Source organism: Saimiri boliviensis, chromosome 4 (assembly GCF_048565385.1).
Source record: "Saimiri boliviensis isolate mSaiBol1 chromosome 4, mSaiBol1.pri, whole genome shotgun sequence".
In the NCBI taxonomy this organism is placed as follows: Eukaryota; Metazoa; Chordata; class Mammalia; order Primates; family Cebidae; genus Saimiri; species Saimiri boliviensis.
Window position 1 is genome coordinate 44,464,884 of NC_133452.1, and position 266,657 is coordinate 44,731,540.

Here is a 266,657-nt window from a genome sequence, read left to right on the forward strand (position 1 = left end):
TAAAAGAGCAATGCACATACATAGCTTAATTTTAAAAGATATTTTATTTCTAAAAGATGCTGAAGATCATCTTCACCTAATGGTAATCTTTTTGCTGGTGGAGGGCATTGCTTGGATGTTGATGGCTGCTGATTGATCCTGGTGGTGATTGCTGAAGGCTCGAATAGCTGTGTCAATTTCTTAAAATGGGACAACAGTGAAGTTTGCTGCATCAACTGACTCTTTTTAATGAAAGATTTTTCTGTAGCATGCAATGCTGGCTGATAGCATGCTATCCACACTGTAACTTTTTTCAAAATTGGAGTCAATCACCTCAAACCCTGCCACTGCTTTATCAACTAAGTTTATATAATTATAAATTCTTTGCTGTCATTTCAACAATGCTCTGAACAACTTCACCAGGAGTAGATTCCATCTCAAGTAACCATTGTCTTTGCTCATCTATAAGAAGCAACCCCTTAACCATTCAAGTCTTAGGGATTTACCAACTTAGTCACATATTCAGTCTCCACTTCTAATTCTAATTATCTTGCTATTCGTACCACATCTGCAGTTACTTCCTGCTTTGAAACCTTTAATCCCCAAAGTCATTCAGGAGGGTTGCAATCAACTTTTTCCAAACTCCCGTTAATGTTGACTTTTTGACCTCCTCCCATGAATTATGAATGTTCTTAATGGCATCTAGAATGGTGAATCCTTTCCAGAAAGTTTTTAATTTACTTTGCCCAGATTCAACAGAAGAATCACTATCTACGGCAGCTATATCCTTACAAAACAGATTTCTTAAATAATAAGGCTTGAAAGTCAAAATTATTCCTTTACCATGGGCAGCAGGATGGATGTTGTTTTTCCCAGGCATGAATACAACATTAATCTCTTTGTACATCTCCATCAACGCTTGAGTGGCCAAGTATATTACCAATCAACAATAATATTTAGAAAGAAATATTTTTTGAGCAGTAGGTCTTAATAGTGGACTTAAAATATTCAATGAGCCATTCTGTAAACAGATGTGCTGTCATTCAAGTTTTGTTGTTTCATTTATAGAGCACAGGTGGAATATATTTAGCATAATTCTTAAGGACTCTAAAATTTTCAGAATGGTAAATGAACTTTGGCTTCAGTGTAAAGTCACCAGCTACTTTTGCCCATAACAAGAGAGTCAGTTTGTCCTTTGAAGCTTTGAAACCAGGCATTGACTTCTTTGTAGCTATAAAAGTCCTCGTTAGCATCTTCTTCCAGCATAAGGCTGTTTCATCTGTATTGAAAATGTGTTGTTTAGTGTAGCCACCTTCATCAATGGTCTTAGCCGGATCTTCTGGAGAGCTTTCTGCAGCATCGGCATCAGGCCTTCCTGCTTCACCTTACATTTTCATGTTATGGAAATGACGTCTTTCCTTAAACTTCATGAGCTAGTCTCTGCTAGCTTCCAACTTTTCTTCTGCAGATTTCTCACCTCTCTCAGGCTTTACAGAATTGAAGAGAGTTAGGGCTTTGCCCTGGATTAGGCTGTGGTTAAGGGAATGTTGTGGCTGCTTTGATCTGGTTTAATCCAGACCACTCAAACTTTCCCTATATCTGCAAGAAGACTGTTTCACTTCCTTATTGTTTATGTGTTCAGTGGAGTAGCACTTTTAATCTCCTTCAAGTTTTCTTTCACATTGACAGCTTGAATGAACTCACACAAGAGACCTAGCTTTTGGCCTGTCTCAGCTTTCAACACGCCTTCCTCACTAAACTTAATCATTTCTAGCTTTTGATTTAAGGTGAGAGACGTGACTCTTCCTTTCATGTGAATACGTGAAGGCCATTGTAGGGTTATTAATGGGCATAATTACAATATTGTTGTGTCTCAGAGAATGGAGAGGCCTAAGAAGAGGGAGAGAGATGGGGAAATGGCTGGCCAGTGGAGCAGTCAGAATACACACAAGATTTATTGATTCAGTTCACCATCTTCTATGGGCATGGTTCATGGTTCCCCAAAATAATTACGATGGTGACATCAAAGATCACTGATCTCAGATCACCATAACTGATATAATGTAATGAAAAAGGTTGAAATATTGTGAGAATTACTAAAGTGTGACACAGAGACATCAAGTGAGCACATAGCATTGGAAAAATGGCACCAATAGATTTGCTCAACACAGGGATACCACAAATCTCCAGTTTATTAAAAACGTGGTGGTTCACGCCATAATCCCAGCACTTTGGGAGGCCGAGGTGGACAGATCGCAAGATTGGGAGACAGAGACCATCCTGGCTAACATGGTAAAACCCCGTCTCTACTAAAAATACAAAAAGTTAACTGGGCGTGGTAGCACATCCTGTAGTCCCAGCTAATTGTGAGGCTGAGACAGGAGAATCACTTGAACCCAAGAGGCGGAGGTTGCAGTGAGCTGAGATCACACCACTGCACTCCAGCCTGGGTGACAGAGGGAGACTCCATCTCAAAAAGACAAAACAAAACAAAACAAAAAAAAAACACCACCACCAACAGAATGCAGTATCTGTGAAACATAATGAAGAGAAGCGCAATGAGACGAAGTGTGCCTGTAAAGGTCTGATGCAACTGAAGTTGTCCGTGAGGTTTGCAGTATGGGACAAATGTCCTGGACAGAGGAAGAGAACATGGTTTTACAATACTGAGCCATTACTTTTAGTGGCGATACAAAGTTAGGTTTCCACAAGCCTTGGTTCCAACATTTTTGTCAACTGATCAATATACAATTTTTGTTTTATGTATATTTTAGTTTAAAGACACCTTATTTCATGTATATCATGTATACTGTTGCTTCATTAACTTTGAGCTCACAGCCAACAGCACTAGAACTCATACCAGAACAAAGTTTATTAAGTTTGTTTCTCTCTAAGGCTCATCACAGCCTTCTTGCGCCTAGGAACACTAGACAGCACTTCAATGCTATGCTTGGGGGCCCAGAAAAATCACACGCACACATACAAAATGTCTGTTTATAGGCTGGAGAGATAAACAAGAAGCCAAGGCTGCCTTGTTTTTCCTCAATGGGAAACTTGAGTCTTCTGGGGTCTCTGTCCATGTGTGCCTGTAGGTTGTACTTGCAGGTCGATGAGGCCGACAAGTTTACAAACAGGACTAGAAACTCACAGTCCTGTTCCAAGGCTTGCCTTTCTAATGTGATTAGAAAGAATGATAAGCAGTAAGAAATATCAGCTCCCATCTCTACTCTACTAGCTTTTGACTGTTAGAGATCTTTCCTTTTTCTCAACATCTACACAATTTTCATCTGTAATATGCAATATGGTATTTATTTACATTTGGTCTTGAAGAGTTTGCCATTTGGGTTTTTTTTTTCTTCTTCTTCTTTTCTTAAAATAGATGGTAAAATCTGTCAGGGTTGACTGTGGGTATATTAAACCTCCCATAATTTCTTCCCAAAAGTCTTATAAAAATTTCATAGCTCAAAATGATTGATTGAATAAACTATTAACTAACCAGTAGGTTACATTTTATCCATGCCCATGTTACTTGCACAGTATAGACTAATAAACATAAATGGAGTCTTACATTTTTTTCTTGAAAGAAGGAATATTACTCATGTTTCCTGGCACATGTACAAATGCCTCAGTGTGGTTTTTGTTATGTTGAAGATCGCACTGATTTGTAATCATTGCCAATAAAATTGCTATGTAGAACGCTAAGCATAGGGCTTTTAAATGACTTTTGGTAATAGTGACCAGGGATGCATGAAGTGAAGAATCAGTGATTAAATCACTTTTAGAGTCTATTCAATTGTTCTGGTCTTCTCTATCCTGGAAATTAAACACCAGGTTAGGGTTGACTCCCAGCTGCTAAAAAAAAAGCTAAAAATAGTTAATGACTTTCCAGCTTGAGTCATCTAAGCTTCATCTACACTGTGGCTTATTTTTCTGATTTATAACCTTTTAAGTTACTACTCTTTAAATTTTTCAATCGTTGTTTATAATAATAAAACATTGGTATTTATTAAAAATAGTTATTGAACATCTATATGCCGGGAACTGTGCTAGATGCTAAGGGTGTGGGTAAAGGACATGATCCTTCCTAACCAGTGAGTTCATGATCGGGTGAGAAGGAGGGATAAACAGGTTTTTTATAAAGCAGTGCCTCATGGTAAGCACTGTGCCAGCGGGAGAGCTCAGGGCGTCTGTGAGCACTGAGGGAAGCCTCCTAATTCAGGCTGGTGAGAACATACAGAAAGGTTTCTTTCAAAATACTGGCCTCAGCTGTGTCTTAAAGAGTAAAGGAATTAGTCAGGTAAGTTTGTGTTGTTGCTCAAATAATGGTTTAGCCAGAGAAGACTATTATTGAAGTTAACATATTATAAAAAGGAAGATTTAATATTTTGTAAAGTCTTTCCTTGTCATTTATGATGGTGAATTTCCTTAACTTCTTTAAAGTTTAGTAAAACAGCCACCTTCACCCTCTCGTTCATCTCTATGGCCACTCTGCATAGGAAACACTGAGCAAGTGTTTGACTGAATCGATGAAACTGTTTGAAAATGCCTTACTTAACGTATTTTGTTGCTTTAACATTAATATTGGGGTTGACATTAACATTAATATTAATATTAATATGAGGTCATCATGTTTTCAGACAAGACTAGAAACCCTCAGTCCTGTTCCAAGGCTTGCCTGGTAATGCGATTAGAGAGCATGACACGGTGTAAGAAATATCGGCTCACATCTCTACCAACAGCACTATAACTCATTTAAGAAGCAAGTTTGTTTACAAAGTTGATCATTCTGGAGGGGGTGAAATGCAGTAGAAAGCTCAGCTGTTCAAAGGGAAAGTGCATTCAACAGTTTTTACTTACACCAGTTCTGGTCACTTGCAATGTATGGGTCTGAAGGCGTCTTGAAAGGTGGGCAGGGCACAGAAAGGAGAGGAAGGAGTAGAAAGGACAGGTGAAGTGTGCTGCTCTGGCCTATGGGCCTTACAAACACATAGAAGGAAAACATGAACTGTGGAGTTCTAGTAGATTCCCACTCTGAAAACTACCAGCTGTATCACCTAAAGCAACTTTCTCAGCCTCTCTGTGCCTGGCTTTCTGCATTTGTGTCAGGATGTTATATGACATATTAATGGATGTGTTCTTTCCCTCATATCCCACTGGAAACCTGCACCTTTAAAGCAGTGGTTCCCAGTTATCTTTTACATCAGCACAACGTGAGTGGCTTTTAAACATTTCTGATACCTGGTTCTACCCCTACAAGTATTCTGATTTGTCTTTGGAAATCTCTCTCCGTAATATTGATGTGCTTCCAAGATTGACGACGACCAACAAAGATGAAAGATTCTATATTCACAACAAAGATGAAAGGTTCTATATTCTCAGTTAAAATTAAAAAGTTGTCACCCAAGTAAACAGAAAATAATGGAAAAAGGAATATGAGCAGGCAGCACAAGAATTTTTACCCCTAAGTCCAGGGGAGTTGGAGAGGAAATAAAAGCTGGGAGGGCAGAGAAGTATGAAAGACTTAGACATGGCTCTGCCTGCAGATTTCACCCTTCCTCTCCCTCCTCCCATCAGAGCAAAGAGGACTTGGCCTTGACAATTGCATTGGGAACTCTGATGGCCAGATAGTTTAGAGAAACCTTAGGGATAGAACAAGTGCTCATTGTCACTTTGAATTTTTCACCCTCTCAAGTGGTATAGGAAGGCAGAGAGGAATTTCCTTGAAGCCCAGGTCAGGTGTAGAAGTCAGAGGGGAGAAAGAACTAGCTAGTAAGCCAATACTCTCAGGAGGTAGGAAAAAGGCAGCCTCCGCTTCCTGAAGCCACATGAAGAAAAGGGTGCAATGGAATCATTCATGAGGGTAGGAGGGGCCACACAAAGGGAGAGACACTCAGAAGGCAGCCCAGCTGGAAGACTTACTGACCTCACCCCACATCATGCTACTAAGCTGGGCAAAAGGAATGAGGAGAGATAGTTTGATTGCTTAGAAAGGGAGTCAGCACCACCTTTTTTCCACCTCTACCAAAACTCCAGTTCTCAGGAAACCTAGAAAGTGGAGTCTACCCACCAGAAAGTTGGCTTTGGAGGAGGCCAGGGTAGATGAGTGCGCTGCAGACTAGCCAGAACCACTGAAGGAGACAGCTAGAGGTGAAGTGAACACGCACCAGAGTGGCGAAGCACCAGGCCTGGTGGGGCCCACCAGGGCCTGCAGGAGCTGCTGGTGAGCAAACATGCTGTCAATTTCATCCATCCGGATAGAGAGCCATTAGGGTTTTCTTTTCCCTTTCCTCTCAATTCTCATCCCGCACACTTGGTCAGGAGGAGCTGGTACCCAGAAGTGACAGAGACCATGGACTCCCAAAAACCAAGCTGACTTTTGCATCATAACCTTTGAACACGCACACATGCACACACACACACACACACACACACACACACACACACACACTCTTACATTTTCCAAGCAGTGCTGAGAGAAGAGGAAAAGAGATTGTTGAGGCTTAGAACAGTATACACCAAAGTGCATTGCCTTGGCTTGCCAAATACTAGATACCTTTCCTTCAGTTCAAAGCATTCAAATGCATTACTCTAACTTTGCCCCACCTTTCTGTGTAGGAGCCAGCCATAAATTATTTGGCCTACCTTGACTAACAGCAGGTAATAAGATCCTCATTCTAGTGTGGTTCTGCCCCATGCCCTGGAGAAAGGAGTGCCACATCAAGAGGCCAAGGAGTATCCCAGCATCCAGGCCTTGCTGGGTATGTTAGGCCATTCTTGCATTGTTATAAATAACTGAAACTGGGTGATTTATTTAAAAAAGAAGTTTAATTGGCTCTCAGTCCTGCAGACTGTACAGGAAGCATAACTTCAGCATCTGCTTGGCTTCCAAGGAGGTTGCAGGGAGCTTTTCCTCATGGCAGAAGGTGAAGCAAGAGTCAGGATGTCACACGGCAAGAGAAGAGTGAGACAGAGAGAGAATGGGAGGTGCCCCACTGTTTTAAACAACCAGATATCGCATTAACTCACTTATCAGCAAGGGGATGGCACTAAGCCATTCATGAGGAAGCTGCTCCCATGAGCCAAACATCTCCCACTGCACCCTACCTCCAACACTGGGGATTATGTTTCAATACAAGATTTTGCAGGAACACAGATCCAAACCTTATCACTAGCTTTCCCCTCTCAACCTGTTACTATTAGATCATACTCCTTTTGTTCGATCACATTTCCTCATGGCTGTGCATTCTTCATTGAACATAAAATTAAGTGTAAAAATAGAGTTTTCTTCATTTATGAAGGCTCCCTGTCACATTAAACTTTTATTAAACAAGTTGCTTTTGGTTAAATAAATATGCTTTTCTCCTGTTAATCTGTATTTGTCAGTTTTTATTTCAGACCTAGCCAAGAGCCCTAAGAAGGTTAAGGAAACTTTTCCTCCCCTATAAGATTGACTTTGCACTTTGGGAGGCCAAGCTGTGTGGATCACCTGAGGTCAGGAGTTCGAGACCAGCCTGACCAACATGGCAAAACCCTATCTTTATTAAAAATACAAAAATTAGCAGGGCATGATGGTGGGCGCCTGTAATCCCAACAAGCCACGAGGCTGGGACAGGAGAGTCGCTTGAACGTGGGAGGTGGAGGTTGCAGTGAGCCAAGATTGTGCCATTGCACTCCAGCCTGGGTGACAGAGCAAGACTCCATTAAAAAAAAATAATAATCACTTTGACATTGAGAAAACTAAATCATATTGATTATATACCAATATGAGACTGTTATAATTACTAAAAACTAACAAAAATTAATACATCTTGACCAGATGCCTGAAAGAGAGCCACTATTCAGCCAGTTGAAAGAATAATTATTTCATAAAGTACAAATATTTCATGCTTATCCCTCAAAAAGTTGTAGCTTTCCAACAAATTGAACGAATTACATGAAATGCTTTACACAAAGCTTAGTGAACAAGTTTTGTCTTTTCTACATTCCACTAAAATTTCCAGACATATCCACTGGTCTGCAAATAATGCATAGCGGTTCAGAGAACTTAAAGGATAAAGGTGTTTTCTTTTTCATTATAAGAAGACATATTATTTAATTGTATCCTGAGGTTCCCATATGCTAAAGCTTCTCCTTTATACTTTAAAACTTTTTTGAGAAATATAAAATTGCTTTTACTAACAATCTCTAAAATGCAGTTAAAATGTATTAGGTCTTTGAGATTTTAATTCAGGGTTTCTCAACATTGGCACTACCGACATTTTTCCTGGATAATTCTTTGTTGTGCTGTAGGATGTTTAGGAACATCACTGACCTTTATACACTAGAGGTAGACAGTAGTAGCCCCAGGGACATCACGATCAAAAATGTCTCCCTATGTTGCCACATGTCTCCTGGAGGGCAAAATCACTCTCAGGCGAGAACCGCAGCAGTGCCTTTTTCTTGACAACTCAGAATCATTACAAGTAAAAATTATTAACCTGTACAATACAGGGATGCCTATAGTCTAGGAATGCCCTCTGAGCCTAGGCAGGGATGGAAATTTTTGCCCCTTATTTCCACAAACATCTGCTTTTGGAGTTTTCCTGTTTCCCTCTGTTGTCAGTCATTGTTCACCTGCTTCCTTAACAGATGCCACCATAGGAAGGGAAAGGAGGGATACCTTTCCTCACCCATCATCAGGGTCATGGTTAAACCTCCTATAACAAAAGAGAGGTTGGGAAGTGTATTAGTCAGAGTTCTCTAGAGAAAAAAGAATAGGAGATATACATATATGTATACACACACACACACACACGTATATATAAAACCACACAAAACTGATAGGATACGTGTGTGTGTGTGTGTGTGTGTGTGTGTGTGTGTGTGTGTGTATGTAGAGGGGGGGGATTTATTAATTCACATGATCACAAGGTCCTACAATAGGCTATCTGCAAGCTAAGGACTAAGGAGAGCAGTCTGAGTACCAAAACTGAAGAACTTGGAGTCTGATGTTGGAGCTCAGGAAGCACCTGGGCAGGAGAAAGATACAGGCTGGGAGACTAGGCCAGTCTAGTCTTTTCATGTTTTTCTGCCTGCTTTATATTCTAGACACACTGGCAGCTGATTAGATGGTGCCCACCAAGAATAAGGGTGGTTCTGCCTTTCCCAGCCCAAGGACTCAAATGTTAATATCCTTTGGCAACACCCTCACAGATGCACCCAGGATCAATACTTTACATCCTTCTATCCAATCAAGTTGACACTCAGTATTAACCATCACAGCAAGACATAGGCATAACAAATTTATGTAATCAAAAATTGGGGTTACACAGGAGCCTTCAGAAATGAAGACCCTAGAATCCAGGGGAAAACTGTTTTTAGGCTTAAGTTCAGTGAAGAATGGACAGCTGTGAGGAAATGCAATTGGATAAAAGGGTACAAGTTATTGGTAATAGACTGATGGGGTAAATCTAGCAAGATCTGGCTATTTGAATTCTTCTAGGCCTCCCTGTGTGGCATTCCTTCTTTCCAGGTGGTAGGCAGAATTCTTCTGGAAAGAGAAGGAGAGGAAAGAAGAGAGACTTTTTTGGGATTTTAAGGCTTGCTTTCTTGAATAGAGATTCTAGATTCTATGACCTACATTGGGGGAAGAGAATTTTAGTTTCTATGACTCTCTTTGGGGAAAACAAAGGGCAGCAAGGAAAAGAGCAGAAGAAGGTCAAAGAAAACTTGCTTCTGAGGTCTTCCAATCTTCTTTAGTTCAAAGTAATCAGCATGCCAAAGTGCCATACATTGAGGTACTGTGTTCTGAGCCCCAACATCATTGGCCAAGAAAGGTCTTAATGACAGAGGCAGGAGGCAGAGAAATTCTAGGCAGACAGGGCAAAACCCTGCCTCCAAGCTAAAAAGCCTGAGACCCATAGCCGAAAGTGAAAACTTCTAGCTCTGTTTGCCTGTTCTATTCCGATTGGCTCTTTCTGAATAGTGTCTTTTTACCAATTAAATGTTGCCTTTTCCAAAACTACTTATGGCCCAACCAACTCCCCATCTCATGTCCATAAAGACCCCAGACTCAGTCGGTAGGGGGAGAAGCAGCTTAACTGGAGAGAGGCAACTTGACCTCAGAGGGACATCTGGACTTCAAAGGGAGACAGCTTAACTTCGGTGAGGCCACCTGACCACAGGGAAGAGCCAGCCAAAGATAGCCAGACTTTAGGGAAGATTATCTGCCCATCTCTTCCCCTCTCCAGCTCCCTTCTGTGCTGAGAGCCACTTCTATTGCTAAATAAAATTATCCACCTCCACCATCCTTCAAGTATCTGTGTGACCTACTTCTTCTTGGATGCCAGACAGGAGCTCAGGACCCACTGAGTGTAGGTAGCAGGCAGTACCCAAAAGAGGCTGTAACACTGACCCTTTGCCCTCACTAGTGGGGGGCAGCTGCCTCACGTGACAAGGCAAGGGGCCCACTGAGCTGATAACACACCACTGTTCATGCATGGCAGAGCTAAGACAGCATTGTAACATGCCCTCTGGGGCTTCAGGGGTCACAGGCACCCCCATCGGGGTGCCACTGTGGGGCCTGCATAGAGCCTGCTACTGCCAGCACCCAAAGTGGCTGGCTGAATCCTATACTCGCTTGCTCACACACTCCCTTTCATAAGAGGTTGTGTGCCATGTGCCAAATAAATGGGGTAACTCCATTGCAAGTCGAACTAAGTGGTGAAGGAAAATTCTTGCATCATTAAGAGGGGCTTTGCCTCTTTCCTACTGAAAGAGGAGAAAAGCAAGAGAAAAATGACTGATATGGCTATTGCTATTAACTCTACATTAGGATAGTATTAAAAGTTCCTTCTCATTTTTGGTGTTTAACTGATCCACATTAGTTCTTCTCAGAGAAGAACTAATACATTTGACCTCAGACTGACCAGTTTTCTGACCCAATTTCTTTTCTTGAGAGAGGAGCAACAAAGAGGACTATGAAAACGTGACTTACATGGGCCTTCAGGTTGGGATGTGAAAATCAGAGAAAAAGAATCTGAAATGCTAGGAGGAAAGGAACCCAGGCCTGTACCAGTCATTCTATGGTTAACATTCGGTTCTCTTACATTCCAAAACCTGCACTTGGCAAAATTAGTTGCCACATCATAAAGGAAAATCTTAGAACCACAGGCAAAATCCTCTCAATTTTGCAAGTTGCTGCCCAACTGGCTACATGCAGGACCTGAATATACATTTTCCATTCCAGCCAGAGCAAAATACAGGAGACAAAACATAGATATTAGCCATTCTGCTTAGCACCCAATATCAAATTGGCAAGTCTCAAACTTGTCCCTGGACAGACCCTGCCATCTTTAATCCATTTAAAGTGGATTAAAAGAGTTTCAACATGTGGTCTCTGGGCAAGATGGCTGCACTGAGTAACAGAAAAGATGAGTAAGGGAAAGGAGAGAGGGGAAAGCATTACCTGTGACAGGGTGGGCAAGATGAGGCGCTCAGGGAGGCCGGAGAAAGACCCACCCATCCCGGTGACGCTGAATTAAAAGTTCAGGCAGATGCTTGTCAGTCGCAAAGGAATCTCTTCCAGCAGTCCCATCAGCTCTCATGTTTCCCGCTTTAGGGAGGAAAAAAGCTAATTCTGACACCCATAGTGCAAGGCAGATTTAATTTTTTTAAATCAATTAGTCACTTAGGTTTTTATTTGCTTTTTGTAAAGTCTTTAAACAAAAATACTGAAATCTTTTTAGAAGCTTCTGCATATCAATAGGCATCCCTAGAGAAGACCAATTTGGGAGCCCTCATTTTCAAATGCACTTCAGTGCAGTTTTGTTCATTTGGAATGTTCCACTGTAAATTATCTTTAGTAAGATTTTATCATTACTCTAAGACTTCACTACTTCTGGGCCTAACAGTTATGCATGCGTAAGCTTGAAGGAACTCAGTTTTCCAGAAATTAAGGATCCCATTTTTACCTAAAGCGTTGGTTGTTTTCAGTTTCCCTTCATTGACTTAGCCAATGATTTTTTTCCTACCTAAGTACATAAGAAAAGTAAAAAAGGAGGTAGAACATAAAAATGCCTTTGAATTTTCAAAAGCCAAATTTTCACACTCTTGCAGTACTTCTATTTACTACCAGTTTCTTTCTGACCCAATCAGATGTGAGAGGCCTCTAACTGGACCCAAGTGAGTTAATTACTGGATCCAACCTGATCCTGGACCCAGTCCAGTTTCTGTCATGACTTCCAAAGCCAGTTTGGATCAGAAATCTCCTCAAAAAACTCGGAGAACTCAAAACACAAATCTGCAGAGCTCCAAAATCCCAGAGAGAACTTACCACACCTCCTCAGCTGCTCCAAGAGATCAGTGGACACAGATGAGTCCCGTAGGTACTTCACTTGGTCACTCAGTGTCGTTGGAAGCTCTACTTCGGATTCCATCCTCGTCACTATCAGATAAAAGAAAACCATCAGCTGAATTAAATTAAAAGGAGTTTAATTTAATGAATGATTCATGAATTGGGCGGCCTTCTTAGCCAGAGTAGAGACTCCAGAGCAGCCACGTGGTAGAAGATTTATGGACAGGAAAATGAAAGTGACATACAGAAAATGGAAGAGAGGTAAAGAAACATTTGGGTTGGTTACAGCTTGGTGTTCGCTTTCTTTGAACACGGTTCACACAGTTGGCTACATCTGATTGGCCAAAACTCAGCAATTGGCACAGGTGTAGGCTAAGCTCTGTTTATACCTTCATCTGTTATAGTTCTTGATGTACAGAAAAGCCTTTAGGCCTCACTTAAAATATGTAGGGAGGTAGCTTACTTTAATATGCAGGGAGGCAGCTAAACTTGATTTAAGAATTCCTTTATCTGAAGTTATAGTTTTTTTTGAGTTGAAACTTTATAAAGGATATTCCTTCATTTTGGCTTTTCACCCTTTGTAATTCCAAGACTTCCCCCACCTCCCCTTATTTCTCTCAACGTGGAAACAGAAAACTGCATATGCCTTCAAGAATCTTTGCATCTCCAGGTACCCAGACAATTCCTCATATTTAATTTACAATTTTTAAGTCCTATCTCTTTGTATAAAGAGTATGTTTCAACAACTTAAGTATATTTACATTTGTATTTAGTGGAATGGTATCAGGCTGTCTAGTCTATCATATTGTCAGAATTAAAGAATTTAAAATGTTCATTTGTAAAATTCAAATTTACTATACTAATACAAGGTATTCTCATTCCTAGTTTTTCCTTTCTTATTCCTTAGATATTGAAGAAGTAATAGTTGTCATCTTAAAATCTTACCCTATGGAACTAGGATGCACTGAAAGAGGAACAAAGTAGGCACAGATTGCCTTGGTGTGTTAATGAGGTGTCAGTACAGTTCTCTACCAAGAATAACTCCTGACTCTTCAGATGATGCCTGAAATCTTCCTGTGAGTCACTACTCTGGATGCCTTGAAGACAGCTGTTTTTAACAGCTGTTAAAAACCAAATACATTCTTACAAATGGGAAAAATATTAATTCATTGCTATATGTTAATGCATATTTCGTATAAATTTATGGGATACAAATGCAATTTTCTATATGCATAGATTGTGTGGTGGTCAACTAAAGGTTTGATTGGCCAAAACTCAGTGATTGGCACAGGTGTAGGCTAAGGTCTGTTTACACCTTCACTTGTGTGAAGGCCAATTAGATTAACTCCTCAGCCTTTGTTCTTAATCATTATGTCACATTGCCTCCAATTTCTAGTTTTCTTTCTCTCCATTCCTGGGAATACTTAAATAATTACTATCACAGTGCATCCTATAAAAAACATTATGGAATATTCAGTGAAAATACAAATTAACAACCAAGGCTAATGGATTAAATTTGCTTGAAGTAATGTTGCACCATATTGGTGGACAAATTTGGAAAAAAAAAAACAATATGCAACTTCCTCTTAAATACATTGACCTCAGGTGTACCAGAATGCTTCACTTTCTGCATATCTAATGACATCTGTTAAGCAATCTTCTGTTTTTTCAGAGGAGGAAGAAAAGGGCTGCTCTATTCCTGAGCTGGGTCAACAGTTTAAAGCATTCACTACAAAAATGAAGAAAATTAACACAATTTGACAAGCTGTAGGAACTTTCAAGCAATGTGACATTTTAAACCAGTTCAGTAAGGAAAATACATAATTATTCCTCATAACTGTCACAGGAATATAGCAACCACTTTAAATGCCAGTGAAGAAAATCAATCTGAGAGGAAACAAGATCCATCAAACTACTTGCACAATTCAATGGCCTGTGGAAAAAATGTGTTCTTCCCTTTAACTCATATTCAAGGAGTTTTGCTTTCTACCTTATTATCTTTTCTCCATCCTCCTCTCCCTATTTCCAGCTTACCTGCACCAACACACACACACACATGCACTCTCTTATTTGGTTTCAATAACTCACAATGATAATAGTCACAACTGACTTCTACAATTCATAAGCTAGAATGCTCCACCTAGATCTGTTGCTTTCCATAAAAGCAGCAGAATATTGACATACATTATTTATTTATAGTAATTATATTATATTCTGTAATTTATGCATTGCTGTGGAACATTTATTATATGTTTTATTCTATCACCACAATTCTCAATTTGCTATTACTCAAATTTGCTTAATGTTGGACTAATTTCTTCTTGGCATGTAATGTTTCTATATCTTTCTATGAAGTCTGTCAGTTCTTTTTGTCTCTTGGGTTGTATCATTTCTCCCAACAAGGACCACTACTCTATTTAATGAGTCTCTCTTTCACGGAGCATAAATTACTGCCCTTGAATTTGCTATACCCTAAATCTGTTTTATTGCTTTCATAGTTTAAAATTCATGACATACATGGTGAGTGTGTTACATTTTCTACATGTGGACTGGGGGTGATTCAACCATCATCTAGCTTATTTGGCAGCCTCTAGTTTTTTCCCCATGAAAGTTACAACCATATTGTTATCCGTGATCTAATTATGTTATTACTAATGTGAATATAATCATGGTATTACTACCTTCACAAATTAAAAAAAAAACTCTCCATAACCTAAGGGAATTTCTCAAAATTTTATCTACCTGGTGTTACCTATATAGCTTTGAAAATAAAAACAAATCAGATAACGTTTTTCAAAGTAAACAGATTTCAAGATCAAACACATTGTGAAATCTTTGTATTATCACTCCTGCTTATAATTTTATTGTATTGTAACAATTTCTATAGTTAAAACCAAAATTCTGCTTAATTTGGTTTAACTCAGCATTTCCCAAACTTGACTACACACACAGCCACACGCCACAAATATACATATTTCAGTGGTGGTGGGAACATTTCTTAAAATTTCATGAGCCTTTATTTTTGTGGAAATGATGAATCTACAGCAATCAAGTCCACAGTCTTCTGCATGACAGGAGGCCTTGCCCAGGGGAGCCACTGCCCACCTCTCTCCCTGTGTTGCCCATCTCTGGCCAACCATTCATTGCACTCTGGGGTCCAGCCATTTACAACAACTTGCAGTTTCCCCAAGAGGCAAGTGTTTTCACAACTCTCTGCATTGACTTGTACTTTTATCTCTGTTGGGAAAGTTCTTTGTCTCCTTGCCTATCAAACTAACTTCTCATCATTCTTGCTTCAATTTTGAAAACTAATTTTTTTGTGACAACTTCCCTGACCCCTCATACCATAAAATCTATTTATATAAAATTAGCTTTTCTTAAGTGTTGCATGAGGTATGATTCTAGTTGGTACTCACATGAAGAATTTTTAATGTTGCTAGTTCTATATTTATTTTAGCATGTATTAAAAAACATACTGGTTTTCTATCATAATGATTAAAATTGGCTTGTGTAGTATATTGAGTTTATCCTAAGAAGTAAGTCAACTTAAATAGAAATTTAAAATAAAAACAGCTTATTTTGATATGGCAAAATAGCGTGTAAATGATCATCACTAACTGATTATATTTTTAACACTTATCAACGGATTAAAAATTGCAGGGTCCATGATGAACATCAGAGGGCGCCAAATCATAAACACTTTAAAACCTCAGCACGTTAAAGATGACTATTTCAATGATAAATTCAGTGATGATAATAGCTATCATTTCTTGATTATCTATCTTGTTCTAAGCACTTTGTTAGGCAATTTACATATATAAACTCATTTTCTTCTCACAATATTTATTAAAAGTCACTATTATTATCTCCATTTTGTAAATGAGATTATTTCAGATAATAACAATGTTTCATTGTTTTGTTTTTGTTTCTATTTGATTTCGTTCTGCATTTAACACTGTTTAATATAGTGTGCTAAGGCATTGATGTAAATAAGCTCAGTTATAATTTGCAGTAATCCTGTGAGTTATGGTATATTACATTCCTTGTTTGTAAATGAAGACACTGAGGTTTAACGAGATTAATTAACTTGCTCAAAAGTACATGGTAAGGCAGTTATTTGTGAAGACAATTCTGTCTGAAGCTAAAACCTTCTATTTTGCTAAGGCAAATGACCTCTCAAGGATCTCAAAATAAATTCTCTCCCTTTATCTCTTTCTGCATCTTCATGTGCATTAAATACATAGCATCTGAGAGTGACATCAGCAAGATGGCCAATTAGTTACCTGGATTTCATCCTCTCCACAGAAAGGAACAAAAACAATGAATAAACAACTATATTTCAACTAGAGTGACAGAGGAAGAATGCTGAGAGCACCAGGGAAACAGCAAAAACTCTGTGGAGTGCAGAAACCCAGAAGAGTACCATAGAGAGGAAAGCAAGACATCCTCCCTCTGTCACACTGTCTCCCACAAGGAGATCAACCTGGAGTCAGAGAAAACTTCTTTCTACAAGGAAAAGATAAGCCGGAGAACCCTAATGGCCTCCATTGCTTCCACATATGCTTGCAGTCCCTGCTACAGGAGAGCATCTCAATTCTCACAGGCTCTGAATCAAGTCTGGAGCATAGCTGTTAATGTGAAGTCTGTACACTGTTATAGATTGGTGTCGTCTTGAAACTGGGACCACTACTAGAGTGTGTCCTGCACTGCAGTCACTAGCAACTGACTCCATTGCTGAGGCCCTGCCATTGTGCCACCATGTTCACATAAGGGCCAGCAACACCATAGTTCCAGCAGTCTAGAGAATAAACCAGATGGAATGATCAAGAACCCAGCATCTGAACCCTTACAGCATATCACCCCTTCCAGAGAACAGGTGGAACTGCATACAAGAGAAGCTGCCCAATAGCCTATCAGCCACAGGGCCTGCCTATACCCCTGCTGCACAGCTAGCAGATCCACCAAGTCTTGTGAGCTCCCACCTGGCCTGACAGCTTGTCCTATGGCAGCCTGGCCTTCAGGATACACTGCTGCAGCCTGTCCAGCTCCACTGTGCCCATGAATACCCATGCAAGGCCTGACAGCTGGTCCTGCAGTAACCTAATCCCTCTGGACAAACTACACAGAGCTACCTGGTCTTGAATGCACCTACTGGCACTCTTATCTGGTCTCTAACAGCAGGCCTGGCAGCAGCCCTGCCCCCTGAACAGACCACTACAGAACCATCTGGCCCTTTGCACCTGTTAATGTCCATGCCTGGCCTCTGACAGCCAGCCAAGCAGCTGCCAGGGCCTCCTCAAAGAGCCCACTGACCTACCTGTCAGTCCTCCACAGATGTATTTTTTTGGCCCAACATTTAGCCTGGTGCCTTTGTCTTCAGCAAAACCACACCATCACAAACATCTAGGCCATTGAGGTGATCACAGTCGTATATGACAAGGCTTACAATGGAAGAAACTACACAGAGACCACACTACCAAGTTCACTCGGAACCAATCCAACACGCTACAGCCAACTAGCATCCTAAAACCCACCTACAGAAAAAACGTTTCTCACTCAAAAGCTACTTCACAAAATTGGAAAATGTGACTTTTATACTAGATGTGCAGATATCAACATAGAAACACAAGAAACATGAAAAAGGAAGAAAATATGACACTCTCAAAACTCAAACAGGCCTCCAGTAACAGATTACAAAGAAAAAGACATTCATGAAGTATCTGAAAAGGAATTCAAAATTCCTTAAGGAAAATTCAAAATTCCTTAAGGAAACTCAATGAGACAGAAGAGAACACAGGCACATCATTCAAATAAATTAAGAAAACAATTTATGGCCAGGCATGGTGGCTCACACCTGTAATCCCAACACATCGGGGAGCTGAGGCAGGGGGATCACTTGAGGTCAGGAGTTCAGGACCAACCTGGCCAACATGGTGAAATCCCATCTCTATTAAAAATACAAAAATTAGCCAGGCATGGTGTTACACATTTGTAATCCCAGTTACTCGGGAGTCTGAGGCAGGAGAATCACTTGAACCCAGGAGGCAGAGGTTGCAGTGAGCCAAGATTGCACCATTGCACTCCAGCCTGGGTGACAGAGTAAGACTGTCTCAAAAAAAAAAAAGAAAATAGAATTTATGATCTGAAGGAGAAATCCAACAAAGAGACAAATATCTTTAAAAAGAATCAAACAAATCTTGGAGCTAAAGAATTCAATGAATGAATAAAAAATATAATTTAGAGCTTCAACAATAGGTTAGACCTAGAAGGAGACATAATTTTTGAACTTAAAGACAGATCTTTTGAAATAAGCCAGCCAGTTGGAAAAAAAAAAAAAGTAAAGAAGAGTGAAGAAAATCTATGAGACTTATAACACACCATTAAATGAACAAATATTTGCATTATAGATATGCCTAGCAAGAAGAGATGGAGAAAGGCACACAAAATCTATTTAAAGAAATAATAGCTGAAAACTTCCTACAAGTATTGGAAGAGATACGAACTTCCAGATTCAAGTGGCTCAAGAGTTTTCAAACTGGTTCAACCCAAAAAGGTCCTCTCCAAGGCACATTATAATGAAATTAAAAAGTCAAAGACAAAGAGCAAATTCTAAAACTTCAAGAGAAAATTCTCAAGTCACATATAAGAGAATCCCCATGACACTATCAGCCGATTTCTCAGCAGAAACCTTTTAGGTAAGGAGAGAATGAATCCTATTTTCAAAGTGCTGAAAGGAAAAAAAAGAAAGTCAGCCAGTAATACTACATCCAGAAAAGCTGAGGGAACTCATCACCACTAGAGCACTGTCTTAGTCCATTTGCATTGCCATAAAGAAATACCTGGGGCTGGGTTATTTGTAAAGAAAAGGGCTTATTTCTCTCATAGCTCTGCTGGCTATACAAGAAGTGTGTCAGCATTCAGGGAGCTTCCACTCAGGGCAGAAGGTGAAGGGAAGTCAGTGTGTTACATGATAAGGATGTGACCGAGAGAGGAGAGAAAGTGCCAAATGGTTTTGGACAATCAGATCTCCTGAAAACTAAGAGTGACAACTCACTACTATTGGGAAGATGGCATCAAGCCATTCATGAGAGATCCAGCCCCATGACCTAAACACCTTCCACGAGGCCCCACATCCAACACTGGGGATCAAATTTCAGCCAGACATGTGGAGGGGAAAAATATCCAACATATATCAAGCAGCATTACAAAAACTGCTTAACAGTGTGTTAAATAAAACTAAAGTGAAACAACAATCATCACTTTCATAAAAACCTAAAAGTATAAAACTCAGGACTAGGATAAACACATAAATCAAAGTGAGATTACCTTAGTTACATAATGTTGCTATGTAAATCTTTTAACCCTCTAGTATGAAATGTTAATGTCAAACGGTCAAAAACAGCAACAGCTACTATTAGTAGCTAAGGGACACATAATAGATGAAGAAGTACATTAAAGCAACAAATGCAAATTATTTGAGGGGGGGGGAGAAAGTGTAGAGCATTATGTGACCATAGTTAACTTTTTAATAAACTTGAAATAGTCTATTATATCTATAAGACTCTTTATGTTACTCTATGGTAACTACAAAGGAAGAAATTACAGAACATACACAAATGAGAGAGAGAAAGGAAACAGAGGTTAACACTACAAAAAACCAAACCAAGCAGTAAACAAAAAGAGAATACATCTACCAAACAACCAGAAAACAATTAAGGAAATTGTGAGAGAAAGTCTTTATTAATAATAATTTTGAATGTAAAGGAATTAAATTATCCATTTAAAAGGTATTGAGTGACTGAATGGATAAAGAAACAAGATCCAAATATATGCTGCCTAAAAGAGACTAATCTCATCATGAAAAACAAACATTGGGTTGAAAATGAAAGAATAGAGAAAGATATTTTATGCAAACAGAAAGCAAAAGCAAGCAGGAGTAGCTATATTTATATCAGATAAAAGAGACTTCAAGACAAAAACTAGAAAAAGTGATACGGTCATTATATAATAATAAAGGAATCAATTCAACAGGAGGATAAACAATTACAAATATATATGCACCCAACACCAGAAGACCCAAATATGTAAAGCAGATATTAGACCTTAAGCAAGAGATAGAGTGTAATACAGTAATAGTAGGGGACTTCAACACCTCACTCTGAACAATAAACAGATTATCTAGACAGAAAATCAATAAAGAAACATTAGACTTGAACTACCTTAGACAAAATGAACCTAATGGATATTTACAGAACATTTTATCTAACAGCTGCAGAATACATGTTCTTCTCAACTGCACATGGAATATTCTTCAGGATAGATCATATACTAGGCCACAAAAGAAGTCTTAACAAATTTAAGAAGATAGAGATCATACTAAGCATCATTTTGAACCACAATGACATAAAACTAGAAATCAACAAAAGTAACTTCATAAACATGATAAATACACAAAAATTAAACAATATGCTCCTAAATAATCAAAGGGTTAATGAAGAAATTAGGGGAACTCTACACATTCCTTGAAACAAATGAGAATAATGAGCACATCATATCAAAATCAATGGAACACAGCAAAAACAGTCAGTTATAAGAGGGAAATGTGCAGTAATAAATGGCCATATCAAAAAAAAAAGAAATATTCCTAATTAATAACCTAATTATGAACCTCAAAAAACTAGAAAAGTAAGAACAAATTATACTTCTTTCAAATGAAGCTGAAAGAAGGAAGGAGATAATAAAGGTCAAGGCAGAAATAAGTGAGAGACTAAAAAAAATTCATAAGATTAATGAAATTGACATGGTTAAGCTTTGTGTCCCCAACCAAATCTCATCTTTAATTGTAGTCTCAAGGTGTTGAGATTAAAAGATAAGACAAATATAAATTTTATATCTTAAACCTTTAATGGGAAATACCCAAATGCATAACCATTAGTAATACTACATTTAATCTCAGTTCGTTTTTTTTAAATCAAAATTTTCCTAATTTTACAACATAGAATTTGAACATGAAACAAAGATATGTATATATTGAGAATTTAGAGAATACAGAAAAGAAAAAAGAAGAAAGCAAAAATTCCTCTAACCTTATGTGGGTATTGGAACATTTAGTTTTCTTTTTGTTGTGCATGTGTATGTAATTTTAAAACATATTTTTAATTAAAAAATTTTCTTGATTTTTTGAAGAGTTTTTTGTGTCTCTATTTCCTTCAGTTCTGCTCTGATCTTAGTTATTTCCTGTCTTCTGCTAGGTTTTGAGTTTTTTTGATCTTGCTCCTCTAGCTCTTTCAATTTTGATGATAGGGTGTCAATTTTAGATCTCTCCTTTCTTCTCATGTGGGCACTCATTGCTATATATTTTCCTCTAGAGACTGCTTTAAATGTGTCCCAGAGATTCTGGTATGTTGTGTCTTCGTTCTCATTGGTTTCGAAGAACATCTTTATTTCTGCCTTCATTTCATTGTTTATCCAGTCAACATTCAAGAGCAAGTTGTTCAGTTTCCATGAAGCTGTGCGGTTCTGAGTTAGTTTCTGCATTCTGAGTTCTAACTCGATTGCACTGTGGTCTGAGAGACTGTTTGTTATGATTTCTGTTCTTTTGCATTTGCTGAGGAGTGATTTATTGCCAATTATGTGGTCAATTTTAGAGTAGGTGTGATGTGGTGCTGAGAAGAATGTATATTCTGTGGATTTGGGGTGGACAGTTCTGTAAATGTCTATTAGGTTTGCTCGTTCCAGGTCTGTGTTCAGGTCCTGGATATCCTGGAAATCCAGGAGCTGGTTTTTTGAAAAGATCAACAAAATAGACAGACCACTAGCCAGATTAATAAAAAAGAAAAGAGAGAATAACCAAATTGATGCAATAAAAAACGATAAAGGGGATATCACCACAGATTCCACAGAAATCCAAACCATCATCAGAGATTATTACAAACAACTCTATGCACATAAACTAGTAAACCTGGAAGAAATGGATAAATTCCTGGACACCTGCAACCTCCCAAGCCTAAACCTGGAAGAAGCCGAAACCCTGAATAGACCAATAACATGGTCTGAAGTCGAGGCAGCAATAAAGAGCCTACCACCCAAAAAAAGCCCAGGTCCAGATGGGTTCACAGCTGAATTCTACCAGACATACAAGGAGGAGCTGATACCATTCCTTCTGAAACTATTCCAGACAATCCAAAAAGAGGGAATCCTTCCCAAATCATTTTACGAGACAAACATCATCCTGATACCAAAACCCGGCAGAGACTCAACAAGAAAAGAAAATTTCAGGCCAATATCCATGATGAACATAGATGCAAAAATCTTCAATAAAATACTGGCAAACCGATTGCAACAGCATATCAAAAAGCTCATCCACCATGATCAAGTAGGATTCATCCCGGGGATGCAAGGCTGGTTCAACATACGCAAGTCCATAAACGTAATTCACCACATAAACAGAACCAAAGACAAAAACCACATGATTATCTCGATTGATGCAGAGAAGGCTTTTGACAAAATTCAACAACCCTTTATGCTAAAAACCCTCAATAAACTAGGTATTGACGGAACGTATCTCAAAACAATAAAAGCTATTTACGACAAACCAACAGCCAATATCATACTGAATGGGCAAAAACTGGAAGCATTCCCTTTGAAATCTGGCACTAGACAAGGATGCCCTCTCTCACCACTCCTATTCAATATAGTACTGGAAGTTCTAGCCAGAGCAATCAGGCAAGAAAAAGAAATAAAGGGTATCCAAATTGGAAAGGAGGAAATCAAATTGTCTCTATTTGCAGATGACATGATTGTATATCTGGAAGACCCCATCATCTCAGCCCAAAATCTCCTGAAACTGATAAACAACTTCAGCAAAGTCTCAGGATACAAAATCAACGTGCAAAAATCACAAGCATTCCTATACACCAGTAATAGACTTCAAGAGAGCCAAATCAAGAACGAACTGCCATTCACAATTGCTACAAAGAGAATAAAGTACCTAGGAATACAACTAACAAGGAACGTAAAGGACCTCTTCAAGGAGAACTACAAGCCACTGCTCAACGAAATAAGAGAGGATACAAACAGATGGAGAAACATTCCATGTTCATGGTTAGGAAGAATCAACATCGTGAAAATGGCCATACTGCCCAAAGTAATTTACAGATTCAATGCTATTCCCATCAAGCTACCAATGACCTTCTTCACAGAACTGGAAAAAAACACCTTAAACTTCATATGGAACCAAAAGAGAGCCCGCATAGCCAAGTCAATTCTAAGCAAAAAGAACAAAGCGGGAGGCATCACACTACCGGACTTCAAACTATACTACAAGGCTACAGTAATCAAAACAGCATGGTACTGGTACCAAAACAGAGATATAGACCAATGGAACAGAACAGAGGCCTCACAGGAAATACAACATACCCACAACCATCTGATCTTCGACAAACCTGACAAAAACAAGCAATGGGGAAAGGACTCCCTGTTTAATAAATGGTGTTGGGAAAACTGGCTAGCCATGTGCAGAAAGCAGAAACAGGACCCCTTCCTGACACCTTACACCAAAATTAACTCCAGATGGATTAAAGACTTAAACATCAGACCTAATACCATAAAAACCTTAGAAGAAAATCTAGGCAAAACCATTCAGGACATAGGTGTAGGCAAGGACTTCATGACCAAAACGCCAAAAGCAATGGCAACAAAAGCCAAAATAGACAAATGGGACCTAATCAAACTCCACAGCTTCTGCACGGCAAAAGAAACAGTCAGTAGAGTGAATCGGCAACCAACAGAATGGGAAAAAATTTTTGCAGTCTACCCATCTGACAAGGGGCTGATATCCAGAATTTACAAAGAACTAAAGCAGATCTACAAGAAAAAAACAAACAAGCCCATTCAAAAATGGGCAAAGGATATGAACAGATACTTTACAAAAGAAGACATACAGGAGGCCAACAAACATATGAAAAAATGCTCATCATCACTGGTCATCAGAGAAATGCAAATCAAAACCACATTGAGATACCATCTCACACCAGTTAGAATGGCGATCATTAAAAAATCGGGAAACAACAGATGCTGGAGAGGATGTGGAGAAATAGGAACACTTTTACACTGTTGGTGGGAATGTAAATTAATTCAACCATTGTGGAAGACAGTGTGGCGATTCCTCAAGGACCTAAAAATAGAAATCCCATTTGACCCAGCAATCCCATTACTGGGTATATATCCAAAGGATTATAAATCATTCTACTACAAGGACACGTGCACACGAATGTTCATTGCAGCACTGTTTACAATAGCAAAGACCTGGAACCAACCCAAATGCCCAACGATGATAGACTGGATAGGGAAAATGTGGTACATATACACCATGGAATATTATGCAGCCATCAAAAACGATGAGTTCACGTCCTTTATAGGGACATGGATGAACCTGGAAACCATCATTCTCAGCAAACTGACACAAGAGCAGAAAATCAAACACCGTATATTCTCGCTCATAGGCGGGTGTTGAACAATGAGAACACATGGACACAGGGAGGGGAGCACTACACACTGGGGTCTGTTGGGGGGAAATGGGGGAGGGGTGGGGGGTGGGGAGGTGGGAAGAGATAGCATGGGGAGAAATGACAGATACAGGTGAGGGGACGGAAGGCAGCAAAGCACACTGCCATGTGTGTACCTATGCAACAATCTTGCATGTTCATCACATGTACCCCAAAACCTAAAATGCAATAAAAAAAAAAGAAAAAAAAAATTTTCTTGATGTACAATTGACATTAAACTCATGTTTAAAATGGACAATTGGATGAGTTTCCACATATGTATAAATCATTACTAAGATCAAGTTAATGAACATTTTCCAGAAAGTTTCCTCATGGAATCTCTCTCTCAATCCCTTCCTTCAGTCTAGGATCCAAAGTGCCTATACATTAGAACTTTTGATGTAGCTCACAGATCCTTAAGAGTCTATTCATTTTCTTTTAATCTTTTTTTCTTTCTGTTCTTCAGACAAAATAGTTTTTATTGACCTATCTTCGTGTTTACTAATTCTTTGCTATCTTCTTTATATGACTGAATCGATCTGTGAATTTTTAATTTCAGATATTAAATTGTTTCAGTTCTAAAATTTTCATTTTTTTTTTTGAACAGTTTCTATTTCTGTGCTGAAGTTTCCTCTTTTCATTCATTTCTCCAACGTTCTCCCTCCATAACTCCCACCCCACACTCGAGGCCTGCCTTGTCTTCTTTCTCTGGTTCTGAGCAGGAAATATGGTTGAGGAATCTACTGGAATTTGAGCAGCTGAGCCCTTTGAAACTATGCCCTTGGGGCAAAACAGCTAGAGGGGGAAGAAAAAAACTGGAGCACTTTGCCACCATGGGGATTGCTTCTCCATGTTTGACTCCCCACCACAATCTGCCTGGTTTTATTTTTTAGCATTTTCAGTAGTTGTCTTTTATTTGTTGCACTCAGTGGGAGGACTCTGATGCAGGGGGTTTATACCACCATAGCAGAACCAGCCCTCCTTAGGAATATTTATTTATTTTTAAAAAACAAAGTTTAGATAGGGAAAATATAAGTACTGTACAAAGAGCTGAAATCTTATTATAAGAAATGATTATATATAGCTTTAAACGCATTTGCTCAGCCTTAACAAAAATTTTGGCTTGAAGATTTGGAGCTCTTTTTTTTTTTTTTTTTTTTTTTTTTGGTTTAAGACTAACAGCACCAAGTTAAGTTGAACTGTCCATCTGGGATAGGTTTCAGATGAACGTTTCATTGCCTTTACTACTTCTCACTTCTGTTCCTGGATATATGCCTTATTAGATTATTGCAGTTTTCCAGGTCTTTGTATTTTATTTGTAGGGAATGTAAGCAGTAAGAATAATGTTCTGTAGGGCTCTTAACAAAGACATAAGAGGTATCTGAAAGTGTTTTCTAATAATCTGGAAATTGTTTAATAACGACGTGTGAAGTGTTCCAATAGAAACTTCTTATTGCCTCAAGTAGACTTCAAAAATCAGATTCTGCTTTCTTTTTATTTCATAATTACTGATAGTCTAACACAGAGTTAAGTTTGGATACAAAGAAATAGCATATGAGAACAATTGGATCAACCAATCCTTTTAAAAATGCTTTTCATTTCACAAAACGCCATCAGCATTTAGCCACATAGCAGATTTAATGCACAGTCACTCTGAACTAACTCTGAGAATAATGGAATGATTTGGAGTGCCTCTGGTGGTTACAGGAAATTTTACAGTGATGTGTGTGGTATTTAGCTCATAGATTTCTTCCTCAGAACATTGAATGGTTCTAGCAATGAGCTAGCAACATGACTCCACAAGTTCTTTGAGCAGCCTTTGTTCTTGTTGCGCAGGATTCCAGCTTCTGGCCTCCTGGAGTTAATTGCAGCCGCCAGCCTTTCCTGCAGAGCCAGCTGCTTTTTATGGTCAGAGGAGATAAACATAGGCTCAATAGGAGATCTATTTCTGGGCATTGAAAGGGCCTCTGTGCCACTGGTTGGGGGGAAAATCATCCAATCTCCCTTGTGAAATGCCTGGACCATTTCTTGGGGCTGTCCTCCTTAAACTGGCACTTCCTGTACCCAATTTAAATAGTAGATAGGCTAAAAAATATAAGCCTTAAAAAGTCTTAAAGTACGAAATCATGTCTAACTGAGCAAAACAACATTCTGCTTTGGCAAGCTAATCTGAATTAATTCAATGTTGAATTAGTGGCCAGTATGGGAAGCATATTAATTTGAGGCGGGGGGTCACAATTATAACCCAGCAGTTGTCAATAACATTTTCTGGGTGAAGAGCGATTTACTTGAGGGAAGGGGGAAGGGAGTTTCCATTCATTGAATACTACTTTGGGCTTCCTACATGAAGGGTCTCCAAAGTACACTTATTCTCATTGTATAGTTGCTAAAGCAAAATTTAACTTTATAAAATTGTAAAAGAGCATTATAATTGTGGTAGTTTGATTTTATTGCATGTTATTGGTTATATAATATTGGTATAAGTATGTGAGAGACCTGGTTCCCCGCATAGTCAAGGGAAAGAAATTTGGCTACAGGGTTGAGCACTTGGTCCAAGGCCGCAGCACCCAGGAAGAGGCAATAGAAACCAGGCTTTTGAACTCCTGAATCAATGCTTATTTTACTACCCAGATCACCTTATTTATGTGATATAAGTTTCTTGATTAGGAATGCAAGTCAGGAACAAAACCCCTAGTTTCAATCATAGCATTAAGAATAAATATCTTCTTTTACAATGATTTTTATTTCTGAAAAGAAATAGCCTTCTGTCAAGAAACAATTCACTTTAAAGACATTTTTCACTATTGCCAATTAATTACATAAAAATGCATACAGGGCCAAGAAAGGTGCCTCACGCCTGTAATCCCAGGACTTTGAAAGGCCAAGGTGGGCAGATCACAAGGTCAAGAGATCCAGACTATCCTGGCCAACATGGTGAAACCCCGTCTCTACTAAAAATACAAAAATTAGCTGGGCATGGTGGTGTGCGCCTGTAGTCCCAGCTACTCGGGAGGCTGAGGCAAGAGAATTGCTATAACCTGGGAGGCAGAAATTGCAGTAAGCTGAGATCACATCACTGCACTCCAGCCTGGTTACAGAGTGTGACTCTGTCTGAAAAAAAAAAAAAAAAAAAAAAAAAAAAAGCATACTGTAGGAGATAGAAAAGTCTAATTCCAGCTCTAGGAAATAAATGTGCTGCTCAAATGATTTTCTGATAAGATAGAATCTGCCTATATTGCTATTTTAAAACTATTTAGGTCCACTTAAATTAGAATCACCTTGACAAATAAAAGTGTGGCTTTAAATTCAATGCAATGCACATGGAAATAGGTTCTCAAAGGTTTAAGGACTTTTGAATTTCAGTATAAGATGTTGCTGCCTTTGTTCTGTAATAAAAACACATGTTTTCTAGAAGGAAAACTCTGCCTGTATCAAATTGGTTGTACATTCCCTGCATCCTAAAACCAGATATTCTGAGGAACAGAGGATGTGGAGTGGGTTTTCTAACATGGAAGGCTGGGGTGCTCCCTGGCCTGTGCTGTGGCCTGTTGTAGGCTCCTGCTATTGTATGGATGGCTGTCGCAATCCTCCAGGCAATTCCATGTAGGGAAGAAGGAAATGTGTTCTTCCATTCCTTCAAAAATATTTGTTGAGTCATTGATTACTACGCATTAGACACTGTTCTGGTTTCGGAGGCACCACATACCAGACATTTTAAAGTGACAACAACCCTTTCCCTTAAGTCTATTATAATTTTATAGATGAAGAATCCGACATACAAAGACATTAAGTATCTTTCCCAGGTGCCTGAGCTAAAAGGTAGTAAAAAGTGGAGCCTAAATTTGTATGGGTCCAATGTCTATGTTCTTTCTATCATGTCTGGTGTACACGTATCCACACACACACATATATATCACGTTTAGGACATGTTTATACAAAAAAGTTACTGCTTGTCTATCTGAAATTAAAATCTAACCAAGTGTATACATTTAATCTGATAACCCCTTTGAAGCAGTTTTCAGGGCCAGCAATGAGGCCACAGGATATTATCACATTTCCTGTATTTATTTCCTTTGCAAGTTTCAAAGTAAATTGCATATACATGGGAATTCAAAGACGCTTTAAGCAATCTTTTGTTCAAGAAGAACAGTATTTTGTTCTGAAAGATGTTATTGAAACAAGGAAGCTAGGAAAGCATGGCTTTCCTTCCTTTTTTTCCCCTTCTTTCCTTCCTCTCTTTTTTCTGTTACTACTTTTCCTTTGTTCTTTTAGTGTTTATTTCCTTTCTTCCTTTCCCCTTTGTAGAGCATCTTAATGGTCAGGACTTGTGCCCTGTTGGTGATAATTGTCCCCGCCTGGAGGAACACAAAGACTTGAAGAGGAAACTGTGAAAAGGGCTGTAATGGGTTGAATGGTGTCTTCCCAAAAGTTAATGTCCTCTTGGAACCTCAGAATGTGACTTTATTTGAAATGGGGTGTTTGTGGATGTTATTGTAATATTTAAGCTAAGGTCTGTATTCCTTTGTTAGAGCTGCCATAACAAGGTACCACAGACCCGGGGTGGGAGGGACTTAAACAATAGAAAGTTATTTTCTCAGAGTTCTGGAGACTAGAAGTTCAAGATCAAGGTGTCAGCAGAGCTGATTTCTTCTGAGGCCTCTCTCTTTGGCTGTCTTCTCTCTGTGTCTTCAGCATAGCCTTTCCTCTGTCGGTATTTGTGTTTTAATCTCTTCTTATAAGGATGCCAGTCATATTGGGATAGGGCCCACCCGTATGACCTCATTTTACCTTAATTACCTCTTTCAAGCTTTATTCTCCAAATACAGTCACAGCCTGAGGTTGTGCAGATTAGGACTTCAACATACGAATTTAGAGAGAACACATTTCTGCCCCAAAGATTGTCCTGGATAAAGTTGAGTCCTAAATCCAATGACTGAAGTAAAATGAAGATACAGCATGTCAAAGAATGGCAAGGATTGCTGGCAACCACCAGATGCAAGGAGAGAGAAGTAAAACAGATTCTCCTTCAGAGTCTCCAGAAGGAAACAGTGCTGCTGACACTTTGATTTCAGACTTCAGGTCTCTTTATGAGAGTATTAAGTTTCTGTTGTTTTAACCCACCCAGTTTGTAGTATTTTGCTACTACTACCGTAGAAAACAAATACAAGTGCCTTGCTCAGTGGTGATTTACAAAGAGTCCTTAACAGAGGGGGCTGCAGTGATGCGCCCTGGATGGTACAGGCAGGATGGCATCCCACGGGAGAAAATGCTGGGTCTGAGGACGATGGAGACGTGGAGTTAGGAGGAGGAGGAGGAGGTAGAGACCCAGCCTGTGGGAGTGTGCAGACACACAGCAGCTTGACAGGGCCTCTCTAGGTTAGAGAAATAACAGAACCGAATAGCTGGAACTAACTTTAAATATAGGTTACACAGACCCACATTTCATTGCTGAAAGAGATCTCAGAGATTGCCCTTATACTGCTTGATTTTAGACTAAAGTCTGGGAAGTTATGTGGCTAAGCCAATGTCACAGAGCATATTAACGTAAGAATTCAAGATAGGAATCCATTTGTCCTAAATCTTTGCCTAGTACTCCTCACGAGACCAGGACTGGAGCCCAGCCTTCTCCACAATGCACATACAGGGTATGTCTTATAACACAGGAAGGGCCCTAAACATGCTTACTACTACTACTACTACCAATAAACTGAATAAGTAATATTGAATAAATTTTCAATGAAATGAAATGAATTTCAGAAAGAAACTTAACTATGTACTTTCAGATACGCTGTCTCATTTAATGGGAACAAAAACTTCATACGTTTTGCGTTATATTCCCCAATTTCCAGTGTCTCTTTTAGAGTTGCACATGTCACAAGACAGTTTGGGTACCCTGCCTCAGAGTCCCTCTGAGAAGCAGTCTAGCCTTATAGCTCAGGGCTCTCAGGGGCACCCAGGTTTATATCTCAGCTCTGTCCTTACAGACTCTTTGATGGGGGCAGGTTATTCAGTCTTTGCCAAGGCTGATCAATAACGCAACAACGATGATTCTAAGAGTTTAAAACGGATAAGGACACCCTGACGTGGTGGGGGAAAGCTTGCCCTTGGTATTCAAATCAGATTGAGGCTGCAACTTCACTTTCCTCATCTCTGAAATGGGAATAAGGTTTACCTCACGGGGGTTGTGAGGATTCACCAAGAAAATCGCACACAGCCCGCACTTTTCTCCACGTCAAAGGAACTCAGCCGAAGCTCTTGCCACCTTTCGTCCCCACCCCATCCGGGGCCCCTCCTGGTTCCTGGTGGGCCTGCTTTCCTAGCCTACCTCCTTAACTCGCTCTTCGTTTTGTCTTCCTTTCTCTCCTCCCTTTCATCTCCTTCTCCTTCCGTTCCTTTTCTTTTGGGTGACCTTTTTAATGAGATGTAGAAAATGTTATCAGCAGGTTTATGAAAAGCGGACTGGCAGACGGATGATGTCACCAGGACACTGAAGAAAACTGTTTTGTGACCTCCTACTAAATGAATTTAATATTTATAAACTTACTTAAAAAAAAAAAAAAGAAAAGAAAAGAAAAGAAAAGAAAGAAAGAAAAGAAGCTTTCAGGCCTTCCCAGCACGCCGGTAAGGGAGGCAGCCTCGGGTCGTGCCGCGCATGCGCAGAGGCTGCCGGCCTCCCAGCCGCGCTCTTCGCGCATCTTCCCAAAGCGGACACCGCCTCCCTCCCGAGACTGCGCTCCGGGCCGCGGGCGAGCGCAGGGCGGGGAGGGGACCAGCAGCGCCCCACAGCGGGCGCCGTGCGCGTCACTGCGCGCTCCTCTCCCTGCACGCAGGTCGGAGCAGCCCCCGCCGGCGGCCAGCACGGCCTCTGCGTCCGCGTGCACCCGCTCCGCTTTCCCGTGGGAAGGTTTTTGCAGCCGTGGGCAGTGGGCCTCGAGTCTCGTGCTACTGGACCTGCTCCCTGCCCTGGGAAGGGATCAGCTGAGCCCGCGGAGCCGTCAGGGGTGTCTGCGTGGAGGCTTTGAACAAAGGCAATCCTGATCTGTTTTTGTTTTTGTTCTTTTCTTTGTTGGTGATGGGAGCTGGAAATTGGGGAGGAGAGAATTTTGCAGTCGTGAAAAGGCGTCTCCCTCATCAGTTACTTATTATTTCCCTAAAAGATAACAGAATTTTCCCAGAGCCGGAACCGGACTGGCAGGCAGGAGACCTGAGTTTGAGTTGAGCCTTTGCTGTGTGACCTGAAACCACTGAACTTTTTTAGTTTAGCTGGCTTTAGCTTTGTCGTTTTCTTTCCCCCATTGTTTAGAAAATGAGGATACTAATAATACCCCAGAGTGGTTGTAAGGATTACATACACGTGAACAGACTATGTGAACACATAATAGGTACTAGATAAATATTTGTTTTGAAATTATCGTAAGGAATAAGAGTCCGAGGAAACCCAAAGAGGGCAAGTGAGCATGCCAGCTGGAGGATGAGAGCCAAGGCTGGAACCAAGGTTTCCCGTTTCCAGCCTCGTGTTCCTCCCATTTCCTGCCCTCCATTGATTCTAACCTAGAGCACTTAACACATCGGGAGAAGAAAGACCCAGCTGGAATTCCTGGCTTCACCATTCTGAAGTTGAGGCATCTTGGGCACACTCTTATAAAACTTTTTTGTTTTATAATTTTGTAATTTGTTCCTCAAACATTTCAATGCCTGTAATGGACCTGCCAGTTACCATAGACGGTGCAGGGTACCCCAAAATGAGTAGAACATGATCCCTGACCTCATGGCATCATGTTCTTGCTAGAAGTCCTCATGCATAATATAAGCAAAAATAAATAACCAATCTGTGGCGATTATATTAATACAGCATGGTGGAAGGAAGAGTTCTGTTTAATGTCACGGGTGGGGGAATCCCAATGTCTCAACAGGGAGCACGGACTGGAAAAGTAACTTGGAACATGTAATCCATGTTCCACCTCCACCCCCTCCTTTCCCCCCATCCCTCCTCCAGCCCCAAGCTACTCTGTCTCAACCCACCCATCCACTCCCAGGGCTGATGTGTTCACTGCCCAGCCTGAGAGTACTGATGACTGACAGTTCTAAGCTGAACCCATTCCGGAGTGTTCTCAGCTGAAAGAATCATAAAGTCATGCTCCGTTCCCAACGGCAGCTCCCATTCGATGACTGATCTATGCAGAGTATTAAGGCTTACTCTCCTTTCAATTTGGGACAACTCTCTGGAGGGCCTTCCCAGCTTCCCGCTGGTAGGTTATGGCTGATGAGCTCAGGCCTGTGTGGGACTTCATTGCAGTCCAGTGTCTCTCCCTGCCCAATCCGGTTCATTTCACTTATTAAACCTTAGCAAATAAACCTCCTGCATGCAAATTTCCATCTAGGAATCTGCTTCTCAGAAAACCCCATCCTGAGACAGTGATAAAGTCAGATTGTGTTTTTGCAGCATCACTCTAGTGGCACTGTGAAGGATGCAGTCAGTAGACAGTGCCTATGACCAGTCACATCATAGGCAATCGCAAAACAGAGGGGAAGCCTGAAAGCAAGAATCCCAATGCTTGCTACTATCTGAATAAGAAATAAGAACAATCTGAATTAAGGAGTGAAGGTAAGAATAGAGAGAAGTTATTTCAGAAATATAATTGACGACAGATTGGGCTAGGTTAGGTGAAAGGGAAAGATAGCCAGACAGGACAAATTCCAGGTTTTGTCTTGGGCATCTCAAATCCATGCCAAAAATGCTGAACTTCTTACCGTCACTTATCTGAAGGTCTGAATGCTGAAGTCCACTAAAATATTTTTGGCCAAGCATAAAATAGCTGTGTAACTTCTTTCTGGACCAAATTTTAAGAATTTTGAAAAAAATTATAATTATAAGTTCGGCTCCCACATAAACAGAGATTTACCTTCTCTTTTGGGGATCCTTGATAACACAGGATGAGTGCTCAATAGCTATTTGTTGAATGAATAACAGGAAAGAGTCAACTATTACCAAGGAAGTGATTTGGTTTTCATTAGGGAAGATGGGGAGGCTAGCGCTGCATGAAGAAGACTAGGGCCATTATTGATTTTGGATCTATCCTTCTGGACAGCTGATTTTTACCTTTTTCTTGGGTCTTTTGTCTGTTTGCTTCACTCTAGTCTCATTGCAACAACTAGATGATCCTGTTGGGACCTAGGGACGGCCATATCATCCCTCTGCCTACAACCTTCAGTGGACTTTTCATCTCACTCAAACTGAATGCAAATTTACTGTGATTATCCACCTCCATTTGCAGCACTGCCCCCACCTCTCTGTTTATACTCCTCTCCTCTCTATTTCAGCTACTTTGGAGTCTTCCCTTTCTGGGCCCTTGCCTCTACTGTTTGCTCTGCCTAGAATGCCCTGTTAGCTCATCAAGATATAGCTCTCTCACCTCTCTCATACTTTTGCTCAAACTTTACCTTCCCAGAAACCCATGCCCTTTTACCCCACTATCTATCACTTTCTCCTGCTTTTTCTCCCTTTCACTTCTATAATTTACTTATTTCGCTTATTTGTCTGTTTCCTGTACTAGAACGTAAGCTTCCTATGGAAGACATTTTTTGTCTCTTGTTCACTGATCTATGATGATGACTTATAACAGTGTCTGGCATGTAGTAGGTACTCAAAAAATATTTGCTGCATGAATAAATGGCAACCGTACCTCAGAGAGTCAGTCTCATGATCTGCTGCAACTGTTTCAGTGGTGTCATACCAGGTTTTGGGCCCAAGCTTTAAGAAAATGGTAGCTTCAATTTCCAGTTTATTTGAGATGCTTGCTCTCAGAATTCAGCCACCATATTGGTAGAAGGCCAGAGAAACTTGTTGTGAGGCCTGTGGGATAAAGAACACAGGCCCTGGCTCACATAACTAAATGCTTGGGAAAAACAGAAGAACAATGAGGTCTCTGGGATGATGGAGATGCCTGAGAATGCTGCCAAGATTGTTCCAGCTTCATTTCAGTTTCTCTGTGTCAGCAGCTTCATTCTAAACTGAAGGGGCTTGAAACAGGACAAATTTATTGTCTCACACTTCTACAGGCTAAAAGTCTGAAATCAAGTTGTTGGCAGGGCCATGCTGTTTCTGACAGTTCCAGAGGAGAATCCTTCTCTGCCTTCTTCTAGGTTCTGGCGTTTGTTGCCAATCTTTGGTATTCTTTGGCTTTAAGTGAATCACTTTAGTCACATGACCATCTCTTCTAGGTGGCAGAAACATAGCTTCTGGAAGCTTCCAAGCTCACATTTCACAGCTACATCTTTAAAATGGGACAGAGACTGGCTTTTTATTGTCTCAAGTTCAAAAATCCTAGGGAGGGGATTAATTGGCTTAACTGGACTTGGGTGACCCTCTGTGAACTGAATGGTTTCATTGACAGAGTGGAGCATGAGAAAAGATGGCAGCTCCCTAACGAACAGCATGGTTGGGTGAGTGAGACAGAAGTACTCAGAGGACAAAACAATAGATGTTAACTAACATATGATAATTGACTCTTTGAGCAAAACTTTATATTTAACCAATATGTTAAACTCTAGAAATGTGCATGTTAGGCATTACCCATTAAAAATAATTTGCCTTTTAGAATGATTCATATGATACCCTTGACACAACATCTAGGAATGATACTCCATTACTTGTAACTGACATCAGTGAATCATTTTGTGTTGGCCAACATATTTAAAATGAAGCACGGTCACTAACAGTAATAAGAACTAACATTTACTAAAAGCTTGTTAACTGCAAGGCACTATTTTAAGTGCTTAAACATGTATAACACTCAGTTAATCCCCTCCACTAACCTTGGAGGCATGTATTATTATTCCCAGTTTACAGAAAACTGAGTCACAGAGAGGTTAAGTAACATACCCAATGTTACATAGCCTGAAAGAAGCCAACCTGGGGTTTAAATACAGTCGCTTGGCCTCAGAGCTCTTACCTTCTTCACAAATATACCTCAATTGTAATTCGAGACTTAAAACCTGGCCTATGATGAGTTTCATTTTTAATATTCTAATCATTTCACTTTCAATACCTAACAGTACCTTATTGAAATATACATTTAATTAACAAATATGTGGAGCAGAGTATTGGGCAAGGGTGAGTAACAAACTCGACAGGTAGGGGCTCCGTTAGTGACTGACTCGTCATCTTTTAGTGGATGACCTCAGCTACATTAAAGGCATTACAAAAAAATCACTGGGTGCCAGATGACATAATTGGCTCAAAATAAGGGATATGTAGTTTGATAAACACTATTAAATGCCAGAATCACATTCGGCCTGCTCAACACTGGAAGTGGTACTCTGCAACCAGAATGCCAGAAGTAACAGGAGATTCGCGGTTTTCATCTCATGTTTATGTTGGAGCATATGTCATGACACACATTTGTGATAAATTGTGTAAGTTAAATACGTCTCTGCTGTTTTATGTATGTGTGTGTTGGCAACTGTAGCTATAATAAAAAGATATCGCCATTTTTGTATTTGTACATAGCAGCTTGGAGCTTAGAAATATAGGAAAATCAAAGGAAATTATAAGGGCTTATTACCATGAAAGGAACTAAATGCAAATAGATTTAAGGAAAAGTTAATTTAGAAAACACATTTGGCACTCTGTGTGTGTATGTGTGTGTGTGTGTCTGTGTATCTGATTTAAAAAGATTACATGCAATTTTTAATCTGCCAAATTGACAAATTTTTTTAAAAAAGAGATGAAATAGTTTTTGTGAAAATGAAATTAATACTCTTGTAAACTTGTGATAGGAACATATATTGGCATCAAGATGAAATGGTATCATAATTGTTTTTAGAATTTGACCCTACAAGTCCATTACTAACAGTTTGTCCCAAGATCTTTGTTCAGGAATTTTTACTGTAGTCTTCTGATAGCAGGAAACTAAACAGCGAAAATATATGCCATTTGAAAGGTTAAATATCATGTTTTCAAAAAATTTTAGTGATCCAAGAAGGACATTACAGTATATTATAAAATGTAACAAACAGTATCTTAATTTTACATTTAGTTAGATATAAGTCAAATGTGTTTCTGTATCTGGGATTAAGGGAGGTTTTTATTTTCTGAATCTTTCAAATTACATTTCTTGCTCCATTAATTTTTAAAATGGAAGTGTAACATTCGAGATTTTATTTATTTATTTATTTATTTATTTAGAGGTGAAGTCTTGCTCTGTCACCAATGCTGGAGTGCAGTGGTGCGGTCTCGGCTCACTGCCTCCTGGGTTCAAGTGATTATCCTGCCTCAGCCTCCCAAGTAGCTGGGATTACACACACACCACCATGCCCAGCTAACTTTTGTATTTTTAGTAGAGACAGGGTTTTGCTATGTTGACCAGACTGGTCTTGAACTCCTGACCTCAGGTGATCCACCCGCCTCGGCCTCCCAAAATGCTGGGATTACAGATTTGAGCCACTGCACCCAATCCAGATTTTTTTTTTTTTTTTTTTTTTGAGCTGGTTGCCCAGTCTGGAGTGCCGTGCTGCGGTCTCAGCTCCCAAGTTCAAGCGAGTCTCCTGCCTCAGCCTCCTGAGTACCTGGGACTACAGATGTCCACCACCACACCTGGCTAATTTTTTTGTATTTTTAGTAGAGATGGGGCTTTACCGTGTTAGCCAGGATGGCCTTGATCTCCTGACCTCGTGATCTACCTGCCTCTGCCTCCTAAATAACACCCTCATGAAGTAACAGACTATTTCTACAATCGTAGAAAGATTTTTTTACTACCCTTACAGTCAATAATACCCACCCCAAAGGTAACCACTATTCTGACTTCTATTATCATTGATCAGTTTTGTCTGTTTTTGATCATCATTTAATGTCATCCTACAATATATACTCTGTCCTTGGCCTCATCTACTCAACATAATGTCTGTGAGATTCAAGTGTATTTTTGCATGAATTGCTCTGTAATTTTCTAAAATAAAGATTTATTTTCATTCTAATTGTTTTATAATATTCCATTGTATGAATATACCACAATATATTAATACTTTTACTGTTGAATAAAATTCTTGTACTTATCCTTTGGTCAGCAAAGGCCATTAGAGATAGATCTAGGGAAATAATTGCTAGGTTATAGAGTAGGCATACATATTTGCCTTTAGCAGTTTAGTGGTTTCTGCTTTTCCCACCCCTGTATAGGCCCCTTGGTCGAGAGTAATGACCACCCTAAGCCAATCTCTTACTTCCACACTATTTCCTTTTTCATGCGTCATGCAGAATGTTTGCACTATTGATCTTCACTATTCTGTGCTCTTTCCCCAAAACACGCCACAGCAACACAACACAATCCGCCTTCCCAAAAGCACACCCTTGAATTTCTGTTCATTTCTGCTTTACATCCAATGTAAAAATTACTCCAGTAACTCTAGGTACAATAGTTTTGTTGCTGTCAAATTTTACCTTTTACTTTTTTAAAAATCCAAATCTATTGGAAGAAAAGATAAGAATTTTCTCTTTTAAAAACTTTTATTACACATTGCTAAATGACATTGCACGATGTATTGCACACATCATGCGGTAAACAGCACTCCACAGTAATCCATACAATAGCTCATACAATCACCATCAAAATAGTTTGAAAACGATTTTTGTTTCATTTGTGTGTCTCTATATTCTTCCATGCAATCTGATTTCATAATTAAGATTACCCTTCCATTCTAAAACAACCAACCAAAAAGTAATTTTTTACAAAAGCCCAACCACAATAAAATGTCATTGGAACATTAAGAAAAGTCCAAAATTAGACTCTGAAATATTACAAGGTGTCCGTCTTTTGAAAGACTCGTCCCTAAAATTTGTGTGATGTGACACATGGGTTACTTTTACTGCCAGCAGTAGATGAGATTGTTCTTGCTAAGAAAGAGCAGTACATTTGCACATTGACTGAAAATTCTTGAGGTAATAGATTTTTAAATTTCACTGCATAACAAAACAAAACAAAACAAAATAAAAAAAACAAACAGAAAAACTTCTTAATTTCCAGGTCCTGTCCAGCAGGACCTACATGTTGGCAGGAAGGTTTTCTTTTCCTTTTTTTTTTCTTCCTCAAATATTTACACATATCTGCATATACAACCTGTCTTTGTCTTTTCTAAGCACATGGATTTTAATTATTCAACATACATTCATCAGGAAAAATGGAATTATATATTATGATACATAAAGATATAACAAAATCAGCATTTTTTTATAAAGCTAAAACAAAAGGCACATATCAAGAAGAGCAAAATATTATACAAAATGGCTTGATGTTGATAAAGCTCACTGGGAATGAATAACATGTACATAGCAGATGCCATGGTTCTCCAACATCTTTAAAAAAGTGTATTACTGATAAAATATTGCCAAGAGTAAGTTGTAAGGAATTGCTCAAATTCCTGAAGTACCATACAGTTACTTTTATTTTTAATGCTTTTTGTAAAGTAATTTTGTCCTAATTGGAGCTAGACTTAAAACTGAGAGCCATTTCAACTCCTGTTCTAAACTTAATTTGCATTTTTTAAATGGTTTTAAAGTACAGTTCAATTTTAATGGCTTTAATTTCTGGTGTTTAATATCCACTTTTATAGATTAGCTTAAAAATGAACAATAAATTTAAGAAAAAGGCATTGGCTAACCTGCTGTTCTAGAGAGAATACAGTAGATTAAAGTAGCAAATGCAGCCTATATACATCCCTAAAGATACACTGTCTCCTTAGCACTTTAAATAGAGGGACCAAAAAATACTCACAAAAAATATATGGCTCTTTAGATAAGAGATAAAGTTAAGTAAAAAAAATAAGGCACTAATAACATATAAATGTTATATACTTATCACACAAAGCACCATATGGAAGGTTAAAGGGATTACACATTAGTGCTACTGGAAAATAAGAACAAACACAGTTTCCCTGGCTTTTATTCACCAACTTCTTTTATTTTCAGTAATTAAAGTATAAATGCTAACATGATAGAAAAGTACATACTATGCTAAAAACACAATTCATGGAACCAATAGCATGAAATAATCACTTGGAAATAAGAAGTTGATTGCTCCAAAAAATGTAAAAATTAGGTTTTTAAGATACTCCTTATTTCCCAACATTTCACCTCAACAGAATGTTTCCTTTGCAATTTCTTTTGAGAGATTTCTGCATATCAATATTGTCTAATATAAAAAATTTTCCTCTATCTCTCTATTTCATAAAATATATTCAGGAGGATTTCTTCCACATAGTTTTGTGATTCACAAAACTAATAAAATGAAGAAAAAGTTAAAAAATAAGGTTGTGTAAATATTTTCTAGTATTGTTAAGAAAAAATCAAAGGACTCTCTTTTCAACCAGGCCCATTTTAAACATGAAAAATATGACGTACATTATTTGGAAAACGGTGGCAAATTTTATAGAAAACTAAAAAATATGCAATATAATGAAATAAAGATTTGGCACAAATTACTATTCATCTAATGATCAATAAATTTCTTTAATTTTCTGTTAAGGAGAATATAATTAAAATGGAATCTATTCTGATATTTAAATAGAAGATGGTAATAATTCCTTAGAACTGTAATTTCTTAACATACAGTAATAACAGATTAAACATCCAAATGTTTTTCTCTATAATATTTTACTCTATTTAGGATAAGAATGTATAATTTAATTGTCCCACAGTTTTGAAATAGATATACATTGATATATATTTTTTCATTAAAATGCCTTATAATTTTTGTCAAAAATCAAAGCAACTAGTTCTTTGTTAACATTTTAACATAACTGTAGTGTTCCGTCTATAGAAAATCATTTCTGTCATCTCTCAGAATTTGCTAGCTATTATGTTAATAATTGCTTCTAAAAGCAACAAAATTATCAATTAATTTTCAAATTAAAAATCTGTAACAGATTGTCCTTGTCAAGGTAAATGGTTATATATATATATAGACTAATTATTATTCTGTGTCATGTGAAACATAAGGTTGTTCTACTTTTTAAAATACCATCTAGAGGACTGTAATTGTGATGAAAATAATCAAATCATAAAAGTAAGCTACTGAGGAGTTGCCATATGACACTTAAAAAAGTAGGTCTTAGATGAGTTTGTTGTCAGCTGATAATGAAATTATGATACTTTAGAACTTTCATTATAAAGAGACATAAAGCAGCCTAATTTTCTATAAACTGAAAGAATTTAGATATTTATATCAAATATTTAGATACTAGCAGCTTAAAACTCTAAAAATATATTGGGACACGGAAGAAGTAATACGTCCATAAAAATGCGATTTTTCATCATTTGATTGGATCACTAAGAGTATTTCCTATACTGGGAGATGATGAGGCGAATATATCACAACTTTGCAGAGAACCAATGACAGCATAGCTTGCCAGCCACAAGAATCTAAAAGGACATTTTGGCAATTTCTGGAGCCCTTTAACACTCCAGTCTGTCTCTCCCTTGTAATTTTCTGTTATGTATTGAATTTATAATAAATATCTTGACTGTGACTTATATCTAAATCATATCAATGAAAAAGTCAAACACTTGCAAATGACAAATGTTTTCTCTAAAATAGGGCTAATATCAGTTACATTCAATGTGATCTACTTTAGAATATCAAAAATCTAACAACGTTCACAGAGTATGAATCCATGACTGAATCTTATATACAAATGCTATACTAAATAAATCCACCCCAAGTCCAAGTTGAAGGACTTTTTACTAAACGAAGACCATAAACCATAGCTGGAACCCTTTTTGAATAAAGAATGACCTGGGGTCAGGTTGGGTGAATGTCCACATATGCTTTCTATCCAACTAATATGCAAACACAATAGTGATCTTACAACAGTCATGAAGCAATTTCTGAAGCTTGGTTTTAGAGTATTATTAGGCCCTCTCATCCAACTGGTATCTTCATTTGCTTGACTTACTTCTTGGCAGAGGGCTAGGCAGTGTTCTCCAGCTCCTATCAAGAGAGAAAAGTGTTCCAGGCACTCCTGATACATTTCCGTCTACAGATAAAATAAGCCAAGGTATATCATGCTCACTATCAGAGCTAAATTCTGGAGTGCTTTCAGTTGAATTCACTTCATTACAGTGAAAGTAGTTATGGGTGGGTGAGACAGAATTTATCCCAACACTTGGCCAAGATGGAAAGAAGACTGCAGAGGCAAAAACCAAGGTAATTAGGAAATGCAAGAGAAAAAGGAGCTTGATGTTGAAGTACGTGGGTATCATTTCACAAGGAAAGTCATTTAGTATTAATGATGGAATAGAGTGGCACAATGTAGCACAGAATTGAAAAAAAGTATTTTCTATGTTAGCAAGTCTGAATAATTTAAGTGAAACAAAGTTAGATACACCAAATGAAACTTTTTAGAAGAAAAAAGGAAGTGACAAAAAAAGCAGTGGTATTATTTTGTGTATTCAAATAATATAATTTATTGCCTTTTACAATCATTATTGTTATTCTCAAAAGTCACTTCTTTAGCCAAAAAAATATATATATATGGCATGTAACGTGCATAATTACATTCTTTTAAAATTGGGAATATGTATAGGGATTTGTAAGGTATGTGATATAGTAAAGCTTCAGTTAATGCTCTAAAGAAGCATTGAGAATAGTCTCACACTACTGTGACTCTCTGTTTCTTGGATTTGGATGAAGTCAATTAGAGTTTCAGCCTTACAAATAATAACAATAGAAGTCCCACACAATGTTTGGCTATGAAATGTGTATTTGTTCTATTTTCAAAATCACAGTTATAAAGGAGTCCCACTGCAATTCTCTCTTAAAGGTCTGTATGATTGGTTTGCATCCAAAAGGTAACATTTCACAATTCTACAATACTCACCGAATTTTGGAACTCTGATTTTGTTCTGATGATACTTTAATGCTACTATAAAATTATTTCAGTTTTATCAAACTGAAATAATTGTGGCTATACAAATTCACAATGTGACTTTGAAGACAGGCACAGTAGGAGCATGCTTGTAATCCCAGCTATCCCAGAGGCAGAGGAGGGAGGATCGCTTGAGCCCAAGAGTTCGAGACCAGCTTGGGCAACAAGGAGAGACCACCCCGACCCCGTTCCAAAAAAAGAAAAGAATTTTGTAACTTATTTTCCATATTAGGTGAACAGTGTCATAATTATAACTTTAAATGCAAAATATGCTTAAACTTGGGATTGGTATACAAAACTCATAGTTCTGATTGATCGAATTTTTAGCCAGGGAGATTTCTTTTAAATAACTCATGAATTACAGAATTGCAGTTAAAACTTTCACTAGAAATTAACTTAATATTTAAAAAAAATTCCAATTAGATTATTAGGTAACACTTTATTATTATTTGGTATGTTTGAGGTCCTGATATCCAATTTCCAGGATTACTATAATTTCCGAAATTGCTACTTTTCTTCAGGTATGTTTTACTTGTTTTAAATCTTTAGCTTCTGATTCCTCCCAAATTTAAAGAGATGACACCTATTTGCTAATACTCTTATCCTACTGTCTCCATTGAAATACATGTGTCAGTTGCTTTAACTTTGTATACTGTCTCCATTGAAATGTATGCATTGATTGCTTTAATTATCATTATTTAAATGGCACAAGTATTTTAAAGTGCATTATGAAGTTTTAAGGCTATATTTATAACAGATATTAACACAAAACAATAAAGCAGACCATGGAAAATCACTTTCAATAGTTAGGAAAGATTTCAGCCACAAACATGGAAGAATAAAAATATAATCCAATGTGAAGACTCACATTAAGGCTTACGTGCAGCTTGCTTATAAAATTAAAATCTAAAAATGTTTTTCGGCATAAATTTATTTTTGTACTTAATAAAGTATGCCAATTAAGGTTCTAGAGGCCACTGACTTTTTGATAATTCTAAATGTAACAGCCAGTGTACAAGTGTAACATTAAAAAAAAAATTGCATTTAACAAGAGAGCAGCTGGATTGATGTCTTGGCAGATTTGCTCTCATTTGACAAAGGTCAGAAGGAATACTGATGATCTGCACATGCCAGAATGAATTTTTTGGCCCCTCCTGTCTCTCCTCTTTTTCAGTGAAGAGGAATAGTTAGAATAGCAGAGGTATAGAGAAAATGAGGTTGAGGAGGGGCACCAGTGACTGGAAATGATAACAGTGATTCATAGGCATTTTAGGAGAGCAGACGGTAATATATTTGGGTGGTAAGACTGAAAGATAAAGGATCAGTTGGAGCCTTGGGACTCAAGAGATAGTGGATGTTACAGAACAAGAATTTCCTGACAAGTGCCACTGAATCTTGATACGACAGCAGAGAAAGTACAATGAACGGTATCATGTTGTAACCTGACTTGTGTTTAATTATCTTTGATTGTTTTCTTATCTGTTCTACTCTTAGGCTACAATAGCACCTACGAGAAAAATCAAGGTGGTGGCAACATGATGTGGCTTGTACCAAAAGGTTTGACTCCTCTCTTCTTACTCCACATATATAAATTATTCCATAATTTATAATTATCCCATCAAATCACTAAATCGTACATGATCTAATTTATTTTTCTGGGAATTGTTGCGGGCATTTACAATTGCTGACATATTCTTTCCTACTTTTCACAATGGCATAATTAAGTTCCTCTGTCAAGCAACATACACAAAAATGGACAGTGTTATTAAAAATGTGACAAGTATCACCAATTTGGCTCAAGTATTTTATTTAAATCCCTCAAATTTTAAAATGAGGCAATCTAAAAGTCAATTCATCTTTCTCACATTATCTGACAGACATCTCCTCAAATTTTATTTTATTGGAAAAAGATTTCCTCCTGTAAGTTTTGGCAAGGTATTTGTTTGGCTAATCAGGTAGAAAGGAAATTATCCTTCAAACGATGATTTTCTTTAAAAATTATGCACTCCTGTACAATCTTTCTTTTTATTCAAAAAAGGGTCCCATATTATTCTGTGACCTAATCTCCTGAAATTACATTAAAATGTTTATTACAAAGATCTTGTAAAAAACAAATGTACAATCTTATGGATATGTTCACTCAAGGTGACAAAAATACATGCCAAAGGGTCCTCACTTTCTTTGTAACAGAGAAGTGAAAATAATCTTGTAGTCCATTCAACAGGGGACTAATTCAATAAATTAAAGTATACCCCTCCAATGGATTACGCAGTAATTTATTTTAAAAAATGAGGTAAATCTATTTAAACTCTTATGGAAAGGTATCTATTGATATATAATAAAATGACAGTCACAGCACAGTAAGAATATTTTTCTATTTGTATAAAATGAATAAACACACAGACACATACACAAACACACTTACTTGTATATTTGTAGAAAGTGCCTGCAAGGACACATAATAAACCATTAACAGTGGTTACCCCTAGAAAACAAGGGGTGGGGTGAGCAGAGAAAATTGTATTTTATAAATTCTGTATGGTTCAATTTTTTAAAGTAGTATATATTAAATTTACAATAAAAGCATATAAAAATGACAAGCCTTGGATAGAAAGACATTTATTTTATGTGCATGCTTCTTTTTTAAAGTAGTTTTTAGAATTTCTCCCAAAAGTTACTACTATTGTTTTACCTTCAAAGTTGGCACTGACATATAAATAATACTTTTAATTTTCTTCTCTCTTTTTGAGATCTTGATGGAACTTAGTAAAAAATTCACAAATAATCATTTTAAGTTACCAGCAGGGAAAGGCCTAATATATATCACCTAATATAAAAATGTATATGTTAATTTAAAAATATCTACTCAATAGAAAAATGAAAAGCCTGTGCAACACAGTGCACACTATTTCAAGCATTGATGAAATAGCCTTCACTGAAAATCACTTTGTAAATGGAATATTGGAAAGTTTTCCAAATAATATAAAAATATGTCCAAAAGATAAGTTATTTAAAAAAAGAAATAAAAATCCCTGAGTAGGCCAAAGATAACAGACACATAACCTAGAATATAGATTATCCAAGACCAAAGAGTATGTTATTCAGCCAGTTGGTACATACATATATGGCATATGCGTTCATATGCAGTTGTGGGAATATTTCATATATACCATACATATATATACATCATACATATACAGATCAGCTAGGTTTAGAGTTCATCATATTCACATATTGCCACACTAATGCCTAAGTTCAGGAAAGATGAATTTACAAAGCCTAAGTACTCTTATGACAGGCTAGAAATTCTCCTTCTTTCAGTCTTAATACTAGAACACCTAAAACAGGCACTCAATAAATATCTGTCAAATGGATGAATGGATGGATGAATTAAAAGATAAATTTGTGAAACCAGAGCATCACTTTTTTCTTGTATAATATTATGCTTTAAAAAGATGTTATTCACAAACCATAAGTGTCACACACTCTTCTTACTGGAAATAGACAACTTCCAGAAGCTGTAGTACAGAGATTCCATGTTATTTAGAAAGAGTGAAAGCATACTGGCTTGTTATTCAAGCAGGTAAACTTTACTTTATGTAAAACAAAAATAAATTTTCTTACACTCTGGAGGCCAACAAAAACAGATTACTCATGTTAATGCATGTTTTATCATATCATCTATTTCAAATCAGACAGGGTTGCCAACAAATAAATGTACATCTAAGACAAATGGCTAATTTTAAGAATTTTGAGACAATTAGGAGCTTTAGGCTTTTTAGGAGTCTTTTTTTCCTGTCTGCTGATTAACTTCTGTGATGAAAACAAAGGCATATCATAGTCTAGTTACTTGTCCATTTCTTATTTTTAAAGCTTTCGTAGGTTGAAAAAAACTTGCTGAAAATATTTCCTTCACTTTTTTGTTTCCTTCTCTAAAAGCAGTTGATATTTCAGATAAACTGATAAACATAAAAGTTTTCAAACTAACTCCTCCATAAGAGGACACCAAAAAAATATACATGTTTGAGCAGTTAAGAAAAAAATCTTTCAAAACTTGTATTGTTTTTTATGAAAAACCTTGGGAACAAATAAAAAAGAGAGGAGGAGACAAGAGAGAACAGGGTTAGGATATTAAATGATGTAAGACCTTGACCTAAAGCAGAATTATCTATAATTGTAAGTTGGGTGAAAAATTAGCAGAACAGGATTTTTTTTAAAAAAGGCTTAAGCAGTTCTTTATAGCAAACTTGTTTTTTGGATTAAATAATCCCCATGTGAAGGATCTATCTATAGAGTGAAGCATCTATTCCAAAATACATTTTAAAAAGACTGAATATTTGGGTCTTGAAAATTTCCTAAAAGCAGAAAAAATTAGCAGAATAGGATTTTTTTTTAAAAAGGCTTAAGCAGTTCTCTATAGCAAACTTGTTTTTTGGATTAAATAATCCCCATGTGAAGGATCTATCTATAGAGTGAAGCATCTATTCCAAAATACATTTTAAAAAGACTGAATATTCGGGTCTTGAAAATTTCCTAAAAGCAGCCAGTTTTGTCAGTTTACAAAGCTTAATACTCCTTGGGGTGATGTTGCACAAATTTCTGTGTGTGTGTGACAAAAAGAAAGAGCAAGAAATAGAAAAGGTCAGCATCGAAATAGCCTGTTGTCTACATTGACTTTAATTCAATACATTGCCAAATTACGTCCACAAAGGAACCATCATCTTTCAATAGGTCTATGAAAATGTGGAAAAATAGTGTAGCGGTATGGAACTGGATAAATACAAGGTTATTAGGCCTAGTTTTAATACATATTTATATATACACACACATTCACACCTCTACACATATACACTTCAGTAACTTAGTATTCTTCTCATTAATTTACTTTCATTCATTCCCTTTTGGACATTGAGGCTTTTAACATTTGATGGATAAAGGAATTATACTGCTTGGGCCACAGATTATAATAGGTGCATTCAGTGAACTCTTATCTTCTGAAAAGTGGCCTTGCTTGTTGGTACAGATGGGACTTCAGCTATTCATACCAAGTCTCACAAGATGGCCTGGAAGGAGGTGCAGAGTTCAAAGACAGTCCAAGCAATTCTCAGAAGAGGCGTGCTCAGAAGAATTCTGAGGATAACTGTTCCTAAAGTATCTTCTTCCAAGAACCACAAAGGGCAGAGTTATGATATAGATGTTTATAGTTTATGAAAGTGACCATTTTTTAAAAGCAGCAGCAATTTGTTTAGGGAAAGGACAGGATACCATGTTGGGAGTGCACCATAGCTAGAGGCATTATGGCCCACGGAGAATCACTGGGAGATGAGATGGTAGAAGGTTCCTCTCAGTATTTTTCAAGATGTGACTCACAGATGGGTGTACCATTCTATATCACTCCTACTCAAACCAGCTTATTTGGATGAAATCAACTGCATTTTACCAGTGCATACCTGTCCGTGATCGTTTCCTCTGTTTTTTACAAAGGCAATAGATAGGAAATACAAATAAACCTAGGGATAAAAAAAATTAAAGTTAGTTAGGATGAAGACATTTAGGTTTTCCTATTTTAAAATGTTCTCATTTATTTGCAATGTATGAACATGAAAAGAGAAGACATCTATGCTATGAAATGTATCTACTTCTACAAAATTCTTTAATATTTTTCTTTAATTCTTTAATTAATAATTCTTTAATATTTCTCTTTAGCTTTTCTCCCCTTTTAACACCCTCGGTGATGCCAGTTTAAATTGGAATAATGATTTCTATCAAAATATCAAACCTTTGGTTTGAATCTTCTTTACTGTCCACAGTCATATCATTTGCACACTATGACAGTCACACTTGTTTCAGGCAGTATAGCATATTACTTAACAACACAGGCTGTGGAGCCAAATGTTAAGTTTGAGTCTTGGTTCTACCACTTATGAGGTCCTAGTAAGGCTTTATTTCCTCAACTGTATAATAAAGATAATAATATTTCCTCAACTGAATAATATAGATAATACTATCTATTTCATAATGTCCTAACTCATATGCAAGAACTTAAATGCCAGATACTTTACAATTCTATCTGTCCTGCACATGTATTAATTGCTAAACACAAGTTGACATATGAAAATAATTTTATTTAGCAAAAAAAAAAAATCCATCTAGAATATGGAACAATGACCAAAGCAGACTTTATCTACAGCATTTAGTTTAAAATTATTAAAGCAATAGTTCTCAGCATATGGCCCCTGAACCAGCTGCATAAGAATCACCTGGGAACTTTTTAAAAATAAAAATCCATGGACCTTTCTCCCATACTGAGTCAGAAACTGCAGATAGAAACCAGCAATCTGGGTTTTATCCAGCCCTCCAGCATATTCCTAAAGCATGCTACAGTCTGAAAACCACTGCTTTAAAATACATATTTTAATATACTTGCATAAATAAAACTGTGCAAATCACTGCAAGGTTTTCTATTTGTCAGTGCTCAAGTGTATGCTGGGTATATGCTCCTGTGCACACTGACATTACCTGATTTTATCCATGGCATCTTTTACTGGACCAAACCAAACACATAGGGTGAACCAGAACTTCTTTTCCTTGGTGCTTCAACCTGAACTCAGAATTAGAAAATTTGGATTCTATTCCACTTGCCTCCTTCCCTAAGATACTAATTCTATTAACTTTGTATCATAAAAGGGTTAATAATGCTTTATAAGATACGTAACTCAGAGTGGTCATAGACTGAAAAATTCATACTAACACATCCTACAGGAAACACGCTCCTTTGATCTTTTAAATGATATTCTGGTAATCTATCTAAAGGAGGCATATAATAGAAATTATGTCCACTTAGTAATTGATTTGTATTATTACATTTACACTCATATTCTCCCTATGGCCCTCAGAAAATTCTAATCTCAGGTACATGAAATATTTCTTACCGATTACAACTGCTATGGCCCCTAGTGCCAATCCCAAAACCATAATTAGAGGTGCAATGAATAATTTTCCAGCTGGAAAACAAAAGGCAAAATAATTTCAGGAGTCTCAAAACTAACTTGCCACATAATAACAGTGATGCTTTTTAAATAGCACAGTATGTATTATTTTTTAAGTAGTCTGATTACATTTAAGGCTGTATATATCTAAGAAATGTATCAGTATTAGGTATAGAACAGATATACACATGTAAGTTTAGTAACTTCACCAAAGTCCTGAGCACATGCACCAAACATCTCATAAATCACTTATCCTTCCCAACCAAAAACATTCCAAAACATCTGGCTCACTGCGTTCTACCCGGACAATTCATCTTTGTGCTTTTCCTTAAGATCCTTTCCATTTTCAATGCTTGCAATGCTAAAAGATTAAGCTGTGCATTTTGAGTTGGTAGGAGAAAACCCAGTTATCTTACAACATGGAGAGCTGCTAGGCCCTATAGAGGGCTTCTGTTCAAGCCCACACCTAAAGAAGTGGTTTGTTTACATCCTGGGTCCAAAGAAAACTAATGATATGAATGCCTACCAGACTGAACTACAAATGGGACATTTTAAGATGTTAGAGTAAGCTACTAATATATATACAATACGTTGAAAGACACTCAAGTAAATCATTTTAACAAATTGAAAAAGGAAGCACTTATAAAATAAGAAGGGTAAGTGCTGGTAAGGATGTCAAGTGGTATTAACCAGCATTTTATTTTCTAAATAAATCATTAAGCAGTGATGATAAACTCTTCTCATAAGTATACATGGCAGAGTCCACCATCACAATCCCACTGACTTTGAAAGACACAGCCACAAAAAAGAGCAATAATAAATAACATGTTGCTATTGTATTGTAAACCTTAAGGCAGGCATCCCCAAACTTTTTACACAGGGGGCCAGTTCACTGTCCCTCAGACCGTTGGAGGGCCACCACATACTGTGCTCCTTTCACTGACCACCAATGAAAGAGGTGCCCCTTCCTGAAGTGCGGCGGGGGGGCCGGATAAATGGCCTCAGGGGGCCGCATGCGGCCCGTAGTGTCGTTTGGGGACGCCTGCCTTAAGGATATAACACAGCTTCACAGCTGCACAACTCAAATGCAACAAGAGATGAGAAACAGAAACTCTGCAGTAGACTCATATTGCAATTTAAGAATGAAACAGTAGCACCATTCTATAAATTAAGGACAGTAATTTAGAATAACCAGTTACATTTAAAAAAAAAGAAACATAATACAGCCATTTGTTGGAAGTTTCTCAAAACAAAGTAACTTTTTTATTCTTAAAGAATGATCTTTGGAACCAGATGACCATACAGGTATACAATACTGTTTTAAATTTCTAATTTAAAAACATCTCCATTCAATTAGTAGTATGTCTAGACATGAATTTTGTTTATATTTTTCACCAATGACAGAATCCAAGTACGTAATAAGTCCCACTGAACAATTATGTTTAGTGCACTCTTAAAGTGATGCTTAAGAGTTTAGGATATAAAAGCACATGTATTTTAAAAGAATGTGTTTTTCTCCTTTGCATATAGATCAGTCTGTTCATTCATATTTCCTTTTTAAATAATTATCAGTACATTTTTCTAATACTAATAAAACATGACTACAAAGTAACAGCATTGATTTTCCTTTTCCTCTCAAACATCACAGAATTCAAGAAATCAGATAGGAAATAAACTTACTCCAATTATGCAATCCATGTTCAAAACATGTTTACATCTACTTTTGAAACCGTCTTAAGGGACTAAGCATACTATCCCTTATTCCTAAATTAGTAACACTGCTTTAAAACATCATTTTCAATTGTTAAAATAATATTCTATCATATCCATACATCATATTTTATTTAAGTTTTCCTATACCTTTTCGTTCCTTTTTTACTATTTTAAATTATACTTGCACATCAACCATTTTCAGTCTATCTAGATTTTAATGTTTTAAAATGCACTTCACATTAGTATCAAATTTCTTTGCAAAAAGAATTGTCCAAAATTTTCAATTCAGTAAGTATGAAAGTGAGTATTATTAACTTGATTAAACATCTGCTAACTAATGATGAGTTTGCATCTCATTTTGAGAATGCTGACTTACATTTCTGTGACAGCTAATAACACTGAATATTTCTGACCATATGTATTGGCTACTTGTATTTCTTCAATTCTGGCCCCAGGCTTATGATTTTTTTTAAATTGAGTATTTGTTTCTGGAGAAGGCTCCATTGCTTTTGTTTATATAAATTAATTGTCATCTAGAAATCAATTGAAGACCTAGTCTTTAAGATTATATGACTTAAAACTTAGAATTTTTGTATGGAGTAATATGAGAATTTAAAATTTCTCCTCGGCCACTTTTATGCCCAGTACCATTCCTTTAATAATCTACCCACCTGCCACTGTGGAGATGCCCCTGTGTCAGACTAATCATCCCCAAATCTCTCTTCTCCCTTATAATATAGGAGCAGAACATTTGATCTCTAGCTGGGCACATGGTTACACGGAATGAAGACCATATTTCCCACCCTTCAGCTGCTTCAGCTGTGAGAGAGATGAAGTCCCTTTCTCTGCCTCTGGCCAAGGACCACATGAGGCTGTATTCCAAGACTGAGGCAGCAAGTTAGGTTAAATCACACAAGGACAGTAGGTGCGAGTGCTTTCCTATACTCCATCTTCTCTCTGAAATGGCAGGGAGTATGTAACTTTACAAATCACAAAATTACTTTTCCTGCTTTTTGTGGGGATGGGGAGGTAGGACCACTTTACTTGTAGATTTGGTCCAATAACAGAGGCAGCTGTGCTTGGGATGGGGAAAATACATGTGGATGAGAGTTTATCTTCAAGCCAGCTGCTCCCTCCTTTGTCAGGTTTAACCTGATGCGATTTTATGTACACACATGCAAGTGTACCCACAAAAGACAGGCCAGAAAGGAGGCTGGGAGGTTGGGCCTGTAAGAGGTGATTAGGTCTTGAGATCAGAGCCCTTATGAATGGATTAATACCACTACAATGGTAGTGTGTTGGTTATCAAGGGAGTGGGTTCCTGACAAAAGGGTAAGTTCAGCTCCCATTTTCTCTCTGTCTCCTGTGCTTGCCTGCCCTCCAGCCACGCAGCACAAAGGCCCTCACCAAATACAGCCACTGGATCTTGGACTGCTCAGCCTCTAGAACCATGAGCAAAACAAATGTCTTCTCTATTTAAAACAAAGAATGGGCCGGGCACGGTGGCTCAAGCCTGTAATCCCAGCACTTTGGGAGGCCAAGGCGGGTGGATCATGAGGTCAAGAGATCGAGACCATCCTGGTCAACATGGTGAAACCCCATCTCTACTAAAAATACAAAAAAATTAGCTGGGCATGGTGGCACGTGCCTGTAATCCCAGCTACTCAGGAGGCTGAAGCAGAAGAATTGCCTGAACCCAGGAGGCGGAGGTTGCAGTGAGCCGAGATCGCGCCATTGCACTCCAGCCTGGGTAACAAGAGTGAAACTTCGTCTCAAAAACAAACAAACAAACAAACAAACAAACAAACAAAGAATGGAAGTGAACACCCTGCCATAATAAAATTAAAGGAGGCACTGAGGTAGAAAATAAAATAACAAAGCAGAAAATATAGTGATTTTGTGTTTTCAAGTTGCTTTCTGCATAGATTTGCAAATAGGTTCTATCTCAAAACTTAACTTGCAATTAATTTTCTCATAGTATTAGAGGTTAAGGTTAAATTCCCTAGTTACCCCTCTAATACCTGTTTAATACCTTATATTGGTCATATAATTATAACCAATTATACAGTTATAACATCTACCATATTTGCAAATTAAGAAGCGGTACACAGTGGAAAATCATTAAAAGCAGTGCTGACTATTGAATACTATTGGCTGTGGAAACTTATGTTCAATTAACCTCAGGAAGAATATTTTTATAAAGATCACATAGACTTTAGAAAATGATGGCATTGGTTTCCATATGTGAAAGTGCGTTTGAATATATATGTTCTTTTACCTGATAGAATCTATCACTAACATCAGCTTTGTTCTGATCAGCTATCATACACTTCTAAGGAGGAAGATGGTTCACAACAGTCATGAAGTGACAAAGGGCTAAGGAGAGATATAAAGACTTTCCATAAAGTAACTGGGCAAAAGTAGGAAGGAAAAGGAAAATGTGAAAGATAATAAAAAGGATTGCCATGTAGGCAATCAGAAACACTGCCAGAAAAGGAATTTTAACAGACATCTATGTGATGAAAAAGAGGATGGTTCCATCCCAGAGCAGAAGGGAATAGAATACATTCCAGAGGAGTAGAAGAAGAAACGTTTGGTCAAAGAACTCCGTATTACCCAAAGCCAGTGGCGTTTGGCCAGAGTGATTTGTCTATGGTCAGCTGCCTGTTTCCATTTGCATATTTGTGTGCCAGTGTGGGAAGGGGTTGTGTAACTATGTGTTGTTGAGGAATAGGGGGTAAAAAGTCAATCCACAAAAGCATTTTCACTTGGATAATTATACTGGGGTTTGTATGCACTGAGGGCATTTGATACTTATTAATTATATTAACTGTTACCTATTAATGATTAAAACAATGAAAATATATACAACTTATCAATTATATATATATTTAATGGGACTCTATTACAAGGCTCTAAAAGGTGGATATTCCCCCCACCTTCCTAGACCATGTTCCATGCTGTACTGTATTGCATGTCCTCCATGAATGGGTAGAAGATATGTATAAGACTTGCTACTGGATATTGTCCATTACAAAAATAAATGTGACACTGTCCCTCTTCTCAAGTGGCTTATGATAGGGTTTCAGAAATTTAAGAGGCAAATAACCTCAGATTTCTGCATGTAATTAATAATTTGCTTTTTCAGACAAACTCTACTTGCTCATTTAAGTAGTGTCCTGCTAACAAAATGTAAGTTTTAAATTTTAATCTTAAAGGGTGAGAGAATATCCTCCTCTGAATACTGGGCACGTGGCAAGTGATCTAAATTATCATGGCTGCACATTTCTTTTTTTTTTTTTTTTGCCCCCCATCCCTGGCTGCACATTTCTAAGTTCTATTTTCATGACTTAATTCCCAGGGAAGATACACATAAGCATGTCAGACACTCACCACAGACTGACCCTCGCACTAATCTCCTTAAATGAGGTCTTTCCGGGAGGTAGCGATATTTGCATCCAAATATACTGAGGTTTGATGTGTGGTCTCCAAAAAATCGGAGCTGGCGGTACCTCTCCCCACATCGATAACAAAAATTAGTGTTACATTGTGAGCAGGTCATGTGGTCACATCCTTCAGTTCTCTGGATGTGGATCTGTATCAGCAAGAGAGGGAAAGAGAAGGAAAGGGTTAGTTGAGTTTTTAGAAAGTAAAACTGCAAATTTTATGGAATGACACTTATGAGTTTTACCAAAATAAAAGTCTCTCATAGCACTCCTGAGGCTGTGAATTTGCTTATAATCATACCCTCCAAGATTATATTTTTACCAAATACCTTCATATGTGCAAAGCTTGATAATATTCAGGTACTCAAGCTGTTGGCTTATCTTGACCAATATAAAAACAAATATATCCCAAGGAAGACACATTTATCTTTTCAGACATACACCTAACTCAATGGTTAGGAGAAAATATTAAAGGCTTTGAAGGTATATTTTGCTTATGCTATGATCAGCAAGAATGAGCCAGCTTAGGGGAATAAGCAGAGATAAAGAGCATTCCTTAAAAGAAAGGCTTATATAAAAGTTTTTGTGAATAAATATTAAAACAAGCAGAAGTCTCTATTTGTTGAAGGAAATGATAGCAGATATAAATGTATGCAATACCATTTTATTTTCCAGTTCTATATTATTTATAAATGTGTTGTTTGTAGATTTGTTTGTATAATGCCATCTGTGCAACTAAGCACCTTTCTCTATTGTTACAAAAGGTACATGTGAACACACTTTAAGTATCATGTAACAAGGATTTCATTTTTGGACAGTTCACCATATACGCAATGTGGTAGTCACTGCTTCAAGCACTGAGACCATGTTATAATCAAGACATTACTCTTTGAGATAAAATTGGACACTCAACTTTCTCATGGAAAGATACTGTATATAAATTAGAGCCATCTTTATCTGTGCACACTTCACTGCATGAATAATCGTAAGACACCTTAACACAGTTTAACCTAACGTTAATCAAAAGAAATAATATTTTGGTTACATTGCTGATATGGTTTGGCTCTGTGTCCCCACCTAAATCTCACCTTGAATTGTAATAATCTCCACATGTCAAGGAGGGGGCCAGGTGGAGGGAACTGGATCATGAGGGTGCTTTCTTCCATGCTATTCTTGTGATAATGAGTGAGTCTTACAAGATCTGATGGTTTTATAGACATCTGGCATTTCCCCTCCTGGCACTCATCCTCTCTCCTGCTGCCCTGTGAAGATGTGCCTTCCACTAAGATTGTAAGTTTCCTGAGGCCTCCCCAGGCAGGTGGAACTGAGAGTCAATAAACTCTTTTCTTCATAAATTACCCAGTCTCAGGTATTTCTTCAGAGCAGCATGATAATGGACTAATACAATTGCCAAGCTTTCCTGTTACTAAAATGAGACCTCCTAAAAACCATCTATTTCACTACGGCAGGGGTGTCCAATCTTTTGGCCACACTGAAAGAAGAACTGTCTTGGGCCACACATAAAATACACTAACACTAACGATAGCTGATGAGGTAAAAAACAATTGCAAAAAAAGCTCACAATGTTTAAGAAAGTTTACAAATTTGTGCTGGGCTGCATTCAAAGCTCTCCCGGGCAGCAAGTGGCCTGCAGGCTGGACAAGCTTGCACTTGAAGGAGGTACTTGGTCCATTCGAGTCACCTCTTCACTCATTCATACATGAGTTCTTTGCTTAGAACTCATATTTAACATGTTCCCGGTACCATTTTGATTAGTGCAAGTTTCTATTCATTATGTTGTTTTGGGTCTAAAGTGTCAGTCAACATTTTAATGCAATGGGAATTTTACAATTAACAAGGGTGTCAAATCCTTCAGTAGTTGTTTGACTCATTAGTCAAGCCTTGGCCACAGGCCACAGCTTTACATATTTCATCTAAAATTATCCTTTCCCTCCACTATTGCACTGTATTGACTTGAATTTCTGCAGTAGTATAGTTATGACTGCATTACAAATAACTGGTCAGTGATTATGAAGGTGGAAAAAAAAATTATCCAGGAAAAAGAGAAGAGCTCTGTGAAAGGAGAAATGAAAAGGTTGAGAGATGAAAATTTTTCCTTACTTTAAATTATAACCTTGTTGTATAGGTCTTAGGAATAAAAAATTGAAGTTGCTAACTCCAAATTATGAGCAGTGTTTCAGTTTTACGGATTAAATAGCTAAAATGTAAAGCTGAAATTTAAAAGAACAACATGAATTTCAAAAGAACTCATGAGGCTGCTTGTAAAATAATAATAGCTATTAATCATAGCAATCATAAAATTTTTATTTAAAAAATAACACCTCTTTCTCTTCCCCCACACCCCTCATCTTTTTTTCTTCCTATCTGTCTATCTTCTGTCTGTCTACCGACCTAACTGGAGAGTTTCTTGGTGACTGTGACCATTTTGAAGAAGTAATAAAGTAGAATGCAGTATATTACAGGCAGGCACTCATACATGGGGAAATGAAGGGACCAAGAAAGAAAAGCTTGCCAATTGACTGGCAGGAGTTCAAGTATTCAAAATTGTCAGGTGAACTGGAGGTGAAATGTCCATTCATTTTCAGTGGCTGATTGACAACTGGCAAGTAAGCTTCAACCTTACAGGGAGGTTGAAAAGACCACGAGCTTTGACTTCACAAAGCCCTGTGTCTGAATTCTAGCTCCACTAGCGGTTTAAAAAGAAGTTACTTCACCTCTCCCAAGCCTCAAGTGAGATAATATTCCTTACCAAGTAGTATAAAATGTGATAATCTATGCACAGTGCCTAACTCATTTTGGTACATATGGAGTCAGGTCAATATAAAGATGGTTCCCATCTAATTCTTCCCCTTTACCCACCTAAAAATGCCAGAAATCAAATACCTGTGTAATTTAACTGCAAGTTCCTGGATTGACAGGCAGTTCCTACTTCTTCATATGGGCAATTCTTAGGCTGATGCTGGACTAGAGCGTGCTTTCCTCGGTAGGCAAGGGCTAATGTGTGATCAAAAGCATGTAAGCACCTAGGATCAAGGGTTACCATCAAATCATGATTTGGGCAAGAAAAGCAAAACTCATGTTTCTTGCTATTGGTTGCCTTATTCCTTTTTGGTCATAGTGATTTTTTTCCCCCTTTTATATGACAGACCAATAGCAGGGGGATCCAGCTTTTGCCGGGCCTATAGATTATTTAATTTGGGGGCCTTCTTTAAGCAAAATAATGTAACTTAAAAATTAGATACAAGGCCTAAAAAGGGGTGTGTGCAGGTGAAGGTCTCTGAAGCTTAAACCCTTTAGCTTTCTGTAAATCCTCCCCTAGTCTGGCACTTTCCCTCTGTTGTTCATGTTTATCAATGGTTACTGTAGCCATATCTATTTAGCACAGTAAAAGGCATTGGGAATACCACAGACCAACAGCCTTACTGGACCTTTGAATCACTTCTGGTCTTTATTTAAACCACATGTTTGACGACAACTCCTGAAAACCCAAAACACTGTACACTCAACTTTTTGACTATATATTGTGTTTGATCTTAAAATGGAGATAATACAACTTAATGAATTTCCTGATTTGACACTGATAGTAGTGTCCTGGGTAATCTACCAAGGAGAGAGGGCTAATTTTTGTTTAGAGCCTATTACGTGCCAAGCATCGTACACAGCACTTCTAAGTCTTAAAATCGCACCATGAAATCGGCATTCTTTTTCATAACCAGAGCTCAGAAAAGTAAACTGCCTCAGCGATGATCTTTGTGAGTGAGAAAGGATTTGGAATTCATTTCTGTTTCTTTATTATGCGAAGCAGCCTCTTATCACAAACTTAAAAGGTAGGACCAGAAGATCAATCGTATTATTTGTCAAACAGTCAAACATGTCAGCTCTCCCTCCACAAGCCATATTGTTTCTGTCATTCCACCAGCCAATTCACATTCTTCTTTTTTCTTTTTTAATTTTACTTTAGGTTCTAGGGTACATGTGCAGATCATGCAGGATTGTTGTATAGGTACATACATCACAATGTGGTTTGCTGCCTCCATTCCTCTGTTACCCCTATCTGGCATTTCTCCCCATTTTATCTCTCCCCAACCTCCCCACCCTCTGCTGTCCCTCCCCTAGCCCCTAGATAGACCCCAGTGTGTGATGCTCCCCTCCCTGTGTCCATGTGTTTTCATTGTTCAACACCCGCCTGTGAGTGAGAACATGAGGTGTTTGATTTTCTGTTCTTGTGTCAGTTTGCTGAGAATGATGGTTTCCAGATTCATCCATGTCCCTACAGATGACATCACAACTTTTCCTGACAGAATACTTGTTCCAATAAGTTTTGCCTCAAAATTTCACATGTGATTTTCACTGTCATTTTATATCTGTTTGTAATATTGCTTCACTGGGTTCTAAAATCTTTATGTGGCCTATTTATTATTTCATTTAAATAATTAAGATTGCAATTTCTGGCCAGGCGCAGTGGCTCAAGCCTGTAATCCCAGCACTTTGGGAGGCCGAGACGGGTGGATCACGAGGTCAAGATATCAAGATCATCCTGGTCAACATGGTGAAACCTCGTCTCTACTAAAAATACAAAAACATTAGCTGGGCATGGTGGCACGTGCCTGTAATCCCAGCTACTTAGGAGGCTGAGGCAGGAGAATTGCCTGAACCCAGGAGGCGGAGGTTGCAGTGAGCCGAGATCGCGCCATTGCACTCCAGCCTGGGTAACAAGAGTGAAACTCTGTCTCAAAAAAAAAAAAAAAAAAAAGACTGCAATTTCTAGCATTTCTATTTTTAACAGTCTTTCTTATTAGTATCATCATATTTCAAATGCAGCAGGCAACTAAAATCCTGTTGGTCAAATAGTACTTCTATATAGGAAGTGATACAATTGCAAGCTCTATAGCAAACCTGTACATTTTGGGATTATATGGCTTTATAGATTAATTTGAGTATTTTATACACATAATCATGAAAAAATTCTTTCATTATTTACCAATTGTCAAGTACACAGTGCTGCCTTTAATATTATTATGAATGTCTGGATTACATATGAATATTTTATTATTTGATATGAATAGAGAAATAAACTAACAAAAAGCAAGTTAATCTAGCACAGGAGACATTACTTTTTACATTTGCTAAGCAAGTTTTAATTTTGAACTCATATCATCAAGGGATAATACATTTCTTATGTTAATGAATTTTCCCAAGTACATCTTTATCAGTCTCACTTTAATAGTGCCATTTTTGTTTTTAAAACATAAAGCCTTAAAACATAGGTTTAAATTATATTTACAGAAAGTTCAATTTGTTCTCAATGAAGCTGCTTTTATTTTTTATTATAGCTTCAAAAATATTCATTGGTTTAACTCTGCTAAAAAATAAACGAATTGTCCAAGTGGCTACAATTTAGTATCATATTCTCTTTCTACTTAAATTCCCTTTTTACTTAAATAGAGAAAGACTAGGTAATCCTAATCCAGTAGATGAAATTGACAACTCATAAACCACAAATGACATTTGATTTGTTAGTACTCATAGTTTCTTCTATCTATAAGAAATAAGGACTGACATTTATGGAATTGAATATATAGGCACCAAACATTACTTATATCTTTCTATACTTAAGGTTATAAGATGAAATGTTCAGAATAAGCTAGGCAGTCGCTTATAAGAGTTTGATACTAAGTCCACGTTGAAGTAGACAGAAATGACACCAGGAACCATTTGTGTGTGTAAGATAGTCTTCATAGGACAGATTAAGACCTGTAATAAGAGATTAATCATTATGTACATATATTTAATATATATATTTATATTTAATATAATTATATATATATTTTAAATACACATGTATATATAATATATATTCATATACAATATATATTCATATATTCATATATTCATATATATAATATATATTTAATATACATAAAATATATATAATATAAATAAAATATAAATATATAAAATATATATAAAATATAAATATATAAATATAAAAATATATAACCTATATAAAATACAAATAATATATAAAATATTATATATACATTATATATATATATATGTAAAAATACACATATATACTGGCAGATGCTCCAAGTTGAAAATATGATAGATCAAAAATAAGCAATTTGTAGACATAGGATATGAAAACACAAAACACAATATCCAAAAATTGCTGGCAACCCAGTCCACTGTAAGTATCAGTTGTTCACCCTCATAATGGCGCGTGATGGCCAGCTGTGGCTCACTGCCACTGCCCAGCTTACTGTGAGCCTGGGAAATGATCAAAAGTCAAAGTATGGTTTCTACCAAATGCATGTTACTTTCACATCATGGAAAAGTTGAAAAATGATAAGAAAAGTCAAAATCATGTCAGACTATCTTAACTTGTGAACCATCTGCATGAATAAAATAAAATCCTTCTCAAGTTGTTTACGTTTAGTTCAATAAAATGCCCACAAAGTATCTAAAAAGATAGAACAGGAATTTGGCCTGTTATTTTCAAATAAGGTTCTCCCTAATCATAAAGTAGAAGAATAACAATAAATGAACTGCTGAACATACAATATTTTGACTAAATCAGTACACTTCTGCCCACAAGTATTTGTCTCCAGTTTCACCAAGAAATGAAGGCTTAAGTTATTGTTTCAGCAGCATTTGATTACAGAATTGACTGTTACGTATTATTGCCCCCAACAAATATTTTACTCTAATAAAATCCTAACCTTTAATTTATTTTTAAAAGTATTTTCATATATGTATTTCCCTCGATGAGTTTTGATATCTGGAAGAATTTAGTAGAAACAAAAGTTACAAGGAAAGCTTTAAAAAAAAAAATCCCCTGAAACTCAAACAAACCCCATCAAAAAGTTGGCAAAGGACATGACTAGACATTTCTCAAAAGAAAATGTACCAACAATCAACAAACATATTTAAAAAATGCTCAACATTACTAACCATCAGGGAAATGCAAATTAAAACCACAATGAGATACCACCTTACTCCTGCCAAGAATGGCCATAATTAGTAAGTCAAAACACAATAGATGTTGGCGTGAATGTGGTGAAAAGGTAACACTTTTATGTTTGTGGAACTGCAAATTAGTACAATCACTATGGAAAACAGATTCCTTAAAGAACCAAAAGTAAAATATCATTTGATCCAGTAATCCCACTGCTGGGTATCTACCCAAAAGAAAAGAAATCATTATATGAAAAATACATGTGCACAGACACGTTTATAGTAGCACGATTGACAACTGCGAGAACCAACCTAAGTGCCCATCAACCAATGAGTAGAAAAAGAAAACATACATACACCATGGAATACTACTCAGGAGCATAAAAGAAACAAAATAATGTCTTTTGCAGCAACTTGATGGAGCTGGAGGCCATTACTTTAAGTGAAGTAACTCAGGAATGGAAAACCAAATGCCGTATGGTCTCAATGATAAGTGGGAGCTAAGCTATGGGGATGCAAAGGTATAAAAATGATCTCCTGAAGTTTGGGGACTCGACGTCGGGGTTAAGAGTGGAAAGCAAGTGAGGGATAAAAGACTATATACTGGGCACAGTGCATACTGCTCAGATAATAGAGGCACTAAAATCTCAGAAATCACCACTAAAGAATTTACCAGTGTAACCAAAAACCATGTGTACCCCCAAAACTATTGAAATAAAAAACAAATCCCCTGAGATGTCGCACGTGTCAGAATAGATACTATTAAAAAGTCAGACAAACAACAGATGTTGTGAGACTGCAGAGAAAAGGGAAGCTTATACATTATTGTTGGGAATGTGGATTAGTTCAGTCACTATGGAGAGCACTTTGGAAATTTCTCAAAGAACTCAGAACTACAGTTGGACCCAGAAGTCTTATCACCGGGTATATACTCAAAAGAAAAGAATCAGTTTATGAAAAATATGCACTTGCGTGTTCACTGCAGCACTATTCACAATAGCAAACAAATGGAATCAATTTAGGTGCCCATCAACAGTGGATGAGATAAAGAAAATGTGGTATATACAGACCGTGGAATACTACTGAGCCACAAAAAAGAATGAAATCACATCCCTTGCAGCAATATGAATGCAGCTTCAGTCAAGTAAGTAAAATGAATCCTCAACTGCCTTGTCAGGGAGTTAACAGACAATATCAAGGACTAGGAGTAGAAGACTACTATTTAGAGGTAATTATCACATGTAAAATTCCGAATGAATAAGAATCAGTTGCTTCTATCACAGTAGATTATGTTGCAAAAATAATTAAGATGGTGACTTCAAAATTATTTGGTGTCTCCTGCTATAATGTTAGCTTTTTAAGGCCACTAATTCTCTGATAACATTAATTATCTTCAAGGTACTGGTTTCTTTTTGTTACAGAAAATTTCATGTTTCGAGTTGTCTTATGATTAATTTATATTGACAATAATTCCTTAAAGTACAATGTACTGTCCAAATCTTATTCCTCAGGGTAGAGCCTGAGGAATAAGTAAATTAGCCTAATTTCCTTCCTCCTTCTTTTCCACACCACTTCCCTTGATCCCACTGCCCCATGTTCTCAGAAATCTTCAGATGCGTTTTCCCCTCCTTCAGCTTCGTCTTCACCTGTCCTCTCTGTGATTATAAATCCCACCCTACTGACTCCTTCCTTTCATTCCACCTGATCCTTTAGCCAATGATTACTCTCACTCTTTCATTTTTACAAAGAATACTCCACTCACTGTTCTCACTTGCATCTCAATTCCTCCCAAACTGACTGCAATCTCATGGTCCTGAAACATCTAGCTGTCTTTCATTCATTTGTTCTTTCAATAAATGATTATTCGCTCATTGATAAAATATGACATGGCTCCTGTCTTTAAAGAGCTTACACATGTAAACAGACACTAACCAATTGTATAAACAAATACACATAAGCTTTGCCAAATGCATGAAAAAATATTTTCATGACATGTCAGACTCATTGATAAAGTCTGACATGACTCCTGCTCTTAAGGAGCTTATAGGTGTAGACAGATAGTAATCAATTGCATTAACAAATATATATTCATAAGCTACGCCAAATGCTATGAAGAAAAAGTAGAACGCATGAAGACAATACTCAACAGTTGAGCTTAATCTGGTGTAATAAGGGTCAGAGGAGGTTTCTCTAAGAAAATGACATTTGATCTAAGAAATGAAGGACAAGTAGCAGTTCACCAGTTAAGGGAACTTAAAGGTAAGAAGCAAATGCTAAATACAGCATATTTACGGCATGTATCTACTAATGGAGAAGCACCCTGCATCAGTCCTGTTGCAGCATTTCTCACTCTACATTTTAAAACTCATCAACTACCTGTATCCCTCCATTCAAACTCTCTACTCTCCCAGTCTATAAAATCTGCAAGGGCCCAGATAACTTACTTCTTTTTCATTATCTCATTAAAGGGGCTTTCACAATCCCAACAGACAGCATGTCCTTGATAAATACTTTTTTACAAAACACATGAATATTATCCATGACCCCCTAACTGCCAAATATAATGAACATGTTTTAAATTTTTATCTTATTGTGTCTCTGTCATTAAATCAGTTGCTCAGTACCTTCTTCCTAACCTTTGATATACTCTTGCTTCAATGACATCTTTTTTTCCAGATTCTCCTCTCCTCTCTCTGAGGTTCCTATTCCTTCACCAAGCCCTTAATTCCACACATGACTCACCACTTTGCATTTGCTCCTTGGGTGATCTCTTCCACATTCAAATGGTTTCAACTTTATTCCAATAAAGGTGGATCTTTACTTCTGCTGAAGCCCTGGCTCCTGAGCTTCCAACTCACATAGCAACTGTTTACTGGTCAGATACACCTATATGGCTTACAGCCATTTCAAAGTCAAGTGAACAAAACCAAACTCATCATCATTTGACGGCTCACCACTGCAACAAGAAACAAATAAATCTAACTCTATCTCCATTATTTTATTTTAGTTTATGGTATCACCATCCATTTAGACACCCATACTAAGTATCTGGTGGTTATCCTGTTTTTACTTCCCACATTCAAACCTCCACCAAGGTCAGGTAGTTTTAACCCCACAATATTTATCTAACTCTTTTCTCCTCCAGCCCTTTGACAATTAGCCTAGCTCATACTGTCATTATTTTCTTTTAGATGTCTACAACTACCACAATAAAATCAACAAGCAGCCAACCTAAAGTATAAATCTGATAGTATAAATCTTACTTGCATCTCAATTCCTCCTAAACTGACTGCAATCTCACGTTCCTGAAACATCTAGCTGTCTTTCATTCATTCAACAAATAATTATTTGTCCACTGGTAACATATGACATGGCTCCTGTCTTTAAAGAGCTTATACACGTAGACAGACATTAACCAATTGTATAAACAAATACATATTCATAAGCTATGCCAAATGCATGAAAAAATATTTTCTCATTGGTAAATGACACCGCTACTCTCCTGCTTGTGTCTTTCAATGGCCCCTATAGTCTGGAGGATAAAACCCAACTATCTTAATGTTGTCGGCAAAGTCCCACCTCTTGTTTGCTTCTCCAGCCCTACCTTTCACCACTTCCTTCCATAAACCATACGCTAAGTGAGGCACAAAACACTTGTGGTTCCCACGTACATCAAACACTTCCTGGCTCTGTGCCTTTGCAGTTTTAATTGTAATCTCCCTCTTCTGGATGCCTTTCATCATGTCATAATCCATCCAACAATCCTTAACAACCCAGCTCCCTCGGATTCCTCAAGATGGTGATAAGTCCTTTGGCCATGAACCCTCGTATTATACTCCCTGCAACATTCCACTGATGTGCAATACTGTTTGTCATTGTCAGCCTAGGGACCATGTCTCTCCTTCTGCAAGTTCCAGGAGAAAAAGCATCACATCCTACAGGGCACACAACAAATTCGCATTAAAAGTCCATATAAGGTAGAATGCAAAAGTTCATTCATTTATTCAGCCATTATCTATTATTTAGTGCTATCCAAAGCCAGGCAGCAGCTCTAAATACTAGAGGAAACCCAGAGAATAAAATAGATCAAATTCCTGCTCTCACGGCTGCAAAACATGTTCATTATTTTAAGCGGTGATAAGTAATATCATACTATGGAGAAAACATAAGGCATATGGGAGGGGATGGAACCTACTGATGTAGGGGAGGGTAGTTTGAAATTATACATAAAGTGACCATTTGAAATTTTACTGAGAAGGTGAATTTTCCTCAAAAACATGTAAGGAGTGAGAGAGCTGGCCGTGCACACATCTGTGGCAAGAACATTCCAGACACAGAGACATGGCAAGTGTGGAGACCCAGAAAAGGGAGAATACCTGCTGATTGGAAGCAGTGCAATGTGACTGTAGCAGGGTGAAGGAATTAAAGATGAGGCGAGAGGAGTCACAAAATGGGGACATGTCCAGAGGGTGACGGATTACATGGTCATCACAGGACTAACTTTTGCTCTGTGTGAGACAGGAACCACAGACAGTTTTGAGCAGAGTGAGGTAATCTGCCTATGTTTAATAGCACCATTCTAGCTGCTGGGTTAAGAACATTGTGAAGAATGAATGAGAAACCAGTCAGGAAGTTATCATACGAATCCTGGAGAGGGAAAGATGATGATGCCTTGTCCCAGGTTAGTGATAGTGGGGGTGCTAAGATGTGGTCAGATTCTAAATCTATTTTAGCGGCACAATCTACAAAATTTAATGACTCACCAGACGTGGGAAGTGAAAGAAGCAGAGTCTGGGATAACCTAAAGTTCTTGGCCTGAGCAGCTGGAATACTGGAGTAGCCATTTACTGAGATGGAGAAGCTATAAGAAGGACTATTTTTGGGAGAAGAGAACACATGGCATTGAAGAAGTCTATTAGAGCAGGTTGAAGATGTTGAGTAGGTATTTGGATATACAGCTTTTCACACAGTTCCCCAAACCTCTCTGATCTGCCTACCCACTGAGCCAACAGCAAAATGTGTGCCCTCTTTTTAATTTTACGTGTAGTTTGCTGTAGAAAGAGAAAGGAACTGCTAAAACCTGAAAGGAAATGAAAATGGAAACTAATGAATTACATAAGAAAGCTTTAGATCCTTTAGCAAAAATGTCTCCACCAGCACCCACATGGAAAATGGGCAGCTTTTTAACTCAATGTCCTGTGTACACAGATCACTGAATTTCACCCTTCACAGAAGCCCTCATCATCTGTAACAGAGCTCTCAACTGGTGCTCTCAGGCCCCAGGAGATGCTACAGAATTTAGTTGCTGTTGTTGGGATGTCTGGTTGTCACAAAGATAGTGAAGCTGGCATTTATGGATGTCCTGCAATGCTTGAAATATTCTGCACAATAAAGAATTGAGCTTTTCTCATGTAATTTTTAAAGGTATCGGACATTCATACTGGTAAAAATCTGTTTCAAATATCTTAACTTAGATCCAATCTCTATTTTATATATAAACACAAAATAACATTCACATGGTTTTAATATGTGACCTTTTTAGTTATAGAACTACTGTGTAACTTGATGAGACTGCTTGTATTTAGAATGTAATTCTATTTTATATGTAAGCCCAAAATATGTTTGCATGGTTTTAATGTACACTGAATTTTCTAGTACCATAACTATGTATATGTATACATATACAACAATACATATATGTATACACATACAAGTCTAGATGGCATGCAATTACATATAATATATAAATAATATATACACACATATTAATTTTGTCTTCATTTAAAAATATTAAATATAAAGGATAGACATTGATAACATTCAAATTTTACTTCGAGGTTTGTTAAATCTAAACACATGCACAAATTTGACTGCTTCATTATTTCTTCATTTTCGGTACCATAAAACATCATGGTACCTGAGTATTTACATGTTAAAATATGCATTATTTCATTATAATATTTTCACTTATTTCTATTTCATAACTAAGACAACATACTGAATTTTAAAATAAAATATCATAGGTAGTTACATTATATATATTTATCTCAGGATAGTAAACAAGTACTAACATTATTTGTCATAAAAATAGGGTATTGAATACAATGCAGTTAATAGCCTAGAAAGTACGGGCCATCAAACAATCATGCTTCTAACAACTAAGGTCTAGAGTTTGGCATACCACAAAAATAGTGCCAATGATAACCCCTGCTCCAGATTTAGTGATTTCATGCAATCTGGAGAGTTAAAAATGGTTTATCAGTAGTTAAGGGGAAACTATTTTATCCTGAATGGGCACTATTTTAAAGTGGTCATCAACTCCTGCATGTGCCTTTGTAGTGATATAGGAAGTACTAAGGAATTGTGGGATATCTATAAGATACAACATTACTACTTCACATTTTTATTTCAGTGACCACAAGTTACATAGCCACAGATATAAGAGAGCACAAAAATGGCTTTTGTGTTGATCTTATGTGAACAGGGGAAAATTAGTCATTTTCTTTGAATCAACAAATTCTTATCCAAAGCATTCTGCTGCAGGATTTAAGAGAATAAAATATCTAAAGGGAAATACCATGACAAGTAAATCCCTCTAACTCCAAATTCATAATAAGTTATGAATTATTCATAGGTAGAAAAATTCACTTTTTCTACCTGCTTTTTTGGTCATGACTTAAACTCTCTGGAACTGGTTTCGCATCTTGAAATGGGAGTAATTACCCCTTGTTTACAACTTTATTTTGAAAATTGAGACAACAAATGTAACTTTCACACTACCAAGCCTGTTAAAATTATTGTGTAACACCTTAAAGTTTTATGAAATCACTTAATAATGAAGATCTGAATGGTACACTGACAGAAGAACCTTAGTATCACATCTGAAGTTTGGATGAGACCATGTAATAACTACAAAGGAGACTGATCATGTAATAAATGTCAGAACATGTTGGTGTTATTACTGTGCTAACACCACAAAGAGCACTAGACAAAGGCACTTTGTATAGAGACAACATATCAGAATCCAGAAATGACTATTCACATTTGGTATTTCTTTCAAAAACAGAAAAGTGACTTCTTGTCATCTAGAAATAATGAATATGTTGACCCTAGAATAAAATAAATTATAATTTAGTGTATGTATGTGGCAGTGTTTATTAACTGTGTTTGTTTTTATAATGTATAATCCTGTGTTTATTTTTAGCCTACATCTCACTTTCAATTTTTGACTTAGAAATTTTTTTGCTTAACTCAGACTTTAGTATCTAATCTGTGCTATAAAAGTCTAAAATGAATTTTTGCATGACACTGAATACTCTAATACCGCCAACAAAATTTAGATTGCCTACTTGCTTTAAATTTAATCTTCAAACTATTATGAACCAGATTTTAATAACTAAGTCTAGATTTATTTTTTGTGATAAATAAGATAACTAAAGAAGACATTTCAAAATTAGCACATATTTCCTGTAGGCTAAGAATTTACATTAAGCAGAAAATTCATTGTTAAGATAAAAAATGGTGTTTCATAAGTGACTGAAAAATACTTTGCATTAAGAAGCAATGAAGCAATAGCTCACGCCTGTAATCCCAGCAGTTTGGGAGGCTGAGGCAGGAGGATCACCTCAGGTCAGGAGTTTGAGACCAGCATGGCCAACACCATGAAACATCATCTCTACTAAAAATACAAAAATTAGCCAGGCATGGTGGTGGGCATCTATAATCCCAGCTACTCGGGAGACATGCAAGAGAATCACTTAAGCCTGGGAGCCGAGATTGCACCATTGCACTCCATCCTGGGTGACAAGGGCAAGAATCATCTCAAAGAAACAAAAAAAGAAATAATGAGATTCAAATAAAAATGGCTAAGTAAAGTTGATCTTAATGTGTTGGTGTAATGTTTTCATAAAAGTATTCTATAAATAAATTCTAGATGTTTGTATATTTTTATCTTACTATAAATATCATCCTTGTAAATAAGTATCTTGTTCATGAGGAAAAAAACTTTAAATGTTCATCCTTATTATATGCCAAAATACAATTATAAATAAAAATTTTGATTTCTAAGCAAAAGTCAAATCTCTTCATAATACTATACCATGTATTAAATTGGTCTATCCATTTGAGAAAAACATAAGAACTCACTAAGAGAGAAGTAATGTTTATAAGTAAATAAAATAAAATTTCGTTTCATTTAGTATACTAATTAAAATAATGAATTAATAGATTACCAAACCTCTCTTAGATTAGCAAATTTTACAAAGGTATAATCATTTAAAATTCATCAGTGTAAGTACAGAATTTTCTTTAAAACTTAGCAGTAAGAAAAGGAATAAATATTACCAAATAACATTTAGTATTACAATTTAAGATATAATTTATAGAGAAATTACAAATCAATTAATAAGGGGAAAATCATCTCATAAACACAATTGGGTTAGATGATTTCAATTTGGAAAAAATGTTAGTTCAGGTACCCAATGCATAATAACCTAAAATAAATTATGGTTGGATTAAAGAGTTGAAATATTAAAAAATCAAATAGTTAAAAGAAAAAAAGAAAATTGAACTTTTAATCAAACTTCTGGATAATAGATGACTTTTTAAACTTAGAAGCAACATATTTATGAAGATATGTAAAGATAAGTAAATATATAAAAATATGTGTTCATATGATACATGTGCTTGTGTATTTGTCCACAAAGAAAGAGAATAATATATTTGGTCAAACAAACAAACCAAAATTAAACCATACATATGCAAACCAATTAAGTCAAAAAAAAAAAAAAAAAAAAAAAAAAAAAGAGAGAGAGAGAGAAATCTACCACTCAAATAAAAAGGAAGAAATGGAAAACAGGAAAAATGTGGAGAAAATGTGCCAGAAGTGGAGTTAATAATCTGAATATAGAGCTCATACAATTTGATAATAAAAATATGCCCCAAGCTGACCCACATTAATGGGCAAAGAGTATGAACAGAACATTTTAAAAGGGGGCATTACAAACTCAAAAATATATGAATTTATATTCAGTATACAAGGAAACAAAAAAACCATAAAATATAAAAAAAAATTTAAATTGTTAAATTAATATTTAAAAAATACTTAAAATGCCAACAAATGCTCATCCTAAAACAGGTCCTCAAACTTTCTTGGTGGAATTATAAATTGAGTCATTCCTTTTAGAAAGCAAATTGGCAGTATGTGCTAAATACTAACAACTTGGATATCCTTTAACCCAGTCATTCTACCTTTAGATATATATGCTTTCAAAGGTATAAAATATGGTAAAAATATATTCAAGATGAATATCATCAACACATTATTTATAATACACAATTTTTTTAAAAATCCCAGAACAAACCAAGCAAGCCTTGGTTTCCAAGAGTGAAGGAATATTTAAGCAAGTGTTACACAGTTCATGTTTAATGAAGTAAATGTTTAGAAAACTGTTTAGTAATAGGAGAAATGCTTGCAGTGTTAGGTGAAAAAACTAAGGATATTAAATTATTTGAACGCTACAACTAAAACTTTTTAAAAAGTCATTTAAATGGGGGAAAGACCAAGGACATACAATAAGATATTAGGATTAAGTATACTGGAACAGAAGAGTTTTGGGTGAATGTTTTCCCTCTGTTTCAAAATTTCTATCTGATGTTATATTGCCTTTATAAACAAATCATTTGAAAATCAAAATATGGCTTGGCACTGTGGCTCACACCTGTAATCCCAGCACTTTGGGAGGCCAAGGTGGCAGACCACTTGAGGCAAGGAGTTTGAGACCAGCCTGGCCAACATTGTGAAACCCTGTGTCTACTAAAAAAACAAAAATTAGCCAGACATGGTGGCTCATGCCTGTAATCCCAGCTACTTGGGAGGCTGAGGCATAAGAATTGCTTGAGCCTGGGAGGTGGAGGTTGCAGTGAGCCAAGATTGTGCCACTGTACTCTAGCCTGGGGAAGAGAGCAAGACTCTGTCTCCAGTGAAATAAATAAATAACAATATTTACTAAAATCATGAACCAATTTAAGTTATACCTATAGTAGGGTACATATATATACACACATATATATGCACTTTCATAACAAAATTTTAAATACATTTGGTTATCATGCTTGAAAGCATTTATATGAAAATATATAATTGTTTACCTGGAGGCATTATGTGACAAATTGTTCATTTCTTTTTCAGAAACTCCTATCATCTTCCTATTTTATATTTATAAATGGTAAAAGATATATTTATTTAAAAAAAGACTTGCAGTATAAAACAAACATTAATTCATTGAGTATTATCTCCTCATGGGTTTGTTATAATAATAGAAATGTTTGGCAGAGCGCCGTGGCTCACGCCTATAATCCCAGCACTTTGGGGGGCCAAGGCGGGTGGATCACGAGGTCAAGACATGGAGACCATCCTGGTCAACATGGTGAAACCCTGTCTCTACTAAAAATACAAAAATTAGCTGGGCGTGGTGGCACACGCCTGTAGTCCCAGCTACTCGGGAGGCTGAGGCAGGAGAATTGCCTGAACCCAGCAGATGGAGGGTGCGGTGAGCCGAGAGCGCGCCATTGCACTCCAGCCTGGGTTACAAGAGTGAAACTCAGTCTCAAGAAAAAAAAAAAAAGAAATGTTTCATGGAGGGGGGCGGGGAATATAATTTTAACATCCAATGGAAAAGATCAGAAGTATATGTAAAGTTTTAAAGTCATGCTTAAAAGAGAAAGAAAAATGAAACCTTTTATACTCGAAACAAGTCATAAAATATGACTTAAACAGACATAAACTTCATAGAACCCAAATCCCACCAGAAAGTAGGTTCTCTTCTACAATGTAATAATGGAAACTGATTTCATGGTTCTTTTTTTTTTTTTTCCAGCTATTTTAAAGGTAATCCCTTTTACAGCCCTGACCTTTTAGCTATTACTTCAAAGGAGAAGCAGCATTTATACTTTAACTGCTTATCTACATTCGTTACAACTGTGGGAGGCTGTTAGTGCAGTCAGTAAATTCCCCATGCTTGGCTTCCTTTTCTTTCTTTACATCAGAGTCCATTTAAGGTTGTGTTAAGAGATTACAGTCACAAATGTATGTATTTTGTGTTACATCCGTTCATTCAGAATTTCCCCAATGCATAATGCTGCAGTGCTGTTCATGCAAAATCCAGTTTTAGAACCAGGCTAACTTGTAATTGTTTTCACAGCTTTCCAAAGGATATAAAGTGTATTTATGAATAACTGTTAAGTAGTATAATTTAACTGTACTCTAAGTTCCTATTGGTCTTTGTTTTGTTTGAAACTGAGAAGTAGTTTTGAATAAACTAAAAAGACAAGAGAAAGCAAGGAAAGGCTTCATTTTCTAGTTGTTCTTTAATAGAATGAAAAATAAGTGTACTTAGCAACTGATGCAGTGATCTGAAATAGCCCTAAAACTAAATGGGTGATTGTGATGAATTTGCCTCTACAAGGAAAGCTTCAGGCCAAATATAGACATCGCTTACTATATTTATAAACTACCATGCAAATTTGGTATAATGAATCTGTACATTTATTATTATTATGCTCATTTATAGGCTTAGAATGTACTTTTACTTCCAATTGTATTCACAATTATTAAATTTTAAACAATTTCTGATAACTGAAGTTTCATTTATCTGGTGTTAAGTCTCCAAGAAGGAATTGCAGAATTGGGCTTAAAAGATAATTAGCCCAATTTAGAGATTATTTCCAAAAACAAATTTGGCAAAGGGTAGAAACCACGTATCACAAAGTATACGCACACATATATATACACATATGATATTCTAAAGTAAGATTTTTTTAAACTCTCAAACTTCAACAGATCCTTATAGTATAAACATCAAATCCAAAGCTTCCTGGTTGGATTTACTAAGTCTGAGCTCAAATTGCCTGCTAAGTCTTGATTACTTGCACGATTACCAGAAGAAGGATCAAAAGTGGGATTCATAAAGTCTCTAAGTCCTGATTTTAGCTATGAGCTTTTACGTCACCAGATTTACAAAATAAAAAACAAAACAATCAGTTTAATTTAATGTAAATTTTAAGTGATCAGCAATGGCAGCAGGGAAAGAAAAGCAAAATATTGCAAGTATTCAGAGCCTATATAATTGAGAACTAATTATAGTACATGTGGCAGACTAGATTAATACTTTCATATCACTTTTATGCTGTATTTTTCCTATAAAGTACATCCTCATTTTTCAATGTAATATAAGGACATCAATGTCTTAAGTCAATATTTATATGTGGCCTCTTTAAATTTTGAAGTGTAATGCAAATAAAAAGAATATACATTGTTTATAAAAATGTTCAGTTTAATTATATACTTTTCTAAAATAAAAGAGCAAATACTCTTTTTCTACCTACCTGCATTAAGACAGTTATAATTCGCTTCAATATTGTAAATAGTGTTCAGTCATATCCAGATGCACATGTTTTTTCTTTTTCTCCTAAAAGTTATCTCACCTTGCACTTCGGACACTTCTGGGCATTCCTCTGCCCATGCTCAATTTCGCTGGCCCAGTGACGCAACAATTTGTCTCCTTTTTTGTACTCCTTGCAGTTAACACCTTCATGCCAAGGAGAGTGGCACTTAAAACACCAGATGAATTGGCAGGTAGGGCACTGGATCTGTGTAAGAAAAAAAATCGCATTAATTATGAGTGGATATCCTGAAAGTGTCTAAAAGAATAAGCAGGTGATGCTTGGGGAAATCAGCTAAAAGTTTATGCCTTCCTCTCTTTAATACCAAAACTACACTAAGATATGAAGACTCTGTTACTAAAGGAAAGAATTGCTTTCAGAAGGATGACGTGGCTATTTGTAGGCCATACTGGAGTTAAACATTTGGTTCTGGAAACCAATTTAACTTTAAGAAAATCTCCCAGATTGAAGTACAATCTCCCTGATTGAATTGGAAGGCTCACAAGGCCCCAGATCCATACACTCAGGCTGCCCTTTAACTCACCTTTCCCTTTAACAAATTACTCAGCCGTTTCCATTGACTTCTTAAGACTGGCTTATTTCATTTTATTTTTAAAAAGCCCTACAAATGCTTTATCAAATAAAAACACAGTAGCAGTCCCGGTGGCTTAGGCCTGTAATCCCAGCACTTTGCAAAGGAGGCTGAGGCAGGTGAACCACTTGAGGTCAGGAGTTAAAGACCAGCCTGGCCAACATGGTGAAACCCCATCTCTAATAAAAATACAAAAATGAGGTAGGCATGTTGGTGCATGCTTGCAATCCCAGCTACTCGGGAGGATGAGATGAGACATGAGAATCACTTGAACCCAGGAGGTAGGGGTTGCAGTGAGCCAAGATCATGCCACTGCACAGGCGGTGGGCAACAGAGACTCTGTCTCAAAACAACGACAACAATAAAAAAAAAAAAAACCACATTAACAAACAAACTGCTAGAACAGCACTTGCTATGAAGTACCACCTAAAATAATGGATACTCCTGGTTTGTTACCAATATAAGGGAGGCTAATTATAAAAATCATGCAAAGCATTCTATTATTATAAATATATCAGTATGGTGGTCCTGTGGCCAGTACTTAGCCATCAGAAACAGGGCTTCATCTTTCTGTGAGGGGGTATATGACAGTGCATACGTCAGCTCAATGAGAATATCTGTCTTCCACTTGAGAGGGAAGATATTTTATCTGACTTCCTTTATTTGAATGATAGTGGAATATTCCATTCATACACATTATTTCCATTCCTAACTCTCTAAAAGAATATGGGTATAACCTTACTTGCAGAGCCCCATGTGATTACAATGAATTAATAAAATGTCTCATTATGGCCTGGTACGGTGGCTCACACCTGTAATCCCAGCACTTTGGGAGGCCAAGGCAGGTGGATCACAAAGTCAGGAGTTCAAGACTATCCTGGCCAATATGGTGAAACCCCATCTCTACTAAAAAGTAGAGAAACCCTGTCTCTACTAAAAATACAAAAAAAAAAAAAAAAGTTAGCTGGGCATAGTGGTATGCACCTGTAGTCTCAGCTACTTGGCAGGATGAGGCAGAAGAATCGCTTGAACCTGGAAGGCGGAGGTTGCAGTGAGCTGAGATCATGCCACTGCATTCCAGCCTGGGCAACAGAGCGAGACTCTGTCTCAAAAAAAGAAAAAAAGTCTCATTCTGCATGATATTTATAACCGAGCATTCTCTTTGCTTCTCTCCATTATGTCACTGCAGCACGCGTTGAATTCACTGACTACATTTTAAAAGTTAGAATTTCCATTGGTAAACTGTACACAATATTGTCACTTAATTTTGGGGGAAACCAATTTTTTGACAATGGCAGTTCTACTATAGAGATTAATTAGCTTAGCGGCAATGACAATCACAGCTCTTCTGTTAATGGCTCAAAGCACTGTAATTTTCACTCATGTCAAGAATGGATAATGTTCTTCCTGTGCAAATATGCAGTAAAAGTACTTTTGTTATTAACTTTATATAAAAATAGCATTTTGTCATAAGGCTTAAAAGATCCTGTTTATTTATTTATGAAAATTCTGTTTAATGGTAATGTCGATGCTGAATATATTATATGCATTATTTATTTTCATCCTCAAAATAACGCTGGAAGGTAGACATGAACATCTCAGTTAAGAGATGATAACAATGAGGCTCAGAGAGAATAAATAACTTGCCGAAGGTAACACAGCACATAGGTGTTAAAAAGGAATTTAAACATCAGTTTGGCTCCAATGTTAGCATATTTTTCACTATACTTCTTACACTAAACGGCATTTGTTCTTTGACAATTGACAACGTAAAATGTAGCAGTCAAAGATGGTCATATCATTTAACTATTCAATAAGTCAGAATTCCACATGATTACCAAGATAAGGTGAACTCTGAAAATTCTTTTCAATATCTACTCTGTACAAATTGGGGAACTACTTGGCTTAACTAAAAAAATGAAAGAAAAGAAAAGGATGTTACTATTCAGCTATTTAAAATGTTTTTCCTTATTTGAGCATTACAATTAAATCATTTTTAAAAGAAAACAACTTGAAGAAGATGAGATTCAGCTAAGAAAACATCATAAAATGTTTACTTCCATTTGTCATTGAGTGAGGAAGACTAGATGTAAATATCGCAAGGGGTCTTCCTTTGAATATAATGAATGAAATGAGGAAAGTGGGAAAAACATTGCTTTTCCGTATGCATCTACCATTAAGTCAGAGGACCTGAACAATTAATTCAGTTATCTTCTATTGGACATTATTCATAATTCTGACTCACTAGACTCTAGTAACATTAAATAAATTTTTTGAAAAGATCTCTCTGGTTTTTAATCAGTTTTAGATTATATTTATGAAATGAATATTGGAATAAATGTACAGATGCTTTGAAACTGGGATTTGCTCTATAAATGTAAGACATTTAATGGCTCAGAGATCTTTGTGACTAAGTGCTGAAGTATCACATTTGTGAATCTCTAATGAAGACAATTATAGCAATGCATGATTCTCCTAAGGCACCAGAATAATAAGGAATCTGACACTTTGTGTCCAAACCAGGGACTCTGGCTTATAATAAACAACCAAGTCCTATTGCAGATCCTATTGCAAATCCTCACCAACAGCACAGACTTAGTGGCAATCTGTGACCAGAGTTATGGGGCAGGCTCTCCAGTGAATATGAGTAAGTTAAATTCCTACTAGATTGCTTACTATCTCTCACTGAAAACATCAAAATCAATCTTAATTTGCTTTGAATTAAAATCATAAAAAGACTAATAGCCAACCCCAACAACTTTGGTATTAAAAGACTACATCTGAAATTGTTCCAGATTTTTGGTTTGAAGATGCTTCATTCATTTTGGACTCAATCTTTTTCCAAATTGGCCTTACATAAACACATATGGACATCAACACTGCATCTTCCTCCACTCTTTTATTTACAGTTATTCTTCCACATGATATGCCATCTCATAACCACAGACCCACACATGGAGTGCCTGACTTCTGAGTAATTACAGTCACACTGAAATCATCATGCTCTGTTCTTGTGGCTCAAAGTGTGGTCGCAGGGCCAGAAACATCAGCATCACCTGAGAGCTTGTTGGAAACACAGAACTCACGAATCCTTAGACCTCAGAGCCAAAAGTGCACATTTTCACAAGGCCTACAGGTGATTCGTATGCATCCTAAAGTTTGAGAAGCACTGCTCCATACCATGTGACTCCATCACCCTGGCCACAATTTGTTGGACCAGGAATGAGTACCTAAGCCAAAAACACATATCCACTAGTTGGCAAGCTGCCTAAGCAGTGGCATGAACTTTGTGCGGCAGGGCTGCTCGCTCATTGTTGAATGGATAGTCAAGATAGATTTTTCTCTCTTGAGGAGTGTCATGAAGATACAAAGGATGCTTTCATGGAGGCAAAGACAGAGAAGAGCTGAGTGACTCCAGTGCAGACCACTGGTGAAGGAAACAGACATTGACTTCCAGTGAGATGACAGAAAGGCTCTCACATTACCAGAGCTTGTATCTGATTCTCTGTGAGGCCTGCCAGGGCAGCTGCAGAGAGTGTTTTCTGCCCTTCCTACTCCCCATAGAGCCTTCCAGTAAACCTCACTAATTGAGGTAGCCCAAGAAATAGCACATTTCTGCTTCTGGTAACAGTGAACTAAATCTATTACAATCTTATCTTCAGCAAATGCTCCTTTCTTCATGATGTCTTCCCTATTCTTCGCAACCAGATTCATTATCTTTCTTATGGAAGTTCCATCAAGCATGTAGATGTCTAATCTCTCCAGCAGCCCAGAAGTGCACTCCTCAGTGAGCTGTGTTTGTCAAAGGCTTTGTCTCATGTAAAATGAATTATTTTGCACACAGTTTAGGTACCACGTATCAGTTAACATTAAATGAATTCAAGGAAAAACCAACATATCTAATTTATGACTTGTGGCTGAGATGATACTGCAAATTCCTATATTATCAGATGTTTACTAAATATATTATCCTAATGGTCTTTCACTGAGCACTATGATTAGTACACAAACTCTTCTAAAAGAGGTGAGCAGGGCTGCAAGTGCTTCAAGAACAAAGTTATCAGAGCTCAGAATCTGGATGCACTTTCTCTAGAATTCACAAAAGATAAAAGAACTTTATATTATATTTTTACTTTTGAATACCCTTAGTTTCTCCAGAAGTCTGTGCTACACTGAGATGAAAGTACACAGCTCACCTGCCCTAAGAAAATGGCATTTTCTCCTGATAATTCATCAAGTCAAGGAAACAACCCACAAAATAAAAACAGTATCTAAAACTAAAGAAAACAAAAACCAGATCATTATTTTCCTGCCTAAATTCTAGATACCCTTATACACATCATTTAAAATAAATCACAAAATCATTACTCATCAAATTCAAAATACTAAACAACCACCATGTGTAAAGTAGCACTGCAAATATAAGGGCTAATTCAGTTTTCCAAAAAGAATTGGCTTTACTAGAACTTCAGGTTCAGATTCTCAATAATGAAGCACATTTATCAATTCATTTTCCCATTTGACAAATATTTATTGGGTACCTTCAAGTAGCAGAGACTGTCTATATTGATTGTAAGCAGAAAAGAATGAAAATATTTGCCCTTACGGAACTTCCTGGGGTCGGACAGATACAAACCAAAAGAGCTATAAAGGCATATAGTAGTTGCTATCATAGACGCTGGGACAAGAGGGGGCCATTGAAAGAGGCTTCAGTGAAGGCTGAAACATAAGCGTTCAGAGAGAATGTGGCCTTCCGCAATGAGTAGAATGTTATTGGGAAAAGTGATGAGGTAACACTTTGGGTAGAGGGTCCACCCTGAGCCACCACACAGAGGCCCAAGAGCACATGGTGTGTTGGGGAAACGGCAAGTGTTCTCATGTAGCCTGAACAGAGATGCCATGGAGACAATAAGTTCCTACAATCCTGGCATGTTCCTGCAAATATACTGAGGTCCAGAAGCTCTGCATAGGAAACGTAAAAATCATGGCTGTCAGACTCTAGTATGTCCTAAAGAAACTAACCAAGGCCGGGCATGGTGGCTCATGCCTGTAATCCCAGCACTTTGGGAGGCCGAGGTGGGAAGATCACAAGGTCAGGAGATGGAGACCACCCTGACCAACATGGTGAAACCCCGTCTCTACTAAAAATACAAAAATTAGCTCGGCGTGGTGGCGGGCCCTGTAGTCCCAGCTACTTGGGAGGCTGAGGCAGAAGAATTGCTTGAACCCAGGAGGCAGAGGTTGCAGTGAGCCAAGATAGCGTCACTGCACTCCAGCCTGGCGCCTGGCAACAGAGAGAGACTCTGTCAAAAAAAAAAAAAAAAAAAAAAAAAAAAGAAAAGAAAAGAAAAGAAAAAAAGAAACTAACCAATATGGTAAATAATTGGGAAATCTTTTAGTTATACAAATGTTTTAAAAACAGAAGATGCTTTTCTTGAAGATGAGGAGATGTGAAGAAGTGCAACATATTCTAGAGAGGAGAAAATGAGTCTTGATGCATGGCTTCAAATACTTTCCAGGAAGCACTTAGCGCTGTTTGCTCGCTTATAACATCAAATCCTAAAGCCAGAGTGGTGGCAATGGAAAGAAATTCTCCACATGGGAACACATGGTTTGACTTCTTGCCTTGAATCTTACTCCCTGAGATTTCACTGTCTACTTGGGGATCTCTCGCTGAATGGAAAGGCCAGTCATATACAGCCTTGTCAGTGTATGTCACATACGTGAGGCACTGCGCCCTGGAACCTAGTCCAAATGTGATCTGTGATCCTTGCCTTAGTTTCTCACAGCACAGCTAAAACGAAGCTGGAAAGGGAAAGAAAAAGTTTCTTAACTGCTGAGGAACAGCAGCAGACCGAAACAAAACAAACAAACAAAACCACATATACACACACGCAAAATGCAGAGTGACACAGACAAGGTAAGACATATTGAGAAATGGTGATTTTTTATATAAATAACCTTACTGAATGCCCTCAACATTAGTTTCCTTTTACATATGCAGAACAATGTTTTATTGCACAATATATTCACCTCAATACTAGCTTTTATGTTCAAGTTGGAGTCATGCTTTTTTTTGGACACCACGTCAGAATTGATCATGGGAGTTGTTGAAAAAGTACTCTCTCCCTAATTTGAAAATCACTATATCCTATCAGTCCATCTTGCTCCTAGCACTTTGAAACACCTTAAGTATTTACAGACTCTTCCTGTAAACCCAGAGAGCAAAGCCCATAGAAGCATTTGTCTGGTCTATTGCTGGTCTGAGGACCTATTTCTCCACTGGTGAATACAAAGGATACTGGAAAATCTTCCCTGATTTGCACAGCCCAAAGTCCTAGCCAGAAAAATGTGTTATCATCCTGTTTTGAACAAGGTGTCTTGCTCTGAACACAACAGAATCAGGATAACACTCACAAGAGGTACCCACATAAGGTAGCAAGAGGTCCATTGTGTTACAGTGTACAAGAGGAAATGGGAATATTCTCTGTGACAAAAACGTGAAAGCAAGAGGAAGGCACACCTCAGCCCAAAGGTAACAATGAATTCTTTCAAATCGGAGGTTTCTGAAAATGGAAAGAAATAATTATATTAACAGCAAGGTCCTTAACAAAATCATTGTTCAGAGTCTGCACGGCCAACTGGTAGGCATACGGTAGAGGGGATCCGTGCACTGTGCAGACAGCTCCAGCAGATTCTTTTGCAAATCTAAGGGGGTAAATACGGAAAGGTAGGTGTACAGAGGGTGGTAGATAAGACAAGTAAGGTCTTCGCTTCACTTCTTTCAGATTATTCTCCAGACCATTTTATAATGAACACCAGACTTGGCCTACTTTATTTAACACACTATCTCGGGGGCCATCAGAGAGAGATGACTCTTCACTTGTTCATTGTGCTAAAGACTCAATGACAATGTGATAAAGTGAAAACTGCAGGTCAATTTATCGCAGCTGCAAGATTTGATTATTACAATTATTATAGTTTTTTTTTTTTTTTTTTTTTTTTTTTTTAAGGTCAGGGGTAGGCTAAAATATCAGATAAATTCCAACATTTGGCTGTCACAAGTTCAAGCACAAGTTAAAACCTCTAAAAATATTATGGCTAATTTATGCATCAAAACAGCAAACAAAGAACAGCCTTAGCAAAACACTTCATTGGTAAGTGAGGAAAGAAATGCTAATATAATTTGGTAGGCTTACATCATAGCTGAGTGTTATACATTTTTTTAAAGGTAACATATATAACACACACTTTGTTTACATTGGCGCCTTTAAACGGGGCTAGACAATTTTGTCTTTATCTGCCTCATAAATCGATGCCAAAACAACCATAAGAAACTACACTTGTTTTCTATCAACTCCTGACATGAGTGATACATTAATCCCAAGAGAAATCAGTGTGTGTCATAAGCTACCCTAACCTTGCAGGGAAAATGCACAATCAGATTCCTCATTTGTAAATGCTGTCAACTTAAAGTGACAGTGTCAGGGAAAACCAGAACAAAGGAGCATACTAATTACATGTTCAGAAGCAAGGTTAAGCATGTTTTAAAGTACACCAGTTTGGAACAACCGATTGATTTGACTGTATTCTTAACGCCCTTAGAAAATTCTTTACCACATAAGAAAATAAAATATTTAAGTAGTCTTTATAAAATGTAATTTCTACTCAGAGGGTTCACAAGAAAGAAAAAAAGGCAGCTAGAGAGATAAGGTAAGAATACAGTTTCTCCAGGGAATTTTATTGGCTTTTTTTTCTTTCACCTGGTGATGCGTCAGAAGTGCCATTGTATAAATTATCAAGATTCTGCTTAACATTTGTCAGAAGAAGAGTGGGGATTATTCTTACCTGATGGAAACCATCAAGAGAATTATCTCTAACATGTTCTTTAACATGTTGATAAGCATGACCTTCAACTCTTTCTCCAAATCGATATGAAAAGGAGGATCATTTCTTAGTCTACACTTGGAATAAAAAGGAAGCCTAGAATTGCACCTACTTCAGTAAAACTTGTATGAGTAAAATAACTACTTTTAATTCTTTTACGTCTCTCCTCTCTTCCATAAAGAACTGCTGTCACCTCCTCTACCTCCCAAAGAATTTTTTTTTTCATTTCTGTAAGTTCAATAACAATCCCTTTCACTGCCCCCAATATTGATGACTTCCACCAAATCACTCCTGAGTCATGTTCTCTGGACATTTCCTTGATGCCCCAAAGGGTCTTCAAACTTAACACTATCAATGAAATGGAAATTTTGCCCAGGACTTTATCAGCTCGTAGTCAGCAACTGTCCCCTATTTTAAAACTGCCCCTGTGTTTTCTAGTAACTGCCTCTTTCTGCTTCTGTACCTCACAGCTTATTGCTTACTAACTGAAAAGCCTTACGGAAAACTGCCATGTTGTCTAAAGTTCTGAGTTACTTCCCCTGTCCCTTTACCTATAAAAACTGTGTACTTTTCTTAGCCGGGGTCCAGACTTTTGGGTTTGAACCCTTCTGGGCCTGCCGGTGTAATAAACTGTGTTCCTTCAATGCCCTGAGTGCAGCTTGGGTTTCTTGTCAGGAAAGATTTTCCAGAACATTAACACATTTCAAAATGAATTAATTTTTCATTTTGTAGACCTGTTTCTCCTCTTCCAGAAACAGTCAATTTCACCCCTCCTTTCGGCCCATTGTCCACCACTCACCACATGTTTTATTTCATCCGTATTCTTTTTTCACTCCTCTATGCCCTTCTCAAAACCCAGGGTTGCTCATTCTGCTCTTTGCCTAATAATAATAACAATCGTAATACTTTCCAGTAAGTGCTGAGCATTTACTATGTGTCATACATGGTGCTAGGCAATTTATATGTGTGATCTCATTTAATTCTTACAACTTCTTATGATGTAGGTACTATTACCATCCCCAGTTAAAGACATGGAAACCATATTCAAGGTGACAGACCAAGTGTGTGAGAAGCTGAGAGTTTAATTCTAGTTTGAGAGCAGTGCTATGACCTGCCTTTTCCACCTTGGTAAATCCAACATCTCAAGGCTTAGTTATGTGTTTACTCCTAAATGAATCATTTGACGAATATATTTTGAGTGTACATTTTACCAGACATAGAGCCTGACACAGGTTATCAGGAGTGAATGAAGTAACCTTGGACCTGGATTCCTAGAGACCAGTTAGAAAGAGAAACTTTAAGCAAATAACCACACATGCCATAAAATCACAGATGGTAACTGCTATGGAGAAAGACTTTGGCTGTGGGTTATATGTCTGTCTCCAGGCGTCCCATGAGGACTTTAGTCACCTTCATCATTTTTTAATTTCTCCATCATTCCATTAACTTGTTCTCTGTATTTATATGCAGTTCCTACTGCACTGATAAAATATATGAACTATTCAGGTTAGAAATTAGATTTCTAGTTAGAAATTTTAGTCAACCTTAACGGTAAGCCTTTTTGGCATCATGACAAGAGTTTTAGGGTGAAGAAGACAGAAATACTACGAATGAAAAAGTGAGACTGGATTTGATGAAAGGCAAGGTTGTCTCAATGTAAATCTTTCAATTCATGAATGCATTTGTTCTATTTGATATAGTATGAGTTTGACAATGTTCAGAACATAATAAAAAGCTCTATATACTCAAATTTTTGCCAAAGGGAACTGTTGAGTGTTGGGCCTGGAAGGATAAATGGACAGGTCAGAGTTCTAGTTACTGCTTATTGTTATATTCTTTTTACCCTTTGGATAAAGGGTACTGCTGAGTACAAACAACAAGTGGTCTTTACAAAAATTAAAACCCCCAAATACGAAATTCTAGGTCTCAAACTTCATGTGAAAAGCACTTACTCAGATATAAAACAGCTATAATATTTTCAAACAGCTGAATTGACAGCAAAAGCCATAATAAATGCTCAAAGAATCGCATCTTGGATAGAGATATTGTGAATTAATGACACAGAATAAAATCAAAATAAACATTGCAAGGGTTTTATCAATAGATACCAGCCCACTTAAGCCTGTAAACATTATAATAAATAGATGTTAAATTGCACAGAAATGTCAGACATTAACAGCAACAAGTGTGAGTAACTGAATTCACTCCTCTTAAAGTTATAATAAAGGACACCAATTTGGAACGGCCTTCTTTTATTGGGGGAAATGGAATTTTTAAAAATATCACAAAATAAAAAATATTCGCCTGTTCACCGCAAAGAACAAAGATCTTAATCTCAGTTCAGGGTGCCAAACTGTGGCCATGAATCTCACAATTGGTTGGCTTGATGTTAGTGCTCTCCTTACCTATCATACCCAGACAGGCATGGGTATGTAAATCCGATAGTTAATGTTAATGTAAACCACGAGTTTAAGATGAAAAATGTTATACAAACTTTACACTAAGAGAAGTAAGAATCAGTGACTTCAGGAATTATTGGAATCATCCCTAGAACTTTGTACCACTTAGATCAAGGAGATTATCGACCTCTTCTGTTAATGATCTTCTCTTCTACACTAGTAAAGAGAAGTAACAAAAATAATCACCCTCAAATTCTGTGGCTGTTTTTGCTCTTTTGAAATTTGCTTAACTTTCACTTTATAGTGTAATGAGATTTCCACCCAGCACCCACTGCTGAAGATTTTAACGGCTTCACAATCAACATTTATTGTGTGTTGAATTCCTCCTCACCTCAAAGTAAATTTTCTTTTCCCCTACTCGTCAAAAGGAAACAATTGAGTTTAAGATCTTGATCCATTTGCCCCTGCTTCTCTTCTTACCTACCACAAACTGATAGACATTGGAGGAAGGCTGACCACTGGGAAATGTTATAGAATATCATGGGTTCACTCAATACTATACAAATGTAGAATCTTCTATTTGTCAATTTTTACATATTTCACTATCAATACATATGTATTGTGAAACATTATGCTCATCACATGATTTGGGTGATTTTTAGATGAAATGAGATGTAAACATTTTACTATTGCCATAATTGTGCCTTAAATTATAACTCCTTTACCCATTTCACAAAAACAACACATTTTAAAACTACTCAATTATTCCCACTCAAATTCAATTTTGTATACATGTTTTAATTACTGCAATTTTAAAAATTAGTATAGTCTGAGTTTCTACATACCTAATTCTGAGCATATATTAGAAAAAATTGAATATCCTAATCTATGGAATAACAAATCCTTCTAAAACTAGTAATTTTGTGATCATATACAATAACATACAATTGCAATAAAAATAAAATAATCTAAGGATATATAGCATGAATTGAAAGTATTATATTAATAGTCAGCATTCAATATCCCTATAAGACAGTACTTTTAGTTATACAATTTTGTAACCCCGAAAATGATGCTTTTTATAGAAGGGAAAAAAGGGATTTTTTTTTCTAACCTTATAGAGATTGGCCTGCATAAAAACAGTACATAAAAGAAATTAACTATGAGAGCCAAGCAGTTTCAAAGAACAACGATTTGTGAAGAAGTTTTGAGTACCTACAAATACTGATCACTGCAACAGCAGAGGGAACTACTTACTAAACTATGGTCCCCTCAAAGCTACAAGATGAATAATGTAACTGCTGCTCTCAAGTAAGGGAACATGAGTGGAAACCTATCTTAAGCGGAGATGACTTCGAACAGCCTTTGAAACCACTTCATCCTGCCATTTTGCTGTAATGACAAAGATGAAAACTACTGCCCCAGCCTCACTGGTTTTCTGCTTCATTTACTGCAAAGATTCTCTGCTGTGGATTAGTCACCTGGTGAGGCTCAAAAATTTGGAAGACAATTGTTCCGAGGTGGGCCTGGAGCACTGGTGTGTCCTGACAGTTCTCCGGGTAATTCTAATGTACAATCAAGGCTGTGAATCAATGCTCTGCTGCCACATTTGTTGCCTTGGTTTCCCAGGCTTCTGTCTGGTCCTTTGTGATAGCGTCTATGAATGCTGCCAGATGACATTTCCCTAATGCTTACACAGTTAAATCCAAACTTCTGCGCAAACTGCACAAGACTCAACACGATCTGCTCTTAACTGCCCGACCAGCTGCCTCTCCCCTACTTCCCACCAGCTCTAGAAGCACTTGTTTGCAGCATGCCTGGCCTTAGCCTCAGGGACGATGCACTTACTCATTCCATTCTCTGAAATGCTCACCATGCTTATCTGTCTGGCGAACTGCACCTCCTCCCTGAAGCCATTCCTGACGTCCTAGTACCAAACCCTCCAGGTGTCCTCAAACACCCTATATGTACACAGTTTTGTGTTTTTTTCCAATCATATTGAATTGTCATTTTAGAACATATATCTCTCCCATCTTCATTAGATGTTTTGGAAGCAGAGACTGTATCATATTTGCTCTATAACCCCCACACTTAGCACACTGCCTAGCATATACAGCATTCTACATTTGCTGAATAAATGAATGAATACGACTTATACTATTTTTACCTATTATAGACAGAGCAAGAGGAGACTTACATTGGGACTACTGAAAAAATCAGGTTCATAATAATAAAGAAAAAGCCTTAGTTTTTATTTAGTACTTGCTGGTAGTAATTATTTATTACTCTAAAGATCAGCCTTCCAATAAGGTTACAAGGTTAATTTTCAACTTGGTTAAAGTCAAAGAAAAAGCTTCAATTAATTCCTTAAGAATGCTCTCAGCCTCCCCGAACCATATACTTTGAGAATGATGGCCAATATATGCTCACCTTCAGCTCCATAAAGGAAAAAAGCCCCCTTAATGCCTACAACAAGTTGATCTAATCTGGTTGCTTCTGCCGTGTAACATCAAACCCACACTCCGGTGAAAATGCTTACTTTGTATTTGCTTTCTGATCTGGAAGGGGTGGGAATATGTCCTTTTTTCTTGAAGGTTGTAAAGTGCTTGCACTGAGGACACGGCTTGGTGCTGGAATCAATACGGCCAAGTTCCAAGAAGTACTTATACTTGATGGAGTCTTCATGCGTTAAGTTATAGACAACAGTTGATTCTTCCAAGAATTCAAAACACTCTGTTATTGGGCATTTGATTTCTACTTGGCCAAGTTGTACCTGTATGATGGAAGAGCAGATGGAAGGGAAAAAAAAAGTCACTGGTTATTTTCTTTCATTTATTTTTTTGGTATACAGTATTACTTATTTCATAACTGCAATAAAGGATTGTGTGTAATTTTTAAGCTAACATAATGAAAGTTAATCACCTTGATATCTTACTTAGGCAATACCAAAATAATCAGTATGTAATGTTTCCAAAATGATTTATAGGGCATTTAGGTCTTCTGTGATCAGTGTGTGTGTGTGTGTGTGTGTGTGTGTGTGTGTGTGTGTGTGTGTATGTGTGTGTGTGTGAAAAGAAATGGACCTAAGCCACAGGTTCACCAAAGAAGCAAATGATCATCTCACGTTTCTGGAAACTGCAGGGTTGGACAGCATTCAGATGATGAACCAACTGCAGGAGCTGCAGGGTGAGGCAGCATTTAGACAGTATGCCAACTAAACGGTGTTTCACATTTTTCAACTTCACTGCAGAATACTTAACTCTGGGCACATTTTACTATTTTAAAAAGACAGAAGAGATTTTGTAATGCATAATGCCTAATAGTTTAAAAATTGTTACAAAAAATAACAGTTTTCCTGACGCTTCTGTGTTAAGAACATGAAGTAAGTAGTTCCTATATAATAAGAATCACAGGAACAAGTAAGAAAATTAAAACAGCTCCAACAGTAAAAAATCCTTATGAAATCTGGCTGCTACTGAGGTAATTTACAAAATTGATGTATTCAAAGGACTACGGAGCTAGATTAGCAGAGAAGGAAGGATACATCAGAATGTGACATTTAGCATGTGGTATGGAATACTAGAGATGCTTAGCATTAAAGATTACAATAAAAGATTAAAGCACCAAGTGTGGACACAACTAATTTTTAAATAATTAAAATAAACCACTTTGAAATAATGAGTAGCTAGAGTGTTTTTCATCAGTAGTCAAAAATAACTCTTTATATTCATGGCACTACAATCTCTTTTGTCAATCCTAATGTAGTAAAGAGAGGCACCAAAACCTCCAAATCACAACACCAAACTCTTTCTTTTCTATTTGGGTGAATCTGACATTCTCAGAAAGCAAAACATATCCACTTGCAGTAGAAAAGCACCCTATGAAGACTCAGATAGGAATGAGAGAAAGCCACGCAGTTTGGGGAAAGAAGAACATCATCACAAAGAGCAATTTAAAAAACCCTAAATTCATAGGAACTTTTAACATTGCTGTTTATCTGGCACAAACTTGAGGAAAGGTAATTAAGAAGTTACAAGCTGAAGGATGAATGGGGTGACATGTTGAATGCCAGTAAAGGACATGAGCTAAACTGAAAACAAAATGAAAGAGGCTGGCTTTGGATAAATCTCCTTATTAGTATTGACCTGTTAAAAGTCTAAATTGTTGCATAATTTTATACTACTATTGTACAAAACATGGCCCAGAGAGGATTTAAAATATGTGCCCAAACATTTTTTTCTACTTTTTCTGATGAGTCTGCTCACAGTCCCAATCAGATTTTATTATTATTCATGTTACACTGTTGCGATGCTATTATAACTCAAATTATGTTTTAAAATAAATTATTTTGTTCTACCTCAAGACAGACGTCCTCAGGAGATTTTTGTGCAGATAAAAATCCCTGTTTAGCATACTAAGAATCTACCTTAATAAAGTATATAACTTAAATGTTAAAAGATGATTAACTGTTTCCTTTTCTAATATTCTGTAGACATTTATTGACCACAATTCTGAGGCAGGTATGAGCTAGGCACTAAAACTTTGCAAGTGCAGGTCCTGATTGCCTCTTTGCTAAAAGAGGCAATCAGGATGCAAAATGGCGAGTACAAGGTGTCAGGAGAAGTACTGTAATCTCAGACCTGGGGGGATCAGAAGAGGCTTCTTGGAAGAAGTGAGGTTTCAAGTAAGAGCTTAAGACTAGTAGGATTTAGCCAAACAAGGGTGAGAAGGGGTTCCAAGCAGACAAAAGAGACAACATGGGCAAAGGCCTGAAGGACAGAGAACATAGCACTAGCAAACCCAATTGGATCAACGTGTATAGCACCCAAATGCGCATGCATCTGAACTTAAAGATCATAGCCTTGGGATGGGGCTTAAAGATGAGCAGACTGGACCACAAAGTGTGAGTAAGGAAAGATGAGGCTGTAAGGAAATATGAACCAGCTTGGACCAGAGCACGAGAGCAGAGCATGAAGCCATCTTAGGAGTGTGGAAGTTTTTCCTATAAAAATAGAAACTATGCAGTTTTCAGATGAAAGATAGTTTCTTTCAAGTCCACAGAAAAGGGGCTCACTTGGGACATCTCAAGAGGTCCTTGTTATTGGGAAGCAATACATTTTTGTGATTAAGAACCTGAATGTTTTACTATTTAGGTCAGTGTTTGAATCCAGCCTTCCTCACTTATGAGTTTATTTTATTTTAACTATATAAATGACAAAAATGGAAGCTGCAGTAATTTCACAGCCACCCAGGAATGGTCAGGTCTTATGGAAACTGAATGCAGTTTAGAGACTACAACAATCCAAGGTAGCTAAAGGGGGCAGGTTGTCTTTATACTCCTTCAGCAGTGGGTACTGATTACTCAACCACATTGGGATACCATCTAACATCCAATCATTCACACACATGCTTTCTACTTCAGTATTTCTCAAATCTGCAAACCTATCAATTTCTGTAGAATATATTACTTCCTCTTGCTTTCATACTCTGCATTGACTATTCCTTACCTTCCCTTCTTTCTAAAGGTTCCAAAATCCCTATCCTACTACATTGAATCAAAGACTTTATATTTTATTGAACACATAGAGGTAATCAGATGTACAGTCCCATACCTTCCCAAAACCAGCTCTAGCAATTTACATCTTTGTCTTCTGTCTTTCCTCTGCAGAGGGCTGAATCTATTTCCAGAACAACTGTATATGAGTCTCTTAAAGTGTCTGTTGAGCATTCCAGTTTCGTGGCCCACTCAAGACCTACAGAATTGGAATCACTGTTGACAAGCCAGTAACTGGCAGTTTGGAACAACCACTCACACAATCCTTCAATTACTTATACTTCTTCATGTTACCAATATCATCTTTTTCATAACACAGTGTTACTCACCTATGCAATCTCTTGGCCTCTATATGCATCTTTTTCAGAACAATTTCCTCAAAAGATGACTAGCAAACAACTAATTATGATTAAGTGAATTATACTTTTTCATGCCTTCAACAAGATATGTACTTTATCAAGAATGCATCTTAAAAGCACATTTTAATTTTTCAACAGTCAAGTTTTTTATGATCACAAGAAAGTATTGTATGATAGTTTAATTTTCAGTGTTTTTACCTTCTTGGCAGCACATAACCTAATACTGCATCCTACAATTGATCACATCTTAAATTTCAGTTAAATGTGGTTTTTATGGGCTAGGTAGTGTGACAAACTTCTGGAGAGATAAGAGGAGAAAGAGATACACGGTGTCTACTGAAGGAAATAGATAATAAGCAAGCAAGCAAGGCAGATGGTAACCAGTGTTATGAATGAACTATACATCGTGGAGGCAACCTCTAAGGAAATAACAACGTGAGTTGAGAACTGAAAGGCCAGTCATGCAGAGGACACGAGGAAGAGAAAGAAAACAAAGGAAAAGAGGACACTGGCCCCACACAGGTGTCTGATGTGTCTTTGCTCAGAGCACAGAACCCAGTGGCCAAAATATATGTGAAATGGGGGAGAGAACAGCATGAGATGAAGTTGGAGAGTTAGGCAGAAGAGAGATCACACAGGCCTCATTGGCCATGGTAAAGTCTGTATTATATAAAGACAATACGAATCACTGGTTTTAAGAGGAGGACTGACATGCTCTTCTTGGAGAAGAGACTGTAGAGGAATACCAGTGAAGGCTGGGAGAATCCCGGAAGTCTGGATTCAATGGCTCTTCCCACAAGGGATGTCTAGCTGTTACAGGCAGTAGATGATAGATGACTGAGAGGTAATAAGATACAGGGTGTATTTTGAAAGTAGAATCAATGAGATTTTTTTTAATTAACAAAAATTGTATATATTTATGGTATATAACATGATGTTTATATATATATATATATATATATATATATATATATGTACAGATCAATATATATTAACCAAGCTAATTAAAAAATGCATCACGTCACATACTTTTACCGTGAGAACACTTAAAATGTATTCTTTTAGCAATTTTAAAGCTTATAATACGCTGTTAAGGACAGTCATCGTGTCATGTAAATGTGTCATTAACATGGTGACTGTCATTAACAATGTATTATGAGCTTGAAATAATGACAGATCTACTGAAGTTATTCCGCCTAACTGAAATGTTCACCAACATCTCCCCAATCCCTCCCTGCTTCCCCCACGCAGCCCGGCTAACCACCATTCTCCTCCCCATTTCTGTGAGTTTGACTTTTTAAGATTCCATATATATGTGAGATCATGGGTATTTGTCTTTCTGTGCCTGGACTATTAAATTCAACACAATGTCTTGGAGGTTCATCTATGTTGTTGCAAATGACAGGATCTCCTTTATAAAGACTAAATAGTATTTACTTGTGTATGTATGTCACATTTTCTTTACCCCTTGATCCACGATGGACAATTCCATGTTTTTTTCTATATCTCAGCTATTGTGAAAAATGCTACAATGAATATGGGAGTACAGATATCTCTTCAACATACTAATTATATTTCTTTTGGATATATATGCTGCAGTTGGATTGCTAGATTATATGGTAGGTCTATTTTTAATTTTTTAAATATATTTTATATTGCTTTCCATAATGTCTATAACAGTTTATATTCCCACCAACAAGGTACAAGGGTTCCCTTTTCTCCACATCTTTGCCAACACTTACTTCTCATCTTTTTGATAATTAATCATGCCAACAGGTGTGAGGTGATATACAGTTGTGTCTTTAATTAGCATTTCCCGAATGATTAGTGATGTTGCCTTTTTTCATAGCCCTACTGGCCATTTATGTCTCCTTTTGAGTGGAACCAATGAGGTTTTGTGGTTGAGTAGATATTGGGGATGAAGTAAAGGGTGGAAATAAACCAAGGATGATTTTAGGTTTTGATTTGATAGCTTGATAATTAATGGTTGATACTTACTGAAAAGTTTCTAATAAAGTATGGCTTCCATGAATATATAGTATTTGCTAAAAATATTTCACTATTAATTTTTAACAGAAATAAGAACAAAGATCATTAATAGGAGTGGTAAGAGAGGGCATCCTTGTCTAGGGCCAGTTTTCAAAGGGAATGTTTCCAGATTCTGCCCATTCAGTATGATATTGGCTACAGGTTTGTCATAAATAGCTCTTATTATTTTGAGATATGTTCCATCAATACCTGGCTTATTGTTAGTTTTTAACAAGAAGGAATGTTAGATTTTATCAAGGGCCTTTTCTACATATTAATATAACCATCTGGTTTCTGTCACTGATTCTGTTTATGTGATGGATCATGTTGATTGACTTCTGTATATGGAACCAGACTTGCATCCCAGGGATGAAGCCGACTTGATAGTGGGGGATAAGTTTTTTGATGTACTGCTGGATTCGGTTTGCCAGTATTTTATTGATAATTTTTGCATCTATGTTCATCATGAATATTGGCCTGAAGTTTTCTTTTTTTGTTGTGTCTCTGCCAGGTTTTGTTATCAGGATGATGCTGGCCTCATAAAATGAGTTAGGGAAGAGTCCCTCCTTTTCAGTTGTTTGGAATAGTTTCAGAAGGAATCGTACCAGCTCCTCTTTGTACCTCTGGTAGAATTGGGCTATGAATCTGTCTGGTCCTGGGCATTTTTTTGGTTGGTAGGCTATTAATTACTGCCTCAATTTTAGAACTTGCTATTGGTCTATTCAGGGGCTCAACTTCCTGGTTTAGTCTTGTCAGGGTGTGTATGTGTCCAGGATTTATCCATTTCTTCTAGATTTTCTAGTTCATTTGAGTAGAGGTGTTTATAATATTCTCTGATGGTAGTTTGTATTTCTGTGGGATCAGTGGTGATATCCCCTTTATCATTTTTTATTGTGTCTATTTAATTCTCCTCTCTTTTCTTCTTTATTAGTCTAGCTAGTGCTCTATTTTGTTAACTTTTTCAACAAAGCAGCTCCTGGATTCATAGATTTTTGGTTTTTTTTTTTTTTAATGTCTCTCTCTCTCCTCCATTTCTGTTCTGATCTTAGTTATTTCTTGTCTTCTGTTAGCTTTTCAATTTGTTTGCTCTTGTCTCTCTACAGTTCTTTTAATTGTGATGTTAGGGTGTCAACTTTAGATCTTTCCAGCTTTCTGAAGTGGGCATTTAGTGCTCGAAATTTCTCTCTTAACATGGCTTTAGCTGTGTCCCAAAGATTCTGGTATGTTGTCTCTTTGTTCTCATTGGTTTCAAAGAACTTCCTGATTTCTGTCTTAATTTCGTTATTTACCCAGGAGTCATTCAGAAGCAGGTTGTTCAGTTTCCATGTAGTTGTACGGTTTTGAGTGAGTTTATTAATCTTGAGTTCTAATTTGATTGCACTGTGGTCTGAGAGATTGTTATAATATCAGTTCTTTTGCATTTGTTGAGGAATGTTTTACTTCCATGTATGTAGTCGAGTTTACAATAAGTGTCACGTGGCACTGAGAAGAATGTATATTCTGTTGATTTAGGGTGGAGAGTTCTGTACATGTCTGTTAGGTCCACTTGATCCAGAGGTGAGTTCAAGTTCTGAATGTCCTTGCTAATTTTCTGTCTTGTTGATCTGTCTAATATTAACAGTGGGGTGTTAAAGTCTCTCACTATGATTGTGTGGGAGTCTAACTCTCTTTGTAGTTATCTAAGAACTTGCTTTATGAATCTGGGTGCTCCTGTATTGGGTGCATATATATTTAAGACAGCTAGCTTTTCTTGTCGCATTGATTCCCTTACCATTATGTAATGCCCTTCTTTGTCTTTTTTGGTCTTTGTTGGTTTGAGGTCTATTTTATCAATGACTAGGATTGCAACCCCTGCTTCTGTACATACATTCCCAGAAATTAAAGTGAAATTTAAAAAGAATAAAAAGAAAAAAGACAAGAAAATTTCATACATATGCACCATGGAATATTATGCAACCATAGAAAGAAATGAGACCACATCCTTTGCAGGGACATGGATGGAGCTGGAAGCTATTATCCTCAGCAAACTAATGCAGAAACAGAAAACCAAACATCACATGTTCTCATTTATAAGTGGGAGCTAAACCATGAGAACACATGGACACAGGGAGGGAAACAACACACACTGGGGTATTTCTGGATATGGTGGAGGAAAGAAGAACATTAGGAAAAAGAGCTAATGCGTGTGAGGCTTAGTACTTAGGTGATGGGTTGATAGATGTAGCAAACCACCATGATACATGTTTACCTATGGAACAAACCTGCACATCCTGCACATGTATCACAGAATTTTAAAATTAAATTAGAAAAAAATATATCATTAATACACCCCAAAAACCTTATACCAAGCTCCTAACAACGTAATAGGTAATAGAAAAAGTCCATAGTATAAAGTGGATTAAGCCATGAATCCTGCCACCAGAGGCATTGAGAACATAGCGATTAATTAGTATTGATAGTCTTCTAGCAAACTTGTGATTTTTTTGGTATCAATTCATTTAATATTTACCCAATAGTTAAAAAGAAACTTATTGGGAATAATTACAAGTACATGGGAACGTTGGCAGCTTGGTATTGTGAATCCTTAAACAGCCGTCCTGTAGCTTAAATTGTCAACTTACAGCGAATCGTTTTTCTTCTATACCCTGAATAATATGGCTCTCCCATGTTATTTTGAAGAAAATACAAGACATCATGTCATTTCATTCATAAAAGTTTTAGTATGGGGCTAAAAACTTAAGAAGTCCTTTTAAAACCACATCCATGATACCATATATCTCCAAAAAATGTCAATTTTTTAGTATCAAGTTAACATTCTAAATAATATACCATTTAATCTCTGTTTACAGGATTTTATCTACTTAATGTACTTAAAGATATTTTGCTGCTCCCTGTGTTCAATGCTAATACAATGATTTATATCACTGAAAAAGATACTCTTCAGCTTTTCTTAACAAAAACATTTCTATGCTTTTAAGAAAAAAAAAATGCTTAACTCTAAAGCAATCTACAAGGCATCAGAAGAGACACTATTATCCACTTAATGTTCAAGCTACATAGCTAATTTGCCACCTGGGAGAACTCAAAAGTAATTTAATGACTCAGGTGACAAAGACCTCTGGAAAAGTGGCAGGTTAATTAATTAAATCCTCTAAAGAAAAGAACTGAAAAAAATACAAATCTTGGGCCTCAATGCTCAATTTATCAAATGTATGGTTTATGACTCTGATCTTGGTTTAAAGCATTAGCCATGATATTTTACAAGGTGCTTTGGATTTTGCTCACTTGATACTAGAGGATTTCATATTTCCTGTTTTGAAAAATGGAAGTAGCTTTGTTTGGCAGAAAGAAGAGAGTACTGTAACAAAAGCAGTAACAATAATCACAAAATATACATAGATCTACAGCAAAGCGCAGCTCCAGGTAGTTTGTGTGGATTAATTACTTTGAGGTGCACCATAGGGGCAGATTGATTTCAGACTCACTGATGCCCCGATCACTTTACTGATCAGTGATTATGGGAAGGTGCCTGCCTTACTAATACATATGCTTTTTTGTTTTCAGCCGCTACTAAAGGGCCTAGTGCTAGATGCTTTTGGATTTTTCTAAAAATGATTTTTAAAAAGCCAAAAATTCCATAAATCTCTTAACTCTAAGCAAGATAAATACAGTACAAAGAAAACCACATTTAAGTGCATAAAGTAAAACTGACCAACACCAAACAACAGTAACAAGAAGCGACCAGAGGAAAAAAGCATATTCCCAAGTAAAAAACTTCAGTCTCAAGTGCCTTGCTGGTAGATTGTCGTTTAAAAGCTACTCAGTTTCTGGTATTTTGATACAGCAGCCTGAATCGACTAATACTCTTGATCTAGAAAAATAAAGTAGTAAAACTTTTTCTGCCATAAGTGACTGATGATAAAGCAACAGGAATTACATTAATGTGACAGTGGCACAAGGATAGATATCAGAACAACGGAACAGAAAAGAGAACAGAACAAAACCACTTCCATATGAACACTACAGAGCAGTGGGGAGGGTGGTTTTTTCAATATTGTGTTGTTGTTTGAATACTCATTAAAAAAATCAGTCTTGGCTGGGAGCGGTGGCTCACGCCTGTAATCCCTGCACTTTGGAAGGCTGACGCGGGTGGATCACGAGGTCAGGAGATCGAGATCATCCTGGTCAACATGGTGAAACCCCGTCTCTACTAAAAATACAAAAAATTAGCTGGGCATGGTGGCGCATGTCTGTAATCCCAGCTACTCAGGAGGCTGAGGCAGGAGAATTGCCTGAGCCCAGGAGGCGGAGGTTGCGGTGAACCGAGATCGGGCCATTGCACTCCAGCCTGGGTAACAAGAGCGAAACTCCGTCTCAAAAAAAAAAAAAAAAAAATCAATCTTGAGGAATAGCCACATTATCTTCCACAATGTTTGAACTAATTTACACTCCCATCAATAGTGTAAAAGTGTTTCTATTTCTCCACAACCTTGCCATCATCTGTGGTTTCCTTTTAAATAATTGCCATTCTAACTGGCGTGAGATGGTATCTCACTGTGGTTTTGATTTGCATTTCTCTAATGACCAGTGATGATGTCCTTTTATCATGTTTGTAGGCCATATAAATACCCTCTTTTAACAAGTGTCTGTCCATATCCTTCACCCACTTTCTGATGTTCTTTTTCTTGTAAATTTGTGTAAGTTCCTTGCAGATTCTGGATATTAGACCTTTGTCAGATGAATACATTGCAAAATTTTTCTCCCATTCTGTAGGTTGTCTGTTCACTCTGACGATAGTTTCTCTTGCTGGGCATAAGCTCTTTAGTTTAATTATATCCCATTTGTCAATTTTGGCTTTTGTTGTAATTGCTTTTGGATCTGGAACTAGAAATAATATTTGACCCAGCAATCCCATTACTGGGTATATGTCTAAAGGATTATAAATCATTCTACTATAAAGACATATACACACATATGTTTATTACAGTACTATTCACAATAGCAAAGACTTGGAACCAACCAAAATGCCCATCAATGATAGACTGGATAAGGAAAATGTGACACATATACTATGGAATACTATGCAGCCATAAAAAAGATGAGTTCATGTTCTTTGCAGAAACATGGATGAAGCTAGAAACCATCATGCTCAGCAAACTAACACAGGAACAGGAAACAAAACACCGCATGTTCTCACTCGTAAGTGAAAGTTGAACAATGAGAACCCATGGACACAGGGAGGGAAACATCACACACTGGGGCCTGTCAGGGGATGAGGGGCAAGGGGAGGGGTAGCATCAGGAGAAACACTTCCTGCATGAGGGGCTTAAAACCTAGATGATAGGTTGATGGGTGCAGCAAACCACCACGACACGTGTATACCTATGTAACAACCATGCACGTTCTGCACATGTATCCCAGAACTTAAAGTCTAACAAAAAATAAATAAATAAAAGTAAAACTGAAAAAAAAAACTTCCAAAGATGAGGAGCTGCAAAATAAATAAATAAATAAATAAAAATCAGTCTTGACTTTTACCTCAAACCAGGTAGACTATAACAGTAAATAGAAAAGGTGAACAAAAAACCTTCTAAAGATGATCAAAATGAGTATCTTCATGACTTTGAGGAAGGAAAAGATTTCTTTCACAACATTAAAAAAACCATAAAATTTTGATAAATTGGATAATTTATAATTTAAATCTTTGTTTACCAACAGATATTGTTAAGAGAGTAGAGATGCCAACAAAACTGTGAGAAGACATTTGGAATACATAAATGGCAAGTTTTGTATATTCAGAACATATAAAGAACTCCAAAGCAGTGAAAAAAATGCAGACAACAAACCCATAAGAGAAAGGGTCAACAGACTTTAACAAGGACTTCACAAAAGACAATGTCCAAATGTCCAGTAAACATATGAAAAGGTATTCACCTTCATGAATATGCTTTTCATCAGGTAAAAGCATATTAAAACCATACTGATACGTAGTTTTGAAAGAATTAATAATAATTCACCAAAATAAGTCTAAATATTATAGTTAAAATGATAACTGTACAATTAATGAGATATTAATGTTTTATTAAACCAGTCCAAATGTACTTTTCTACAATCATCTTTTTTATGTTAAACTTCTTTCTTCCCTCCTCACTATCCTAATATCCGTGCTCCCTTACCCTCTTATGCCAATTTTTAAATATTTAATTCAGTTTTGTAAAATAAGTTCAAAATTTATCACAGTTCATAAACCAAAAAGTATAAGGTAGACATACAATTATCTCTTAGGACTGTCCTATTTTCTCCATTCACCCCTCAAAATGGCTGTCATTTCCTTCCAGAAACTTTTAAAGCACATACAAGAAATACTAATATATGTATTTTGTTCTTTTTTAACTTAAGTATTTAACCCAAATGTTAGCAAATAATATTCATCTGGCTTTCTTTACTTGATAAATATTTTGGTGATATTTTAATATCACCATGCAATGAGTTTCCTTGTCTCTTGTTTTTAATATCTGCCTGGTATTTCGCATTACCATTTTTCTGGTGGGTTGGTTGGCAGCATTTTTCTTACTGATTTGGAGGAGTTCTTTATATATTCTGGATATACAAAATTGCGGTTTATATATTGCAATACACAGGTAATTTATTAAAAGAACTCTAAAATCTGAATCAGATACAAGTTCCTGGTATTGTTTATGTCCTGGTGCCCTTGAGTTCCAGGGATACAAACAACCAATTCTCTTAAAGATGAACTGATTGACCTTGAGTACTTTGCTAGTTCTAAAATTCCATAATTCTGAGATGTGCGCTTTTAGAAAAAAACTGAAATTTCATTTAAGCTCTCTAAAGCTTTAGCTCTACCTTAGAAAGCTACAGGGTGTACTGGTTAAAAGAATAGATTCCAGAGTTAAATTGGCTTAGCCCCTCATTTAAGCATCTTCTTTCCTTACTATCTCCTTTCTCTGGCATTTGCATTTGTCAACCGAGATGGGAATTTATCAATTAAATTGGGTTGATTAGAGGGATATGCATTAATTTATATAAAACACCTGGAACAGTAGGGAATACTCAATATAATTTTTCTGATATTTGCCTTCCTTGATATTTAGAAAGTAGTATTTCATGAAATTTAGTTTTAGGAATTAGAAACTCTTTAATGTTTATTACTCTTTTTGAGTGTTTTGGATTTTGCAAAATCATTCACCATTCATAATTCAATATTCTCATTCATAATTTAGTGTTCTCCCTCCAAGAGCATATATTGAAAGAAAGTTAAATAAAAACACAAACTACATGAATATATTGTATTGCAAAAAGAAGACTGAATAATGACACATATAAGAAAAATAAATCATACATCTTTATGACAAAAATGCCCCTATTTTCTCATAAAGTTAACCAAGTTGGAAATTCAGGCATACAGCTATGGAAGTTGTAGACATATGGTTCACAGTAGTAGGCATTAAGTGACGTGGGAAATGTTTTAGTTGAGCCAGTAACACTGGGTAGAAATTAGCATTATTCTAGTGGGAGAGGGAAGCCTTAAAAAAATCTTACTTAAATGTTCAATTTTGATAAAAAGGAACAAATGAAAATTTTAGGTACTAGCTTAAGAAACTACTTTAAGTTTTAAAGACTTTTACTGAACTCACAAGAAATCTTTTACCACTTCTACATATGTATTTATAAGTCATTCTTGATTGGTTTCTTTCTCTTGGTCTTTAAAATATGCTTACATATCTTAAAAATGCCAAACACAAACAAAAGCATAGGCCATCAGTAGTTTAGTTATAGAAAATAATGGTCTCTTTCCACAAATCATAATAAGTTCTCTTAATAACTGAACAGTAAAAGGAGAAAGCTAAATTTTGCAAATTACAGGCAATTTTTAAACCCTAGGAATAGGCAGACAACTGCCAATGAGACTCAAGCATGGGCACATTTAAGGTGACGTGGGTAAGATACGGGAAAACAGACATGTTGGTCCATATGAGTAATCTACTAGCTCCGCAAATTTGTTCCCTGTACACAACAAGGTGTTTTTAATTCCCTGTTGGGTCTTACAGGATGTGCTTGCCTTCTTGGTAATGGATCTTCAAATACCTGAAAACAGTTATTAAATCCCTTCAGGCTTTTTAAGGTAAACATCCCTACTTCTTTAAGTATTCCTCATGTATTATTTGAAGTCTTTCTTTCTTGATTTGTTGGTTTATAAAAGTGTGACACCCAGAAACCAAAGCCATCATGCAGGTGTGAAAATCAGGGTTATCCTCAACCCTAATAAATAAAAAATTAAAAAAAAAAAAAGGAAAACCAAAAGAAGAGAAGGCCTCAGGAATTCCAAATTACCAAAATTAATCTAAGAAGTAAAAAATGTGAATGAGCCAAATACCACAGAATACATAAGAGGATGTCTTTTTCTAGGAAAATATCTGTTTCCTAGGTTTTCACTTCAGTTGCAATTGAATATTATTTCATTCCTTCTCTATCTCTCTATGATTTTCGTTTTTTCTCATCCTGTCTGTTTCTCTTATCTGTCTCTTTCTTATTTTTTTCATTTTCACTTTCTTTTATTCTTAAACCAAGCATTTAAAAGAGTTTATCTTTGATTCTTTAAAGTAACCAGCATTGTGGACTTAGCTTTTGTACTGCTTTTTTTCTTTTTGTTTTTCTTTCTTTCAGTTTTTACCTTTTGTATTTTCCTCTTTCTGCTTTTATTTGGTTCATTATGTTATTCTTTTTCTAATTCCTTAAGATGAGTCCTTAGTCCTTGTCCTTTTGTTTTCTGCTTTTACTCTTTAGTAATGAATACAGTTTTTCTCTATGTTCCAAAAATTTGGATATAAAACATCCTGTCTTATTTTCTAGGCAGTTTATAATCTGTTTTCTCTTTCTCTGTAAGTATTTCTTAGTTTCACTACAGATAAATTTTGGTAACTTTTTCCTATTACTTATTTTCAACTTTACTTAATTATGAATTGTGTAAGTATACTGTAAAAATCTTAATTTTAGCTGGGTGTGGTGGCTCATGCTTGTAATCCCAGCACTTTGAAGGGCCAAGGTGGGTGGATGGCTTGAGCTCAGAAGTTGGAGACCAGCTGGACAACATGCTGAAACCCCATTTGCCAGGCGTGGTGGCAGATGCCTGCAGTCCCAGTCTAGCTACTATGAAGGCTGAAGTGGGAGGATTGCGTGATTCTGGGTGGCTGAGGCTGCAGTGAGCCAAGATTGTGCCATTGCACTCCATCCTGGGTGACAGAGAGAGACTGTCTCTCAAAAAGAATCTTATTTTAAAAAATATTGGCCAGGCATGGTAGCTCACTCCTGTAATCCCAACACTTTGGGAGGCTGAGGTGGGTGGATCACCTGAAGTCAGGAGTTTGAGATCAGCCTAACAAACATGGAGAAACTCCATCTCTACTAAAAATACAAAATTAGCCTGGTATGCTGATACACGCCTATAATCCTAGCTACTCAGGAGGCTGAGGCAGGAAAACCACTTGAACCCAGGAGGCAGAGGTTGCAGTGAGCCGAGATGGCACCATTGCACTCCAGCCTGGGCAACAAGAGTGGAACTCCATCTCAAAAATAAAAATAATAAAATAAAAAAAGAAAGAAAAAAAATTAAAGTTTTTATTTCTGGTCAATTACAGATTTAAAAAAATGTTTCTTGGACATTAAAAATTTTTACTCTAATCAAGAGAGTTATAAGATTCTACTTAGACCTCTATTAAACTACAACCATGATGCTTGTTTAAGTCAATTCCTCTATGACCTTCTTATTTGTCCACTTGAACTGATTCTGAATGATGAGTATTAAAATTGCTTACTACAATCTTTTCCACATTATATATGCATTTCCAGCAACTTCTGGTTTATATATTTAACTGCACTATTGCTCAGTGCACACAGGGTGTGACTCATATCTACAGTCTTCTATTTGCTGTTTTTATACAAATTCTACATCCACTTCATCAAAAATTAGTATTATCACATCTCCTCTCTTTTCATTGGTATTTTCCTCCTATTGCCTGGCTTGCTTCTTTTCACTTCAGCATCTTCTCAAATAACATTTCCCTAAATGATTCTATGCATTTGTTTCAATACTCAAATACCTATTTAGTGTTGAACATAAACAAGACACTCAACTAGCTACTATGGGGAATTTAAAGATGAATAAACTGCTGTCCTCAAGTAGTTTCCAGTTTATCAGGGTAGAGAGACATGGGCATAAATAACCATAGTTTAGGCAGAGAAGAACAGAGGAGAATTAGTTTTGACTGTTGGTGGAGGAAGTAGCCTTTTAGCTAAACCATGAAGAATGGAAAGGATCTCAATGAGGAGCTTGAGCTACATCTAAAGTTTTAAGTAGAAAAAAAAATAAAAAAGAGTATCTTATAACGTTAGGTGAGAAAACATAATAAAAATTATATTTACATAATATAAGTATATAAAAGTATATATGGAAAAACATGAGCTGAGAGAAAAGGAGGAACCACTAAAATTGATTTTGTAGGATGAGGAATTATTTTTTTCTTATTAATGTTCTTATTGTTTTTTATAGTAGAACATTAATAAGAACATTATATATGTGGCATAAGTGTCATATATTAATAAGAACATCACACACACACACACATTTATACACACACACATATATATGTCACAAGTGTTTCCTAACTATGGTTGATAACATGCAGAATTGGCAATAAAACCGAATCCTTGGATTGGTGTTGAAAATAAGACAGATTAGTGAGAATTATGGGTATAGAGTTCTACCTATCAAAATTGAATTAGGAATTTACTTAAGTTTGTTTCTGAATACATTTCTTAGTCTCGGTTTCTATCTCACATCTTTGCACTGATGAATTATGGGCTTTATTCTAAGCCTCTTTAGTGTGTGGTGAAAAAGCAGCTGATGTGGTTTGGCGGTGTCCCCTCCCAAATCTCAACTTGAATTGTATCTCTCAGAATTCCCACCTGTGGGAGGAACTGAATCATAGGGGTTGGTCTTTCCCATGCTATTCTTGTGATAGCAAATAAGTCTCACAAGGTCTGATGAGTTTATCAGGGGTTCCACCTCTTCCTTTTTCCTCATTTTCTCTTGCTGCTGCCATGTAAGGAGTTCCTTTCACCCCCCCACCATGATTCTGAGGCTTCCCCAGCCATGTGGAACTGTAAATCCAATTAAACCTCTTTTTCTTCCCAGCCTCGGGTATGTCTTTGTCAGCGGCATGAAAATGAACTAATTCAACAGCTATGTCCTAAGTAAACTACGCCATATGGGAATCCCACCCCACATAGTGCTGTTGTCATCTCAGCTAATACACAGAAAGCAATGTTCCTTTTATGTAGCTGACTTCAAAATAGTTTTTTTTTAATTCCAAACTTTTCATCTTCAAAACTACTTAACAAATAAGGCAACAAGATCATTTCTTATGATAATAATTGTAAACCTGGAGGAAATCCATGTTTGACACTTTAAAAAAAAATGCATGTTCTACATTTTTACTAACAACCATTTAAACTTCTTCCCCCTACAGATTTTGGTCTTTCAAAATTGGCAAGTATCAATGCCTTCTTAGACGTTAAACCAAGTTAACACAGTTCTTTAACAGCAATTTCAACAGAGCCTTTTCATGCCAAAACAAAGTATCTTTGTATACCATCCACCCAGTTCTAGTATAGTCTGTTCATTACCTGGAGTTTTTAGATGCAATAAAGAAAGAAATAATTTACTCCTTCCTGGCTTCTATTCATAACTTTCAAATATAAAATGCTGTTTAGTGTGGAGGAACCATATTTTCCTTTATATCCCCCAGGAACTAAATTAAAGTGTATTTAAATATGAAAAAAGAAAAGAATATATATGTTTTTAAATATCTGTCTTTGCTTTTGATGTTTAATACCTTCAAATTAGGGAGAAAACGTATTCTAGGAGTATAACAATCTATCTTAAAAATATTACTGGATTAGACAGGTGTCCAAGAAAGACTTTCGTGCTGAAAGAATATATTCCAAACTCTTACTGCAAAGTTTGTAATTAGACTGAAACGGGATTGGAATATTCAGTGTTAAATGTCTTATTGAAAATACAGTCTAGAAAATCCTGTTCTGTTTCAACTGAGCTTTTAATTTATTTGGGTGAGATTGCAATAGAGTTAAAACTTCTTGATTTTGCTATTGGCCAACAAAGTAAACATTTTCTCACATATTACAACTTAGATAGATCAAATGTGAAGTTCTGATCAAAACAATTCATGTAAGAAAACTAGCTTTGATAAAATATATAAAAAGACAGTAAGATAGACAGCACATCAGAAGACTTACATGAGCAGTAAAAAAACCCCAGTGGAATACCTCACAGTACTTTAACAAAGAAAATAATAAATAAAACTAAAAAAAATTGTTTTAAAAAGCTCTTACATCATTCTCTCCTAAGTATAAGATAGGTACAAGTGTAAGGGAGAATAATTGCATAATTTAAGCATTTTCATATAGTGCAATTTTGTATTAGTTATTATTTCCAGTTTTATTTTATGCTCCTTCCACTTTTTAAAACTGAATAATAATAAATTTTGCCGTAATATATATTCTAGAAATATATTTATTTTGGAACTACACTAAGTATATACACTGAAAAACTCAGTGTAGTTCCATAATGCATTGTACTATATTCACTCAGCATAGTTCCAAAATATACACCATATACACTCAGTGTAGTTCCAAAAGAAATATGTAATAATCTGATTTTAAAATGGGCAAAAGATTTGAATTGACATTTCTCAAAAGAAGATCTACAAATGGCAAACAGGCATATAAAAAGATGCTCCCAACCTGAGGTCCTCAAGTTACCTTTGTGTGTTATTCACCTGTGTATTGTTGGGAGTAGATACCTGTAGATTTCGTTATATATTTAAAGGGGTATTGAATCAAAAATGGGGAATTAAGATAAACTAACAAACTATATCTGGTATTAAGAACAGGACAGACAGGCAACCAAAGCAAACATGGACAAATGGGGTCACATCAAGTTAAAAAGCTTCTACACAGCAAAGGATACAACTAGCAAAGTAAAGAGACAATTCACAGAACGGGAAAACAGATTTTCAAACTACCCCTCTGACAAGAGCTTAATCACCAGAAATATATAAGGAGCTCAAACAACCCTATAGGAAAAAATCCCATAATCCAATTAAAAAATGGGGAAAGATATGAATAGATATTTCTCAAAAGAACATATACAAATGGCAAAAAGGCCCAAGAAAAGATGCTCAACATCGCTGATATCAGAGAAATGCAGATTAAAAACTACGGGAAATAGCACTTCATCCCAGTTAAAATGCCTTGTATCCAAAAGACAGGCAATAACAAATGCTGGCAAACACAAGGAAAAAAAGGAACCCCTTTGTACACTTTTGGTGGGAATCTAAATTAGTACAATCACCACGGAGAACAGTTTGGTGGTCCCTCAAAAAACCGAAAATTGAGCTACTGTGTGATCCGGCAATCCCACTGCCGGATATATACTCAAAAGAGAGGAAATCAGTATATCAAAGAGATTATCTGCAACTCCTATGGTTTGTTGCAGCTCTGTTTACAACAGCTAAGATTTGGAAGCAGCCTGAGTGCCCATCAACAGACAAATGAGTAAAGAAAAAGTGGTACAAATACACAATGGAGTACTATTGGGTCATAAAAAAGAATGACATCCTGTCACCTGGAACAATATGGAGGAAATTGTGATCATTATGTTAGGTGAAATAAGCCACTCACAGAAAAACAAACATTGTATGTTCTCACTTATTTTTGGAATCTAAAAATCACATCGATTGAACTCATGGACATTGAGAATAGAAGGATGATTACTAGAGGCTGAGAAGGGTAGTTGGGGGTCGGGGGGAGGTGGGGATGGTTCATAGGTACAAAAATCCCAGAAGAATGAATAAGACCTGCTATTTGATAGCACAATAGGGTCACTATGGTCAAAAATAACTTAATTGTGTATTTTAAAGTAACTTAAAGAATGCAATTGGATTCTTTGTGACTCAAAAGGATAAATACTTGAGGGAATGGATACCTCATGATGTGACTCAAAAGGATAAATACTTGAGGGAATGGATACCTCATGATGTGCTTATTTCACACTGCATGCTTACATCAAAATATCTAATGTATTCCATAAACATATACACCTACTATGTACTCACAGAAATTTTAAAAATAATTTAAAAAATTTATAAAAGAACGGGACAAATTATGTCCCACTCTTTCCACAAATATTGTAACAATAAACATTAATGTATTTAATATTAATAAACATGTACTATATCCCAAACATGATTATTCTTTACATGTAAAAATAATACTACTCTACAACTACTATATCACGGTTCATTTTTATTTGTTTTCACTTTTTTCATCCAGTAAGGGAGACAGATTTGGGCAGATTTCACACCCCACTTCAGGGTCAAGAGTCACCCAGGGAAGCAATGCAATTCCTGGAGAGTTTAAGGACTGAATGTGCAACCTTGACTACTTAAAAAAAGGTGACTTCTGAGGCGGGTGGATAACGAGGTCAAGAGATCGAGACTATCCTGGTCAACAAGGTGAAACCCCGTGTCTACTAAAAACACAAAAAGTTAGCTGGGCATGGTGGTACGTGCCTGTGATCCCAGCTACTCCGGAGGCAGAGACAGGAAAATTGCCTGAACCCAGGAGGCGGAGGTTGTGGTGAGCCGAGACTGTACCATTGCACTCCAGCCTGGGTAACAAGAGCGAAATTCCGTCTCCAAAAAAAAAAAAAAAAAAAAAAAAAAGATGACTTGAATAACACTTAACTTCAATTCCCTATTTTTTTTCAGAGAAATGTTTTAAATATTTGTTCAAAGTTATCTTCCCAAAGCAGGAATACATTTTGCCATTCTTTGTACACAGAAATGTAGAGTACTGATGACATGTTTATGCTATCAACGCTCTAAAGTAAAGGCTTGAATTGTATCATCCTAGAAATTTATGCTATTATCGCAATAAACTTAATGATAATAATGATGATAGCAGCAGCTAACATTTATTGAGTGTTTAATATGTGCCAGGCACTATTCTAAGCATTTTCCATTGATTAACCTCATTTATTCCTGATAAGACCCTACCAGGATCCCAAGGACAGAATTAGTTTGCCCAAGGTCACCCAGAAAGAAAGTACTAAAGCTTTAATTCAAGGCTAGTCACTGCCAGAGCCTGGACACATTGCCACTATGTCACTGCAGATGTCTATCCCGGTTTTGCAAAACTGGCTACTTAGAATAATAATGCCATGCTGCCAGTGGCCACTGAGAATTCTTAAATATTTCATCAAAGGCAGCTAATGCGTTTTTGGATGTGATACTCTGAAAAGTATAAGCACTCTCATCTCCCTCAGTGCTGTGGACAAGCTGACGGTCTCCATACTCATATGGGCGATCAGCACTGAGCAACAGCCTTTTCTGGGACCCTCTGAATTGCTCCTTCCTTACCCAAGAACCATTTCACCTCCCTCTTTAAGGCCTTACTTTTAACTTTTCCTTTCAACTGACCAACATGCACACAATCAAAAACTTCACTTTGTACTTGACAGAGTAAAAATCCAACAAGGTCAGCTAAGAACACCTTCAACTTTCTGTTCTCCCCTCACAAGGGTGTACATTTGGAAGTATCTCTTCCTTCCTTCCTTCCTTCCTCTCTTGGTAGAAAGCAAGACTTTCCAAGCTTTCTAGGATGATTATTTCTTCCTGCCTTGACAGGAATCTCACCTTCCTCCGTTAACTTCAGACACTCAAGCTGATAAGCGCACTCAAGTTTCTCCCATTATCAAATCAAAAGGAAACAAAAAAACTCCTTAGGATTTTGTGTGCCTTGGTCTCTCTCTACTCCTTATCCTCTTTCCATTTCCAACCAAGCCCAATGAAAGATTATTTAATGTTTTTGTGTTCACGTCCACATTTAATAACACACTGCTATCTGTCCCACCTCCTCCACTTGAAGTTATTCTCTACAAAACTACCGCTAACCTCTGGTTACTAAATGTCCATTTGAATCCTTACCTTACTGCCTCCTTTGCATCATCTGACACTGTTGACTTATGTTTCTTTCTTGACCCCTAACACATCATATTCTCTTGGTTTTCCTGACTTTTTTCTGTCCCCTGCATGCCTCTTTGTGGATTTTTCCGGCATCTATCCTTTAAGGCTTCCTGAATCTCTGAGGTTGTATTTTTAATGGGTTGTTCTCATTAGTTAATCTTTCTGAGGGTTGCTCTTCCATCCCCATGGTTTCAACTCCACATATATGGTGAAAGCTTGCAGATGTAAAACACCAATCCAGATCTCTGTACTAAGTTTCTGATACCTATGTTTAATTCCCTACTTGATGTCTTCAGTCAAATACCTCAAACTCAACAGTCTAAAAACAAACTCATCACCTCCCATGTCCCCCTGACTACCCACTTTTCTCCATGTTCTTTTTTTTTTTTTTTTGGCGGAGTCTCCCTCTGTTGCCAAGTCTGGAGTGTAGTGGCATGATCTCGGCTCACTGCAACACTGTTTCCTGGGCTCAAACGACTCTCATGCCTCAGCCTCCCGAGCTGGGATCACAGGCGTGTGCCACCACGCCTGGCTCATTTTTTGCATTTTAGTGGAGATGGGATTTCACCTTGTTGCTCAGATGGTCTCGAACTCCTGAGGTCAGGCAATCTGCCCGCCTCAGTCTCCCAAAGTGCTGAGATTACAGGCACAAGCCACCACATCCGGACTCCTTCATGTTCCTTACCACAAAAAAGGTACTGAAAGCAAAGTAGTATCCCCTCCCAACTTTTCTTCTGCTTCCTCTCTCCCTCAACCATCAACAAATCCTACTTTATTAATTCTTCGAAGAATATTTACACCTTTTGATCTCCAATTCCACTAAGTTAGTCCAAGTTCTGGAGTAATCTTTGTTTCATTTTGTTTACCTCACATTTATTTATTTGTGGTGAAAGTACTTAAAATCTACTCTCTTGGCAATTTTCAAGTATACAATGCATTGTTACTAACTACAGTCACTATGTTGTAAAATAGGTTGGTTGAACTTACTAGTCCTAACTGAAATTTTGCATGTTTTGAACATCTCCTTAGTCCTTTTCCCCCACGCCCATCCCCTGGTAACCAACATTCTACTTTCTGCTCTTATGAGTTTGGCTTTTTAAGATTCCATATATAAGTGAGACCATGTGGTATGTGTCTTTCTGTGCCTAGTCTATTCCACTCAACATAATGTCCTACAGGTTCATCCATGTTGTTGCAAATGACAGTATTTCCTTCTTTTTAAAGACTGATTAATATCCCATTGTTAAATATATCACATTTTCTTTATCCACTCACCAGTCAATGGACACAGCTGGTTTCCATATCTTGGCTATTGTGAACAGTGCAGAATAAGCATGGCAGTGCAGACATCTCTTCAACATACTAATTTCATTTCCTTGAGATATAGATGCAATAGTGAGATTCTGAATCACCTGGAGTTCTCTTTTTTTTTGAGGACCCTCCACACTGTTTTCCACAATGGCTGCACTACTTTACATTCCCATGTAGAGTATACAAGGGTTCCCTCTTCTCTGGAGCACACTTTTTAAAACACAAGTCTGATCACATAATTCCACTAATTAAAATACTTTGATAATGCCCTTGTGTTCAAGATAAAGTAAAAACTACCTTCATGTGAAAGAGGTGACCACTTTTCTGGACTCCCTTTCGCCCCATCACAGACTGTGGCTCAGTCATATTTGATTTTGCTTCTGGGCTCTTCTGCGTGCTTCTGTTCTACACAGGACATACTTTACACATATTTTTCTTGCTTAAATCCTTCAGGTATTATCTCAGACGTCAAACCCTTTTAGAAGTCTTTTGTAATCCCTCAAAACTGTATCAGGTTATCCTTAACAGGACTTGCTCCTGTAGCAACCTGTGCTTATTCCTGTCATTTTTACTTATCCTACTCTAGCCTAATTGTTTGTTTTCCCTAGTATCCTACAAATTCTTTGAGGGCAGAAACTGTGCCTTGTTTATTCTTGCATCTCTAATACCTTGCTCACTAACCTGACATAAAGTAGGTGCTTAAGAAATAATTGTTGAAATTCAGAAAGAGGTTAATATATTGGGAGGTTTTTCCTAAATGATCAGGTAATGGGTCTCTAGCCACAGAAAACTAAAGGTCAAGCAGGGACAAAAGTGACAAAGGAGAGCACCAGGCCACTAGTCCAAAGGACATTAATTAAAGGGAAGGAAGTGTGATTGCATCTGTTTGTTTTGTCTAGTGTGCAATGTGTAATTGAAAGTAGAAAAATCAGCATCCTGTTCTGGACTATTTTAAGGGGTTCATGGGGTGGGAAGAAATGACAGCCAAATTGGCCTTGATCATTGGTTTATAAGAAGATAAAATTGTTCAATCATAACTACCAGGGCAGAGGCCACGTGTAGGCCAGAAGCCCAGCTTCCCTTAAAGGAAAAGACACCCCTCTATCTGGCTGCGGTTCAGCTGTTGCATCCAATGGGCTAATTAAAGAAAAAGGGCAGAGACGTAGAGAAGGAAAACCCTCTGGCCCTGCCAGTCTGTTCGTCCTTCCTAGTCCAACTTCCCCAGAGTCTCCTAGGCTGCTCAGGTTAAAGAACATTAACTGTTATTTTGTTAATGCGCTAATTTTCATGACTGTTACTGCCTAAAATTTCACTGAATTTGTACTGTATATAATAGAGATATATAAATTTTACCTAACTGTTGAATAATCTCTTCATGTTTTGAGGGAGAACAGAAACATATTTTCTTTTATTCCATAGATTTGCTGTGGGCCTCATTTGCTAGAACCAGTAAGAGAACAGGCCAGGCATGGTGGTGCAGGCCTGTAATTCTAGCAGTTTGGGAGGACAAGGTAAAGAGGTCACCTAAGGTAAGGAGTTCGAGAGCAGTCCGGCAACATGGTCAAACCCTGTCTCTACTGAAAATATGGAAATTAGCCAGGCGTGGTGGTGCATGCTTGTAATCCCAGCTGCTTGTGAGGCTGAGACAGGAGAACGGCTTGAACCTGGGAGGCAGAGGTTGCGGTAAGTGAGATCTTGACAGTTCGCTCCAGCCTGAGTGACAGAGTGGGACTCCAGCTAATAGAAAAAGGAGGAAGGCATGGAGAAGTGTTTAATGACAATTCTGGCAGTGAGCGGTCTTACGTACTGAAAGGCACAATGTCTGACCTTCCTAGCCAATTTTTCAGTTATACAGGGACAGTAAGGTCACTTGTGTTTGTGCAGCTAATAAACGATTTTATAAAGGGAATTGGGGACACAGAAAAAGGAGGAAAAAAATCAGGCTTTGTCTTACCATCCTGATACTACCCATTTCATATGATTCTTTGTAGCATATACGATAATCATCAACTTGGTATCCCACGTAACACAAGGTAAGAATTTTCCATGTTATTACTGTCTGAAATCATTGTTTGTGAACATTGTATAATACTTCAGAAAGTACAGCAACCACCGTTAAACTTCACAAGGAGGCTGTCTCCAACTTAATGTTATTATAAATAATGTGAGATGAATACGTTTTGCATAAAGTTTACTCTGTGTTTCCTTAGGGTAGACTCCCAGACTTGAAATTACTGGATTAAAGTATCTGATTATTCTAAGACTTTTAACACATCTTGCCAAACTGCTTTCTAAAAGCCATATTTATTTACACTCCATAATAGTAACGACAACTTGCCCTGATGAGTTCTATCATTTAGAAAAATAAGCATACAAACAAAAATAATGCAAGAAAACCCTCCAAAACTTTTGCCTTTAATTTGATAAGCCAAAAAATGGCAATATTATTATTTTAACGCTTCTATGTATCTTACTAATTGTAAGCTTTAATATATGTTAGAGTATTTATTTGTTGTTTTCCCCTCTTCTGTGCATTTTCCAGGCATGTGTTGACCTGTAATCATCCATACATAGTAAACAATATTTATGGAGATTATATAATATTTTTAATGAAGTAAGAATAGTTTCCAACAAGACAAGACAAAGCAGCAGGACTTTATCTAGAATCCTACCCTGAACAGATGTTTACTTGGCGGTCAAGCTGCAATAATTAACATCAGAAAGCAGGGAAATTAAAAAAAATAATAACAACCAGATCTCACATTCATGAATCATGATTCCGTAAAGTCCCAAACCATCTGGATGACTAGGCTGCAGCCCTCCATTCTGAGAAAGACATTCATGACAGTAGTAAAAACTAGGGGGACTTGTGAATACCAAATACTCACAGAATATTGTTTGTCTGCTTCTGAAATCACTTCACGTGCTCGTCCTTTTTAGTAACAGATATTAATTTCTCTGAAGCCCTCTTTCTCTGGATTATATACTTCTCATAGCCACATACCACATTTTATTTGTCTTGGCATCTTAGGGAACACCAAAAGGACCCTGCCCTGCATACAGTAAGCACTTAGTATTGTTTGTTGAAATAGAATAAAAGAGAATAATCAAGATCTTGGCAGACATCTGAGGCCAAGCCAGCGGGTGTCTCTGAATTGCACTGGTAGCTGTTTATCATTCTCATGAACAGCTCTGTCTGAAGTTCTACCGAGGGTGGGAAGTCTGGCACGGGGAATTCACCCCGGCAGCACTGCACAGGGAAAGCAGCACAAAGAGAGACCAGCACTTGACCCCTGAGACAGGCGGGATGCCTTCACAGCACCTGCAGCACCTCGCCCAGGATTACTGTGCTCTTCTCCACAAAGCTGACTAAGCTAAGAGGCAAACAGCAACTTTAATCTGTTGGGCAAAAACGGCAACACATCACTTTAATATACATTATTTTAATAGATGATTTTTCACTTTCCCAAAAAACAGATGATGACATGTGATTTTTGAGGGAAGGGATTTTCAAAGGGTATACAACTGAAGTGGCAACCTGGAAATTCATTCTAATGCCTCAATGTTATTGGATCACATATTTTCAAAACATTTAACTAACATCTAGTCTACATTTTAGGAAAACTGCTGATTGCCTTCAATTCCATTCTAAGTGAAGCGTTTCATAAATCAAAACTTCAAACTCTTCACCAGGTCCCTGTATTGTCAAAGAATTTACTAAAGCACTTTTAAAAAAAATAGAATGCGTTATCTGGCCATAATACGTTCCTCAAATTATTTATTTCTAGCTTTCTATTTTGGAACATTTCAAGTTTTTCTTTTCCTTTTTCTTTCTCTCTATACACAAACACTCCTTTTTTTTTCTTTTATGCATAACCATTAAGTTAGCAGCATTGTTTTATTTAATCAAAATATAATCATCTCATCAAGAAACTTGGCACAAATGAAGTATTTTTAATCTGATATAAACTCCATATTCATATTTTACCCATTGCTCACCAAATGTTCTTTACGACTGATTTAAAAAAATACTTAGTACCCAATCAAGGATCACACAATACACTTGTCATTTCTCTTTCACCTGTTTTAATCCTTCCACTTTGTAAAAAATAACCTGTAATTAAAAATTTGAACTATTCAGGCATGTTTTGTAGAATGTGCCACAATCTAGATTTGTAAATTATTTTCTCGAAATAAAAGTCTAGTTAAACATTTTTGATGATGTGTACTTTCTATTATGTCAGATCAAGAAGCACAGACTCAGTTTATCCTATTACTCCTGATGACAACTTTGATCACTTAGTTATGGTGATGTCTGCAAGATCTTTCTATTCTAAGGAAAAATTACTTTTTCCTTTTGTAATTAATATATAATCTGTAGTTGATACTTAACCATGCGACTGTATATTTTTCCCCCAACAATATTTTACCCAGAGGTTTCACCATCCGTTGATGATCTGAATCAACCCTGCATGGGTGGTTGCAAATGGTGATTTTTCTAGTTCTATGATTCCTTCTACATTTATTAGCTCACATGCTTCTGTTTAAAAAAGCATTTTTAATGCCACTTTTTAAAAAACATCACCATAAGCTTAGAATATCTTTTTTTTCTTCCTTATGTTATAATCCATTACTCTCTTCCAAATTGTCCCCATTTGGCCAGTGGAGATCTCTTTAACTCATCATCCTTCTGAAGGGTCTGCATTAGTCTTGAATCATTCCTTGCCCTGCAGCCCAGATCAGCTGATTCTCCAGAGTCCTGTTTCTTTTAGTGGAGAATGATATTTTGAAACCAAGGTCCACACTTTAGATGCATTTATTTCTGCTAGAATATCATTGCCTCTGGGCTCTTTCAGTGATCAGAGTCATTTATTATTTGCATACAGTTTTCTTCCCTTTGTTTTAAATCATCATTTCACATTGATACCTCAAATTCTAACCCAATACTACGAGAGTTTTCCCTCATCTTCCCTCATTCCATATTTGTAACTCTCTTCCCCCACAGTGAGAATACAGATATGAACTTATTTATAACCTGCTTTATCTTCTAATATATACAGAAGTGTTTCCCAAGTCCTGTACCAACAAACCGGCACCAAGAAACCACAACAAACAGACCAAGATTTATTTGAAATTCTTTTTCGACTCAGAACATAGTCGGAGCACTGTGTTTAAAAGTTGCCTGAATTTTTCCATGTGCTTATGTAATCAATTTGATAAATAGTCGAGTTCCTTGGTTTCTGTTCTTATTCTTTTTTCAGGTTTGCTTTCTTAAAAGAAATCCTTTTTGATTTACTTTATTTTTGCTGAGTAAAACATTAATATGGTCAAAATGCCAAAACTATATGAAAAGTACACTAGGTAGACTTTCACTCACAGAGTATCTGTACTCAGAAAGGTACACTCAGTATTTTTACTACACACTATCTCTTCCACGGCATTCCCACTCACCTCTATAGGTAACCCTTTCATTGCATTCTGTGTTTCTTCTTGAAAAATAAGAAAACAGATTCACATATTCCTATTTTACTTTCATGTGCCCTAAAGTATTTTAATCTAATCAAAGAGATAAAGAATTCCCACATGAAAGTTAGCTAAAGAATACCAGGCAGAATATTGGTGCCAGAGGTAGTACAGAAAATACATATACTGCTAGTAAATATGCTGGTGGTCTTCTCTAGCACATCTGTATGAGTATTCAGAGACAGATTTTGACAATCAGATTAATCATGCATGGAATTTAACCATCTATAAACTTCCAAGGATTTGCATTAACAAATACATAGTGCAGTAAGATTCTTTCCTAACTGAATGAAATTTTCAATTCTAACACAAACGGTAGTCATTATGTGCATTTATTCTCAACCATCAAATGAGCACTAACAATGTGCCACACACCTGACAAGAAGAAAGAACTATTACATATAGAAGACACTGGAGCCATAAAACCTGCCTTAGAACCAAATTTTAGAAACATTTTGCAACATAAGTAGGTATAAGCTAAAAGCTTACTTTATTATTTTAATTTTTAAATTTATTATTATTTTCAATTTTTAAATTTTACTTTAGTTTCCAAGAGACATGTGCAGAATGTACAGGTTTGTTACATAGCTCTACATGTGCCATGGTAGTTTGCTGCACCTACTGACCTGCCCTCTAAGTTCCCTCCCTTTATCCCCAAACCCCCAACTGGCCCTGGTGTGTGTTGTTCCCCTCCCTGTATCCTCATGTTCTTATTGTTCAACTCCCACTTGTAAGTGAGAACATATGGTGCTTGGTTTTCTGTTCCTGTGTTAGTCTGCTGAGGATGATGGCTTCCAGGTTCATCCATGTCCCTGCAAAGGACATGATCTCATTCCTTTTTATGGCTGCATAGTATGCTATGGAAAATACACGATTTTTTTTTATACACTTCCTTATTGATTCTAATTTCTTACTATTTTTTGTATTATACTTTAAGTTCTGGGATACATGTGCAGAACGTGCAGGTTTGTTACACAGGACATGTGCCATGGTGGTTTGCTGCACACATCAACCTGTCATCTACCTTAGGTATTTCTCCTAATGCTAACCCTCCCCTCACCCCCTACCCCACAACAGGCCCTGGTGTGTGATGTTCCCCTCCCCGTGTCCATGTGTTCTCATTGTTCAACTCCCACTTATGAGTGAGAACAGGTGGTGTTGTTTTTCTGTTTCTGTGAGTTTACTGGGAATGATGGTTTCCAGTTTCATCCATGTCCCTGCAAAAGACATGAACTCATCCTTTTTTATGGCTGCAAAGTATTCCATGGTGTGTATGTGCCACATTTTCTTTATCCGGTCTATCACCAATGCATATTTGGGTTGGTTCCAAGTCTTTGCTATTGTGATTAGTGCTGTAATAAACATGTATGTGCATGTATCTTTACAATAGAATAATTTAAATCCTCTGGGTATATATCCAGTAATGGGATTGCTGGGTCAAATAATATTTCTGGTGTAGATCCTTGAGGAATTACCACTCTGTCTTCAAGAATGATTGAACTAATTTACATTCCCACCAGCAGTGTAAAAGCATTCCTATTTCTCCACATCCTCCCCAGCATCTGTTGTTTCCAGGCTTCTTAATGATCGCCATTCTAACTGGTGTGAGATGTTATATCACTGTGATTTTGATTTGCATTTCTGTAATCACCAGTGATGATGAGCTTTTTTTCATATTTTTGTTGGCTGCATATCTTCTTTTGAGAAGTGTCTGTTCATATCCTTTGCCCACTTTCTTATGGGGTTTGTTGTTTTCTTATAAATTTAAGTTCTTTGTAGATTCTGGATATTAGCCCTTTGTCAGATGGACCAGAATACTTTCCTTTAGCATTGGTAATTCTGTTTTATTTTGACCTATCACCACTGCATATGTTAACCCATTTATCATGCTATGCTTGTATCAGAATAACTCCTGAACAAGTTTGAATAGAAAAATTAAAGTGACTAGTGCCCACAATAAAAAAATACACTCAGTTAAGATGTAATAATAACCTGCCAAAGTCAACAGCATTTAAATAGACATAAGTAAGAAAGGAATTTAATCCCTATTTTAATGATAGGGTTACACACACTTGAGCTTAAAGGCCTATAGAACAGATAATCCTAGTACCAAGTGCAGAGAAATGTGAACACTTCTCATAGTAAGATTACCTATACAGAAGTCTTCTTTCCCCAAGATAGGTTATCCTTGTTGTTTTATAATTTATAATTCCACAGAACAACCTTAAAGCAACTTATGACAATAGAGAAAAATGAAATAAAGCTACCCAATTAGGGAAGGAACACCTGCCAGCTCATCGAAGAGCTAATACTGCTAATTCAAAAACCTTGCTTAGGACAACTAACAATGAATCCTCACATTTAACAATTTCCCAGTGTACAGGCAAATCAAAAATACCACGTGGTATATAACTGTATTTGTTTAATAAAGAAAAACATACTAACTCATTGGGCAAGAGGAAGTCTTCCATAGATGAAATTCGAAGAAAATTCATATAACTATTTATATTAAGCATATTGAAAGGCATTGTCATCAAAAGTTTTCAAAAACATATTTTCATATGACTATGTCTTTTCTTAAATTTTAAGTCGTACTCACAGCTACGATTTACTACAGCAAAAGAGAAAAACAGCATGGGGCAAAGTCCAGAGGAAACCAGGCTCAAGTTTCTAAGAGTCTTCTCCCAGTGAAGTCACACAGAATGTGTGTAATTCCTCCAGGAATAGCATGTGTGAAGTGTCATCTATCAGGGAAGTTCATCAGACTTGGAACTCAAGGCTTTTATTGTAAACTGCTCACATAGATTCCCTCTGTCTAGCAAGCACTGAAACTCCAGAATTCCAGAAGGAAGGCAGGTTTTCAGCATTACTGTGTGCACAAACAAGTTAGGCACTGTACGCCAGTCTTATCATTTAGGGCAAGTTTTGTATCAGGGTAGGAAAGGGCTTAGCAGTCATGTTCCCATGTGTCAGCCAAGCGTCAAATTTACAAAGAGAACTTTCTAAGGACAGCCGTCCCAACCGTGTTAACTCTTTTCTGCACAGATTCCAATAAAAACAATGGAGTGAACATTAAACAATGGACTAAAATAACAGAATCATCACTAATGACCCACTACCTTGATTTCATAACCCATCGAAGAGACCTGACTCAATTCAAAAACAGCTTCAATATAGCCCATCCTTTTAAAAAAATCTAATGAGAATGTATTCCCCTCAAGCTTCTGATATTTTTCTCTTCTCTCCTGCACTGTAAAATCTGAGTGCTCTAAATTTTGTCTTTACTTTTGTACTTGCCTCAAAAGTTCAGTCAAGCACATGCATGACTGAGTCCCTAACAATACTAAAGTACAAAAGATGTATCTTGACATTAAATAGTGTTTACTTGCCTACAATTAAGCATTTTTTGAGAAATTTCTTAAAGCCTAGAAAAGTAGAAATAATAATGAAAGAACCATATGCTTCCATCTGTTAAGTTGTTATGTTTGCTTACAGACTTCCATCTGTTTATCCGTTTGTCGAAGTTTCTTTTAACTGGACCCTTTCCTCTCATATTCTCATTTCTTCTTCAAGTTAGCATCCAGTGTCATTAGTTTAGGGGCCTCCTTATATTTTTAGGTACCAGTGAATCTGTTCATAGAACAGTGGACACATACTGCCTCTGTACTGTGCTTTTTCCACACAGTTTTTGAGACCTACTTATGCCAGTGAACAAAAATTTATTTTTTTTTTTTTTTGCTGAAATGCTACATTATTCTATCCTGTGAATATACCATATTTTATTCATCTAATCACTAATTGCTGGACTTTGATGTTGTTCCTAAATGTTAGTTCTTAGAAATAGTACAGCAATGAATGCCCCTGTACGTTACATGTGTGTGAATTGGAAGTGAATTCTCGAGTTTTGAGAAGCCATGTCTCTTTTTACATTACTGTTTTCTTTCAGAGCATGCGAAAATGTAGAAAATAGAGGAAATATACTGTATGTAGCAGTACCAATTACATTATAATTGCTATAAATTTTCTAAATACAGAAAATATACTGTATGTGGCAGTACCAATTACCTTATAATTGCTATAAATTTTCTACATACAGAAAATATACTGTATGTGGCAGTACCAATTACATTATAATTGCTATTAATTTTCTACATACAGAAAATATACTGTATGTGGCAGTACCAGTTACATTATAATTGCTACTAATTATAGCAATTATAATGTATGTATGTCAAAATTTAATATGGAATGTGTATACCTATGTAACAATCCTGCATGATCTGCACATGTACCCCAGAACTTAAAGTATAATTTAAAAAAAAATCCCATCTTAAAAAAAATTTAAGTAAAATAGGGATCATACTCTACGCACTATCATAACTTGGCATTTATGTTTATTATAACCACTTTTCTAAAATAGCTTAAGGTGCCTCCATGTTCAGGCATCCCACTATTTATATAATTAATCTCTACCACTCACCATTTAGAGTTTTCCATGTTTTCTCTACTATATTGTAGTGATAAATATCCTGGTGTATTTGTTTGCAGACATTTCTGATTATTTTCTTAATAAAACTTATAAAATTGCTGACTTTACCCATATAGCCATTTTTTAAAAATCAACATCTCATGAAGACATTTTTTTTACAGTGATGTAAAGTAATAGAGTTTAGGTATATGGCTTTCTGAAGATGTGATTTCAATCTCTATAATATGTTCCTTTGCTTCCTTTTCTGGAAAATCAACTATTTTAGGTGACTTTCCAATAAAAACCAGAATGCACAAACATTGGTATCAAGGAAGCTGCTAAGTGTTAGGTGAAAGTCTAATATGCTTCAGACATGAAGTAGCTAAATGGCAATGTTGATGGCGTTCTGTGAAATTAAAATCATATGATTAAATATATTTATACAGTTACAGGGCCAGTTCATCTCAGTGCACAGGTGGCCTGAAGAGGATTTTGAGCAGGGTCAACAAGGTTTATGAGGAAGGGGCTTTGGGTTTGCTCAAAAGTTCAGCCAAGCACATGCATGACTGAGTCCCTAACAATATTACACTAATGTACAAAAGACATCTTGACATTAAATGATATGAATTTTAATTTAAAAAGTAACTTCCTTTCATCACAAAAATAAGTTCATGGGAAGACTGTATCACAGGTAAATGAATGCATCAGTGGGAGAATGAAGTCTTCATACTACCAGAATGTTAAGAATCTAACCCATGAGAAAAGTTTGGTTTTAGTATGTGTGATTTTGAACCGCTTCTGACCATAACTGGCTAAAAGATTCAGTTATCTCTGGAGGCTGATTACTCCAGCTACAGTGAGATGATACAATCATCATCACAGAGATGGATTCATATCTCATTTCCTGCATCAGAAAGGCATATATACTGTTTGAATAATAGCTGTGCCAAATAACTTAATGATAACATTAAATAGAAGGAAAGCAGAGCTTGATATCAATTATAATTTGATTTTTCTCTCTGTAATTCAGTTTCTTCATCTACACATACCTCATAGAATTGTACAGAGGCTATGGTGAGCTAATCCATGCAAGCAAGGCATTTAGAGTAGAGCCTGGAATGTAGTACAAACTCAATAACTACGAGTTATTGAGTTACAAGTATGTTTCAATGATTTTCTTCTTATGGGCATTTTTAAAAAATCAAGATAGAAATGCTATCATTATTTCCAAAATTTCTTCCTACCTACTTTATTTTGATAAAGGCACAGAAATGCTTCCAGTCTATTCCAGGATCACTTGGTTTAGTTAATGACCATCCATTTTGACTAGTTCCAGGGAAAACAATGTAAATGGAACTACCTGAAGTTGTCTACGCAAACAGCATCCTCTGGGTCTGTATACACACTAGCCCTGAATGAAATCCAGAGATAGTTCCCATTTACAGAATAAGAAGCAGGCAAGTAAAAATCTTAAATAAAATAAATTCCTGTTATAAACAGAGACAGGACTACAGTATAACTTGTACATGTAGTTGGCAGGCCATTATGTTTCTAGGATTTATATTAGCACATTTCATAAATTAATAAATAAGAACTGCTTTTATTTGTTGCTGCTGTTACATGTCCTTTACCTTAGAAACATCATTCAGTAGGTATGTAATGGAAGCATGGGGATTTGGAAACACATCTGCTAGACTAAAAATCTTGTACTCTTTCTGGTTACTACTCAGTGAGATGATAGAAACAATGATTAGGATGTAGTTAATATATATGGAGTATTCTTGCTATTATATCCATTTTCCCAGAATTTACATACTTCTCTTTTACTGTATTATTTAACATGAATTAGATATGGTAGATGAATATGAACTGTGTAAGTCTGCACTAAAAGAAAATGGCCAAAGCTTTCAGACTTTTTTTTTTTTAAACCCAGGCATATTTTGGCCTCAGGGCTGTAGTACCTGCTTGATCTTCTCCCTGGAAAGTTCCTCCTCTGGGTGTTCACATGACTCATTTTCTTGCATCATTCAGTCTCTTTTGAATATCCCCTCATCTATGAGCTGTTCCATGACCATACTCTCAAACATAGCACACAGACACAGACACACAAGCACCTATCTTACCTACTCATACCCTTCATCTTACCTTAGCTTTGTTCTCTAGTAATAGTAACCATTATCACCCCTGTCCTATTATGTGTATTTGTTTATTACCTGTTTCTTCTCACTAAATTATAATCTTCAAAAAGCAGGGACTCATTTTGGTTAACTGCTATATCCCCCAGAACCATGAACAGTTTATAATACATGGATAGGTGTTCAATGAATATATACTGAAACAATTTTTAAAAATCGGAACTAAATGTCAATGATTTCAAGTATGTTTCAATTATTTTCTTCTTATGGGCTTTTTTAAAAATCAAGATAGAAATGCTAGCTTTCTGGAAATAAACATTGAATATTCTATATCTGAAAAACTACCCATGAAAAAGACTGGGTTGTTCAAAGCTCTTTTACTAGAAATTCTGAAAGGATACCTTCAATTTAAGAAGTTATAAAATAAGGATTTGAAAAGGAAGTGAAATATAGCGATCAAAACATAAGCACATAAATAAGAAATTCAAATATGATCCAGATTTGCTAATAAAGCCAAAAATCAAATCAAAGCATCACATCTACTTCATTCAAATATTACTGACACTTGCACATTACAAAAGTAAAATATAACTTTAATTCCCAAGGCTGTGTGCTACCATATTACACTAAGGAACATCAAAGGAAAACACAGGAACAAATTCATGAACATTCTGCATAGAATAAATTTCTGCAAAACAGAAAACTAATCCTTTCTAGGAATATGTCAAATACTCTAGTTATAAATCCACCATTATCAATGAGGTTCATGTTAAATTACAATCATGCAAATATATTTTAAACAGAAGATCCAAAACAGATGATCACAATATAAACAACTGTGAACCATTACCCATAATGGGTATATTCAGTGGGCATATATAAAACGGGCATATATAAAAACACTGTAGACATGATGGAGTACCTTAAAAGTATTCATTGTACGTATCTCAAATTCATCAATAAATGTTAATTTGCAACAACTATCCTAATTCTGTCATATAAGCTATTCAAACTGGAAAATACTCATTCTATTGTACATACCAGATAGCTCTTAGCAATGCTTTCATTTTTAGTATTGTAGATGCTATATTTAATATTTGGAAACACTTAACATGCTTCAATTCCTTCTTATTCCTTCATAATTTCTTATTCCTTGGTAGTTTCTTATTGTTTCTCTTTAAGCATGTTTTCTTTTGAGAGACTACATACCAAACTACTTCTGACTATCTCCTTTATTTAATCTAGGATTTTAATTAGATTCAGTATACATTTGTTCAATGAGTATCCTTTTAAAAGTAGAAAGTGATTTTGATTCTACAGATGCATCTGGCCAGTCCCTCCTGATTAGCAGACTCCAAATCACACTAAAATGCATACGAAGACAGAGGAAAGAGCCAAGAACTCAGCACCAAAACCAAGAGCTAGTAGTTAGAATCTGACCAAGAAGAGTTTCTTTCAACACCACAGCTAATCAAAGTAGAAACAGAGGAAAGTGAGTAAAGAAAAGAAAAATGAACTGCAGTGGAAAGTAAAGAACTAGATGGTAAAATACCATGAAAGACATAATGCTGGGTTCCTAGTAAATCATTTTTTTAAAAAGTAAGGGTGACATTTTTAGAACCTGACATTCTTTGCTCTCTCATGTCAAACTATGGGATCTAATCCAATTAAAAATGTATCTAAACTAATGTCAGTAGATGCTTTCAGACATTAACCAAGAGATTTTTTCCAAGTAATTACATTTAAAACATTGTTAACAAGGCTAAAAAGAAAGTGAAAATCATGAGGTGAGATGAACAAAGTAGAGGGCTCGGGAACTGAAGCATGCTGGGTCTAAAACCCAATTCGACATGTATCTGGCTCTCTGGCCCAATAAGTGATCATCCAACCTCTCTAAGCCTTCAGTTTCCAATTAATCAGGTGGAAATGATAATGACGAAATTGTCAGGCTATAATAAAAGAAAATGGCACCTGGAACGTAGCAAATACATAATAAATGATGGCATTATTATTACCTTTATCATTGGAGGTGAGAGCCAAATTACTCTTAGAATTTATTTGCTTTCAGTCTTTAGCTTTCTACTGTCCCTAAAGGTTAAAATTATTATGGAGTCAGCCTTAGACAAATCTTTAAAAGAAGAAAAACTTATCTTTGGTGTTCTGCTTCTTTCCCTTTTAATGCCTCCATCTTTTCTTAACATTCTTAGTACCCTATACCACTACCATACTACCTTCAAAAATACTGCTTTCCAAAGTGTTTTAAGAAATCTAAAATGGTAATGTGTTTGGCATGCCAATGGCTTAGCGTGTCAACCTTCCCAGGTTATAACTGAATTCAATCCCCGTCTTTCTGAAGGTACATCTTAACTGAAATTTTGAGTCTAACTGCAGAATTTTAGGTACCATGGTAGACCTGGACAGGGCTGGACTTTGGAGCTGGCGATCTCAGATCATTCCTCAGCTCTCTAGTCTGCTACACTCAGGCACAGCAGCATCAGAGAGACTACCAGATACCCATGAATCCTAGAGTCCCTGGTTTAATGTGTGGGTAATAGGGTAGCAGGAGCAAAGAAGCAAAACAGTACACTTTCTGCAAATTTTGCCTAAGACATTAGGTAAAATAGGTAGTTTGTTAGTAAATTGTAAAAGATCTACTCTTTTTTTAACACAAAAAACTATTTTTGTTGCATAAAACAAACTTAAGCTTTTTTAAATTGAAGCACAGTTAAACAACATTTCCTGAAGATTTAATGTGAAACTGTTTGCATCAGAAGAACAGAAATTGGTATAGACATCCAAATCTGCCAAACACAATGTTCCTTTGAGCTATTTCATGAATTGCTTGTTTAAAAGAGAATTACAGTAAAGCAGATATCTAACCTTATTATAACTTCTTACATCAAATCAGTTCATCCATTATACCTGAGAAGCACATTACAGTGAGAAGAATCAATTAAAGCTAAAGTTGAAATATTTGATCACTAATAAACGAGAATAAAATAGACAAAAACATGGTAAATTGTTATACTCTGGCAATTCTTAAGAGGAAATAATTACCAGTCCCACTGAACAGTCCTGTATCTGCACCTTAATAACACTATCTTCACTCCTTCAGAGCAAAATATTGAACGAGAATAACTTAAGAAAACATTCATTTCAGTTACTTGAAATGGATGACATGCAGAGAACAGACAGTACACCCTGAGGATGCTGGCCAACTGCAGTCTTCTATTCCCCTTTCTCTGTGAAAGCCAAATCTGCTGTCTGAAGACCTGTCTGACCCTCAAATTGGATGGGAAAAAAAAGAATGCTAAGCTATCTTCAATTCACATTAGCAAAAGGGAACAGAAAATGACAAGCATGAACCAAAAAGCTATTTTCTGAAACTAGTCTAAAATAGCTGAAGCAATATGGGAATCTGAACATTTTTAAAGATTGTATAATATAACATGGGTCAAGTTAACTGGAAATAAAATTTTGAGGATATAAATAGTTTTTGCTGAAAGTTCTCCCAACAACTGTGCATGGAGGTGGAATGCAGCTTGTCAGCAGTTTACCTCTGATACTAGTTAGGAGAGCAAAGTTTGACATCTGTCTACATTTTCAAAGGGATCACACTACAGAGGTTAAAGAAAAAGAAAGAAAAGGAAGGAAGGAAGGGCAGGAGAGAGAGAGGCAGGAAAAGGAGGGAAAAAAGAGCCTATAATTATAATGTAATAGAGTAGTCAGCTGCTAGGCACTCATGTCCTATCATCATAATAAATGCATTCTTACATGGATATAGCTCTGCATGGCAAACAGTCTCTGTTTTTTTTTTTTTTTTTTTTTTTCTTGTTGTTGTTGTTGTTTTTCCCTGCTCTTGTTACATTCTTTCTAGAAAGAGATGGCACCATCTGAAAGCAAATCACTCATACTCAAGGAAAATGAAAAAAATCTACTCTTCCAGGCTCTATGTCTGTGAGAGGGCTTCAAAGGAGGTGTTTTGAAGAAATTACCAGGGCTCCTATGCACAAATAAATGTGATTTCTTCATCTATGTACTTTACCTTCATCCCTCTCTTGAACTGCTTTGTGGGTGTGGATGACAAGAGGACTAATTATACAACAGCTTTGATTCTCCTACTCTATCTTTACTCAAGTGCCAGCAACAGACCTATGAATATGAGAAGAGAAAAAAATTGCAAAAGGTCAAAGATCAAATCCTTTCCTATGTACGTTTCTAACACATCTGTTCAGGGAAGCACATTCTGTCTACTTCCTTGTTCTCTGCGAACTAGTGATATAAAATTACATGTAATGAGGTATAAAATTACATGTAATAACGTATCATTTTCAACCATTAAACCAGGGGAAATACATTTTGTGATAACAATGTGAATGTCAGTACGGAGAAACTAATACTTACAAGTTGCTGGTGGCATAGTAAAGTAATTTGGTGATTTAAGTTCAAAATGGGGAATTGAGCTGATAAGGAAAATCTCTCCACCAGCCACACACACAAAGGACCAGATGCAAGCTATGGCTGATGGCACTCAAAGGAGGAGAAATGATACAGTCACAAGGAAATCTTGACCTGACCTAAATGCAAAAAGCCACGGAGCGCTGCTACATTTGCAGGACTAATCAGCACTCTGTCATGGGCACAAGGCTTTTCATCACCTTGACTAAGGGTAGAGAAAGAATTACTCCAAGAAGTTGGAAACAAAGGCCTAGACTGTGCTGATGGCTGGGATATTCAGACTCCCAGTACGCGTGTGATTCATGGACCCAGAGCAAAAAAGAGGTATGATGACAGATCCAGGATTGGTGAATGCTTAACTTCTTTCTAAGTACAGAAGTCCCACTTTATCTATGATGCTTTCCATGATTTCACTTACCTGTGGTCAACTGTGGTCCCAGAATAGGTGAGTACTACTGTAAGATATTTTGAGAGAGAGACCACATTCACATAACTTACTATATCATGTTTTAATTTTATTAATAGTTATTTATCTCTTACTCTGCCTGATTTATATATTAGGCTTCATAACAGGTATGTATGTATTAAAAATAGTATATATAGTGTTCAGTACTATCTATGATTTTAGGCATCCACTGAGGGTCTTGGAACATATGCCCCCTAGATGAAAGGTACTACTGTCTGGTTCTCTACCTGAAGCATGAGGAACGTCTGTGGAAAATAATAGTCCCCCCCCACCCCCTGGTAAAAAGGACTATAAGACAGTGCAATCCAAAGTTAAGAATAAGAAAACACATGTGAGAAGCATTAGTCACCACAAACAAAAGATGTTTGCACCCCATGTACTGTAGAAAACAGAACAAATGGGAAGATACTTTAAAATAAATATGTTTAAAATGCTCAGTGATGCATGTAGGCTTCTTGTTAGGCAAGAAGGCTGCATGAAAAAAATGATGTAAACAATACAAATTCTAGATAAGAAGCATATTCATCGAAATAATTCAATTGACAAGTTGATTTATAGCCTAGATAGAGCTGAAGGCAAAATTTGTGAACTGGATAACAGATCTCAAAATTAACTGTCTAGAACTTCATTTACATGTTCAATAATTACTTTAACAGAACAAATGAAAAATGGACATAGCTATTTACACAAAGATGTCTATCATGTGTTCAATTTTTTTTTTTTTTGAGGTGAAGTTTTACTCTGGTCACCCAGGCTGGAGTACAATGGTGCAATCTTGGCTCACTGCAACCTCTGCCTCCTGGGTTCTAGCAATTCTCCTGCCCCAGCCTCCCAAGAAGCTCGGATTACGGGTGCACACCACCACGTCTGGTTAATGTTTTTTTTTTTTTTTTTTTTGAGACAGAGTCACACTCTGTCACCAGGCTGGAGTGCAGTGACACGATCTCAGCTCACTGCAACCTTCACCTCCTGGGTTCAAGTAATTCTCCTGTCTCAGCCTCCTGAGTATCTGGGGCCACAGGTGCATGCTACTATGCTCAGCTAATTTTTGTATTTTTAGTAGAGATGGGGTTTTACCACATTGGCCAGGCTGGTCTTGAACTCCTGACATCAAGTGATACTCCTGCCTTGGCCTCTCCAAGTGCTGGAATTATAGCCATGAGCCACCATGCCCATTATGTGTTCAGTTTTAATAATAAAAATCAAAACTCAAATAATTTTAATGTCCACTGATAGGAGACTATTAAGTTGTTATATATTCACTCAGTAGGATATTATGCTTTCATTGAAATTAGCTATGAAGTTTATGAAGCAAATTGGAAAATGTATATTAAATAAATCTAAGTTTAAAAAATCATGCTGCAAATTTCTATGCCATAATTATAACCATATAACATAACAGAAAAAACAAGTAAAATAACATTATAGTAATAACAGTGCAAGGAAAGTCAGATTATACAATTTTAACTTTTCTGTAGCCCTGTGGTTAAGAGTTGAGTATTACCAATCACCTGCACTGAGTAACTCTTTCAATGGAAATTTCTCAACTCCTGCATCACAGTTATAACATGAAATTTGGAAACTCGAGTCAAAGGTTCAGAACTCTTTTCTCTTCATTTATTGCAACATAAATGTCTCCAACATAAAGGGATGCTCTACCTTTACGCTCCACTGTTCATTCACACCTTAACTGACAGAGTTACCTCCAAAAAAGCAGAAGTTCCTGGGAAGTGTCCTCAAGACTCTTACCATTGGCAGGAGCTATGGAAAGAGTACAGACTTTGAAAGCACTTTACTGGGTCTTGCAGAAAGCCTCAAAAATATTTAATTAATTAATAGCCCATTATCAAGTTCTTATAACAAACACCTTTTCTGACCTATTTATTCATCAAGGCTATAGGGCATAGTATAAATGATTTTTATCTGCATTTTAAATACTATTTTTAGATTGTGACATAAATCAAGCCTGAATTTCCAGTATAAATAATAATTTTCCGTAATTCCTATGTTCTAATACCTTATGTTCTACATAAAACCATATTTAAGTAAACAACAATCTGTATTTGAAAGTTTTCTATTGCCTACAGTTTTATCAAACGGAATAACAGAATAAATAATCACATGAAATCATATTTAGAATGTAACATGGTACATGAATTTCTAGCATTACGTCTTAAAGATACTTTAAGATTAAGTGTTCCTTAAAGATTTCAAATGTATGGGTTTAAGAAAAAAAGTTATTTCAAAAGATTTTCAAAGAAAACTTTCAAGAGCTGATATTAGGAAACTTTGGTGACGACCACTTGATGACTGAAAACCCAATACAAACGCATCTGTTTTTATCATGCTTTCCTGCAGAGATCAAGTTTATTCTCTTGGCTGCAAAATACAATGTATTTCTGCTTTCTCATCATGATTAAGGAGTTTCACCTTCTACCCTTATGTTATGCAAGCCGTATCTGTCTTTAGGTTGCAGAGTCAACATTTTGCACAAAATTTTTTATCCTTTGATGTCTCAATATGCTGATATTTCAGTGTGAAGAAGCTTTAGGCACTTTCCTGAGTGACCTGAGGCACCAAGTTTGAGGCTGAGTTTACATCAGTCCTTTCCATCACAGTTATAAGCCTAACATAGAGGCCCGTTAGAGTTTGAATGTCCCCTCTGAAGCTCATGCTGAAATTTGCCATTGTAACATTATGAGGAGGTGGGACCCTTAAGAGGTAATTAGGTCATGGGGGTTATGCCCTCATTAATAAATTAACGCTGTTATCTTGGGAGATCTGCCCCCTTTTCCTCTGTCTGGCACCCTGATTTGCCCTTCTATCATGGAATAAAACAGCATGAAAACCTTCACCAGATGCCAGTACCATATTCTTGGACTTCCCAACCTCCAGAAACATAAGCCAAATCAATCTCTTTTCTTTATAAATTACCCAGTCTGTAGTATTCTATTATAGCAGTAAAAAATGGACTAAGACAAGGCCTTTAAAAAGTGCCTTTATTTTCTTTGGTCAACTACTGAAAAAAAACCTGAATAATTTATGTAATTATTAATATAAAGATACTTTCTAAGAAACACACCAGAATTTATATTTACACATAAACTGTGGTTCTTGTCATTTATGTATATATTTATGCATTTATAATTTTAACTTTCCCTTTCAACAACAGGCTTCCCTTTCAATGACAGGGGATCATTTAAAAAGACTTAGACCTTCATAGCACTTCACTAAAAGCCTTGTTCATCTCCCAGTGATGCTATCCCAAATCAAAACACTTCTGTACCTATCTCTGGAGACGACTTTGTTATCTTAAATTTGCCAGACACTTATTCTCTCCAGGGCTAGGACCTGCACTGTTCTGCTTATCTCCCATCAACTTCCACCCTCATCTCTCTTACCATGTGATTCATCAGCCACAGGAAAACTACCCTTGCTAGACAGTGCTGGTACAATCTGAGGGTAAGGGCCTAAGTAATGGCACTTAACTAGGAAACAGGAAACAGAAAGTTGCACCTGATGCCAGCTGTTCCTGTGCCAACCATTCCTGTTGACTGTGATTACTTTTGTGGTCACAATCAAACTGTAACTCAGTAACAGGGTAAGGGTTAGATGTGTGCCCTACATCAAAAGTGAAAATACAACTACCAAGCCCTGTTTTCTTTAATATAATTTAACAGTTGTCTAATATTTCCTTTTAGATTGTATTTCAAAGCTACCTCTAAGAAAGGCAACTTTATTTGACTAATGAATTTTAAAGAAAAAAACATTAACCCATCATTTAAAAAGATAAGATTTTAAAAATCTAATCTAAAATGTGTGTTTTAGGTGCAGATTTTTGCAGCACCTGACATCATTTGGCTACTGGACAATGAGCTTAAACATAGACGCTGGAGTCAGTTAGTTCTGATTTCCCATCGTAGGCCTTCCCTAGCATATCTGAACCTCAATTTCTCCTTCGAAACCATGTACCTAACAAAGAGATTATGAGAACCACAAGACATAGCATATGAGAAGCTTCATGGTATGAGATCTGACAATAGATACAGACAGTAAAAAAATCACATTGGGTTTTTCCTTTGCTATAATTGCCTGTATTTTTAATATTGACAAAGAATTATATATGCATATTCAGGAGGTATAATGTGATGTTTTAATATAGGTATACATTGTGGAATGATTAAGTCAAGCTAATTAACAAACCCATCACCTCACATGTTTAAGAATATTTAAAATCTACTCTTTTAGCAATTTTGAAATATAAATTAACTACAGTCACCATGTTGTGCAGTGAATCTCTAAACTTTATTATCATCATCATCATGATGATAATGATGCTGCTATCTAGTAATTTCTGAGTGATTATGTAATAGTTACTAAATCACCATTGTAACATGAAGACACTGAGGCTTAAGGACGTTAAATAACTTTTCCAAGGTCACAAGCCAAAGAACAGCAGTGCTGGAATTTTAATCCCTATCAATCTTGACTCCAGAGCCAGTATTTATTTTCCACTATGATATGCTTACTTCATTATCTTATCAGTGATTACAGAAGCATATAGCTTCTCTATTCTGCTAATCACTAAATCCTATGATCTTGCTATTGAAAATCAAATGTTAAATCTCTTCTACTCACCCAAAACTGATTTATAGCTTCCTTTACAAATCTGAAGATGAATACATATGAGAGAGAGAAAGAGGGAGACAAAGAGTGTGTGTGTGAGAGAGAGAGAGAGAGAGAGAGAGAGAGAGAGACAGAGAGGAGTGTGTGTGTGAAATGACAAAGGGCTTACTACTTACTAAGGTAGGTCATTTATTTAATCTTTGGCTACAACTATTACTAAATCAATCCTTTTAATATGCAATCAATTTTTTACACTTTCTCATTATTAGGATAATATTTCCTGACTCCACAGCATCTTGGTTGCTCTGATTTATATAATTGCCTTACACTGTAGACCCAGAACTATTATAATATACCTAGTATCCGCCTCTGCCTAATACAGTCTGCAAGAGTCTCTCCTTCATCTAGCTATAACAGAACCAAAGAGATTCCACAATACACAGTAAGTACTTAGTTACAAAAATAACATAATGGGGACAAGTTCCCCATAAGGGATATGAAGTTTCTTAAGCCAGCACAAAAGTCATGTGGATACTGGCCGAAAGCAGAGACGAGGAGGGAGACTTAGCAAGACTTAGAACAGGAACATACACAGCCAGTGTGACGCTGACCATTAGAAGCAGAAGAGGAAAATGGGGTGGTTGCGGTAGCAGATAATAAGCTTAAAAAAATTCTTTGGGGATGAAAGTCAAGGCAGGTATTCAAATTGGAAGTAAATAAGGAAACGAAACCAAAACAAAGCATGGAGAAGCAAGCAATTCTCCTAAGTCTCCAGGGAATACGGGAGTAGGGGCGTGCAGGGGGCACGGCAGCATTTAGATACAGAAATGGAAGCAGAATTAGGGCAGTAATTAAAAGTAACTTCGGCCAGTTAAAGACCATGAAGCTTGTGACGAGGAGGATTAGAAGGCTTGAGGTCATGGTTTACTTAATCCACGAATGGGCACATTGTTCCGGTGCCTAGAAAGTGGCAGCTAAATTCCTCAGCAGCCAAACGAGATTTCTCACACTCAGTAGCAACAGGCCAGACAGAAAGATACTTCATTTAGGAGCTAACAACTAGACAAAGATGTCCTGGCTAGGCTCATCAAAGTAGGCCATTCTGGAGATTATTATTCTCTCCAGTATTTTACTCTCTAACAATATCAAAATAATTTGATGTACACCACCCATTAGGAGTTTGGAGTTCATAAAAATATCTGTAACTAAAGATCTTATTTCATATAGAGAATATAACAGCAACTAAAATACACGTGGAAAATTATTTTAGTACACCCTGCCTAGATGGCAACAGTGATTCTAGAGGTCTGCCTGAGAATACTCCCTCATCTGTCAGGGATAATTGATGGGAGCAACATTTGTTCTCCAGTTGCTATGCATTTTTTCACTTATCTTTGCTTTGAATCATTCCACTCAGCATTAGAAAATAATCATTTTGTTTCCCTCTCTCAGCACAAATAATACAAAATCTATGCAGTGATGCATGAAGGATTTCATTACAATGTGTTCCTATCACACAAGGGAGAAATCCTATACTTTGCGCAAAATTGCAAACTTAAAGGGAAAGATCAAGACAAGTGTGTGAACTCTGGATGAGTAAGCAACGATCCCTAATTTAAACAACTGTGATTCAAATTTAAACTTTTTATCACTAAAACACCATACTTCTGGGAATTATCAGGAAGAAGTTTACTCAATTATTTCAATTGCCATATTGTAATTACTAGCTGACAAAACATATAATTGCATCTTTATCTGCCATGTTATATGATAAGGGATAATATTAATATGGGATTCTCTGTGCCCCAGATTTCACCCCTTCCTTCATTCTACCATTCTCAAATTAAGTCCAACAGATCTAGAAGAGACATCTCTATCTACTACTGACCTCGAAAGCACAGCCTCTAAGAATGGGGGAAGGGCGGAAACGCAAAAACTGATAACAAGAAAAAACACATTAAAAATACAAGAAAACTGACATAGAATTTCACAGCAATGCCAAATTCAACATTCCCTAATATAACTAACTCCAGTCTTCAAAAAACTTTTTACTTCTTTTATTTCCCTTATAAGAAAAACCTCATAAATCAGCAATAAGTGGTATTAATCAACAGAAAAATCAAATAACAATCTAATTTTATTTTAATATTTTGCAAAATGCTAAATCAATAAGCAAAATGTAATCTTTGGGTTGGTTAATGGATTATTTCAAACTCTGTATTCCAAGGTCAGTTTAGAATGTTTCCTCTATATGTAACTGAAAGACATTTCTCATACATCATATTTCTATACTTTTGAAATATACATAGCATTAAATATAAAAGAAAAAAATGCCTGTAATATGCATATTATTCTTGAAATCTAGGGAGTAAAGCTTATTCTATTTTTTAAAAAATCTTTCTACTGTAGTTATCCACTCAGGACTACCCCTTCCAGTAATATGGCACACTGCTGGACTATGAACTTAGTTCAAGTAGGAATATAGAAAACAGCCTTAAAATGTAGAGCTGTAGATACTCATGTGTCTCAGCCAATATATTTAGATAAAATATATTCTAGGGGGTCTATTTCTCTAATATGCACACAAACCTGGAATGTGCTATATTTCCTAGAACACCTGATTAATGTGAGGATCAAAATTTCTATAGTAAATTATAAAATAATACACATTTAAGAATGAATCAGTAGTCGTGTTTTTCAAAAAAACAATAAATTTTTTCTTTAGACAATGTTATACAAAAATGGCTGAACAAATTACTATTATCTGGCATCTGTAATACCCCTCTTAAATTTACACACTGTATATTATATGAAACACATCCTATATTACAACATTATGCTTGTTTCTCAAAGTGTAATCTAATATACAGCAACTACCACTATATTGAGTCTTGTTTTAACCAGTTTTTAAGACAAATTTTTAAGTAATAATTCATGCCCTAACACCATTCAACAGAATACATTTTTAGTTTCTAGAATCTCAAATAAATTAAAACAGCAATTTAAATTCAAGATAATGTACAATGTGGCATGTTTTATATTATATATATAATTTGCCAAACACTAAAGAAAAATAAACAGACATGTACATTCAGAAAATAAATATTAACTAAGGGACTGCATTCCATAAGCCAAGGTTTCTCTAGCTTAAACAGAGAAAAGGTTTGAGAGAACTGAATCATTACACGACCAGTGGCAGTAATCAGTACAGTGCTCAGTTACACTAATTTAGCTTCAGCAAACAGCAGCAAAAACAACAGTATTGTTCATTACACTGATCCTGTCAATTTGTCAATAAGCAATTGTTCTGGTACTTTCTCATACATATATTTCAGTTTACTAGCTGTTTATCTGTATAAGAGAAATAAGATAACGTTTGTGAAAAGTAAGACTGGATTTTTTTTTTTTTAACATTACAGTGCTAAGTCAACACAAGGGGGTCCTTGATAATTTTTTTTCCTTCAAAGGTTGTCTGAACATTTCTCAATGTTGAGAAATTCTGCTCCAAGCTTTTCAAAGCAGTTTTCATCATTTTATCGGATCCAGAGAACAGCCCTAAGGCTCACCCTCACTTTGAAGATTAAGCAAATGTGGCACGGGTGGGACAACTGGCTTGGCAGAACTACTGCCTATGAGCCTACAGTACAGTGCGTTTCCCACAAATTCACACAAGCAAAGATGAGTTTGAACTACAATTTTAAAGCTTGAAAGAAAAAAACAGATAAAGACCATCCACATTTGCTCTTTTTCTAAGGCAGAAAGCATCCAGTGAAACTGGAGAGGGGAACTTTTGGGGCATCAGCTAAGGAAGAAATGAATCCCTGCCAGCTCAAAGTGCTAACTTCCCCGTGCACCTGAGGCTAGCCGCTCATGTCACGGGCAGGCTAATAATGGAATGGCATTCCTTCAAGAGCAAATTTAAAATGAAATATCCGAAAGATCAACCAGTCTCAGAACTGGACTAGGAGCCCCCAGACCTTGTTTGTCATCTTCAGCATAATGCACAGTCTGTTTTTCCTAGTCTGCTTTTTAGAGGCTCTAAGTCACCTTGAGAAAGTAGTTGTGTTTTATGTCAAATATTGCTACAAATCAGCTGCAAGCTCCAGACTACATATAAAGGTATAAGCACATGTATCTATTTTTGAAAACAAAAAGTGGCAGCAAAAAGCACTTTTGAAGGAATCAATTCTGCATGTTATTTTTTCAGGGCCTGTTATATGTAAGGCATTGTTCTGGACCAAAATGAGAAGGGATTCCTTGCCCACTACACGTTTATCATCTTGCAGGCGTTTATAAGCTTATGTTGACAAAGTATCACTACACAATTTTTAAACGTGATGACCAATGTAAAAATAATGTATATGGAAAAATGGTAGAGAAATTGTGAATCTGTGGATCATGGACAAAGTGAAGATGGAGATGAGCAGATGGATTTACCTGAGGCTTTCGGGAAAGCCGAATTTGTCTTCACTCCCCCTTGTCCATATCCCAAAGCAGTTTGTCTCTGTTAGAGAATCTGAAATGGTGGAAAGGAGCTGAGGGGACACAAAAGGCAGATGCAAATGACATGTAAGGTGAATCCATAAGATGGGAAAATAGACGGGCCAATGGAGGGAAGTGAAGTGTGAGAAAATGAGGTAACAGAGATGAAAATTTGGGGCTATGTGACTGGCGAATGAAAATAACTGGAACTGAGAATAGAAATGACTGGAACACGGAAGGATGAAGTGGTGAATGTTCTAGAAGTTTTTCTTTTCTTTTTTTTTTTGAAATGGAGTCTCGCTTTGTAGCCCAGGCTGGAGTGCAGTGGCGAGATCTTGACTCACTGCATCCTCCGCCTCCCAGGTCCGGTTGGAACAATTCTCCTACCTCAGCCTCCCAATCCCTTAGCTGGGATTACAGACACGAGCCACCAAGCCCAGCTAATTTTTGAATTTTTTTAGTAGAGATGGGGTTTCACCATTGGCCAGTCTGGTCTTGAAATCTTGACCTTGTGATATGCCCACCTCAGCCTCTCAAAGTCGTGAGCCACCGCGCCTGGCCTAGAAGAAATACTAAAACTTTCCTCCGAACATATATAATCTGAGGCATCTGAGGAGCCATGTTGATTTGGAGATTTCACTCACAATCAGAAAAGGGACTCTGGAGTCTCTGAGACATAGCAGGATTCAACATCAAAATTTTGGAGTCATCCTCACATAAGAACAATTAAGGACAGTTGAAGCAGTGGTATCAGTGAGGTCAAAGGGATATTTACAGGATGGAAAAATTAAAAGCAAAGAAGATATTGGAGAAATGGATTAAGTTAGGAGAGTCTAGAGAAGCCTTTGAGGGAGAGACAACTAAAGGTGAGAAAGTAAATCAAGGAAGAGGGTTCAGGACTGTAGAGAAAGTGAGCAGATTAAAGGTGCAGGATTCACCCTCAAACTAGTGTCCGGGTCTCTCAACCCCAGAGGCTGTTTCCAAGGATCTAGGAATGTACTCACTGTGTGAGATGTTTTTGCAGGAGTCAGAGATTTATCTGTAATTGCTTAAGACCCCTGTCACTTTCCACTCTGACTTGCCCTCCATCACTGTGTCTGCTGTCATCATTATAGCTATGAGTGAGCATTTTTCAGATTTGCCTAAGGAGTATTTGAGTCAGGAAGATATTAACTCTGAGTGGTGCAAATCTGTCTATGGTACTTACAGTCACTTTTGAGGATGGTTGAGTAATTGGTAGCTCTAGGGTAGGAATGATTTCCAGGAATAACTTACATCCTTTTGTACTGACTTACCCAGAGTCATGACTCAAGCACAAGGATTGTAATACAACATGATCTATAAAGCTCAGGGTAGGGAATATGTGAGTAGTGACACAGCCATACATGGAATTATACGGAGCCATAAACTCCTCTGTAGAAAAATCCTTGCAACCATCAAACAGAACATTTTAAACAGAGGATTCTCTTTTCTATGACTGGTCAAAACAGAAATTCTCATCAGTTTAACAAATGAAAACACATCAGACAAAAACAGAAAACAAATTCTTTTTTGATAGGAATGATAAAAACTAGAATCTACCAGCACGTCCATATTTGTAGAACATAAATTTGTAGGAGTACTACAAACAATTCTGTGTGAGGAAGAACATATTTTATGCACCTCGACTGTCAATATTAAATCATATTAAAATGATTTAAATAAAATATGGATCATCTTTAAACTCCATCTTTCAAATTACATTATAAAATGTTCATCATACAAAGATAATCAGACTGTATATAGTAAAAAATAGATAATATGTAGATATACAAGGCAGTTAAGAAGAATGTTATATTTTAAAACTGTGCAATGTTTGTAGCATTTGATAGCTTTTTAAATTGGTAATTGTCGTGATTTATAGTCTCACTCTCATCATTTACTTTTGCATCTAATTTTATATTTATAACCTAGCCTTAAAGAGTATGCTCACACTGTATACGTTTCAGGTGACACAAAACTTTATTCTTTCCCTCATTATGAAGTTTGCCTTCAAGAACCACTGTCAACAGAGCCGTGTGAACAGAATTCAGATTGCCAAGGATTAAACATAAATAAAACTCTTCATAAAAAGAACATCATACAAATAGAAAAAGACAAACATGAACTGGTAGAAGACATCTGCAACACAACAGGGCTGTGATTGTGGCTCACTGCAACCTCAAAATCCGGGGCTCAAGTGATCTTCCTGCCTCCCTCTTGAGTAGCTAGGACTACAAAAATGAGCTACTGTGCCCAGCTAATTTTCTATTTTTATTTTGTAGAGATGGGGTTTTGCCTTGTTGCCCAGGCTGGTCTTGAATTCCTGGCATCAAGAAATCCTCCCACCTCAGCCTCTCAAAGTGCTGCAATTATAGACGAGAGCCACCACGTCCAATTTGGCTTCACTCTTGAGATCACTCTACAAAGGTGCTAGGGCAGGGAGAATTGTTAAGTTTGACTGCCAGATTCCTGGTGAGAATGATGGTGGCATGGTTCGCAGTGGTAGCAGGCGAAATGGTGAGAAGTGGCTCGATTCTGGATATTTTAAAGGTAGATGTAACAGTCATACATGAAAAATAAGAATGTGCTACGACACAAAGAAGAGTCAGAGCTGATTCCAAATTTCGGGTCTAAGCAACTGGAAAAATGGAATGGTCATCAACTGAAATGGTGAAAACTATGAATAAAACAGGTTTACAGGGAAATACAAAGAACTGAGTTTTTGGGATGTCAAATTTGAGATATCTCTTATAAAATCAATTGCAGATGTATTACACAGATGTATAAACAAGCTTGGAGTTCAATGAAACTGCCAGAGCTAGGGATATAAATTAGAAAATGAGTGGCAGACAGAGAATACTTACCAGAAATTGGACAAGATAATAAGAACAGTGAGAATACATAAAGAAGATAAAAGGACAAAGACTTGTAAGAGTTAAAACAAAAGTTAAGAAATAACTCAGAAGGGGATTAATTAACAACAAATCATAACAGAAATATTCAGTGTGGAAGGAAGAAAATGAAGAGAGCATGGCGTCCTTAAATCAAGTGAAGAAAGTACTTCAAGGAGGATAGAGTGATCAATTGTGTCGGATACATACAAAAGTACTTACAGTGGAGAGGTAGAAGCAAAACTTGATTGAAATGTGTTCAAGAGAAAAGGCAAAGAAAGGAAGTAAGAGATGGGAGTAGACACAACTTTTGCAAAGCATTAAACTGTAAAAAAGCACACAAGACAAACATTAGCTGCAAAAAAAAAAAAAAGGAGTCATACAAGGGGGGTTTTTGTTGTCTTTATATTGTTGCTCTTTTTTTAAAGAAGAGAACAATAACAGCTAGTTTGTATGCTGATAAGAAAGATCCAATAAAGAGAAAAATCAATAATACAGGACAGAGTTCAGTAAACTATTTGGTCCATGGGCCAAATCTAACCTGCTGCCTGTTTGGTACAGCTTACAAGCTGTGAATGATTTCTACCTTTCTAAACAGTTAAATGAAAATAATAGTAATAATTGATAACATATGAAAATTATATTAAGCTCAAATTTAAGTGTCTACAAATAAAGCTTTACTTGAACATAGGCATGCTCATCATTTATACACTGTTTATGGCTGCTTTTGTGTGACAACAGCAGAGCTGAGTTGTGACAGAGATCATAGGTGACATTTTAATTGATTCCCACCATTGCTCAGTTCACGATGAATCACAATGACAGTTAAAACTTGACAGCATTTGGAGTACCATGCATATCACCTTACCATGACTCTTTTATTACCTTTCTCATTACTAATGCTTATGTCAAAAGAAAAAAGAAGATAAATGAACTTAAGTCTCATGCTTTGAAGGCACAATGGAGTGTTGATTATTTTGCTATGTAATTACATAGCAAGTAACTGTGTTTATTATGCAGTGAGACTGTAGTTATACCAAAAGAATACAATACATGACAACATTCTAGCATAAGCACTCATTAAAATGTTACCAACAGGAAGCGATCAGTTAAAAAAACTAAATTTAAAGAAACAATATTTCATCACACAGAACTTTACAAAATGTAAACATGAAAATGAAGCTGTAACCAAAGGAACTTTTCAAATGGCACATTTGTTAGACAAGCAAAGAAAACTATTTACCAAGGGTAAAGTAATTAAATTATATTACATTGTAGCAGATACATGCTTGTAAAGAAAATAAACTTAAGACTGTTAGTATTTTGGTGAGACCCCCTGCCTAAAGAGCTGAGAAACTTGGAAGCAACATTAACATGCAATTTAAACATAAGGCAAATGATTTCAAGTTGTTTTCCTTGGCTCTTTACATGTCAATTGACATACAGATATTGCTTAATTTTTATTGTTTATTTGAGGAGTCAATGCTGAGTTGGAAGTGATCTGGAAAATGAGACTCTATGAATGAACATTCTCTGTGGAATAACTACAGGCAAGGATTAAAGATGTTAAGTTAACTATTAAAGAACTTTAATTAAAGACGTTTAAAGGTTAAACAAATTGAGAAAACACAAATTCAGTACAACCTCAAGTAGAATCTGCTAAAATGTGTTACAATGAATTGTGGCAAAGACATGTAGGATAGAAAAAGGCTTAGTTTGACAAATTTAAAAAGCTAGTGAACATTTTAGGTGTTTGAAGGTTGTGGTTATTTATTGTATTACTCATCAGCAGGTACGTTGTGAAAAATACTCAAATCTATCATGTCTTATTGAACCAATAGTGTCCCTTATAAAATTCATTTGCTTTTATGGATTTAACAATCATTCTGTGAATTCTGTCATGAATAGAAGCTGAATATCCTGATGTGCCCTATCTAGTACTTTGATGAGTTAGCAGTGGTAAAGTTTTATTGCAATATTTTAAGCTTAGGCTGAAACTTTTCAGAATGAGAAAAACTGCCTTAGACCATCTAATGCAGTGGCCCCCAATTTTTATGGCACCAGGGACTGGTAACATGGAAGACAATTCTTCCATGGATGGGGGTCATGGGTGATGGTTTGGGGATGAAACTGTTCCATCTCAGATCACCAGGCATTAGATTTTCTTAGGGCGCGTGCAAGTTCCTAGATCTCCCACATGTGCAGTTCGCAACTGAGAAAACGCTCCCATGAGAATCTAATGCCTCCACTGACCTGATAGGAGGCAGAGCTCAGGTAGTAATGCACACTTGTGGCTCACCTCCTCCTGTGTGGCCAGGTTCCTAATAGGCCGGGGACTGATCCCTGGGCTGAGGACACCTAATCTAACAGCTTCGGAAATTAGCTTTTGCTGCAGACTTTCTAATGTATGTCAATTAATCCAATCTAAAATGACAAGAAATCACACAACATACAAGTTGATACTACAGTAAAATAATTGTAACAATTAATATTTGAATCACAAGATTCAAATATTGAGCTGCTTTATCAACTTCTCATCCTGTCAAAAATTAAAATAAGAGCCAGGCAAGATACAGTCCCAGCTGTTCCAAAGGTTGAGACAGGAGGATCACTCAAACCTAGGAATTCAAAGCCAACCTGGGCTACATAGCCAGATTCTGTCTCTAAAAATAAATAAATAAATAAAAGAGAAAGCAAGCTCTCTATTTTCACACAAATTTGCAGTAGATACATTTTCTGAGCTCAATTTATGATTTCAAAATTCCAACAGCATTTTTTGAACCTTGATGCAGTGCACAGAAATGTTCTTATTTGAAAATTCATTTGTCAGTTACAAAAGACCACATATTGCATGATTCTATTTATATAAAATGTCCAGAAAAAGCAGATCTGTAGAAACAGAAACTAGATTCATGGTTTCTTAGGATGGAAATGGGAGGCCTGAGGTGAGGGGAAGGAATAATTAATAATGGGCATTGGATTTCTCTTAGGGGGAATAAAAATCAGGTAATGATACTGGTTTCATATCCTACGAATATACTAAATAATAACTATACACCTTAAATATGTGAACTACATGATATGTGAAACATATTTCAATAAAGACTTTTTTTAAAGAATCCATTTGACTGTGCAACTGAGGAACTTCCACCTAATCTTCAATTGGAAGTATTCTGCCCTGTAATGAAATTCTAAAAGGCAAATATCAAGAGATGAATCTAAAGAATAACATAAAAAACTTCCACATTATGAATGTGCATACATGCTAGCAGACTAATATCAATATTAGGCAAAACCTGTGTGAAAAAATGTTTTAACTATGAAATATGTAGCATACCAATACAGATCAGTATTACAGATGAGTATTTATAATTAATACTGATGACAGGAAACATTAATGTTGTACCCCAGTCTAGCAAAATATCTCTAAGAAATAATTCTGTTATTCCCATCAGTAAATCTATATTACAAATTTCAAGATACTTTGTTATTATTATTACTAATACTATTATATTTTCAATTTTCTCAATAAAAATATGTGGAATTTTGTCTTTTCTCTTGTATTACAAGTAACTACATAATATTCTTCATTTTGCCTCTTGGCCTATAAAACCTAAAATATGTACTATTTAGCCCTTTACAGAAAATGTTTGCCAGCCTTTGATATGAGACACAGAAGAGATAAATGTTATAAAATTGTTTTAAATAGACACAAAAAGAAAGCTATTGCACCAACGATTGGTTTAATTCGACTTTTTAAAAATCTGTTTGAAATCATCAGGCATGATTACTAACATGAAGATAAGGCATACAATAATCAAAACATATTAAGGCAAAGGCTGAGGACAACTGAAGGAAGGGATCAGATGGAACCCACGTGTTAGTGTATCTCTGTAAAAACCCAAAGACACTTTAAGATCAGCGCTTGAATATGACATTGAAGGAGGTCTGCTGCCTCATGGTTGCCCTCCCCTTCTTCTGACCACAAAACTTTCTCAATGTGGTGGGGGGAAAAGGTCAACCTGACAACAACCAAAAACAAGGTCACAAAAGAAGGTAAGGCATTTATAGAAATAGTGATCTTTGGCTTTGTAGATAGAAAAAGTTATAGATTGAGAATAATGCCAGCCTGGCAGAGAAAACAAATGCGTATTTGTATCTGGAAGGGCACGTGAGGAATGCAATTTGAATTATGCTCCTCTAATGGAGATGATCATTTCTACCTGTGAAACATAGCTAGAATTCACTTTAAAAGGCAATGAAAGAAATGAGCTCTCAAGACCTGAATCACCTGCCAAAGGCCAGCCTCATCTCTTGACACTATTGCACTGAAGACTGAGTTTCAACATGTGAATTTTGGGAGGAAACAAACATTCAGATTTTAGCAGCACTTATTTTCCAAAACTCAAAGAAATATCAAAAAGTTGATTAACATATAATCATGTTCATAATACCCCTTTGTTAATATTTTATCATTGTTTCCTATTTTTATATAAAAAGTACATCACAGATAAAGAATACAATTCCTTGCCATACCTCTCTTCCTTCCCAGAACTAGACACTCATAAATCTGCTTTATGGTTTTTTTTTTTTTTTACCATACTATACACATTTCTCTGTGCAATATAGTGTGGCTTTATGTGTTCTTAAAATTTCACTGCTTTGAAACTGCTTAAATTCTGAAACTTGATCTTCTTTTCCTTAATATTGTATTTTCAATACATATATTCATGTTAATATGCAGAGATTTAGTTAAGTTAGCATGCAGTTGAATATTCTACTTTATGAATATATCAGAGTTCACTCATCCATTTCCTAATGATAGAAATTCATTTCCAAAATAACTAAAACAGTATAATTGGATTGCTTGTATCACAAAGAATAAATGCTTGAGTGTATGAATATTCCATTTTCCATGATGTGATTATTAACTATTACACCCCTGTATCAAATCATCTCATATATCCCATAAATATATATACCTATCCTGTACCCACAAAAATTAAGAATTTGTTTCCAATTTTTTACTTTTACAAATAATGTCCCAACATATATTCTCATATACATAATATCTCACACACGTAACTTGCACTTGTAAAGTGTGAGACACTATCTGGTTTGGTTGACTTGCATTTTTCTATTAGTATGGATCATGTGACCTAACAATGAATAAGAGCTTTTTCATACAGATTATTGGCCATTAATGTCTTCAGACTTTGCATTTCTTTTCTATTAAGTGCTTTGTCTTTTGCTTATTGATTTGTATGAGTTTGTTTATACTATGGATAATAACTTTTTAAGTCTTACGTATATTATAAAATGATTTTCCCAGATGAGAATTGTCTTTTGTCTCAATATGTGGCATCATTTTTCCCCTTCAGGAATTCTTCACTTAGAGGGAATCAAACTTACTCATTTCCTTTCAGAGTTGTATTTCTCAGGTTCTAAGAAATATTTTTCCATACCAAAGTTATACAAACATCTGAAAATCAATTCTACTAGTAGATTGAAAATTGGATCACACATCTATATCTTTAACATATCTGAACTTTATTTCTCCATATGATATTTAAAAAGCCTAATTTTTTATATGGAAAGCCTGTCATCCTTGCACCTTTACTGAAATGTCCACTCCACTCCATTTCCTTCCTTCCTTCCTTCTTTCCTTCCTTCCTTTCTCTTTCTTTCCTTTCTTTCTTTCTCTTTCTTGTTTTTAAGAAATGGTCGCAGTCTGTTGTCCATGCTGGAGGTCTGATCATAGCTCACAGTCTCAGGTGATTCTCCCACTTCAAGTCTCCTAGTGGCTGAGACTACAGGCATGCACCACCACACTTGTTTACAACTTTTTGTATTTTCTCTACAGACAGGGTTTCCCTACGTTGTCCAGTTGGTCTCGAACTCCTGGGCTCAAATGATCCACCCACCATGGCTTCCCAAAGTGCTGGAGTTACAGGTGCAAGCCACCATGCCGGGCCACTCTCTCTTCATTGACTATAACACAACCACAATTATGTCCCAAGTTTCCATACGCAACTGGGCCTCATTATTAGAACTTTTCTCTGTTCCAATAGTCTATTTGTTTGTACCTATAAAACTACAAAACAATTCAACTTGTTGTTGTGTGAATGTTTGCTACTACCTAAAATTCATGTTGAAACCTAACGCCCAAGGTATTAAGGTATTAAGAAGTGGGGCTTTTGGGAAGTAACTGAGGACTCTGCCCTAATAAACAGGATAAACACCTTTACAAAAGAGGCTTCGGAGAGCTTGTGTTGCCCCTTCTGTCATGTGAGGATACACAAAAGGTGCCACCATGAAGAACAGGCCCTCACCAGACGCTGAATCTTCTGGTGCCTTGATATTGAATTCTCAGCTTACAGCATTGTGAGCAATAAATTTCTGTCATTTATAAATTACCCAGTCTCAGTATCTCGTTGTAGCAGTGCAGACTAAGACCCATTAAATATCTTTTCCAAGAGTCTTACAGTTATTACAGGGCAATGAATAAACCCAAATCGTCTAACTCCAAGTCTCTTCCTACTGAGCCAGTAAGTAAATACTGCATTTGAAATATAGCCACAAAGCACCATGGGAAATTATCAATTATTTAATTTTACTAGGGGTGAAAACATCATTATATATCTCCTACACCCCCTTCTGAAAGTGAAGGCTACCACAGAAGATGGAATAGAATGACTAGTATTAGTTTTAGTATTTAGTGTCTACCTTCAATTATATGACCTGTAAGGTCCTTTTCATCAGTGACAATTGAGGACATAAATCCACTAAACCACCACTCTGGCTCTAAATTTACATTTGTCCTGACCATATTTCACTCACTACCTTAATCTTCTCATGTTCATGTCCTCCTCTGTATACTAAATAAACAAAATAGTCAGGGCTCTACCCCACACCTTATTTACCATGAAAACTAAATGATCACCAGAATTTGATTGTCTCTACATCATAAGACACAAAAACCTTTTAAAACCAGTGGCTCTAAACCTTTCTGGGTAATGTTCCAAAGACTTTATAAATGTTATGGACCCATGCATAAGAGAAAAAATTGATTTTACATAAAATGGCAGAGCATTTATAACTCTTCTGAAGACAATACATGAACAAACAGACTCTCAAGTTAAGAACCTCTATTTGTGGTGAGGGAAGTGTTGGAAGAAGAAATATATAGAAAGCTTTTCTTTAAAACAAATTACTCTAAGAAGTGATCCTTTTACTGTGACAGCTATATGTGCTCCTTCCCTCTTCTCACCCTTTCATGAAGCAGCAGCAAACCTGCTGGCCAAGGGAAGATGAATGACTTCCCTTCACAGCTCTTCAATATACTCATCAAAGGTAACACGTGAATAATGCATCCCCATTTCTATTCTTCTCACCAGGAAGTGAGTAAATTACTTTCACATACCATAAAGTGATCAACTTTTGACACATTTTACTTTATAAATTTATCAATTATATACCAAAGATGACTTGAGAAACCACTGTTTGCATATCATCTAGAAACTAAATGTCTTTAGAGGGTAGGTACATAAAGTGATTGTTTATTAATACTTTGTTTTCAGGCAGGATCTAGTGTACACTCACATGTAAATATATCATTAATAATAAATGATCCACAAAATGGCAATGATTACAAATTATTATGCAAAATGTATTACTGAAACAAAATTCAATGCAGGAATCCTTTTTTCTTCTGGAAGCTGGGGGTGGAGTTTAGACTATAGAATTTTCCCATACATGAGGTACCAGTGACCACGTTTTTGCTATAGAAAATATCCAATAATCCAAAAAGTGAGATAAATATTGAAAAGTTATCTTGTATTACCTTATTAAATATCTTCTATTTTTCAATAAAGTTGGTACTTTTGAGGAAAAGTGTTAAATTGTCATGATCCAAAAATTAAATCCCATCACACTTAAGGAGGAACTTTTTGCAAACATTGAATTTACTTTGAAGTGAGTTGATTCTTGACAAATAGATTAATATGAATACAAAGGAAAATAAATCTTGGGATCCCAAAAACCACTAAGCCAAGGAAAAATTCAAGCTGGAAATGACAACAGGCAAAGCTGCTTCCCCTTTTATTCCTAAATAAGATAGCTACAAAGATAAAAAAGCTACATAGCTCCCTCACAATTTGCCCACAAAGAAATTCCTTGTGGGCCTCAGGATTTTTACCTTATGTTAAACAGTTCTGTTTAATTTCACCCTGGCAATATATGATAGCCTATCTTCACAGGTTCAGGACAGAAAGTCATCCCTCTGCTCATCTGCAGCAAATGCCTATCTGATTGCTTTCTCTGCCTTACTGTTTATGTAATGCCAGACTCATATTCAGCAAATGGCTGATCAAGGACTTAAAAGAATGTAATCTTTTGTCTCTTATCTACCTATGACCTGGAAGTCACCCCTTGACCAAACAAAGTTTGGTCACATATTGATTGATGTTTCATGTCTTCCTAAAGCATATAAAAGCTAGCTGTACCCCAACCGCCTTGGGCACACGTCATCAGGACCTCCGGGGTATATGTCACAGTACATCCTTAACCTTGGCAAAATAAACTTTCTAAATTAATTGAAACCTGTCTCAGGTATTTTGTGTGCACATGGGGAAAAATTACAGTTAAATACCTGAGGAATAATATAATGAGATATTACAAATTTAATGAATGGTTCTGAAAATAAAATATAAAATCAAATTTTTTTACACTTTAATTTTTATCAATTTTTTTCACAAATATCTTAAACAGTAAAGTATCCTTAGGCACCATCGAGTGTCTCTGACTGCTCAGACCATCTAATTTGAAAATTTATTGGGTGAATTACTGCTCCTTAAATTACATTTATCCAGAAATGCAGCAAAAACTGAGAAATCAGTAATTAAACAAATGTACAGAGTTTATGTTCTTCTTAAACCTAGACAACATGCACATGGGACAAACCTATTTTAAACCTACTTGAGGCTTTCTCATAAATTTTTTAAAAATCACACTGACATTTTACTATGTCCAACTGAAATACTACTGGTTTTATGATCAATAGAGAGTGTAATTAGAGGGAAATTTCAGGACTCTATGAAATTAACAAATCAAAGTATGGAGGGAGGGGCAACTCACTCATTCAGCATAAAATCAACAAAACAAATCTTTGTTTAAGTTGTTACTTTATCACTGTACTCTAACTAAAAACAAAGACAAGGACAGCCACAATCAAAACAGCCATTGTATGGTTAAGCCATGACCCCAAGGCCTTTGCCATTAAAGGTAGAGGAAGTGAAATTTACACCAGAAGGGAACACTGTTATAAAAGCAAGAATTAGAAGGAAGAGAGGAATATAAGTTTTTAAACAGGAATTAACTGGGGAAGCAAATAAGTTATGCAAAACAGTTAAACAAACTAAAAACAAGAACTAAATAGAATTACCAAAAAATTCCAATAACATTCTCTCAGAACTAAAGGTTGCCCAGTAAGACCTTTGTTATCTTACTGGGTGGTAGTTCCACCCTAACATCACAATTTAAAGAACTAGAGAATCAAGACAAACAAATTCAAAAGCTAGCAGAAGACTACAAATAACAAAGATCAGAGTAGAACTGAAGGAGATAGGGTCATGGAAAAACCCTTAAAAAAAAAAAATCAATGAATCCAGGAGTTGGTTTTTTAATTGTCATAGTGAGGAAGGAGAACTAAGTATCTAAGACTACCTCCCCATTGCATTTCAATAGGAGAGGTAAAGGCTGGCAGACTAGGCACTACCTTAATCACCCTCCTATAAATTGCAGGTGTGGTATGGAAGAATCTTTCCGGAAGGCATTGTTTTTACTTAAACAGGATCAAACCCCCACCGCTTGCCTACTCCATGGACCAAGACCCTTTCACATGTAATTTCTAGAGTTGTAAGCACAAGACCCTTGCACCTGTAATTGCTAGACTTGTAAGCCTTTATAAGGGAAGGAATTTTCTTTGATAGACAAGCTTGGCTATTAGGCAGCCATGCCGCCTTGCTCCTGGCTGAATAAATCACCCCTTTCTCCCCAGTTCGGTGTTTGAGAGGTTTGTTTCTTGCAGCCACTCCTGCTTTAACGTTAAAGCTCTGGCCAGCTGTCTGAAGATTTACCATCACAGTTGAAATAAAGTATAATTTCCATGGAGGATATATACTACCTGGCCCTCATATATCTCTGTAAATCATCTCCTTCAGGTTTCCCTCTGCTCTCTATGCTGTTGCAACCTCACTGCTTCCTTCAGTTCTTAAAACCTGCCATGCCTATTCCTGTCCCAGGCTTTGCACACTTGCTGAGGTTTCTCTGACTGTGGTGCTCTACACTCTGCTGGTATCTTTGTTCTGCTGACTCTTGCTGTCACGATTCCACTCTCTCCTCTCTACCAGTATTTGCTGCATTGCCTTTCTGAGCCCCTCTCCAGTCATGGTCACTTGCACACTCTATCTCTCTCTATTTCCACATGTATGTGTGCTTGCTCACTTAGAGAGCTGCCCACACCAACTCCTTTCTCCTACCCTCCCTGTGCAGCAACAATCATTTTCCAGCCAATAGCCAAGTTCTAACTTTTGCTACTCCTATAACTATAGCTTTCTCTTCCTAGAACCCCTTAAGCCAACAATAGGTATCACAGAAAGGCAGTAACAGGAGATAGACAAATTTGTAGGCACACAGGAATGGGTCCCTGGTGAAACGCAACCTTCAAGCCAAAGACAGCCTGAGACCTGAAAACCAAACTGCCTGTTCTGGATAGAGTCAATGAGGGGAATGAGAACTTCTACCCCCATCTTACACTCTCTCTTTTGATTGGCTCCTTCTGGATGATACCTGATAGCCAACTGAATGGTTCTTTTTCCAAAGACCACCCATGGACTAGAGAGCATGCATTCCCCTATTCTAAGTCCATAAAAACATTGGATTCAGCCACACAGGCAGAAAAGGGATCTGCTTTCAGGGTCCCCTCTCCACTAAGAGCTTTGCTTCTGTTGCTCAATAAAATTCTCTGCCTTACTCACTCTCTGGTGACCATATACCTTATTCCTCTTGCTCTTGGGACAAAAACTCAGAACTCATGGAGCTGTGGGGAGTGAGAAGAAATGAGCTGTAACCCTCCCATTCACCAAGCTGAAAGCAGCAGGAACAAATGATCTGTAACCCTCCCTTCTGCCCATTGAGCTGCAGTCGATGAGAATAAAAGAGCTGTTAGCACACTGCCATTTGTCAGACTACAGAAGAAAGAAAGCTATAACACATTCCCGCTCACTGAGCTATGGGAGTGAAGAGCTCTAACATTTCTTGAGGACTCAGACCTTAGGACTCCCCAAGCAAGAGCTGTAACACCCCTTGGGACTCCATGATTGCTGACATCTCTGAGTTTCCAGGAGCGACCACATTCCCCTTATCTAGTCACTGGCACCCACGGCAGAAGCCACTCACAGCATCCCTGGTCCATCCAGAGGCTGAGCGCAGAGCCACAGTGGGCATAGTATCTAGCCTGGGGCACAAGCAGAGTACAGCCTGCCAGGCCGAGCCAGTGGACCAAGCCCAGCAGGCCCTGAGCAAGGCCCAGGCAGAGGCAACGGCAGCCAAAAAGATTTCTGGCTAGCAAAGCAGCACAGAAAAAATCCTGTGGGTCATATACATGGCCCAATCTTTGCCAGTAGAGCTTAATTTTAACCTACTGAAGTTCTAAACTTTTAAGGAGCTGGACCATGAACTACTCTATAGGGATACATTGCTTCTTTTTCTCATAATGATTAGCATGGTGCTAAGCAAATATTTTGTGCTCAGTATTTATTTTTTAATAGTTTTATCATTTTATATTTAATAGAATAAGGATATGCTAACTCCACTCCCTTTCGATTCTCTTAAACCAACTGTATACTAGAGAACAGATCTACCATAGCTTGGCTATAGTAAAAAGTAGGAAAGTCTTAGCCAGTGGAAGAAAAGATTTCTCTCTATAAAATCTCTGCAACTCACTAATAACCTGAACATGTGCTTCAATTTGCTTTTTTCAGAAGAGGTAATGAGAGTAACAGTAATTCCTCCACCTTGTCTCTGTCACAGTCTTATGACCAGAAGCCGACACTTTATGATATGACAGTGCAGGGTTCAGGGTAGTTTATATCCACAGGTCAGCATATTGTTAACGAACCTGTGACGACACTGCCTGCTTGACCTTGACCTCCTTACTGCCCCGAGCAAACCAAGAGAGCTCTGTCCAATCCATTTAGACTGTAATAAGCCAAAAGCATATTAGAACAGAGCAATCTAAATACTCCTGTGACTTTTTTAGCAACTTAAGTTTAATATATGAATTAATGATATAAAACACTTTGCTGTCACCAGTAATTATGAAAGCAATGTGTTAGAACTGGCTTCATCATTTTTTATAATCTTTGTTCAGCACTTAGAGATCCTAAGCTTCTAAGGTCTGTGTTCAATTTATTTCAATACTTTGTTCTAACAACTATTACAACTGAAAAGACACCTCATACAGGCACAGAGAGGCAAAGGAATACACTGTTGCTTGTGCTTTCCAAATCATTATACTTACTTTGGTGGCTCATCTATCAATTACGCAAAGGTTATGCTGAAGGAATTAACCTAGTACATTTGCGCTTCCTTGACGTCAATCTTGCAAATAGTCAGAAAGTCCTAATGTTTTATATTATTTTAAAAACTGGTTAAAAACTCTCTCTGAAGCTCTTCATTTGAATGATTTTTAAGCAGGATGAAAAATTTTGTTTCCAAGTTTTTAAAGTTTGTAGACATGTTAGTGATTTTAAAGAAAATAAAGCATGTATAAACATTTTGTTTTCAAAAATTCTGAGAACAAACAAAACAACAAAGTATCAGGAAAAAACTACTATCCTTTCAGCGTTTTCCTGCTCAGCATTCCTTCTAAGCTTTCCCTTCATCTTCAAGGAAAAGCCTCAATGATTCAAAACGTGACATATTAAAACCTAAAAACAAAAGAAAGGTAAAACCAAGGGTTATCTATTCTGGTTGATTTAAGCTACACCTGATGCCAGATGCAATGTCTCACACCTGTAATCCCAGCACTTTGGGAGGCCTAGGCAGGTGGATCACTTGAGGTCAGAAGTTCAAGACCAGCCTGGTCAACATGGCAAAACTGCATCTCTACAAACACACACACACACACACACACACACACACACACACACAAAAAAAAAAAAAAAAAAAAAAAAAAAAAAAAACAAGAAGTTACAAGTTACCTGCTACAGGTGGCACACACCTGTAGCCCCAGCTACTCGGGAGGCTGAGGCATGAGAATCACTATGAAGATTCTGTCTCAAAAAATAAATAGGCCAGATACAGTGGCTCACGCCTGTAATCCCAGCACTTTGGAGGCCAAGGAAGGCAGATCACAAGGTCAGGAGTTCGAGAGCAGTGTGGCCAACATAATAAAACCCTATCGCTACTAAAAATACAAAATATTAGCTGGGCATGGTGGTAGGTGCCTGTAATCCCAGCTACTTGGGAGGCTGAGGCAGGAGAATCACTGGAACCAGGGAGGCACAGGTTGCAGTGAGCTGAGATCATGCCACTGCACTCCAGCCCAGGTGACAGTGCAAGACTCTGTCTCAAATAAATAAATAAATAAATAAATAAAATAAACTACACTTGAAATACATAAACTTAACTGGAAATGACTAGGCTTAGATTTTTTTTTAAGATCAGCAAATATTCCTCTTGTGACACAAAAATAACTGTGAGAACTTTACAAACAATATGCACACGTATGTCTCTGTATACATATATACATATATACACATATATCATATAAGTTTAGCATAAAGCACCAACACTTGAAGACACACAGAACATGTCTTTCTTTAATTTTAGGAGCCTATTGTTTTCAGAGTGTTTGTTTTTAAAAAAATCTTGAGAATGATAACATAGGAAAAATAAAACACCAAAGTTAAGGATAAAATTGGTTAAAAGTAGGATTAAATGAGAATTTTGGGATTGTACCTATTGTTTTCTACCAAGAGCATCTCTGCAGGAGAATGAAAGTCACTTTTCCCACTTTGGTTATATATTCATATAAAAAAGACAGACTGATTGTGGTGGCTCACACATGTAATCCCAGCACTTTGAGAGGCCCAAGTGGTTAGATCACTTGAGCCCAGGAGTTCAAGACCAGCCTGGGAAACATGGCAAAACTCTATCTCTACTAAAAACAAAACAAAAAAAAGTATCCAGGCATGGTGGTGCACGCCCATAGTCCTGGCTACTCAGGAGGCTGAGGAGGGAGGATTGCTTCAGCCTGGGAAATGGAGGCTGCAGTGAACCATGATTGAGCCACTGCACTCCTGCCCAGGCAACAGAGTGAGACACTGTTCTCAATGAATGAATGAATAATTCATTAATTAATTCCTTTAAAAAAGATGGGCTACAATCTCGCCATTTCAGAGTCACTTGTGATTCCACTCAATGGCTCTACTTAGACAAACATAAATTAGTAATAAACTAAACTCTGAACATTAGGAAAAATAGCCTTTAAGCAACTGTTTCATTTTTACTGCTGTTTTAAATTGTTAAGCAACCAGGAGAAAAGCTGTGGTGATTAAAATTGCCACATACAACTCAGAGCTCATGAGTTTCACGAACACTGAGTATGGCCAATAATCATGTGAGGAAACAAAGCAAGAACTGACACCACAAAAAGGGAAGCAATTTGCCTGGTAGCTTATAAGTAGCTTTTGAATCTTACAGTAGAGAATATTATTGAGGCAAATAGCTTAGAAAGATTTAAAAAGGGATTAGTCATTCACATGAATGAATAAGCCCAGAATTTAGTTACCTAAGCTGGGGCAGCGGGGTTCGGGGGGTAAGGTGGAGTGGGGCAGACATCACAAAAGCAGTATGCCTCGTCTGGTCCAGAGAACACATATCTCCAACAGGAAGAAACTCGAGGACAACATATATGCTTCTGGAAATTTAAGCAGCTATCTGTTCAAGAAGATACAAATCATATGATAAAATCACCCACACAAACTAGAATACTATCATAAACAACAGTAGGCCAACTTCACAAAGCTCAACTAGGATGGTTAATTCTACAGTGTCATTAGATACAATACTATTTCTCTACAGAATATGTCTAGACTACCAAAAAAAAATCTGTTGCATCAACTCCTTTTATTCAGAAAGATATTCCATTTTTTAAATATTTTAACTACAACTGAAGCCGTAATTCTGATACACTCTAATAGAAACGAAACTATGCTATACAGAATAATTTTAAGTGTTGTTAATCAGAATTATTGGAAGCTGATCCTGACACCTTGACATATGTCAATTACAGTGGAATTACCTACACCATTTAATTTTAAAAGAGAAGAGCTTTCACATAAGCTTTCTTTAAAACTAAATGAATCCATATTAATAAATTATTTAAAGATAAAGCACAAAGAACCATACCACCGAAGTGTTGACCAATAGAATGATATGAATTGGAAATACTTAAATGATTGAAAAGACATGAAATTAAAAAGAAAAACAATTAAAATTCAGGCTCAAAAGCTAATTTACCACATTCTTGGTTTTTCTCTTAAGCAGTGGAGAAATATCTGAATTAAAATATGGCCCCAATTTCTCAGAAACTTGCCCAAAATAAGTTGGGGTCAATGTCCCTTCCCCTTGAATCTGGACAGGCTTATGACTGCCTCACCAAAGTGATGCTGAGTGCCTTCCAAACTTAGGGCAGAAAATGTCACACAGCTTCCACACAGCTCCCTTGGGATGCTGGCTCTGGGGAAAGCCAGCCTGCAAGTAAGAAGCCCTGAGACTGCCATGCCAGCAAGGCCACTTTCTTTTGGGCACTCGGTAGACAGCCACAGCTGAGCTCACTGACAACGGCCAGCATCAGCTGCCAGCCAAGTGAGTGACCGGACATCTAACTACAACCTCATGAGAAACCCCGAAGGTAAACTGACTGGCTGAGGCCTTCCCACATTCCTGACCCACAATGCCATCATCAAATAAAATGTGTTTTTTTTTTTTTTAAGTTCCTAGGTTCTGGAAGAATCTGTTAAACATAAGACAGTAACCAGAACAGGTACTTTAATTAAAGAAGACACACCTCAGTGATAGACAGGATGCTAGCACAGTAGTTCATTGGATTGATACAAAAGTAATTGCAGTTTCTGCCACAACTTTTGCACCAATCTAAATACATTGTGGAATAAAATGTCAAAAGTTCTGATTCAAATAGTCACCTTACTTTTTATAGCAAACATATTATAATTTCTTTTTTTTTTTTTTTTAAGCCAGTCAAATTTAGCAGTAGGGGATTGTATACGAACTTTAGTGACACTAATGTTAATAAGTTCTGATAACCCACTACCATCGGACCAGCCTATAATTTATTTTCAATCATTCATTCAGGCTTTAACAAATATTTATTGAGCACCTATTCTCTTCTGGGCTCTGTGCTAGGTGCTGGCTATGAAAGCAGCTCAAATAATAATGGGGGAGCATCAAGGTAATCAACATAAAATTATCACACATCATATAATTCTAAAAAGAGGTAAATGCAGGCAGAGTAAAAAGGACTCTAAGAACCTTAACAGCAGGACTAACTCAGTCTGGCAATATGAGGAAGACTGAGTCAGTGAAGTGAAATTAACCATGAGAAGAATCCTGTATGGCCGGAGGGAGGAGAGCTGGAGTGATAGAAGAAGAAACGGAAGAGGATGCAGAGGCCAAATCTCACCCACAGTGTTATGAGCTGGGATCTTTATGTAAAGCAATGTGGAGGTCTTACAGGTTTTTAAGCAAGATAATGAAATATTGAAATTTTCATTTAAAAACATCACTTTGCCTATTTATTCAAATAGTTCACATATTGACAATATTAGCTCTTAGTGTATTAATTATTTATTGGATAAGTTTAAACATCCACTCTACATATAGAGTATATATAACACACAAAGTGTTAGGAAATTAGTAAAAAACAAATTAATAATGTCTTTATATGAATCAAGGTTTGTAGTCTAATGGAAGCACAGATCAGGAAACAAGCAATTTAAATACAGTAAAATAAGAAAAATTGTATAGAAGAGTCCTAAACAGTTTGATAACCTTAAGTAAAGAGGGTTATCAAAGAATATAGGAAGAATGCTTAATCTAGATATAGGGATCAAGAGGATTCTCCCAGAAGAATGTCTAAGCTGAACTAGAAGAATGGGTATGAATGTGGCAAAGCGAGTTAGCAAGGAAAGAAAGAAGATTCCCCTAAGACGGAACTTCATGTCACTAAAGGCAAAGGCTCATAATTAGAGTCATGTAGCATTCAAAGAACAAAAAATCTACTATCCCTATAGGTGTAGTGGGACACTTGAGAAAGAAAGCTTGGAGGGACCACAGGAGTTAGAATGCACAGGGACACGGAGATACAGCTATGAAGTTTAGATTCTAATCTATTAGTAAGAAGCAGATGTTGAAAGGCTAAGAAGGACATTACCAAGACTGGTTCTGCATTTTATAAAGAACCCTCTAGCCTATGTGCGGAGAGTAAGCTGGAGAAAGTCAAGAGAGGGTCACTGGGACCAAGCAGGAAGCTCTTGTAAGAATTCAGGAGAGAGATGGTAGAGGCCTCAGCAAGGGAAATGACAGCAGAAATAGAAAACAGTAGAGAAGAATACAGATACATTTTAAAGACACAGAATTGAAAGGAACTGGTGATTAATTAGATGTGGGAGATGAGGGAGAAGAATAGTTCAATGATGACCGTCAAGTTTCTGACCTAGTTACAATTAACGGAAACAGGGAATCTCCAAAAAGAAGCAAAGCTTTGAGCATGTGGCAAAGAAGGGGAGGAGAAGGGGATTTAGATTTGAGAAGTTAAGTTTAAGGTGGCTATGTATGGGACATCCACCACAATTGTTCAGGAGAGAGATGGCTATGAGATACTGTTGACTGGGGATAGAGATAAAGATTTGGGAATCAACAACAAATAGATATTACTTGAAACCATGAGAGTGGTGGGTGAGATGACCCCACTAACGTATACAGAGTGAGAAGAGGCCTAGCAAAGGACCATGCAGATACCAACATTAAGAGATGGTAAAATACAAGAAAGTTCTGACAAAAGGAATGACCAGAAACTTAGGAAGAAAACAGGAGAGTATGTTGCCATTAAAACTTAACAGTAAATCAAATCATAACTTTCCTTCACCAAATTTCTCTTGATTTCCTTACATGCAGATGAGGCTGAGTTTGGCTGAAATCTCTTGATCTAAGTTTGAGCGGGAGCCTTTTGCTTCCTCAAAACATGTAATTGTCTTCTCCTTGGATTGGAAGACTTGTGATTTTTGTACAAGACAGGTATTAAAGAAAAATATAGATTTACCTTATAAATGAGATAATAAATTTAAAGAATGTAAAAAAGCCATAGGTTTTAGAGTCAAACATCTGAATTTCACTTCCACCTTTGCCATTTCCTAGCTTTGTGACTTTGGGCAAGTTATTTAATCTCTCTAACCCAGAGTTCCCTTATATCTGCCTGCAGTACAAAAACAGGTTTGTTCCTGTTCTCTTGAACCCACTCTAACCTGAAGACCATCCCATGGCTGCCAGTGAAAACAACACTGCTCACAGTTACCAATAAACTCCTTGTTGGGAAGTCTGGTGGTCAATTTCAAACCTCATCCTGCTGGAACTAGCATAAGCATTAGACACAGATGATTATCCCTTTTAAAACACTGTCTTTGTTTGGCTTCTGGGTAAGTACTTTTCAAGACTCTTCTTGCCTAGTTAGCCCACTCCCTTTTTAGACTCCTTGCTTGTTCTTTCTGATGTCCCATACTTCATATTTGTGAACACTGGTATGCTTGGACTCAATCTCCAATCCTTCTCTAGCTACTGACACTCCACAGGTGACCTCATCCAGTCGAATAGCTTTAAATATCATCTATATGCCATCCACATTCAAATTTATATCTTCTGCTCAGATCTCTCTTCTGAATGCCAGACACCAACTGCCTACTCAACATCCCTTCATGAATGTCTAAACGGCACGTCAAATTTCTTATTCTCCCTAAACCTAGTCCTCCTACACTATTCCTCATATTATTAAACGGCAACCCCATTTTTCTAATTGCTTGGGCTCAGAACCTGCCTCATGCTTGACTCTTTTCTCTCATCCCACAGGTAATCATCAGCATTCTGTCAGTTCTAACTTCACAATATAATCCAAATTCAACCAGTCAAACCACGTTCACCTGTATCACTCTAGTCTGAACTGTATTGTCTCTCCTTTGAACTATTCCATAATCTTCTAACAGATCTTTTCCTTCCACTCTTGACTCCTACAGTATATTCTCCACAAAGAGATGGAGTAATCTCTTTTAAAGGGAAAGGCATATGTGGTTACTCTTTTGCTCAGTGTCTTCTTAGAGCTTCTTACAACATCTTGCTTTAAGGAAATGAAGATAATTGATGGGCTTAATCCTTGCCTGACCAGCTTTCCCCACTCCTCGTGCTGTCTTCTTTTTAGCACTCTCCGCCTCATTCTCTATGCTTCACCCATGCCGATCTCCTTGCGATTCCTGGAAAGTCACACGCATGCTCCCACCTTTGGAACTTTATACCTTATTATTCTGTTAGATATCCTCATGGTTGGTTCCTTCTTTGGCATCACCAAGATCTCTTCTCAAAAGTCACTTTGTAAAACGTCCTCCCAGACAACTCCCCAAAAAACTACAAAGTTATCAAGGCAAACCCCCTCCCCACTATTTATCACCCTTCCCTTATTTCTCCTCCTCCATAGCCCTTATTATCTCCTAATATGCTAAATAATTTACTTATCTCATTTTCCATCTTCACAGCCTAGCATGTAATTCCATGAAGTCAGGAGCTTTGAATGTTTTCATTTCCTGTATCCTCAGAGCCTAAAACAGTGCCTTGTATGTAATCAGTATTTAATATGTAAATGAATTAGAATGAAATAAAAATATGTGTAAGAATGTTTACAAGATAGATGTCCAATAAATGGTTTTCTTACTATTTGTAAAAACTTACAAATTCAAGTGCAATTATCCCAAAATTGATGGGGTGAACAGTAATGATAAAGTTGATGGAGAATGATATAAACTAGGAGTTATTCTCCTAGACACATTGAATTTTTAAAGTAAAACTTCAGTTTGGGAAGTTTTATCAAGTAAAAAAAGGATTTATCATGTAAAACCCTTCTGACAAACTAAATTTGAGAAAAGCTAACATTTTTAAGAAGTATGTCATGAATGATCCCAAACAAACTGAGAATTATGTTTTCTTTCAAATACAGGCAGAAAATATTTTGAAATGAACAAAATATGTTTATCTTTATATTGACTAATATTTCATTTCCAACAATCAAAAAGAGCTCTGAGAAATATGTATATTAAGAAATGAGTAATGGACAGATTTATAAATTTGGATTCAACGTAACAGAAGAAATAATAAATGAGTTTAATAAAAGTTAGCTGGTGTCCCAGAACTGGCTTAATGAAAACCTCCCAGAGAGAAAGCAGATCCTCACTGCCTTGTAACATTTTTGTAAAAAGCTTATTTATGCCATCAGATAAAGCTGGGAAGAATACTGCTAATAAGGCTGTAAGATGGTTTCTTTAGGACATTTAATACATTTATAGAATATCTCATGGTTCTTGTCATACAGGTACCCCAATAAATGCTTGTTAAATGCAAAAACAGAACATGAATAAATGAATAATTATAAGAAATTACCACTCAGGTATGCCTACCTTGTCCATAACAAACCCTTAATAAAAAGCTGAGAGTTTAAATTATAATGGTCTCTTTTTACATCTTTTGTATCAGGAGTAAGGAAGAGCCTTCAGGTATAAAAGTTGATCTCCACTTTAGGAGGGAAAATCACACTGAAAAGCTATCAGCTGATGCCTTAGGTCAGTAGTATTTGTAATGTTATTTGAGATATTTTAGGCAGTGGAACGCAATGCAGGGTTTCTCTATGTAGCTTCATCTCCAGACAGCTGGAAGAGAAAGGAAATACTCATGCAGCATGCCTCGGAAAAAGTCCTGCTGGCCTCTAGGCTTAGCATTTAACAGAGGATTCCGCTAGAGAAATCAAATGCCAATCACAAACAGATTTCAAAAAGTAAAGGAACAATGGAAAGAAAAAAGAAACAATATTGAAGAGAAATGATGTAGAAAGTGGACAAAAACAATGGAATGAGTCACTAAGGCATGAAAGCAAATGTTACTGCATCCCAAGACACACACACACACACACACACACACACACACACACATTTTGCATGCAGAAGGACAAGTTTAAATATGCCTTAATTCCTTCTTGTCAAATCTGTAGAGTGACTTCGAAACAGATTTCAGTCTCATGTTATTCTTCACATTTTCAGAACTACAGAAACCATGTCGGGCATGACAGGTTCTGTAAATTCACCTGGGTGAAGACCATTGCATTTAAACTCGATACTGAACACAGTAGTTTCTAAAAATATGCAGAGTGCTTTAAGGTTTAAAGGAAAATAATTTATGGGGCCCGGCATGGTGGCTCATGCCTGTAATCCCAGCACTTTGGGAGGCTGAGGCGGGTAGATCACCTGAGTCAGGAGTTCAAGACCAGCCTGGCCAACATGGTGAAATCCCGTCTGTACTGAAAAAAAACAAAAAATTAGCTGGGCATGGTGGCCTGTGCCTGCAGTCCCAGCTTCTGGGGAGGCTGAGGCAGGAGAATCACTTGAACTCGGGAGGCAAAGGTTGCAGTGAGCTGAGATGGTGCCATGGCACTCCAGCCTGGGCAACAAGAATAAGACTCCACTCAAAAAAAAAAAATTGTGTTACACTTTTACCCATGAAGATCTGGATGACTCATAATTTGATACTACGATACATAAGCTTTCACCTCTGGGTCACTGATTCTAGGGTGACTACAGCAGACAGTCATTTTAGGACTTTATCATCTAGCAGCTGTTTTGTTCACAATCTGTAGAAGCAATGTGTTGCCTGTCTCTATTAATACTCATTGGACAGGTGTATACATTCCAAGTTACATGCATCTGCCAATCCTGAGCACTTTTAGGCAGAGTGGTGGAATCCACAACAGCTGTCACCTTTACCAAGTCTTTGGCAGCCTCATTTCTCTTCCTTTCTTCAACTAAAATACTAAATATTAATATTTCATATTTATGACAATTATTCTGTCTAAACCAAATCATAAAAGAAAGGTATCTGCGGAGGATTTCTGAAATGAACCTAGTATCATTCTATGAAACAAAGAAGGCAACAGATAACATTTCCTCGGGGAAAATATGATAAAGGTCAAGCCAGCTTAGAAGGCCAATAGTAGAAGGGATAAGGGACATACAGGATATTGCAGACATCCCTGGAACTACGTGCTTTAGCCATATTCACATATGCATAGACAGGTCACTGGGAAATGTACTTCTAAAATGTATGTGCCAGAGATTTATGTACACGAGCAATAAAATATAAAATAATATAACTATCTCTGCCCTGGAGCTCTACAGCCTCTAAATCAACATCTTCTGTGGTGCTAAAGGTTTATAATCTATCAGTACATACCCCTTCACCATGGCAGTCAGAAACCAGATGGCACCTATTGCACGGAAAGTTAGTCCACTAAGAAGGACTCCCTAGCCACAGTCATGGCAATAACTGGAGAACTATGTTTTGAAAAATAAAACCATAATTTTACACAGCATAGAGGTACTTAAGTCATCATCTAATCTGCTATGTCTGTATTGAAATATTGATGACACCTACCGAATGGCATTTGTCACAAATTAGTCCACAGCACTAATGAAAATATACTTGCTGTCTAAAAATCCACATTTCTATCTTCCAAGTTAATATCTTCTTTCAAAGAACTCTGCATCTCATTTTAGAAAAATATTCATTTAACCAGGCAATAGTCCAACTCACATTTAAGTTGCATTTTAATGTTTGCATAAAATGTTTAATAGGGACTCTTTTATTTGCTTAAAGGATGTTAAATAATGCACTATGTGGCACAAACTAAAAGAAATGGTGAAAAGAGTCACTAATAGTTCTTTATTTCAAATACATCATTTTGTTTCAAAGGTTTTAAGAGCCCTGAAGGTTTAGGCTTGTCACATTTGTTTGTCAAACCTAAGAGACCATTTAAGATGAGAAGGCACTCACTATGCCTTTTTGACGAAGTGCAGTAGGGCAGCAAAATAACCATGCAGTTTGATTTTGCTTTGCTTTGGAACTGGTGTGTTATTACAGATTATCTGCAATTACATTTCATTGATGAGGAAATTAAGGCACAGAAAGGTTAAGTGACAGATAAACACACCCTTTGAGTAGACGGGACCATAGAATTAACGTAGATCAAAAATATTACAAGCACCATCTTTTACTCAACTGAAAAAGGCTATTTTTCATATAAGCTAAAAGTTTATCTAAGCTCTTTAATTCTAAGTTTAATAACAAACTTAGCAAACCTGTTTCTTTTGTCCGCTTTAAGCCTTCGTTTTTTGTCTTAAATATCAAGACTCTCAGAGAAGAATTTAGTGCCAAAGCAGAACACCACTTCCTAGCATTGGTGTCTGGGGGCAATCTCAGACCTTTCATAAATACAGTAAGTTTTGGTTGCACATCTGTTACATACCAGACAACACTGTAGATACAGAAGTGTATGAATTACATGAAAACTTCTGTCTTAATTACTTAAGTGTAACACAGAGTATGTTAGTGCTATGGAGAAAATAAAAAGCAGGAAAAATAGAGTGTGGGGTGAGGCTCAATTTGTAGAAGGGTGGTAAATGAAGTCACAGGGGGTGACATTTGAATATAGCCCTGAAAAGGGGGGCAGAGAGCAGATAAGCGCGCCATGGAGAGGACTTTCCTGGAACAGGTAAAAGCATGTAAAAAAGCCCTGAGGTGAAAAAGCATGCAAGGTATCTATGACTCATCTTTTTTGTTGCTGTTTATTTTAAGTAATGTATATTATTCTTTATTGAAATTTCCAGCAAATGCTTTGGAAGGAAGGTCAGGAACATACATACAATCAGAAATGCTGCAGACAAGCTTCAGATACTGTGTCACTGCAGAGGAGTTTTTAGTGGTTGTACTGTACACTGCAATGACCACTTGGCTCCGTCCCTCTATCACCCCACCATCATTACTAAAACTTCCTAAAACTAACTAAAGAGGTTAAATAAAGAAAAAGAAAACTGTTTTGGGGAAATGGTCTACCCTAAGGAAATCAAATTGCTAGGCAAAGTATCCTAAGCCACAATGACTATCTCCCTTGAATTTCTAAACCCACTGGTATGTGTATCCAGCATTTAACAGGAAGTGCTATCTGCAATTGTTACTTTGTTGACATCTCATCCCTTGCTACCTTGTATTGTTCTTTTGTACACATCTACTCTCACAGTGACTTCCTTGAGCAGGGCTCATGTTTTGGAAATGTCTGAATCCCACCATAGGACAGCAAAATCTATTTGAGGATGATAAAGAAACTACCACAACCAGCAGCAGACATTCCTTCTGTTTTAAGAATCTCTAGCTAAAGCATGAAAGAAACAGTCTTTCAGTAGCTTTTAAATAATCTCAACTATTTTAGCCAACTTACTGTTTGTGTAACATTCCGTTTTAAGTCTCTGTTTGCATTTTCAGTTGGACACCGTATACACTTTCAGTATAGACCCAAGCATGGGTTAGCCACAAAACACAGAGGATTCACACGGTATGGAGCTCTGGTCAGTTTGCCTCAGCCACTGTTATTAAAAACATTATTATGTGCAAGGGACTCAACATAAAGCTACCAAACAGAGGATCTATGTGGTAGAGGATCATTGTCCAGACAGTCAGTCCAACAAGACAAGCAGACACGAAAGAAACAACTGCAGTACACGTAAGACATTGTGAAAGTATATAAGCAGTGACTTGGAGGGTGAGGCAACGCTTCACAGAAGAGCTGGCACCTGAACAGACAGGGTTTTGAAAGATGAATAGGCCTAGGACAATTGGACACAGGATCAAAGGGCATTCGGGATTGTGCAAAACACTGGCAGAAACATCACAGATTGAAAACTGCTGGAAGAACGCATTCACGGTCCGTGAAGGAAAGCTGGTCTGTTGCACTCTCAAGCTTTCCAAGAAAAAAACAAGTTTTCAAATAAAATCAAGAAAGTTTCACCAGTGCTTGTTCTGAGAAACCTCTTAGCCTCTCTTTGCTTTGTTTTGCTCTTTCTGTTTTGTTTCCCTTTGAAAGAGTGCTGGCTTAAAACCTCAGTGAAAAAAAGTACTTTGCTGTGGAAAAAGGAAACTGAAAAGTAGGCAAAGGCCAAGGGATAATTTTTTTAAAAACATGCACGCTTTTCTGGAATATAGAAATGAAGCAAAATTACCAATTCATGTATTAGGGGTCTGAAATATTGATTACAATTCTTTTCTCCACCAGCTCCATAAATATTTATTCTGTGCCCACTGCTTGTTAGTTTATGGGATACCAGGCCGATGAGGCAGTCTCTTGCCCTCCTCCTTTGAGCAAGCTCGTGCTTGCAATTCTGTATAAGAAATAAGCAGAGGGCAACCCCTTGTGCCTTGTGGCTTCTACACCTGCCAACGATAGCCTGAAGTTCAGAGCAAAGTTAAATTCCAGTTAAGTAAACCAGTGAGGTCAAAATACACTTAAATAACAACTGAGACGTGAGAAACCAACAGAGATCCTTAGTAAGTGTGTCGGTCACCTCTTCCCGCGAGCAGGGAGACCAGATCAAGAGCAGGACCTCCTTGCCAGTGATTTGGAATAATAAACGGGGAAGAGAAGTGGGTGAAGTTACCTGGGCGCTCAGGTAGATTTTGAGGCACTCCTCGCACACGGCCTTCTTGCAGCAAGGCAGGGGCTTGATGGGTTTGTCTTCCAGGCACACCCGGCACATCAGCACCATGAGGGGCCCATAGGGATCCCCTACACCGCCCAGGCCAGAGTAGGGTGGAGCTCCCAACAAGCTGGGCATGGAGAACGGCTCGGGCGCCAGGTAGAATTCCAGCTCGATGCTGCCGCCGTCGGGGGACAGGGAATCCGCTGGGAGGGACAGCCGGGGGCTGGGGAAGGAAGAGCGGGTGCTGGGAGGGTTCGGCACTGACGGAGCCCCAAGTGGCGACGCGGGCGGCGAGAGCCGCTCCGAGGCAGGGGCCTCGGGCAAGTCGCTCTCCACGCAGTACACGGAGCAAAAGACTTGTCTCTTGGCGGGGGGCGGGCGCCGCTGACCCAGCACGTCCAGCACCAGTCCGTCGGCGGCCCCCGCGCGGGTCCCGGGCTCCAGCTCCTCGCCTGGGGGCGCCTCCTGCTGTTCATCCCCTCCCTCTTTTCGGTCCCCAGCTTCCTCCTCTTCCTCCTCCAGCTCCAACTGCAGTCGCAAGGTCTGAGGGTTGAGAGGCCCGGCGAGTGCCAGTCCCGCAGGCTGCGCCGGTGCTCGGCTCTGCCTCCAGCTCGGGGCCCCCGAGCTCCTCGCCGGCTCCGGGGCGCTGGTGTCCGCGCAGCCCCAGTCGCTTCCACAGCCACCGCCGCTCGGCTCAGCGGAGGCGGCGCACAGCGGGGGCGGCCGGGCGCTGTCCCCCTGTGGCCTCGGGGGCTCGGGGTGGCCCGCAGTGCCACCGGTCAGGGTCTGCGACTCCTGGGGCCCGCCGCCGCCGCTCACCGTGCTCTGCTCCTCGCCCATCGCCGCCCGCGGCCCGCGCCGCCGCTGCCCATCCAGCCGCCGGGACCCCCACCCGGCGCCGGCGGGCAGCGGGGGCAGTGGCTCCGCTCGACTCGCGGCTCCGCTTCTGCTTCCGGGTCCCTCCTCCTGGGCTGGGACGCCCCAAGTCCACTCCGGGGAGCCCTTGCTCCGGGGCCGCGGCGCGTGGGGAGCCCGGCCCTGCCCGGCCGCTCCTCCTCCTTGTCCTCTGGCGCGGCCGGGCACCGCCTCGGGGGCGCCGAGGGCCGCTCGCTCTGGGCTCGGGCGCGCCCGCCCCACATGCAGCTCCAGGCGGCGCCGCAGCCCCCGCGAGCCCCGGGCGGGACACAGGGGTCCGGGAGGAGGCGGCTGTCAGTCCCGCGCCATCACGGGTCCCGGCTGCCGGACCGGCGGCCGGAGGGCGGTGGTCACAGGGTCTAGGGGCCTGTGGCGCCGCCGCGGCGCGCACCAGGAGGTGCAGCCAGAGCGCGAGCCAGCCGCAGGGCCCCTGGGGAGAGGCCGGAGCGGGAGACCTCCCTCTCCCCGCGCTTCACCTAGAGCCCTCCTCGCCGCCCCTCACCCCACCCCTTTGGCGCACACCTCCTCACACGTACACACGCGCGCAGGCACCGCGCACACACTCGCACGCACACCCCGAGTGGGTGTGATCTAAGATCTGAGATGCGCTCTCTCGCCCGGAGTTCACACTCGGCCTCAGCAAAACCCTCAGAGCAGGCAGGCGCCCCTTTGGTCTCAGCATTAAGTAGAACTTCCTACAAAACTACTGAACACTCAGTCCTGGAATTAGAATACGCTGGCTATTTAGGATGTCGAGTTCAGAGAAATAACGCTAAGGATTATGAATTCTAAATGCTGTCTATTACAACTCTGTTTTTCTGTCGAGTGGAGTAGGAAGAATCTTTGAAACCCATAGATAATCCAAAAAGCACTTTCGATCTACTCTTGCAACTTGAATCCTTACAAGAGTTGATAAAGAATTTAAGATTCGTCCCTTTTTTACCTCCTACAGCGTTCTCTTACAAGTTTTTTTTTTTTTTTTTTTTTTTTTTTAACCCTTTTTCAGTATTCCAAAATGGATAGCACAGGGTGGAAAAATGTCCTGGCCTAATTAATAAACTGGATCATTAGTGGAAATCATGGGTAGTTTTATTAGCATAACCATATTTATCCCCAAAACTGTTTCCAAGACAACAATTATATTGCAGCCAGGACTTAATTATGTGTTGATCTATCTTTATTTTACAGGAAGTATTACTCACCCAGACACTGGTGTGTTTTAGTTCCCTAAAGCCAATGAAAACATTGTTGGGAAGCCAGCCCTTGTTTTTTTCTCCTGAGAGGGAATTCAATTTACACATTCATGTAATAGAAAGGAGCTGTAAAGTCTGTAGAATTTTTTTTTTAATCTCGAGGTTGTTATTGGGTTGTTCTAAAATATTTTCCAAATCATATGCAAATGATACAAAGGTGACTAGCAATGCAAACTAAGAAAGCAGTGGAATGCTAAAGAACATTTCCACCATGTATGTGTGTCTGATGCTCAGTTGCAAGGGAAGGCATGAATTCAATGTCTAAATGCCATGTCATTTACTGGTCTGACCCAAGAGTGGAAAATTCTTATTTTGAAGATTAACTGCTATTACAGGATTCTTTTCTTTTTATCTCAGCTAAGTGATTTCCTGATAACGGCTGTTTTCACCAGATGACACTTTAAGTGCTTATTGTTTTAAAGACAGAGACAAGAAGCCTACTTATGTGTGCCTTTTGAGGGTGCCATCTGGTGTCCAAGCCACTATTCTTTCCAGAGATGTAAAAGTAATCTGCGTTTTTCAGGTGACAACAGACTAAGACCAGAGTAACAATAATGAATGCAAAAATATATATATTCACTCAGTGTCTATTAGAATAAAACTCCTCAATGTCCTCCTACAGTTTTGGGAACCTCTCCTCACACACACGTTCTGCGAGCTTGTTCTTTCAGTGTTTACTATTTAATTACTTATCCCTTAGGTTCCCGCTTACTGGAAGTGGCTGTCCTCTACATCAAACCCATTAGAAGTCCCTGGTGGGCCGCCTGATGGCTGCCCATATCTCCGTTGCTTAAAACTGCAGCCCTTTCTTTTGCCATGACTTCATTGCTACAGAATTCATCTGGCTTTTGTGAAAATAGATTCATAGTTGGTTCCCTATCTCCACCCTCCAGATTGACCCAAACTGCCTGAATCCTGGAACCAGCAACTGTGGCATTCAATCTAGGACTCATGGGACTCCAGCAGCATGGAAATGAATTAAAATGCAAAGTTAAAATGGTGGTTCCACCATAAATTTTCTCTGAAGTGCATAAAGGGACAGTAATGATTATGCTGATGGGAATAATTTTTTAAAAAGGGGTTGGTTGAAAATATTTTATTAACCAATATTTAATATTTTGGCAAAAATTCCGTTTATCTATCACACAGTTAATGTTCTCAAAACTCAAACCATCTGCTCTATCTCAGGTTGTATACAACTGTTGATACAACATAAGTACTATCACTAATATCCTGCTCCTACCAATGTAAAGCCTCAAAATGTCCTAATCTGCAGTGAAATGTGTACCTTCCCTTAAACCCAGACTTCAATATCAGAAAACTATGTCAGTTTTAAAATGCTGTTTTTTCTATTACTGCCTTCTTATCCTGGCATTAAAACATGACTGGTTTTTGGCTCCCTTGAATTTTTTAAAATTATTATTATTGCATAATATTTGAACGTATTTGTGGGGTATGTGTGATATTTTGATACATGTATGTATCATGCATAATGATCAAATAAAGGTACTTAGGGTATCGATCATCTTGAACAGTTATCATTTCTTTGTGTTGGGAACATTTCAAATCTTCTAGCTATTTTGAAATGTACAATATATAGCTATAGTTAGCCTACTGTGTTATTGAACACTAGAACTTATTCTTTCTAACTATGTTTGTATACACATAATCAACTTTCCATCTACCCCTATCTTTTCAGCCTCTGGGAGCTATCCTTTTACTCTACTTTCATGAGATCAGCTTTTTAAAATCCCATATATCAAGAACATGTGATATTTGTTTTTCCTGCCTTATTTTACGTAACATAGTGATCTTTAGTGCCATCTACATTGCTGTAAATGACACAATTTCATTGTGATGGCTAAGTGTATTTTATTAAATATGCATTCCATATTTTCTTTCTCCATTCATCTATTGATAGACAATTAGATCGATTCCATATCAACCAATTGTGAATAGTGCTGTAATAAATATGGGGGTGCAGATGTCACTTTGATTTACTGATTTCCTTTCCTGCCTGCTACTGGATAAATACCCCGTAACGAGATTGCTGGATCATATGGTACAGGTAGTTCTATCTTCAGTGTTTTGAGAAGCTTCCATACTATTTTCTATAATGGCTGTACTTATTTACGTTCCCATAAGAGTGTATAAACTTCCCTCTTCCATGCATTCTGGTCACCATTTATTTTTTGTCTTTTTTATAATAGTCATTGTAACTGTAGTAAAATGACGTTTCATTGTGGTTTTTATTTGCATTTCTCTGATGATTGATTATGCTGGGTATCTTTTAAACAAACTTGTTAGCCATCTGTATGACTTCTTTTGAGAAAGTCTATATAAAAGAAAGAATTTTGGGTTGATTTTGTAGATTGTGAGTGATAGTTGTCTAGTTTCATTCTTTTGCATATGGATTTCCAGTTTTTTGTTTTTTTTTTTGGCATCATTTATTGAAAAGAATGTCTTTTCCGCAATGTTTATTCTTGGCATCTTTGTTGGAAATTAGTTGGCTATAAATATGCGGGCTTAATAATATTTCTGGATTCTCTATTCTGTTTCACTGGTCTGTGAGTCTGTTTTTATACAGATTTCTTTTGTACAGACAAGAAATGTGTAGGAATGTCCTTTGCCCAATTTTTAGTGCAATTATATATATATATATATATATATATATATATATATATATATATATAAAATACTGTTGAGTTTTTTGAGTTCCTTGTATATTCTGGACATTAGTGCCTTGTGGGATTAATGGTTTGCAATTATTTCCTCCCATTCTGCAGTGTGTGTCTTTACTCTCTTGATTGTTTCCTTTGCTGTGCAGAAGCGTTTTAGTTTGATGTAATCCCGTTTGTCTATTTTTTTTCCTTTGTTGCCTGTTTTTGCAGTATTAGTCATAAAATTATTGCCTAGTCCAATGTCCTAGAGCATTTCTCTTATGGTTTCTTATAGTAGATTTATAATTTTAGGATTTACATTTGTATTTAATCCTTTTAGAGTTGATTTTTGTATATGGTGAGAGGCAGGGATCTAGTTTTATTTTTCTATATGTGAATTTCCAGTTTTCTCAGCACCATTTATTACAGAGAGTGTCCTTTCCACGGTGTTTACTCTTAGTGCCTTGGTTGAAAAATCAGTTGGCTGTAAATATGCAGACTTATTTCTGGGTCTCTATTCTGCTTCATTGGTCTAGAGTCTATGTTTACAGCACTACCATGCTGGTTTGGTTGCTATCTTGAAATATAATTTGAAGCCAGGTAGTGTGTTACTTTCAGCTTTGTTCTTTTTGCTCAGCTTTGCTTTGGATACTTAGGCTCTTTTTTTGTTGTTCCATTTGAATTTTAGAATTTTTTCTCTATTTCCATGAAAAATGACATTGGTATTTTGATAGAGATTGCATTAAATTTGCAGATTACTTTAGATAATATGTCATTTTAATGATGTTCCTTCTTCTTATCCATGAGCATGGGATGTCTGTCCATTTGTTTGTGTCCTCATTAGTTTCTTTCATAAGTGTTTTGCAGACCTTTTTTTGTAGAGATCTTTTACCTTCTTGGTTAAATGTATTCATAGGCATTTTATTTATTTATTTTTAAATATCATAAATAGAATTATCTTCTTGATTTCTTTCTTAGCTAGTTCATTATTGTTGTACAGAAATGATACTGATTTTTGGCTGGGAGCAGTGGCTCACCCCTGTAATCCCAGCACTTTGGGAGGTTAAGGTGGGTGGATTACAAAGTCAGGAGTTCCAGACCAGTCTGGCTGACATGGTAATATCCTGTCTCTACTAAAAATACAAAAAATAGCTGAGTGTGGTGGTAGGTGCCTGTAATCCCGATCACTCAGGAAGCTGAGGCAGGAGAATCATTTGAACCCAAGAGGTGGAGGTTACAGAGAGCCAAGATCAGGTCATTGCTCTCCAGCCTGGGTGACAGGGTAAGATTCCATCACAAAAAAAGCAAAAATAAAAATAATAATAATAATGCTACAATTTTTATGTGTTGGTTTTGCATCCTATAACTTTACTGAATTTATCAGATCTAGGAGTTTCTTTGAGGCCTTTGCTTATTTCTTCTCCTTCAGGAACACCCCAAATTTGAATATTTGGTCAGTTTTTTGTCCCGTATGTTATGTAGGCTTTGCTCATTCTTTTTTATTCTTTTTTGTTTTTTGTCTGATGGGATTATCACAAAAGATGTCTTCACATTCAGAAATTCTTTCTTCTGCTTGACGTAGTGTATTTTGAAGCTCTACATTGTGTTTCTTATTTCATTCATTGACTCATTCAGTTTTAGGATTTCCGTTGATTCCTTTCTATGATATCTCTTTGTTGAGTTTTTCATTAGATCATGAACTGTTTTTCTGATTTTTTAATTTATGTTCTTTTGTATCTCACCGAGCTTCTTAATGTCATTATTTTGAATTCTTTTTCAGTCATTTGATTGATTTGTTTTTTGTTGGAATTTGTTGCTGGAGAATTATTGCGTTTGTTCCTCTGGAGGTGTCATGTTTCCTTGCCTTTTCATGTTTCTTGTGTCCTTGCATTGGTATGTGCACATGTCATGTAACAGTCATTTCTTAATTTTTTTGGATTGGTTTTTGTAAGGAAAGACTTTTTTCTATAGATGTATCTATAGTGCTGGTTGGGTAGGACACTTTCACTTTGATTCTGGGTGTGTGTAGCTTCTGTATGATTTCTTAAGCTGTAATCAGCATCAGTGGTATCTTTGAGTTCCTCAGTGGCTTAGGCCACAGTTGTTAATGGAGGCTGTGGTGCGGCTGTTTTGGGATGGGAGACACCAGTTGGGCTGGTTATTGAGCTCTAGTGGTGGTGGTGATGGCAGGACAATTGGGCTCATCCTTGGGCCCCCAGGTGATGTACGCTGCCACTGGTGTTTGCAGCTCTGGGCAGGCAGGCAGCTTGCTTAGGTTCCAACAGTGGCAGAGGTGGGTCAGGCAACTGGGTTTGTCCATAGGCAACTGTACAGGTCCATAGGCAACTGGGTGGCATGTGTGGTATGGGCAATGACAGTAAGTGGCAGGCCAACACTCAGGCCCTCGTGCAACACTTGTGGTTGCATGTTGGTAGGTGGTAGCCTTTTTGGTGGTGGCAGGCTGGGAGGGCCCATCCTCAGGCCCCCAGGAGAACTGCACAGACATCAGTAATGGCAGGCTCTGGAATCAGTCTCTAGCCCCCAGATAACACATGCAAGCACTGGCAGGCTTGGCAACAAGTGGGACTGTTCTGTCCTCAGGCTCCAAGTGTTGCACTTGGATACAGGCTGTTGTAGATGGGGCTGTTCGAGTCTCAGGCCCCCAGTTTATTTGTATATGTGCTGACAGGCTGGGCAGGCCTGCCCTCTAGCCTCCAGATGACATATATGGGCCCTGGTGACAGCAAGTGAGGTGAATCAATTCCAAGGCCCCCAGAGAGCATTCTTTGGCACCATTGACAGGCAGGCTGGCCTGTTGGTAAGCTCAGCTGGCAACAATGGACCTATCGTTGTGTGTATTTGCCAATGATAACAGGCAGGACAGGTCAATCTCCAGGACTGCAGGTGGCACACCTGAGGACTGGCAGGGGTGGTACCAGGCATGGAAGGCCTGTCCTTGGGCCCACTGACAGTGTACGTGTGCTCAGGCTGTAGCGTGTGAGGTATCAGTGGTAGGCAGACTGGGTCTGCTGTTAGGCCCCGTCATAATGCATCCGTATGCCAGAAGCAGCAGGCAGGGTGAGTTGGTCCCCAAACCTTCAGCTGTTATGCTTGGGTGACAGCAGCAGTGAGCAAGGTGGGCCTGTCTTCAGGCCCTTGGATGGCATCTGCATGGACCAGTCACCAGGCCCATTGGAGGTACGTTCATGTGCATGGTGCCCCTTCAGCTGGGGAGATCGGGCTGGCTGTCAGTGGCAGTGGTGATCTGCAGGCTCTGGGGAGTGCATATTTTCTCTTACTTCTTCCCAGTGTGCTGCACTACCTGTTCCCTGGTATGTAAGACTGTGTGGGCTGAAGGACTCGGAACACGGCAGCACCATTAGGTTCAGCCGGCGTCTCAGTGTTGCAGCACTCTGGGTTGACATGCGGGATTATCAATATTGGCAGGGTTCCAGGAATGTGAAGATGCAGGGGCTTTTGGGCTCTGGGGCAGGATGTAGGCTGGTGGGAGCTCTCAAAATAGTGCCATGCTGCTTGGGTCTGGGGAATGTGTTAGAGCCAGCAAGAACTCTCATATGGAGCAGTTCTGTTGCAATGACTCCAGGCAGCCTCCCTATACTCTTCTCAGTGCTTACCAGTGCAGGAGTCCACAGTGGGAGTGTGGACTGCTAGGGATCTCTCCCACACCCTTTCCCCACACTGTGGAGCCTCTTCTGCATCCTCTCCGATCCCGGCTGGGCTGGCTTTATTGTTTCTCTCTCCTTCCATGCCTCAGATATTGCCTGTCACTTCCTTGCTGAATTCCAGCGTTCTCTCTTTGATATTGTGTTTGATCTATGATTATCTACTTACTGTTTTGATCCTTCTCTGTGGAGGAGATAAGTGCTGGGTGCCTCTAGTTAGCCATTTTGCACTGTCTGAATTTTTTTATCCAGACATTAAAGAGCTGAGATTTATTAACTCCTTAAAAATGTTATATCAGAAAAACTATGACTCAGGTTAGTTTTACATATCAAAGCCAAAACTAATTTCAACTTAACTATTGTGGAGAATAAATACATCACATTTAAATACCATGAAACAATTGTACAGCAAATGCCTGACTTGTTTTTCTACCAATCTCTCAATTATCAAAATAGGCATAAAAACAGGGAAATAATTTAATTTTAAAAAATCATTTCCTTAAAAGCATTGTATGGGGTGTAGTTTTCCTACGTTTGCTTCTGAAAGTTGCAATATGATGTTTGTCTTACCTTGCCTATTTCTTCCCTCTTCATATGTGTTGGAAGAGAATTTGGAATCATGAAGGAAATGGGGCATCAGGTGAAAAAGAGAGGAATGCAATCCTTTCACTTCCTTTTTCCACCCAAATCCCCTAAGGTAAAATCCAAATAGCCAACTTGTATGAGATAAAGTTAAAAATAAAACAAAACAGCATAATTTGCTTAAATTTTAAAAACGATAAAAATCCAAATGCTTAGAACACAAAGGAAACCAAGAAGAAGGAGGAAGAAGAGAAAAATAGGAAGGAAAAAAGGGAGGGAAGGAGACAGGAAGGAAGGGAGGAAGGCAGGTAGGCAGGCAGGCGGGAAGGAAGGGAGGAAGGTCTTCACTTGTAACTCATTACCCAAAATAACCACTTTAACACATTGGTATATTTCTTTCTAGTATTTGCATTTCTGTGTATAAAATATGTATTAATAAGTAGCACTATTGCCAAAATAAAATAATAATACTCCTTTTCTGCTTTTGTTAATTAGTAATGTATCCTCAATACTTTTCATGTAACTAATAAATCTTTACATTATCATGATTCATAGCCATATAGTATTTTACTATGGATACGTCATACTTAATTTAACTAATTCCATTATATTAAAATTATATAGGTCATGGTTTTAATAAAATATATAAAATATATGTTAATATATCACATATAATTAACACATTCTATTAACATATAACATGATCTTTGTATGCATTTCTAATATATCACAGGATAAAGTCCTAATAATTAAATTGATGCAGAAAGCATGGATATATTTTCAAGGCTTTGGCTCACATTATCACAAAAACTTATCACCAATTTATATTCCCATCAAATAGTGTGAGTGTGACAGTCTACTTCCTTAATCATTCAGAAGAGATTTTTTAGAATTAAAAACTATATATAACATCATGCTTTCAAATTAATGGGCGTATTCTTTTAAATGAAAAGGGCAAAACTAAATATTAAGTGTTAATCCCTTTCTGTACCTACAAATTTGCATTACATGCTATGGTTTTCTTTCTCAGGTGATGGTTCTGAGAGTTTCCCTTTCTCATCTTTTTTGAATTTCTTGTTACTTCTTCCAATGGCAAGAGTGTTCCAATAAATTAAACTTGGTTATAGTTAGTACTTCTTAATTTTTGATGCTAATTCTTATTTCTGCTTTCATAATTAACAAGAGAGATAATTTTTCTATTTTGAGTGAAAGCTTCATCCCAATGAACAGAGAAATAAGCTTAGTATTAAAAGCTATTATTTGCATGCACATCCAAGACATATTAAGGCAAGCAAGCCTTCCTTTTCTGTGTTACAATTGTATTCAACAAACATTTCCTGGGTGTCTTTTAGATCCTGCATCAAGCTCTGGAAAATTCAGTTTACTAACTTGTTTAATAGAGAAAATAATTCTTTCTCCAGATTTACCTTTATTATTAACTTTATAACACCTATGAAACACTTCAAACTTTCCAGAGCAGATTTTACCTGATATGAAAGCCCAGTTCCTATAGCATTCTGTAGATATTTAGATCCCCAAAAAGCATTTTTAATGGAAAGAAACAATATAATAATTCTATTCTATAGTAACTTAGGCACCGTATGGAACTGAAATTTCCAAATTGTGAGTTGGGGTGCTCTGAAACACTGCAACAAACCCATAGGGTCACATGAAACATTTAAAATTCTCTCGCTTTTTGTTTTGTTTTGTTTTGTTTTGTTTTGTTTTAATTTTTGGGATGGAGTTTCGCTCTTGTCACCCAGGCTGGAATACAATGGTGTGATCTTGGCTCACTACAACCTCCACCTCCCGGGTTCAAGCAATTTTCCTGCCTCAGCCTCCTGAGTAGCTAGGATTACAAGCATGTGCCATCAAGTATGGCTAACTTTTTGTATTTTTAGTAGAAATGGGGTTTTGCCACATTGTCCAGGCTGGTCTTGAACTCCTGACCTCAGGTGATCCACCTGCTTCAACCTCCCAAAGTGCTGGGACTACAGGTATGAGCCATCGTGCCTGGCCTTTAAAATTCTTGAGGGAATCACAGAATTACCTGACAACACCTGCAAACACTACTGTTAAGTTGTTTGGACCCAATTACTATTAGGAATTTCTTTTGGCCTTAAAGGCACCATGAAAAATAACAGAAGAGCAACATAAATCAAGACTTTTTGGAACCTTGGATTGGACACTTCAGGTACACAGTAGAAACAACAGGATGGAGACCCTATTCTCTAGAAATTTATGTTTTAAATTTACAAGGCACACTTGTATAGTAAAGGATCAACCTTACCTAAAGAAAGGTTTGGCTCTTGCCTTTCCCTGCTCCTGAGAGGTAACTCAAAGCCCTTGGACTGGCCAGCCAGATGAGTGTCTTTGCATGACCTGGGGTCCTTGAGTCATGCCACATAGTCTGTGCTAACAATGTGATTTATGGTTGAGGTCTTGAGTCAGGCAGCATTAGTTCAACCTCTGGAGGTGCTATAAATTAAGGTCAGCTATGCGGGTGGTTATCCCCCAAGAAAAATCCCAGACAGCAAGACTCAGGTGAGTTTCCTGGTTCGCAATACTCCATGTATACAGTCGTACATTATTGCTGGGAGAAATAAGATTTATTGCACAACTCCACCAGAAGATGACTGGTCACACTGTCTGCTCCTGGACCATGCTTTATGTGCCTTTTCTTGTTGTTGATTTTAATCTGTGTCTTTTCACTGCGATAAACTATAATTGTGAGTAAACAGCTTTGCTGAATTCTGTGAGTCCTTCTATTCAGTATTGAACCCGAGATTAGTCTTGGAAGCTCCTGACTACCCATGACTAACCACTACACCATTAACTTTTATAGGTTTTCATTTGTGTGTGTGGTTTTTTTTCTCCACAGAAATATGGCATTGAGAAGGTATGGCATCCACTAATGTAAGAATAAGATAAGTGTAATATAAGAAAGTTCATTTTATCAGGTAATATAGATAAGAAACTGGCTATTTTTATTTATGAGCTACATGAAATTGGTTTTGATATTTTGCTTGACAAAATCAACAAGAGCATTAAATGATTCTGAAGGTTTTTTTTTCTAAGTTTTTTTTTAAATTGCATTTTAGGTTTTGGGGTACATGTGAAGAACATGCAAGATTGTTGCATATGTACACACATGGCAGTGTGGTTTGCTGCCTTCCTTCCCCTCACCTGTATCTGTCATTTCTCCCCATGCTATCTCTTCCCACCTCCCCACCCCCTCATCCCTCCCCTATTTCCCCCCAACGGACCCCAGTGTGTAGTGCTCCCCTCCCTGTGTCCATGTGTTCTCATTGTTCAACACCCGCCTATGATTCTGAAGGTTTTGAAACTGACAGCTTAAGCAATTCACTTGTATTTATTTTAAAATATGACAAATAATTTTATCTATTTATCTCTTAACACACTGCTACAAAGTTGAAATGGGAGAACCCAACTGCCATCCTTTGGGGGATGTTAAATACCACATGCTGCTCCACAAACATTGTGGTATCAATAAAGCTCAAAATATTTTCTCAAATGCTTTCTAAATATTTCCCAGCATGTAAGTATCTTAAAAAGCTTTCTACTTACGTCTTCCTAACTCATTTACATTTTATTTTTTCTTATCTTTTTAAGACTTCAGAGCTTCTATTAAGATCTTTATGACAAGGATGTTTGTTCCATATTTGTATGGGAAAGATACCAGATCATACAAGTAAATATCTTTATCCTAGTTCTGTTGTTCCATTAATTGTTCCTTTGCCTGCACTTTTTGGGGTCTCATGGTTTACTTCTATAAATTGGACAGATTGAACTGGATGACTCTAGGGTTCATTTCAATAAGAAAATTGTCATCTTCAACTTAATCGATATATATGAGTCACTACTTGTGTACATTGTTGTGGTGCACATAGGACGTACAAATGGTCAATCCAAGCCCTAAGGAATCTTGCAGTTACATAAGGAAGACAGATCCTTAACTATAATATCAGACAGATTTTGATGGATACAATTAGAGAACTGAAAATTCAGGACTCTGGGAGTTGCAATGCTGTGATCATTTCTGCCTAGGGGGATCTTAGAATGTTTCACGGAGGGCCTGGAAGATCAGTTAGATTTTTACAGATGGAGAAGGTGGAAAAGACAGTAAGTATTTTAGAAGGTGAACTACATAAGCAAACCACATGAGAGTAGAAGATATAAAGTGCCTTGAGTGGCAGTGAGAGGTTCTGGATGTCTGTTCGTATGTGATATGTTAAGAAAGAACAAGAGATGAGGCAGGAAGATAAGCTGACACAAAGTGTTTATGGACTCTATTAGTCCATTCTCATGCTTCCAATAAAGGTATACCCAAGAGTAATTTATAAAGGATAGAGGTTTCATTGACTCATAATTCAGCATGGCTGGGAAGGCCTCAGGAAACTTACAATCATAGCAGAAGGGGAAGCAGATGTATTCTTCTTCACATGGCAGTAGCAAGGGGAATGAGAGCAAAGTTGGGGGAAAGCCCCTTATAAAACCATCAATATCATGAGAACTCACTCACTATCACCAGAGCAGCATGCTTAACCACCAGTGTGACTCATTTACCTCCCACTGGGTCCCTCCCACAACACATTATGGGAACTACAATTCAAGATGAGATTTGGGTGGGGGCACAGCCAAACAGTATCAGGGACTTTGTGCAAGATAGTTCTATTTGTCCTTCTAGATTCTCTTTCTTCTCTTGTCCACCCTCTGCCCCTGGAGGCTGACTCATGGAGGCACACATGAATGGGCTTCAGTTACCCTCTGTCTTTGAATTTAGTTCAACAAATGAAAGGTAACTGCAGATAATCAGAAGGCTGAGGATGTTTATTTTTTCAGCTCCCAATCTGCCATTTACCTGTATGTTATATTGAAAGCTACCATATCTGGGTTCTGAAAGTTTCTCCCTCTGGGCCAAAGGGAGTTATATCAGCTTCCTAGGACTTCTCTAACAAAGTACCATAAACTGGATACATTAAAACAACAAAAATTTTCTCATAGTTCTGAAATCAAGTTGTTGACAGGGCCAGGCTCCCCGTGGTCTGTAGGAAATAGCCCTTCCTTGCCTCTTCTAGCTGCTGGTGCTGGCTAGCAATCCTCGGTGTCCCTCAGCTTGTGCATGCCTTACTCTAACCCCCAGCATCTTCTCCCTATGTGTCTATCTCTGTGTTTCTTCTTCTCTTCTTATAAGAACACCAGTCATGTTTGATTGAGCCCATCCTACTCTAGTATCACCTCATCTGAAATAATTACTTCTGCAACAACCCTATTTCCAAATGAGATCACATTCTAAAGTACTTGGGGTTATAACTTTACATATTTTTTTTGTAGGGACACAATTCAACCCATGTCAGGAGATAAAAGCTTCCCAGAGTTGTTCATCTCAGGTTACAGCACTATCATTTATTCGAAACCCAAACTTTGTCTATTTCTAATAGAAGAGTTATAATTGATTCTGAGTTTAAAAAACCAAACAAACAGATATTGTGGCAAAGTAAAATATGCACTAGAGGAAGGAGATCCAGGAGGGAAGACATGAGGTAGTAGCCTATTATGCTGCGTTGTTATATTGAGACGTGAATGGGGTACGAAGTGGGAAGCGGCACCAATGGCTTCCTAAGTTAAAATCCAAAGTCTTCCTTCAGGACTTTTATATGGTACCATCTTTTCCCCACACTCCCTCACCCCCAATCCTTTAACAGACTTTCACTGCCACCTTGTTAGAATGTCCCATTTATGCTTTCACCGGAGGCCCTTGATTTGTGTTTCCTCTGCCTGGAGTGCCTTTGCTCCTTGTCATATGCACCCCCGCCCGCACCCCACCACACACACACACTTTAGAGTGTATTTATTTTATTTTATTATTTCCTGAGACAGGGCCTTGCCTTGTCACCCAGACTGGAGTACAGTGGCACAATTGCAGCTCCCTGCAGCCTCAGTCTCTCAGACTCAAGCCATCCTCCAACCTCAGCCTCCCAAGTAGTAGGGACTATATGTGTGTACCACTACACTCAGCTAATTTGGTTAGAGACAGAGTCTCACAATGTTGCTCAGGTTGCTTCTCAAGCCCCCACTTTCTTCGGTTCACCGTTCAATATATCCCTTTGTCAAAAAAGCCTGCCTTAAACAACCTAAATAAAATATCTTCATCACCCCCAACACTTCATCCTCGGTTACATCTATCACTTTATCTTATTTTTCCTCATGGTATGCACCCAACTGATGCAGTGTTTATTTTTTCATTTGTTAATTGTCTTACCCCTACCTCCCATTAGATTTTAACCTCCATGACAACAGGGACTTTTTCACTCCTATTCTGCCCCAGTTGATTGAACTGTGCTTGGCACAGAGTAAGTTTTTGATATATATGTGTTAGGTGGTAGTCACCATTAAAGGTAGAATTTGTAGGATATGGTGATAGTTGTAATGTGGTAAAAAGGAATGACAGAGAAGGAATTAAATGACTACAAGGGTTTCTTTTTGTTGATGTTTTTCCTCTTGGGTGAACCTGATTTCATATAAGTAATTTTTATGCCTTTCTTACAAAACAATAGCTAATCCAGTTATTTTTGCATTTTATGTTTGAAGGATAATTTTATCATTCCCAGTATCATTTTAAAAGTCCCAAGGTTAGTGGTAGAAATCAGTAATTCCAATGACAAATGTGAGTAGGTTGTGACTTATAAACACATTTTTAAGATTGTACTTCTGATTTGTATTCTGTTTTTCTATTAACAGATTTTATTGATACTATTCTATTCTGTCTGCAGGTTGTGGCTGGGAGTTCTAGGGCTTTCTTTTCCCATAACTCATGTAACAGTCTTATTATTCATGTCTCATCAGTTGATTCAATACTCCCCTCTTTTCATTAAATAGTTAAGTTCAAGAATTAGTCAATGTGTTTACCATGATTATTCAGCTTGTTCTGTGAGGCATGATATTCATTATTTGATTATTTGCTTCTAATTTTAGGCATGACTAAGAGATATCGTGAAATTACAGCTCAACAATGATTTACAGCACAGGTTTTCCACAACTAAGAGACTGTCTGGCATGGTGCCAGTGATTCTCAAAATGGCATCTGTGCATAAAATTCTACTGGCATATGGGGTCGTGATCTGCCAATATGTGGTTATTATAGTGAGTTGTGGATCTGCAAGAGTTCTTAGTCCCTTGCTCTGGAGAATATGCTATGTTATTATTTTAAAATAGCCTTTTAAATTCATAAAAAATGAATAAAATTCATAGAAAAAAATGAATAAAAGGAAGACTTCTGATAAAGGAGTATACTGAACAGTGACCTGAAGAAAGGAGGGGGTGGAGAAGCAACGTGAGCAACATTGTGAGACTCTGTCTACAAAACACTAATGAAAAAATGAGTAAGTTTTAATGCTTTCAGTAATAACTGTCAAAGAACTTGAATTAACACTTTATTCTTGAGAAAACTTGTTTGTTTCTCCTAGAAAATCATGATTCATAAAGTGTTTTAATATCCTCTAGACAAAATTACTTTATGTTCATTAAAAGGCAGTAGTGAAAAGTCAGTGTGTGATCATTTTTAAATTTACAATACTCGCTTGAAAGGCTATGAAATAAAAGTTAAAAATAGGAACTGAGAGAGAAATTCAAGTCTGTTGAAAAAATACATGAAAAGAAATTGTGAGAAATTCAAATTATGGGATATTCTTGGCCAGAGATGACTAAATGGTTGATTTTAGCCATTTTTTTCTAATTCCGAAGCAATCAGATTTTTTTTTTTTTGCTTAGGTTGGCTTTACAAAAATATTGTGAAGTAATCAACATGCATGTGAGTGTTCCCCTACCTTACCTTGTCCATGGCATAAGTACTGGGATCATGCTATGGCTTGGAAAATAGTGTCTCCCACCATTTTCCTAGAATTCAGTGGACTTTGGGGATCCAGGGAGAAGGACGGAAAGGGATTGAGGGAAAAGACTACATGTTGGTTTCCATGTGTACTGCTTGGGTGACAGGCACACTGCAGTCTAAGGAGTTGCCACTAAAGAATTTATCCATGTTACTAAAAACCACCTGTTCCCCAAAACTATTGAAATAAAATAAAAATTTAAAAAAAAAAGAAGGTACTCAGATTGGGATTCACTAACACGGGATGAAACCATGAGGTGGTCTCACTAACAGTTGAGTATTAGGGAGAGCAGAAGATTCTGGCAGGGAACTGTGTGAGATAAATTAGGAGAGAAGAAGCAAAACACAAGGATATTCACTTAGAGGAGAAGGGAAGGTGGGAGTGGGGAAGCATTAGGGTAGAAAACAGGATATAATTTTAAGGAGATAACAGCAGTGGATTTGGATAGAAAAAGCAGTTTCTCTGAAAGTGTGCAATCAGAACATGATTGCAAAATGTTCTGCAAGAAAGTATTTAGCCATATATTTGGCATTAAATATTTCTTTTTTACTTCCTTAGCAAGCAAAAGATTGGGTAAATTATTGTGATTTAATGGACTAAATTGTTTGACCTAATTTTCCAGAAGGAACATCCACCCAATGTATTTCTATTACCTTAGATTTATTGGTTTTGAATGTAAGTGTATCTGAATGTTCTCCATTTATCTGCACTTCATTCATTTTATTTCCTGATATTCTCCTGCATTTCAGTATCTTCTCTTTTACTATCACCCTGCCTCTGCACTACTCCGAGTCATTTTAAAATGCTTGGTGGTGTTGCTAATTCATTGGAATATATCAAAGAGATCTCAGAGAAGACACAATGTCCACAGATTAAAAGGTAGGATATGGTAGATAACAGTTCCACCCTTTCACCCTTACATTAAGAAGGGAAGAAGGATGTGTCTACTGAAAATCTATCCAAGGTATCTTGTAAAGGTAACCAACAGGAGGGCAAGCTTTCATGGAACATTAGACCCTTGGGATGAGCATATAAAAGCAAATACAATTATAACTTTTTTCAAAGCAGTTAATTAGTCAGTTCTTTCAGCTTGGGGTTGAGTGGAAAGAACACAGTGTTCTAGAGCCAAATTGGTCATCAATTGGTTGCAGAATTGAATCAAGTTATTTACCTTTCATGATTTCAGTTCTTATGTTTGAATGATGAGAGGCTGAAGAAGGTGGCCTCTAAGATCTCACTGAGATCTAACATTCTGTCATCTTTCAGAGAAGGCAATGTGAATATAAAAAATAATAATAAAATGCAGAAATAAAACAAATCAATTTGTTAGCTTTCGTGTTTATTTAGTCCAGAACAACCTTTCCGTTCTTAAAGTTTCCACATTTTGAGATCCCTTAACGATTTCTGAATTTCTCAATTATTTTCATTGAAATATTATGTAATTTTTCTTTACTATCAAAAAATGAAAACACAGAATACATTTAGTAGAATTTTCAAAAAACTAAAAGAGAAGATAAGTTCCAAATAAAAATACTCCAACTTGGTGAATTTTTAAGTTATATTTATTGTTGAAAACCAAAACTTCATAGTCAAAACAGAAGGGAGAGTTGAAGCAATGATATTGGTTACTGTCAGGATAGAATACAAAAGAATTTTCATAAATAATATGATATGGTATAGAAAGAAACATGTTTCCTTTATTTAGACCCGCCAGCCGAGAGAGAGAGAGAGAGAGAGAGAGAGAGAGAGAGAGAGAGAGAGACAGAGAGACAGAGAGAAAGGCCTAATCATAGTCTTTGGCGATTTTTCTACTTACTGGTTTAGGCATATTAAATATGTTAATTCACTGCCTATTATACATATTAATTTGCTTGGTAGATGAGCAATATTATGGTAGCTAATAATGTATTATTTTACTCAACAATTGCTTTAAATAGGTATTCATGATTTTATTGGTACAAGAAATTAAGATATCAAGCCACAGATTAGTAGTTAGAGGAAATATCTCTAAGGTCCCATATGCACCTTTCTTATAAATTATGGTTTTTAAAGTCTCCCATTAATAACTTGAAACAGTTGGATTACAGTGCATTGATTGAAGTGCAGATCCAGTTAAGGAGGGCTCTTGTATGTACCTAAGAGTTCTATCTCATATAATCATGTTTGAGGTATTATATGTATTCCTGTAAATGCTTTTTAGCACACAGGACTTTATCCTTCAAGAATTTAGTTATAGGCCTGGTGCAGTGGCCCATGCCTGTAATCCCAGCACTTTAGGAGGCTGAGGCAGGTGGATCACAAGGTCAGGAGTTCAAAACCAGGCTGGCCAAGATGGTGAAACATTATCTATACTAAAAATACAAAAATTAGCTGGGTGCGGTGGCACATGCCTGTAATTCCAGCTACTTGGGAGGCTGAGGCAGGAGAATTGCTTGAACCCAGAAGGCGGAGGTTGAAGTGAGCTGAGATCGCACCATTGCACTCCATCCTGGGCAACAGAGTGAGACTCCATCACAAAGAAAAAAAAAAAGGAAAAAGAAAAAGAAAAAGAATTTAGTTATACAGAGACCTTAAAATAATAAAGGGATGAGAGAAACTATTGTTGCCTATTAGTGCCTGCTTTGGCAAAGAAATGGAAGAAAATTTCACAAATGGGTCATCTTGACTTTATGTTATAACTAAAATGACCAAATAAAATAAGAACCTAATTTTAGTACTAGAATTGTGGGATCAGAATGAAATAATTTTGTCCAATTTTATGTTATTTGGAAAATTTAAGAAGTCAGAAATCAGAATCTAATTTGTTGAGAGGTACAATTACACGAGAAGAAGCCAAATATTAAAAACAGGTTTTTTTGTTGTTGTTGTTTCATGAAGAAGAAAATATTTGGGCAATTTTTAATGTTATATTTATATTAAGAATTAAATATTTCCATGGTATTAAATGACAAAAAAAAAACAGGCAGACAAAAATTATAGCAAAGAAGTAAATGAATTATAACAAGTTATTAAATTAACCAGATGTTCATTCTAATATACAAGTGAATGTTGGAAAAAACTAAGACTAAGTCATTGTGTTATCCAAATTAGATCATGTATAATTCTCAACAGAACAGCTATTCTTATCATTTTCCTTGTAATATTTTCTTACCCAAAGCTTATTAAGCACTGAACATTTGTAAAGCATTCATTAAGAGTAGCAATATTATAAAACCTCATTTCGTCATTCAGAATGTTTCACAATATTAACAATTTTAAAAGTATTCTAGAATATAATCAAATTAAGCAATTAAATATGATCAATCTGTATGGGCACCTCAGACGGCTTAAATTTACCATTTAATTATATTTCTCTTCTTCAGGCAAAATTCTCTTTCAGAATAAGATTAATATGAGTACGTAAAAGAAAACTTTCTTTATCATCTTAACTCGTTTAATCTATTTGCTTCCTATTCTTTATTCTTTAAAGCTTCTGTGCTAATTGTAATATGACTCTTTAAATAAGGTTACATTTCAATAAAGTTAATGCCTAAAGTGACATAGATCCAAAATTACATTATCTTTGAATAATAAGGTAAAAACATGTAGTTTATGAACTCATTACTATTTCTTATGAACAGTTTAATTGCCTGGACATATGGTCTACAAATCTCTTAAATTTCATTTTAAATAATTTTATGATGTGTTTAAACAACAACAGCAAAAAGCTAGTTGGGTAATCACAGATTGATATGGTTTGGTTCTGTGTTCCTACCCAAATCTCACCTTAATTGTAATCCCTATGTGTCAGGGGAGGGACCAGGTGGGAGGATATCATCATGGGAGCTGTTTCCCCCATGCTGTTCTCCGGATAGTGAGTGAGTTCTCATGAAAGCTGATAGTGTTACAGTGTTGCATTTCCTTGTCCTTGCACAGACTCCTTCCTGTTGCCTTGTAAAGAAGGTTCCTACTTCCCCTTCACCTTCTGCATGATTGTAAGCTTCCTGAGGCCTCCTAGCCATGCTTCTTGTTCAGTCTACGGAACTGTGAGTCAATTAAACATCTTTCCTTTATAATTACCTGGTCTCAGGTAGTATTCTTTATAGCAGTGTGAGAAACAAGTAACACACAGATGGATTACAATGTTAGAAATACTTTTTAGAGCACATTTTTCTCAAACTAAAAAAAGTTAATTATTATTATTTTGCTTCAACACATCAATGATTCTGGGAAAAATCATGGTGACTTGGTCCCTTGGGCTATACAGCAGAAACTAGGGATGTGGTGATGCTTATCTCCCCGACCCTGAATTAAAATCACTCTTCTGTGTAATCGGTTGACAACCTTTTTCTATGTGGGACCACTTTTGAATACAACTGTTGCTGAAAATTTGTAACAGCTGAAAGTTTCAAAACAAATCAGAAGCATTTACAATAAAAACATTGCTGCATATGACAAGACCCCACAGACTTTAGAAAAGCATCCATAGACAGCACACTATTTATTTGATTGCTTTTCTGAACTGTGCCTTTGAGAAAAACTCTTTACTGTTGTAAACTCTGTCTTACAGTCACAAAGCAAATTTCTTGTCTAGACTTGTAGGTACATAATTTTTCCTTAATATTATTGGGACATTATACCTTCTGATCTTTTCTTTAGAGTTCACTGTATCCCACTTTGTCAAGTCTACTCTAAGTGCTCATATTGTAAGATTATGTAGCTGCATTCCTAACAAATTATTTCTTCACACTGAAAAATTCCACAGTTCCCAGAACATTCTCAGTAACACCATGAGACGTAGCATGTGAGAGCTGAGAAATGCTGGTCCAGAATCTAACCAGCTTATATGTCCCTTTCATTGACTCCTGATTTATGCTTTTGTGCCCTATCTAAACTTCCCATTGTTCTGCATCATTTAATATTTTCCAGACGTGTAGTGAGCATTGCTTCATTTCCCTTTTTTTGTTACTATTGAGCAGTTAACCTTTTAAAGTCTCCTTTTTCTAAATCTGCTACCAATGATTGCTTTACTTTGGACTAACTCCAACTTATTTAGGTAGCTTATCATAGAAGTAGAAGGGAAATTAAGAAATCTTTAGATACAGGCTCCTAAAATACAGGCAGAGAAACACAGCAGCGTTTGGAGTATTCTATTCTCTTCCATTCTTTTCTTAATCTAAAATCTGCACCATTCAAGTAGCTCTGAAGGAAGTGACATTTCAGGGCCTAACACCTGGTATAAGTCCAAAATCATAATGCTTAGGATCCAATTTTAGGCAAAATTGGTTTATTCAGTAATGATATAATGCCATTACATTATTTTCCAAAGGCTTATTCAAGATTTAAGTTTAAATTGATAATCTGTAGGCAACATATTGTAACACAGGGAAATTAAGAAAGCTAATTTTGGGGAATGTAAGAAAAACCAATACATAAATAATACTAATTTCTAAAATTTATCTTTTACTCTGTATGGAGCTAGTCAGATACTAATTAAGAAAGAAGAGTCTATATAAAAAATTAAAATACCAATAAGTTAAGGGGCATATTGGAAAGTCAGACTGAATGAAACGACTAACTGAGTAAATGAATAAATGACATAAACTTTATATATAAATGCTCTGTTGGATGCTTACAATAACATTTGTAGGAGGAAAAATAATCTCATCACTTTCAATCTATCTTTATTTTGTAGATGAGGAAACCAAAGTCATAAATGGTTAAGAAATTTGCTGTCACATGGTCAGTTAAACTGACTCCTTGAGTCTTGATCAAGTGCTAAATAAACCAGAAAATACAAAATTATATCTTAAAAAATAAATTATATATACATCAATGTTAAAAATAGTTACAAACTTGAAGCATTGCAATTAGAGATCATATAAATTTTTACATGTATAATTGTGGTAATTAGCTCCCCAAAATTTACAAATGAATATATTCATATGAGTATTTGATAAATATAAATATTGATAATGATATGGAGAAAACTTATTGAAAAGCTTTATTGGCATAATTAAAATGATGGAGTTTATCTTAAAATGTCAGTGTGGTATATTAAATTTCAAAAAATACCATTTATCCTAAGACATACTCAAGCTAAGCCTATTTCCCACTCAGAAATACAAATTTATTTTTCTCTTGATGATGTTTGAGACATAGCTAGGAGCCTTTTCAGAAAGAAAATAGGTGTTTGGGTAAAGGGACACAAAAGTACAAGAAAGATAGAAAGAATATCAAAAAGTACAGCTATTATTGGTAATAGAGCAATTGAAGGAAGCCACTGGAATGATCTTCAAAAATAGAACAGATCAAGTTCTACTCTTGCTCAAAATTGCTTAATGTCCTTTCTATGGCCTGTAAGGTTGGCCTGATTACTCTTAGGTGACCCTGTCCTGCTCCAACTCCTCCATAGATATTTTCCCTTTTCCCCAAGGTTATTTCCTCCTTGGGACCTAAATACTTTTCTTGGGGCCTTTTGGACTTTGCCCCCAGATGTAAGCAAGGCTGATGCCTGCACACCAGGCAGATCTGTGTGCACATGCCGTCCCAGAAAAGTGGTCTTTCCTGTCTAGAACAACCTTCCACACAACTGTCTGCCATTTTTCTCCTGTTTTATTTTCCTCCCCAGCCCTTACCACTACCTGGAATTATATTATTTACTGCCTGCCTTCCCAATGAGGATATAACATCCATAAGGGCAGAAACTAATAATTTACGAAAATATATGTGTTTTCATTTATATAAGAAAAGTAAGATTTCTTTTACGTTTACTATGACTCCTGCATTGTAAGTTCTTTTACATGCATTGTTTTGTTTAGGCTTCATACCAATCTTACTAGGAAAATACTGTTATTATCATCATTTGCAGGTGGGGAATGTGAAGTTTGTAGATATTTAAAATGTGTCTTAGCTTACACAGGTATTACTTATCTGGGACAGGATTCAAACTTAGGTCTTTTCAGTTTTAGGTCTTGAGCTGAAAATATGAGAAATGGGATTTCACAGCACATAAGTGACATAAATACTCATATATACAAAGTGATGGAGGTAAGGCAGAATGTAGATATCATGACTCTCAAGGAATAGAATTACAAAGAGAATTTTTACAGAGCACTAAAAAATGTATTGTTGAAGCTGAACAGAGCTGAACATGTAATAACCTCTTAAAAATACAGTTTGCACTGCATAACAGCATTTTGGTCAATGACAAACCACATATGTGAAGGTAATTTTATTGGAGCTGGAAAGTTTCTATCACCTATGATGTTGTGGCTATCTTAATCGCATAGTGCAACGCCTTACTCACATGTTTGTGGTGATACTGGTGTAATGAACCTACCGTGCTGTCAGTTATATAAAAGCATAGCACACACAAATACGTACAGTACATAATACTTGATAATGATAACAAATGACTGCTTCTAGTTTATGTATTTACTATGTTATACTTATTATTTGAGAGGGTATTCCTTCTGATTATTAAAAAAGAAAGTAACTTTAAAACAGCCTTAGGCAGGTTCTTCAGGAGGAATTCCAGAAGAAGGCATTGTTGCCGTAGGAGGTCACGGCTCCATGCATGTTATTGGCATTGAAGACCTTACAGTGGGACAAATTGTGGGGGTGGAGGACAGTGATATTGATGATCATGACCGTGTGTTGGCCTAGGCTACTGTGTGTTTGTGTTTTAATTTTTAATGAAAAAGTTTAAAAAGTAAAAAAAAAAAAAAATTAAATAGTAAAAAAGCCTATCGAAGAAGTGCATTAGGCCATTCTTGCATTGCTATAAGGAAATGCCTGATACTGGGTAATTCATAAGAAAAGAGGTTTAATTTGCTCACAGTTCTGCAGACTTTACAGGAAACATGGCACTGGCATCCGCTCAGCTTCTAGTGAGGCCTCAGGAAGCTTACAGTCATGGCAGAAAGTGAACCAGCAGCAGTCATGTCACATGGCAAAAGCAGGAGCAAAAGAGAGAGAGTGAGGCATGGGACAGGTACCGCACACTTTTAAACGACCAGATCTCATGTGAACTTAGAGAGCTCACTTATCACCAAGGGGATGGCCCAAGCCATTCATGAGGAATCTGACTCAAACACCTCCCAGCAGACCCAGCCTCCAATATTGAGGATTGCATTTCAACATGAGATTTGGAGGGGACAAATGTCCATACTATATTAATAAGGATATAAAGAAAAAAATATTTTTGTACAGTTGTACTATGTGTTATGTGTTAAGTTGTGTTATTATAAAATAGTAAAAATATTACAAAATTTAAAAGTTTATAAGTAAAAAAGTAACAGTAAGCTAAAGTTAATATATTATTTTGAAAAAAGTAAGTAAATTAACGTAGCTGAAATGTACAGTGTTTATAAAGCCTAGCGTCCTAGGTCCTCACATTCACCCTTCACTCACTGACACCTACAGCAACTTTCCATCTTGCTAGCCGCATTCATGGTAAGTGCCCTATGCAGGTATGCCATGTTTTGTCTTTTATAGTTGATTTTTACTGTACCTTTTATATGTTTAGATATGGTTAGATATGCAAATACTTAGTATTGTGTTACAAATGCCTGTAACTATTCAGTATAGTAACACTCTGCACAGGTTGATAGCCTAGGAGCAATAGGCTATACGGTATACCCTGTGTGTGTAGTAGGTTGCATAATCTAGGTTTGTGTAAGTACAATGAATTCACTTAAGGATGCATTTCTCAGTGTATCCCCTTTGTTAAGCAATGCATGACTGTGTTTGCTAAATTGATGCAAAAGATTTGTTTATACATTTTCAAGTCCATTGTATCATCATGCTTGAATATAGAATTTTGGATTCTTAGAAATGAACAATGTTTTAAGAGCTCTTCATGCCCTGGCTTCCTGCTTCATTGAGGCTAATACCTAAGAGATCACAAAAAAGGAACTCTTCAGGTATTAAGTATTCTTGGGGTGGGTGTTTCCTTTTTTCCCTTTGGCCAGATAAATTCTTCCCTCTTTTATCCTATACTTAGTTTTTGTGTGTGTGTGTCCAAAGTTGCTTTTTTGTTGTTCAGCATTTCTGTGGAGTCCAGAGAACAAAAGATCTGTGTTTCTGTATCATAATTCATTTTGATTATAGATTTCCTAGTTCTACATAGTTACACTGGCAGTAGAGAGACCCTTTTGTGGCCAAATTGCCGGCGATGGGCTCAGGTCGCTCCCCAATAGGATGTGTCCTTTAAGGCCCATGGTCCTTCACTCACCCAAGAATGGAGGAGAGGATCCCGCCAGGCGCAGTGAGAGTTAAACTAAATATCGGACCCCAAAGAGTTTTGCAGAAAGTGATATATTTAGGAGGAGAGAGAGGAAAGGGAGAAAGAAATAGAGAGAGCAAGCAAGCTCCACACTGTCCTGAGAGAGGATCCAGAAATGCAGTTAGCACAGATGTGGGAGAAGGGGACTTTTAACCTGGGTGTTATTCCTGCCCCATTCAAGTTTTCTGGTCTATGAAAGGAGTTCCTCTAAACTTCTGCTGGAATGATTGATCTTTGATTTTGGACATCTGATTTGTTGTTTGGCCCCAAGTCCTCCCATAGCTTTTTGCGGGCTTTCTAGGCAAAGGAAGCTCACCTGGGCATTCTAGCGCGAAAGTTAAACAAAGACCTCTAGTCACCCGGATGGAGAGGTAGGTGGAGGGATGGCGCTGGGCAGGTCTTGCCTTTGAAACCACGCCCGCTTGTGGACCCGGAAAGAGAAGTTAACACATTCCCTCACTTTGATTTCTCAGTAACCAATTCCTCCCTTTACATGGCCCATGAAGCTTAAGAGCTGACTGAAAGATGCGAGATAATTTCTCTTACCTCTTAAGTAGCTGGAAAATTGCTAACTGTTCTGATGAGAGCATGTTTTCTTGGTCATCTCTTTGGGATCCTCAGGTAGACTGAAGTACATCAGAGGACTAAGCCCTTGCAACACAAGGACTGCAGTATCAAGTACAAAGTCACCACATCATAGAACTGGGATGGAAGTTGAATTCATCGTGGTTGAGTAAGTCTGGTCAAAGCTAGTCTAAGTCAGATGCCTGCTTAAATGAACAGATTATGAGCTAATTATTCTACAGGAAACACAATGGGTTCATTAGCCTCTTGGTACTTAAAAGAGAAAACCTATGGTGTAGATTGGCTCCAATTAAATTCAGTGAATCAAGCTTCCTATGGAATTAACGAAACAATTATGTCTAGTACTGGTCCAAGCATGCTCTCGGGATTTTTGGATGATGATGTAGTGATTAAGAGTGGCAATGATGGGTCTAGACCATGCAGCCGCACCTCTGCTAACCACAAATATTTCTTTTGATAGGTAGGGTACAGAGTAACTCGTCTTTAAAATCTCTAATGAAATCCCTAAAAGCATGGAATATAATTATATTCGGAGTTTCTCAGGTGATAGAGGTTGTCTGTGTGAATAAATATGTGGTTCAATTGGACCAGCTTAAAAATTCCTTGGTCAGCTTGTCTATGTTTGTTCTTGGCTGCTTTAGTACTTTAAAATGGTCTGGTTAAGTCAGACTGTCAAAGTGGTGAGGTTCCTGTTTGATTTACTCATGCCACATAAACCCACACAGAGTGTTATGAATGCCACATTTGAGAAAATCTCCCATTTGTGAAAACATATTGGGTCACATTAAAAAGAAGATTAAATGAATCCCTTTTTCAAAAAGTTTTTGGTAGGTAGAAAGGAATGCTGAGGTGACGCCTGTGTAATGGCAGAACTACAGATGCCTCTTTCTGGTGGAAATATGTTCTATGGGCTAAATTTCATCACATGGTGGGAGGGGAGACTATAAGAAGCAGGCTTCAAATTACCCTTAAATGGGAGGCTGGCAAATTAAAGCCTGACCTTCAGCATGGTATTTAGAGTGCAGAGCAAGAAGCAGCTCAGACATTCTCGAAAGAAACCCTACTGTAAGCTGGGCTGTACCTCAGCTCTGCTGGGCATGCTCTCCTTCACTGTGCTACATTGGAGAATACAGGCAATTGAGTGTGTGACCCACTTATTTTACTTTTACAGCATTTACTGCAAGCATACTTTGAAAGGTCTCAATGCTATTCAATTTAAATAGATTTATGAGGCCAATGGATTTAAATGCACAAATAGGTATATTATATGGATGTGTCCCAAGTTAGATAAGATGGGATTTTATAGAAAGGAGAGTGTCTTCCAGACTGGTGTGTGTGCCAGTGTCCAGTAAGTTACATGTAAAGCTCATCAGATGACTAAGAGTAACTCTTGAAACCTTAATTCATGGGAACAAAGGACATTTATGGTCAATACTGAGCAAGACTCTCCAATTTCATGTCCTTCCTCTAAATAGGAGTGGCAGTCAGACCCTTAAGGAATAATTCTAAACATTACTAACTCTTTTGTAAGTAAAATGATAGCAATTGAAGAAATAGCTTCTTATCAACTGAAAACACAACGATTCTAGATAGATGATAAACAGCTTTGTTGTGTGAGGGAGCTCTGAGACAACTATTTTATTTCTTTGAAAGCAGAAAAATGACTACAATTGTCACATATTTTTGGTTACAATTTTACTGCTTCAAGACGTAAGTTTCACAAGCAATTAAAATGTTTAAGGATATTCCATTTATTAAAGTCTTATTTGTATTCTTTAACATAATTTGCTGATCAAATGAGTCCTATTTGAGTCATATCCCAACAGCAGTTCCAAGCCATTACCAACATTGCTGCATGATTGGGGTTTAATGGGGTAAAACACATTCATGTAGCTTTTCTGGAGCTCTGTATTTAGTAGCCTCTCACACTTAATTTTGCTTCTGTCCCTTTAACATTACAAAACAAGCTACCTTTAAACCCAAATATTTAGTGTTTGAAGCACTACATTTCAGAGAGTAAAAAAGACCTAGGTAAAAAGAACAAGCTAACATGTTTATTGCTATACATTTTCCCTTTCAGACAGGACAAGAGTAAGCAATGCTACCTTGGCCGGGCATGGTGGCTCATGACTGTAATTCCAGGCATGGAATTTGGGAGGCCAAGGCGGGTAGATCACCTGAGGTCAGGAGTTTGAGACCAGCCTGGCCAACATGGTGAAACCTGGTCTCTACTAAAAATACAAAATTAGCCAAGTGTGGTGGCATGTGCCAGTAATCTCAGCTATCCAGGAGGCTGAGGCAGGAGAATCACTGGAACCCAGGAGGCAGAAGCTGCAGTGAGCTGAGATCTCACCACTGCACTCAAGCCTAGGAAACAGAGCAAGACTCCATCTCAAAATAAATAAATAAATAAATAAATAAATAAATAAATAAATAAACGCTACCTAGAACTAGAAGGAAAAATGTTCTCCCTTATCTATTTGCAAAAATCCTTCACATTGTCAACTTGCTTTAAAACCCAGATGAATTGAAAATGAAATATACATAAAGGACACATTTTATTTATCAGATCTCTGGGGTTGTATCTGCAGGGTCCTAATATTTAAAAGAAAATTTGTAGATGACAGTGGACATTGGGGCATAGGGCATTTGACATTGTGTTAGAAGAGTGACCAAACATTCCAAAAACACGATTGGCCACGAGCTGCATGGACAGTAGGAGATGCTAGCCAGGCCAATTCCCTCCCTAAGCATTAGCATGGCCAATATGGAGACTGTGCTACTTCTATACTGCATTTAAAAAAAAAAAAAAAAAAAAAAAAAAAAACGACATGAGGATTCTGTGTTAGCACTACCTGCACAGAACAGACTTTGATCTCACTCAAGTCAATGTTGGGTCTTATCCAGCAAAGTGCTATGTTAATGCATCAAATGGATTAATTTGATTTCTAAGTAGTTTCTTCCAAAAGGCAGTCACTGTAAAGAAGTTAAAGATCAGGCCGGGCGCGGTGGCTCAAGCCTGTAATCCCAGCACTTTGGGAGGCCGAGGCGGGTGGATCACGAGGTCGAGAGATCGAGACCATCCTGGTCAACATGGTGAAACCCCGTCTCTACTAAAAATACAAAAAATTAGCTGGGCGTGGTGGCGCGTGCCTGTAATCCCAGCTACTCAGGAGGCTGAGGCAGGAGAATTGCCTGAGCCCAGGAGGCGGAGGTTGCGGTGAGCCGAGATCGCGCCATTGCACTCCAGCCTGGGTAACAAGAGCGAAACTCCGTCTCAAAAAAAAAAAAAAAAAAAAAAAAAAAAAAAAAAAAAAGAAGTTAAAGATCAACATGATTATTAGTCTATTATTTAATTTCATTATTTGGGAATATACAATTTAACCCTTTCAGGAGAAGAAAAAAACTTTTCTTCTACTCTGCTATGTTGCCATGTTTATTTCCTGGTGTCTGTGAATTAAATGGACAACAGACAGATTAACAAGAGAAATAATTTATCTGTATGCTTATGGGAGCAACAAAACACAGCTCCTTAAATGGTTAGAGACTCATGTACCTACCTTAGTAGGAAAAAGGGAGTGAGGAGAAAAGCCATATATGGGAAAGGCAAATAGATAACTTCTCTTTTTAGGAGAAGAAATGGAATAAGAATGTGACAATGTTTGTCTGTATAGGTTTGTATAATCTTTTGTCATAAAACTTCACTAGAGAAGGGATTTGATGTAGATTGTATTCACCTTCTACCTGCTAAGGTTAGATTCATCTTGAAGAGGAAATTTATGGTATCCTTATTTCCCAGAAGATATTGCAATTAATCAGATAAGGGAAATTTGTTTATGCATCTGTTGATTCTCAATTGTCTATACCAAAGTGACATATTATGGGTGGCATATTTGGATACCCTTCATTCTATAAGCAGCAGTCATAATAAGACTATATTATAAGCATTGATTTAACAACCTTGATAAGTGGTTAGAGTCTTTATAACAAGTGACAAGATTTTGGTGAGTTATTGGCATATGAGGGTAAGAAAAGGTGATAATTATCCTATTTTCAAATTCCAACATCATAGACTTTCTTTTTCCTCAAACAGATGGGACAAAATCTATTGTTCCTTAATGTTTACATAGTGTTAAAAATAACAAGCAGTATTTTGGCAAGTGAACCCATAGCAGAGACAGAATTTACTAAGTTATATTTTTTCATGATAACACAACAGTGACTTACTATATTGAGGAACACATTTAGCAGAACAATTTTAAAAGTTTACCATATCAATTATAAGAGGCATTTGAAAAACAATAGGAGAAATACTTAAAATAATTCTTTTTTTTTTTTTAAGATGGAGTCTTGCTCTATCACCAGGCAAGAGTGCAGTGGTGATCTCAGCTCATTGCAACCTCTACCTCCTGGGTTCAAGCAATGCTCCTGCCTCAGCCTCCCAAGTAGCTGGGACTACAGGCGTGCATCATCATATACAGTTAATTTTTGTATTTTTAGTAGAGGCAAGGTTTCACCATGTCGGCCAGGATAGTCTCAATCTCTGGACCTCATGATCTGCCCACCTCAGCCTCCCAAAGTGTTGGGATTATAGGCATGAGCCACTGCGCCCGGTCCAGGAATTCTTATTATTAATGTATGCTTCACTTAGAGTTTACATTTCTAATGCAAAAATTTACCTAAAATTTTGAATACAGGAAATATGGTGTATGTAAACAATGGAATACATTTTAGCTTTAAAAAAGAAAGAAATTCTGGCTGAGAGCAGTGGTTCACACTTGTAAGCTAGCCCTTAGGGTGGTAGACAGAGAGGCAGGTGGATAGATTGCTTCAGCCTGGGAGTTTGAGACCTGTTTGAGCAACACAGTGAGACCTTCTTCTCCACAAAAAGGGGGAAAAAAGGGAAGGAAGCAATTCTGCTATATGTGTCTACATGGATGAACTTCAAGGACATTGTACTGAAAAAGTCAGACACAAAAGGATGAATGTGGCATAACTTCATTTATATGAGGTATCTAAAATATTCAAACTCACAGAAACAGAGAGTAGAATGGAAGCTACCAGGGGATGAGAGTGGGGAGGATGGGGAGTTGCTATTAAAGATTTAGAATAATCAATTGTTAGGCTGTTAGACTGAGATGGCTCCAGTGCCCTGGGTTCCTATGTGAGCAAACTGAAGCCCAACTCTGCATAAATTGTCTTAACCAATCAGAAAGCACCAACTCACCTCTAACTGGGATTTCCACTGGAATGGTCCAAACAAGGATACTGCTCCACTTTAACCAATCACATATTTTCTTTGGCTTGCTTCCATCTTTACTCTATAAAAGCATTCTCCTCCTGCCCCTGGACAGAGCCCTAGAACTGCTTCTAGTTTGGAGCTGCCCAATTTATGGATCCCGTCTGATCAAATAAACTCTTTAAAAGTTTAATATGCCAAAAATTTAAAATTTAATATGCCAAAATTTATCTTTTAACAATGAAAATAAAGTTTCATTTATGCAAGATGGTTAAGTTTAGAGTTCTGCTTTACAGCGTTGTACTTGTAGTTGATAATGCTGTATTGTACATTGAAATATTTGCTGAAAGGATAGATCTCATATTAAATGTTTTTACCACAAAAAAATTATTGAAAATACCTGGACTTAGAGAAAAATTTGTAAAGAATCTTCACTATGCAATCAGTCTTCCATCTGTGGATAGAAAGTTGGAAAATGTGCATTATTTAGCTGTCCAAAAAGTAAAAAGGCCAGCAAAATACACTCATAACAGCTTTGTTTTGCATTGTGATTTTAAAAAATAAACAATAGTAGAATATTAGCTAAAGCATATTACACCTACTGTCGGTCAGATATTGTTTGACTCTTTACATACCTTAACTCATTTAATTCTCACTACAACCTTCTAAGGCAGGTATTGTTTACGGCTGCATTTAATAGATGAGGAAACTCAGGCACTGAGAAAAGAAACATATAAAAGTACATTTTCTTAGTCTGTTTATGCTGCTATTAAAAAATGCTCGAGGCTGAGTAATTTATAAATGACAGAAATTTGTTCTTCACAGTTCTGGAAGTGAGGAAGCCCAAGTTCAAGGTGCAGCCATGTTTGGTGTCTGATGAAGGCCCATTCCTCATTGGTGGCACCATCCAGATATCTTCACACAGCAGAATAAATGGAAGGGTGAATGAGGAAGTAGTGAACAGCTTTTCCTCACCTTTTATGAGGTCACAAATGCCATTCATTAGGGCTCTACACTTATGACTTAGTCACCTCCTAGAGGCCCCACTTCTCATTACCATTACATTGTCAATTAAGATTTAATACTCAAATTTTTGGGGACACATTCAGACTACAGCAGACATAGTATGAAATTATGAAATTGTTGGTTAAATTATTAACTACTCATTAACAGATACTTATTGAGCCCCTATTACTTTTCCAGACACTTTTCAAGGCCCAGGGAATATAGTAATGAGAAAGATAGCTGGGAAAGAGGAAAACACACAAAGATAATATTGAATGTGGTATGTACCATGAAAGAGTATTAATTGTTTAGTGATGGAGTAACCTAGAGTGTGAGAAGGTGAAGCTGAGAACTGACAAACAGAGAAGTCAGCTTGGCGGTTGGGGGAAAGAAAAACACTCCACATATGGAAATAGCATATATAAGGCTGATATGGGAAGAACCTGATGTATTAGAGGAAATGAAAGGAGTCTCAAGTGGTTAGACCACAGTTAACAAAGTGGAGTGACAGAAGATGAGTTATAAAGAGAGTGAAGGGTGTGATCATCTGAAATTTGTAGAGCATTTGCAAAATGCCAGTTCTAGGCTGGGCAGGGTGGCTCACTCCTGCCATCCCAGCACTTTGGGAGGCTGAGGTGGGTGGGTAACTTGAGTCCAGGAGTTTGTGACCAGCCTGGCCAACATGGTGAAACCACATCTGTATTAAAAATAGAAAAAAATTAGCTGAGTATGGTGGCACATGCCTATAATCCCAGCTACCCAGGAAGTTGAGGCATGTGAACTGCTTTGAACCAGGAGGCTGAGGTCATACCACTGCACTTCATACTGGGGAAAAAAAAAGCTGGTCTTATTTACAACTTTCCATGAAAGAACAATTAGGGAACTTATGGTAATAGTCTGCTGAGAGATACCCATAGGCTAAAGTAGTGGCAGATGCAAAGATCAAAATGTATGGCTGAGAAAGGTCATTCAGATTTGGATGTAATGGAAGAGGGCAGGTGGTGTGAGATTTCTGGTTTGAACAACAAAGTGGATGTTTAGGGTGGGGAGAGATGACAACTTCAGTTTTGGATTGGTTGAAAAAGTGTCCATAAAATATTTGAATGAAAATATTGAGAGAAAACTAGATAGATGTGCCTTGATCTCTCAAGAGAGGTCTGAGTTGGAGTTATTGGAAGTTAATAGCATGTAGGTGGTAGTTAAAGATCTGCAAGTATGTATGATCAGGTTACAGAGAAAGTACAGAGGGAAAGGATGAGGGCTCAAGATGGAAACAAAAAACTAAAATATACTCTTTGAATGAATGGGCAGGGTCTCATAACACATTAAAAGGCAGATAGGCCAGTATTTCTTTTCTCTTTTAGGATCCAATAATCCTTATAATATAAGACAATATCTTGCAGGACTTGATAAGGTTTGGCTATGTCTCCACACACATCTCATCTTGAATTGTAGCTCCCATAATCCCCATATCATTGGAGGGACCTGGTTGGAGGCAATTGAATCATGGGGGGCAGATTTTTCCCATGCTGTTCTCATGATGGTGAATAAATCTCATAAGATCTGGTAATTTTATAGAGGGCAGTTCACCTGAATACATTGTTTGCCTGCTGCCATGTAAGACGTAAGTTTGTTCCTCCTTCACCTTCTGCCATGATTATGAGGTTTTCCCAGCCATGTGGAACTGTGCATTGATTAAACCTCTTTTTCTTTAATAATTACCCAGTATCAGGTCTGTCTTTATCAGCAGTGTGAGAACAGACTAATACAGTAAATTGGTGCCAATAGAGTGGGATATTGCTACAAGGATACCTGAAAATGTGGAAGCAATTTTGGAAACTGGGTAACAGGTGGAGGTTGGAACAGTTTGGAGGGCTCAGAAGAAGACAGGAAAATGTAGGAAACTTTGGAACTTCCTAGACACTTGGAGGTCTCGGAAGACAGGAAGATGTGGGAAAGTTTGAAACTTCCCAGATACTTCTTTAACGGCTTCAACCAAAATGCTGATAATGATATGGACAATAAAGTCCAGGCTGAGCGGGTCTCAGATAGAGATGAGGAACTTTTTGGGACCTGGAATAAAGGTAACCCTTGCTGTGTTCTTGCCCTGGCCTAGAGATCTTTTGAACTTTGAAGATGAGAGAGATGATTTCTAAGCAGCAAAGCATTCAAGAGATAACTTGGGTGCTACTAAAAGCATCTAGTTTTATGTACTCACAAATATATGGTTTGGAATTGGAACTTATATTTAAAAGGGAAGCAGAGCATAAATGTTTGGAAAATTTGCAGCCTGATAATGCAATAGAAAAAGAAAAATCTATTTTCTGAGGAAAAATTCAAGCCAGCTACAGAAATTTGCATAAGTAACAAGAAGCCAAATGTTAATCACCAAGACACTAGGGAAAACAGCTCCAGGGCATGCCAGAGGTCTTCCGGGCAGCCATCCCATCACAAGCCAGGAAGCATAGGAGGAAAAAAATAGTTTTGTGGGCCAGGACCAGGGTCTTGCTGCTTTGTGAAGTCTCTGGACTTCGTGCCTGTGTTCCAGGAGTGACTAAAAGGGACCAATGTACACCTCAGGCTATTAGTTCAGAGAGTACAAGCCCCAAGCCTTGCCTACTTCCATGTGGTGTTGAGCCTGTGGGTGCACGGAAGTCAAGAATTGGGGTTTGGGATTGGGCGTGGTGGCTCATGCCTATAATCCCAGCACTTTGGGAGGTCAAGGTGGGTGGATCATGAGGTCAAGAGATTGAGACCATCCTGACCAACATGGTGAAATCCTGTCTCTACTAAAAATGCAAAAATTAGCTTGGAATAGTGGTGTGCACCTGTAGTCTCAGCTATTCAGCAGGCTGAGGCAGGAGAATTGCTTAAGCCTGGAAGGCAGAGGTTGCAGTGAGCTGAGATTATACCACTGCACTCCAGCCTGGCGACAGAGTGAGACTCCATATTGAAAAAAAAAAAAAAAAAAAGAATTGCCGTTTGAGAACCTTTGCTTGGATTTCAGAGGATGTACGGTAATCCATGGATGTCCAGGCAGAATTTTGTTGCAGGGTTGGAGCCCTCACCAAGAACATCTGCTATGGCAGTGCAGAAGGGAAATGTAGGGTGGAATCCCCTACACAGAGTCCCTCCTACTGGGGTACTGCCTCATGGAGCTGTGAAAAGAGGGCCACCATCCTCTAGACTGCAGAATGGTAGATCCACCAATAGCTTGCATTGCACACCTGGAGAAGCCACAGACACTCAATGCCAGCCTGTGAAAGCTGCCAGGAGGGAGGACTGTACTCTGCAAAGCTACATGGGTGGAGCTGTCGAAGGCTGTGGGTGCCCACTTGTTGCATCAGCATGACCTGGATGTGAGACATGAAGTCACAGGAGGTCATTTTGGAGTTCTACTATTTGACTGCCATACTGGATTTCAGACTTGCATGGAACCTGTAACCTTTCATTTTGGCCAGTTTCTCCCAATTGGAATGGGTGTATTTATCCAATGCTTGTACCCTACACCCATTGTACCTTGGAAGTAACTAACTTGCATTTGCTTGTACAAGCTTATAGGCAGAAGGGACTTGCCTTGTCTCAGATGAGACTTTGGACTGTGGACTTTGGAGTTAATGCTGGAATGAGTTAAGACTTTGGGAGGCTGCTGAGAAGACATGACTGTTTTTGAAATATAAGGACATGATTTTGGGAGGGGCCAGAGGTGGAATGTAATGGTTTGGCTGTGTTCCCACCCAAATCTTATCTTGTATTGTAACTCTCGCAATACCCATGTGTCCTGGGAGGGACCTCGTGGGAGGTAACTGAATCAAGAAGGCAGGTTTTTCCCACACTGTTTTCATAATATTGAATAAGTCTCACAAGATCTGATAGTTTTATAAAGGGCAGTTCCCCTGCACATGCTCTCTTGCTTGCTGCCATGTAAGATGTGCCTTTGCTCCTCCTTTGCCATCTGCCATGATTGTGAGGCCTCCCCAGCCATGTGGAACTTTGAGTTCATTAAACCTCTTTTTCTTATAAATTACCCAGTTTTTGTTATGTCTTTATTAGCAGTGTGAGAACAGACTAATACAGAAATCAAAGTTATGGATGTGGGAAATGTTGTGGGAAATCAATAGAGGCCAGAACTACTTTTAGAATGGCCAGAAACGTCCTATCAAAAGAATAGGGCCCTAGTAGGATCTTGAGATGACCAAGTAGGAGAGAAGTTTAAATGAAATGTGAGGAGAATAAAGGCACAAGACAGACTTTGCATAGGAGCTGTAAAAAGAAGCAAAAGAAATAGAGATGATGATTTCTGTCCTCATGGAACTTACATATAAGTGAAAAGACTATAAAAAGAAAAAAGCATGGAATACTTAAAAGAATCATATTTTATGAGCTATGTAAATTAATATTATAGATTGTCTATATACAATGTTGAAGCAGCATTAGAGTACCTGTGCTATTCTGGTATTAGGAGAGTATTGTAGAGGAAATGGGTTTGGAGTCACAGTTTAAAGAGAGTCATGAATGTGAATTTCTTAGATTTAATTCATGTTCTCACTGAAGTATTTGATTGCCTAGTAAATATATATTGAGTGTCCATTCTGTAGAAGGTTTTCAAAGCTTAATGAACTGCATTTGAAAGGTTTTCCCATTTATTGTTCATTATAAAAACTTGTAATTGCTGCAATGAACCATAATTACTTAAAGCCAGATTAGATGAAATGTAAGTGCCATTACTATCTCCTTTAATTAGGGAAAGCAAGCTCAAGGGAAAATGAAAATGGATGCAGTGATGATTGCTTGTACTCAAGTATAACAAGGACACTTAAGAGAAGTTATACTGCAGAATTCTAATTCTAAGCTTATTAATCCATTAAAAAGTTGACCATTTAATAAATGCTCTTACTGCTATTTTGAAGTCACATCCCAAATACTGAAATCTCTAGTTTGTTTTTTTTCATTAATATACCATTAAATATTTGTATCCAGTGAAAATCCCTCTTCTGACAACTAAACATAGAAAGCGAATCACTTCACAATGAGAACCAATGAACAGCAAGCTTCTCAAACTTAATCCTCATGTATTTATTATTTTTTGCTTCAATTGAATGCCAATTGTTTCATTTTTCCCATTATTTTAATGTCTAAGGCAAGATAATTCTAATCTAGCTTAGAAAGAGGAGACAAAATAAACAGACTTCTGTTTTTTTACGGAGATCATAAATCCACAAATGTAGAAAGACTCTTGCCACATTTGCTTTCTTCTTTTCTAGTCCCCTTCATTACAGAAGTGGTAGTAAATAATTCCTGGAGAATTATGTAGATTAATTGCTGTCAGGAAAACAAAACCCAAACCAAACTACCAACTAAAGAATAATACAGAACGTCTTGTGCACAATTGGAACATGTCTGCTCTACAGCTCTTACAAGGCAAGATATCTGCAACCCAGGCCTCCTAAGGGACTGCTATTACCAGTCTTTAAAGACGTAGTAGGAATGTTTGAACATGTTTTAATACAGTTAAGAGCTTTTTAATTTTCTTTCAATTAACAAAGTTTTATTATCATCAAACAGGGCCTGTAGAACTATATCTGATGAATTATTCAACAAGGGGTGTGAAACAAGTTCACTGTGCATTGATTACCAACTTGTCTGAATCTGGTGAGACAAAATATCCCCTCACACAAGTTATATTTAGTAATTTTATTATAGATAGCAGCAAGAGTTTACAGAAACCTGGGATTCATTGTGAGCCAGTTCTTCATGGCTTAGGAAAGCTGCCCAAGGCAGTTGAGAGACCCCAGAAAGCAGCTTGACCTGGTTTTATGCCCCAGGAGATGACATACTGAGCTAAAGAACATCCTGTTTCGAGGGGTTGGAACAAGCTAGAGCTATTTGGCCTAGCTCCCCGATATCCCAGCACATTCTACATTTATTCTTGAGAACTAAAAGGGAGAAAGGCAGAAAAACTGGGTTTGTTCAAGGTTACCCAGAGACCTGTCCCACAGAAGGAAAAGGAGGTGTAGAGGCTTCCGTATATTTTATATTGGAGTTGGGAGACAAAACAATGTGGTGCCTAAGAATAAAATTTTTCCATTAAAAAAAAACAGTTTGAATAACTTGCTGTGTGACTTTATAGAACTCCCCACCTCCCTATTTTTAAAGGAAAACATTTTTTACCACAAAATAATGTATGAGAGTTGTAGTAGAAATACTCAAATAATCACTAAGAAATTGTATTTGTCATTCTTGCATTGCTAAAAAGAAATACCTGAGAGCAGGTAATTTATAAAGAAAAGAGGTTTAATTTGCTCACAGTTCTGCAGGCTGTACCCTGGATGCATAGCTCTAGCATCTGCTCAGCTTCTCAGGAGGCCTCAAGGAGCCTTTATTCATGATGGAAGGCAAAGTGGAAGTAGGTACATCACACGGCCAGAGCAGGAGCAAGAGACAGAGAAAGTGCGGTGGGGTAGGTGCCACACACTTTTAAATGACCAGATCTTATGAAAACTCACTCACTTATGAAGACAGCACCAAGCCATGAGAGATGGACTGCCATGACCCAAATACCTCCCACTAGGCTCTACTTCCAGCATTGGGGATTACAGTTCAACATGAGTTTTGGGTGGGGATAAATATCCAAACTATATCAGAAACAAATAGTAAAAACTGATCATCTATTTTCTCTTTCAGTTTTATAGCCCAGAGGAAACCATATTTACAGTATGTCCATAGGAACTTCTTAAATATATTTTCTTTTTCTGTCATGTAGATACTGATTTTAAAACAACAAAAACCAGATTATATTTGTTTGACAAAAATACTTTGGAAAATTATGTAATGATGTGAATGAATTAAACTCTTTAAGCCTTAGTGTCTTCAACTATAAAGTGAGGATACTAATTCCTATTTCAAAAAAATTGATGAGAATTAGATGAGTTAAAAGCAAAGTGCGTAGCATAGTGACAGAAGTACAGAAAAGATTCAATAAATGCTGCATTTTAGTTATCCAGAGCTCTTGCTCCTTTTCACTTCTCTAGTTGCAGTGAACTTTCAGTGTTCTGTATGTAGTCGCACAAGTACATGTTACCCATCTGTATCAGCCCGTATCCTAGAACCAGTAATGGTTCATGGAAGATGCATAATCAGTGATCACTGAATGAATGAACATACCATGAGTCTAATACTTATTGTACTTATTGAACTGCTTTGCAAATACTTATTATGTCAGTTCTCTCTCTCTCTCTTTTTCTTTTTCTTTCTTTTTTTTTTTTTTTTGCTGAAAGCTCCTTGAAGACAGTGGCCTCCTTGTCTCACTCATTTTTTTCTCTACATCATACAAAGTAGGTCTTAAACATAGGCATGCTCCTAATCTAGTGAGACTTAGAGCTGCTCTTTACTTCTGCAGAAGGAATTTGAAAGGAGCAAATTCTGAAGGCCAACTGTGGAGTAGAACGAGCGCCTCAGAGCCTTATTCATCTCAGGCAACCTGCCATTGTTTTAAAGAGTCAAATAATCCTTTCAAGCTCCTTGTGATATTTTGACCTAGAATATTTGCTTGGAGATTTGATGCTCAGGATTATGTTTTATCTTTGAAAGAAGCTACAAGCATGAGAAAATTCATAGAATTGAGAAAAAGCCAAGTATCTCTGGAGTCTTTTCTGATTGGTCCCAGGCCTGGATTGACTTCAGTCTTCAAGCCTGCTGAATTTTTGGAGCAAAATATCTTGACTAGGCACAAGGCACTGACTCATTTGAAAAATTGCTCAATCTTCTTGACTTTCCAATCTGGGAATATATCTTCTGGTATTTATCTGGAGAAATTAAATAATTGTTTTCCTCTTAAGTTGTTTTAAAACATATCATTTACATAAAAATCTTCCAGTTTACTTTCCAGAATTTCTTGAATGCTCTTTTATTTATTTGCAGTGCCACATCATCAATTTCCCTACCATGAAGCATAAATCCATCCATAAAAGCAAAAATTATCAATATTTCCATGTTCCTTATAGTAAGTTTGAAATTTCCCATAGGTAGTCAACTACACACATAATAGTTTCTTTTTATTCTGGACAACATCTAAAGGAGTTTTCATTTCATAAAATATTATTGTGTCTGAGACAGCAAATTAATCTCTATAAAAATAGTGATAAAATAGATATAACAAAATATATCATTTTAACCATCTTAAAGTTTGCAATTCAGTGGTGTTACATATGTTTACAATGTGTGCAGTCATTACCACTATCTATTTCTGGAACTCTTCTATTACCCCAAATAGAAACTCAAAACAGACCTTTTTAATGGTACTTTAAAAATCACTAATTCTGGAAGCATGTTGAAAACATTTATGGAATTCTTTTTCAAAGTTGGAAAATTACATGAAGAGACAAATTATAGTATACTATCTAAGTAGTTATTTGAGTTATTTCTTTTTTAACCACAGCTTTAAAATTAACATAAAAACAGATTGGAAGTATCCAACATTGCATATAGAACTAAAGAAGTAAAAGTAGAAAGTAGAATAACAAATTAATTAACAAATATATTCTACCCAACTTGACTTTCTAAGTTTTTTGGACGTAGTTCAAATTTCACTTCTTCCTCAAAGAAATGTTCTTTGTTAACCATCAGCAGAAATAATTTCTTTCTTCTTTGAAATTTGCTAAGTTATTAGTTTCTTTTACTTCACATTTACTTTGTATCTCACTTAAAACACATCACCCCCACCAAAGAAATAGGTCCTTGACAACAAGTTCCCATTCATTTATGAATAAAATATTTAATTGTATCCCTGCAATAAAAAGTTTATTTTAATCATACTTTTAAGTTAGCTTACTTTCACATTAAAACATTAACTTTTCCTGAATAATCAAACGATCTTAAAGAAAAACAAGTTTGGAGATCTCACACTTTCTGATTTCAAAATTTACTATAAAGCCATGGTAATCAATAAAGTGTGGTACTGCCATAAAGACAGACACATAGAGCAGTGGAGTAGAATAGACAGACCAGAAGTAAGCTCTTGCATGTGTGGTTAAGCGTATATTTCACAAGCATATATTCGACAAGTGAGCTAAGACCATTCAATAGGAAGAAGACACTCTTCAATAAATGATGCTGAGAACACAGAATATACACATGGAAAAATAAATAAATAAATAAAGTTGGAGGCTTATCTTACATCATATACAAAAATGAGCTCAAAATGAATCAAATACCTAAATGCAACTTATAAAACTCATAGAAGAAAAGTTTTAAAACCCTTCATAATATTGAATTTGGCAATGACTTTTTGGATGAGACACCACAACACAGGAAACAACATTTAAAAGGCAGGTAATTTGCACTTTGGCAAAATTAAAACTTTTTGTACATAAAAGGATACTGGCAACAGAGGAGAAAAATGCAACCACAGAACAGAATAAAAGGCTTGCAAGTCATATATCTGATAAAGGATTGATAACAGGAATTTTTTTTTTAGAAAAATTTCTGTCTTAGTCCATTTGTGTTGCTGTAACAAAATACCAAAGGCTGGGTAATTAATAAAAAACATAAATATATTTGTCACAGTTCTGAAGGCTGGGAAGTCCAAAATCAAGAGCAAGCAGTGAAGGTCTATTTCTCATTCATGATGCTGTCTATGCATCTTCATGTGGTGAAAGAGCAAGAGAACAAAAGGCCTAAACTACTTTCTCCCAGCCCTTTTATAAGGCACTGATCCATTCTTGAGGATGAATCCTTCATGACTTCATCACTTTCCAAAAGGCCCCACCTCTTAATGCCACCAAAATGGGGATTGAGTTTCAACACGGGTTTTGTAGGGGACATATTCAAACTATAGTAGTTTTTAACAACTAACAACAAGAAATCAAATAACCCAATTAAAAGTGGGCAAAGGACTTAAGTAACCATTTCTTTAAAAAAGATATACGAATAGCCAAGAATCCCATGAAAAGATGCTTAACATCGCTAGTCATTAGAGAAATGCAAATCAAAACCACAATGGGATACCATGTTACACCCATTAGGACAGCTATTATCAAAGCCAAAACAAAACAAATACAGAAAATAATAAGTGTTGGCAAGGATGTGGAGAAATTGGGACCCTTGTGCATTGTTGGTGGAAATGTAAATGGTGCAGCACTGTGGGAAAAGGTATGGTAGTTTCTCAAAAAAATTAGCAGAGAATTATCACAGAATATAAATGCCACATGAGTATGTACCACCAAAACATGAAAACAGGGACTCAAAAATATATATGTACACCCATGTTCATAGCATCATTATTCACAATAGCTAAAAATGGAAGTGACCCAAGTGTCTATCAACAGATGAATGAATAAGAAAAATTTGGTTGGTATATGTACTCTACAATGGATATGATTCAGCCTTAAATGGGAAGCAAATTCTGACACATGCTACAATATGGATGAAACTCGAAAACACTGTGCTAAATAAGTCAGTCACGAAAGAAGAAATATTGCATTTTTTATATGAGGTTACTAGGAGTCAAATTCATAGAGACAGGAAATCAAATATGGCTGTCAGGGACTGGGAGGAGGGAGAAATGAGGTTAGTGTTTAATGGGTACAATGTTTCAGTGGGGAAGATGATGGCAGAAGATGGATGGTAGTGATGGTTTTACAATGATGTGAGTAGATTTAATGACAAAGAACTATGTGCCTAATGATTAACATGCATATTTTATGTTTTGCATATTTTACCACCAAAATTTTGATTTTTATTTCAGTCTCACATTCTTTAATTTCCTAGCTGCCTAAAAGTAGATTTGGTAAGGAAAAAAAATTTCCCTTAATGACCTTAACATTTTCTCTTAATAAACAAGGTATTTCTGGACCTTGTTCTGGAACAAAAATGATCTAGTGAGATTTAATCAGTTATACTCTGGAAGCATTTGTGACGTCTATAATTTTTCCCAGAACGGAAATTCAACAACAGAGTCCTTGAGCTCAAAGATAATCAAATCTAACTCCTGAGTTTCACAGACAGAGATGCGGAGACCTGGGGGAATATCGTGACTTGAGAAGATAACACAGTTGCTCTCTGAGGCAATAAGACCCCTGGCATTATTGCTTTACCCAAAATTTGGAGGTTTACAGTCTGTGTACTACTTGGGCAAATCATATTAGCCAAGAAAGCAAAGTACTGGTGAATTCAGTAAACAAAATAGCCATTAGAAAAACAGGATTAGGAAAGGGCTTGAAAGAAGCTTCAAAGCAGTTGTTTTAAGATTATGAAGCCTTTGATTCCTAGCCATAGCATTCAGTAGTTGTCTGACCAAGGCACTAAACAACACACTTCTGTCTTCTGCAAATTGAGTTTAATTGCAGGACATACCATACGTCATAGAGCTCCTAGGAGACTCAGTGAAATAATGCATATAGAGTGTCTGGAATGGGATATGCACTCTATCAATGCTAATAACCTTTGCTATGTAATCCAAAGTAATCTATTCCATAAGGGAAAAAAAGAGTTTGTTTTATGTCTGTTTTTCCTGAATACATCAGAACATAAGGCAGGGATTTGATGGAAATACAGTCTTGAAGAAAAAATAAGTACTTTCCCCTGAGAAATGGAAACACATGTAAAGAGAATTAAGTAAGAGCAAAGGAGCTCTAGAGCAAGGGTCCCCAACACCAGTCTGTGGCCTATTAAGATCCCAGCCGCACAGCAGGAGGTGAGTGGTGGGTGAGTTAACATTACGATCTGAGCTCCACTTCCTGTCAGATCAGCAGTGGTATTACATTCTCACAGGGAGCACGAATGCTATGGTGAACTGTGCATGCAAGGGATCCAGATTGTGTGCTCCTTATGAGAGTCTAATGCCTGATGATCTGAGGTGAAACAGTTTCATCCCAAAACATTCCACCCACCACCTTGTCCACTAAAAAATCGTCTTCCATGAATCCAGTCCCTGGTGTCAAAAATATAGAATGCTACTCTAAATGCCTTTTTTAAAGGTAGGTACTCCCCAACAGGCTCCTCAGTTCAGGGCCTGTGCCCTCTCCCTTGTGGCTCCTGTCTCTCCAGGGCCAGCCATACAAAAGCATGTATCTCTCAGATCTCCCTTCCTTGGTGATTCTTTCCATTTGAAGAGTTTTATTGGTATTCACTATAGAAAAACAAACAAAAATAAGATGTTGAGTAGTAGCAAAGGTTCAGAAAATTTCAACAGGATCTTTTAGTAGTCACTTCCTGGGTTATACTCAACTACAAATGAAATTAGATTTACCTTTTTCAGAGAACTATTTCTACATTTAGATGACCCTGTGGAATGATCCTTTTATTATTTCTGATTCTTTTATTCCAAAAAATAGAGCAGTCCAAATTGGCAGAATCGTCATGCTATCACAACCCCAAAACTATTAAATTGCGTGATACACTTTTAAAACTTTTTTCTTATATATAGATTTTGTTCACCAAATGACTGCCTCAAATGTCTGGGAAATTGTGCTAAGAGATACTATTCTTAGGTATTCCTAATAGTATTTGAAAGATTAAGAAGTATTAAAAAAACAAGCTTATTTATAATTATTTATGTTTATTAGAAACTTATTAACTATAGTAACTTGGGTTTCCTGTTACAACCAGATGCTATATTATAAGATCTTTAAGGAAAAGAACATTGTCTCATCTCTGCTTCTCTAGGCACCTAATAGATTATCATTGAATGGTCAAATAAATAAAAGAACTAATAGAGAAATAACAATAAGCTGGCTGTTCATTGTTCAGTGAAACAGAATGGTCTTAATTCTTTTCTAAATGTATATTTGCCATTCACCTTTTATGCACTATCATTTTGATTAAGTTCTTTCCTTAACAAGTACTTAAGGATTAATAAAATACTTTACATAAAATGTACTTTTTTTAGATTAAAACATAGTTTGCATTTTAAAACTCTGTAAAATGCACACTAAGGTCCACACTGATGACCAATAGGCATCCTATGTCTATAGGAGCTTTTCAAATATTTGGATGCAGATTTTCAAGTCCTAACATATGCTGCTCCAATTTCACAAAAATTTTACTTACCAAATGAAACCAACTATGTATTTTGGTTCCAAAAGAAAAATAAAATTATTTCCATAGGGTTACACAAAGAATAAACACTGTTTCATTGAGATACCAAAAAATGTAGATAGGTTCATTAAAGTATAACTAAACAAAATACAAAAATTAATATATGATATATAAAAATCAGTGATATTTCCATATGATGGTAGTGAACAATCTGGAAATGAAATTAAGAAAACAATTCTATTTACAATAGCATCAAGAATAATAAAACAGAAATAAAATTTGCAAAAGAAGTACAAAACTTATATTTTCATGTACAATGCTGAAAGAAATGTTAACAGATCTAAATAACTGGAAAGACATATCATGTTCATGGATTGAGGGACTCAATATTGTTAAGAAGACAATACTTCCCAAATTTATCTAGAGATTCATTATTATCCCTATTGAAATCTTAGCTCACATTTCTGCAGAAATTGATGAACTGATTCTAAAATTTGTATGAGAATTGAAGGAGCACAGAATAGTCAAAATAGTCTTAAAAGAGAAAAAAGTTGAAGTACTCACACTTTGCAATTTCAAATGTGCTACAAAGCTATAATCATCAAGATATTATGAAACTGGCATAAAATTTGACATGTAGATGAATGGAATAGAAGTGGGAATAAAAAACATAGCCTCACATTTATGATTTATTGATTTTTAACAAGGAGATTAAAGCAATTTAATGGAGAAAGAATACTATTTTTCACCAATAATACTGGGACAACTGCATATGAACCTGTAAAAGAATGAAGTTGGACTTCTAGCTCACACCATATTAAAAAATCAACTTAAAATAGATCAAAGACTCTAATGTCAGAGCTAAAACTAGAAAATTCTTAGAAGAAAATATAGGGATAAATCTTTGTGACCTATGGTTAGACAACAATTTCTTAGAAATGACACCAAACACACAAGGAATAAAACAAAATATATATATAAATTAGACTTATTCAAAGTAAAACGAACAAACAAACAAACAAACAAAAAACCTTTGTGCTTCAAAGGAGATTACCAAGAAAGTGAAGAGAAACGGAAAGGGAGGAAATATTTACAAATCATTACATCTGATAAGGGATTTGAATTTAGAATATAAAAGAACACTGAGAACTCAACAATAAAACGACAAACCAATTTAAAAATAGGCAAATAATCTGAAGAAACATTTTTCTAAAGAAGACTTACAAATGACAAAAAGTCCATGAAAAGATGCTCAACATCATCAGTCATTAGAAAAATAAAATAAAAATCAAAGCCACAATGAGATACCAATTTATATTCACTAAAACGACTATAACCAAAAAGACAAATAATAACAAGGGTTGGCAAAGGCGTAGAGAAATTAGTTTTTTTTTTTTTTTTCCTTTTTTTTTTTTGAGATGGCGTTTCACTCTTGTTGCCCAGGCTAGGGTGCAATGGAACAATCTTGGCTCACCATAACCTCCGCCTCCTGAGTCCAAGTACTTCTGCTTCAGCCGCCTGAGTAGGTAGGATTACAGGCATGCACCACCATGCCTGGCTGATTTTGTATTTTTAGTAGAGACAGGGTTTCTCCATGTTGGTCAGGCTGGGCTTGAACTCCCAACTTCAGGTGATCTGCCATCTTCAGTCTTCCAAAGTGCTGGGATTACAGGTATGAGCCACTGCACCTGGCTAGAAATTAGAATTTTTATACATTGCTTATAGAAAGGTAAACTTGGGCAGCCTCTTTGGAAAACAGCTTGGTGTTTCCTTCAGATGTTAGAAAGAGTAAACACGTGGCAGATCACCTGAGTTGTCATTTTTGTTTTGTTCTAGTGTGGAAAACCTTTCCTGTCTTAGCTGGACACTCACACTTGTATCAACCATTTTTACAATAAACAAAACAGGTTGGAGATGAGAAAGGAGAGAAAGAGGAAGTGTTTTTGAACTATAAATCACTACGGGCTTGATACGAAGTTCAAACCTTTTGAGAAGTGAACTTTATTTTGAGCAATGATTACAAGAAGAGATGCCAGGGTATTTCACAATGTAGGTAGTGCATTTGACCAAGAAAACAATGCAAAACAAAGGCCACAAAGTTAAGAACAAATTATAGAATAATGCTTGACTCACTTGAAAACTGTTTCTGATGAAATTTCATTTGACAATTCGTACTTTTCTGGTTTTGGTTGTTTGGGGGTCTTTTTTCTTCCTTGAAAGAACCTTACAGGATATGATACTTTTCACTAAGATAAAGAGGGCATATTTACATATTTCCTCATGATGTGACCAGAAAATCCTGTGTAGAAAAAAGTCACTGAACAAAGAGGGGAAAAGTGTAGCCTGCTTTCTTAAACTCCTCCTGCCCCACCCTGGAGCCATTTAAGATACAATGTCACTTTTCTTTTCTTTTTTTCTTTCCTTCCTTCCTTCCTTCCATCCTTCCTTCTTTTTCTTTTCTTTTCTTCTTTCGTTCACCTAGATTTCAGCACAAAGGCTCATACATTTGGGCTTGCTTTTTTCTTCCCGACTAAAGCCTCAAAAGGTAGAGATTTCAGATGCATTTTTCTCTCTTTCCTGAGTCTGTCCAGTAACAACAGGGATAGTTGAAAATCTCATGCCCAGGAAAAGGTTCTAGCTTTGCAGGTTTCTAATCTCATTCCTGACAAGCCATCTGGTCTCCTGCTGACGTGTAGGAGCTGCGCATCAAAGGCAGAGATGATATAGGGTCTGTGATCTTTCTTCTGAATGACAATGATGCTGCCAGTCAGGAGGGGGCTGTCACTTCACTCTCCAGCAAACTTGAGGAGCTGCAGCTGTCACCTGAGGGAAAACCAGATGCACCAGTATTTTGAATGTGCTTTCAGGTTTGCTAGGAATATACAGATGTGTTGCAATTGCTTTGCAGGACTCTGCTATTTGAAATCTGTCACAAAGTCAATTCCAATTTGGGTAATAGTATAACTGTTTGAGTGCTAGATACCATATACTAAATTTTACATGGGGTTTCATACATTTTTACCTGCAAGTTCTATGAACCCCATCTGATAAATAGGGAACCTTCCCAGGATGTCTAAGAAACACAGGAAGTCAGTTCTGTAAATGCTAATCTGGCAGCACACCTACTCTCCAATAACTTTCTATCATTTATGTTCTTCTTATAACCTGCTCCCTCCTTGGGCAGGATAGGGGCCATTTATTGCCACCTGGGCAAAAAGAATTATCAAATTAAATCAATTGCTGTCATTCAAATTTGTGTGGAAGGAAGTATTATTATTGTAATTCAGGGACAGAAAATGATGCCTTTTATATTATATGAATTTGTCTATGTTGGCTACTGGGTATTCAAATGCAACTCACTCTCAAGGTCCTTTTCCTTGTAAAGAAGGCCAGCTTTGCATTCCCCAAATCTGATTCTCTCCTTCTTTAGCTGTTTCCCATGTTTGCTGTTTTTGTTACTTAGAAAGTGTGAGCATAACTTAAGATTATATCAGAGTTCAAGGTTTTAAAGGCCATAATTCTTCCTACTTCTTTTGACTGAGGATCTTGAGCCTTAACCTAAGAGATATTTAAGACATTTGGAACTTAGTTGAATTATTTGATCAACTGATAAGTGTTTGCATTAAGCAAAAGCCAAAACAGGGGGTATTAAAGTCCTAATGTGTTCAATTTACAGTTCAGAAACTTTACTTCTAAGGAAGAGGACATAGGCATGTTACTTAAGCAAGGATGTTGTTTGCTTTGCTCTTTCTCTGTCCCAGGCACATAGGACAGTGCCTGCCTAAGGCAGGAACTCTATAATCATATAATATTTAGAAAGAAAGCATGAATGAATGAATAAGCAAATGAATAAACCGGACGCTTTCAGTGAGAGCTTTGGATAGAAGAGAACATTGTTATTCCGGGAGAAAAAGAAAAAACGGAATGAACTGTCCTATCCATTTCTTGTATCTTCACCTTTAATAACATAAATGTTGCATGCATTGGAGGAACTAAGGCATGGCCTCTGTCCTCAATCCATTTTCATATTAGCAGCTGATTCTGATGGCTAACCTCCAGTCCTTGGGTCTTCTAATGTCAGAGATATAGAAGATTTCCCTGGTAAGAGCCTGGTATGCTATCTTCAAGATTCAGAGAACATATACTGTGTGGTATGCATCATTGCACATTGGATTTCATTGAGCTCTGCTTTATTACATATTATTGGTGTAATAATATGTAATAAAGAAGTGTCTGTTCTTGTCCTTTGCCCACTTTTTAATGGGATTGTTTGTTACTTTAAGTTAATTATAGGAACTGGATATTAGACCTTTGTCAGATTGGTGTAATAATATGAAATAAGGAGATAAAGAAACTAAGCTTCAAGACATGTGCACATAGAGAGCCAAAATTAAGCTATCTCTATAAAGCTAGAACCTTTTAAGGCTGCTCAAGCTATAAAAATAAGGCCAGAAAACATATATTTTTAAAAGTATTTATTGAATGATTTATCTGGTGCCCATTAATTTAATTTATGTTTTTAAACGATTATTTTAGGTTCAAAGGTACAAGTGTAGGGTTTTTACACAGGTAAATTGCATGTTATGAGGATTTGGTGTACACAGTATTTTGTCATCCAGATAATAAGCATGGTACCCAACAGGTAGTTTTTCAATTCTCTTCCTCCTCCCATCTTCTACTTTCAAGTAGGTCGTGGTGTCTGTTGTTCCTTTCCTAGTGTCCATGGGTTCTCAATGTTTAGCTCCAACTTCTATGTAAGAACACGCAGTATTTGGTTTTCTGTTTCTGCATTAGTTTGCTTATGGCCTCCAGCTCCATACATGTTGCTGCAAAGAGAGATCTTATTCTTTTTTATGGCTCTATAGTATTCCATGGTGTATATATGCCACATTTTCTTTATCCAGTCTACTGTTGATGGGCATTGAGATTGATTCTACGTCTTTGTTATTGTGTGTAGTGCTGCAATGAATACACACATACATGTGTCTTTATGGTAGAAAGATTTATATTCCTTTGGATATATAGTCAATAATGGGATTGTTGGGTCAAACACTACTTATGTTTTAGGTTCTTTGAGAAATTGCACACAGCTTTCCACAATGGTTAAACTAATTTACAATCTCACCAGCAGTGTATAAGTGTTCCCTTCTCTCTGCAACCTCACTAGTATCTGTTGTATTTTGCCTTTTTAGTAATAGCCTTTCTAACTGATGTAAGAAGGTTTCTCATTGTGGTTTTGACTTGCATTTCTCTAATGATTAGTGATATTGAACATTTTTCATATGTTTGTTGGCTGCATGTATATCTTATTTTGAAAAGAAGTATCTGTTCTCGTCCTTTACCCACTTTTTAATGGGGTTGTTTTTTGCTTGTTACTTTAAGTTAATCATACGTACTGGATCTTAAACCTTTGTCAGATGCATAGATTGCAAACATTTTCTCCCATTTTGTAGATTGTCTGCTTACTCTATTAAGAGTTTCTTTTGCTTTGGTTGTGAGTTTGGTTAGGCCTCATTTGTCAATTTCTGTTTTTTGTTGCAGTTGCATTTGGCATCTTTGTCATGAAATTTCTGCAAGGGCCTAAGTACAGAATGGTATTTCCTAGTTTACCTTCCAAAGTTTTTATAAATTTAAGTTTTACATTTAAGTCTTGAATTCATCTTGATTTGACTTTTGTATATGATGTAAGGAAGGAGTCCAGTTTCAATCTTCTGCATATAACTAGCCAGTTATCATATCACAATTTATTGAATAGGAAATCTTTTCCACATTGCTCATTTACATCAATTTTGTCAAAGATCAAATGGTTGTAGATGTGCAGCTTTATTTCTGGGCTCTCTATTCTGTTTCATTGGTCTATGTATCTGTTTTGGTATTAGTATTATGCTGTTTTGTTTACCATAGCCTTGTAGTATAGTTTGCAGTCAGGTAAAATGATGCCTCCAACTTTGTTCTTTTTGCTTAGGATTACAAAAGGTTATTTGGTTTACATGAATTTCAAAATATATTTTTTTCTATTTCTCTGAAGAATGTCACTGGTAGTTTGATAGAAATTACATTGGATCTGTACATTGCTTTGGGCAGGATGACCATTTTAATAATATTGATTCTTCCTATCCAGGAACATGTAGTAGTTTTCCATTTCTACTTCATGCCATCTTCTGCCATCTCCAATTTCTCTGATCAGTGTTTTAAAATTGTCATTGTAAAAATCTTTCACCTCCCTGGTTGGCTGGATTCCTAGGTATTTTGTTCTTTCTGTGGCTTTTGTGAATGAGGTTGCATTCTTGATTTGGCCCTCATCTTTAACACTGTTGTACAGAAATGTTACTGGTTTTTCTACGTTGATTTTGTATCCTGAAACTTTGCTGAAGTTGTTTATTGGATCTAGGAGCTTTTGCACAGAGACTCCAGGGTTTTCTAGGTCTAAAATGATATCATCTGCAGACAGAAGTAGTTTGATTTTCTCTCTTCCCATTTGGGTACTTTTATTTTGTTCTCTTGCCTGAATATCCTGGTAGAACTTCCAATATTATGTTGAATAAGAGTGGTGAGAGTGGGTATCCTTGTTTTGTTCCAGTTCTCCATGGGAATGCTTCTAGCTTTTGTCCATTCAGTATAATATTGGCTGTGGGTTTTTCATAGATAAATCTTACTATTTTGAGATATATTGCTTCAATATCTAGTTTGTTGAGGAATTATGACATCAAGAGATGTTGAATTTTATTGAAAGCTTTTTCTGCATCTATTATGATGATTATGTATTTTTTGTTTTCAATTTTGTTTATGTAATGAACATAAACATTTATTGATTAGCATATGTTAAGCCAACCTTGCATCCCAGAGATAAAGCCTACTTGTTCATGGTGGATTAGCTTTTGATGTGTTGCGGGATTCAGTTTGCTAGTACTTTGTTGAGGATTTTTGCATTTACATTTATCAAGGATATTGGCCCGAAGTTGTCATTTTTTCTTGTGTCTCTGCCAGGTTTTAGTATCAAGATGATGCTCACCTCACAGAATGAATTAGGGAGGAGTCCCTCCTTCTCAATTTTTTTAGAAGAGTTTTAGTAGGAATGGTACCAGCTCTTTTTTATACATCTAGTAGAATTCATCTGTGAATTCACCTGGTCCTAAGCTTTTCCTGGTTGGTAGGCTTTTTATTAATGATTCAGTTTTGGAACTTACTGGTCTGTTCAGGGATTCAATTTCTTTCTAGTTCAATCTTGGAGGTTGTATGCTTCCAGGATGTTATCCATTTCTTCCGGGCTTTTTAACTTGTGTGCACAGAGGTGTTTGTTGTAGTCTCTGAGGGTGTTTTATATTTCTGCGGGATCAGGGGTAATGTCTCCTTTGTCATTTCTGATTGCATATTTAGATCTTCTTTTTTTGTTGTTTATTAGTCTAGATAACACTCTATCAATCTTATTTATTCTTTCGAAGAAAAAATTTCTGGATTTGTTGATATTTTATGTGATTTTTCTTGCCTTAATTTCATTCAGTTCAATTCTGATTCTGATTATTTCTTTTCCTCTGCTAGCTTTGGAGTTGGTTTGCTCTTAGTTCTCTAGATCCTCTGGTGTGATGTTAGGATGTAAATTTTAGATCTTTCTAACTTTTTGATGTGGGCACTGAACACTATAAACTTCCCTCTTAACACTGCTTCAGTTATGTCCCAGATTCTGGGTATATTGTATCTTTGTTTGTATTATTTTCAAAGCAATTTCTTTATTTCTGCCTTAATTTCATTGTTTACTCGAGTCATTCCAGAGCAGAATGTTTAATTTGCATGTAATTGTATAGTTTTGAATGATTTTCTTAACATCATTTCTGTTTTTATTGCACTGTGGTCCAAGAGTATGTCTGACATGATTTTGGTTTTTGAATTTGCCAAGGACTTTTTTTTAATGGCCAATTGTGTGGTCAATTTTAAAGTATGTACCATGTGCAGATGAGAAGAATTAATATTCTGTTGTTTTTAGGTGAAGAGTTCTGCAGATATCCACTAGGCTCATTTGGTTAAGTGTCAAGTTAGATCTCAAATACCTTTGTTAACTTTCTACTTCGATAATCTGTCTCATATTGTCAGTGGAGTTTTGAATTCTCCCAGTATTGTTGTATGGTTATCTAAATCTCTTCATAGGTCTTCAAGAACTTGCTTTTTGAATCTGGGTGTTCTTGTGTTGGGTGCATGTATTTTTAGAATAGTTAGGTCTTCTTGTTGAATATTTTACCATTATGTAATACCATTCTCTTTCTTTTTTTGTTATTATTAGTTTAACATATGTTTTGTTTGAAATTAAAATAACAACCCTTACTTTTTTATCTTGCCCATTTGCTTAGTGTGTGTTTTTCTCCACCCCTTTACTTTGAACCTTATATGTGTAATTGCATGTGAGATAAGTCTCTTGAAGACAGCAGACAGTTGGTTCTAGCTTCTTTATTCAACTTGTCACTCTCCGCCTTTTAGTTGGGACATTTAGCCCATTTACATTGAAGTTTAATATTGATGCATGCAGATTTGATCCTGCCTTCATACAGGTGGGGTTGTGGGGCTTGTAGGGGAGACAGATTGACCTCTTCTCTTCAGGGCACCTGTGGCTTTCTGGAAGCATGGATAAAGAACTTGAGGGTCTTTGTTTCTTTACCACCCTGAGGGTAATAAGACAGTAGCATTGCAGTGGCAATGGCAGAGGGACTACTGGTTGCCTCTGGGAGCTCCAGCTCACAAAAATGCAGAGATGCCACTAATGGAAATATTCAACCAGAGAGATGGGTGGATATGCTACTGGCCTGAGCTGGGGCCACACTTAGTGAAGAACAGGAGGTCATGGGCTCACAGGAAGGAGAGACTGGGCTCCTTTCCAGAAAGTGACTGTGTTGTGCTGGAGGCAGGAGTAAAGCCCTCAAGCACTTTCTTCCTTCCCCAGCCTGCGGGCTGCAAGGGGAGAACTGCTGTTGTGCCAGCAGCAGAGGGACTGTCAGTTGCCTCTGTGAACTCTGCTACAGAGAAACACAAAGCCACTACCAGTAGGAATGCTTAGCCAGGGGTGGGGCAGCTGCTCTGTGGTCCTGAGCGGGGGACTCTGACTTGTGATGAGTGGGGGCTGGGGGCTCACAGAGAAGAGAAACTGGGATTCTCTCTACACAGTGGCTGTGGCATGCTGGAGGTGCCAGCATAACGACCAAGCAACCAAGTCCTTTGTTCCTTCCCCAGCTCGAGGGCAATAAGGGCAGTATCACTGCAGCTGCAAAGGCAGAAGGCTGTGGGCTGTCTCTGGGATTTCCTCCCCAGAGTAACACAAAACTGCCACCAACTGAAAGGTTCAGGCTGGGGCAGGGTGGTTGTGGGAGGGGCCCAGGTTAAGAGACTCTTTCCATTGAGGAGTAGTGGGGGTGGGGACCCGTATGAAGAGCAGTCTGGCCACTTTCTTGTAAGGCAGCTGCTGTGCCCTGGGAACCCATACTAGTCTCTATCATTGTTATTTCTTCCAGAGCCTGAGGGTAACAGGAGCTAGGGCTGTGAAGCAGAAAAAAATGGCAGCCTGCCTGCTACCTCCGGGAGCTCCATCCCAGGGACGTGCAGAGCTGCTTTTGGACAGAGAGCTCAGGCAGGGCTGGGAGGGGCCACATTAGAGCCCCAGGCCATTGGGCCTTACCTGATGAGGTGCAGTGGAGTTTAGGCCTAGTCTATTGCTGCTCGGCCACATGGATTCGGCCCCTATCCAGGTGTGTGAGGAAGCCTGGCCTCTCCTGCTTCAGGAGCTGAAGCTTCAGATACCAGGAGGCCCAGAGATCCAAGGGTCCAAAGATTTTTCATGTGCTTCAGTGGTGGTGCTGCCCAGACTCCATGTAGCTCTCCCGGTCAGTCTGAAGGCCTGAGGGGCTGGAGAGGTGGTAGTCACAGGAGTTCTCCCAAGCCCAGGGTTGCAAAGGTCCATGGCAGAAGTGTGGGTCGCCAGGGACTCTCACTCACTGTTTCCCAGTGTTGGTGGGGTGTGTGTGTGGGGGTGCCCTGGCCTCACTCTGCACCACTTCCAGGTGGACAGTTGTCCTGCTGTTCATCTCCATTCTCTGTGAGTCATGCTGCTTCCTTGATGAACCCAATGTTTACATCTGGATGATTTGGTTGAAGAGCTAATGTTTACTCAGCACTTTTTCTCCTCTCTGACAGCAGCATGTACTAGCTGCTTCTAGTCAGCCATATTGGCTGGAATCCAGAAAATATCCTCTGGCCTTGCGGATGTGAAAAAAATTATTTATTTATATAATTATATTATTATTATTTTAAATGTTTTAATTTAAAATTTTTGTGGGTACATAGTAGGTGTATATATTTGTGGAGTACATGAGATTTTTTAATATAAGCATATAATTCTTAATAATCATGTCAACCCCCACTACCTTTCTCAGCCTCTGGTACTGATCATTCTACTCTGTATCTCCACGAATTCAATTGTTTTAATTTTTGCTGTCTACAAACAAGTAAGAACGTGAAGTTTATTTTTCTGCATCTGGCTTATTCTACTGTCTTCCCATTTCATCCATTTTGTTGAAAAAGACAGGCTCTCACTCTTTTTTATGGCTGAATAGTACTTTATTGTATTATGTACCACATTTCTTTATCCATTCATTGGTTGATGAACACTAAGGTTGCTTCCAAACTTGGTTATTGTAAATAGTGTTGCAATAATCACTGAAATGCAGATGTCTCTTTGATCCAGTTATTCCCTTCCTTTTGGGTATACACCTATTAGTGGGATTGCTGGATCATATGGTAGCTCTATTTTTTAGATATTGAAGAACCTCCAAACTGTTTTCCATAGTGATTGTACTCATTTATATTCCCACCAACAATGTACGAAGACTCTTTTCTCTGCATCCTCACCAGCATTAACTATTGTCTGTCCTTTGGATAAAAGCTATTTTAACTAGGGTGAGATAATAACTCATCAGAGCTTTGATTTACCTTTCTCTGATGAAAAATGATATTGAACACCTGTTCTTATACTTGTTTGCCATTTTTATAATCTTCTTTTGAGAAATCTATTCAGATATTGAAAGGAACATTTTTGTTCCCAACAGTTTCATAGATGAAAAACTGTCATTTTCAAAAAAATAAATGTGCAAAACAGCTATTGGATCCTAACTAATATTATTCACAATTTATGAAGATTTTAGGCCAATAAAATGAACCTAACTACATGCTATGTGTAAAAAACACTTCATATCCAGTGACATAGGTAGGTTGAAAGTAAAAAGATGAAAAAAGAAATATCATTCCAATATTAATGAAAAAGGAAGGAATGATTTAGCATCTCATAAAGTAGACTTCCAAGAAATAAAAATTACTGGAGAAAAAGATGAACATTACATGATGTCATAACAAACTTATTTGTATACACACTGAAAAGCATATATGAAGGGAAAAGAAACATGAAGCAAAAATTGCTAGAGCTGAAAAAGAAAGTAGACAAATCCAAAATTATAGTTATTAAGTATGTAGAAGACCTGAACAATACGATTCACCAACAGCTGTAATTGACATGCAGAACACTTCACCCTACAATAGTTGAATGTATTTTTTAAAGCCTCCATAGAAGACTAAGAAGATAGATGATATCCTGGGCCATGCATATATAGTGTACTCTCTGACCATGATACAATTAAACTAGAAATTAACAGTGAAAAGACAAGAGGAACTTCTTCAAATGCTTTAAAATAACACACAGATATTCATGGTTCAAGGAGCAAGTCAAAACAAACAATGACCACAGAAAAAAAATGTGAAATGAAAATACGGCATGTAAAAATCTGTGGATTATAGCATTAATGCTTATGTGAGAAGTAAGGAAAGTTTTCAAGTCAGTATTTTAGGTTTCTGTTTGAAGAAACTAGAAAAAAAAGGGCAAAATAAACTCAAAACAAGCAGAAGAAACAAATCTTAAAAAGAAATCAGTAAAATTAAAAGTAGAAAAAATGAAGAAAATTAATGAAACAAAAGCTCCTTTTTCACAAAAAATCAATAAAATTGAGAAAGTTCTAGCAAAAATAATGTACATAAAAAGTGAAAACAAATAATATCAGAAATGAAGTAGATTTTACTACTTATACTGCAGCCATTAGAAGGATAGTAAGAGAATCCTGCAAACAATATTACTCTTATATATTTGACAGTTTGGAAGAAATTGACCACTTCTTTGAAAAATTCACACTACTCCAACTCAACCATGAAGAAATAATTAATCTGAATAGTCCTATAACCAGTCAAGAAATTGTAATCATAATCATAAACCTTTTTTAGAAAGATCTTCAGGTCCAGATGGTTTCACTGGTGAATTCCATCAAACATTTAAACAAGAATGAATATCAATTTTACATAATATTTTTCAGAGGAAGAGGATATATTTAACCAACTTATTTTATGAGGTCAGTATTACTCTGATACCAAAACAAGGTAAGTACAATTTAAAAAAAAAGAAAGACAACTACAGTCAAACAACTCCTGTGAACTTAGAGGCAAAAATCTGTAGCAAAATATTAGCAAACTGAATTTAACAATGTATGAAAAATTATATACCATGATCAAGTGGGATTTATTCTAGGATCACAAGGGTAGTTCAACATTTTAAAATCAATTAGTGCAGTCTACTCTACTAACAGGCTAGAGAAGAAAAATTGTATGATCACTTCAGTTCACAAAAAGATAATTTTGGTCAAATCTAACAGTTGTTCATGATTTAAAAAAAAAAAAACGTAACTATTAGGAATAGAAGGAAAGTATCTCAACTTGATAAAGAATGCATACAAAACAACAACAGCAACAACAACAAACAACCCCATACCTAATTTCACACTTAATTTGAAAGAATGAATAAGATGGGGAACAAGGCAAAGTGTCCTTTATTCTCACTCTTAATTCAAAATAGTAATGGAAATTCCAGACACAACAACAAAACAAGAAACATATAAAATGCATACAGATTAGAAATGAAGAAATCAAATGGTCCCTGTCTTTATGAAGATAAAATAATTTGCCATGTAGAGAATGCCAAAGAGTCTACAAAACATCTAAAAATCATTGCTAGAATTAACAAGTGAGTTCAGCAAGATTGTAGGATACAAGAAAAACACACAAAAATTAATGGAATTTCTACCTGCGTGAAGATGCAGGAAAAAAGAAAAACAACATTTATAAACACCTAAAGGAAAACTAAATACTTAGGTATACCCTTAATGAAACATGTTAAGTATCCATAAGATGGGAATTTAAAAAAGCTGTTAATGAAGGAAATCAGAGAAAACCTAAACAAATGGACGTATTCCATTCATGGATTGAAAGGCTCAACACAGTTAAAGGTGACAGTTTTCTTCAAATCCACATACAGATTCATTACAATTTCAATCAAAATCCCATTGACATGATTGTATTTTTTTAACTTTTAATTTTATTTATTTATTTATTTTTTAACTTTAAGTTTAGGGGTACTTGTGCAGGTTTGTTATATAGGTAAACTTGTGTCATAAGCATTTGTTGTACAGATTATTTCATCACCCAGATATTAAGCATACTACCTATTAATTGTTTTTCCTGATCCTCCTCCTCCTCCCATCTTCCACCCTCCAACAGGCCCCAGTGTGTGTTGTTCCCCTCTACGTGTCATGTGCTCTCATCATTTAGCTCCAACTTACATGTGAGAACATGCAGTATTTGGTTTTCTGTGTCTGTGTTAGTTTGTGAAGGATAGTGGCCTCCAGCTTCATCCACGTCATTACAAAGGACATGAGCTCATTCTTTTTTAAGGCTGTACAGTATTTTATGGTGTACATATGCACTGCATTTTTTTAAATCCAGTCTGTCATTGATGGGTATTTATGTTGATTTCATGTCTTTGTTATTGTAAATAGTGCTGCAATGAACATACACATGCTTGTGTCTTTATAATAAAATAATTTATATTTTGGGGGGTATAAATCCAGTAATGGATTTGCTAGGTTGAATGGTATTTCTCTCTTTAGGTCTTTGAGGAATCATCATACTGTCTTCCACAATGGTTGAATTAATTCACACTCCCACCAACAGTGTATAAGCATTCCTTTTTCTCCCCAACCTTGCCAGCATCTGGTATTTTTTGTTTTTAATAATAGCCACCTTGACTGATATGAGACAGTACCTCATATGGTTTTGATTTGCATTTCTCTAATGATCAGTGATGTTTAACTTTCTTCTCATATAATTGTTTGCCACATGTATGTCGTCTTCGGAAAAGTCTCTGTTCATATCCCTTGCCAACTTTTTAATGGAGTTGTTTATTTTTCTCTCATAAATTTGTTTCAGTTCCTTATGGCTCTAGGATATTAGAACTTTGTCAGGTGCACTGTTTGCAAAAATGTTCTCCCATTCTGTAGGTTGAATGTTTACTCTGTTGATAGTTTCCTTTTTTTGTGCAGGGACTCTTTAGCTTAATTAGATTCCATTTGTCAATTTTTGCTTTTGGCATCTTTCTTATGAAATCTTTGCCCATTCCTGTGTCCAGAATGGTATTGCCTAGGCCGTCTTCCAGGGATTTTATAGTCTTAGGTTTTACATTTAATGGTGACATATTTTTTAGGCACAGACACATATATTCTAAAATTTATATGGAGAGGTGCAGGACATAGAATAGCTAAAATAATCTTAATAAAGAATATGTAGGAGGACTCACTCAACTTAAGGGTTATGCTCACTATAGAGCTACAGTGATCAAGACAGTGAAGTTGCCAGAGGGATAGACACAGATCAGTATAAGGGAATGGAGAAACCATGAATGGACTCACACAAAAGTGCTTACCTGGTTTTTGACAAAGGTGCAGAAACAATTAAGTGAAGAAAGGTTAGCCTTTTCAACAAATGGTGTTGGAGCAATTGAACATCCACAGGCAAACAGTGAATCTCTACCTAAACCTCACACTTTGTACTAAACTTAAATTAAAATGGACTCAAATGTAATAGATAAAATTTAAAAACTAAATACATAAGCATATATATGTAGATATATATAAAACACATTCAGCAATGAGTATAGTAATTAGGGAAATCTTAGCAAACTCAGTGAATTGTACAATATTAATATCCTGGTTGTGATACTATTCCATTATTTTGCAAGATGTTACCATTGAGAGAAACTGGGTAAAGGGTACAGAAGATCTCTCAGTATTATTAAAACCGCACATGAATATATAATTATCTCAATAACAATGCCAATTAAAAAAATTAGTCCTGAACTGGCAAAACGAATAGGGCCTTGGCACAGAAAAGTAAGAAGCTACGGTATAGAAATGTTTCCAATAAGAAGCCCCTTCCACTCTTAGCTCATGAAATCACACTGTCTTGAGTCATTCAAGCTGCCATAAAGAAATACCTTTCACTAAGTGGCTTGTAAGCAGCAGAAGTTTATTTCTAATAATTCTACCATCTAAGAAGTCCAAAATCAATGCACTGGCAAATTTGGTATCTGGTGAGGACCTGCTTTCTGGTTCACAGGTGGCATCTTCTAGCTATGTTCTCACATGGCAGAAGTGGGGAGCTGGCTCTCTGGGGTCTCTTTTAAAAGCATAACCTCATTCATGAGAGCTCCATGACACTGCTGAAAAGGACTGAATGTTTAAAATTCTAAGACTCATGAGAAAATGAACCACTACAAAAGAATGTCAGTAGATACAATATATGTGAGGTTCACATCCAATTATTCAAGATGGAAGAATTTGAAAAAAAAAAAAAAACTTTCAAATTTGCATTTTAAATTTTTTAGGAAATGGTAGGAAAAAAGAAACCTTAAATCAATGACTAGAATATTCTGGAAAAATATCAAGAAGATTGAAGAACCAACTAGAAATTATAGCTATATAAGTATATTTAATAAAATAAAGAATTTTGTGAATAGATTAAAATAGAAGACCAAAAAAAACTCAAGATAAATTTAACGACTGAATGAGAGATATGAGGAAATAGACCAGACCAGAATGTGTGCAGAGAGATAGGACATGCAAACTGTAAAAACATACAAGAACATTAAGAAATGATAGCAGCTATAATTAAAGAACAGAAAGATGAGAATGGACTCAAGACACTGGTAGAATTTAGAGTATGATTATGTTCATCTGTGGAAATTATGAGAGAAGGGATTGACAATGGGTCTGAGATCTTTATTTTGGAAGACATTGGGAATTTGAGGTATCTGCGGAACATTTCAGTTTGATGACCAGTATTCAGTTATGTTTATGAGCCTGGGCTTCGGGAGCAAGCAACACACTGGAAATACCTCGTTTTACAGAGAAGAAAACTAAAGCCCAGAAATGTGGTGGAAACTTTCCTGAAGTGGAGGAACAGAAATTTACACCTACGTGTCAGGATTGATTTACACACAACCAACTCAAGCTGAGTGTGGAGTAGATAAAGACCAGTATTAAGAGTTAAAAGCATTTGTTTTTTCCCAGAAGTTTAAGAGGACCATATGATAAAGTGCAGCCTAATGGTTCAGTCACATAACATCTTTTGATACACTGCAGTAAATAAATATTTTACCCTGAAAAGTAGCTTATTAAAGTATAATTACTTGTAGAGAATAAATGAGGTAAGTTAGCTGTTTTGGGGGTAGTTACTAGGTTATTCTTTTTTTTTTTTTTTTCTTTTTTGAGACGAAGTTTAGTTCTTGTTACCCAGGCTGGAGTGCAATGGCCTGATCTCGGCTCACCACAACCTCTGCCTCCTGGGTTCAGGCAATTCTCCTGCCTCAGCCTCCTGAGTAGCTGGGATTACAGGCACGCACCACCATGCCCAGCTAATTTTTTGTATTTTTAGTAGAGATGGGTTTCACCATGTTGATCAGGATGGTCTCGATCTCTTGACCTCGTGATCCACCCACCTGAACCCCCCAAAGTGCTGGGATTACAGGCGTGAGCCACCACGACCGGCTGGTTATTCTTGGTAGAGTAAGGAGAAATTGCTAGAGTTACTGGTGGCTGATTTTAGGGAGGTGATCACTGGTCAACATAATTTCCTTTTCAGTATTATTCAAACAGAATGAGCATTTTTGCAAGTAGTATCTGTTGAGTTTTAAGTAGTAATGAATGAAAACGATATATTTACTCATTTATACATTAATATACTGTGTCAGTGTTAACATATTCATAACTTTGTTATTAATTTACTTTTTACTAGATTTTCTGTTTTGTAGGACAAAATCATAATAGGTAATGGTACAAGAATCTGTCTCAAATAATGGGGCTGGAGATTGTGATGTATAGATTAGTCAGATACATACTTATAATAAATTTGCTTAGAGGCTTATTAAAATTTATGAGAGTTGAAACCCTATTGCAAACCATGTGTAAGCAAATCTGTTTCAGAAGATGCTTGAGCACTGAGGGGTAATGGTTAAGAATTCTGGCTTTTGTGGTCAAACACATTTGCTTTGTTGAGCAGTAGCTGTGATGTTTTGAGACAAGTAGTCATGGGTAAATGGATAACAATAACAGGACCTGTATGGAAGGATAAGAATAAATATTAAATTAGTTATAGCCTGTAATATACAATGCCTGATAGGCAGTTAGTGATTCAAAAGTTTTAGGTTTTGTTAGAATTTGACATTGTCTTGGTGCTATCATTATAGCATCAACCACCAATCTTGTATGAGAAAGCCTTGATTGGGAAATCTGATAATTTTCTGTGTGTTGTTTGTATTTTTTTATTATTGATTGATTGATTTTTTTATTGGAGGTGGAGTCTTGCTCTGTCGTCCGGGCTGGAGTGCAGTGGCGTGATCTTGGCTCACTGCAATCTTTGCCTCCCGGGTTCAAGCAATTCTTCTGCCTCAGCCTCCTGAGTAGCTGGGATTACAGGTGCACACCACCACGCCTGGTTAATTTTTGTATTTTTAGTAGAGACTGGGTTTTGTCATGTTGGCCAGGCTGGTCTCAGGACTCCTGACCTCATGATCTGCCCACCTTGGCCTTCTAAAGTGCTGGGATTACACGCGTGAGCCATCGTGCCCAGCCTGGTTTATATTAAAGCACAAACTTTAATGATAGAGGCCTTATAAAATTAGAAAAGAAAAAGTCATTTGTATTGAGGAGCTGTGTTACAGGCACTATGAAAGAAACGTGTACACGTACATTATCTGCGCAACAGTCTTGTAGAATAGTAATTATTCTTCTCATTTCAAAGTTAAGTAAAATTCTGTTTCAAGAGTCACCGAGATAGTGAGAGAGTCACTTTCAAACCCCCAGCACTCATTTTTACATCCTTATGGAAAATGTGATTAAGCCATAAAATTGATTGAATGGAGATGAATTTTTTCTCTTCTTGGTGCTTCAGATAATGTAATTGACTGAAGTGGTTCATGCCCTACTCTTTTACTCCTTCTGTTGTGTATATAACTATACTGGAATTAAGTTGTGAAATAATCATGGTTTTCATAGTTTCTGGTGATGTCTGAAAAATTACTAATATATAGATTATGAGATCTGAACAGATAAAATTATAAAAAGAGAGATAGAGAAGGAAAGAGAAGGATAAATATAGATATAGCTATTAAAAAATAAGAACCAATCAGATTTGACCATAAATGGACGAAAGACTAATTCTGCCAAGAATCATGGAGATTCAGCTTTTGTATAGCCTTAGGAATGTGTCTCTAAATTTTAGCAACAAGAAGAATTAGACTACAAGAAGGTTTTAACAAAGTGAAAAATGACCCCATTCTTTATAGATTCTCAAACATTTTAATACACAAAAGGATACATTATCATTCATAGGAAAAACTTAAAAATATTTGGATGTGTTTGAATATATCAGTAGAACGGGTCTTGAAAGCAAGCATTTCACGTTAACGCCGTTTAAAGAGTTTATATTGAGTGTGGAACAAAAGATAAATTATTTCATATTTAAATCCTTGGATGATGGATCAGAATTTTTTCTTGTTTTCTTTAATTTATACAGTTTACGTATTTTTGGTTTAGAGTTTGTTTATACAGGTTCAAAATTTTGGTAGTTTTAGCTTTAAGAATGCTGAAGTTTGAATTCCAGTCTTAGAGCTCCCTCTTCTGCTTACTGGTAGGTATAGGAAATCCTGGAGTTTATTTTTACAATTAACTTTTGGTAATGTAACTATAATTTACTAGTTTTGATAGTTAGTGATTAACCAATTTACCTGAAAAAAAAAGTGTGATAACCAGAAACAATTTGTATGTACTAGAAACCTATAAAAATGCTTATATATATATATTTTTTCGATTTTGTTATTATTGCTTATAAGTTGCAAAATCACAGATAAGCAACTTAAACTTTTTGAAAGCATAGATTTTTAGGTTAATTAAATGAAGAATGGACATGGAACTAGTTTAAAAACAGCAAAGCATTAACAAATACAAAGTAGGATAAACATAACTAGAGTGACAATTTTTGTTAACTCAGGTCATTAAAAAATACATCACCATTACATTGTTAGAGAATAAAGTGAAGGATACAGAAAAAGAGTCCACAATTATGTGATACAACCACACAGCACTGAGTCTAAAAAGGGACAATCATTATAGATAGTCCAGATATGAAAACAGACTTTTGTCTATTCCAGATTTTCTACTGAAGTTCTTTACTGGGCATTACACTCACTTTCTACTAGTGACATTAGCTGGTCTATGCAAACTGCTTATTGATATAGATTCTCCCTCTTTCATCTTTTACTATACCTCCCTGGAAAAAGTCTCCACTAGTATTTTTCTTAACTAAAGTTTTTTTTTCTTGATTATCAGTCTCAAATGAGTGCAATCCTAAATAAGTAAACTTTCTCCAAATATTGGGGTAATGAACAAAAATACTTTGTTAGAAATTGTAATGTTTTAGTACCACATATCATCTGCAAACTGTGTCAACTGGTTTTACAGAGCCCCTAAGCTGACTGTAAACAATATGAAAATAAATGGAATCTAATTAATCTGGATTCTATGAAAAGTTGGGTAAGATATATTGAATGAATCATGGCTTGTTTAAAATTATTATTGCAGCTTTGTTCCTCTCTCATTTTAATTATTTAACACTATCAGTTACCTGACAATATTTAGTTTCCCTATTGTTAATACATAAAATCAAGGGCATTGATGGTAAGCGTCAACCTGTTGTAGTGTTGACAACGTAATACAGCTCTGATTATTTCAGGAATATGGGTGAGGAAATAGATTCAGTTACCTGGCCCTCAGCAATTGCCTTTGCATGTTACATTTTTGTATCTTTAATGTTAGAAGAAAAAAACAATTAATTATTCAAAGGTATTTCCTTGTACCTGACTACTTCCTGATGTAAATTGGGCAGGTATGGAAGTGACATGAATGACTTGGCTGTTAATATGTTTATTTTCCTCCATATGTAAAAGTAATGTGGTTGACCTCAAAGTAGTTCAACAAGGGTGACAGATTTGGTTACATTAGATGGAGATACCTCTCGGATCCTCTGTTATGACTGACTGAAAAATAATTCTTGCTGTGAAATTGGAAAAACATTTTCAAGTAGCAGTAGCATGGCGTTTCCTAGGAAAAAATCAACTGAACACACAAATCAAACCTGTGACCCTGACCTCATTACCATCATAGTCTTACCATATAAGACAACAATCAGACTGTGTACGTCACACAGACAAAATAGAATAACTATATGACTTGGGAAAGCAATAAGAGTGATTAAAAGTTCAAGCTCTGTGGCAACTGTTTAAATTCAAATTCTTTGCTCCTTGACTTAGGTAAGCCATTTCAAATTTCTAGAAAATTCGGTCACCTCATGTATAAAATGAGGATAACAGTACCTAGCTCACAGGTTTTTAAAAGGTATTATTGTACTTTAAGTTCTGGGGTACCTATATTTAGGAGACAAAATGCTTCTTTAAATTTTAGGAGTAAAATGAAAACATTGTAAAGATAGAAGAAAGAAGGAAGGTATTGTTATTAGGTAGTTACAGGTTAAGCAAAGTGCTATGTATTCCCCAGCCGTTATCTCAAAGAGTCTGATGACTGCTGCTTTGACAAATGAGAAAACTGAAGTACAAAGAGTGTAAGTGACTTTCCCAAGTTCACATAGGTGGTAAATTCAGGCATCAACGTCCTGTCCTCTTTCCACTAATATATGAAGAACAGCAGAGTGAAGTGCAAAAGAGTGTTGTATAAAAGAGAAGAGTCCGTGACTCATTTATTTATTCAGTACTCATTCAACAAGCATGATTAAATTTGTGGATTGTAGAGTATATATTGTTAAAATAAATAGATTCTAATTTGTAATATTTTAATTGGCAAATAGACTGTTACAAGATGTTATATAATCTCTTCATTGTTGTAAGTACTAAAAATTGTGTTCTTACTTGTATTTCTCAAGGTGAAAAGAGAGGGAAAGAAACAGAAAGGCTAATTTTTTTTAAGTGTTGGAGTGTTTATATACATATATACTTCCTCCCACTACAAATGCACAACACTCCCCACTGTCAACATCCTTCACCAAAGTGGTACATTTATTACAATTGATGAGCCTACATTGACACATAATCACTGAAAGTCCATAGTTTACATTAGGGTTCACTCTTGGTATTGCACATTCTACTGGTGTGGCCAACTTTATGATGACATGTAATCATGCTTGTAGTATCATACACAGTAGTGTCACTGTCATAAAAATACATGTGCTCTGTGTACTCATTGTTTCCTGGCTTTTAATCTCTGGCAACTACTGATGTTTTTACTGTCTGCATAGTTTCATCTTTCCCCAGAATGTTGTATATTTGGGTTCATACAATATGTAGCTCTTTCAGATTGTTTTATTTCATTTAGTAATATAAATTTAAGTTTCTTCCATGTCTTCTTATGGCTTGATACCGCATTTGTATTTAATGCTGAATAATCTTCTGTTGTCTGGATCTACCAAAGTTTCCCCACCCATCTACTGAAGGATATCTTAGTTGTCAAGTTTTGGCAATTATGAATGCAGCTTCTATAAACATCATTGTGCATATTTTTATATGGACATAAGCTTTCAAGTTATTTGGGTAAACACCAGGGTGCACAATGACTGGATCTTCAGGTAAAATAGTGTTTACTTTTGCAAGAAACTGCCAAACTGTCTCCCAAAGTGACTGCACCATTTTGCATTCCCATCAGCAGTGAGAGTTCCTGTTGTTCCATATCCTTACCAGCATTTAGTGTCATCAGTGTAGGCATTGATTTTTAATTATCCCGACAGGATGGTCATTCATCCTGGCTTGCCACTGACAGTCTTGGTTAATCCTGTTGTCCTGGTATAAATATTGATAATAACCGTCTCCCGCACTTCACTCTTTGTAGAATATTGATTCAGAATATGTATTATATGTCCTTCTAATTATCAGTATATTAAACTTGTGGAAACTAAGGTCCAGAGAAGTTAAGCAACTTGCACAAGGTGACCAGCTTGTAAATTGCCAAGTACTGGGACTGGGAGAAAATTCTACCTGACTCTAAAGCCCATACCCTTCCCTCTGCGCCAAGGTTGTGTCTGTCTGCAGCAGCTTCCAAATGTTTTCAGGGCCTTTCTGAGTCTTCCTTGACAACTGAGGGATCTGATCCATTGCTTATCTTCTAGACTTCATAAGATAGTCATAACTGCGAATCAACACTCCACATAAAGTGTAATTCCATTTTCAAAATAAAACACAGGTCTTGCTGGCACAACTACTTATGAATGCTAACAGCTTTAAATGGCTGCATTTGGTTGCTTTGTGCATTGATCACCACACAATGCTTTACTAGGTCATGTTAAAAGGCTCTTATGATTATTGATAGACTGTATTTTCTTTGTGCAGTATTTTGCTTTTTCTGTAAGGTTCTATCAGATGAAAGTGTTAATCTTGTTGAATAATATTTTTCAAATGATTATTCTGGTAAAATGGTGAAATGGTCAGAGACAAGAGAGTCTTTTGTATTAAAACTTTCAATGGTGGGGTCATCGAATGTATAAATCCTCGAAATTTCGCTTATGGAAAATTTTATACAGGCAAAACATGCCAAATGAACACAGGGTCAGCATGAATTAAAGCCAAAATGTGAAATGCATAGCGAGAGCACTGTTGGGGGAAGAACTTATAAAAAGGCAGCCTAGTGAGGGTATGGGAAGGATGTACCTAAAGTCTTTTTCTTAAGGATAGTGGTGGGCTCTGAACAGCTATATAGTAAGATACTGTATTTGCTAAAACTCATTCATTTTAATGTGACGTAAAACATGTCTTCTCCCATGAGTATTTGAATTTTAAAAAGTGATAAGGTAGACAGAAATCTCTGCATTAATTGACAGCCTAGACAAGGATACATATGTCAGTGAGGGGTCTGCCTGGAAAGGCTCAATTCAAAGTTTATCTACTCAACAATTTGTAGGATACCTCCAAGGACAGTGGTGTGCATTTTGCTGGGTTTACAAAAACATTGTGAATAATGTTTTTAAAAAGCTATTTCTTCCTGGGCTTTGTTTTTGATCTAAAAATCCAAATTATATGTTATTTTACTTCTCTCTCTCTGTCGGCTTAAAAAAATATATTCATAACACAAGTATGTCATAAACTTTCTTACTTTTATGTTTATGTAGTGAGAAAAGAATTTTTGTGTGTGTGGATAATGAAGGAGAAGGAAAGAGAAATATTTCAAAATCAGCACTTCCTACAGGGAAAATTCATCCTAAAATCTTGCAGAAGCACTTCCACAAAGTCAGCTGGCTGATAACCTGTCCAATTTTCGCAAAATCCAATTGGAAGAATTCTTTGCCATTTTCTCAGTATCTTCTTTCTCATGCTGCTTATTAGGGATTGCCAAAATGTATTACAATGTATCCAGAACCCTCCCTTTCTTTTTCTACTTACAAGTCCTTGTGTGTGGCCTTTTAATAGCACATAATCCAGTGAATTGTTCATGCTGCAGTTAAGAGAAGATGGCCTTATCCTGCAGGCACCCTGGTGTGTTGCCATGGAAATGCCATGATCACTAATTCAGCATTAGGATTTTTGGCCCACTATGGAAATGAGCACAGAGAGAATGCAGGTTGAGATTTTCTTTAAAATAATCCAAAGTAACCTCAGTTATACTTGTCCCTTGCTTATGCAACCGACATGTCCTTTGAAGAGTTAATTTTTAAATATATAACTTTAAAGATGAAATCTTATTAGAGATGTATTAAAGTAGGTTGACAGCTATCATTGGCCAGAAACAAACAATATGGAGATTTTTGTTGTTGCCATTGCTCTTAGTGATAACAGTACCTATCACCTGGTTATACTATTTTTTTGAAAATTAATTTTGATAATACATGGAATTTATTATCTCAGCATGGCACTTGTCACTGCAGTAGGCAGATTTCTAAAGTTGTCCACCCAAGATTTCTATCCCCTGGTTATTCAACCAAATATCTAGACATTCTAGACATTGTCCCATAAGGCTCTATAGATGTGATTAAGGTTACTAATCAGCTGACCCTAATCAGGCCCACTGTAATCATATGAGTCTTCAAAAGCAGAACATGGAGGCAGAAACATTAGAGATATGGCTGATGGGGAAGTTAGAGGGAGATGAAGTATGTGAAAGACTTGGTCCAAAGTTGCTGTGAGCCGAGAACATGGCAGTAACCTGTCCTCAACCTGAATCTGAGAACGACCCCTGCCCTATAGCTAGCAAGAAAACAAGTGCCCCAGTCCTACCTACAACTGCATGTAACTGATTCTGCCAGAGGTGGAATCAGATTCATCTTCAGAGACTCCAGAAAGGAGTTCGGTCCTGTGGATATCTTAATTTCAGTCTCATGGGACCCAAGCCTGTAGGATTTCTTAGTTACAGAACTATGAGATAATAAACTTATGTTGTTTTAAGAGCCAAATTCATGGTTATTTCTTATGGCAGCACTAGAAAACTACAAGAGGCACCAAGCAATGACCAATAGATGTTTTTCTTTCTTTCTGCTTTACCTGTCACCCATTCATCCACTGCTCCATTATTGCCTTCTGCCTTATCAGTAACTTTAGCTTTCTTTTTGTGTGTATCTGTGTTGCTCATACACTTAAAATCAGAGGAAGTGAGAGAAACAGAAGCCCCACTTTCTGTTTAGAGTCTTACTTTGTCCCTGCTCTTTTGAGTGCTCGTTAGTTCCATAGACTCTTCTTTTTCTCTTTCCCTTGTCTTGTTTATCCTCTTTCCTATTTCTCCAGCAGTCTCAAGGTGATAGGCTGTGGTGCTTGAGAGTATGAACAAGATTATTTGGGGAATGGAAAAATAATATTCCACTCATTTCTTCATACACACATGCGCGCACGCACACACACACATACACTCACACACACACACACACACACACACCTCTGCACCCTATTCTTAAGGCAGATTTCAATTAAAAAAAGACAGAAAAGAGATGAACGTGTTTACCTTAATCCATTTCTGCTGCTATACAAAACACTGTAGAGTGGGTAATTTATAAAGCATAAAAATTTATTTATCACAGTTCTGGAGGCTGTGGTGTCCTTGTTCAAGGTGCTGGCAAATGTAGCTTCTGGGAACTGCCCACTCACTCACTCTCTGCTTCCCAGATGGTGCCTTTTGGCTGCATCCTGAGGAAATGAACATTGTGTCCTCACATCACAGAAGGTAGCAAAGGGCCTGGTCACTCTCGGAAGCCTCTTTTGAAAGGGCGTTAATTCACGAGGGTGAATTAATAAGTTCATCGCTTCTTAAAAAAGTCCCACCTCTTAATTCTACCATAATGGTGATGAAGTTTCAACCTGAACTTTGGAGGAACACAATATCCAGACCACAGGAGCATCTTAGGAATCGGCTTGTTTTTAAATGTAGTTCTTGCTTGTTCTTGTAAAACGTTGTGTAGGTGATTGAGAAGGTAGCAATCATGAGTTTGTGAGAAGAATGCAAATCCATGAATATCATCTTCGAGATCAGAGTCATTACCACCCAGGTTCTATACTTATCACCAGTGTTTCCTCATCTTAATAGGTTGATATCCAGCATGGTAAGTGCCCAGCTCAGTCACAATTCCATACAATAGATGACATACCCCCAAGTCAAATGCATTCCTTAGATAAAGACATCTGATGATAGAAGGATGTGGTTTGTTTGTTTAAGGCTAAGTGACATAAAATATCATTTTCTCCCCAAAAAGTGAATTCAAGGGAAAGGGGCATGAAACAGGTCTAGAGAATGAGACAGACTGACAACTTCTAGGGCCTCAGTGGAGGTCTCTGTGTCAGGGACTCTCTAGACATTAAACTAACCTGTCTTAGTTATGTGTTCTCTTTAGCATAGTTAGCTGCTCAGGCTCAGGTAAGAAGAGTTTTCATGACAAACATAGAAGGAGAGGCTTGGGAGTAGAGGGCATTTGCAAAACAGAACAATCTGCTTTTTTCTATGACCAGCTTAGACTTCATAATTGTACACCATGAAGTCTAAGCTGGTCGTAGAAGAAAGCAGATTCTCATGCTGGAAATGATTATTTTAAGTTAATGGTATTTCACATTTGACATATGAAAGACAATTAAAAGGAATCAATGTATAATTTGAGAATGTGTAGCTTAGAAAAAATCAAGAATTTCCTGTAACTGGATTTCTTATGATTATTATTTTTGATACTAAAAATACTTTCCAAGTGTACAGAGCTTTAAAGTTTATAAAAATATTTACTTGAAAAACCTTATTTCTCATAAGACACTGTGAGTTAGATACCATTATTATTTCCGTATTACAAATAAAAAAAGCTGTGTCTCAAATAGTTAAATCACTTGGCAAAGGCCACTCCTTAAGAAGTGAAGATGAAGACAAGATTTAAACTTATTTATTTATTTATTTTTTGTTGTTGTTGTTTGAGGCAGAGTCTTGTTCTGTCACCCAGGCTGGAATTCAATAGCACAATCTCAGCTCACTGCAACCTCCACCTCCCTGGTTCAAGGAATTATCTGCCTCAGCCTCCCAAGTAACTGGGATTACAGGCACATGCCACCATGCCTGGCTAATTTTTAAAAAATATTTTTAGGAGAGGCGGGGTTTCACCATCTTGGCCAGGCTGGTCTTGAATTCCTGACCTTGTGATCCACCTGCCCTGGCCTCTCAAAGTGCTGGGGTTACAGGTGTGAGCCACCACGCCCAGCCCACACTTACGTTTTTTAACTCCAAAGTGGTTGATGTTTTTTTGCAAGCTCTCAACCACATTCATAAAGGTTCTTGGGGAGGACTAGTATACACAGTAGTTTCCCCACAGCAATTGTTTTTGCTGTGGTTAAATATACATAACATTTGCCATATTCATCATTTTTAAGTTGCAGTTCAATGGTTAAGTACATTCATCTTGTGCAGTCATCACTGTCATTCAGTGATTTAGTCTAAATAAATTTTTTAGACTAAAACTCTAAGCCCATCAAAAAATGACTTCCCCCTCTTCTTTTCCTCAGTCCCTGGCAAACACCATTTTCTGCCTCAATGAATTTGATATACTCCATACAACTGGAATTATACAGGATCTGTGTATCATTGTGTCTATACATGTTTTTTAAAATTTAAGATAAGAATTCTAGGAATCTTGCAGCTCAAGATTAGCCAAAGAATGTTCCCCTCCTCCTGCCCCTGATTCCTAACTTACTAAGAGATATGGTTTGGCTCTGTGTTCCCACCCAAATCTCAGCTTGAATTGTACTCCCATAATTCCCATGTGTTGTGTGTGGGACCTGGTGGGAGATAATTGAATCAAGGGGGTGGTTTCCCCCATACTGTTCTCTTGGTATTAAATAAGTTTATGAGATCTGATGATTGTTTTTTAAGGGGTTTCCACTTTTGCTTTCGTCTTATTCTCTTCTCTTGTCTGTTGCTATGTGAGATATGCCTTTCACTTTCTGCCAAGTTTGTGAGGCCCCCCAGGCAACATGGAACTATAAGTCCAATTAACCTCTTTATTTTGTAAATTGCCCACTCTCAGGTATGTCTTTACCAGCAGCATGAAAACAAACTAATACAGTATATTGATACCAGTAGAGTAGGGTGCTGCTGAAAAGATACTCAAAAATGTGGAAGTGACTTTGGAACTGGCAGAGTTTGTAACAGTTTGGAGGGCTCAGAAAAATATAGGAAAATATGGGAAAGTTTGGAACTTCATAGAGACTTGTTGAATGACTTTGACCAAAATGCTGATAATGATATGGACAATGAAATCCAGGCTGAGGTAGTTTCAGATGGAGATGAGGATCTTACTGGGAACTGGAGCAAAGGTGATGTTTGTTATGTTTTAGCAGAGATTGGCAGCATTTTGCTCCTGCCATAGAGGTTTGTGAAACTTTGAACTTGAGAGAGATGATTTAGGGTATCTGGTGGAAGAAATTTCGAAGCAGCAATGCATTCAAGAGGTGATGTGAGTGCCGTTAAAGGCATTCAATTTTATAAGGGAAGCAGAGTATAAAAGTTCAGAAAATTTGCAGCCTGACAATGGGATAGAAAAGAAAATCCCATTATCTGAGGAAAAGTTCAAGCCAGCTGCAGAAATGTGCGTAAGTAACATGAAGACAAATGTTAATTCCAAGGCAATGGAGAAACTATCTCCAGGGCATGTCAGAATTCTTGGCAGCAGCAGCTCCTATCACAGGCCCAGAGGCCTAGGAGGAAAAAGTGGTTTCATGGGCCAGCCTAGGGACTTGGTGCCCTGCATCTCAGCTGTTCCAGGTGTGGCTGAAAGGGGCCAGCATAGAGTTCAGGCCGTGGCTTCAGAGGGTGCAAGCCCCAAGCCTTACCGGCTTCCACATGGTATTGAGCCTGTGAGTGTATAGAAGTCAAGGATTGGGGTTTGGAAACCCCTGCCTAGATTTCAGAGGATGTACAGAGACACCTGGATGCCCAGGCAGAAGTTTGCCTGTAACCCCATTGTTTCTAGGAAGTAATTAACTTGCTTTTGATTTTACAGGCTCATAGGCAGAAGGGACTTGGCTTATCTTGCATGATACATTGGATCGTGGACTTCTGAGTTAATGCTGAAATGAGTTAAGAGCTTGGGGGACTTTTGAAATATGAGGACATGAGATTTGGGAGGAACCAGGGTGGAATGATATAATTTGTCTGTGTCCCCACCCAAATCTCATCTTGAATTCTACTCCCATAGTTCCCATATGTTGTGGGAGGGACCTGGTGGGAGATAATTGAATGATGGGGGCAGTTTTCCCCATACTGTTCTCTTGATAGTAACTAAGTCTCATGAGATCTGATGGTTTTTTTTAAAGGGTTTCTGCTTTTGCTTCCTCCACATTCTCTTCTCTTGTCTGCTGCCATGTGAGATGTGCCTCTCACCTTCCACCATGATTGTGAGGCCTCTCCAGCAATGTGGAACTGTGAGTCCAATAAGCCTCTTTCTTTTGTCAATTGCTGAGTCTTGGGTATGTCTTTACTAGCAACATGAAAATGGACTCATAAACAAAGTGATGTTCTCCTCATTACTCCCAGTGACTCATTTATACACACTTCATTATTCTCTTCCCTGCAGGCTTCACTAGGTTGAAGATCCTAGTTTCTGGAGGATGGAGGATGAAGAATGTTTCCAGCAAGGGATACACTAAATTGAACCTGAAACTATATACTGCCACTTTGTCACTTAGAGATTCTCATGCCAAAGGACCAGCAGGCAAAGAAAGGACTACTATACTAGAAAAGTAATAACCCAATTCTATTTCAAGATGCAATAGAGTCACTTACATAATGGAAGAAGGAAGGCTTATGTCTAGATTTGAGAGATCCCCTGGAGTGTCTCTTCAGACTACCAGGTTTGCTAATAACAATGATGGGCAATCGCAGTAACCAAGGTCTGGCAAAGAGCAAACAACCAAGGGCATAGACTCCTCAGTGGTGAAGATCTGGATCATCCTGCCAGACAAGCACCTTAGACCAGCTACAAATGAGGGAGATGTGAGGGAAATGTGGAAAGGGCTAGGGAGGAAGGAGATGATGAATATTACCTATAGCCAGATTGTGACTAGCAGCCTTTCAAGGAATTTATGACAGAGTGGACTCAGTATGGTGCGTGGGCAGATCTGAGGAGTGTATTATAGCAGATGCTTTTGCTGTCCCTTACCATATCTCTTTGGTCTACCTGAGATTTTCAGCCGTTGCTGGAAGGCAGTTCTGTGTGAGTGCAAACTCAACTTGTGCTGGCCGCTGTTCCATCTTAACAATGTGTTGTGTACCTTTGAACTTTCAGGGTATTCTCCAATACCAGGGTACCCTACTTGGCTCATTAGTTCGGTATGGCTCAAAAGCACAGGGGGAGTTAGAATTTCAAGGCACAACGCTCTTCCAAAAGGCAGTGACAGGAACCAATGGATGAATTCTTCAATTTCCAATTCTGCAGGTGGCAATTTGGAGAAAGATTCTCAGAAGATCGTAAGAATCATCAAGTCTGTCTACAGCTTTTGTTCCCTCCCTACTCCCTGAGATCAGCTACTCAAAAAGCAACCTGCCTCCAAGCCCTCAAACTCTTTTAGAAAGGAAATGTAGCAGAAATGTGTTTTTAGTAATGATGTGGATTGGAATCCACCAAGAAGATGAGTTTGAGGGATAATTCAACATTTAACTTTCTGTATAGATCTTTTAAAATTTATGACTTAAAAAATTAACTTTTATGAAGGTCTTTGGTGTGAAACAAATTGTTTTAGTTATCTTGACATTATCTAATACTATTTACAATTGCAAAATAAAGGACTGTAAAGCAGCACAGTTCTTTTTTTATTTCTTCTGGGTGACATAATGCAACATTCAAAACATGTATGTGTGTATGTGACTCATGATAAGCTACTTGTCACATGTTAAGTAATGACTTTTTACGGGGCAATTTCTCATAATTACTTCATAAACTGGGCAGATGTCATTGACTTCTACACTTGTTTCTTATGAAGTTAAAACGTATTAGAAAAAGGAAGTTTCTTACCCTCAAGATCACAGATCTATTGACTGGCTGAAACAGAATTTATATGTAGGCATTTCTGACTCTATTGTCTCTGTTTTTATTGCATTATGAATATTTATGATGCATGTAATAGGTGTAATCAGACCTAACCTTTTGTAACATATTCAGAGTAACTGCAGATATAAAATTTTGGAGAAGATAGGAAGCAAGAGATCACCACATGTTTTAACTTCCAGATAGTTGAAGATATGGAAAACATTAATAATCACCACATGTTTTAACTTTCAGATAGTTGAAGGTTTGGAAAATATTAATAATCAGGTAGAGGTAATAAAAGTATATAGTATGTTAGCATAATCGTACTTTAAAATTTTACTTAGAGTCATTCAGTGAGAAAAGCAAATATTGCAAATATATAACATAATGAAGATGGAGAAACAGCAAATTAACAGTAGAAGTTTGGACAGAGAAGATTCATAGAGCCTGGGCAATTCATCATCTATGATGTCACTCACATTAAAATAATAAAGTCAACATTTTGATTTTTAAATTTTATCTGACTTAAAGAATGGGTAGAAACCAGAAAGCAAAAGATAGCTTCAACATACTTGAGAATTTATAGCCAAATAATCACACAAATAAGCATAAAATGTTTTTGTGGAAGAGGTCTGCAGAGCTCTGGAAGAGGATTCTGTCTGGAAAAGGATTCTGGAAGAGGATTCTGGAAGAAGATTCTTCCTCTAGCTGGAGGAAGCTTCCTTTAGGATGGGGATTTTGAGTGAGATCTCTTTCAGTTGCCTACTGTTTGGTAACAAATTGGCCCAAGTCACTGGCAGAAAACAAAATTTATTCTCATAAATTCTGTGGATCAGGAATTTGTTCAGGACATAGAGATAATTTTTGTCTCTGCTTCATGATATTGGGTCTCAAATGGAAGATTTAAAGGCCAGGTTGGAGGGTGCAGGGAAAGGAGGGGATTCTATGTCTAGGAGCTGGAGTAATCTGAGAGCTTAGTCATCCACCTGGCTATTGGCAAGGACCTTAGCAGGGGGATCTTGACCAGACCACACACATGGGGTCTTTCCATGGGGCCTGGACTTTCTTATTACTGGGTTCCAGGTATGAGAATGCTGAGAGAGAAAGAGACAGACAGAAGTTGTATCATAGAGTTGCTTCTACTGTTTTGTTCTGAAGGTAGTAACAGAGTTCTGCCCAGTTTCAAGGGGAAGAGAAAATAGAATCCACCTCTTTATGGGAGTGAGTCAAGGTTCTGGGGAAGCTCATATGGAACAAAAGTGTTGTTGTGGCGATTTTTGTGCAAGACAATCCACCTCAGATCTAAGGAATGAGTAGAAATCAACTGAGCCAAAAAGGAGGGAGTGAGAAGGGACGAGGAGGAAGGGCATTGTCATAGAAGGAATGTGGACTGCAGGCTCTGTGTGAGGAGAGTGAGGGACCGTATGCCTTGAAAGCAGAGAACCAGCATAGAAGGCAAGATAGTGATTGTGAGGTCGACAGCACCAGGCTATGTAGGCCCTTGTGGACAGTGTTAAGAATTTTGCCTTCATTATAAAAGAACTGGGCAGCCTTGAAGCACTTTAGGTGGAAGTGACCATGTTTATGTGTGTGGGATGTGGTGGTGAACTTGAGGATAACCTGATTCACATTTTAAAGTTATCATTTTGGTTACAGTGGAGTGTAGACTGGGGGCAGATGAGGATGGATATCATGTTAACAGGTGAGTGTGATGGGCCTTTTGATAACTTAAAACTTGAGAAGGGATGGAATACACAGGGTTCCTTGAACATGGTCAGAAGATAAAGCTGTCAGAACTTGGTAACCTAGAACCTGGAAACACTGGTTTTGGGGCAAGATAGAGCATGGATTTGAGTTTTAGGTGTCTTTCTTTCTTTCTTTCTTTCCTTTCTTTCTCTTTCTTTCTTTCTTTCTTTCTTTCTTTCTTTCTTTCTTTCTTTCTTTCTTTCTTTCTTTTTTTTGAATTATACTTTTAGTTCTGGGGTATGTGTGCAGATCTTGCAGAATAGTTACATAGGTATACACATACCATGGTGGTTTGCTGCCTCCATCCCCCTGTCACCTACGTTAGGTATTTCTCCTAATGTTATCCCTCCCCACTCTCCCCACCTGCTGCTATCCTTCCCTTAACCCCTCATTCCCTAACAGACTCAGTGTGTGATGTTCTCCTCCCTGTGTCCACGTGTTCTCATTGTCCAACACCCACTTATGAGTGAGAACATGTGGTGTTTGGTTTTCTGTTCTTGTGTCAGTTTGCTGAGAATGATGGTTTCCAGATACAGCCATGTCCCTGCAAAGGACATGAACTCATCCTTTTTTATGGCTGCATAGTATTTCATGGTGCATATGGACCACGTTTTCTTTATCCAGTCTATCATTGATGGGCATTTGGATTGGTTCCAAGTCTTTGCTATTGTAAATAGTGCTGCAATGAACATATGTGTGCATGTGTCTTTATAATAGAATGCTTTATAATCCTCTGGGTATATATCCAGTAATGGGATTGCTGGGTCAAATGGTATTTCTATTTCTACATTCTTCAGGAATTATCACACTGTCTTCCACAATGGTCGAACTAATTTACATTCCCACTAACAGTGCAAAAGTGTTCCTATTTCTCCACATCCTCTCCAGCATCTGTTGTCTCCAGATTTTTTAATGATCCCCATTCTAACTGGTGTGAGATGGTATCTCAATGTGGTTTTGATTTGTATTTCTCTAATGACCAGTGATGATGAGCATTTTTTCACATTTGTTCATTGCATATATGTCTTCTTTTGAAAAGTATCTGTTCATTTCCTTTGCCCATTTTTTGATGGGATTTTTTTTTTTTCTTGTAAATTTGTTTAAGTTCTTTGTAGATTCTGGATATTAGCCCTTTGTCAGGTGGGTAGCTTGCAAAAACTTTTTCCCATTCTATTCGTTGCTGGCTCACTCTAATCATTGTTTCTCTTGCTGTGCAGAAGCTCTGGAGATTAATTAGATACCATTTTTCTATTTTGGCTTTTGTTGCCATTGCTTATGGTTTTTTTGTCATGAAGTCTTTGCTTATGCCTATGTCCTAAATGGTTTTGCCTAGGTTTTCTTCTAGGGTTTTTATGGTGTTAGGTCTTATGTTTAAATCTTTAATCCATCTGGAGTTAATTTTTGTATAAGGTCTAAGGAAGGGGTCCAGTTTCAGCTTTCTGCACATGGCTAGCCAGTTTTCCCAACACCATTTATTAAATAAGGAATCCTTTCCCCATTGCTTGTTTTTGTCAGGTTTGTCAAAGATTAGATGGTTGTAGATGTATGATGTTACTTCCAAGGCCTCTGTTCTGTTCCATTGGTCCGTATCTCTGTTTTTGTACCAGTATCATGCTGTTTTGATTACTGTAGACTTCTAGTATAGTTTGAAGTCAGGTAGCGTGATGCCTCCAGCCTTGTTCTTTTTGCTTAGAATTGTCTTGGTTATGCAGGCTTTTTTGGTTTCATATGAAGTTTAACATGGTTATTTCTAGTTAGGTGAAGAAAGTCAATGGTAGTTTGATGGGGATAGTATTGAATCTATAAATTACTTTGGGGAATATGGCCATTTTCATGATATTCATTCTTCCTAACCATGAGCATGGAATGTTTTTCCATCTGTTTGTGTCCTCTCTTATTTTCTTGAGCAATGGTTTGTAGTTCTCCTTGAAGGGGTCCTTCATGTCCTTTGTTAGTTGTATTCTTAGGTATTTCATTCTCTTTTTAGCAGTTGTGAATGGGAGTTTGCTCATGATTTGGCTCTCTGTCTGTTATTTGTGTTTAAGAATGCTTGTGATTTCTACACATTCATTTTGTATCCTTAGGCTTTGCTGAAGTTGTTTATCATCTTAAGGAGATTTTAGGCTGAGGTGATGGGGTCATCTAAATATATAATCATGTCATCTACAAATAGAGATAATTTGACTTCTTTGTTTCCTAATTGAATACTGTTTATTTCTTTTTCTTGTCTAACTGCTTTGGCTAGAGCTTCCAATACTATGTTGAATAGGAATGGTGAGAGAGGGCTCACTTGTCTAATGCCAGTTTTCAAAGGAAATGCTTTCAGTTTTCACACATTCAGTATGATATTGGCTGTGGGTTTGTTGTAAATAGCTTTTATTATTTTGAGATATGTTCCATCCATACCTAGTTTGTTGAGGGTTTCTAGCATAAAGGGCTGTTGAATTTTGCCAAAGGCCTTCTCTTCATCTATTAAGATAATCATGTGGTTTTTGTCTTTGGTTCTGTTTATGTGATGGATTACGTTACAGATTTGTGTATGTTGAACCAGACTTGCATCCCTGGGATGAAGCCTATTTGATTGTGATGGATAAGCTTTTTGATGTGCTGTTGGATTCAGTTTGTCAGTATTTTATTGAAGATTTTTTGCATCGATGTTTATTACGGATATTGGCCTGAAATTCTTCTCTCATTTCTTTTTTATTAGTCTAGCTAGTGGTCTATCTATTTTGTTGATCTTTTCAAAAAAGGCAGCTCCTGGATTTATTGGTTTTTTGAAGGGTGTTTTGTGTCTTTATCTCGTTCATTTCTGCTCTGACTTTAGTTATTTCTTGTCTTCTGCTGGCTTTTTAATTTGTTTGATCTTGCTCCTCTAGCTCTTTTAATTTTGGTGATAGGGTGTTGATTTTAGATATTTCCTCCCTTCTCATGTGGGTATTTTGTGCTATAAATTTCCCTCTAGACACTGCTTTAAATGTGTTCCAGAAACACATCTTGTATGTTGTGTCTTCATTCTCACGGGTTTCAAGAACATCTTTATTTCTGCCTTCATTTCATTATTTATCCAGTAGTCACTCAGGAGCAGGTTATTCAGTTTCCATGTAGTTGTGTGGTTTTGAGTGAGATTCTTAATCCTAAATTCTAATTTGATTGTACTGTGGTCTGAGAGACTGGTTGTTATGATATCTGTTCTTTTGCCTTTGCTGAGGAGTGATTTACTTCCGATTCTGAGGTCAATTTTAGAATAAGTGTGATGTGGTGCTGAGAAGAATGTATATTCTGTGGATTTGTGGTGGAGAGTTCTGTAGATGTCTATTATGTCTGCTTGGTCCAGATCTGAGTTAAAGTCCTGGATATCCTTGTTAATTTTCTGTCCCGTTGATCTGTCTAATATTGACAGTGGAGTGTTGAAGTTTCCCACTATTATTATGTGGAAGTCTAAGTCTCTTCGTAGGTTGTTAAGAACTTGTTTTCAGTATCTGGGTGCTCCTGTATTGGGTGTAATAGAAAGCTATCAAAGAGTTATGGGTAGGAAAGTGAAAAGATCCAAGTTATATTTTAAGTGGATCCTTCTGGCTGCTATGTGAAGAACTGTCTATTCTGTATATTATTATAATAGATGAGGCCAAGAGTGGAAGCCAGAAATATAATATATTTAATTATATCATATATATATTAATGTTATTATAAAATATTATAAAACATTACTATATTGTAATATATAAATATAAATTAAATATATAATACATTCAATGTTATACATTACATATAATATACTCAATTATGTTATATATTAAATATATAATTATAGATTGTTGGATAATAAATATATAACAATTATATATATTTAATTATAATTATAGATAGCCTTGATGAGGCCAGTTATCTACTGTATATCTATTATTTTAATAGCAGTGGCCAAGAGTGGAAGCCAGAAAGCTTGTTAGGAGACTACTATGGTGACACAGGAAAGGTAAATACTAGTGCCTTGGGTCAGGTGATGGAAGCTGAGATGCTGAGAATGGTCAGATTGGAAGGGGTACAGTTTGAAGTGGAACCTACAGAGAAGGCTCTCTCTCCAGGTCATAATGTGGCATTGTTGTTTCCATCTCTCCCAGCCAGGCTCTCTGCCCCCATTGAGCTGATCTGATTTGCTCCTCAGGCCATTTGGCTCATCTCCCCTTGCTCACTTGGTACATAAAATGTCAGCTGAGCTAGAGTGGCCAAGAGAACATTGAAAATCTGTGTGGTATGGTTAGCATTTAGCTCTGGTAAGTGGCTTAATGATTTTTAGCATTGGTGGGACTTTTAGAACTTCAAAAACTGAAACTGGCTTATCCTGGATTGCACATTAAAAGATTAAATGTCTCATATCTTAAGGCATTTGCTCCTTTTCTTGTGACACTCTTTAAACATTTTACTAATCTTTGCTTTCCTTTGTGCTTTATTCTAAAAAAAATTATCTTTTAAATCTGTAAAATGCTTCCAGCTTTTTCAGAATCAAGAAAGGATTTCAATATTAAGTGAAAGAGCAAACAAATCAATTTTTAAGTAAATAAACTATTTTGACTTAGAGGGTTTGAAGTAAAGACCTACCAAAAAAGAAACAATTATTTATCTTATAGAGGAAAGCTGCACAAGTCATCTTAAAGCTTGCTTTTCATCTATATATGAAAAGGAATGATGCACTAATATTGATTTTCTTTGAACACAGGACCTTAGAAATTGGCTTGAGTATTTAACAGAAATACCCAAGAATAAAAATAAACACTTATTAGATAAAATTTCTGTACAGAGAAAATTGTGAAATATTGTAAAGAATCAAATGAAGGTAGTTGTGACTGGGACTTCTTAGGTGGTTAAAATAACTTGTTTTCATGTGCCTGAGATCACTTAATTGCAATTCTATGTGGAAACAAGGATAGAATATATGAGTTAAATAAATTTTTTTTCACAATAAAGTGTATAATTCATATGTGACCTTTCTATAAATTTATTCTTTGAAAAATAAAAAAATTCAGTTTATAAATGTTCCAATGATACAATCTTTTGCTATGTAGTGAGATTATATCCCATCTGAAGCAATTTGTAATGTGCTGTGTAAAGGAAAAAATAATGAGCAAACACAACGACAGGTCAAATTTCGGACACTTTCTTATTTGTCATTTCTATATTCAGCTTGAGGACTAGTGTTCCAATTGATAATAAGTAAGAATTGTCAGCCTAGATTTAACCACCCACAATTGTAGCCAGGATACCTTTTAGGGTTAAAGATGAATAATTCAAGAAATATTTCTGGGAGCTTTTTTTAACACTGCAACTCTAATCAGCAGGTGGAATTTAATAGCAACTGCATTAATCAGAAACTAACAAGGTAAAAATTGCTTCCTCTTTAGATACAGAAAATGTTTCTCATTTGCAGTAGCTTTTTTTAAAGGGAGACATCATTCAGGGTATTTTTATTTAGTACCTAGAAGGTATAGCAAAGTAGTTGAGAGCCTGCCACGTGAGAGATAAGATATGTGCTTATGGATGAGAGATGGACTCACAGCAAAACGTACTCCACTGGGCTACTAGAGAGGCTTATCTGCATTGCTTGTCACTTCACATACACAGTTCCTCACATAAACTCACACATTCCTAGTGCTGCTGCTGCTAGCAGTTTTGATCACGGACTGTCTAGCAAAGCAGGGCTTGTCTACCTTGCACCCACTGTTCTCCCCCTGTGAGGCTGATTGGAGCCCAGTACTGCTTCCATGACTTCTTGGTAGTCCTGGAAATGTAATCCCATAATGCCAGGTACAGTGCTCCTGGCCCGTGTAAGCCTGGGCTAGACTGACCAGTCTGAGTGTAATTTGCTTTGTCCCTCCTGAGGACTGAACATTGTGCATTCACCTGTGCTTAGAAGCACCGATTGTGTTGATCAGGCTTTTCCAAAGAAACAGGGTCAATAGTATATGTGTAGGCATATAGAAAGATATTTATTTTGAAGAGTTGGCTCACCCAACTATGGAGGCTGAGAAGTCCCAGGACCTGCCATCAGTTAAGCTGGAGGCCCAGGAAAGCTGGTGGTGTAGTTCCAGTACTAGACAAAAGGCCCCAGAAACAGGAGCACCAATGTACTCCGTACAGAAGAAGATGGATGTGCCAGTTTCAGCAAAAGGCAAATTCACCCTTCTGCCTTTTTGTGCTATTTGGGTACTTAATGAATTGGATGATGCTTGCCCACATTGATGAGAGTAAATCTTCTTTAATGAATCTGCTAATTCAAATGCTAATCTCTTCCAGAAATACCCTCACAGACACACCCAGAAATCATATTTTACCAGCTGCCTGGGCATCCCTTAGCCCAGTCAAGCTGACATATAAAATGGAACACTCCATTTCATCAGTGCGAAGTGAGAGTAATCTTTGTGTGGCATTGCTGAATTGTTACAAATGCCTATGTGAGCTGAAGGGAGTGGTTTGTTACTCCGACTTTTAAAAAGTAAATCTAGGTTAAAAACATATGAAAACGTTATGATATTTCCTTGATCTTATTTGCAGTATGCATCTGGTTTTGGAATTTGTAATTTGTTTTAACTTTGTTTCCCAATCTAAAACCTCTGAATAGAAGAGCAATATGAGTTTAATGACATCTAAATCAGCTGTTTTATATTGTCAATGAATTAATAATAAAAGGAGGATAAAGAACAAGTCTGTTGCCCATTTCTCATGTTAAATTTGCAGATTTTAAAAATTTCTAATGTTAAGTTTTTGCACATAACAATAAAAGGATTTCTTAAATAATAAAAATGGTTAGATCAGCTTTTTTGTTAATGTAGTATTCTGTTTTTATAGGATCAAAATAGTAAAATCAAGCAAGCTATATTATTTTGATAAAATTGAAATACTTAAATATTTGGATTTGGTGAGAGTGACAATAAATTAACTTGTTAAATAAAACCTTTTGCCTTTAGTAGAGCTATAAAGTTAGTCACAAAGTCAATTATTGTTTAAAAAGATATCACTTACACAGCTTAACTTCATTTCATCAAACATGTTCTTCTTGACCTAAGACTATGAAAAATGTCTATTTGATTAGATGTTTAAATGAGAACTAGTCTCTTTGTCTTATGTTAGCTCAAGATCCTGACTTGTCTTTTTTCGGCATAGTAACAGAATTAATTCCTCTTATTATTAATTCATCTTATGTGTGCATAAGAATTTAATTTCTAAAAGCTCTATGGACTTAAAATCAGTTATTTTGTTGTCAATTTTTAATATAAAATAATAGATGAGATTACTGAGATGTAGAATCAAAGAACGTATGTTGATAAAAATTAAAACTAAATTGTTTACTTATTTTGTCTATAGTCTTTGAGAAATTCATATTTACTATTTAAACACTAGATGGCACTAGAAATGTATCAAAATACATTCTGTTTCATCAGGAGGAATTACTAATAATTTTATGACTTCCTAAGATAGTGCTTTCTTTGGTTATATGTTTTCAAACATTTACAACAATTTAAGTATTTCCACTAGTACCAATGATGACTGAAATAAGTAATGAGGTTCCCAAACTGTAGAAATACATAATTCATAATTAGAATTTTTCAAAGTATTATTTTAGTGATCTATAGATATTGCCACATTGCAAGCTTCTTCACTATGAGATTGCTTCCTTTTAAGTTCATTGGAAAGAAGACACATGTGCTACAAATAGAAATAATGAACTATTTAATAACCTGATTACCCATGAGGCTTGAATCATCTGAACACATTGGGAAAATATTTAAATTCTTGACACATATTGCTTCCTTCAAGAAAGGTAGCAAAAAATTAATGATATGCCACTATATGAGAACATTAATGACAAATTTTTTATCAAATTAAGAAATATTTACAACTAGTCACTGAGCAGGATAATTTGAAATGCCTTGAAATCTTACATTATAAACATTTTTCTAAATTTTACAGTATTCCTAAAAATTTACTATCGTCAACAATGTTTTGTGTAGCTAAAAGACACTTTTATATACTGTCAATAAAAATTTCCATCAGCTGTGCTAGAGTAAAGGTGGCTGAGTTATAGTCTTTGTTATATGGAGATGTGAATGAAGAGTGTAGCCAGTCAATGGGGTATTTCAGACTGTAACATAATCCAAGCATTAAGATAGATTCTGCCTCCATCCCCCCATCCACATTGCCATGTATGTACCTATACAGCAATCCTGCATGATCTGCACATGTAACCCAAAACCTAAAGTGCAATAAAAAAATTATATATATATAAAATCAGTAAAAAGAAAAAAAAGGATAGATTCTGGATCTTGTGATTTGTGTAGTGTTTGTCTGCTTTTAAAACTTTTTCGTTTGTTGTAACTTCTTTTCTCATTCTGAATGCATATTTACTTTTATATATAATTTTACATATATTCTTTTTCTTCAGTAGGTCCTAAAACACTGTGTGAGCTTCTACTTGCCCAAACTTGGATTCATTCTGTTCCAATGCCTTTTAAGTCCCAGTGACGTCTTGCTCTTATTTAACTCTCTGGCCTTATCTGTGGTTAGCACATTACTTTATATTTTTATGAAAAGTAATTATTCATTTTTATTTCACATAGCTTTTTTTTTCTACTGGGATTTTATTTATGCTGTGCTTCTTGTTTTTCATGTCCTTTCCCTTGGCATTGTCTTTTAACTTTTCACTTATTCAAGTCTATGAGACATGTCTCATATATTAGTTGCAATAAGTAATTATGGTTTTTGCTATTACTTTCAATGGCAAAAAACGCAGTTACTTTCATATCAACCTAATGTTATTTCCTTCACAAAAGGGGTTCTGATCTCTCTCCTCCACTTCCACATTTTCTCAAGCCAGCTAAGAGTAATTTCTCCCTTATTTAGAAAAATGATTTTTATTTCTTTTGTGAAATAGTTCTATGTGTATCCACATTCTATATATGCAAGAATGTATTATTTTTGCTATTGGGTTCTTAACTTCCGGATGAAAGGGAGTGAATATTACCTACATTTGTGTTTCTTACACTCGCTAGCACAGTTCCTTATGCATTATTGGCAACCCATAAAGATGTTTAATATAAATTAATGAATATATGAAAGCTGTTTGATCTGAGGGTCACAGCATATATTTTTTTCTGCTTGTTCATTTGAACTCTTAAGTTTTCAGACTTAGGTACCTGCTTATATTTAAAATAAACCATACAGCAACCAGAGACTCTAGGAGACAATAAAAGGGATGTTCTCTGCTGTTTACAAAAACATTGTGCTTCTATCTCAATATAGACATCACAGGACCACAGTTTCCACTTCTGGCATATATTTAGTCTGTATTAGGAGCTGACAAACTACAGCCTATGGGCTCAATGTAACCAGCTGCCTGTTTTTCTAAATAAATTTTATTGAAACACAGCCACATCTATCATTCTAATAATGTCTATGGCTGCTTTCAAGCTATAATGGCAAGTAGTTGGAAAAAAGACTGTATAGGGAATCAAGATGTAAACCCTGAAATAACTTACTAGATTTTACGCAGGACTGTTGCAAGGGGATAGGTTGCAACATCTTCTCTAAAACTGGCAATTTATTAATTGCCAAATCATTAGTACAATTTAAAAAACATACCATTTCCTGTAAAGTGTTAATAAACTAGCATGTTGTAAATTTATGCATATTTTTAAATACAATGCAAAGAAAGCAGACCTCAGATTAAAATACATATGATGAAAGAATTACATTCCTCTTCTATAACTTAATAATTTAAATATTGTGAACATCCAGTTGAAAAATTCAACCAGCCTTACTTTTTATGATCTACTTAAAGCTTTTGTCACTGTTGAACTTTACCTTCTGGAGCTAGTCTCTCAACTTCTTTGATCCTGCAGTGTTTCCATTTCCAACTACTTTCTAAATGGCTCTTACCTGTGTCCCGTTTATCCTTTCTGTCTTTCCTCCTAAAAATTTGAGTATCTCACATGGCCCAGGATTGGTCTTACGTGTTTTCTAACTCATTACTCTGATTCCTAACTCACTACTCTGATTCCTGAAAAGCTCTTCTTTTCCATGCTTTCAGCTTGTATTCCAATGTAAACAATGTTCAAATTATCTGTACTATGCATCTTTCCTTGGTTTCAGCTCTACAACTTGAAATACCTGTTGGAATGAAACAACCTTTTTTGGGGGTTCTATTTCTGCCTTTTAGTTTCATACCTTCTCATCAGATTCCATACTAAAACAAAGTTTTCCCCTTCTATTCTAATCTTATTGCCAAAGTCTTGGTTCCAAATCTGTATGACTTCACATTTGCACAAGCTGAGTGTTTTAACTAGTTTCCCTGACTCTTTTTCTAATTCATTTTACAAAGTATATTAAATTTACTTATTTGCTCTTTGAAAGAAACTGTCCTAGAACATACATTATTAGTTTTATTTGTAATTTTGTAATTTATTAGACTAACAATTGAGTTTGATAGAGGTTTTATTTATTCATTGCTAAATATTTAATTGAATAGTCTTGACTTGCCAGGCACTCTTCTAGGCGTTGGAAATGTAGTAATAAAAAAACAGAGATTTCTGCACTCAAGGAATTTGCATTCTAGTTGAAGGAATAGATGATAAGGTAAAGAAGTAGAATTATATTATTGAATAATATGTGCTAAAGATACAAATTAAGAGGGCAGGAAGATTAAAATGTTGAAGGAAGACTCCATTGAAAAGATGACTAAAGACATGAAGAAAACATAAGAAACTGCCATGTTGATATATGACAGGAGAGCATTCTAGGCAGACAAAACAGCAAGAAGCAGACAAAAGATGCCTAACATATTGAAGGAATAGCAGAGAGTGTAGTGTGACTGAAACAGAATGAAGAAAACTGAGAGGGATGAAAAGGTTAGAGAAATGGCAGGGGTCCAGACCTCAGATCTCAGAGGGTGGTGAGTTGCTAATGCACTGGAGAGTTTTATGCAGAGAAGGGATAGAATCAAGGTTAGATTTTAGGAGATTTGCTTTGGATGCTGTGTTGAGAACTAAGGGAGAAAGGCTAAAACCGGGAGACCTGTTTGAAGACCTCTGAAATAATCCTGATGGTGAATTAGGATCCTAGGGAAGTAAACTCTGAGACTGAGATTAGTGTAAGTGTAAATTAGACCTTGGAATTGACACCCATGGCAGGGAAGGGAAGAAAGCAGAATCAGACGATAGGAGAAGTTGGTTTATGATATATAATGTCCTCAAAGTTCTAAGCTGTCCTAGTGGGAGTGCTAAAGCTGGAATGGCAAGCAGACTGCAGTAGGTTTGATTTGTCCTTTATCCCACGATGTAGATTAGCCATTGGATCTGGGATGTCCCAGGAAGGTAATGCAACTTTGGATGAAATAGTCTTTTTCAGTGGAGGTAGTTTCCAAAGGGGGCTAGCCACTTAGTTGCTGTCTACCAAAAGTAGAGTACTCCATGTAACAGAGGAAGTTAGTCTTTCCATCATAAAGGGGTATCTGTGACATACTTCACAACATCCTATATACCAGGAAAGAGGTCATGATAGTTTGGACCAAGGTATTGACAGTGGGAATGACGAGAAGCTATCAATCTATGGATATGTTTTGAAGGTAACACCTGTAGGACCAAATTATAATGTCCTGATGTATTTGGGACATGAGAGAAATAGAGGTGGCAAAATTGACACCACAGCTTTTGCAATTTTGGTGGAATGTTGAGGGTAAAACATGTTTTGAGTGGAATAAAGAGACGATAGTGGAAAGAGCGAGTATGTATAACTTTTTCAAAGTTATTCTCTAAAGAGAAAGATAAAGTCAAGCATTAGGTAGAGAAAAAATTAGGGACAAGAGAAGGATTTTTTAGATATGAAAAATTACAATTTTCTATACAGTTGAACAGATTGAATAGAGCATGAAAATTTGATGACATAAGAAAGAAAGGAGTAATTGCTGATGTTGAAGTAGAAGCCAATTAATGATATTTTAATAAATAATATTTAACATATGATAATGATGGATTCTTATATAAACTAATATTTTAATTCAATAGATCTGTAATATTTTATTCAATGGACATGAAATATTGCCAGAAGAAACCTCACAGGTGGATCATTATCTTACTTTGGCTTTCTTGGAAAGCAACTCTGAACCAAAGACTTGAGTGTGGGTAGTTTAATTGGAAGGTGATCCCATAAAATGAAAGCAAAGACAATAGGGCAGGGAAAACAGAGAAGAATAAAATCTGGGGAAGTATATGATAAACAGCTATAAGCTCTACACTATTAATCAATTTATTACATCTTGTCTCCAAATCCTTCCTTTTTTAACTGCTTTGTAATTAGGGATCTTGATGCATTCTGTATTTTTCATTTGTAGCAAGCACGGTATTAAGATTTGCATAGAGCCTGCTGGAGGGACCATGTAGGAAATCAGAGATTCCCTTCCTGGATCTAGTGTGCTCCTCTCATTAGCTTCCTGCAGCATGCTCATTGCTTCTTTTTCAGTGCCCGATGGCTAGCAGCACATGGTGCCTTCTTATGGGTAGTTTCTACTGGTACAACCCTCAAGTGGCTTCACAACTTCTCCACTGTCAGAGAAGTGGAGTGCCACTAGCGGAGATGGTTTCCATGTCTGTTTCCCCCTAGGCCCCCACCCGCTTCAGTGGCTTTGTAGAGTGTCTTGTCTAGGCATCTTCTCATGGATAATGGGCAGTTCTGGAATCACCTCTGAAGCATTGTTCCTTCTACTGCATAGCTTCCTTTGGCATTCCAGAATAAGTTTTCTAATGAGTTCTGCTAGTGTGGGACCTCAGTGAAATTCCCTGCTCTCCAGTGACTCAGCTATTCCCTCTTCAGGTCTGGATATCAGTTTGAAAGGAGGTAGCCTCTTCTTTGTTTCTCTGTCTCAGCTTCAATCCTCTTTTAATTTTTATACTGATTTTTGACTAGAGAAATTACTGTGTGATTTTCATCTTCTGATTGAGCCCAGACTGTTACATGTTCTCCTGGGTGATTCTAAGATAGAGCCAAGGATAAAGGTCACTGATCCTTAAGGTGAACCAAAATAAAGTTCAAACAGTTTGATAAAATTCAACATTGGATGATGGAAACTTTCAGCACATTAGGAATAAAAAGGACATTTTAAAATATGGTAAGGTAGATCTACAAAAGCTTTGTAGCTTATACCCTAGTAAATGCTGAAATTTCCATCAGTTTTTCATTGAAATTAAGAAAACACAAATATGTTCACTATAAAAATTCCTATTCTACATTATAATAAAATTATTAGTATCTTTTATTAAAAAATCAATATGGTAAAGACCATCAACACAATGAAGAAACTGCATCAACTAACAGGAAAATCAACTAGCTAGTATCAAAATGGTAGGATCAAATTTACACATAACGATATTAACCTTAAATGTAAACCGGCTAGATGCTCCAATAAAAAAACACAGATTGGCAAATTGGATAAGGAGTCAAGACCCATTGGTGTGCTGTTTCAGGAGACACATCTCAGGTGCAGAGACACACATAGGCTCAAAATAAAGGGATGAAGGAAGATTTACTAAGCAAATGAAGAGCCAAAAAGAAAAAAAGCCGGAGTTGCAATCCCAGTCTCTGATAACACAGACTTTAAACCAACAAAGATCAAAAGAGACAAAGAAGGGCATTACATAACAGTAAAGGGATCAGTGCAACAAGAAGAGCTAACTCTCCTAAAGATATATGCACCCAATATAGGAGGATCCAGATACATAAAGCAAGTTCTTAATGATACAAATAGATTTAGACTCCCGCACAATAATAGTGGGAAACTTCAACACTCCACTGTCAACATTAGACAGATCAACAAGGCAGAAAATTAACAAGGATATCCAGTACTTGAACTCAGATCTGGACCAAGCAGACCTAATAGACATCTACAGAACTCTCCACCACAAATCCACAGAATATACATTCTTCTCAGCACCACATCACACTTACTTTAAAACTGACCACATAATTGGAAGTAAATCACTTCTCAGCAAAGGCCAAAGAACAGAAATCATAACAACCAGTCTCTCAGACCCCAGTGCAATCAAATTAGAACTCAGGATTAAGAAACTCACTCAAAACTGCACAACTACATGGAAACTGAACAACCTGCTACTGCATGACTACTGGATAAATAAAGAAATAAAGGCAGATATAAACATGTTCTTCAAAACCAATGAGAATGAAGAAACAACATACCAGATGTGTCTTGGGGACATGTTTAAAGTGTTGTCTAGAGGAAAATTTACAGCACTAAATGCCCACATGAGAAGTGAGGAAAGATCTAAAATTGACACCCTAATGTCACAATTAAAAGAACTAGAGGAGCGAGATCAAACAAATTTGAAAGCCAGCAGAAGAAAAGAAATAACTAAGATCAGAGAGCAAAATCATGAGTGAACTCCATTCACAATTGCTACAAAGAGAATAAAATACCTTGGAATACAACTAACAAAGGATGTAAAGGACCTCGTCAAGGAGAACTACAGACACTGCTAAATGAAATAAGAGAGGACACAAACAGATGGAAAAACATTCCATGCTCGTGGAATGTTTTTAGTAAGAACCAATATGGTGAAACAGCCATATTGCCAAAAGTAATTTATAGATTCAATGTGCAGAAGCTCTTCAATTCAATTTATGGACCTTCTTCATCAAACTGGAAAAAGCCATGTTAAACTTCATATGAAACCAAAAAAAAAAAACAAAAAACAAACAAACAAAAAAAAAAAACAGAGCCCACATAGCCAAGACAACCCAAAGCAAAAACAAACAAACATAAAACAAAAACAAAGTTGGAGGCATCATGCTACCTGACTTCAAATTATACAAGGCTACAATCATCAAAACAGCATGTTACTGGTACCAAAACAGAGATTTAGAGCAATGGAACAGAACAGAGGCCTCAGAAGTAATGCTGCACATCTACAACCATCTAATCTTTGACAAACCTGACAAACACAAGTTAAGGGGAAAGATCCCTGTTTAATAAATGGTGTTTGGGAAAGCTAGCTAGCCATATGCAGAAAGCTGAACTGAACCAATTGGTTACACCTTATCCAAAAAATAACTTCAGATGGATTAAAGATTTAAACATAAGACCTAACACCATAAAAATCTTAGACAAAAATCTAGGCAGTACCATTCAGGACATAGACATAGGCAAGGACTTCATGACAAAGACACCAAAAGCAATGGCAACAAAAGCCAAAATAGAAAAATGGGATCTAATTAAACTTAAGAGCTTCTGCACAGCAAAAGAAATTGACGTTAGAGTAAACCAGCAACCAACAGAATGGGAAAAAATTTTTGCAATCTACCCATCTGACAAAGGGCTAATATCCAGAATCTACAAAGAACTAAAAGACATTAACAAGAAAAAATGCACACAACCCCATCAAAAAGTGGGTGAAGGATATGAACAGACACTTGTCAGAAGAAGACATTTATGCAGCCAACAAATGTATGAAAAATGCTTATCATCACTTGTCATTAGAGAAATGCAAATCAAAACCACATTGAGATACCATCTCACACCAGTTAGAATGGCAATCACTAAAAAATCTGTAGACCACAGATGCTGGAGAGGATGTGGAGAAATAGGAATGCTTCTACACTGTTAGTGGGAGTGCAAATTAGTTTAACCATTGTGGAAGACAGTGTGGTGATTCCTCAAAGATCTAGAAATAGACATACCATTTAGCCCAGCAATCCCATTACTGAGCATATACCCAAAGGATTATAAATCAATCTTTTATAAAGACACATGCACACGTATGTTCATTGTGGTACTGTTTACAATAGCAAAGACTTGGAACCAACCCAAATGCCCATCAATGATAGACTGGATAAAGAAAATGTGGCACATATACACCATGGAATACTATGCAGACATAAAAAAGGATGAGTTCATGTCCTTTGCAGGGACGTGGATGAATCTGGAAACCATCATTCTCAGCATACTGACACAAGAACAGAAAACCAAACACCACATGTTCTCATTCATAATTGGATGTTGAACCATGAGAACACATGAACACAGAGAGGTGAACATCACACACTGGGGCCTTTTGTGTGTGATATTGTAAATCTATCTACCTATCAATATTGATCTCTAATAAGTAAACAATTCCACTCCTGTATATATATCCACAATTACGTAAAACAGTATTATTCATAACTGTTCAATATGGAAACCACCCAAATATCTTCAGTAGCAGAATGGGTTAATTCATTTTGGTATATCCATACAATGATGTGTTTTGTTTTGAGCCAAGGTCTCACTCTGTCACCCAGGTTGGAGTGCAGTAGCGTGATATGGGGGTCACTGCAACCTCCACCTTCCAGGCTCAAGCAATCCCCACCTCAGCCTCCTAAGTAGCTGGGATCACAGGTGTGTGCCACTATGATTGGCTAATTTTTTGTATTTTTGGTAGAGATGCAGTTTTGCATGTTGCCCAGGCTGGTCTTGAACTCCTGAGTTCAGTGATCCACCTACATCGGCCTCCCAAAATGCTGGGATTTCAGACATGAGCCACCATGCCTGAACTATAAGGTTGTATTAAACAGCAAGAAAGAGAATTAAATACAGCACTTGGCAACAACCTAAATAATCACAGACAATATTGAGCAAAAGAAGGCTGACACAAAAGAGTATACATTGTGTTATACATTGTATGATTCCATTTACACAAAGTTCAAGAACAGGCAGAACCAGTTAATGCTGATTGGGATCAGCGTAGTTATTTATTTGGAGGGATGAGGAAGAGAAGTAACAACTAGGTGGGTACACGAGGCAGTCTGCTGCGTGCTAGAAATGTATATCCTGATTTAGTGTCTATGAAACGGGTGGAATTGATGTAAAAACCATTTGAGTTCCACACTACAGATTTGTATGGTTTATGTAAGATGTACTTCAATTAAAAATACAAAAAGAGCTATTTTGCTGAGAGTGAGAAAAGAGTAGCTAGGTAGAAGGTTTTGAGACTCTTGCAGTGTATTTGAAATAATTATTGTAGAGAATGAGAGAATAAGCCAGTTAAAATAAAGAAGAGTCATTGAGAGCTCAGTGCAGTTGAAGATAATGGATTTTTACAGTAGTTATTTCAGTTGCTGTGGTATAAGTCTAGAGAAGTTACCTAGTTAAAGTTTACATAGATTTAGCAAGTACAAAGTGGATTTCAGATATTTGCAAAAGAACGGTTAGAATTCTGTACCTTAGTATCCACTTGAATAAGAACGATAAGAAAGACAATGAAGACAGAAAGAGAATGACAGGCAAGGAGGAGGTAGAGAAGACAAGAAACAGATAATTTATGTAGTCAACAAACAAGTGTCAGGGGAACATTGGAGTGAGAGGGCTGAAGGCAGAGATTTGTAGTCAGAGAGGAGTATGAATAAAGTGACATTTCAAATATGCAACAGCTTTAGTTATTGATATCATCAGAGGTCATTTTTCCTGGGGAGCATCATCTCAGAAGATCAGAATACAGGAAATATACTGGGAAGAGCTCTAGGAATTAACAATCAAGGGAGAGTGAAGGAAGTATGATTGCACAAAGAGAGAAGTTGAACTATGAAGGAGTTAAAACAAAAGCGTCAGTTGATTATAAAAGGCACTTTGGGGTTAGATTGTCCTTCAATATTGAGGCAAGAAGGCTGTGCTCTTATGCTCCCACATAGAGCAGTCATGAAGTTTGGGCTTTGGTGATGGGAAGGTAGTGTGATCTTGGGTTAAGACATCCAAGGAGATGTCCCAGGGCAAGTCTTAGCAGAAAGTGGTCAGTCACCAACACTCTCAGGAGCTGCGGGAATTAACGTCTCTCTCCTAAAAGAGGAAATCTGGGTGGTGCACCATAGCGTTCAGTGCAGATATATTCCAGAGTTTACCATGGATTAGACAGCTAAGGAGACGTGCGGGAAAGATCCCTAAAGATGAGGCAATCAGGGAACCACAAGATCATACAGTTGGGTTGACTGCTCACATTGAAAAGTCATCAAAGATGAGGTGAGGAAGAATAGAAAGTCAGGAGGAAAGCTGGGAGCTGGGTAGCAGGTTCTCTTATTGGCCTTTTGCCTTTTAGGAAATGTTCATTATTCTCCTACATCACCTTCACCTCAGGCTGGGATGTAGTTAAAGGCTGTCCTCATTTTCCAGGAACTGTAGTTTCACAGACCTTACCAACTTCAGCTCCAGTTTTATACTCATCTGTTAGGTTTATATCAGCTCTTCCTCATCACTGATCATCCAGCTCAATTATTAGCCTCTGGTTCATAATCTCTCTGAACACAGAGTCCTCAGGTCATCCTCAGTAATTTAAACTCCTATGTGAGTACCCATCAAATAACCTGGCACTTAGTTTTTTTTATTGCTTCACCTCCAATGACTTCCCTCTACACCCCTTTTTACCTCAACTATTCACATTCCCATGGCCAGGTAAACGCAAGAATGAGCTAAGCGTTCAATTAAAACAATTGATCAGTGTTACAGAGCCATATGAGATTATACAGTGTGAATTTTATAGTCACAATTTGGCAAGATCCTGGTTTTTTGTTTTGTTTTTCTTAAAACATTCAACAGCATTTGAGATAAAGAAGTACAAACAAGGCTTTGCTCCCTGAGTGTAAGTAGAAGCTAGGCATGCTAAATAATTCAAGGTGCTGGGAATATGCTGGAAACCAATGATGTAAAAAATTAAGGGAGCCCAACAGGAATTGATAAACTGGAAGAAAATGAAAGGATGAGTGGACTAAACATCTCTTTGAGGTCAAAGGCTTGGAAGTAGGCTTGGGGTAGGAGAAAACAGCAATGACAAGAGAGTTTGGTCAGTGAGTGAACAACTGAAGTTTGATGTTTCTGAGATGGAGTGGAGGCTGGTCATAACAATATCTAGGAGGTAGCCTGAGAACAGGGTGAGTGGAAATGGGGTGATTACCTTGCTCTGTGTGGGCCTGTACCTTCTGTATGGATGTATAGAAAGCGGTCCAGTTGCTGTCAGGACTTTCCCGAGGCTCAAGGAGAAGAATGTGTGCAGTTTTGAGTGGTTTATACCCCAAGAAGACAGGTAACTGATCTGCAAAGCTAATTTCTCTTAATATTTTAAAAAGTGAATTAACAAAAAAGCTCTTAAATTGATTACTCTTTCCTTTTACAACTCTAGAAAAATTTATAGAACTTCAACTTGGCAATTATTTATATGCATTCTTGAGCTGTTTTGAAATGGCTACTTGTAATTTAATTTTTATCCCCCTGGAGACAGTATTCTCCTACATGGCAGGAAGTTCCAGTCTTATCCTCAGAGATAACTTTTAAAATTATCTGCTATCTTCCACAAGTAATGGAATAGGGGCACAAGAAATATGGTACTTTGTGGAGATTCCAATTTTATGATTCTATAGTTTCTGCACATAGTTTATCTAATTGTGGGAGTTGACTTTAGCTTCCATGAAACTATTAACCTAATAGGGTCTCCTGGGCAAGCTTCATTCTGTCATGAATTTAGGAAGTGATTGGATTGATTGAAAAACCTTTGTTTTCACAGAACCTCTGCCAATCCATAGCTAACACTTTCATTGGATTTACTTTATCCAGGAAGGCATCATTGATAACATTCACCTAATGCTGATTGATCCTTTGCCCTGGTCGTATCTGTACTTGTATAAACACTTCCAATAAAAATCACACCCTTTTATTTCTATATATAAATGTATTTTTCATATGTTTTCTCCTTTGAGCTATAGATTGTAAAGATATAGCTTTATTCTTCCTCTTAAACTTTGGTATCAATAATTTATGTCAGAACTTGATGCAACATGAAAGATAATGTAATTATCTATATTCTCATTTTGTAAATATGGAAACTGACAGTAAGAAAATGATTCAAATACTGACTGTATTAGTTTGTTTTCCTGCTACTAATGAAGACATACTCTTGACTGGGTAATTTGTAATGTAAAGAGGTTTAATTGACTCACAGTTCAGCATTGTGAGGAGGCTTCAGGAAACTTACAGTCATGGTGGAAGGGGAAGCAAACATGTCCTTCTTCACATGGTGGCAGCAAGGAGAAGTGCCAAACCAAAGGGGGAAAAGCCCCTTATAAAACCATCAGATATTGTGAGAACTCACTATCACAAGAACAGCATGAGGATAATCATCCCCATGATTCAATTGCCTCCTACCAAGTCCCTCCCATGACACGTGGGGATTATGGGAACTACAATTCAAGATAAGATTTGGGTGGGGACACAGCCAAACCATATTACCTACCTATGATCATGGCACTTGTTAATGAGTGATCTCATTTTTCCATTGTATGTTCTGGGATACCCCACAGTTATTCTGTGCCCTAACCCTGTACAGAGATACTCATTATCAAATTGTTTCAGCAAAGAATCAAGGGGTCAGAGTATATTGCAGAAAGTAGCTGGGTAGCAACAAAAAGAAGATCAGTTCAGGGACATGGAATCTGAAGGGACCCAGAAAGAACACAGGAAATGGAGGTTAGTTGGAAGTGCACTGGACACTTGGCAGGAGGATGACACAGTGCATTATCAGACTGGGCAACAGAGATCAACAGGTGTTGGATCCCATGGTAATCAGCTGAAGCATGAAGTGAACTTGGTAGTGGCAAACAGGGATACTGAAGAAGACAGGTAACTGATCTGCAAAGCTAATTTCTCTTAATATTGAAGGTTTCTTAAGTAAATGAAGAAAGGAACCAGGGTAATCAAAGGATCTTTACATGGATGCCAAGTCTTCAATAAGGAAAGAGTTGGGTTTAAGAAATTTGCTGAGGTCAGCAGTAAAAGGGAAAGAAGGACAAGAAGACAGAAGATCATAGCAACAAGGATGGGTGGTGGATGGTAAATCTAATAGATATGCTCATCCAGTCATCTGAGGTTTTAAAATAAGGATGGAGGAAGGTACAGGAATGTTATTGTTGAGAAAGAAGATTGCACTCAACCAGTATGCCCTAAGAAATACAAAGTATGGGAGAGAAACAGCTTTTATATGTGAGAAACAGTTTTATGTGTGAAGTCTTCAAGGAAGAATTTCTTGTAAAAGCCATTAGAGGTGATATGCCTGAAATAATTCAAATGAGAATAAAATTGTGCTTAGTTGTGAAAACACATTTTATTCAAGATCCAGGCATAATTGTAGATCTGCAAGCTTCCACCCAGGTCTAATTGCAGTAGCACCAAATTGAAATTACGGCTTTTACTACCAGAAGACAAACATTCTACTTAGCCTTTCAGTGTTTTAACTTTCCTGTGTGAAAAATATATGAAAACTAAGGCATTTTCCCCATTGCTTGAAAAAGGAAACATTTCATTTTTATTTTTCATCCTCCTTCAGTGCAGATCCCCTAGGACTCGTCAGTTAACATGTGCTTAGGGCAAGCCCTCTGGCATGATTCAAATTGAACTAGGATAGGGCCTTCTGATTTCTTCAACTATTTTGAGAGGAGGAGGATGATACAGCACAAAAAGATAGAGAACCTTTGTATAATTGCAAGTTATTTTGATATCTTATCTCTTTTTTAGAAGATAGAGAATAGATGGCATAGAAGAAACAATCGGCACAAAATGGGTTTTACATTCTCTGTTGTTGATTACTTTGTTCTTTTTACTATTTAAGAATACTGGATTATTAAGAATTTGTGAGCTTTTTAAAATATAAATGCCAATCATCAGAGGCATTTTATTTTTATTTACGAAGACCATATTCACTATCATTTGCTTAGGAAAATCTCATTAACACGTATAAGAAATAAACCGCTGAAATTAGAATGTGTTTAGCCGTAAGTGGTTATAATCAGCACTCATGTCTGCAGAACTCAGTGCACACTTATCATGTGTTATTAATTCTTTACATTCAGTGAGACAGAAATCTCAGTCTTAAAATATTTTTGTATTCCATCAGAGTTTGTAGTACACAGTGGATCCTCAAGAAATTGAGTTGATTAATACAGCTGTGAAAGACAGGATATATTCAAATTCATTGATAAACTAAATTGGAAAATTTGAGGTCTGTTCCACTGCACATGCATGGGTTAATGGATATTTAGAAGTGAAATGTCTGGTGGACAATGTGAGGCTATTTCAGCAAAAACTATTTCTGAAAAGTGGGCATTTATTTATCCAATGAGAAATTTATAAATGA

At 37.0% G+C, this 266,657-nt stretch overlaps 1 protein-coding gene across 2 annotated transcripts; it reads right to left on the reverse strand.

The window, feature by feature from the left end:
• Positions 1-36,880: 36,880 nt before the first annotated feature.
• Positions 36,881-166,486, reverse strand: RNF217 (ring finger protein 217). Of its 2 annotated transcripts, XM_074397518.1 has the most exons (8): positions 165,540-166,486; positions 87,759-87,992; positions 74,384-74,548; positions 54,870-55,071; positions 49,707-49,778; positions 48,225-48,284; positions 45,200-45,259; positions 36,881-41,837 (listed from the first exon to the last, which is right to left on the reverse strand). In XM_074397518.1, the coding sequence occupies exons 1-8, from the start codon at positions 166,419-166,421 to the stop codon at positions 41,545-41,547; spliced, it is 1,968 nt and encodes a 655-aa protein (XP_074253619.1). In that variant the 5' UTR covers positions 166,422-166,486; the 3' UTR covers positions 36,881-41,544. The 2 variants fall into 2 exon arrangements, with proteins under 2 accessions (XP_074253619.1, XP_003932426.3); XM_003932377.4 differs by lacking the exons at positions 36,881-41,837; positions 45,200-45,259 and having other exon boundaries at positions 45,499-48,284.
• Positions 166,487-266,657: the final 100,171 nt, after the last annotated feature.

Coding starts and splice junctions, on each gene's coding strand:
- RNF217 (XM_074397518.1), bottom strand. CDS start 166,421: ATGGGCGAGGAGCAGAGCACGGTGAGCGGCGGCGGCGGGCCCCAGGAG. Junction 55,072..74,383: donor AGAAGTGTCCGAAGTGCAAG/GTGAGATAACTT, acceptor TTGCTGATACAG/ATCCACATCCAGAGAACTGA. Junction 49,779..54,869: donor AGTGCGAGGGTCAGTCTGTG/GTGAGTGTCTGA, acceptor TTTGTTTTCCAG/CTGGAAAATTATTCATTGCA.